A 288,358-nucleotide genomic window follows, 5' to 3' on the forward strand; every position below is an offset into this window, starting at 1 on the left:
CAATGTTTTTTAATCTATAAAACAGCTATGTTTTCTTCATCAGAGCACTGTTAACGAATAGTTGAATAAGTATGAACATTTATCTACGTTTAACAAAATGTATCAGGAAGTTTGCTGCAAAAATGTATTTATTTATTCATTTGTTTTGTACAGCCTCAATTTACACACCAGCTCAGGTTTATTTTTTGCTCTATGTCTCAGTTGTTTTTACATCAAAGTTTACAATTGTCTTTGAGGAATTTGAGATTTTCATTCTATAAAACAAATACAATAGTTTGCTTTCACAGCCGCCCCAGGTTACGACATCGAACCTGAGACATCTTGAACAGAGATGTCAGTATGACATGAAACAAACATTTGTTCACGTTTCTGTGACTGTTGTCAGTTAGGAGTGATTCAGTAATGCCATCTACTGGCTGCACACTGTGTCACTCCTTTTGAAGAACTAGAGTCAAAAAAATGTTCTCTGTATGATTAAGATTCACCTGTCCACAGAACAGGCATCATCTTACACATTAGAGACTTTTAGTGTCCCTCTTTCAGCCATTTATCTTCACTTTAATGGAGTTTAGTCCCTTCTGAAGAGGAGGACAGGGACTAATTAGGCTGCGTATGGCCCACAAAGTGGCTCTGTCATCTAGTGGCCATTGAAGAGAACAAACAGTCCCTTGCCACTTTCAGCTGTTCGGAGATATTAGAAAAAAACATTTCGAAACACCAGCTGTCTTGTGGTTTTCAGTGTGCAATCCTCTAAAACCACAAGCCTTGCAGTATGGCAGCATATCTGTCTGCCTCAAGTCAGAAGATAATATAACCAAAGCCTATTGTTGTGTATGCTCTAATAAAAAGCTTGGAGGGTGACAGTGTTCACTTTTATATGCAACCAAATAGCCTGTTAATGAACTGTTAATAAAATCAGTTTATTCTAATTCAAAGCATAAAGACCTCTTCTCAACACATTTTAACCTAACAGCAGCACACATTCACTGTAGTTGTGATCTTTTGTCTTTAGCCATCACTAACGCACTGTTAACACTTGTTCCTTAGCTCCATTCGCAGACAACATGTAGACATCTTCACTACATTTACACATGAATGACATAAATGTCTGCACAAATAATTAATGATGAAACGGCTATGGCGAGAAAAGGTGTCAAGTCACACATTTTTGTTTGGTTAGCACTGATAAGGAATCACACATATATCTGTAGGGGCTGTTTTAACAAATTATGCACTTTGACTGAAAACCAATTTTAGTACACATCATTTTTACCCTCTCTTTATCAATATCCACAGTTAAAGCACATACCAAACACACATTTCTCTTCTCTTCAGACACTGGCTGCATGGATCATCCATAGCAAAAGGGAAATGTAAGTTGCTTATTTAAGCATGCACTGTGTGTTTACGTCTGTGTGTATATACTATCAATGTGAATTACAGGAAGCAGTGTCGCCTGTAAAAATGGCAATAAATGCAGCTCTTAGCTCTGGAGTAATCATTAGTGAAAAAGACAGCGCTGGGTACACAGCATTATCTGGTTTCCATTGAGTGAACATTTGTAATTTGTGTAAACAGATGTGCAGCCTAGTTTTTTACACCTGCAACGTTTAATTAGAAATGCACACCTCCCCACAGGCTAATTTTGTTATTCATCTATTTTAGGGTGGGATGTTCATTTGCACATTGTGTGCATGTTAAATGAACTATTGTGTGTTTGTAATCCCCTGGAACTAGGTTGTAATCCTTAGAAACTAGCTATCACCCAGACCACACTAATGTAGTATTACAGCTCTATAAGGCAGTGCATTCCTCATTCATTTTAATCTGGGAACTCATTTATAAGCAAAGACATTATAAAGTGTTAGTGAATTATTCAAAGACAGGTCCAAGTACATTTACTTACAGTATTCAAGTAGTTTAAGTGAGATTAATATTTTTATAAATTTGTAGTCCATGCTGTAAAGCGATTAATAGAAAACATGAAAAACAGGCTTAATAAGACCCTGGTTACACTTCATACCTTACTTTCAACCACAGTTGAGTACATTCAGCTAAACAAATTTCAGATTCCTACATATATAAAAGTGTATTCTGTACTGCTGGTAAAAGCTAACTGTCCAAAAGCAGCCCTCCTCCAAGGAATTATACAATCACTCTGGCAACAGATGCAGTACATCTGCTATCAGTTGTTTTCTGCTTAGTAAAAGCAGCCAGGGAGGTGAAGCTAAACCATGTACAGTAAGACCAAGACAGGCATCACTGGATTGTAAACAAGCTGTCTTAGCTCAGTCATTTATGTTTTATTTAGGCCAGTCGTGTGGTGCACTATCAAGAATCTTGTCATTTTACCATAGCGTCCAGGTGGTTATTTAAAGAGCTACATAGAGTTTTGGACTTCTGGACATTTACAAATTATATGCCAAATGTGCAATCCATTAGTAATAACCTGGACAAGTATTAGCATTTTTAGGCTGTACTAAAATATATAATAAAGGTTTATCTCAACTTTCCAATCACAGGAGAAATTTTTGTTTTTAAGTGCCAAGACACTGACTATGTGTTTTAATGAATAAGAGAGAACTGTTGCCAAATATTGACACATATGCAATTGCCTGGACATATTACAAAAGAGGTTTTTAAAGGGCAGAAGTCAGTGTTACAATTCATGAAGAATAAACACTGCCAACATACATTGACAGTGAGCTGCTTCACTTATGATCATTAAAGAATGACACATTATTCAGCATCTTGTTCTGATGATTTGCCTTTCACACAGTGCATGCTCAGATAAGCTCCAGCACTTACTGTGGTTATGGGTACCTCACTATGAAATCATCAGCCATAGAAAAAACATAGGAACACTTGCCCTTCCTATTACATCTCTGTGCAGTCAGGAGGGTTTCTCTGGAGCTGTAGCATAATAAAAAACTTGACCTTGATCATCTTCAGATGCCCAGATAAAGACAAGATCAAATACAACCACCAAGGATTTACTCTCTTTGCCTCTTTCCACTAAAGCTGACAGGTGCTGAATTATGATATAGTAAAACACTTAGGAAATATGAAATGGAATCCATTTAAAGCCTTTGATTTATCTCCATGGGACTACTGGTCGGAAATAAGTGCTGACACTGCCCTATTTATCTGAGAGCTATATGTGACAAAAAAGAATGAATATGTAATATGTTAATAACTAAAATAAGTAACATCTATAAGTATCTATAAGTGACTTTTAGTGAATAAGTAACTGGATACTGGTAATTTAAGGGAGTAACTAAATCTTCCGATAACTCAATGTCTTAGGCTGACATTGATGTTGGATAAAGACAGGATCTTGTCAAAATAGCTTCAGACATCACTAAGTATTACAGGAATACTACACTTTAATAGACCAGACTTCCTTTCCTATATCATTCATCACAATAAATGTCTGACATGATGAGGTTTTCCTCTGCTGCTCCAACAGATGGAGCTAGTGCTGCACTGCAGAGCTCTGCTTTCAGCCTAGCTGTCAGGCGGCTTCTTCCCAGATGGTCAAAGTGAAGAAAGCTTGTGTGTATTTTTTTGTTGTTGTTGTTGTTTTTTGCCATGTAATACGTTCCCATTCTCTTTAATCTACCTTACCATCCTGTTAACTGTGTGCATCAAAGCAAAGCACTGCCATGTCGCCAGTTTTAAGCTCATTAGTGTGAAAAAGAAATATACTGTACAAATATTGGGTTTGTAGCTTGCAGGCACAAATTAGTTGTGAGTTTTAAATGTAGCAGAATACAGCATTCATAGCCAAACATGATAACAGTGAATTGTAGACATTTTCTATGCTGCATCAAGAGCATAATAAAATGATGGCAAATTATCTGCGTTCAGCTTTCTTTGTCTCTTTACATTATGTAACAATACGTGATTTGTTTTCATGACATTTGAGTAATTCGTTTTCACATTCTCACATTCTAACTCGTCTAACATTACAGTATATATCTTATATCAGCACACATCCATGTACTGCACATGAATTATTTACATACAGTCTCATGTTAAAACTAATTGTAATTTTGATTGCGTTTTACATTCTGTCACTGGAGGTTGATCAAGCCAGAATAAAACAGAAAATATAACTGAACAGTAGTCATCAGACATCTTGCATTGCGTTTAGTTTAAATCATTTTCAAAGAAAAAAAGAAACCACAGCTGTAACAGGTAACACCCACATAAAAGGAGTGTCTGTGAAACGCTGGTGAAATCACAGCTAAAAATAAGATCTGAGTATGTAATACAATTACTTGCTATAATTTTACCTGTGCATCCATCCATCCTAACCTCTTCAATGGCACATCAAAACACACACCTGACAATCCACAGTCTGTGGATTAAACTTTGGATCTGAAACTGCTGTGTCAAGAACTGTGGGGGTTCTTCGGCTCTGCAGGGCAATGTTCTTTCAGCCTATTTTGAGAACCTCTCATCCAAACTACTTCACACTCGACACTGCACTTCCTTGGTTCCTCAGCAATACATCTGTCAAGTATGAAGATGATCGGAAGAACGGTTGTCGAGAAAATACATACAGACACAGACACAGACAGACAGACATAGACACAGACAGACAGACACACAGACACACAGACACACAGACACAGACAGACAGACAGACACAGACACAGACAGACAGACAGACAGACAGACAGATAAGGAAATAAACAAGCCAAAGACTTTGGTGATTTTCCCCGTGCTGTTATCTGATGCAAAATGTGACGTGCTTTGTTTTGCAAGTGGCACATTTGCCTGCACAGCGAGAGGACAAAGCCTTCAGAATCTGATTGAAAAGATTTGTTTTCTGCACTTTTCAATTACCTCTTACTTGACGTAGGCGCCCATCTCCTACACAGTGTGCCAATTCAAGGATGGAGAGAAAAAAAAGCAGCAGTAGGGATGAAAAAAAAAAAGATGCATCCTGTTGACACAAAATAAGAGATGACATGCTTCATGACATTCTTAAGACAATCAAAGTGAATGCTAAGACCTTGGTCTGAAATGCAGTTCAAATATGAATCCAGTGTTCAAAGCCCCTTGATGAAGGCTGACTGACTTTCCAAAGTGGCTGTTGTCCTTGTGTTTGCATAAGGAAGCAATGGCACTAATGGGAGAAATTTAACCCAGTTTCTTAAATCAGTTCAAAAGCAAAACTCCCTGTTGTATTTCCCCCACTTGCAAGTACTATATATTCAGTAATTAATGCAAGAATACTGAAGGCAAAAACACTCTTAGTTGGTCTCTTTTGCATGTATGGCCTCGATGAGAAACAGATTCTAAATGTGCCCTTGAAGTGGAGGAATATGGATTGCAGAAGCTACTGATGTAGCCATTGATATGCACAGCAGTGTGGTTTTTCTTTCTTTTTTTTTTTTTTTGTCTACTCACACCAGAGACCTCAACTTCTGCTTTTATAATGAACCGCCCACCTCAATCAATGAGTTAATTAACATATTTCAGACTTGCTCCGAGGAGTGTTGACGAAACTTAACACCAAGATTCAGCTGCAGTCAGTTACCCTGTGGAATGAACGCAGTTTCCAATGTCATACTAATCAGACAGCTGATTCAAATTATATTCTGCCTAAAGGGCTCTAAAGAAGCAACAGTAGAGAAAGTCCACGCCATCAATGAACATTTAGACAGAAAAGATGCTGATTTTACACACTTATGCTCCTGTCATGTTTGTCAAACTAAGCCGATTCTCTTAAAATGTCACAGTGGAAATCATGCACAGCTTTGTTTAGTTTGCAACAAAATGTTCGTCCTCTCAGACTAGCTCCTCTGAGCATGCACTGCAGACTTGCAGAAATTGTTACATTATACTTTATTTGCAGCGGAGAAGTCAAGGGAATCAGTTAACAACCATGCTTTTGAAGTGCTTCTCAGCCTCAGCTTCTTTCTTGCCAGCACCTGCGCCATGCTGCCCTCTGTCAGTCTGAATTGCTCCTTTCTCTTAATAACCTCACTGACGAGTTCTTTCTTTTCCTCTTGCTCTCATCTCTCGCTCTAGCTCTCTTTACCTCTGTCACTAATGCTTACCCTTTAGGAGAGTTTTCTTTGCATCATCTGACAACCCTCTCAGTGTTTGAAAGTAAGGGAAGTATAACGGGGAATCATAGGCTTACACTTGCCCTGACAAGCATTCAGATGAAGTATTTAACTGATGAAATGTTATATTTTTTGAGTTTTTCTCTGCCTAAGGTGGGTAAGGTTTGGATTTGATACAGACTTTTTTGTATAAATATTTTAACAAATTACTGCATTAAAAAAAATAAAAATCTTTAGCTTACTTCCATCCTGACCATTTCTGTGGAATGGATCTAAGTCTGTTGTGTTGATTATCATGTTTATGAATGCGCTACATGAATCATCATGAATCATAAAAGCCCATTTGTTGATTCAAGGGGGTTGAATCAGCCTTTGAAAGATGGACAGCAGTGGTTCGTGACAACTGTTTGGCGTCATCTACTTTGCTCCAAAACTCTAGAAGCAGCCCACAGAACTATACCTGATCATGCCTTCATCACTGTCTGTTGACACGAGAAAGCATGGTAGTGCTGTTGTTTGTGCAAGACACACAAAGGGCTGTGCTGAGCTTAAGAGGGCCCAAACAGCAGTGTTTTCCCGACTGTACCAAAGGTTTGTCCAAAGTAAATACTGCATAATGCTGAATATAAACTACAGTTCAGCTCAGCTTAAGTTCACATTATAAGCACGTTATCATCTGATACTGGAGGTTTTAGCATCACAGCGACTGTAGCAGTCAATGTCACTGTTGCAATTTTGATAAATACAGCATTAACACAAAACAAGACTGAAGCACCGGTGAATGTAGAATCAGAAGGCCAGGTGTTGTAAAAGACTTTGATGTCAAACATCACAATGGACAGACAGTGAAGGAATTTTTCAGCTGAATGCAAAACCACATCACTTTTTTGTCCCTCTTAAACTCTTTGTGCTTCACCTGCAAAGAAGGCGAAAACGGCAAAACCTTTACAAGGATATCTTTTCAAAGTGGATACCAACTTTACCGTGACATAAAAGTTCATACAAAAGATTGACAGATTATAAAAGTTTTTCAAAGTTATTGTGCAGCAATACAACAACTTTGAAATTAGTGTTGCATTTGGGAGAATTTTATGACTGACTTCAGGTTGGAAAGTATACCGTGATGTTTAATTCTAATGCCATCAAAGTGAGAGACGTGAGAGCTCTAGGCCATGTCATAAAAATGCCAAGGCTGAAACACTCTCAGTGAGTAGAAAAATAAAAACCTATGTTCAATGAAATGTCATACAAAGCCACAGGCTCAACCCTAACATCGTTTCTGAGACCACAGTTGGAAGTTGTTGAACTAAATTATATAATGCTGCCCAATAAAAATGTCAAAGATTATCAAAATGTTAAATTACCTTCTGTCTATGATCAATGTATTAAATTGTCTTAGCAGTCTGTCAGCATCTAAAGGAAAGTCACCACTCCTGTCCATGTTTTGAGATCTCCATGGACTTGGAATTGACAGCTTGGTGATAGTCACAATCGGTCTCTTTGTTTCTCTTCTCACCACATCTATCTTTTCTCATCTTTATCATCACCTCATCCCCTGGAATTGGAGTTAGGCTGAAGTGGAGGAATGGGTTCAAGCACAGTGTACAGGCATTTCCATAGCAGGTGGTCAAAGGAGATAGTCAGTGGTTGTACATAATTAAATGTCTCATGACACTTTTAAAGTCATAATGCCAATAAATCAAAAGACCCAAACACAATGGCAAGTGAAATAATGGTTCTTCATGTATCAAATAGCATTTTAAAATGCAGAACATCTTATAACCATAAACATGATGTATATTGTTGAAATATTTTAGACCTTTTTATGTTTTCAGTTATAATATAAAAATAAATAAATATCTGTAAATGTTTCACCAGCGATGACTTCATGTTATATTTAAAACTGGCTGATATCTGATTGCAAAGCAATTTTTTGCTACACCCAGAGCGCAACTGACCTACAGTAGCAACTTTCATAAGCTGTCAAAGGCAATGCTGCTGGCATAATGACCTCTGATAGAAACACTTTTTTGCAAGCTCCAGATAAGCAAAAATAACTGCATTGCATTAGTTTATTAAGTAGGGCAAAATTATATGTACATATGTATATTCACTGAATTTTGACTTGCAAAGAAATATTTGGCTTACAGTGGAGTTGCCTGACCTTTGAACCTTTGAGGAAAACCTAAAGGCCCTGTCTAGAGCCAGTGTTTGGTTCATCTGTTCTGGGCTATATAGCCCTTCAACATGCTAACTCTATGGAAGACAACCAGATAGTAAAGGCTCATTCTAAGGTAACAAAACCTATAAAGATTTTAGTAGTTATCCATATCAGCCATATTCTGTAAACTCCCCTTAATCTTACTCACCGCACCTAACAATGTAAGCAAAAATTGTTCCAGTCACCAATCACAGCGAAGGGAATGTTTCTGCTTTATGACCTCATACACATTCAAACTGGTTTCAAGACATTGCACCATCCACGGTGCCCACTATACTAAGTGTTTATTGGTTATTATATAGACTTTTAAACATGTGAATTAATATGTGTTGAGTTCTGTGTTGCCCTGGGTGGTGCCAGAAAGGTATATTACGTCATATTCCATGGACTGAGGTCAGTAGCTCAATCCTCCAGCTACTCAGCCACATGCTCAAGCAATATGGCCGGCTTTATGTGTTCTCTCTAGGCAGGAGGTGATAATATAGCATTTGTATATGACACCATATAACTTTAATGTTGTGCCATGGCAATAAATATCCATGGGATTTAGTATAGTCTACAGCTTAATGGTCGGGATGGGTCACCAAGGCAAGCTTTTAGCACTGGAAATGACAGACGGGATGAGCTTAATGGACTGGTGTTCCTTCTTAAGCAAAGTGCACGGACGGAGGAGTTAGGCTGGGTCCTGGCTGATTGGCCATGACCTGAGGAATAACACTGTGTCAAGGAGGCTGCTATGACTTGCTCATGACTCAACTGTGAGCAAGTGGTTTCCATTGCTGATTCCCATGCTGATGTCCTACCTAACATTCCCTTAGTTCTGCGAGAAGCTTGTTCTCAATGACACATGCAAGGTAATTAGCAGCGACAGAATCCTCAGTGTACACATATCTTCTTTCAGCTCATATCACCCCCTCATCTCCTACCCTTTCCCATCTTCCTATCCTTTTATCTCCTCTCTTTCTTACCTGCACTCCTCCAGATAAAGACATACAGCCTATTTACTAGATATATTCTGTGCAGACCCTAAACACAACTAATATGGCATATAAAGAAACAGACAGAAAGACGGACAAGTCATCCCATGAAACAGACACATGAATGATGGACAGGGCCTGCACTTACTACAGATGATTAACTGCAGAACACAGCCATTTTTTCTAGGTCTCATAAGGGACTCAGTCAAGGTGAACGCCAAGACATGATGAAACCTGAAGCAATCTGACCCCCAGCAGGTGAAAATGTGAAAGCTGTCTTCCATCCGATCCATGTTAACACACACATTTTGTCATTTAGAGCAAAACAAGTCCATTGTTCAGCGGTGTAAGAGGGTGAAGGAACATTTTCTGACTTGCTGGGGATTTAAAACAAACAAACAAAAAAAAACATTATTGAAAGATACCTTAAAAGCAGCAGTACACAACTTTTCACCTTGAGGCAAGAAGCACAAACCTGCTCTACTCCCCTTCACTTGATAAAGTTCACCTCCCTGCACTTGCCACTCATCCTGATGAGCTGTCTAAGTTGAAATGGCACATAGCCTGAGGCTGAGGTAACTGGTAAATAAAGCCACTGCAGGTGTAGAAGTAGAAGATTACAGGTACAGTATATAAAAAAGAATGCAATGCACCTCTGTTTTCATTCTATCGGGTTTGTTTGTAATACATTTAGCTACATGGTTTAATTTTCTAATGCTCTTTACTAAAAACGAATCTTTAAAAAAAATCGTTTTTCAGAAACTTAAAATGGCAGGCCTCCAAATGATGACAACCTACCTTAAAATGATATTTATGGGTCTTTCTGACAGCAACAATTTATTTTCTACTTTACAGTTCACCACACAAGCTGTGTTTTTATACTGAAGGTGTAGTAGGCTTTTATTAAAAATGTCTCAAGGCAGTGAGAATTGGCAGGGGTGAATGTGGATGAAAACGTCCTCTGCACATGAATGCTTTTCTACTATCTGCTCAGATACTGTAACAAGACACGCGGATGAACGGGCAGAGGTCCAGAAAGGCGGGGGATGGACTTTAAGGTGTGAAGGTGGTGAAAGGTGCCGGAAGTCAAAACTGGCTTAAAGTGGTGATCCAAACTAAGCCGGTGAACCGGCCTTGCCCACTGTTCATTCTTGCTTCCATCTAACAATCGATTCTCTGTTTCTTAATGAGTTCTTTTGGGCCATGTGGGATTTCTGTCTGGCTATATTCCATATGCTGTTTTTTCTTGATGAGTGTGCGGTGCTGTTTTTCCACCATTATTCACAAGTTTGCTTTTAAATCTTCTTCTCCAGTGAAGTAATTTGCTCATTAGCAATCCTGTATATAACAGTTTATTTTGTTGGAGGAAAAAAGTAGTTTCACGGTCTATAACGTTTATATCAACATGGATGTAACTTGCTGTCCTCCTACTCAGTGTTGCGTTTAACATTTCTTTCTGTTTTTGACATGTTTATACGTTTTTACTTTTCTGTAATTAGACAGTTTCTAAACATATTCAATTATACTGCCTTCAAAAAATCTGCATTGCATAATATCGCATTGTGAGTACATGATTAAGTTTACATGATTATATTCTGTATGTTTCTTATTGTCAACAAATCCTTTAAAAAGACCAAAACCGACAACTAAAATGTCTTATAACGTATTCCTCTGCACCCTAGAGCGCCATTGTCATCCATGCACATCAGGACAACACAAATCAGTGAGCCACACTGTTGTATAAACACTCACTAGATCTATGATCTATGGGTGTTGAGAAAGGGAAAAAAACACTAAAGTATTTTCATTTTCTCTTTATTGTCAGAAACAAAATACTTTTACCTTTGTTGAAGTTCAATCAGTAATCAGCAGAAAGGCTGCCAAAGATCTTTTAATATGTATTTTTTCACAGCTGATAATCTTTTACAACTAATTGAACGTTTTCTTACTGTAAAATTACATTGCTTAGATATTTAAGGAAATTACTTTTTTTTTTTTTAATGAAAGCACATAAATGTGGCCTGGTATTAAATTATTACATCTTCTGTAGGACAGAGTAGGCCATATACAGTATTTAAACAACTTATCCTCTAGACCCACTGTAATATTCCCAGGACACATCCCTGATAGAGTAAACACTTCACTTAAGGGCTTATCAATTCACAAAGGATTTGGTAAATGTCAAAGAAAAGAATCTTTCATAGGGTTAGGGTCAGCATATGTTCCCTGGAAGTGAAACATTAAACTACACCATTTATCCATTCACTGCTGGTTTTGGTTTGATTGCTTGGCTTGTCTAGCTGCTCCTGGCAACAAGGTGAATCTCTTGGATTACCTGTACCCTTTCTTCTATCTGTCTGTCTGTCTATCTGTCTCGCTTCATGACAGTTGCCAAGGGTTACACACAGGAAATCCTTTTTGTGTAGCCCCGTTCCCGAGAGGCATGATTCAACCATACATATGTGCATAAGCTGTGCAGGCACATCTTATGTGTTTATTTTTTATCCACCTGTCTTCAAATGCCATTCACCTGTCTTCAAATGCCATTTCTCTTCCACTTCTCTTCAAACTGCTATTTTTCAATGTACTATTCCATTTCAGTACAGACGATCTCTGTTCCCTTGACTCACCAGCGCTGAAACACAGCACCATGTGACATCTTATGACATCTTGTGTGCCTCTAGTTTGTGTCGACATTGCAGAGGACACGAGTCAATGAACAAGATCTGACCACTGAACTGTAAAAGTCTTTAGCAATTCCTGCAGGGACAGCGCTAGAGTGGCAGGAGCAAGAGCACAGGGACGAGGCATCAACCAGATCAGCTGGCTATACCTGATATTTTGAAAGCTTAAGGTGATCGACATCACTTTCATGTAAATGAGACCCAGATTCGAGAGGGGGTGGACAATTCAGAGTCACTATGATTGAAGGTATTTTAATCAAGGAAAGTCTATGCCAAAAATTGTATGTTAAAAATATAAAATTGGCGTCTTGATTTTTATTTAATTGATACACTAAATCCTGACACACCCTGATTAAAATATTGAACTATTATATATATAGTTGTGACTAAAATAGTGAGAACATAATCCATTTTATACACCATATCTCCTGTTTTGAAAGCTTAATATCTGCATGAAAATTAGTGTGATATTGCAGACTAGTAGCAGTGCTTTTTTTGATTTGTCTTTTAGTGAGGCGCCACTCTGCTCTATTATTATTCTTTCCATTTCATTATCATTATTAACATTTTTATTATTTGCTTTCTTGATACTTGGTGTACTTTTACATTCAGTCTGTAAATAATATATCAGTTTAAAAGCTCTTTCAAAAAACGTGTAATAAAAACAAAACAAAACAATAATATGCTTTTTGTTTGTTTTTGATTCCGAGCTGTTGAAAACTGAGTTCTTGTCAAGGCAAAAACAATTTAGTCCAATTTGACACTGGCTGTCTTTTTCTCTAGGGGAGGCATCTCAGTGATCAGGGAACTGGACCTTGCAGTCTGAATGTTTTTCCTCGCTTTCTGCTGATGGAGCTAAGTGAAGACAACAAGCTACACTCCACTGTCAGCTACCACCCACCAGTATCTGGCTTGCTGCTAATGATGCATGTGTGTGACTACTGTATGGAACCAAGGTCTTGCTGAATCTATTCATGTGTGTCTGTACTTGTGTAGGTGAGACACACAGTGTTGAGAATTGACATGCAGTGTTTTATATATTTAGATTAATCAAGTGCCTGACTGCGCTCACATCAAGAGAGCTGCTCTGAACCCGTTTGTATGCTTGAAATTCATTTTCTGTACATTTGAATCCACTTGTTGTGAAAAAAAACACACCATACACGCATCTCATTATTGTGTGGAGCACTCTTTTATTAAGACTTGCATGCAATTCTAGCTTTTATGTTCTGGTGTGGTCTATTTGTACTGTTATGATGAATGGTGTCAACTTGACTCCATTACCCTTAAAGTTTGTAATGAACCTTGTTTCTGCTCCTTTGATCTTCACGACTGTGAAAAATTAAAAACCCACTCTATGGCTATTTATGAAAAGATGACACACACGCACACGCACGCACACACACGCTCACACACACACACACACGTACACACATTCTCAAATGTCAGAGGGGCAATGCGCTACTTATTAGAGAATATGCTCCAGAGAGAAGCCCTGCTTTAATTAATTTTGTGCCTGCCAGTGACAAGGAGAGGAGAGGGAACATGGTCAATTTGGTCTCCCTGGAGACATCTTTAATCCAGTTGGAAGTGTTTATCCTGAGTTTACCTTTCTAAAACTGTATATTTTAATGATTTTCAGTGTCAGAAAAGGGAAATTGTTTTATGTTACTGTGAGTAGTATAGTTACTGTGATCATAATGATATGATGATGTAATAATCTTACAGTGTCAGGAATCACAGTAAAACATCATACTGTGCTTCTAACTGGGAAGCTTTGATGTGGACCACCAGCTTTAGACCCCCAGTTGAACCATCACTAGGGTCTCATGTCTAATTAACAAGTCTCTGCAGTCCTTATTAGGCTGGACACATTGTGCCATCCAGTGCCCTCTATCCTTAATGTCTGCTGTGAGGAAATTTCATTTTGTGATGAAATATACACAAAAACTAATCAAGAAATGATGAATGAATCTGGCCGGACATGAATGAGGAGGCCTTTTTTGAGACGAAAAATGAAATAAAGTTTACAGGTAAAACTTCACAATGTTTTAATACACAATGACAGAACAGGCATGTTCATCTTCAGTTCATTATACTGTATATCCTCGAGGCAGCAAAATATGGTTTGGCTCATTAATCAAAGTCAATACATCCTTGGAAGTAAACTTGAGGTCGGCGTAAAAGAGCAAGGCAAGACAAATTAGGCTTGAAATCTGTAATGAGACAAAAACGTATCAACTACAGCAGAACTTTATGACATATTATGTAAAAGTGTCAAAGTGTGAGATATCCTGAGTTCTAAGTTATATAAAATATAAAGTTATAAAAATATAAACTTTAGAGCTTTTCCTGTTAGGCGTTAGCACTTGCTGGCTATAACGGTTCGCAAGTGCGATATTTCAAAACAATATACAAAATTTGCATACATTCAGGGCTATGTATATGTAAGGGATCTAATTTGCTCATAAAGAATAAGTCTATGTATTCAGTTGTGATGTATCTGCATGTTTTTGTCTGGTGCACTAGGAATTTTATCAACAGTGCTGTTCTTTGTCTGATGTACGTAACTTTGAATTACCTTCTCTTTGAAATGTGCCATACAAATTAATCGGCCTCGTCATGGAGATTAGCGTATTTGAAGGAGCAGAAGTTGAATCCATACAAAGTCAGGGACTGTATACAATATGTTAGTATCCCCTCCCAAAGCTAAAGTGTCCTGTCATTGGTTCCGTTTGAACATTGGGCAATTACTCAGACAAATGTGTTTTTCCCTCTCAGTTTTGTTCAGTTCAAAGTGCCATGGATTCCCTTTGTTCCAGATGAATTTCCCCATCACACGATTGTCAAAGATCTGTGGAACAAAGTGAACTGCTTTTAGGGGATGGAAAAAATTTTATTGGTCATGACTGATGTCATGACTCAAAAGTCCAACCCCACACACACCCACACACACTGATACTAATCCAGCTCTCAGTGGCAGAAAGTTATGACTGTCCCAAGTGCAACGTTTATTATAGGCTCACCCCAGGGGACATTGAATGAGAAGGAAAACTGAATAATTCAAGGGGCAAAGAGCTAGGCCCTGGGAATGCAAAGGATTATCAATATTTACTGTTTCAGGGTCCTGAGTAATCTATTGTAAGAAGGTCCAGGATTTCTGCAGGGCTCCTGACCTTCCCTGAACCTGACATATATGTACACAAACACCAATAAAGTAAATATATTATATACAATGTCTTTAGTTTTATAGGCAACCCACAGATCAACACTGTTGAAAATGAAATAAGCAAATCACGAGTATACTTCAAATAACTTCAGGCCTATAGGCTACTGATGCATCAGCAAGAGGAACAGCACAACAGCATCAGACAGAGAGCTGCAACAAGATGCATGGTTTGAGAACAGCTATATAGTAGACACACATGTTTTCAAAAGCATTCTTGGCAGGGACACAAAACTCAGAAGTTTTAACACGTTAACATGGCAGCTACTTAATCATATATTATCTTCACATTATATCTGATGGGCCTTGAGTGGTGCAAAAAGTACTTAATGCTTCATGATGTGATAAACTCAAGAGTTTTCCTTATTGACAAGGGCTATTGTTACACACTTCATTTCAAAAGCATGAAACCTTACCTACTAACACTTTAAATTATACTCTGTTTAAATAATAATAATAAAAAAGACTGTACCTTGAGTAACACCTTGATTTTTCTCGTTTTTTTTTTTTTTTAATAAAACTATGACTTTTATGTATGTACCATGTTATCTGAGGAACAATGTCCTTGCAGTACATACATCAGTGCAGGCCATTGTCAGTCGTGATCCACAATAGGCATCTTTGCAAACAGGAAGATGGGATTTAGTTCAAGGGATAGGGTTTTTTGAAATGGGGTTGTATGAGGTACCTTTCCAGTGTGCTCCCTACAGTAGATGGTGGTCAGTGCATTCCCAGTTTGAAGAAGCAGAAGTGCCAGCCCCATAAGTAAAGCAAAGCACTGCTGTGGACAGGGTCAGCAGAAAAAACTGTTTTAGCCAAATTAAAAACATACCTAAAAAAATCAATATCTGTTTAAGTGTGTGCTATAATGAGCATATTATGTTTTAATTTGCCATCAGACAGCCATTTCCCTTGATGCTACATTGACTCAACAGTAGAATTTACGTATTCATGCGTCTAATTCCAAGTGTGCTGCTCACAGTGTATCACACTGCAGATCTGGATGGTAAGGTAAAGCATCATATAATGAGAATATTCTCACTATAGCACTTCCACTATAACACTTACAGATATTGAATTTTTTTCTATTGACCTTTTTATGTGGCTAAAACACATTTTTCTCCACAGCAGTGCTTTGCTGTACTTCTTTGCAAGAACATACAACCCCACTTCAAAAAAACAAAACTATCCCTTTAAGTGAAGTCTTTCTCTTGTATAATATCACGTAAATTGTCTTTAGGACTTTACAAGACCACAACCGTAACAGTTCCTGACCCAGACTCAGGTCTTAAAAAAGATAAAGAGACAAATAACGTGTACCGCATACAGAAAAAACAAAACAAAAGGTAAGACTCCTCAGGAGAAAACATTCAAAATTATATTTCTACTCTTCAGAAAGCCAGGTGTGCAATAAAAGTTCTCATTAGGGAGAGGCAAATCGAATGAGCAGAAAATGTTTATCATTTGGTAGAAATGACCCAGCAATAGGCTCCGGAACTGATGAAATAAAACCCATGTAAGACAAAAGTCAAAAATGAAAGTTAGGTAATTTCAAAACGCACAGTCTCAGCAATGGAAACATAGATCTTTTCGGATCACAGAGCAGATGCACAGTATGCATATTTCTGTTGTAGTCGAAGCTGTTTCCATAGTGCTGTAGTTTCACTGTGTGCCTCAGGACACAGAATTATCAAAGATCACTGCACCATGTGGACTTGACTGTGCTGTGCTGTAACATATCAACTTACTAAGGACAAAATGTACATCATGACAATATTGTTGTATCCCAAAATAATCTTAATAACAATGAAAAAGTGACCTAGATGAGCATTGGGATCTGCTGCCTCTATGCTGGCAGCTGAAATGACTTTGTTAAAGAAGTCATGTTCGAACAAACACTGGCTGTTGACTCAAACCATGGTCTCCAGTGTCACAGCCTATAATCAATATAATCAACCCTGATCTTCTTCCTGACCTGTTCCTTCAGACTTTTTACAGTGATATATCAACATCACACTGCTTCAACCTTTGCCACAAGGAAAAACAGTCACATTTCCCAACTGCGAAAGATTACACCGCAGATCAGCCGCCTGGGTCAGAAAGCTTGGAGATCAGACTGAAGTCAAACTTTTGGCCTTTTCTCACCACCGTGACTCTGATCCAAATAGCTGATCTGTGGTGTAATAGAATTGGGCTTAAGCATAGGAATAGGTAGTTGTAGTTGTAATGGTAGTTCTATGTGAAAATGGCTGTCTAATGGCAACGTAAAGTGGTGACAATATTCTTAATATAGCATACCTTTAAAAGGACATTGATTTTTCTGCGGTGAACCTTTTTTATGTGGCTAAAATATGTTTTTCTGCTGACCCTGTCGGCAGTGCATTGCTCTGCTTCTGCAGGTAATAAACTGACTATGGATAAGTACCTCAATAAACCCCACCTCCCTTTATGTGTGGGGTTTAAGTGACCAGTGCTTTCAGTAGAAGCAATATTGACAGACTTTAAGCTGATATGGTAAACTTTTGCACTGAACTCATCTAGACATCCAGCGGTTATGGATCAATATTATCTTTTAAAATTTAGTTTTTGTCCAGCTGATTAATGTAAGTCCAATGTTCACTCTGCGTTTGGTCTCTACCAACTCCTAAGGGAAGCATCCTCTGCTCTTAGTATCCTCTGATATTTAGCTACTAAAGGCGCCACAATGTTCACTAGTTTCTGTCTGCCATTTGGTGCTGAGTAGACAGTGTACAGTTGGTTGTAAGAGCTCTTTCACTGAGAACAGCTGCTTGCTGCCTCCAAAAATTACACTATGAGAGTGAACCAAAACAGTAAAATGACAATGACCTGATACTCCATAAAGCCAAGGGGAGCTGCATGATATATGTCTACACTACCTCTCACACAGGCATTTGATGCATTGTTATTATAAAAATATTGATACAGCCACTTTGAACAGAGTACCACTGATTCATAGAAACCAATGTACAACTCACAATCTCCATTGAGGTCAAGCTTTGATTGATTCAAACCTATTATAAAATGTCAAATTTCAGGCTTTACAGCTTGTGTAGAGAGTGAGAACTACCTGAGCCGAGCAGTGTAAATGAGCTATGCTGTTGCAGCGAGTTGTATTGTCTGACAGAACAGTTATATACCACTCTTGACTAAGACATTCGGTGTTAAATTGGTATCCCTGGTGTTTTGAGTGGGAAACTGGCAGAATAGCAGGGCAGGAAATAATGTGAGCTGAAAATGGCAGTGTTAATTTGATAAATCATTTTTGCAGTGCTCGTGATGTTCTGCTAAGCAACGCTGACCCCCTGGTGTGATGGCATATGTTAATAAAAAACGTCCTCTGCATCCTAATCTGCTGGTGTCAAAATGAATCTTTGTGTGCGTGTGTGTGCATGTGTCTGAGATTCCCCATCTCTGTGCAGCACTGATACAATTGTATCAGTTCTGTGCTGTGTGTGTGGATGTGCGTGGCGTGCACGAACACGCTTATACGCCCATTCCTGTTTATGAGTGTGCCAAATGTGTGCATGCATGGAGCAGTGACAGGCACAGCTCCTAATCTACATATCAATTTTCCTCATTTGAATACACCACTTATTGGGTGATGGTGGTGATAATTACCTGTTGTGCAGTGAGTAGGGCACAGGCTCCCACTGGGCCTCCCTTTGTCAGCCTGGGTCACTGAATCTGTACACAGTACAGTGGAGTATCCTACACTGGGGACTGGTAAGACATGACAGCGCAGCAGGAGTCCCAGCTTTCTTTTGCCAGCACCAGACAAATCCCTGATAGCGTGCGTGTGTTAACGACTGGAACATTTTCAGCCATAACTTGAGAAATTGTGCGCAACGGTAAGATGTCATCCAGAGCACGATCTGTTGTGTCAAGAAAAGGTTAAAAGATTGTGGGAAAAGGTCAAGTGACAGTTACAGAGAGGCAGCTTTTAACAGATGTGAGAGTATACCCCTTTGTTGACAATACAATAAAGACTGTTGCTGTTTGTAATGTCAGGTATGATCATCCAAAGCAAAGAACAAGAGACATAATGGACACAAATCAATATAGATGTTTGATTCATCAAGTTTCTAGGAGAGATACTCACAGAATATCTGAATTTTTGTCATGAAATTTTGTCATGAAATTTTGTTTGTCTGCTCTGTCATCTATTAAATCCCTGTCTGTCTGTTCCTGGGAGAGGGTTCTGGTTATTTTGGGGAGATTTTCCTTTCCAGAATTGATGGTCTAAGGACAGAGGCAGGTCTATACGCTGTTCAGATTGTAAAGTCCCCTGAGGCTAAATTGTTATTGTGATTTTGGGCTATATAAATAAAGTATGATATGACTTAAATTTGACTTGACTCAAACTGTGTCTGTGTGAGCACAGCAACCAGCAACTGTACCTTCGACTGCTCGCAGCAGCACCTCGCCATCATTCCGCATGGCTGCATCCTGAAGATGCCACTGAACATTAATAATGATCCCACTCATGCTCTACAGCTGTATGTTCTCTGCCACTGTCGACCCTCTGTACTGCAAGTCCAGGATGCACTGTGAAGGGCCCACAAATGGGAACGAACAGGTGTCACTTTAATTATGTGTCCTCTCGTTGGAGCTTGGCAGAGTCAGCCAGGCGACGGTGGCTCTTTTAATTAACCTTGGAGGTCTGCTGTTGAAACACAGTGACAGTGCCACGCTGGGCACCGGCAAATATAGGTGGACAATTTCTGCCAGTCTACATGACTCCCTGGCTTTTAATTACAAGCACCGAGGGAGTGTGCTCACTTTTCTTCGCCCTCACATACGTTTTATTTTTCCTCCCTTCTCAGCCTGTCTGCTTAAGATAACATCAGTTTCACATGTTTCAATCCGCTTGACTAACACCACCACCATCAGGCAATGGCAGAGTGGCAGATTGCTCCTCTTATGTCATTCGACTTGAAATGAGGTCAGTCTACCCTCAGAAAGTATTTTCTGTTATCTTTACATAGATGTCTGGCTGGGGGCCTAAAAATGAGCCAGCATTTGAACTTTCAATTTCTGGAGCCCTCTTCTGGTTCAGAAAAGGAGACGAATAGATCACTTTGCTGGTTTCTTCATCTGGAATCACTCCAACACCAAAGTGGTAATGCATATTTTAGTATGTTCATATAGGCAATATCAGAATGCTCTGAAGATCGTCCTCAGTTTGCGTTTCATCCAGCGTGGTTGAGTTTTCACACCACAGATTTGACTGACATTTTTATCCAATTATACTGATAATTATCTTGCAGACTACAGATGCTGCATCTCACATGCTTACAGCTTCTTTTGACCAGATAAAACAGAGTGCAGGAATCAAAGCTTATGTTTCTGTGTGATCTACCCTACTTTCATATAATTTCCATGCCCATATGATCCTGTTATTTACTCTTTACAGTTATACTGCAAAAAAAAACTCTCATACTTATCGGTTATGCAGGGTTATACAATACAATCTGTCAAGAGTGTTTTAAAGAACCTGTAGTGTTTGTCAGCTCCTATTTTGTACAGCATTGCCATGAATTAATGAACTAGAGTGTTGCAAAAATTACTCGAGTTCCATGTCAGAAAATAATTCAACTAAAGCGAAGATTTTAAATCTCATGCTGCTGCATCATGCATCATGTTTCTAATGTTTACTACACTAACTGCCCATCCGAAATGCTTATTCTGCAAGCCTGAAGAATCCAGCGCTTTCTATGAGTTACCTATCCTTCGGGAGTGCTACGGCAGCTCGAAATGCAGCTAAGAATAGAGAAAGTGCAGAGTATAGAAGAAATGAGTATGGAAGATGTAATGGAAATATTCACCTGGAGGGAGGAATTTCCTTTGCTCTTCTACCCCTGACCCTTTGAATCAATATGCTACAATACAAAAACATAAAAACTCTTCAGCACTGAAGATGAATTCAGTAACAGTTCAAATGTAACTAATCCATTGGCACATTTCTTCAACAGAAGGTTAAGGTTAATGAGTTTTTTGCTGTATTTTCTGCCTTTGCTTTGCTTGCTATCTGGCTTTTCCTAGCATTTCATAAGTGACAGCCGCTACAACTAATTGAACAAGCTTGCACGCTGCAAACAGTCTAATATAGCATCACACAAGCATTACTGTTGCCAAAGATGCCAAAGGGAAATGTCTTCTTTATAGGACATAATTAATTATATGACTCTGTCGTTAACAAACCAAAGGGACTTTCATTAGAGCAAGCTCATCCCTAGCACACAAGGGGAAGTGTGGACAAGACCGAGTAGAATAATTTGACATGTCAGGCTTTATTTCAAGTGAATCAGTCGACGGTGAATAAAAATACAAGGATGATTTTGAAATCAGGTCATTACTTCTCATTGATTCAGTTCTGTTTTATAATGGATCTCTGTTAACTGAGGAATTATGTGGGAGAAACATTCAGTATGTGTATTATCAAATAAAAAAGATCTTTCTTTATCATCTGGACTGGATCATTGTTCTCTCTCCATTGTCAGACTTCTTTGATAAATCAGTCCCATTTCTCTGTTTCCGACAGTTAATAGTTCTTTTTATTGACGAATATAAAATGTTACCACCGATAGCTATTCAAAGCTTCTCAACCACAGGAACTAACTAATCAGCCCAATTGTAAGTAGTGGCCATGTAAATAAGACAGCTCGCCTTCGCCTCATATATACTGCACTCTGGTTTAAATGAGCAAATGGTCTACAGGTCATATAAATCAAAGGTATATTCACATATGGAAGAAAAGAAATGTATAGGTTCCGTTTTTCCCCGTCTTTGCATGCACTCCTTTCCTTCTTTTATCCATCAGACAAGTTCAAAGGTTCAACGTATTTTTATCGACATTCTCCTGTACGTTATAAAAATAGTTCTGGTACTAAGATGCAACATAATCTTTATCTATACAAGTGCAATAGAAAACTAATCAGGATGTAAATCAGTAAATCTTAGATTAAATATGAATTTTTGTGTTTGTGTTTTTTGTTTACTATCCATTTGTCTATTTGCAATATGATCACATATCGGGAAAGGAGATTCAGCCGATGAGGCTTCATCATCCACCTGCAGGCTCTGACTCACAGGATCTCACTGCCATTATTCATTGTGCATATTAAACTAAAACGTTCCAAGAAAGATTGCAGTCAAATTAGACATACATTAACCAAGAGAGAGCTAAAGTGTACTGATTAGATGCAGGCTTTGTGTTGAGATGTTTAAGGCTTCGTTAAGGTGAGGAAGCTGTATTATTTTTCTTCATTTAGCAAGATGGTGGGTGCCAGAGAGGAAAGGAGTAAATAGAGCACTGATATAAACCAAGAAGGTCAATGCAAATTACTGCTCACCTAGTCGAGGGAAGATGGGAAGGCAATTAAATATCCACACACCTAAATACCAAGGCAAGGACTGATTATTTGTGCAGTATGTAATGAATGAGAATAAAATGAGAGAAGCTGCTGAGAAACAAACCTATTGACTCTCCCTCAGTCTCTTTCTGTCAGCCTCTACCGACTTCTTTGTCCAATAAATTTCTATTTACTGTGAATTACTGTACTGTAGACTTTTTGGTCAGATACAGCCAGGCTCCATTTTCTGCCTTCTTTTCTAGCACTCAAACAGCTCTTAATTCTTTTCTAGGATCGCAAGGACTTCTCTGGCAGTATTGAGTTTTGGGCTCGACAGGTATCGCTCACATACTGCTTTGTCTTCAACTTGCACCTACTGCACTCTGGTTTGAATTAGTGGATGCTCTTCATGTATGATACTGTCCCCTCAAACTGTAGATATTGGATTTTCTCTCTCAAATCCCACATCTTACATCTGAAATATAACAGTGAATTGCCTCGGGGCTGCATGCATGTGTACATGTGTTTGAGTAATGCAATGCTCACCATGATATTGCTCACCATGTCAATGTGCAAATAAAGTCAAGATCTTGGCCCACGCAGAAATTCAATCAATAATGGTGTACTTGATCATGATCCAATTTGCCTGCTGCACTTACCTAACAATAAATACAACAGCTTGTGAGTTTACTGGCTCTTGCTTTACTTGTTTTTTTCCTGTGTGGGTTAAATAAGGAATGCAGTCTTGCTTCTTGTGACATAACTCTTTCGTTCCTCCTGCAGACCTATAGAACTGCTTGTCAACATGGCTACAAAACAAACTCATTTCTGAAAGGTCAGAGAGGTATGAAATGTTCAGAAAGGTAGCAAGTCAAAGGCAATCCATAACTTATTACTCCATCAAAGCACCAAGGAAAACTTTACTGACTGAAGCTTTATGAAAACATCTTTCCATATTTTCTTACTGGCCTTTGTGACCTGAGTGAGGAGATATTCACACCTTTATAGCACCATATGTTTGGCATCTTTTGTTTTTTTTGTTTTTTTAATGGATGTTGCACATTGTAATTTTCAGAAAAATTTCCTGACATATTTCCCTTTATTTCCCTTTTCATCACATATTGGATATGGACCTGTTCCCACACACTGCTGTCATCCTCAAGCTGCTTTCTCAATTTTCATTTTTTCTCCTGCAAATATTTCCATAACTCTTGTCAACACTTATGATTTATGTCAGAACATTATATATATATGTATATATATATACTGTATATATCCTGTTCAACTAGTCAAGACCTTTATCGTCTTCTCTGCTTTATGCCAGCTGTTACACTGATACAACAATGCAGAACACATCTGTTGCAAACCTCACGATGGGGTTACAAAGTTACAAAAAGAAGATTACTACATGAGTTTATACAGTCATAAAACACAGATAACGGGATTGTAATGATGTATTGTAAGGATGCAAGCTATACATTTCACCACATGTATATTGGACGGTAGCAACGGACGAGAAAGTCTTAGAATTAATAAATAGTTTATGTAAATATTTAAATTCTCTTTAGTTGTTGTGTAAGGAAATACTGAGCATATATTTTCACCTTTTAAGGAAATTCTTGAGGATGAAAACATTTTTGGTCATATTTAAACATATAGCCCATGACAGATGTTTGAGAGCCATTGTTGCTAGGAAACGATTTCTGTGATGTGCCACTGATGTTGATAAGACAACCCCCATCATGCTGTTAAGTTTGTGCTCCATGTGTAAAGACAAAGCTAGCAGCCAAGGCTGACTAGCATTTACTCAACATTACATTTTGTTCATGCTGTGAACATTGTTAGTGCCTGCACAAATATCTCACCAAACACATTATGATTTTTTTGTCTGTTTTTTTTTTTTTTTTACATTTTGAGCTCTACATTTGTAATTTTAGATGTGGAGTCACATGGCTTTTATACTGTGTCCTGTCATGTTTTGTCATATATTATCCAGTGAGGACAATTAAGTGCATTTCTCCTGCTTGTGACATGTGAAATAAAAGCTGTTTTTTTCCCTTCAACATTTTAATTGGTTTTTCATTCGACATAACCAATAATGTAGGTGGTAGGAAAACAAAAGTTCTTTTTTTTTTTATTAGTACAATTTTGACTTTGGGTATATTTACTGGTTTCCCACCAAGAACGAAATGTAATTTTACCCTGACTTTAATTGTTAGTATGTCACTTGTGTGGCACTGTGCTAATTTATGCAACTGACTCTGATTTAAAACAAAATTTAAATAACTAAAGACCTGTGCTGTTTACCTGCTGATCATCTATCTATGACATTTAACTTCATTCTCATTTGAATATGTTCGTGCACCATTTCCATCTCTTTTCAGTCATATATTCTTCCCTCCTCCTCTCTCTCTCTTCCACTCAGCTATCAAAAGGGTTTGTCACTTCATTGCACTCCAGCTGTTCTCCACATGGGATTCTGAGATAATTTAAATTTTTATCATTAAGGGCATATTCATGTTAATGTTATAGAGCCCTTTATAAAACACCACACAAATAAATAACTTACAGGACATGATACACAAACCTGTATATTTCTTTACCTTGATGAATAAATGATGTATGGGATAAATGTCCCACTTGCATTATCAAACGTTAATTAAATGAGAGATAATTAAATACGTGGCTTCTTAGGTGAAAATTGCTCCTTGTGGATGAAGTAGTTTAAGGCACCTGAAAAGTATTTGACTGACTTCCAAATCCCCTTTCTTCCATTCATAGCCTTCTAATGATTATCACAGATGGAGGTGTTCTTCAATCACGTAATTCTTCACCCTGATTACGCTTGACATTTTACCCCTGCGTGTCAAAAATCTTCCCCACATATGCAAATGAGTTCAGAATTTCTTCATTATGCAAATTACGGTTGACAACACTTTAGTCTTGTTCGTGTAATAACACATGGATAATGATTCTGATTGTATGATACAGCATTGTATCAGATAATTCTCAGATGAAGTAACAGTATTCACACACATTGTGTGTTTTGTATAGAGACTCACTGCTCAGACCAATGTGCAGAAAACAAACCACGCACTGGCAGCTTGCTGACAAAAGAAATGTTGTCACAGGTTGTGAACACAGGGGGGCAGTATGGAATCATAATCCCTGAGTGACATCCTCACATAAATAAGCAGAGTTTAGTCTTTTTAAACAGAATATCTGCATGTCTTTGATATCTGATCCTAAAAGTTTGATCTCTGCCATGATCTCCAGTCTGCCATTTTCACTTGATCCCAGACGTCCTGATATTTTTGAGCTGTTTGGACTGTCTGCATTTCCTACAAATACCAATGTCATCTTAGACGAAAGAAAGCCAGAATGAAAGTAAGGCAGAAATAAAATAAAATAAAACAAAATAATAAAATAATCTAGTCAGTATGAACACTCACTGATATCTTGCATCACGCAGCTTTGGGTTTTGCTTTGTGTGCCTAATTAGTGACTTTCAGCTCACATAATGCCATCAAAGAAGCTGTTTTGTAAAGTGAACACTTTACATCTGACTGACCAAGAGACACTTAGAGGGAATGTTCAGCTCATTAGAGAAATGACTCATTGTTTTCTGTCCTTCCTCCATTCCTTCCTTGACTACAGGCATGGTCACAACCCCTAGGCCTCACCCCCTCCTTCTGCGCTTGTGTGAATAACTCAGTAACTCCCATCCATGGCACAATTAAGGCATTATTACACCCTCCGCTGGACCTCATGCTCCGGGGTGAATTGTGGGGGCAGAAGGGGCCTGGCCCGACCCCCATCTCCATCCCGGCCCACTGTGAAGCCTTGGCTACTCTTATCCCTGACCCATTTTACACTCCCCATGTGCCCCGATTCTACACAGACACACAAACGGTCTCTCTGACACACTCACGACACACACACACACACACACACACTTAGACACTCTGTTGTCTCTATCCAACAGGCAGAAACATGGCATCGTGAGTCACGTCGGTGCCAGCAGCTGTGCGATAGGCGCCATGTGGGGCGCTCATTTAGCCAAGCGGTGGGTGGGGGCGGGGTTGAGCATCCTTGGGTGGGGGGGGGCGGGCAGAATGTGGGCACCTCTCCTCTGTCTCTTTCTTTTACCCTTCTCCTCTCGTGGCTCTGCATGAAGGAAGCCACCTGCCTACTGCCAGTCATCCATGGCTGTGAGAGCGTCTGTGACATTTTGCACTTTGAGCTTGTCCATCACCCACCCACCTCTTCCCCTACACACATGCTGGGATCTACTGCTGGCCATCTTTGTCTTTTTTCCATTTTTCTGCCAAATCTAAGTCACAAGTTCTCTCCGTTGTTTTCTACTTTTGCAGCTATTGTTCTTAGTACCTTTACCTTGGAAATGCTGCTGTACTATGCTGTAGCTGTTGTTTGTGCTCTTTCATTGTGGCGTCAGATGTTTTTCTTTTGGCGCACAAAAGAGTGACTGGCAGCTTTGTCAGCATGTGAAGAAAAAGCGGCTTTGAATAAAGTTTAATGCAAAGTTTTATTGGCCTTCATCTGCCAGAGTATCTTCCTTTAAATGCGTTGTGTTCATTATGAAGTATCAACTCTGAAACTTGTGTGAACACGAGAATTTGTTAGCTCAAGAAAAGTAAGCTGCTCCAAAATAGTTTATCTATGTAATAAACCATGGGAGTTGAGTCAATATTTGTGCAAGCAGTTCCCTCCCAAGCTGATCAACGGCGAAACAAAAACTCATCCTTTTATTATCATTGAAACAACTCCAGCCTCTCTCGCTTGATAACATCAGAGACCAAGGTCTTGTTTTTTCTGTAGTCTAGCTTTGGGAAAGAAATCTTCTATTTCAGTGGATTAGCTGAAATAAAGGTCATCACTGCCTTTTCATCAAGCTGCAGTAAACAATGTTTCATCATGATTTACAGGAATTAACTAGATAAGCTTTGGTATCAAACAGCCATGTCTCAAGCTGCCGAGAAAACAGCTCGTGCTATTCTCTTAGAAACTCTCTGTGTCCACCGTCCGTGTGTTATTAATATTCATATACACTAACATTTTCCTGAGCGCTTCCAACTCTGAGAGACGAGTTTAACAAATGGACTAGCAATAGAAGAGAGGCTTGCACTCCAAATGTCACGTCTGCAGGCTGTTCCATTTGTTTTGAATGCACTCCAAATGAAAAGCAATTTAAGAGCTCCAGCCATTAGAAAGAGCCCTCACCACTGAAGTGCAAACAAAACCTTAATTAGGAAAATGATGATTGTTTGGTGCACATGCTCAATTTGCTTTACAATTGGCCAAGTCTCTTTTCTTATAGGCCTACACCCTCTGACAATTTATATACTTCAGCCTGTCTACATTTGCAAAATGTCAACATGCCAGAGATTAAATTAAAGCAGGTCCCTGTAAAGAAGACACATCTATCACATCATTACTGGCAGAAGATTAACTGGTTGACATTTCTCTCCACTAAATCAGCACAATAGGACCCGATCCAGACTATCCTCTGTCAACAAGCCCTGTCAAACACACGTCCATGATGGAGAATATAATTAAGTCAAATATCTGTGACCCATTTTTCCCACAAATAACTCTAAAAGACTTTGACTTTCTTTGACTTCTTTTGCTTGTGTGCAAATGTCAAGGACGCTGTGCAATTATGTTGCTGAAAACGTTCTTTCAATCAGTTTGACTATAGATCAAAAAGTAAGAGCTCAGACACGCACAGGCACACACATGTCGGTGTGTGCTGAGGCATGTTTAATGATACATGTCCACAGCCCCATGCTTCACCTGTTATAATACTGTGCAAATACGGCCAGAATAATTAACAGTCTAATATGGAAAGCTAACATTTGATCAATCCAAACTGCTCGCATGTGTGAGTCCAGTCAACAGCGCTGGAACAAACAAGAGCAAACCTTAACACAGGGAAAGGTCATAGGATCAATAATTCATTTAAGATGCTCCTTGGGATTGACTCTGCAGTCGCCTTGTAATCAGGGGGGGAGATTTATTTATCTTAACCAACTTTAAATCCACATTCCTAAGGAAAGAAAAAACATTGTGCCACCTCGGTCGATTTTCAGTGCCCTCACAAGGCCACAAGATTTTTCTGTTTTATTTACCCCACAGGAGCTGGCAAGTAGCAGCTGCCTAATAACACTTCAACTGTGGTCTAAGCATCTATTAGGGAAACTCTGTCGAAGAAAAGAACAGGATGGAAATCTAAAGATAAGGACAAATTCAAGGACAGAAGTGTGCTTACAGCCAGGAAGTAGTTTGCAGAGGCTTTAAGAAAACATGCAATTGAATTTTTCTGTGAAGGCAAAAATGTTTTTTAAACTACCTATGATGAGGTGTTTTTGAAAACACAATTTCCTTGTATGTATGAATTATGAGACTCTGAAAGAACATGCTATTGCGATTTTACTTTCAAATATCTATAATTTAGTTAGCAGGGTATTTCACATGATTTAAAGACAGAACTACGTCCTTTGATTTAAATAATGCAGCTCTGCTGAGTGAAGGAGTCCAGAGGATATGTGTGCACAATCGCTACAAACCTGCCTGGTCTGAAAGATTTACTGAATCAACAATCAAAGCCATGTCCAGGTGTGATGCGGAAACTAGATTTTCAGAATGCACCTTGAAATAAGAACTACATTCTGGTAGTGTTTTCTTTACACATTCTGCTTCCTACCTGGTGTGCAGTTGGTGGATGAAATTTTATATTCCTGCTTTAGGGATCCTTTTTAAAACTCTATGGTTCTCTGAAAGACAGATGCTGGTTGAGTGAGTTTTCTCTCAAACAGCTGTCCCTAATAAACAAATGACTGTAAAGGAAGCATTTCATAGGCAATTGCTTCAAAGAAGCAGCAGTGTGGAGTTTTGCTTCAACATGTCACTCAACTTACTTTTCAGCTTGCTATTAAACCATATGGTTTGCAGTTTGGAAGTATGATTGACAATCCAATGAGACTTTCAAAGCTGAGCAAAAACAATATTTCATTTGAATATTGGCAAACATTCAACAGTATGATAACTTTAACAATGACATTATTTAGATGTTCCTTTGTGAGGTGAATTTCAGTCACCTCACGTGCATGTTGTGGAGTCTGTACCTTGCAAATACCTGCCTGTAGACAACTCTGTAATAGAGAGCATTGGTGCACCAAATGCTTACTCTGCCATTCGCTGTAAATGTGTGCCTTTGTTAGATTGGATTCCAAATGAAATTATCTTCCAAGGTAATTCATGACATAGCCTGCTGCAACTGCTCATTTGAAAGAATGCAGAGTCATTTATGTGTCATTTTGGAACAATACTGTATCTCTTGGACGAGGTGAGGCCAATGGGGAGCTCTGCAAGCTTTCTGCTTTGTTGGGAGAGGCAGAAATGAATGATTAGTGCCTTTCAATAACCAGTTCCAAGGAGAGTTACTGTAAGCAAATATCTGGCCTAGATCTGTTTAGTAATAAGACGGATCTCTATGATTAGTCAAATTCATCACAAATGACTCTATTTGTATAATGTTTCCAAAACATTTTTTCATTTAGTATGGGAAGCCTTTCCAGGGAAATCATGTTGTTGGCAGATGGATTCTCAATATCAAGACCAGACTGGTTATAGCTCCTTGCTTTGAGGTAACCTTATGTAGGCACGGCTCGTCCTATGTCTGCCTGGCTGCTTGTTTGATGTGTAGTAGTGAAACGCTTCCTTTTCTTCTTCTAAGCTGTACAGCGTTCACAAATCAAAGAAGTGTTTCTGATGCAGGACTTCAAGAATGCTACATTTCCATACTTTAATCTAGCGTAAGAGTAATTGCCCTTGCATTGTGTTGACTCTTTTGCTTTTAAGTTTCAGTTCTGTAGGATTGGAGCCAGTTCTTGAGACAGGCTAAGGTGTTTATGTGAGTTCATTTAATTTGGAGTAAGAGTGCAACGGTCCTATTAATGGATTAAAGGCCTGCTTGTAAATGTAATGATGTGAATCTGCTGACTGCCTAGAAAGATATCAGAGGAAGTAAATAAACAGCAGTCTGCCCACTCTTAACAAATACTGTAAAAGTATGCTTGAACCAAGCACAAGCCACTCAGAGAAGCTGATAAGTGGCCAATTGTACAACAGTGAGGTAGTGAGGCATGTGACTGTCTGATTGTCTCTATTCTTGTGCCGCTACACCCGTCGGCTGTTGCTGTAAATAAGCTGTAATTCTACACCCCCTTATTTAGCATCCTCTTCATTTCATCCTCTCTTGCTATTATGATGTATTTAGTGCAAATCACAAAAAGCTTTATGGTGCTACATTGAGTTTCAAGTGAAAACAGACTCAACTGACATGCTACCAACTACTTATACACATCAAAATACAATTTGTCATTGTTTGTCACAAGGCAACATTGTTACTAACTTTGAAGACTCAACAGAAGCCAAAAGCAGCAGACTATGTGGTAGGTAGAAATGCCTGAATTTATATATACAAGTAATGAGTTGTGACAGCAATTACTGAACTGAGCAAACCGACCATATAGGTTCATTATGTTTATATTTATAATTCCAGCTCTTGGTTAATTTGTTTTTGCGTTATTGTTGTCAAGTACATGATGCTGTGTTACTGTCCTTGTTTCCTTCACCTAAGGTGCTGTTAAATGTCTCACTATGGCTAATAAAATTTACATCTTTCCCTAGATATTGTAAATCTACTTTATTAAAAGAGGAATTGGTAATTGTTTGACTAATGCTGGACGTTAGTGATTATGGAAATACTGGAAATGTCCCTTTAGTTATGTAAATAATGAACACAAGGTTTCCAATCTACAAAAATGTCTCCCAAAAACTGATTGTGAAGGCTTGGTATGTGAATACAGCCTCTTAATCTCTACAAATATCCCACTGCTGAGCAAATAATATTCATCTAGTAAAGGTAAAACCATCCCATGTGAATCTCACTCTTTAAACAGCTCATTCATTCTCAGAGAGTAACGACGTAAACACAAACTCAAACATCATTTTTATTCTCCAAATATACAGAGCAAAAGCATCATAGATTCACAGACCAGTACAGTTAAAATACAACCATTTTCTTTTTTTTTTCTTAGATACAGAGGGCCACTGCCTGAAAATAGTGGTTTACCCAGTAGAATTTACATGTTTTTTCATTACAATTATGGTTATGGTTCACTATTTATACAAACTCTTCAAATGACCTTCTAATGTAAGTACTTCAGCAGACCTGGATCGTGTAGTATTTGCAAACTAGTTTGCATTATTGAAGTATCCAACCAATCACAGAGAAGCATACTCATTTGAATTTCAAATGCTTTTCTGTAATTCTTTTTATTGTCTGTGACTTCTCGTATGCTGCAAACCAAATCACACTGACTCCTGGTGTGCCCTGCGGGTTAAAGCAAACTGACGATTATTTGCAAATACTATGTAGTCCAGGCCGTTTTCCTTACAGTTGTTTGTTATTAAAGTACTAACAAGGTATTGATTGGTAGAAAAGAAAAGAAGTGAGAGAGAAAGAGAGAAACAGTGATAGAAAGCATTTACACAGTAAAGAAAGGGGTATTTGATGATCAATTCAGTGTTTCAAATGGCACCATCTCTAATGTGTTCCATCGTGGACAATAACACCTATCATACAATGAGGGAGACTTCTAATAGCCTCATGTAAACCACCCTTTGCAGGCATAGGCGAGACATTGGCAGTACTAATGTTCAGCGATTCTTTGTTCTTTTTTTAAAAATCCAGTTTATTTAGACCAACCAAAAAGTTTTGTGCAGTAAACAAACATAATAAAGCCCGTGGTGCAGAGAAGCTAATACAAATGCCTCACACTGCTCATAACCTCTGTCTTTAACCTTAGAAATGTCCAGTGTGCTACTGGCTAGTCTTCTGAACAATAGCCTGCCCTGCATCCCTCACTATGAAAGGGTTGCTTTGTTTTTATTAGGAAAAGGGCAGCAACCCCTTGTAATTGTTCTGGGTCTTTGTGTTTGTTCATCTGTTCTGCCCTGGCATCTGTGCGGTGTTCGTAGCCAGGCAAACAGGCGGCGCCAGCGCCAGCACCAGCCGGAGAGGCGTCCGCAGGTGAGCAGGGCAGACTTTGTCCTCACATGGGCTTTGATTCCCAAAGACTGACATGGTGCTCGCATCCTGTGGTACCCTCATGCCCACTCTAACTGCTGCCATGGGGGGATGGGACAGAAGGCTGGCCTATCAAATATTTATCTGTTTACTGTGCAGTGTGCAGATTCTCTGGACTGGGAAAATGCATTATGTTTGGATGAGCGCGGGACCTGCATCAGATAAGTAAAACTGGACCCCTTGGACAGGAAAGCAAATCTGTTTTGTTTTTCGGGAGAGACATGCTGAATGTCTGTGATATGATCAGTTGAATTCGGACACAAATGATGCATAATATATGCAAATAATAATATGAATTGTGTCTTGTGCCATGTAAACTAAATCACACTGTAATTGACTGCTGCTGATATCAAGATAAGAATTTCATCCTGCTCTCATAAATGTTGAGAAAAATGAATCAGAAACGGCACAGGCTTACTTGACAGTCATCAAGGTGCCAAATGCAATATATTGCTGGGCATCTGGGCATCTCTCTGAAGGGCTCAAGGTATAATAACCCTGTACTGCATCTCACTTCAAAGCTGTACCAGCTAAGCTCAGCTTCTCATCCTATAGCCTCCTGTGTGCTCGGTGTACAGAGTCTGAGTTTTCCCTGTGAGATCTGGGGGAAGAGAAACTGCTCACACAAGCCTTTCATGTAATTTGTGAGAAACAAGTAAGGTTGATGAAATTTTTGGAAGGGAAACAAAGAGAAAATGATTGTCTGTCGTGCAGTTTTTGATGCCATGTGGATTTGTTGAGCTCTAATATAATGAAATCTGACCGAGAAAGAAAAGAAAAGCCAGGGAAAAAATTATATACAGAGAAAGACAGCATTAGAGATTTATATACAGTCTGCTAAGTGCCAAGCTGGATTATCAGCGTTGAAACAGAGCTTTTTGTCTTAAGCTGTACAATGGGCGCCAATCCATTTGTAAAATTTGAGTTCAAACCACTGCCACTCAAGTGGAAAACCCCATTCAAATGGTTTGAATATAATCATATGTAAAGTGCTTACAACAACAACTTGCTTTGTTAGAAATGCCGTGCTTGGGTTTTTTTTTTTTCCAGGGGTTTAGAGGAAGATTTCATAGTTTCAAGCTCAGTTCGTCCCATTTGACTGCTTCACTATAGAAGATAGGCTACTGAAAAACCACATAATTACATAAGATGTATTGTAACCTAATATATTTTCTGTCAAGCTTTTGTTTGATTTGACAAAACAAAAGTGACACTGACATTGCGAGCTGCTGTTGTTTTCCTGGAACTCTTTACCCTTCAAACTGATCAAACAACAAACAAGCCGAATCTCTAAAGTACGGTGGGAACAGACCTTGAATATGCCAATAGACACAAGAGGCTTTTGATGGCTAAAAATCAAATTTGATGTAATGCATGATGTAACTACAGCTGTTAAAGAAATGATCCATGTAGACTGTAAAAGGTTGTCCTTGAATCAATAAAAGCCTGCTTTAACACAGCTTAAGGAGACAAGTCACAGACTTTGTTGGGTGTACATCTTTTTTTAGAGGTCCAAATTTAACTAGACATGCTGTCCTGTGGGGTAGCATCAACGATCAAGCATCTACGTGTTCTGCCACAGAACCTGCACAGCGCATGACCACTGCACTCTTAATAATGAGGTTCTCTTAATCATTTTAAAGTTGAAGTGTTTGTGTAGCTGCAAGTTAAACTACTACTCTCCGTCTCTACTCTCAACAAAAAAACAAAAAACAAATACAGTGTCAGTGATTAAATAATAAATCCAATTTCATATGTCACACACAGTGCCGAACAAAAATCAAACACTCGAAAAGAGTCAGTGCGCCACCATTAGCTCCACAGTAGCCAAAAGAATGAACAACAGACAGCAGAATAAAACGCGTTTCTTAAATTTGCTTTTCATGTCCCTTGATGACTGGCACGATTACAGGTAGGTATGCAGTCAGGATGCACTAAGCTCCAGTGTCAACAATGATATTGACAAAAGCATTCGGATAACCACACAATAAGAAGCTCAGCTAAAATATGTTTACATTTCATTCAACAGGTACCCTCAAGTATATGGCTGATAATCTACGGCAGGAGAAACTCACAAGTACAACATATGTTGCAGTTTGTGGGCTTTCCTGCTGTATGCCTTGGAGCTGGATCTGGTGCAGTAACACCATGGAGGATCCAGCTCTCCATCAACAGAAGAGCTGATAGTGTATGCTATCTCACTTAGTCAAAGTCTGGATTGACACAGTTCAAATGTACCCTCAAGGCAAAGAAGATATGGACAAGAAGAGGCGCTCGTGTCTCATTTAGAGTCTTCCATGAGGAAAAATAGAGGCAAAAATTAGACGCTAGAAAAGAAATTACAGTCACATATGTACACTGATACTTCTTTATCGCAGAGTGTCACAGTAAAATAATGACTCAGGGATTTAAAATGAGATCTCAGCCCCTCTTTATCTGCCCGGCTCTGTGGCCCAGATACCACTGCGGAGAGAAAAAAAAACAGCCGTTCTTCTGAACGTCCGGGACGTCTGTGGGCACATGGAGAAAGTTTTCTTCCACCTACACAGGAGACCAGTTTCAACAAGAAAGCTTAACATACAGTGTTTGAAGGGAAGCTGGGGGGAGAGTTATCGCTTTAACAACTAAAAACCACATGCACATTCGTTTTTGTGCTTCAAACTACAAGTGAGCAGCAGGACATTGGCTTGCACTCATTATCGTGCCGTTCGTGCTGAGTTTTTATGAATGACAATCTTCAAAAGGCAAAAAAAAAAAAAGGTCTTTGCCAGAGGAGCCGATTGTCACACAAAGCCTTTGTGGTAGTCCTGCCCTCTGCTAACAATCCTGTTGCAGAATCCAAGTACTGAACGTTCCAAATTCCAAACTTGTTTTGTCCCCGTGTTGGCAAATACTCTCTCTGTGGCACAATTCTGGTTATGGGTTAAAAAAGGAGGTGGTTGATGGGTTAAGCAGGAGGGAAATATAAGGCTTCTTGATCCACTTTTTTCTGGGACATTGAGAGAAGTCTGAACAAGTCACACAGTGTGTTAAAGCCAACCAGCTCCTGGATCTCTGTGAGGGAACAGTAACATTGTTACTTTAGGGACTCCTGGGAGCTGATTCTGTCATAGTTTTACAATCCTGGCTGCTTGTTACACCCCGTTCAAACACCCTCCTTCCCAGGTGGTCAGACGTGGGTCTGCATGCGCTTCTGGAGCGGCCGGGTGAGGTCTGAGTTCTGAGAGGAGGACTGGGAATAGTGAGAGGAGGATGAGGCTGATGCCTTGCTGTCTTTGTCGAACTGCACGTAGCCGTCCGGCTTACTGTAGCTGCTGACGCTGCTGTCACACTGCGTGTCGATAAAGGAGCTGGAGTCGCTGAGAGAGCCGCGCTGGAACTCCCGCTCGCACAGCTCGATGGAGCTGCTTCCCATACCCAGCACGAAGCGTTGGCTGTAGTCATACAGACGGTTGGGACCTGCTCCCAGAGTGGAGTAGATGTTGGTGAAGGACATGCCTGTTGGTACCCGCTGCTTGCCCAGGGTACCTGTGTTGGTGGGGTTCCTCGGCTCAGTGGACTGATTCCCAGCCATGGTCGGCGTGTGGTGCTCCTTAAAGGTGTTGACACTGTAGTAGCCATTTGTAGGGTCCTATCAAAGACACCAGATACAAATATCTAATATTAAATTACAAAAAAAATAGGAACAACATTCTTTTGTTTATATAGATTTATTCCTCACAGAGCTCAACAGGAGCCAAGGTCAGTCTGTAATTACCATTCAAATAAATATGGAAACAGGCTGCCATGTACATCATGAGAAAAACAGTGCTTGGTGCTAGGATTTATTAAACCCCCATGCTAACCTTAAAAGCATGTTTCTGGCTAATTACACAGGACTTGGTGATTTATACAGAGTTTGGCATCTTATGTGTCACCGCAAAGTTCACTCACATACCAGCTTTAATTGGACCTAAATGGATCATAATGTCTGTGATTCTGTGTATGCACTGAAACGGCTTCCGAGGCTACAGCTGTGCCACTTTGTCTGCTAGGCTGCAGGCAGTGTGCTGTTGCTAAGGGTCCAGTTAGGGCATGTGTGTGTGTGTGTGTGTGTGTGTGTGTGTGTGTGTGTTTTCCCATGTCCTTGTGTGAATGGATGTGAATGTCAAGCATAGTGAGCATGGTGGCAAATCCCAAAAGAAGAATGTTCATAATGGGAAAATGAGAGAGACAACCTGAGAGGATCCTCGTTATGCTTGTCATTATCAGACAGCAGACAGGGAGATTGTTTGTGTCTGGCCTTTATCTCTTGCTCAGTTCCCCCTCTGCTCTCGCCTCGTACTCGCTGTCATTAACTAGGATCAAAAAAATCCGGCCCCAGTGGGAGCAGGTAAAGCAGGCAAACACAACAAAAGCACAATCCAGGGAGCCAACGCCAACATTGGTTTGGACAAGAGGACAAATGAATGTTTCAGAATTTGTTCGTGGACAAGGTATACAGACTGTAATAAAGAGACTTCAGTGAAGTCTATCTTTAGGTCCCAGTGGTTTTGATATGACAGGTAACACAATAAAAAGGAACAGAATGCTACTTTAATGAATTTGTTACGTGAAAAATTACACATTTACGTGAAGTAATCGCACAGCACTGTAAATCGCTGAACAGGGTTAGAAATGCTGCTGACAGCAGTACAAAGCATTTCTCCCAGTCCAATATGTTCTTTAAAAGTAATCTATATGGTGTAATTAAACCTTAAATAGCTTAAATAACAGCTCAAGGGCCAACCAGCTTCTGATTTCTTGAAACACCTTTGATAGGAGACTAATTAATAGAAGTCAGAACTCCAACAGGACTCATTTTGCCCCAGGACTCATTTCTTGGAAAATCATGTGTAGGAGAGCGATTAATGCTTTTCAGCTATTTTTGGTCCCAGAGATGAAGACCACTCTCTGCCCCAAAGGCGTTCTCTCTCACTACCTTTCACTCCCTGCGTTCATGCCTTCACGCTGTCGTCACTCGCGAGTCGTACCTTAATGTGCTGATACTCCTTCTCTTCCTCTTGTAGCACCTCAAGCTGCTTCAGAACAGACTCCTGCTGGAACTCTCCTCGTTCAACCTGCACAGAAATCAAGCAAAGCATATTAAGACTTTCCAAAAACTATTCCGCTCAGAATGAAAAGACATTTTGAGATGGAACTGTTCCGCTTTTATCACTCCTTTTTTGTGATATCAGTCAGACAAGTTTCACCTTCACTCAGGGCTGGCAGGGAGCATTAATAATGTATCAATGAATATCTTTTATTTATCTTAACAAAATGCAGATTTGTAAGGTAGCGGAGCTCATTTCCCTGCACTAACATCAAGTACCGACTGTATTAAGTATTTTTGAAAGGAAATTTAATCCAAAACCTCACACTGCAAATAGCCCAGCCCTGGAGCAAGCTACATGAAAACCAAAACACTGGTACAGTTCCAAAGAGGAAACAGCTCTTTGTGTGTCTCGAAGGCATGTAGATACAGAAGTACACCCACTGTAGGATTACCCTGTATGCATCAGCATCTCCATATAGTTACAATGTATTCGGGTCTGTTCAGCTCATAGAGCTAGTGGCATTATATCGATAAATATAGCCCCTATGTCTTGACTACAGCCTGTACCTACGTGCCTTTCTCATCAGTTACACACAAAACTATATATTTAATTTACTCAGCTCAACAAGGACATGCAAAAATCTAGAAAAACAGTACACATCTATTGTGATTTTTTTCCATTAAAAAACGGGAACAAAAAGTTGAAAGTAGTATGTTGTGACACTCACACTCACCATCAGCTGTTTCATGGAGGTGTGCTCTTCGTTTTCGCGTGCTGCGTTGTGGTCTTTGTGTACAATCTCCACACGGATGTCGTTTTTCGCCGACACGACTCCTTTCAGATCTGGCAAAAACAGATGACCCATATATCTCAGTAAGCCGGATAAAAACCATTCTGTATTTGTTGACTTTATAATTTCCCCCAGTGGAGTTTGCAGTATTACAGAATTTAGCTAAGATCCATGGGTTTGGTCTGTCAGAGCTTCCCCATTTCCCCCCGAAAACAATACAAAGTATTATTAATCGTTTGTTTCCTGCCAACACAAGATTATCTTTTTTTTCCACATACAATCTCATACAGCCTTTCCATGGCTCATTCTGTTTGGGACAATGCTGATGATACTGTCATATAATAAAGTCTTACTTTCTCTGTCTGTCTTAATTTTGCTTGCAAGTTCTCTCTGGTGAGCACAGATGGAGACGGGCAGTGAGGGCATAACCAGGTGCGCTTCCTCTGTAGTATACAGACAATAGACATGCTGAAGGGACCAGTAGCACAAATTGGGTCTTGGATAGAGACAGCGGCTGACTGTCTCTAACCTGAGTCACTTGGTACATGGTACATGGGTGGGTGGCAATGAACATAAGGCATGATGTAAATAGCCTCAAAAGCGAATGCAGCCAGACTGAGATTGCATGGAATGAGCCTCTATTACAATCTGGCTATCTCTGCACCACAAAAAAGATGTCCATCTCAATAAGTGATTTTATATTGTATTAAGTGTGACACTATGTTCCAGCTATTGTCAGTAATTTCTCAAAGCAGTCTTGTAAATTCTTTGTTAGATTCACATAAGAAACCAAATACTTGCAGACGACCAAAGACTTAACAGCAGATTATTTTCCATTAATTTACAGTATATAAAAACAATATCTACATTTGAGTAGATGGACATTTTTTTGTGTGCTTGGGGGCAATACAGTACTTTGACATGCATGCTTCTGTGGATGTAACGGGGAAGAGGAAACATACTTCTCTGGGAGCGGGTGCAACAGAACGCTCCGATGGTGCCCATAAGGACAATGAGGGCCACAAAAGCTCCTACAGCAATACCGATGATCACCGCCACTGGGAGAGACTCTGCAAAGAGCAACACAGAGAAATGTCCTTCTATAATTACACACTACGAACATCTCAAATGTACAGGGTAAATGACAGCACAGGGTCAGAACACAGAGACCACCTTTCTTTTTCAGGAATGCATATGTGCCATTTTTCTTTATTTCTTTTCTGTCTCTGCAGCAAACAGTAACTAAGAAAAGATATGCTTTATTTTATCCTTCTACATGAGTTTGACATTATTAGCATGCAATAAAAAAACACACAGGCACAAGTTCTGCACTACATACCTGAATGACAGCAAATTCAAATGAGAACTAATTACCAAGTCTTTTGTTATCAGAGCGGGTAAACATTTTCCTACTAATATTGTCTCATTATCGTATTGTGTAACAACTTTTAATTTACACTCATTTAGGCTGACAGAAGAATTTAACCAGGGGTTTTTATTTTCATTGAAAAGAGTGCAAGAGTGTCTGCATTGGTTTAAGCATAATCACGTTTCTGCAGGGATGTTGCATTTGCAACTAGAAATGGGTTAAACCTTCTCCGACATTAAAGGTCCTCATTAAAGCGAACTTTAATGATCTGAGTTACCAGCCCACGTTTATGACCTTCTCGCATTTTAAACAAATGCAAAAACAACCAAGTGCTCTCCCTACACCATTAAAGCCTATTTAATGTCTTCATTGATCAATGTCACTTTCACATAAGCAGCTTATAATTTATCGTTTGCGATAAGTGGATAGAAAACACTACCTCCCCTACGGTAGAGGGGAAAAGGTCGACAGATAAAAAGTATTCATTGTTGAAGCAAAAGAAATGGAAGATGTTTTATGGTGTCACATAAAGAAAGCAGGTCGCACAGTGTATTTAAAATTCAGGGTGCAGTCTATGCTAAGGGTCACCAGTCATATTACCAGGGAGTTGCAGTTAATGTTAACCCGGAAAATAAATTTGTCAGGAATGTATCGGTGTCATCATCACATTTACAGTACTGTAGATCAAACGTTTCAGGATTTAGGCCATGCAGTATAAATTTGCATTGCCGTCTTGCAGTTCCAACTTGGTAAAACTGCAATTTTGAGCAACTTATTTCTGATGGAATTGGGGAAAAAAATCGCAAATGGTGTTTATGTACATAGAACTTTTACCATATGACACACTAAAATGTAATACATGTATTAATGATTTTTTTTTTTATTCGTTATTGTGCTTAAACATTATTTATAGATGACCTGTTTGTTCAATTGCGGTCCAATTTTCACATTTACATGGAAAAACACAGGCACAACCAAAGTGATGCAGACAAAACATCACAGCTTTTTCACCATCTATCACTATCTAGAAAACCACAGTCATGTGATTTGACGAAGAGGTAGGTGGAACTTGTCGAACCTTGGCTCCCACCTTGTTCCTTAAGGCGTATGATCTCGGTGTCAGAGCCAAAGCTGTTCCACGCTGTGCAGTTGTAGATGGTCTGGAAGTCAGCTGGGACAATATTACTCATGGTCAGTGTGGAGATTACTCCTTCCTCTGTGGTGACAGTCTCCACGGTGTAGCGTCCAGATGTTCCTGACTCCAACACAGTTTCCTTCCACGACCAGGCCTGAGAAAATACACAGGGTAAAAGAAGTGTCTGGTTGTTAACCTGGCAACCACTTTTAAAAGTTAATATTGAGGCATTGAGTGCAGAAATAAATGCATTCATAAGCACAGGAGTGACATAGGAAGGCAGCTGTAAGCTGCACTAACAGCAGAGACAAAAAAAGACAAAAAAGAGACAACAAATCAGGTTTCAACACATTAAATAAAAAGCTTTGCAATCAGTATATCTACTATTTTGGTCCATAGCTTTGCATTTTCACTGTGAGCACGTTAGCATCCCAACATTAGCATTTAGCTCGAAGCATCGCTGTGCCTGACTACAGCCTAAGACAGCTGATACCATGGTTGCAGACACTACTTTTGTTATGTATTTGAGGATACGCACAATAAGCTATTGTTAATTTTTGCTTATTTTTAACAAAATTAATTAATTGGACTCATACTGGATAAAGTGCAAGAAAGACAAATTGGTACTAAAAGGAGAAACAACACATTCAACTTCAAGCCTGCAATAATGAACAGGTGGCTAAATTGAATTTTGGAATGCAGTGTTATAATGTTAAAATTCCATCCTTGGCTCAAGGTGTTTCAGTATATTCACAAGTGAAAGAACGCAGTTATTGGACTTCTAAGATACAAATATGACTAACTCAAAGAGCTTTTTCTTGCCTTTATTCTGTGTCCTTATTGATGTATAAGAATAGACAATGATTTATCTTAAAAAGACTGTAAAACTCTAAAAAAAATGTGAAATTGACTTGACATAATCACATTTTATGTTTCACATTTTTCATTTCTGCAGATATCAAGCAAAACAAAGAAAGAAAGAAATGCTGGTCTGACACTTTAAATAGTTTGGAATCAAGCATAAACGCACAGGCCTCCCACACAAATACATCTGGTATCAGTGATGTTGCTAAATAGATGAAAATGAGCGTTGTAAAACATTAAATTAGATGACAAAACATACATGCTAAACGCCTATAGTGCATTAAAAATCTGGTGAAAAGGGTTGTGGAGACACACAATGACTTGTGGACTTGAAAAATAACAGAATTATTTCCAATGAAACATACTTTTGTACAACTCTATACGTGGGTGAAACGCTTTAGCTAGCCAGTCTGCTCAGATGTTAAAGGCTCATAAGCTATAACTAATATATAATATATGGTAAGAGTACTGAAGAATAGAAACATGGTTACCGTCACCCTGAACCAGCTCTGACCCTCATAAAACCTGAACAAGGGACCTGTAGTAAGTGTTAAAGCTGACAAAGCCACCACACACGTGCTTTACACATCTACCCAGTGCTGATTGGTGAATCATTCAAGAGATACTTCAGTATCGGTTATGAGGTATTTACTGGACTGGTGCTAACCTATAGTCATTATATTATTTAACCTGTACGTTCTTGAACGATTTTCACCATTCTGTTGCTAACTGTACACGGCTCCATGGAGACAGGTGATGACCATGAATAGGAGGAGTACTGAATAATAAAGGGATATATGTTCTTATTGTTGTTGTATTGATGTTACTGTTGTCAGTACATTAACTTAAGGTCATTTTGTTTGGTGAATAGCTACTTCAGGAGACGTATCAAGAGAGAAATCAATCAGTGGAAATACACAAATGATTCAACTGTGATTGGTTAAAACACTTGTTATGGTGAAAAATGTTGTGGTTAAAATGTGGTTTGTTAGCTGGCCATTTGATGCTGTTCATCTCTGTCTGACAAGCTGCCAGCTCGCTGAGATATCTTTGGCATCTGTAGACTGAGCTAATGTTTGATGGATAATTGCAAATTGCATGTACTCTAGGCAGATCTCTTCTCGCTGCAGCATTTAAATTACTGTGCTTTTTGGATTTTGGCTGTTGGGAGACTTCAAGCAACCATTTGTAGAGCTGTGCTTGGTGTGAACTAGATGAAAATAAGACAGCAGGGCGAGACATGCAGTGCCATTTTTAAGAATCCAATAAATAACTATGATTGACAAGATACAGATTGTCCTGAAAAAGTACACCTCATTAACAAAAACCTTTCATTTATTGGAATTGTTTTGTCATTTTGGAGAAGCTCTCTTCTTGTTAGAGCTCATAGCTTGCACACTGCAAAATGTTGACACCATTTCAACATTTTATACTTAAAACACATACAGTATGTGTTGGTATTTGGCATATTTAGATTTCTGGGTTCTTTAGAAAACACCCTATTTCATCAAATAAATGCCTGTCTTATTTGTTGAAGTAGCAATACTTTCCAACTCTCTTCACAAAATCGTAATGGGACAGAGAAGATTCTAAGGCATCAAAGGCTCAAAATTATGAAGTACAATGGTAGATACACAATTTGAGTAATGCTAAGCATGGAAAACAATAGATATTTGACTTATTTATGCAGTGCTATTATAATATAACACGTGCCATTTAGTAGCCGCTTTTTTGGGTGAGAATTATTCATTTTTGCTGATTTTTAACTCGCAAACGACAACATTTATTACACTGGATAAAGCGCGAGAAAGACAAATTGGTACACAGAGAATAAACAACACATTCAACTTCAAGCCTGCAATAATGGACAGGTGGCTGAAAGAGTTGTGAAATGCAGTGTTATAATGTTGTAATGTTTTGCCTTGGTTCAAGTGAAAGAATGCCGTTAATGGATCTAGGATACAAAAATGCCAAAAGTGACAAGCTTCCCTTGCCTTTATTCTGTGTCCTTATGTGTATAAATAAAAGATGTTGTATCTTAAAAAGACTGTGAACAAAATCATGATTTGTGACTATTCATGTGACATAACCACAACATCCATTTGACAGTTGTTATTCCTTTAAACATAAAACAAAAGAGAGGAAAGCTGGACTGACAGTTTGGAATCAAGGATGTACTCAAGAAGAATTTTAAGACACAGCAGCCAAGCCTCCCTCCTCAGACACACCTCTCAAATAAACCTGATATTAATTATGTTGCTAATTATTGCTGGACATTAATAATAATAGTAATAATAAAAAAAAACACACATCAGATGACAAAGTATGGCAATCAACCACACGCATATTCAAACACACACACAAATTAATAATAAGCGCAAAGTGTGCTCAGAGAGTAGGCTGTTTATATAACATCCATAAATCTTAATAGGATTCGTGCTAACAGAGCATAAGTATGCATTCAATTATAAACTGAGGATTCAAACCCACCTTTCCATATGATGGAGCTAATCATATAAAATTCTTCAACGTATTTTTATATGTCTGTGCTGTCCATGTGTAGTTAACAGATTAATAGTTCAGTCAGTCGTTACAGTTCAGACACATAGAAGAAAAGACTAGTCATTATTCTGTCTAATGTGCTTTGTTCAGGTGCCTGATCCAAGAACTGTCTCATTGTGCTCAGAGTTTCGGAAGTGTCCTTGGAATGAAATCAGGCAAAGTTGACACAAAGATGAAATCAGACAAAAAAAGTCCAGATGTACTTACAATGCGGTCCGGAGGTGGTGTACTTCGAATGAAACATTTGATTTGTCCTTTTTCTCCATGTAAAGCTTGCTGAGTCTGTGTACTAGAGATAGTAGGTGGCCCTGAAAAAGAACAGTCATAAAAAAGTTTGAAGATGAGTCACAGAAATTGAAACATGAATAATTAAATTCCTTTTCAGTTTAAGGTCATATGACAATTCTGCTCAATCGAGTTTTTGTGCTATATTATATTCTAATTGCTCTCCTGTTCCGAGCAGTAACACCTGAAGTGTTCAGTAATTTGGGACTCCTGGGGAAGATTGTATTGCAGTGCAAAATGAAAGTGCCTCATCCCTCGGTACAATCTACCCAAGGACACGGCAGGACTGAACGAAAGGCTTCATTGTGGATCAAGAAATTGTTGAGTTATGGCTGGCTTGATTTCACCCGCAGAGATAAACATCACTGGAGAGTGCTCCAGCAGTTCTTTGGAACGTATTCAGGACTACAAAGTTTGTGGGGAGATAACACTCGTCACAGTGTATCACTTCTATCAATTTTCTTGCAGTAGATTTGACTCTTGGACCAAAAGGTCAGCAAATAATTAAACATTAACTCCCAGCTGTAATACACAATCTAATAATGACTCGTATTAAAAACAGAACTATCAAAACACTATCTGACGAACAGAATTTGTTTTTATCTCATATCTTTATGCAGTTTTGTCTCATTCATTGTTTATATATGTAACTATGAACAAACCTTTTATAATCTCTAAAAGATGTCTAAAACTCTTTCCCAAAATAAATGTAATTAAATGAAATAGCTTTATCAGAATTATGTAAACAGGGCTAGTTCAGTCAACAGGAGGTGCGGATATGGACTTGAAGCCAGCATGTGTTAAACTTTGGTCAGGCTACAAGATCTTGCCTGACAAGGGCAGCTCAGCCTAAACGACTGGTCTGCTTGCCATCTGGTCTGGAGGCTGTTCACGCCAGGTGACAGCACTAATATGAAGACAAGATGTCACACATGACCCAATTCTGTCTTTCAAGTGTATTTTCCCTTTGGTCCTGAGGAGCTCACTGTAAGTACAATTTCAGAAAAACGAAGTACAGAGGCAACAGTTTAAATTGATTTTATATTTAAATCGATCCAATTACAGCACATGAATATCCCTGTGGTGGAAATTTGTATGCAATCCAAACATATCTTTATATTACTTCATCAGTTAACAGGGGTGGTATAAAGACAAGTGGTAACTGTGCTGATTTAAAGTACATGAAATTCTACACTAGCAAATGAGTTTGTTCACAGGATCTCTGCATCCTTCTTTTGAGGCATTGAGATGCATTGTGGACGTAATTCAATTTAAATGTATACACAAACATGACTACATATTTCTCCAGATGTAAATTCTGACGTTTAGCTCTGTTTCAAAAGAGACGCTCCCACAAAAACAACAAGAGAAAATGCTTCCATTTTTACACACCCCCTAAGAAGCCGTTAAAATCAAACATTTAGCACGTCTCTTGCGATGGTTAAGGTTAAGAATGTGGGTTTAAGGGGGGTGGCAAGTGAGACAGCTTCTTGATTAGTAAGATAACTTGCCTCTCCGCCAACTTCCCTCAAACTCCCGCTCTCTGCCATCTCTCTGACGATACATAATTGCAGTTTATTACCTGTCTCTTATTAAAATGAATTAGCATTTTAATGAGACTTTGCCAGATGGCGTCTTGGTATGCTACTGGAGGATGCTGGAAGGCTGCTACTGCTGCAAAATGAATGCTGCAGACTATAAAAAAAGAAAAAAAAAATGTATTGAAAGCTGTTCCCCCTTTTTTCACCGGTTTGCCAACATGGTGTGACAGTATTAGTACAGCATGCATGTGTTGTAGTTCATATAAGGCCAATTTTATATGTAGTGTCATGCACTTATGATTAGAAGATGAAAATTACATATGTAGTTCATATGAGCTACAACTGTCAAAACAAGATCAGTTGGGTGCAGGCTACAAAACGCTGCTGGTAGTGACTGCAAGAGATCTGTTCTGTGGATCAGAACTGCAAATGAAGAATATAATTAGATAGCTTTATCTCACTGGCTCAGCCTGGGTTCAGCCAGAGCACAAACATGTTGGTAGCAGGGAGGTGGGTAATCAAAATGTTGGGTGCAATGATTCACCCATTCGTTTGAGGAGTTGAAGTGGACAATCTGATTACACAATATCGGTGTGGGTGTCGAAAGGCCAGCGCTTACATTTCCTTAGGAAACTGAGGCATCTGCTTTGAACAAAAGTTTGACATTTCCTCGCTACCTCGACGCGGCTCTTTTGATTTCTCGGTTTTCTTTTGTGATAAAAGAAAGCACAAAACAGCTACAGAGAAACTGTAACAGAGGAAAAGTGGTCACCGGTGGCCACATTCTCCCATGGTAAAGGGATCCTGTCTATATGTTGAAGCTGCAGGGCCAGTTCTTATTTTAACAACTGCGTTAAAGTGACACATCAACTTCAGTTTTTGATATGCAGTATATTTATTCTAGAGATGGAAATACAGAACAACGTAAAATATTTATAAAATGCAAAACTCTGATAGAGCAAACAAAAATGGAGATTTTCACAAGAGTATTGTGCCAATGGAAATTTTAAATATTAAACAATATTTTGTATCTTTTAGTTATTACTGCAGTCCAGTCACTTCATATAAAGTAAGAAAAAGGATATATTTTAGTTTCTGAGAGTAAGTATATTGTTTTGCTAGCCTACAGCAACATTATGGTAATCTTCCTGCTGTTTTATTTCAGCTGCACATTAATAGTAGCAAGTCAGAGGATGCGGAGCTGCGATCACAAATAATTTCATCTAATTGGTCAGCTTCTGCAGAAATACACACTTTATGGCCCTGAATGCTTTGACAGCCTCACCACATTTGCCTTCTTTGGCTCAATACATCTTTACAACAGGGACCCAAATGCATTTTCTCCCTGTCTCTTTTCCTGCGTGCAGTGTGAGCCATACTGTCTTCACTTCACACTGAGAATTAGATAGGTTGTAATAACTCAGTGCAGATAGCACAGGGCAAAACACTTATCATTTCATTCTCTGGCTACAATAAAAGCTTTAATCCAAATTTGCAATTTCTGAAACGTGATTTTAGTCAGTATTTGCACATTTTAAGTCTTTGCAGAAAGGTAACATTAACATATCAACATAAAAAGAGAGCATCTTGCTTGCATTATGTTTGCAAGTTCTCATTTTAAATAGAAATAATAGTCTCGAAGTGATTAGCCGATGCAGCATCAACACTTGTGCTTTTGTTGAGCTCATTTGTGCGGAATTTGGGGAACAGGTCTTTTTTTGTTCTCAATGGAAAATGAGTGATGTTAAAAACAAAAGCATGCAAGACGAGACAAACGATAAGTAAACAATTGACAACAAATCCTTGATAAAATTAACATGGGAAAATGTGTTTGACCCGCTAGTTTTAAATATAAAGTTATGATATATATCTCTATCTGTGATGTTAGTTCCCCATTATCAGTTGAAGGTCCAAGTTGTAAACCACTGAATATTATCAGTGAGAACTGAGTTCTGATGGGCTGGCTGTTTATTTCTAGACATTCTTTCCACTTCAATATCAATAACCAAGGAGGACAACCAGTATGCTCTCCCTGGACACAAAGAGAGGACACCTTGACCTCAAAGCTGTCGTGCTCCAAAAATCATATGAGCCTCTGTGAACAAGTTTTTGAACAAACCATCCTGTTAGAAAACCTCCACATCTTGCTTTTTAAACATGGTGAGAAAATGAATCCAAAAAAAAAAAAGAGGATATTCTTCACATGTAAAATATTAGCGTAAGCGCTGACAGCTCATGTGACAGGTACAAATAAAGGGAAAAGTCAGTTCAAAGTCTCAGAGAATATTCTGCAGATCATATCTCAGTATGCTTGAATTCAGCCGGTCAGATAAAATGTGCTGTATCGTAAATTCAGTTTTCTCCCTCATTAATTTGCACTTTTCTTTCTTATACAGTGTCATTGCCAGTTTAAAAGAGGCTGGAATGCTAATTAACTAGGAACATAAAGGCTGTCTAGAAAGAGAAACAGCAGGGGGAAAAAAAAGATCTATAACAACCCAGTGCTCTGTGGGATATTGTGGGATTCTCTGGCCCTCCCTCTCCCTTACTGTCGTAATGGGCTTTCTCTCCCTAGGCTGACCAAGTACTGTGCGTGTGTCATTATACATACTGCTTGGACTAAAGACGCACAAATGTACAAACAGAATATGGTTGTACAGTTCTACTCACACTAGTGGATATATTAATTAATATGCATTGCATGAATATATGGTCCTTAAGTATACACGAGCTAAACCCTTTCAAGCATGTCGGATAACTTCTCTCAATTCTCACAAGTTCTGCAGGACTGTGGAAAAAGCCATGCATATAGATTGTATGCAATATAAATAATCATACGCATGGATGTGCACAGCCCCCCCCATCATACATGTAGCCACATGACGACTGCATAAAATGCTGAGGAGTTTTCCGTTCTGAAAATGTTTGACTAGAGTAAGCAATATGTATCCATTAGTGACTTAAACACAAACGGCCTCCCCTGCTAGCTGTTTGATTATAATTAAATTACATTCTTCCCCAGGGAAAGCAGGAATCCTCATGTCTATGTGGTATGCCACAGTGGGAGCCAGTGACACACAACGGCAGAGAAGAAAGAGACAGAGGGAATGACAAATTATAAACACGTGTAATTTAAATGATGGCATTAAGGATTTGAGGGATAACTGCAGGGAAAACATACAGCAAAGAAACATTCGAATGTGCAACAGACACAGCCGCATTATAAATATGCACAGTCCTGCGTGATATTTACTGTATCATGGTTGAGATACTCAAAAGCTTGCTTAAAATTCTACACAAACAAACTGACATAATCTATTTCTATAGATTTAGATTCTAAGATTTAGAGTGGTTCAAAAACCCCTCCCCACCGCCACCATTCCAAACGTTTGTACTTTAACAAGTTTGACAATCTGATTCGCCTCAAGGACTGGGTAAGAAATGACTCAGGATTCCTCATGTGGTTTGGAAAAAAGAAGATGAATTTCAATTATTCAGAAGGGTAAAAAGGAAGGAGGCTTTCGAATGTCAAATACCAATTCAGGCAGGGAGGTGCACGACGCAAAAGAAGAGAGGGAGAATACACGCAAATAAAAAGATGGAAGACATCCAGAACTTGCGTGAATGAAGCCTGCAGAGGCTAAATAAACATGCCATTTCAGCTTTGTTGTAGGTTTCCCAGTGTGCTCGGAGTTGTTTATGTTAGAATCTTTATTAAAACAATGCATCTTCTTTCTCTCATGGCATCATAAAAAAGCAGCACACTCACAACAGTAGGAAAAAGAGATGCATAAAACAAACAAAAAAACTGGTATGTTGGATATTATGTATTCTGTTTACATATTAAGGCTGCAGAAGGGATGCCAGCAAAGGCAGCTATCCACAGAATGGGAGACAATAGAATCAGTCAGGATTTTTCTTTATGTCTCTCCTGCCTTGATTCAGACTTCTGATTTTTTGAGACGGCGGGGGCTCATTGCAGTTCATAGAAAGTAATGGTTTTGATCTCGTGCTGGAGGAAATACTGGTATCCAACTTTCTCTGATACGCAAAACTAATGTCAGGGTTTTGATAAGAAAATCTTTACACTCACTGTTTGCTAGATTGCTTGATGGATCTTCATCCCTAAATCAGCACCAGTGTTGCTCACAGGGAAACTGTTTTGTTAGTTTTGAAAATGTGCAACGATACACTGTCAGCATTAACTCAGCACCATCACACCAGCTCTTTAAAACCCTGTCTTGGGTTATTTTTTTGGGGGTTGAGGTGTCTTTCAGATGGACACAGGGAAAAAGAGACATGTACATTCCACAACTCTGCCACACTGAAGCATGCTCCCTGAATATCAAGCACTGATAATGAAGTCATTTGTTTGAGAGTTGCCAGGTCTCCCACCAAGGCTGGTATTCATTAGTCAGTCAGTGCCTCAGAAAAAGGCAGCTTCCCTGTGACTCATGCAGAATATAATTAGCCTTTGAGTACATTTCACCTGTTTATGAAATGTGCAACCATATCTTGAAAAGACCAAGTCTATATTTATTTATTTATTATATTTAATGGTTCCACATTGATGACAGTTGAAATGACTGTTTTATCACATTACCTTTGCTAGGATAATTAATTTACATGGGCACGGCATGTGTCACATCTTTGTGCTCTGTGTCAGGTGGCTTGTGTTTTGTTTTTATACCTGTCAGGTAAAATAAACTGTCTCCAAGAAACTACTTTATTCAAAAGAAGTCTATAGAAGTGAGCTAGTGTTGTGCATTCTGTTGGAAGTTTTACAGATAGAAGGCTTTTGTGAACCAAAGAGGAAACAGAATACTAACTCCCGTGACAAATTGCTTTCTTCTTGCCACTCCTGACCCCAGATCTCAAGATTCACACTTGTATGTGTATTTGACAACTTTGTGGTTGTGCCCATTTGTGCGAAAGACATGTCGATGATATAGCTTACCATTGACAGTGAGAGAAACCTCCTTCTCCCCTGCTCCTACACGTGGGACCACAGCACGGCAAACGTATTTGCCAGCATCTTCCTGTCTCACGGATTTTAGTGTCAGGAGGTTCTCGTTGCTAAGAACCTGCAGCAAAAGAAGTCAAAGATCATCAAATGCAATGACAGCAAAGGCACCTCTGCATTTGAAAAAGAAACAAGGCAGTGCAATGGGGGGGAGCAGCACATGGACCATTTAATACCTTAAAGGCCACCTCTCCTCAATTATTAAAATCCAATTTAGGGTCTGAGCTCAGTGGAGTAAAAGGGGTTGGCTTTGGCCTTTGATGTTGACAAAAGGAAATGGAATGAGTCTGAATTTAGGATCAAATCAACAAATCTTTTAAAAGACCAGGTCACCCAGAGGCTGGGACTGTAATTGCCTCAAAATATTAGTTTTAATAGACATTTCTCTATTTGACGAAGTCTCAAAACCAGCCTTTATTGGAGAAAAACAGCTTTTGTTAGCCACCACCACAGTACGTGACTGTTTATTAAACACACTTGGTTGCAGTACAAATCAATACAACACTCACCACTCCAGATCCCCTCTTCATCCACACTATGGTTAGAGAGGGATTTCCTGTCCAGGCGCAGTTGAACACAGCGTCAGATCCAAGGTCCACCTGCAATGACTGAGGCTCTGCAGCCATGCGTGGACCAACTGTTGAAATAGACATCATTAACTGTCCATAATTCATCCGCAATGAAGCATCAGCTGTGGTAAACAAGCTGTTGGAGCTCAGTGTCAAAATCTACAAGACAGCAAAAATCCATAACCAAGCAATATCACGTTGCTGGCACTAGTGAAAGGCATGCAAGTATTGCTTAAAGACCACTTACAGTAGACATCGACATTGCGGCTAATGTTGGTGCTGCCGAGAGGGTTGGTAACCTCGCAGGACACAGGTTCGGTGAAGAAGGAGTGGTCCACAATAACCTCATAAGTGTCTCCAGAGACCTCCTTGATTATACTTCCTCCTTTGGCCCACCTGGTGAGAAGATTAAAAGGCACAGAAAGGAAAGGTGGTAAGAAATTGAAAAATGAAGGAAGAAATGGAAAAGGCATTAAGACAGGTTTTCACACTTCCTTATGTCAATAGCATTCTTTTGTGCGAATAAATCATCATTCTGGGGCAGGTTTTCTGTGCTGGCTTCAGCATATTTTTGTGGCAGCCCTCCATGCTGTGACAAGCTCCCTGGCGACTCAGAGCAGACAGCACGTTCCTCATTACGCCAGGCAGAGAGTGCAGCATAGAGTGCCAGCTAAGAAAAACAAATCACAGAATGACAAATGGGTTGCTCCCCCACCTATGAAGACGTTGGTTGACACGGACTGTATTACACACAACAGCTGATGTTAATAAATTGACATAGGATCACATAAAGAACATCTGTTTGTGTTTGTGAATGATAGCTTCTATGACAGGGATACAGACACTCCCCATGTGTTTAGGTGAGACTTTTAGGATGTCACAAGCAGCGGCGCATCGCTCTGCGTGGTGCGGATGGCTCTCTGCTGCTACAACAGACGAGGCCCATTTATAAAAGTGAAGCGAAGGCATCTGCGGATGTCTCGGGTCTCTTTGGAAAATTTAGACGGTGCTGTGGGACATACAATGCATCATGCCTCTAAACGCTGCCATCCTCCACAATAGAGATGTGGCTGCATGCTGATGTGGCAAATGAAAACAATGACAACGGAACTGATGCCTGGCTCCATTTTATATTCCTACCAGTCCTGAGAGCAGTTTTTTACGGGATAGGGAACTCATTTGTTTTCCATGACTAAGCTGGCCCCCATGCTTGACTGAAATGCTATCATTTAAATGAGAACAGATTACCTCATTCAATCAGTAAGTGAAGTGAATCACAAGTCTAATTGGGCTTCATGGGATTTTTCTGTGCTTTTTCTTCAACAGATCCTTTCATTGTGTTCTTGACTAACAAGGATGCAGCTAAGAGCTCTGCAACACCTGCGTTTCCAAAAATGTTGAAAATAGGGCAGACGGGTGTTTTTTGGCCTGTCTGATCCAATAGTAGTAGTACTTACATAGTGTCTGTGTCTGCGTGTGTGTCAGCGGGTATGTACAGATGCATAGCCTAGATAGCCTTAGGACAGAAGAGAGTATACACACTTTATAGCTGCAAAGTTTTATTCTTTCAGTCGCAGAACATCACATTCCCGTAAGTATTAGGAAAGGAAATTGTGTGTATGCTGCATGAAATATTAAAAGAATGTGAAATCCATTATGTTAATGACTGCTGTTGTTCATAGCAGTGTAACTTTGAACGTGAATATCATTCTGAATGTTTCCGCTGCTGTATATATGACTACAGTGATAAAGATGATGATGATGATGATGATATTAACTACATTGGGAACAGTTGTGGTAATCAAGATGAAGACAATGATGATAATAATCAAGATGATGACAACAGTTTTAATGATAATAAGGATTATGATGTTGATGACAACGATGATGACAACAATGTAGATGATGGTGATCATCATCAGGCTATGAATTACAGCAGTGATATGTTTCAAGGTTAATTTCTGCTATTGGAAACAGCACTTAACAAAACAAACTCTCGTCAAGGTCCTGGAGCTTTTAGTCATATAATATGATCTACATCAGCTGATGGAGTTATCCCACTTGTCAAGGAAATGTAGATGTTCAAATTTCCATTTGTTTTTGAGGACTTTTCTTTCCGTTTTCATGTTGGCTTAAAAGTTGTTTCAAAGATTGTTCTTGCTCTTCGAAACAGCAGCTGACAGAACAACCTTTCATAAAGGTCCAATGAGTTGCTGTTCTGGAGCTTGCCATCACATCACAGCTCAGAAAAAATGGAAATTTGAACATGTGGATTCTGTAACATCTGGGCAAACTCCATCTGCTGATGAAGATCATGTGAAAAGATCCCAGACTCCAGAACTTCTTCAAAAGGGACCTTTAGGAGAACTCAGTCTGCTATACACTGGGGATAACTGTGATAACCATGACCATTATTTGATAATAACATTGATGCATATATGCATATAGCATATCAGTATTCCACTGTTTCCACACACACTTTACCCGGTCATACTGTAGGAGTTGTAACGGGGGAGGCGCAGATGTTTAGCCAGCCGGCTGCTCCCAAGTGGAGGTTGCGGCTGCCAGGTTTAGGAGCCACTGACAGTGTTAGAAGGAGCAGAGACAGAATGCCGTCGTCCTTAGGGAGTATGAAGGCTCTGTTGGTGTGCTGGGCCTTGTCCAAGGCTCATGTCTAAACATAGCTGGCCCAGGGTAACACAAACACCTGCATTCCCTTTGGGAGGTTAGATGGGTCAGTGCAAGCTTACTCAATAGCTGACTCACTTTACACTGCTGTATCCTATTCAGGGATTTGATTCAGACAAAGGGTGTGAATCCTCTACACTAGACTGTGAGTGTATGTGTGTGTCTATGCGCACAAGTACTTGTGTGTAGAAGGTGTGTGTTTTTGTGTGTGCATGGGTCTGTAAGCTAACACTGTTATACAGATAAACAGGTCTACCGTTAATGGAAGCAGAGGATGAAGGAGACGTGGAAGAGGGGGAGAGTTTTGTATTTGGTGAATGTGATTAAGGCAATAAAACAGTAACAATTAAATTAGGCAGGTATCTGTGCCATCAGCATCGAGACCCACAGTAAATCAGGCCCCACAGTTATTATCAGCATGGTTAAGCACAGCACAGCGCAGTTCCATTCGCACTTACATGCATATGGTAAGTGATGACTGTTGAATCCTCAGTGGAATATAAAATAAATATGCAGGTTTTAGTAATAACACGCTGTGATTTTGACACACACATAAATTAGAGACCTATTTTATGTTCTGTGAAGGAACTGAAGTGTATGTATGGATATGCATATATATGTATATATTATCTCTCTGAAAACAAAGAGATGTCCTGCAGACTATGCCATAAAACCTGAACAAAGTTAAGAAAACCTAAGAAAGTTACAAATAACCTTAAATAACCGTAAAGTCAGGAATGACCAACTTTTCAGGGTAGTCAGACGACTATTTTTCTGACTTCTTGGATATCTTGAATTTTTCATAACTTTTCAGCATATATCAGAGTTTTGAGGTTATTAAAGAATTTTTATATAGTCTTAACTTTTCAAAGTAAGTTCCAACTTGTCAGGATCGCACTGATTTATATGTTTGCAGGAAAGGTGCACACTAATCTATATGTTTTCAATTATTCTGTCAATTACTGAACCAATTACATTTCAGGTGTTGCACCCTAGGCACTTGCGTTCTTTTAAGTAAAGTAACATCATACACCGTATACTATTACACAAGTAGACTTTCCAAAAATGTATCAATTAGCTACCTCCAAGGTGTGCAAAAAAGGAAGGTATGGTGATTGTAGTGTCAGTCAAAAGCAAACAAACAATCCGGCAGTAGCAAAAACAACACTGACACTGTAAGTGTGCAGAGGATTGGGCTGTTATTTGCTGCAGTGCCATGCAAAGGAGGGGGGTTTGTTGTCGCTCTATGCATGGCTGTATGTGCAGATGAGGGACCTGATTTGCTTTGTTTGTTATTCTTTCTCTTCTCTCTGGTGGGTTCTTGTTTGGATCTGAGAAAACCCTCTGTGTCTTCATCAGAGGGTGGTTGAGTGATTGTGATGTATGCCAGTTAGCCCTCCTACCATTATAAACAGTAATGAAGATGTTCCGACCCACTCATCTTTCCCTCTCAGAGTGAGTGTGTTGATTCCCTAAGTGCTAACTGCAACACATGTCCATTACTCTTACTTCATTCACACTTACAGCACCACTTTTATCTTCTCTTCCAACCCCCGCCTCCACACCTCCAGTCCTCTCAGATCCCCTGACTTCTTCCCTCTTTACTCTCCCCTTGAGCTCTGTGCTGGCAAAGGTTCAGGTATCTGTAGAAATATATCTTATTTCCATTTTCACATTTAAAGTCAGATTTATTGAACCAGCGTGGCAATCACATGGGGTTGCAGGCAGCAGAAAGCACCATGCCTTTGACTAGTGCCCCCCACTATCTTGGGTCTGTGTCTCAAGTGTCCACTGAATTGGAGGATGGCAAAATGGCGCAGTGAACATTGGGAATGGATGGCTCTCTTGAGGATAGAAAAGAGACCATCTGTCTAAGAACTACTCTGTCCTTGTGCCGTATCTGATCTGGGGTAGACAGAGTGTATTAGTACTGAAAAATGGCCCCACACTGCTTGACCAGCTTCCTGCTCGCCACTGTGATATTGCTCTCTTGAGGGGGAATTTGTGGGGGGTTCTCCCAAGTTGAAGTCTCTCAGGCAAGCAATACAAGGCCCAAAAATCCCCCTGTCTACCATGTCCTGAACTGAATGATGCACAGGAGTCCTGAAGCGCTTGTATAAATTGCAGATAAATCTAAATGGGAGACTATGAAACGAGAGAATTGGTGCAGAGTATAACCTTGAAGTATCAAAAGTTATTAGTCTGTGTGGATATTATTTAATCCTACAGTGGATTGTGTCAATGACAGAGAGCCAGACAGCCGAAAGAAGGCGAGAGAGAAGAGAAAAAAGGGAAGAAATAAATTACATAAAGGGAAAGTTCAACCTCCAACCTTTTTTCATTTTGTAGTTTGTCAAACTAAAAGAAAAAGTCATCTCAACAGCCATTGCATCTTAGCTCTTGATACCCTGGGGAGAAGTCTGATTCTAGCATTGATCCAGTCTCATAACAATAGAGGTGAAATCCCTTTGCAGGTACAATAGGCGTCCTGTCTATGCTGTGCACCTACACAATCAAATACAAACCTTGTTTTCTACAATATCACTGCCCTCCCTCCTCCTTTTCTTTTTCAAAAGGGCAGAATCCATCAAACAGGCAACATCTCTGTTTTGCCACCTGTGAGTGTGTTGTACATCCATTTCATTTCCCAGTACCATTACAAGATTCAGAGCTGGCTGATTCCCTTTGCTATCGATTTCATTCCATTTATTTTTCACAGGGTTTTTAAAACCTCCCACACAGAAAACCATCCCTTGACAAATCACTTCGGTATTACACTTCTAGATGGCCATATCAAGATTTCATGAGAATAATTACTGTCCATTTTGCTGTTTCACCATAATTACAGATGTGGTAAGAAAAAAATTCTAAGACGTGCATCTGATAATCAGCATATTAGTAAAGTTTAATAAACAGAGGATGTGGGTGAGAAGAGTGCAGCTTTACATAATGGAGAAGAAAAGCATAGTACATCAAAGTTAGAAAAACTGTCGTGCAATGATATATCGGCAAGCATTTCACAAGGAATTCTGTTTGGTCTACCAATTTATTTGTTTATTTTGTTGCCTTTTTCTTACTTTGGTCTAACTTGACTTGTTATGTGACACGTTATATTTCATCTAAAACAATATTTTCAGTGTGGTTGTGAAGTTGAATTATGGTGAAAACAGGAAATGTGACCACTTTGCATACTTGAATGTATTATATAATAACTTATTTAACTTAACTTAATATTTTTTTTACTTTGTTCACATGCATACAAGGATTGTATACATATTGGATGATACTAGAGTGCACAATTCATGCAGTGAAAATTACATTTAGTAATGTACTGTTTGTGCAGCAAAGTGAAAAGTAAATGTGTGCAGGTTGGAGTGGTCTTGGAATCTTTACCTAACCTTAACCATACTGTAGGTATTAAACATAGACATTGTAGAAAAACGTTATTTTAAACATGTTGGCATTCAAAATCTGTTAGTGAATAGCATTCTTTTTGTGATAGTGCTTCCTGTATATACCAAGGTCTGGAGGTATGACTGGCATGTAAACAGGTGCACAGGTGTTTAATTTGAACAGAAAGCAGAACAGAAATTAAAATCCACCTCATGTTCTATATCTTGATATAAAGTGAATTATTTTTTCTCAACAACCTTCACATTATAACCAAGCTCTTAGAAATGTGTGTTAAAAGTGAATAAAAACTGGAAAAATTATGAAGAGTCATCTTTAAATAGTCCTTTTGCTGCCACTAAAGAACTTTTACAAATGGTTGTTGTAAAACTGCTTTTTGACTTGCCCCAAATCGTTCTGACTGGGGAAAAAATATTTAATCATCTGAAGGGAGGAAGTGGGCAGATTCGGGTAATGTCATTCAGTTCATCTGCAGCTCGCTTTTAGCATGAATGCATGGTTTCGAATGCTGTTTCTGCTTGGCTGTCAGGCTCACACGCAGCAGTAACAACACCAAAAAGCTGAGGTATGAAAAATAGTCCCAATAGTGACTTTACCACTCCTAGATTTGAGAACCACAGATTTATTGACTAAATAAGCAAACCCCAACTATCCTAACTGTGAAATCTGCTGATATTTGGAAACATTTAATTGAAATATATACATTCTTTGTGTGTCTTGTGAAGATAAATAAGTGTTATGAGATCAATAATTAAGCTAATCCATTTGTCTAGATGGCCTATGAGGTGACTTAAAAGATAGGATATTTGGGGAGTTAGTACCATCATTTTTGGAGAAACCAAAAACACCTGACATTGGGAAATCTGCTGTACAAATAAAGTGTTTCAATTCAATCTACTGCCATTGGGCTGCTGGTTTATTTTATCTGTACACAAACACAAAGTACCAAACATTACAGCAATCAAATTAAACTTTAAAAACAGAATAAAAAGGTTTGAGAATTCTCAGCTGCCCTGCAGATGCACATTTTGTCCACAGCAATTATCGTAACATTGCTATCAAAATAAAATTTCTAATTAAACGAAATCTTTGTAGTAGTCATACAATGCAGGAAATTAAATCAAATTTAGTGTTCCTGGAAACTGCGCACGCACACAGACACACACACACAGTGACCTCAGCCCCAGATGGTCTGGGATTATCTTGTCAACTACTAAAATTGCCCTTGGAACATTAGAAAAGACAATAATGGTTCTAATCACACTTAGGTCTCTCTGTCCCCTTCCACATCTCACCCCACTTCACAGAGGGAATTATGTTTGATAAACTGCACCCAGGTTATTTCAAAGAGCACTTACATTTTACGGTGCATTTTATTTGGGTGAGCTGTAATTGAAACTTTTCATCAGACTTAAGTATCTTTTCTCTCATGTTTTCTTCTTAAAGTATATTTTAATCTTTCTCAGAGTGAGTCTCGGCGTCTTGGTCATGTGGCCCTTGATCTACTTACATAGTTTTGTTGAATGACTACATCTTATGAGAGTGAATGAAGCATTTGTTCTCCTTTAAAATGGTATTTCTGGAGCTGTTAAATAAAAGTAAATACAATTAAACAAAAATAATAATTGCATGAGCTTGGACTCAAACTTACAGTATGCACTGTATCCAACCAGTACTGCTCAACACACACATCAAAAACACTAGCAGACCCCTGGGGGGAAAACCTGCCTTCCATATACTGTGAAGTACAACTTAATCTCAGAAAAGCTGTAACCTTGACAGCTTCATCAGATGTCATGCACATTATGTTTCCAGCTTCCCTCCAACACACTGATGGACATTTAATGTTCAAGGGAGATGATATGACTGCAAAGCAAACAGCTATGCAACAAAACACTGTATTGCTTTGCTGCAACCCAGTGGAACATGACAAGGTTTCCCAAATGATTTTTCTGAAGTGTATTTTCGTTACATTTTTTCAGCATGACAGTGTTTCATTGTTTTTCTGTTCTTCATTTCAAAAGTGTGGGCAGATCTAATGGTGTAATGGCATCATAACAAAGTATCTGACAATTATTAATACTATCAACAATGAAGTGTTAAATTGATTTGTCAACATACCAGCAATATTAATTCAAGAATGCAATTTAAAATTAATTCTTCTTCTCAAATTACAGGATAGTTCACGTTTGCTGCATTCATAGGTTTTATGTTCTCACCTGTAGAGTGTGACAGGAGGGTTGGCCTTCGCAGAGCAGTGGAATTTCACAAGGTTGCCCTCAAGAACAGGCTGAGGCTCCACTGAGAGATTGACAAGTGGAAGATCTAAAAAAGCCATAGAGACACAAAGACAACCAATTATAGGGCTGGCAGCCTCATCAAACATCCTGTTGTGAACTGTAAGCCTGAGACAAACACAATGTTGTTGACATCTTCTGTGGGTGAGTTCAGCTTCGAAGGAAAATATGGCAATGACAATTTGCAGACAAAACAGGCACCCTATAAATAGTTTAGAAAACATGCAACCTCCAAAGAAAACACACCAACATGCAAAATAAATTCTCAGTTTTATTCAGGGGACCTACATATTTCAAATGTTTTTCTTTTTTTTTTCTTCTTGTGACCCAAAATTGATTTGCCAGTCTTTTATGTTGCTGTACCAAAACATACAGTACTGCAGGTAAATATGCTCCACTTAAAACCACTAGGTAAAAGACTTTTTATTTGGATTATCGTACAATACGCAGTTGTGACAACTCATCACAGTTTGTGGCAACATTTTCTCCCAAATAATAGGGAATTACTCTGAATAATTTGATGCCCTATTTGTTATCTGTCCACCACTCACATAGAGTCTGGGCTCATGGTGCTGAATAATACTGTAGTGTATTTCACAGGTGTGAGAGAGAACGTGCTATTTTTTCTCTTACATATTCATTACCAGTGTTATAGGGCATATTAACAAATCAAAGGAAACTTGACTTCATAATGAGTTTCAGTAAATAGCAATTTGAAAACAGTGAATAATCCATAGTGTAATTCACTGCAATTAAAACAACCTTGGTGATACAGCACAATTAATGCAGTTCTTAAAATAACAAGCATGCAGATTATGCAGATTTAATAAACAACTTCATTTATCCTAATTGACAAAGGTGGGATTTCTTTTTGAAGCTACATGTTTATTTCCATATCAATCCATTCCCGTGTGAAACAGCTATTTACCTTACAAACTCAGACAATGAATTTCTAGTAGGTGAAGCTAATTTCTTCTAAAGAAAAAAGAAGCTTGGTATACTCTGTTGAGAGCTTCAAATACAGCAAATGAAATATTGATTAAAATGACCCCTGTAGTGGACCAATAGTTGTTTAACTGTATGTATAATGTTATTGGACAATTAGGCGTATAGAAAATTCCCAATTAGTACCAATTATTTACTCTAATTAAGGGTTAGCTTTCAATGTATCCAAATGCTGTCCCGACACCATGTGCTTCAGGGGAACACGTTGTTTTTTTTCTCATTCTAACTTTTAAAAATTGTGCATGACTGGTTAAGATGAGTGTCTTGTGTCATATTAAACACATACCTGGAAAATAGTTCACGATATAATCTGTAAGGCTGAGTGTCAATTGCTATCTTTCCTTTACAGTGAGAATTCGTAGTGAAAACAAACACTTTACATAACACTTGTCCAGTCAAGGCAGCTTTATGCAACAATCATAGCAGGGTGACTGTTTTCTGAGACGCCACTTCTACAGACTAGTGGTACCAGTGGCATACTACAAGGCAGCAGGGCCAGTAGATTAGTCACAGGGGAGAAGAGCTGGTTCTGGGTTTGATGCTGGTGCAACCATCTGTTTCAAAGGTGTACTGATGCTATCTGCTCTGTGTTCAATAATACTAATGCACTAACTAGGGACTGTGTTTGGATGTGGATGAAGAGCAGTGGTGGGCATAGAGCTCCACACAGAATTAAAGAAGCACACAAACATTGCTGTAATGAAGCCAAGCAACACTGTGTATAGTTATGTGATTCTCTAGGTGTGTGTGTGTGTGTGTGTGTGGGCATGGGGTGTAGGAAAACTGCTTTTTACCCTGTGGCTGTGCAGATGCTCTGGGCTGGCTCAGCTGCCACAAAGCCCCAGAGAGGGGGGTGGTCCAGGTGCCATATTCCTCCCTACTCACACACACACACACCATGTTCCCCATCAGCAGACTTATTTCCCTCCTAGACAGTTGTCCCCCCACACCCCACCAACAACTCCACCACCTTCAAATCCACGAGCTCCACCTGTGCCAGCTCTCCCCAGGCCAGTAAAGAAAACAACAACATTAAGGACCCTGGAAGACTGAAGGCCCTAGTGAACCAGCAAGTCTCTCCAGGTACCGAGCAGACTGCAGTGTGTCTGGTTATTTGCATGTGTAGGCACATGTTTAAGGGGGGTATGTGTGCATATGAAAGAATATGTGGGTATGTGTCATAATAAAAGAGGAAACCTATTCATGCCTTGGGCAGCACTCTTAACTGCCCAGTAGGTGTTTTTAGCATTGCGAGCGGTTAATAGCGTGGACAAAAATGTGGGCAGCGTGGACCTCGGGGGCAAAATGACAGATGTGGCAATGGTGGAGGCGGTAATAAAATCCAGCAAGAAGCTGTCGAGTGAAGAGAGAGGCAGACATAAGAGGAGAGCAGGGAAGATTTGGAGGTCTGTGTCTTTGCCAAAAGTGTATGTGTTTGTATTTATAATTAAACTGATTCACAAGCATTTTTTTTATTGAAGGCGTTCTGATAATATACTTTTCAATCATGCCAACCTTTTCCTCTGGTCTTGCTGCCAAGAGACTTCTAAAGGACATAAATGCTCATTATAGTCAATCTGGTTCCTAATTCATATTTTCAAATGACTGAAACTGACCTTCCCTTAAAAATAGCTGAATATTATGATAACTCTACCTCTATTTCTCATCAGATGAGAATTTGTTGTATAGTTCCATCTCCATGAAGAAACACTAGTAAAAACAGCCATGGGAGCAACATCTATCAAACACCTTCATGCAAAGGCCTAGGCTGTGAACCAGGGACTGTCACTTTAACCTTTGGCTATTCCGATATGAATGACATGTGGTCCATTTGCCGGTTTGATGTATAAATGTAAAAGTTGCTGAGCGAATGCATTCGAGACATCATGCGATGGCACATCAATATGCTAGATTGTTAATTCCTCAGATTTGTCTAGAGAGTAGTAGCGAAGGAGAAAGTGGAGGGAAGGCTGGATAGAAAAGGATTAGAATTGATTGGAGCTCCAGTGAAAACAACAGGATAATGGGGGGGGGGGGTAGTGTCATAGTTGGCCGACAGTTTTTGATCGGTTAGTTCAAAGTGGAGAACAGATGGTGTTTTTGAAACAATCTTCCAACTTCTCTCTGTTTCCTGGAGATAGTGCCAACATAAATTGTTTTTCCCGTTTCTTAAAGCTCAATTTCCAATCTCTCTGGGTCACTGTAGACAGCTGTTCTCCAGTAGGACCAGCCTCAAACTCCAGGAGTGTCGTCTGCTTCTAAAGGATGGGGAAGCTGTTACTGGGCCGTCCGTTTGTGGCTTACAGCCTTAGCAATATGGGCACACTGTCATATGGCTGGCGGAGTGGAATACTTGTGGGAAGAACAGACTGACTGAGAACCTGAGGTCCAGCATATTGATTATGAGATATTCAACAGTGGAACAACAAAGAATTTTCTTTGCTTAATGAAGACAGATGTTCTGCTATCCATACAGCTGCTTAAATAAAGAGTGCTACATTTCTTGCAGCACATCTGTAAATGTCTAAATATGTACATAAGTATCACAGTTTTCATCATATAATAGCTGTCAAAGCTTAGTGTTTAAGTGTCATATTTAGAAGACATGTCTGCACACAGCCAAAGATCACACGTGATGATTCATTATTGCAGCATCACTCAAGCTACATCTAATGTACAGAAAATTCTGAGCCTTTTATTGTCCTCTTATCCTCACATTCTCTCCATCTCACTTTCAAATTTTGTCTTCTGTCATCTGCCTTCAGATGAATTTGCCATTATCTGCTTGATTAAGCAGGGAGAGCATGTAGCTGCTACCAAAAACAAATCCTCCCCAATTGCACATCTGCATGTTCTTTATTAATTAGTCTCAACAAATGGCATTCATTTTCCTCCCACATGGCTCAGCTTGTTTGCAATGCAAACACACGGAAAACCTTGGCTTTGCTCGTCCCTAGTGCATTCATTTCTGACTACGTGTTTGAAAGCATGTGTTTCTATGTGGGGCAATACTCTGCAGATATCCAGCTGGACTAGAAAATGTTTGAGGAATATTTTAAGTTGTTGTGATAAGTGGGATTCAGCAGGACATAAAACTGTGGCATCAGAATCATATTCCACTGCGGAGATTTTAATACCCGGGAGTAGGGGAGTTTACTGATTAAAGTCCAGAGGGCATGATGCAAGTTAAGTCATGCTGCTGGAGAAACAGCATCAGGGGGTTACCACCCTTCTGCTATCAAATAATTACAGTCCGCTAATGGACTGGTATGGACAACTGAAGTCAGCAGTCTATCCAAGGTTCTGAATCACCTCTGTTGGCTCTAAATCTGTCTCATTTTGGCAACATCACCAGTACATACTGTATTTAGATGCTAATTTGTCTAACCCTAGGTTAGATAACTGTGTATGAACTTATGTGGGAATGAAAATGCTGAGGTGGATGTAAATCATGAGCATTAAAGTGATGATAAAAGAAAATACTGTTGTGAAATGCATTGGATTTTAGGCTGGTTTAAGCTGTAGAGCAATGTGTCGGGTTGTGTTCAGATTACTCTCATTTGGATTGCCGTAAGGATGGAGCACAGAGAAAAAAGGGCCACTAAGCTTAGAGGTGAGCAGAATATGAAATGTTGCAAAGGGCAGACAGACTGAGAAGATTTTAATTACTTTTGTTGCCATTAATATTATCTCACTAATACGGTCAATTAGATAACTCTGTGCAGAAAAATAAATGAGACTTTTAATTCTTGGGACTTACACACAAAGAGACATGAAAATGGAACTACCAACATTTATTCCTTGACTCTACACACTTAGTGGACTTTATTCCACAGTTTTAAGGAATACATAACCATTCAATGAAATCTGTGTATGTGTATTTGCTGTCTTGCAGAGAGTTGGATGCAGCCATCAATGTCAATTTAATCTGTGCAGTCAATACAGAGGTAGCACACAGTGTGGGAAATCTTTGCAAGACCTTAACCTTAACCAAGACCTTATTAACCTTGTATCCAATAGCTGTCAACTCATAATTTTCAGTAAAATTAAATAAATACATAAATAGGAAATATAATGGTGCCTGAAATCGAAGTTTACCCAATGTCAAATGTTGATGTCCACCCAATTAAAACACATGTTGATTTACAGTACTGTAGGCTATGAAATAATTTCAAAACTTGATTTTTAGCAAGGAAAATTAAATGCAATTGGGTTGCACTTTGCACTCCATATCCTGCCCAAAAAGATGATGTTAAAGATGTACCCAAAGATCAAAGGTGCTTTTAGGCCAGCAAATTATAATATAACTCAGTCAGATCTTTGGAGGAATTAACTGATTGTAGTTTGCAGTTTAGCCTTGACTAATAGCAACCATTCACCAAAGACTGCCATCCATTTTTGAAGCACATTACAGTACCACTTGTAAAATACACAACATGGAAAGGAACATGGACTGCAATTTATAATCTAAAAAGAAACTTGTTTGTTAGCACCTGTAGCACCAATGATGAATTCACATCACCACTGGCATGCCTATCTCAAGTCAAGAATGCAGACGCACGGAAGGCAGCATATTGTTGTGCTCAATCTTGCATCATCTCAGAAAATACAATACACAGTGCACAGCAACAAAACATGTCATTACTATGCAACGATGCATCTCTCCAGTTGCTTGTTGTTGATGTTTGTTGTTTCCCTATACAGGATATGAGAACATATACATTCTGAGTGATGTGAATATGTATTCAATTAAGTCCAAGTTAACAAAAAAAAAAAAAGACTTTAGTGTGATAGAAACCACAGAGAAATCTTCCAATGTTTGATGAAATCCAACTTTACAAGGACCATTTCATGCTGAACATATTATAGCCTATATCAGTGCTGACCTGGCTACATATTTCTTCAAAAAGCATTTAACGTGAACTAGTATTGTTAAATCCTGACATATGACTGGTTCTTGGTGTAGAATAGAAGGGACACCCAAGCACAATGAGAAGAGATGGTCAAGTGTTACAATTATTTCACAAGCTGACCAAAGTGCCTAAAGGAACCATTGCTTTGATAGGTAAGGTTGATGGCTTTCATCCTACCAGAGGAAAGCAGAGGGAAGAGCAGAAGAAATAGAGGAGCGGTTTCTTTCTCCCGCTCCATGTAATACATGCTGTCTGGTCTGGCCTTTTTCTATTGCCTTGCAGTGGTGTCTTAACAATGTTCGGGTTCATCTCTGTTTATTATTAGCACTAAAGGTGGGGTAAGCGATTGTAAGTTATGCAATTCTTATTCAAGACACTTTTTCAGATTCAGCTAATATTTCCTCATTATCTGCTAAATTTCCGCTTTGTGTGTTCACTGAAAAAAAAAGAAAGAAAGAAAAAATACAAATGTGGTTGTACACGGCCCTGGCTCTGTAAATGCGAAACAAACAAAGTGGTCTGGATCGAGTCACACACCACTAACTTGTTATTCCACCCAGGAATTGTACTTGTACTTGTATAACTGCCCACAGACATTCAGCTTATATTTTGGTTTACCAATATAGGCTCTTTTTGTGATGTTAGCTACAGTAGCAGGAGAGTTATGAGTATTGCTGTCTAGAGCTGGTGTGCTCACTCTGGAAAACAATCTCCTGCTTGCATGTTAGGTGTGCTGCAGCAACTTTAGGGACAGTTTGCAAACCCACAACAAAGCTAACGCTAGTTTCATAACTTGCTGTGTCGTTGTTCCCACCTGTTTCCTCCAGAATTCCATTAATTCACCATTAATGAATGAGTAACAAATAAATTAACCCATCCCTTTTTTGAGCGGTGAGCACCTGTTACCACATATTCAGACCGTTTATATATTTTGTGAGAAAACAGCTATGGGAGAACAGGGTCATGTATTTTTTGACAACACAATTGAGCTTTTTTTTTATAATCTAAATTTGATTATTAACTGGAATAAAGAATGAATGGAATTCAGGTCTGAGGTACAAAGACTTTTTGGCTGTGGAGTTATCAGAACAATGGGATATTTGATTGGGAGAAATTTGAGTGAGCATCTGATGTGTGTTTGATACGTGCATGCACTCTCCTGTCTCCTCCTCCTTGGCATTGTGCTATGCAGATGTCGCGTTGAAACTTTGTTGTCCATTTGAGAACAGTTTCATGGTGATAGAGGTGGAATTTATTGAATTATCTAGACAGTATTATTTGGTTCAGCCTGGCCTTCCCACTCTTTAAGGACTCACCATTGTTGGCTCCATTTTTTGAAGGATCCAGGCCCTGAATTAAGACACAGCCTTGTGTGCTGCCTCCTCTGTATGACAACATCTTCACATCAAAAGTTACATAGGTGTCTGGTTCTTAAAGGACCTCAAGGACCAGGGCTGGAGGTCAGGTTTCATATGCTAGCATTCCCCTTGCCAATGTCTTATTTTTTCATTCAGCATCTGCTTTATTGTGACAGAAAGACTGGGTGCTACTCTAGGTTTGTTCTCGTTCCTATCACTTCAAATAGCAAAATAGACATTCATGTGAGAAACTCAAGAAACTCAGCTCTGCACGCAATTGTGTCTACAATTGATAAAATGCAACTGAAATCTGAATACTTCATCAGCTCTCAACGTGTACTCTGTTTACTTCATGTGCCTGCAGAACACTTCATAGTGTAGTGTTTTGCTCAAAGTACAGGTACATGTATATCAACACCAAAGAGAATATTTCTATTTCAAAAACATGCAATGTTTTAGACGCTGTTGTGGTGCCAAGAGTCTTGTAATCAAATTCAGCAGCAATGAAATTAAGTAAATTGATACCCAACACGAATGAATCAAAGTTCAATTACAGCATGTTGCATTTCAGGAGCAGCTTAATTTGGAAGTGGATCTTAGCACAAACTCCAGAGGCTGTGCTGAACTGTGCTGAACACTTTACCTGTCAAGGCTGAGGGAGAGTGAGAGGGAAGGAGGGAGAGAAACATGAGGGTAAGCCTTGCAAGAGACAATTTGAATCTCGACAATTAGTCTCTGCTGTCGCTCAGTTTGATCTCGCACTGTGAAAAATGTTGTCAGGAGCTTTAATTGTGTAAAGAGCACATTTTGGAATGCTAATTAGAAATATGCTGCACTCATTTTTCCAGGGTTAAATCATACATTCAGAAGCAAGGATGACGCCATGATGGGGAGCATTTATCACAGACGCATCGTTATATATAGTGACAAATCAGTTTACATGTGGGTAGACTTCCCTCGCTGACTGCATGACAAACACTGACGAGGACAAACTGTAAAGGGCTGCAAACACTAACAACTGTTAATCATTTTTACTCCTGCGCCTGAGTTGGCCTAATCGTGCCGTGCCCGCTCTTGCCATGCTTGCCTCTTGTGGTGTACATAATGAAAAGAATGGAGCCGTCAGTCATATTGGCTCTCTAAATAGCATTTTCTGCTTTATTAGTCATACTTAATGGTGTTGAAGGGGCTGTGAGTGATGCAAATTCCCTTTGTTCAAAGCCCTTCTCTTACAGTGAATGGTTCTTGATCGAAAAAAGATTCCCTGACAATTGAGGCTGAATGTGTTTTACACGCTGGGCTTACTTTGCCTATTTTAGAGGGGAATTGTGCATGCTCTCATCAAAAAGATTGATGGCATGAGCAAGGAAATAAAAGAGGTGGAGACAGTGTGCATAGTGTATTACAGAAGGCAGGTAGTCGGACTAAAAAAAAAAAGACAATTCCATTCATTTTAGATGGACAGCTCCTTTGATATTTCAAGAACAAAAAAAGTGATGCATCATCAATCCATCCACCCACCTAGATGGTAGGAAAGCAAAATGGAAACCAATTATAAATATCCATCAGAGCCTAAAATGAATCCTAGATGTTTACAGCGCGTTAGCCACAAATGCGTAAGAGTAATGCATGTCATACACAGACTTTTTTCCCCATCTGTACTGGTCATAACCAAGAGACTTAAACACAAAGAGGGAATGGGAAGAGAGAGACACTGTAAGCAATACAGGGAGAGATGGAGAGGGATACATGGTATACTCACGCTGGATGTCAATAGTAACACTGGTCTCCTTGCCGTTGGGGACTGCCTTGTTGGAGGCCTTACAGATGATCTGCTGACCTGTCTCAATATTAGAAGGCGATAAGTAAAGCGTGCTCACAGTGCTTTCTCTCCTGCCATCCCGGAGCAAGGTCTGCAAAGAGCAAAGTAAAGTTTAGTTTAGTAAGTTGCAACTAACAGAGCAGGGACTTGTATGGATGAAATGTTTTATGCCTCTGGATCTATACTAAGTATGGTTGGTTGGTCTGATGAATAGCCATGTTAGAACCTTGGATTTTGATTTTCATAATCAATAAACAGAATCTCCAACTATTTTGATTTTGGGCGGTCGACTCTAATACTTCAAACCCAAAGTTTAGAGTCAAATACATGTTGGACTGTGTCTTCAATGGCTTAAATTCATGGATTATAAACTGCTTAAATGATATTAAAACAGAGAAGAAAGATAAATAAAAAAGTTCACCAGACAAGCTTTGATGGAGAAGGTGTGAAATTGTAAAAAGAATTAACAAATACAGACATCTTATCCCGTAGGGGACCAAAGGCAAACTATCAGAACACTCTAGCCTGTAGTTTTACTGCACGGCTGATTGATATGAAAAAATAAAAAAAGTAGAAATATGTTTTTTGAGCCTCTTTTGTGTGTCTGGAGAGCTGCGCTCTAGTGCATGGCTTGTCATACTCCACAAAGGAAATCAATCTTCTTTTCAGCGCTCATCCTCTGAGCCCTACATTGTGGAAGCCATCTGGAATCGGTTGGTAGCGCTCAGTAGCTCTCACTCTCCCTAAAATGCTCTGGGGAGGGCTCTGAGAGTCTATGTTAACCAATGCGGGGCAGAACAAAGTCACTGACTAGAACAAATTGCGTGGGCAACAGGGCACAGTGTGGTCAACCACAAAGTCAAGATGCATTTCCCTGCCATCTCTTTAAAGTAGACTCACTGTTGCTTTGTATTTTTGAAGAAAATGAGACACTGCTGCAGTGAAGTGCTTCAAACATTTTCTTAATATAGAAACAGAACTACTATGTTGCTGCCTGCTACTGTATGTTTGGATTAGCCTCACATGTATAGATTGTTTTATGGATATTTACATTTGGATTCTTATAGCACACCACAGTGCAATAAAAATACTCATGTCACAACTCAGTGTCTAATTGGCATCTCAGTCTGCAAACCAGTACTTCTCCAAATGGCCCTGTACTTATATACAGTATATTCAAATAAAAAGCTATAGTCCTAGACAGGCAAAACTAAGGTAAGTTGAGGTGACACATACTTAAATATTAAAATGTTCTCACTTCAAGGAAGCTAGGCAGCATATACTGTATATTTCAACCACCAAAATCACTACCTATTAATCATTAGGTGAGTGAAACAGGCTCGTTGTCAATGTACAAAATAGTAATAATTATCTCTTCATTTCTCTACTTTAATGTAAGGGTTTCTTTGTAATCTAAGTATGTTCTCTCCTCCTCACTTAAGCATAACATTCTGTATAATATAATTAAAATGTCATTGAACTTGTAGAATCAGACAGCCAGAGAAAATCTTTTATTTAACCACTTTATAGTTGCAGTACTTATACTTTATAGTTGCTCAGTGGAGCACTTTGAGAGTATTATTATTATTATTATTGTTCTGTAGTGTGAATGACAGAATAAAGATAAATAATTTTGTCTGTGTATTAAGAATTTCATCAGTATCAGGATAATATAGATGGAAACATACATGTTTCTGTGAAGTCAATTTGAATGTGAAGAACCGTGTGATGAAATTCATAGTTGTGTGTGAGTCACTTCTAAAGCAGAACACATTAGCTGTCAGACGCGGGATATGTCAATGTAATATCCTTTCTGACACAATCAGGATTGTTTCCTTCGTCGCTCCGGACCTGTCTGAAGTCATTAATCTTAGAAAGGGGGTTAGCTGGCTGCTGCATTGAATTCAATACCATGCCACATTACAAATTGATACATTTTCATATCACTGCCTGAAGCCTATGCGAAGAATACTTTTAACCATGCTAGGAGAGGAACGGCAAAGGTAACAAGATTAAGATGGAAACAGGTTGCTTTTCTTCCATGTATATTTAATGCTGCATCAGTTGATTTCTGACCACTAGAAGGTAAAGGAGACAAAGAAACACCAGGCATTAAGCCAACATATTCCTTATCAAGTTGATTAATGTGTTAGCATTACTTAACAATGGCAGTAGCTGTGCATCAGGGGTGCTTTCTTTTAGGTAACCTGCTGAATTCAGGTCTAATATTTGATGGTTTTTAGTCTTGGTTTGGGCTTTGCTTGTTCATCATCATCTCTCTGCCATCCATTATTTTGTATGATGTTGTGAGCTATACTGCGTGTCAGTAACGCATATATTTTGAAATAAACTGTCTTATTTCTCATAAAAAACATTACCACAGCTAACTGCCAGTTAAAAGAACAATAGCTAACTTAGTCTGGTTTACAGTTGTGACTACCAAGCCAAGCTTTAACTTTAGAAGAAGATGAACTGTCAGTAGAAGGCCATCCACTTCAAAAAGCCTAGCCATCTGGATCTTATTTACAAGCTAATTAAAAGAAAACGGCTGAACCAAATGGATTATCTACTAAATAAAACTTGATGTGTTGCCAACCAAGGTAATTCATTCAACCTTCACTGTGAAACTTCATCCTACCTGCATTTACGTTAACAGTGCCATTAATCTATGTAAATTTAAAATATACTTAATCTGGCAGATAACATACGGTCCTCACCAAATTTACCACAACACTAAACTGTGTAATTTGAAAGTCCTCCATGTTTGTGTTTTCTGCCTAACAAGGAAGTCTTTTTGTAAGGCTATTTCAGTGATCATGAATGTTGGATTCACAATAAAACTTTCTGAAATGTCTTTTTAAAGGCAAAGTAAAAACATAATTGTTTTAGGAGAGGACGTACTACAATGGAGAGGGTGTTGAAAGTCAACTACAATTGCTTTGGAAACCAACCATTTGAATATTTTGGCCTTGAGTCAGGAGTGTGGTTAAAAGCACACCATCATCTTTAATGTGTTAGTGATTATCACATTTTGGTTGGATGGTAGCAATTGTGGATTATGATCAATTGCCACCACAAGATGGACTAACAAAACCACTACACCCACTACACCCACCTATACACCATACAGTGGCTGGTCTCTTTTATTAAAATGCGATACAAACAATTTAGGATTGCCTTGCAGATTCACTGCAATACTACATTCTACTACTATACATCAAAAAACAGGTTTGCTGGTTGTGACTGAAAATGTTCAACTAAAGAAAATGCCTGCAAGCAAGGCATTTCCTTGATAAATGCATTTATGTGCTTATTTTCATATAAATATGAATTCTAGCCAACAGTTTACTTTATTTTTAGTGTACTATAGATTTCCCTTTAACTAAGTTAATGGAAAACATTAAGACATTACTCATCTTTTATGAGTTTTTCATTCAAACCATCAAGTCATCTAAAACATAAACCAAAAACATTAAAGCAGAAATGAAAATGACCCACTGAGACCTGGCAGGCATGCAGGGAAAGCCTTGATTGGGTCAGTAATGGGGAATGCAAGGAGGAAAGAAGCCTCCCAGGGATGGTGCTGAATTTACCAAGTAAGCAAAAGCTAATAATTTATACATCATTAATATTCTGCAAACCCATCCAACATTCCTTTAATATGATACCAAATGCATCTCTGGGTTATATTCAGTCAGCCATTTTAAATTCTGGACCACACAAAAGTTCTGCCACTTCTTTCAACATATGATTGCTTAAACATTGAACTTTATATTGATGTAGAGGAGTTCTTTATCATGGTCACAGAGATTAAATAGATTTCTTTTAACTTAACTTAACTCACTACTCCAATTCACAAAAAGATTATTTCAAGTTGTTAAAAGCAATTAATTGAACTGATCTGTATTTCAGATCATACTTTCATTATATTTAATTTTACTGCAAGAAAAAAACAACTGATTAATTGGATTTTCAAAATCTTAATGTTGGAAGTAAATAGCCATTTGCCTTAATATTTTTCTCAATTGCCTGGGATACACCTGTCTCATGATGGAAAGAATTGACATGCTTAATGCCCACTCAAATTGTAATTGGTTACTTTGTTTGTGAGCATTTTCCCACCCTATTACTCACTAAGTGTGATGATTAAAATGCAATAAAGTGTTCTAATTACACACACACACACACACACACACACACACACACACACGATAAAAAAAAAATAATGAAACTAATAGACAGAAAAAGCAGATGCGTTCATCACTTGTAGACAAGAAGGGTGTGAAAATAAAGAAACATTAGGATTGGAAAATGGATAATTATTGTTTTTGCGGAAAATGATATCCATCAATAGTAGCAGCTTCGTGTAAACTCTGACAATTTTACCAGATATTAAAGAGCGACACAATTTTACTGCAATGCTGAGAAGGTGTACAATAAAAAAAGCACTATTCTGCTCTTGACAGCAAGAACACCTTATAAAACTGTCATTATTTTACTTTTTTATTTTTTGTAAACCCCCTAACACTGAGATAACTCCCCAGACTCCTGCTCACCTCTCAGTTTGCCACCAGAGCATTCAGAAAAAAATATGTAGCGCAACACATGGGAGGGGAATGCATCATGTTTTTTCAAATGATTTGTTGTACCATTCCGGTGCAGAAGTATCACCAGAGTAAGTGTGCACACCTCCGAAACCACAGCTCAGACCTGGAGGGCTGCACATTAACAGTCCTGTGCTGTTTGCTACTGAGCAGCTCCGCTAGAGCAGATGGGAGATGAGTGTTTGAGGGAAGAGAGAACATTATTCATTAATTTCTTCTGCCCACATTTTCACAGCTTGTCTTGATATTTAAACCATTCACCTTATTGTGACAAGCTTCTCCCACTTAATTATTTTGGCCCCCCTTCATAATGTACTACAGTTCTGTGTTTTGAAAGCTACCCTCCCAAATGCTAAGCGATGCATCAAATTCAGGAGCTCTTTTATATGGTAAAACCAACACACATTTTTGCTAAGTGATGACTTTAATCATACACTTTCTCTTTAACCAGTGGTCCAGTAAATAGTTTTCCAAGAGGTTGTAGAGATGATATTTCGGAGGCCTTAGTGGGAAATTATCTTTGGGTCAGAACTATCATTAGACATGACACCATCAGGAAAGCCATTTCTGTGAATCCTCCACCACATCTGCTCACATTAGTCCTCTTCATATGCGGGTTATAAGAAGACCATCAGAGCAGATGATTATGCTTACAGAATGTCCCCCTACTGCTCTTCAGACCCCCCCCCCCCCCAAAAAAAAAGAGTCATCTTCTTTTAATCGAACCCATTGTTTTTTAATGGTAGGCAATAGAGACAAGAGGGAAGGCGGACATACTCGGGCTCAGTGCAGGCATGTGAACATCTATCAGCTACCAGCGAAGAATGTCCTCATATCTGCCTTCGCTATGAGAGGAAGTGAAGGCAGGAAGCACACTCTCCTCCCACCATTAGCAAGCGGCACCTCCAGCAATCACTTTATTCAAATCGGCCTGGTGCCGTACCCCAGTCTAATCAATGGCATTTATCTGCTCTTTGAAAAAAGCCGATAATGGGATGAGGCAGTACAGGGAGCGAGAAGAGGCGGGGGAGGTGTTAGCGCTCTAAAGTGCCTGGTCTCTTTATGTCCTTTGTTTGAATGGAAATAGAACATGACAGTGTTGATTGCATGATTAGCCTTAAGGGGAAATGTCAGTCAAAAGTCTATGGACTCAGGTGATCATGCCACCAGAATGGCGTGAACAGCGGCTATCAAGTACCGCGGCATCAAAAGTGGGAACGCGGCCTGTCAGCGAGAATCATACTTGTGAAAAGGTTCAGGCAGATTTCAGCACATAAAGTGACATAGATAGATTTCATAACAAGTTGGAAAGATGAAGAGACATATACTAATGAAGGAGGAGATCAGAACAACAGAGAGAAACGTAAAGTCAGACAGTTCCATGATCACGCTATCTGCTTGTCTGAGTTGATTTGTATACCTTGGAAAAAAAAAAAAAAAAGGCCAGCTATCTTTTTGTAATCAAAACACAACCTGGGTTTTCAAGAGATTTCATTTCAAAAAGCTGAGATATACACCCACCAGTGACTCAGATATATGTCATGGATGTTTAGCACTTTTGCAGTAGTTATTCACAACAAAGAAAGAAAGACAAAAATGAAAAGTAACAGATGTTTTCATTGCCTATTCCAAGCTACTTTTATATTGGCAGAGACAATGAAAGCAACGCCACCACACAACCCTTGCCCATCATTCCACCCTCACCCCATCCCCAGCTGGTCTTCAAACCTGGTATGACACACACCTCTATGCTTACCTTGGAGTACATGGCCCCATTAAGGACCTCTCCATTGCGGATCCAGATGATTGACGCTGCTGGCTTGGCATTGTCCGCATGGCAGGTCAGATTGAGTGGGTCACCGGCCCTTAGGCTTACCACTGGCCCTCCACTGATGACTGGGTCCTCTGGGGGAACTATTGATACAGACAGAGAAAGAGAAGGCATTAGCCATATGATAACCAATGATGATGAATGAGTTGAATATTATTAGAAAACTAATATGGATATTGTGTAATTAACACGAAATCTGAGCTAATAGTAAATTATGTATACATGTATTTGAGTTATATATAAGTTATATATTCCTTTTCCATAACACTAACCACAAATGGCACCTCCAGAGAGACTGCATGACACCTAACCTCATTACACAGTTCATTACCATAAGATGAGAGTGCTTATAATGTCAACAAGCGACACATCACTGGTTTATTGTACGCATTATCATAATAATTATTTTTTGGAAAATGAAATCCGAAAAGCTTTACACAGGTCACAGCATGACTCCTTAAATAACAATCAACTCTGCCATCAGTCAAAGCAGATGTGATTTCTCCACTATAAGCAGAACATACACATAAATGTCAGCATTAAATACAAGTCAGTCAATGCATAACCCTCCTCAGACACACAGATGTACATTTGTTCAGCCTATTCCTCCCCCTCAACATTGACGACTATAAGAGACAAAAGCAAGCATCACAACAGTGGTTTATGTGCCTATATGTGGCACTGATCAAAGTCCTTTTCCTGTTTTACCCATGAGCTGATCTGTTTGTTTTTCTGTCTCTTTTTTATAACTGAAACTGAAGTGAATTATTGATTGACCTGAGTGCTCATTACAATGCAGATCTGGGGCAAGATGAAATCAAAGGCTGCAGGCAGCTGCCATATTTCCCCTGAAAAAAGCATCATGATCGGAAGGAAGGTTGTTATGGGCTAGATTTATGCTGTCAAACAGCACAGAGATGAAAAGAGAGAAATTTAATTTGGGATACTGTTTTGTATACTTAATGACAATAAGTATAAAAGAGCTTTTTTATGGCAGACATAAATGAGAGTATGGTGCCAGCAAAAGATTGCATACAGTATTTCTATGTTGCTCAGCCTTTGATGAAATAACTAACTGTGTTATCACTTCATTTGACTCAGTTTTTGTTTTAAGTTTCTGTAAATGTGCTTTTATAATGACCAAACAAGACCTTTAAGACCTTTTGATCTCAGCTGTACCTACTTCATAATTCTTAAGATTTTATTAAATTAAGACAACATTTTTGATACTACTTATGGTGGACATGTTTCCTGTCATAGCCATTCAATTCTACATTTACCTCTTTATAGGATGCTTTCTTATTAGTGGCGGCGCTCGCAATGCCCACACAAGATTGAACTGTTTTTCCTACGCATAAAGGATTCAAATGAAATGCAGCCGTTAATTCAGTGCTGCTGTTTTATAATTCAGCCATACTGCTTACTGTCCTGACCTTGTATCAGAGTTTCATTATGTTAATGCTAATACAAGTCGAAGGTTCCCTACTGCTGCTGCTGCTTCATATTAAAAGCATTCACCTGGGTGGCTTCTATTTTAAAGCAGTCACAATGTATGCAATGGTTTGTCACAGAGGTTAGTGCTAACCTGATCATAATCAAAAATAAAACACGACATAAAAAAAGATATGGGCATTTGTTGTGTGGAAAGTTACACCAACCATGAAATCACTGACTGTTGCAATTATTTTTGACTGACTTTTTTATTAAAACAATGTGAGTTTGTTTAGTTGTAAACAGGAGCAGCTGCTCTTAGGTTGTATTTCTGACAAAGTAACTGCCAAAAGAAGTTTATGCTGTAGTATTACACTGCAATTAATGTCAACACAATAACAAAAGGTGTCAGCAAATTAAACAGGACTAAAGAATTAAGCATTATAACTTTAATACTTCGATTTTAGTCTATTGTACAAGTGGTGACATATCATTTGTAGCATCATAGAAAGCAAGTAGAGACGCGCATTGAGACTGGCCATCCACAATAAAATCACACTCCAATTCTTTGTTACAGACGAGCTCATCTTAGCCTTCAAATGCTGTGGTTGCTAGTGCATGCAAAAGGGATTTGGATGTTTTGCTCTTATGACTAAACACAATTACATTACAAAAGGTTGCTGACTAATACAAAAAAAAAAAAAGTTTGTCCAAATTATAAGACAACACACACACATGCACAAATTTACAATGAGTAAGGATGAATCACGCCAATGTGTCTGAGTACACCAGACTAATAACTTTGTGCGAACTGGACCAGTAGATCTATTTCAAAGGCAATTCCCACTCACTACTTCCCATTTCGTATTTGAGTTTGCTATGCAGTGTTAATTCTGGCTGGCTCCCTTTCATCTGGTCTTCATTAATATGCAGAGGGTTAGGAGAGGTAGAGGAATCTCAGGTCAGCACTCGCAGATCAGACAACAAAGTGTGCTGATCTAGGCAAGTAAGAAAGAATCTTTGTGAGAACGTGGCCACCTTCTGGTCCTTTATCAGCAATTGGAAACAAGGTCAAGAAGATCACATTAGTTTATTCTTATGCTAAGAATAGAACTACTGCATGGTATGCAAATGAGACAGAGACCATGTGAAAAGCACTTTGAGTCGGGACTTTCAAACAGCTCTCCCATTTGTCGTTAAAGTAAACGAACAAAATGTGAGTCAGTGATAGCACTTTGACAGCTGATTGCAAAGATCCAGTGTTCTTGGTTTGCTGTCAGTGCTCCCTTGCACACATGACTGAAACATTAATTAAATGTCAAGCCTATAAGGCAGCCATAAAAATAGTTTTTTATGGAGAGGGGGAGATTAGAAAGGAAAGTCTGACAGTATGTGACTGATAGGACTCAGACTTGAATACTCACCTCACATCCAAGTGAGGTGATTTTTCAGTTATTGCTTATAAGTGCTCAAAAATCTCAGAGGTCCTATGTTATGCTCTTGTTCAGAACAAATATTTTTCCTATACACATATTAATACATATCAGTGTCTATAAATAGGTGCTACAGGGTCAGAAGGTGACACCACTAATGAACAAGGTTATACCCTCGCAGACTGTCACTATGTGCCTGCTTTTGACCTTTAATACTCTCAGTTGTCTGCTATTATTCGGCCGTATGTTTCCCATTAAGAGATGTCGGGGCGTACACTGCAAGAGGAGTTTATGATTTCGTGCATAGTGAAGCTACATGGGAGAGAGGAGGTCACAGGCAGACCAAACAGAGCACTGCTACACTTTCAGGTCATGTCCCCCCGGAGGGCTGCCTGCCAGCAGGACACTGAGGGTGAGCAGACAAGGAGGAGAAGTACATGGCTGGCTGCCTCCCTCCTGCATCCATACCTTTGTTTCTTTCTGTCCTCCATTGTGATTGAGGTCTTACTACATGCAGTGGGTGCCAATGTGGAGATTGAGTTTGTGACATCCTGGACTGAAATTGTTTCTGTGTAAGTAGCACATGTGCAAGGCCTGTGTTCCACCGGTAAGTTTTGGAAAATCACCAAGGCAAAAAAGCAGCAAGACATGATTATATAATAGTCCTGTTATAGAGGATACTTTGGTGCTCTTTTTCTTGGCAGGTGAAAGCCTTTATGTCTGCTGAAGAAATGGGAAGATTTGACCAATAACCCGACATCCATTGAATATAAATGAATGACTAGGAAAAATAATTTAAATAGATATTTAGCTCTTTCTCCCCATCTGAGATCTTCCACCGATCCTGCCTTATGACTGCCAGGTCTGACAGCTATACACAGGCCAAGCCTTGAACTTGAATCAGCCATCATCATTACTGGGCTGTTTGCAAACTCGGCAGTCCCTAATGGTTCTAAATTAGCTCTTTACTGCAGCCATTCGATGGACTTGGCATAAGTAGTGTGGTCAGTGGTACAGATTGATCGTTCCTCTTTAATTACAGGGCTGACTCACTGCAAACTCTGCTCCAATCGCTACTTTTTTCGTGGGGTTAATAATCAAATTCCTTTCAACACTTTCACAAATTTGCATTCTCCTGTACATGCATGGACACTATCGGCACGCATACCCACAGACAAACGTTCCAGGATTTATACAAATCAAAAAAACAATTGCTAGCACATCAGTCATGAAGGATGTGGGTTTTTTTATACATGTTTGCGTTAATCAAAGATGTACGGCATGTGGTTTCAGACTTTGAAAGCTTTAAGATACAGCTAGTTGGTCTTTTAAAAGAGTTTTTGGGGGTAACTTTGACCCATGGGTTTAATATATCATAGATATGATGGGTTATAAACTCCAAGCAGTCACTATTTTATTGTTTGATGAGAGAAATTGATCCTTCACAACTTAGCTTGACCTCTCCTAATCCCTTAAATGGGTAGGAAATCTACCAATGCATTCCTGACTATAGACCCCACCTTGGACACCTCAATCAAAAAGAAACAGACAGCGATGTCAGACAGCCTGGACCTCAGTGAGATCATTTACTTTTATTGCATAATCAAAGATATCTATAAATGAGACAAAGGCATATTGATGTGCAATTAACTCAACAGTACAGGGCAGTAATTCCATCACCCCAAGAAGGCCCTGAATAAACCCTTGGGGTCATAAAGTTGCCTTTTGTCCTATGATACATATGAGCCCTCCAAACACCAAACATAAAATTCCACAAACATAAAACTGGAATTTATGTGAGGCGCAGCTGATAACATGTGCTGGTGCTGGCTGAGAAGTCCTCTTCAGCCTGGTAACAACTGGTGCTGATGGGAAACCTGCTGGTTTTGCCAGGCCAAACCAATATTGGGGAAACTTCTCCAAAGCAGCCAATGAAATCCTACAAGCACCCTGGCTTTCCAGGAGCATGAGCAATGGAGAAAAAGCAATTTGGAGACGAATGAATGAGGGAGGGCTCCTCACAAGGAGGCTGGATGGTGTACGGGAAGGGGGGGCTGGCAATGTGTAGCTGCTGTAACGCTGTGCTTCAGCAGACGTGTCCTGAACAACAATGAGCTTCCTGACTTGCCTGTCTATTTCAGAGGAATGCTTGCACGGGCCGCCTGTCACCCCATTGCGACAGCTTGCATAGTTTGTGATAGATAGATCAGGTAAAAAAAGAAGACAAAAAGGATAGGAGAGGAATATTCTAGTGCAGGTGGATACAAGAGAAATGCGTGGCTCACTGGCCCAAATCACTGGCCCTCTTCAAGTGCTGTCATTGTACATCTGTCTGAAAGCCAGAAGATCGTCAGCCATGTGTGCACACTGGCAGACACAAACACACGGACACGAGACGAGAGAAAGAATACGAGTGAATGAATGAAAAAGAAAGTGAGAGAAATCCACAAAATCATTTTACTCACACAAACAGGATGACAGATGGCAAACACAAACAGCATGGCAGACTGTAAAAAATGTATACACCAAATAAAAAAAAAAAGCAGCAGAGGGCTGATTTGCAGGAGAGTGTGGGCTACCACGTAGTAAAGAATAATAAACTGGAAGGGCAAATATAGGATACAAAGAAGGAAGTAGTGGGGAAAAAACAAAGAGGGAGAAAACAGATGGAAGTGAATAGAATATGGGGCAACAGGAGAAGAACAGACATGTTTTTTCTAACATTTTAAGTGCAGTATAGAAACGCACAGTCTATTGGTAGTGTCGGTGTCATGATCTACCAAATGAGCAGTGCCAAATAAAAAGGAAGGAAGAAAATATGAAGATGAGATGAGGAGTGGGGAGATGCCAGAGCTGTCAGAGACGCGCAGAGCCTGCTCCTTCACAGCACAGCCATGTGCAGCCCCAGAAGCTGCTCTCCACAGATTGGGAGGGTGCTGACATCGCTGCTCACCACCCGGGTATATAGCTATGTGTGTATATGTGTGTGTGTTAGTATGAGGGCGGGAGGCAGCGAATTTGGGATTCAGGTTAAGTAATCACAGCTAAAAATAAAAAAAGGCGCTTATTTCAAGGATGTACCAATTATTAGCCTCCATAGTTTTTGCATTTTACTTAATACTAATCATTAGTTTGCTAACAACAGTTACAGTTAGGTGAAGCAAACGTATTTAGTATGTAGTGTGAATTTAAATCAGCTCAGCACCTGTACACAGTTGGTACTGTTGTTTTGCAGAGCACAGATGTATTCGTGTCATTTCTCCTCCTTCTGTTGAAATGCAGAGGGAAAAAAAACATCCTACATACAGTCTGTCTATCATAATCACGCACCTGTTCACAGCTTCTCTGATATCATAGACGTAGTTATCATTCTATCTCGCATCTCAGACAAAATGGCAGCGAAGGAAGTGTAATATAAACGTTACGTTCATATTTTCTCCCAGAATGACTGCCGTTTAGGACATCTTATCTCTTCCTGTAATTCAACTGAGATGCTTGGCTGGACCTAAATTAACTTTTGTAAGAGGCAAATTGGTAATTTGCACAGGAAGCTCAAAAGCCCCCCCCCCTTCTTTACTTCTACTTTTTACTTCAGTTCGAATTTTTTTCCCCCAAGTGTCTCAGGAATTGGCTCACACATATACGCAGAAAAGAGCAGCACTCAGTGAGAGGGATATGGATATGATTTCTATTACCTCAGGTAATGAAATAAAGAAAACAAAATCACATGTGCAAGTACAAATCTTGTTCCGAGTTATCGTGAGTCATAAAAAAATAATAAAACAAGTAACACAACTCCAGGAGCAACTAAACTTCTAGTCCTGCTGAGCTGTCATGCTGCTCTACAGAGGCTACCCTGAGACTCTGCTTACACAAAATACAGCATGCCCCAATAATAATAATAATAATAGCACAGGTGAAGAGACAAACAGGGAACAGAGGAAAATTACTTCCTTGCGTAAGCTTATTTCCAAGAAACAACAACAACAGCAACCAAATTGCAATCATTGTTATATTATCAGGCCAACAGTGGCAAACAGTATCTTATTATAGACACACCATTGGTCAGTTCACACTCTGTGAACAGTATAACTACATTTATTATAAGTAAAACATCTCTAACTGTCAGTGAAGAAAGAGCTAACACCATGGACAGTGGTTTTGAGAAAACACACACACATTCATGGACTATGCGGAACAGCAACATCAACAACAATATGTTCCAGCAATTTGTCAGTAGTAGTATTTCCTCTTTTTTTTTTTTCACCCTGCCCTCAAAGTTCACTTCCATTATTAAAAAGACAACATTGCGATCCTTGAGAACTAATGAATTGAGACGTATCCACAAAGAAAAAAAAAATCAGCTTTGGCAGTTACAAGCAACAAATATAAAAGATATCCTTGGGCTTTTGTGTACACAGATTTAATTCAATACAAATAACTTTATTTATACCCAAGCCGCAATTCCTGTGCTCGCTCTTTTTACCCCAAAGGGTTAGCCAAGGGTTTCTCCGGAAATACTGACCCTGGTAGCACTTCTTGATGACCTGAGTTATGGCTGCAGTCTTCCCAAGTCCAAGCTTGGTGGTCCACAAACTTGGTCTTGGTGACATTCATCTCCAGACAACAAGAGCTATCACACTATTCCACAAACTCTCTGATTATCTTGAAGGTCTTTATGAACAGTGAGGCGAGGGTCACATGTCTGAAGTTGTTAAGGACCTTGGTGACTAATAGTCTTTCTCAAACTTTACATCGAGTTGAGATTACAGGTTTGAAGTTTCTTATGGAGTTACTACTACTGCTACTGCACAGCCATAATCCCCTGAGAGGTCACTTGAAGGCTGTCCTGTATTAATCTTAGTTCAGTTGTTTTATAGGCTACTTAAGCCTTTTTTGATGGCCTGCTTCAGCTCTCTATTCACTTATTTTTTCTGCAACAAAAATGCAGTAAAAAACAATCTGTTCTTTTTATTGAGAATAGTTTTAAAGTATTTTGTGACCAATGGAGTATTTTGGGGGGAACAATGATAATTGTTTTGATGGAGATGACATTGTCGACACCGCAGGGCAGAGACCCCCTGTGTCCATTGAAGGGGTCGATGTGGAGGTGGTCAGGACTTACAAATATCTGGGGCTGCAGCTGGACGACAGGTTGGACTGGACAGCAAACATGTCTGACAAACAACTCTGTCCACAGGAAAGGACAGAGCCGTCTGTACTTCCTGAGAAGGCTGGGGTCCATCAACATCTGCAAAAAACTGCTGCAGATGTTTTACCAGTCTGTGGTGGCCAGCATCCTCTTCTACGCTGTGATGCTGGGGAGGAAGCAGCAAGAATAGGGATGCTGCGCAACTGGACAGACTGGTGAGGAGAGCTGGCTCAGTGGTAGGCACGGAGCTGGACTCTCTGGTGACTGTGGCAGAGAGAAGGACCCTGGACAAACTGTCCATACTTGACAACACCTTCATCAGGCAGAGAACTGTGTTCAGTGGCAGACTGCTGTCTCAATCCTGCTCCACCAACAGACTCTAGAACTCTTTCGTCTCCCTGGGCATCAGACTGTACAACAGCTCTCAGTGACGGCAGGAGGCACAATAGACAATGGACAAATCTGTTTGCACTACTTCTGTAGTGTAGCTCTGTCTATCAGACCATGTTAGCCTGTTTAGATTGTGATCTGGTTTTAAAAATACATGCCAAGTTGTGTACTTCAAACACCCCTTTAGCACACCAATGCCTTGCCCAGTTCACTGTTTTAAAGACTTGACCACTTTTTTGTACATCTGGTCTATATTGTGGTGCAAGGAGAAAGGAATTCTGATCAGCAGTTTGTCTTTTTTTTTTTTAGGTAGGGAGGGGTAGAGATTTGTAGGCAGGCTGAACCATAGCACTTGTCAAAAACCCTGTCAAAATGTGTGGCACATGGGATGTATTGCTCGAATATTTTCAGTGAATTTTCCATGAAGCAATGGTTGAAATCACCCAAAATAAATTTGAAAACGTGAAATCAGTTCTAGTTTATTTACAGTGTTCAAGATGTGTTCAGAGGTAGTGTCTGAATTGGATTTGGGATGGATGTAAGCAAGAATAAAACATGGTTGGGTATCCAGAATGTCAGTTGTTGCTGTATATGCTATAATATATATATTCTTTGTTGTCAGTGAAGTGAAATATTTTCCACTAATGAAGTGTCAAGCTTTTGCAACTCCTCTTTATTTGCGTCAAGCAAGGTTAACCTTTTAAAACATTTTCCAACTTCTGCCTGATCTCAATAGCATCGTCTGCAATATGAACTTCATGACCCTGCACTGGTCAGAGCTAGAATACAGATAAAGAATTATGAAATGTTTGTCTAAATGAAAGTAAACCACGATGATCACCCTTACTTGCCTTTGTTATAATATGTAATGCAACACAAATGAATGCAGGATTTTCTTTAAGTATCAGGGCAATGTGGAAAAAAAACCTCAATGAAATAACATTAGAAGATCTCCTTAAAACCGAAAATGATAATAATTCAGCTCTGATTAATGACTTCAGAGGAGTTTATCTCTGGTAAAGTAAATACATGATGAGCAATTTTAAATCTTCAATTAACAGAGATTACATGAATGTACAAAGCATCTCTGCATTAATTGTGTCATTTTAATGCATTATTTTAAATTACAAGGATTTAGTATTAAAATAAAGCCACGGCTCTGCATTAACTAGAAATTATTCAGTGAGTCATAGGGAAAAACAAGGACAGAAAGTGAGTGAATGGATAGCAGAAGAAAAATAACATTAAAGACAGAGATTGATTTATTCAAATGTCAGCAATGACTCAATAAATGGCACTGCATTTCGATGACACGCTCCAGATTTTAAAAAAATAAAACAAATTTAAAGTAGTTTTTCAGCCAAAGACCTTAATCAAACAACAGTGATCTCTACTCCCTTTGTTCTAGTGGTCCCCAACCTGAGGTAGAAAGATTAGAGCAAAGGTCTGGAGCAGTGCCAACTTGCTGCAAGGGATATAATTAGCCTCAGGGGTCTTTTTTGGACCTGAAACCCTCCGTTCTCTTCCTTCATGACTAATTCACAAGACCTTGAATCTCCTTTGGCATCTGAGGATAAGCCTGCGAGCCATGCAAACGCTGGTTGAGTTCACCATGCATTTTGTTCCCCAAGCTTTTTGATATAGGAACTTCATTATTGTTTCTAAATGTTGATGTGTTCAGCATTTTTTTTTTTTTTTTGCTTAAATGTCATCGCCCTTGCACTTGATATATTGGCTGAAATGAATACAAGTAAAGCAAAAGCTGTTGCTACTTATTACACATTGTCTTGTATATGGGCAGGTCAGGAAAAGTCTGAAAAGGAACTCCTCGATTTTTCCGAGGACAGATTTTGCAAATCATTAAGCACACAGTGCCGCATCTGTTTTTTTGGCATAGATAAAAGTCTTTCTCTATGTGTTAGTAAATATTTATGTTATGTTACTTCCAAGCCTATCAAAGTCAAGAGGAGAGAAGTTCCTCTGATACGGCACATGGAGGAGTTTGGGCTGATACTGAGTTATGAAAGATGGAGGGGGGAGTTATAGATTTATTCTGCTGTCAGCTCAGAAAAGGGAGGCTGTGTGTCTGTGTGTGTGCACACTGGTGGATGAGCATGTGGGTCTGTGTGTGTGTGTAAGGATATTGTGTATATACGTATGTATTTGTGTGTGTGTGTGTGTGTGTGTGTGTGTGTGTGTGTGCATGCATAGGTGTGTGGGGCCGTAGCTGTCTTCCAAGTCGATAGACACACTCTGTCACCACTGGCAAGTAATTGACAGCTTGGAGTTTGCAGTGACACAGGCCTTGCATATATTTCCTCCATTACCTTGTGTGTATGTCAGCCTGGAGTTTTCCCTGGCAGTGCATTCAGGAGTCAGCTAGCTCAGCAAGGGATTAAACAAACACCTTCTATTCAGGCTTATGGGGAGGAATGATAAACTTTCTACCCTCAAACAGCCAAATAGGTAATAAAGGCTTCCCTTTTCTCATTGCTGATCAGTTCTGTAAATACAGTAGGGTGAGCTACTGCACTCTGCTGTACATCGCTTGCAATCAAGAGCATTTGCAAATTATATGTTTATTTATTTTAATTACCTAGTGTAATATTTGCCAAATCAAGAAAGCAGTGTCGAAGGAAGTAAAACAAAAACCAACAACAAGAATTATTTGCATCTACTGTTAGCAGTTTCGCCCTAATATACCAAGAAAGCTAAAACTGCTTGTGAATATTATTCTAAAATGTAAAATGTCTTAAACTGAGCACAGATAAATGGCCATGAATTGGTAAAATCCATTGCCGATGACCTTGCTACACTGTAAGGACATGCATCTTGAATTAAGACTATTCTTTCTCTCCTTGACGCTGTGATCGAGGCAGAGCAAGCAAGCAATTCAGAGCAGCTAAACTTTTAAAGTCTTGAATAAGTAGAGAAACAAGGACAGTGGTAGAAAGTATGAAAGTGCAGTTGCAACAGACATTTTTAGCTCTCTGTTGAAGTATCCATAATTATTCACTCATATCCATTTGCAGGGGGCTCGGCAGCCAGAGAAACGTTATGCCGCAATTTGTCTTCCCCTCTCTCTTTTTCTCCTGCTGCCTTCTACCCTACAAATCGTTAGTTTCACTTTTCATTAGGCTGGATCAATAAGGCGGATCAGTCGCTCGTGGCGAGGATACTGCATGGCAGACACCGCTCTTTTGCCCCTTCTGCCCTGTCATTGACTCTCGCTTTCTTTCTACCAATCCTCCAAGTAAGCAAGACTGTGGGTCTACCCACAGCGGGAAGCTTGAAGTGCCCAAGAAAGAGACGTGAGCCAACTATTGTACCATTTGCTACTCAGTAAGTCAGAAATGGCAACGCTGAATGATAACCCAATAAAGTTTAATTATGAACCAGGAACCTCTCAAGCTTACAGTAATAATGAAAATGGAGGCTGCATGCAGGGGAAAGAAATTAGAGTGCAAACGTAGGGGTCTGTAAAGTTTGATCATATTGACACTGCCTGCCAAATAGATAACATTAGCATTGATTTAATTCCTTTCTGATGACTTTAATACAAAATATTGAATACAAACGTGCATTGCTCTCAGGATTACATTATTGTGTTTTGAGCATGTGAATACCTGTGTTTCTGTGTGTTGTATATATGCTTATATTTTCTGTGCAACTGGAAGCTGAACAAGCATGCACACTGTATACTTTTATTGCTGTAAAGCACCAATTTGGTTAGAGCCCCTTGAGCTCTGGCAGTACTTCTGTCCAGTGTTTAGGCTCAAGAGTGTAGATATGCGTTGTGTATTTGGGATGATGCATATGAGCTATTCTACTTAAGAACACCTGCTTGTTAGGACTGTACCAAATAAAAGCAGAACACAGCTTATGCTGCGTTTGCAAGATCAAATCACACATGCATGTATGCGCGCACGCACACATAAAATACAGATAAGTTCTGTGACGTCAATGTGATTTTCACACCAATCTATCATGAAAAACAACTAAGTGTGAAAAGCCAGTGACGCCAGTGAAGCCTTTTTCATGAGTTGCTTTGCACCTCGGTGATTAGAGGTGTCTGGCTACTACAGTAGTGTTTTTTGGAGTGTGTGTGTGTGTGTGTATATGTTTGTGTGTTTAATAAGGACTTACCCAGCACAGTGAGACGGGCAGGACGGGACCTCATTGCAGCCTGGACAGCCTGGCACTCAAACACAGCGTCATCCATCAGCTCGACGCGCTGGATTCGCAGATGATGCTCTCCTGAACCGTGGTCGCCAATCACTGTGTAACGAGGATAGCCTGCAGCGCAAACACATTTGTTCTTTCAATCACCTTCAAAATGAAAACACTGCTCATTTGCCAAATGCGAGATGGAAAATTTGTCATCTTAAAGCTTGGCATAATGGTAACAACAAAAGCTAGATGTATACAGTAGGCTGATTATCAGGTTGATGGTTTTAATTGACAAATGAAGAAATGTTAAAACAATATTGGCTTGGGTGTAATTCAAACAGGAGCAGCGGACGAATATAATTATAGGTGAGTATAGTTTTTGATTGTTCATTTGCTAAATTTACTCATGCACTGTCAGGCAAAGGTTAAAACATGAATTGTATAAATGTTTTCATAGCACTCCTGGCAATGTTAATGAGTTGCTGTGGAGGTTGTAGATCCTGGAGAATGATGTTTTACTGCAACCGTAAACAGGAACAGAACGAATTTGAGTTGTTTCAGCATTGCTCTGTGATATGATTTATAGTTTAATAATGCAAGAAAGCAGAGCAATATCCAAGAGACCTGGGCATTTTACACAAGTCAAGCAAGATGGTTTTAAAGATATCGCCCTAACCGTTATCAAAATATGCATTGAGAGTGTGTTGTTGAGTGCCTCCTTCCACTGGGGCACATAAGCAGAGAGAAGAATGTGTTTCACTGAGAAGCTTTATGGGGTATGCTTCATGCTTTTGGAATTACTCATCTCTAAAGATCCCTTTTCTTTCTCTTTGACTCCATTTTTGTAATTATTGTAGATACAGTGTGTGGAATGAAATGAGAATAATCTGTTCATCAAATATGGACTCCAAAATGTGAAGAATTTCCAGTTAGGAATTGCTTTTTCTTCCAGTAATCCTTGACCAATGATAAAACTAGTGGATATGACTGAAGAATTTTACAGCCGAACAAGGCCAGACTTTTAACAAAGCCTCACTTTAACTATGATTAAAAAAAAATGGCACAATTTAAATTCACACAGTTGTCATTTCATTTTCCAAAAAAATCTATTAGTACCCATTCAACGGCTGCATCATTGCCAACAAATGTTGGGGAGTAAAACATTGATTCCTCAGTAACAGCTAGCCAGTGACTCATCTTCACTTCAGACATCCCAAACATGTCAGTCTTCCAATGTAAAAACTCTACACCATCCAGAAGGACCATAACAGAGTGGGCAGCCTTGTAAGAACTTTTAAGTCCTTGGATTTGTCTACTGACAAAAACCCATCATATCTTCAAAGTTCAATTACTGACTATTGCTTCATTGAATCCAGTTGCCTTTAATAGAGCACGAAGTGGGCCTCGTTTTATGCTGGTGGGGTGAGTTACAGCCGATTAAGCCGTCCTCCTACGTGTAGCCTTTAATCTTCCGCATCTACACAGTGGGAGGATGGAGGACAAAAGAATACCTAAACATAAACATAAGAGCTGGATGGCAAAATAAAGGCAGTCTAACTAAAAAAATAAGCAAAGATTGAAGCTGCATATGTTTTGTGGAAAAACCAGTGACACAGGTGACAAAATGTCGCTTTTCTTTGAATTTCTGATTACTTGCTATAATATGTCCTGTGCCGAGGGATCGCAGGACTTTGCTAAAAATGCTTGAAAACGTAATGGGGTTAATAGACACCTGATCACAAGTAAAAGCTTCCATTAATATTATTAATAACCATGAAAAAGAGCTTTAAGCTTGTTCACTCTCAGAATGATGCCTAAAATAGAGGACATACCATTATGTGCACAAGGTCACCCAGGGAATCATTTTGCTTCAATTTTATGTTCATTGATGAGATTCAAAGCAATAATGCCAATGCGGATCACAAGGGTAATGATCATTGCCCATTCTGAATGATGTGACCTTGAGTTGACTCCAGTTCCCGTCAGGAACGCATATTGCACCTACCCCCATGAAACAGAACGGACTTCAAATGAACTTTTGTTTTGCTTGTATTAATTGTGGCAAGGTATAAACCATGTAAATTTTCTGTTACACAAACGGATGATCTGGCCAATTACCTCATCTGTGCCTCTGGCAAACTAAGAATAATCTTGCTGTGTGAGGATATGGCTGTGTTCCAGTTTCATTTCTGTGCATTAGCTAGATCCAAAAGGAAAGTAATTTGCATTTGTGGTGGACAGTAAGTGATAAGAATTTTATAATCTAATTTCCAAAGAGCAGAAGCATACCGTAATGTGTTTTTGTCACCCTATAAGCACCTTGATCATGCATTTTGTCAATATGACAAAAATTGTAATGGCACACATGAAGACTGATCACCTCTGCACATGCGACATGTACATAAAGGGCCATTGATCTTAGATCTCAGCGAATTCCAAAGACACAATGTGTTACCTAAAGCAAACAATGTAAAATAGGCCCATTAAGGAGTAATGAATCCATCAGGGGGAAATGGATTTGTCTTGAGGCTGGATCAATGGTGTACGTGCATGTTTGTGTGCGCATACAAGTATACAGACACTCCGAGGCGTGGCCTAGTCATTTATAGCATTTACCTAGAACAGTGTGTCCACCAGGGGAAACAGGTTATAGTTGAAGATGTGAACAGGCGACCGGTGTTTAATTTGCTCTCGTGAGAGGCAAGAGTGACACATGCTTGGCAACTGCTCTCTTCCTTTGCCTCTCTTCTGAAGAGCTCATTCTCTCATATCCTCAGTGTATACAAACACATTTCTATCCATCTCCATTTTGTGTGCACCAGGAGAATTCACTTAGAGCTCCTTTGTCTGTCATCGCCATTATCATGCGTAGATACATTCTACATGCATGCATATTCATGACTTTGATTGGTATGTGAGTGGTTGTGGGGCTACTTTACTTTTCTTTAATTAGAGTGGAAAAGCATGACACAAAAGGGAATGAATAGGGAATTCAGGGACAGATAGGAATCATTGGCTTTTGTGCTGTGATTTCTTGCGCTGAATGGTGAAAGAGTTCTCTCGGTTTAATCACTGCTCCTGTGAATGGAAACAGGTCCCAGGCGGAGCGCAACGTTGCCGACGCAGCTTCTTTCTATGAATAGCCGAGCAGACCTATATTATTGAAATGCTCCATGCAACATTTGATTCGTCGCACTCGTATACAGCTGCCACTTTTCCCTTTCATTGTGTACATCTTGCAGTGGATGTACCATCACTCTTTTACTGCCACATGCATTGCTTGTTTATGTAGGCAGGAACGATAAAAAGGACAGCTGTGGAGCACTTTATTTTGAAAAAGTGTCATCCCTCCCAATAGAAGACACTCAGCCCCTGTCTGTATCATACTGTTGATTCTACCTATCTTCTTCAGGCAGGCAGCTATTCCCGATCACACAAAACCATGCATATTTTTCAAGCAGTTTAAAGATTACTCCAACTGTGCATACCGAATATACAGCCAAATAATAGGGACAAGAATGGTTGTTGGAGAAAGGCAAGGTTAGGATTACTGCATCTTGCCCATGACTGTTCACAACAATTCACAGATGTGGTGTTAAAGGTTGATCTATTATAGGCCTCTCTGTTTCCTCCATTCTATTCCTTCCTCTATGAAATAAGATTTCATCTTGATTGTTTTGTCTGGTTAAATCAATAAATATAGAAGAGGATAAAACAAACTCTACATCCCTCCTCCACTCTGACCCTAAATAAAATTGTGCACTCTCTTCTGCTCTCTCTCTCTCTCCTTCCCTCTCATTCGATCTCTGGAAAACATAAGTACTCTCTCTGTCTCCTCCAAAGGAGACTTGAAGAGTCTGACTGCAGGACCATTGTTTACTGCAACCCTTCAGCCTCCCCTGGGCCTGATAAGAACCTGAAGAGGGAATAGGGTGGCTTTACAGGGGCACTGTCAGCCGCTGAGGTTTAATTACAGACCACATCGGCGACAGGGAAGGCCTCTAAGTGTGTTTGCTAAAGGTCAGAAGGTAGAAGGCCCCCAATCTCAAGTGAAATACATATTTAATCGTTCCTGATCACAGGAGACTATTGCTGCAATTGAATATTTTGTGTGCCTTGAATTGCAATTACTTTCTTCGCAGTCACACAGAGATGGTGTGTGAGGCAAATTAGAGAGCTCTAAATAAAAACTCTGCCCTCATAGAGTAATGTATCCTGCTATGTACTCAGTGCTGGTGCACAGACTCAAATGGATCTCTGTTTTGGAAGAATTTAATGATCATTTCAGTAAATGATGCAGGCGTACTCTGCTTTTATGGATTTCCTCATCCAATAGCCCGGTGCTTCAAAAGGTTGTAAATGTTTATTTGGAGGAGTGATATGTTTCCTTGAAATTCATCAAAGTCATGAATATACATGGTGAAACAACAGGCTACTAAATGACAGCGCAGTAGTCACTTTTACTCCAAATTAAACAATTAAGGCAATTACACATGAGGTGCAGTGTAGAGGACGCCAGCTACTCTTCAAAAAGCCATTTAGCAGACTGAAGCACAAGAGGAAGACCGGTGCCACTATTGATTTCACATTTCATTCGGATGTTTGTGCTTCTCTGCCAAAAACAAAGTAATAGAGATTTAGGTCTGCATCCAACACTGAGACTGAAATTAATTTTGATTCTGTCCGCTCACATTGAATGATAGAATTATTGATGTTTCACATAACACTTGTAATGTAACACTTCTTTTGTAGCACACTATTATGTGCCCTCTGCTATCTGTCTGTGCAGTGATATATTTGGCACTGGGTAGGATGTTGACAAGTGGGAGCTTTAGATGACAAAAAGCAGCCATTTGAATATGACAGTTATATTAGAGGGTGTTAATTAATAGGGGAAACGGAGGGTGATGGAGAAATCCAGGGTGACACGCTCAAGGGGATAAATGTCGTTTGTTACCAGAGAGGTCTCTGCCAACTCCCAGCGCCAAGCCGTCTTTGATCCACAGGACAACACCATGGTAACCGGGTATAGTGCATGGTAATGTCACAGGCTGGCCCGCCACCACCACCAGGTCCTGTGGCTGCTGGGAAAACATGGCCTCTGCCCCTGAAGAGAAAAAAAAAAAAGAAGGGAAAGGTTAGATTTGACCTGTTTTTGATATAAAACAGAAGAGGAGGGCATTTGACATTCAAAGATAAAATATGGGAATATGTGTGGTTTTACAAACACCTGCTTTCAATGTTTCAAGTGCTGACTGAAGGGAAAATTAAGAGAAGCAAGCCGTATGCCCATTTCTACCAATTTCACTCAAACCTCTCGTCAAAGTAACATTGAAAGAACCTTAAAGGGTGATATACAAATGTGGCACATTCTTTTACAATTCATGATACGAGACAAGATACTGTACACGCATCAGAGATGTCAGCGCACACCACGACTCAAGCACAGGCTAAGAGACAGCCGTCACAGCTCAGCTTGGTTCATTTATGAAGGATGTCACCGTACAGATGGGCTGGGCTCATACACACGGCAGCAGATAACACGAGCTTGTCTGCCAACACTGCTCAAGTGGCATACATTAACTCGAGCTCACACCCATGTATTCCAACTGTGCAACTGCTATTAGCTGCACTCCTCTACGGCGTGTTCAGGCGGAAAGTGGTGTGCAGTGAACTCCATTAGAGGCAGAGGTTGTGTTAATGGGGTACGGTGGCTGTGGAGAGGGGGGTTAGTATTGTGGATCAGAGTGGAGGGTGCAGAGTGGTACTGATGTGTAGTTAGAAACACTGGCAGTCAGCCTACACACACACACACACACACACACACACACACACACACAGACAAAGAGACAAAGAGACAGTCTGATTTGGGAGCACAGACTGCAGCGAAGGTTTCAAAGTGTCGCTTCCTCTCTCACACTTTCCTCAGACAGTTTTGTTCACAACTGTTTCTTATTCTCAAACTTCCAAGTTCAATCGCTTGCATCAGAACGCCTACCTCTTCCGTGAACAACTTAATATCCTTCTTTCTCTTTCGTATGTGTCATAACACATGCACAGCCACAAATACAAACAGAAGCATGTACTCCTGTTGTGCTGAAATGGGCTCACGCACACATTATTTGAACTTAATCGTATGCAAATGAAAAGCCGACAGGAGGATAACATGTAGTGAATTACAATAATAAAGCAGCGCAAAGACAGCAAAGAACGGGAAAGCGTGTTTTCATCTTACAACATCTTGGTATCACATTGCAGTCATCTTCTGCAGTGTTTCAGACGCAGTGATTTTATATTCAAAGGAAATTACTTATCCTATTGCAGAGGAGGAAATTGATTCGCTTTGTTGTATGATTTCAAACCACATCAGAGAAAAAGATTGTTGTCATACAAGAAACTGATTTTTAATTTAGTTGGAAAATGCCATTAGAATCCCCACAAGTCATTTTTCAGCCTTGAATGGAATTCCACGTGATGGATAGCTTGTTAAAGATGTAAGCAGAAGTTTTCATATTGATTCATGCACTCTCTTCTCCGTGCACACTGTCACACAGTCAGAAATACACAACTGTGTGCATTGCCTCATTTTAATATAGATCTATTACTAAACCAACATCAGGAGAAAAAAAATAATGTGCTGTACCTCAAAGTGTATAATGGGCTCTTCATCATCCTGAAACTCAACAGCTTTCTCTGGCTAACCAGACCCTTGTATATTGTGGGTGATGCGGGCTAGATGAGACTTTATCTCGCCGTATGTGTTGCCCTTCAAACCCAGACAGCTTTGTTCAGCCCTGACTGTGTTCCCAAGTGAGGAGCTTATCTCAGCTGTAGCTACTCTGCTACCCGGTCAGCAGAGCGGCATCATATAGACAGCACTTCAACAGATCTTTTGGCATGTTCCGGAAAAAACAATGTAAACGCCAGAGAATCTTGTATCTGCTCGGTCCTGACTGATATTATCGAAGAGTTCAGCATGTGCTGTAATTGATTTAACATTGGAGGGATGTCTTTGTTGGCAGCACACATGCCTGCGTGACGCCCACCTATATCCTAACTCCTGTCCTTCTTCTCTGGATCCTCCCCTGTGAATCATGTGTCATCAAGTAAAGATAGAAGATAGAAAGATAGAATACCCTTCATGGTGCTCTCCGGGTGGAGCAGCATAGTATGAGCTTGATTAAAGCATCTGATCTCAGCTGTTTTATACTGTTATTGGTCGCTGTTGGTTTGTCTGCACGGTGACAGATTAACGCGTGCAATATGCAGTAGGACTTCATGCCAATTCTGTGTCACACTTTGCCCTGAAACTGTTGTAAACAAATATTTGTCTTCTCAAACAGCTCCCTCAAAAAATATTAATTAGCTGTGCTCAGCCGAATCGCGCCTCTCACACGAATGCACTCGTGTGCAGAATTACTTGTACTTGAGCTGCATGACTTAAAAGGGGCACTCCGCTGATTTTGAACATCAGATCAGTGTACTCGATGGGAAGTATTGCTTTGCAAAGACTGTTGCGTAACGCCTTCTGTGGCTCTGGAAGGAGCTTTCCAAGGTCTAAAAAATAACCCTGATGATGTAATCTGCTTGAGCTCAGGCACTTAAAATTCTTAACTAAAATGTGTTTCAAAGTGGAGGCCTGGAGGTTTATAAGACATTAAATGATGTAAAATTATGTGTATAGTAGTATCTGGATCTAAATGTTAGCCCCTGACCTTGTGGAAGTATAATATTATAAAAAATATCCCTTTTTAGGTCCAATGTGTCAGATTTATGGAGCTCTATTTACAGATCATGGCAGGAATTTAATGTACTATTGTTATATGGTTATATCTGCATATGCTCTGAGTCGTCTTACGTGGAGTTCGTCATGTTAAAACTGCCATTTTTTCTGCAGTAGTCCTATACGTACTAACTGAACACTGACTAGGGTGTTTTGCAGAGATTGTGAAGCAAGGGGGGCGGGTTTCAATCTGAAACTACACACATGCCCTTAAATCCTATACACTGGTCCTTTAAAGACCCTCTGGTCCTTTAAAGACAGCAAAAATCATGGCTGCTACAAGCAGCAAGGTCGCTGCACAGCCACAACCACCAGCCAATTAGAATTCAGATTGAGCACACCAAGACTGTTCTTCAAGAAGGGAGGGCTGCCAGCGAAGAATGCATGGTTCAATGCTGCCAAAGTTTCTATCCTTGAATGTGATTTTAGATGTGCCTGTTTTGAACATCACTTAAAGCCAGGTTCTACCTCTGTATTATACTAAACAAGTATTCTATGAGCGCATTTCCACAAAACTTTGTACTCTGCTGCCATTCCAAGACTGATGTCCTAGCAGGGCCATTTAAATACACCGGTGATGGAAAGAATCAAAGACTTAACAGACACCGGCTTGTTCTTGTCACTTGAGCAGTTAAAAAGTGACCTCCTTGATTCAATTTAAAGCCTGGCTGAGTCTTGCAACAAATGTGTCTTCATGGGGACACAGCAGTAGAGAAAGAAATGAGGTGATGTGTTTGAGAGGGCTGGGGCTTACATCAAGGTGGCTACATTCATTCATCCATCCCCTCTGTGCTGAATAAATCTCTGTCACATCTGCCAGATTTATCCTTCACTGTGCATCGTGGGGTTGGCAAAAGACGGGCCGCTCCCTAATCTACCTCTTCTTTATTCTCTGCCAGGCACGACAACAGTGTTAAAGGCACACCCTTCACTTATTTGCAAAAAATATTTTCAGAAATAAAATGCACAATTAAGAATAAAGTACGTCACTTTAGACTTTACCACTGACATTAATAGGAGAGGAGGTGGGTGACTGTGTATTCAGATGCCTACCGAGCTGGAGATCCACATTAATAACGCTTTATTAAGCATCTTAATGGGATTTACTACAGAGCTTGGTAAAACATAAAAATAATAAAATTAAAAAACAAAACAAAAAAACACTCTAGACAATTTTCTGTGAGACAAATAGGCATTGACTTTAGGGGTTAGGTTCTGTAAATGTGTGGGCGCAGAGTAGAAAACAGACACCTTTTGGCTGTCGCTAGAGACATCAGACAGGCCTGTGGGTTTCCTCACTTAGCAACAGCCAAAGTATGTACTATGAATAGAACCTGAAAAATGTTAACTACTTTGACTCTTTACTTTATGATTTCAGATTTACTGAATCATGCACTGTACTTGTTTTATAAGAATGTAACCATCTAATATCTCACAGTCACACTACAGCTATATGAGCACATATGAAGTCCATTCGTTATATAGACAAGTGCATTTCAAACATGGCCAAAGTGCAACTGCATCCTCAAAGGAAAGAAGGGGTTCCTCGCACAACCCACAAAGCCCACATCTTCCAGCATGAGGTTACAATGCACATACAGTGAACTTAACACACACTTCTGGTGGTTCAGACTTTACATGGCAGTCATTTTTAAACTCAATCTGTCAGCAAAGCTCAGGTTATTACACAGAAATAAAGGATTTCAAAGCTTGCGCTGTAATTATCCACATTCAAACACATGAAGAACGGCTTTCCTCATTTCCATAGCCACATATTTTCTTTAAATCATTTTTATATTCCAGTAAGTAACTGACTATAGTGAATCCCCTTGAAAATGTGTCTGCATTACTCCTGACTGGATATGTCCATGTGCATCAAATCATTGAATGCCCTGCGTTTAAGAAAGGTGAGACTAGAGATGTTTGATAAAGACTGTCCAGTTATTTCAAATGGTGGAAACAAAAGCAGGTAGTTAAGACTAAGCCATAATTATAATGTGGACCGGCACTTTGCTTTGCCTAATGTTGTCATTTCACTTCAAATAATTTGTTTACCATTGGACAGCTTCTGCATTTCCACACACTCCAGCACTATTTTCCCCTCAGTGCTAACTGCCCCCAATTTCATCGCTCTTTGCCAATCAGGCCTGGAAATTACCGTTACGGACACACATCCAGCCCACTTCAGAGAAATAATCAGCATGCTTTCTGTGTGGCATGTGGCCACACAGCTCCAAAGCTTAGTCCGGGATCATTATCAAAAACTATTACCCCTCTGGCCTGGGTATTTTATACCAGCAATTTAGAAGCACAGGAAGCGTTCAGGATATGGATGAGTGGGTGGGTTAGTTACGTGTTAGTTATGTGTTGTAGTTTGGTAGCCAGTGACCACAGTTTCTTTTTTCATGACATCGGTGCTGTTAGTTTTCAGTGGTATATAAATAGAAGAATCAGTGAGGGGGACTGAGGTTTATTCTTATCATCATCTAATCCACTGGTAGCGTTGCCATAGGTGACAGGTGCTAGGTGCTGAATTTAGAAACTAAATGAAAATATTGTCATATATACTACTGCAACGACCATCAGGACGTAAGTGAAATAAAAAATATGCACCCCACAGGAACCAGAAAAGTACATTTTCTATGAGCAGACTTTCTTCTTTTCTCTAGCTGATCCACAGCTCTGTAGAATATTATTTAATGCTTGTAAAACACTCCTGTGGTGTCTTTAATTCTGGCCTGTAGTTCTATATAAACAAAATCTCCTGCAATGCAGATCTAAATCTCTATCTCTCACAAATGAAACTTGCCTCTTGCGATGCACACCCTCCCCATCTCAACAGACCTCCTACTCCTCTGAGGCAGCGATGCACATTCTTTCCCTTCGTCACCAGACACTGATTAGTCATCAGCACACAGGTCCTGCAAACGTTCTCCGACTCTCACCATCGGTCTAATAGCAGTGGTGGAATGTAACCAAGTACATTTACTCAAGTACTATACTTATGTACAAATGTGAGGTACTTAGAGCTTATTATACTTGAGTGTTTCCATTTAATGCACTTCATGCTGTCATTTGTACTGACACTGCATTTGTCTGACAGCTTTTCATACTCATCCTGTCCAATGAAAACCATGTATCTCCAGATGTGGTAATTTTGAATGTTTTTAATAAACCAAAGGAAGTGTTCCTTTATGAGATGAGAAAACTTAAGCTGAATAAACTATTTAATAGCCCTCTTGGATTAGCTGGAAATTCCATTGTCACTCAAAATGGGGTTTGTTTTTCTGAGTTCATAAAGTTGACTGACTCTCAGAGGGAAGAGATGCTTCAAACTTATGAATTTATAGAATATGGTGCATTGCTGTATATTAAACTAGCCAACAGTGTATGAAGTAGTTCAATCTTAAACATCTACAACAGTAAAATGCACCATACACATAAATGCAGTACTAATATCTATCCATAAACATTAAAGATTATTTCACAGCACAATGAATAATTTTACTTGTAATACTTATATACATTTTGTTGGTAACATTTTTGTACTTTTATTTGAAGTTTGCGCAGGATTTAGTAAAGTATCTCAATACTTCATCCACCACTGCTAACAGCCTTGATCTGTGCACTTTAATTATCTGCAGCATAATCATTAAGTTGACAATGTCAGTGAAGCATGCTGTTGAGAAATTCATTAATCCATCTTAGTGGATAGAAGCCACAAAATAATTACTTCTATCTTGCTTGTGTTTATATATCTATATTTGTTAAAGTCTATTTCACAATGGTGATAAATGCATTCTGTAAAACATCTGAAAAAGTATTTTGACAAATTTGCAAAAAAAAAAGAAAAAAGAAAAAAGAAGAATCAGGGGCAATTTCAGAGGTGTTAAAACATTACTACAAATGTGCGACAGAAACATGGCAAGGCAATTAGACTGTTGCTTTGTTGATATTTTAGACTTTGAACTTATTAAACTTATAAATTGATTTTTTTTTAATTCTTTAAATAACACATGTTCAGTACACAGTACATAAAGACACGTGACTCATAGAGCCAGCGCATTTCATACACACGTTATAACACACTAATTCCAATGTTAAGTCTAGAAATGTGCAGGCAGACTTATCTTAGCTCACCTTGATGTAATAAACTCCTCTGAATGCTATGTGGTATTCTTTGCAATAATTGGAATTTCTTTTCTAGTCAGATGCTGGAATTTTAGACATTTTGAAACCTGCTTTCACCAAGGTTTCAACACAAAATGCAATGCAATGTTTCTTGGAGCAGCTTTTGTTGTTCTTTTTGGGCTACTTCATTAATACAAAAATGTAATCCCAGGCAATGTTACCAATAATGAATATTTCATAAATCTCTATCAAGCCCATTAGAGGAGGCATGCATTCCTATCAATCTGTCTTCTTCATCAGAATGTTCAAGGCCCCCCACCCCCACTCCCCGCCTGTCCACTTCTAAAACAAACACTGTGTGCAGACTGATAATATGCCAAGCCTATCTTTGCTGTGATGGCTGCCATTATGAGTAAAATTTGTCTGTGGGAATGTAAATTCATGATGCAGGGAAGATAAACATCAGTGCTGCCGGAAGATGTTGTATTTATGCCCTCTCTCACACTGTGCATTAGTGGAGCATGACAGTTGCCAAGGCATAATCAAGACGGATCGCCTCTGATGATGACTTCTAAAAATTACAAATGGCAACAGCGGGAAGGCCTTGCAGGCACTTGCTTTATCATCAGCTACACGGCCAGAAGAAGTGGGATTTCATGGACATCAAAAACTAGTGTATCAGGGGCCACAAACGGTTTATTAAATCTCTCTGGGCTCCATCTTTTCTGGCATACAGTCGGGTCCAAGGGTCATCAAGGCATCATGAGCCGTGGAATGGATTCTTACCCTCCTCCACAATCCTGAGCAGTAAACAAATGAATCTGTTTTAACATCTCATATGATGGATAAAGAGAGAAACTACTTCAATGAAATGGAAAGGTCTTCAAGGTTGCCAGCCTCTAAGCAGTGCAAACAGTTTGAAATCGAAACAATACACACAAAGTAGTCTACTTACTGGACATATGTATGCTTTGTTCTGGAAACACAAGATCTAGTCTGACCACTGATTGTAATTACTGTTATAAAGCAGCAACTCCTGTGGGTTGGTTTCCAAGGTAACTACAGTTCAAAGAGAACGGTTCAAATATTCTAGTTAGCATAAATGCGACTGAACACCACATAACCCTCCTCCCCTGGCTGGTATTGATTAAAAAAAAAAGTGTGGGGGAAATGGAGCGACTCGCTTTGCGAACTGCACTACTTTTTTAGCGTCCACGTTTGCATAATGGGAAGCAGGGACATAAAAGAGATGCAAATTAAGGTGGGAGATGGAGAGGAGAAGAAGTTTGGGAGTTCAGATGGGGCTTGATTGAATAGGAAGGGTCCCTTCTGTTTCTCTGCTCCATCATTACATCCTCTCTTTGTCAACTTTCACCACTTCATCGCCTCCTGCCTCTTCAGAGCTCTCTGTCACTGGAGTATTCATTTAAATGTTTGTTTGCAGAGCTCAAGGCCAGGCCTTGTTATTGTCTCTTTGCTGACACACGAACACTTGAGTGTTTACTGAGTCTAGGGATGTCAAGACAACTTGATGATTTGCAAAGGGAATATTATGTTTGTTCAGGGGAGGGACCTTGAAGGGTGTTAAAAGTGAGCCTACATTGGGATTGATCATGTTCATTAAGGAATGATGAGCATTTGAAACAGACTCAGGTGGCTGATTTGATGGATGCGGTGTAGAGAGGGCCTTAGTCCAATAGGGCATATCATATATTTTGAGGGAGAGTCCCATTTTTCTATTACATGATATGTCACAAGCACAGAAAGCCACATTAAGCTGCCTTTTGTCCAGCCATAGCTCATATTTTGTAGGGCTGACAAGATAAAAGTGTACCTTGACTTTCAAGACTTGGAGCATTTTTTTGTCTCTGTGAGTGAGATTAAATCAAGAGATAGATCAAAGCCCTTGGAAAATAAAGCCAAATGGGATGTATTTGTGTGTCAGGAAGGTTTAAAAAAGGTGTCCAATTCAGACAAAGTTTTTAACAAGTTGCTAACAAGTTTTTATGCTTTAAAGACATCTGTGGCAGTAATTCAGATTAGATTTGTAGCCATTTGGGATAAAAAAAAAAAAAACCTTTCTGATTAATGTGCAGTACATATTTGATCAATTCTCTTAATTGTTTATTCTAAATAGAAATACAGTACATAAATTGTGTTGTGATCTGTGGGTGAAGAAGCCCCTTAAGTAAGCCACATTCTCAGAAACCAAGATGAGCTTCTGACTGAGTTATTTACTGTTTTCAGCATTTCATGTCACATCAGTCAAGGTTTTTCTGAGTTGTATTTCATCTCTCGGTCTATTCACCATGAGCTGCAGAATGCAGGCATCACCATTTTGTTCTTTATAAAAGAAATATTCAGCGACATAACACAGCGTGTTAAGTCTGCATTGTTGCTGGCATGCGGATGAACAAAGGTACAGCATGACTGTGAGATGTGAAATATAGGCACAGTGAGTTGTTCATCCAAATTATGTAAGTGTTAAAGACCAGATAGACAGACAGACAGACAGAAAAACTGACAGTTTAGAAGTGGAAGAAACTGTCAAACTTTTTTCAAGAATACAAATTCCCATCTGAGAGGCTTAATTCAATATCAAACAACATTTCCCATTTCCCGTTGACTTTAGTGGATTAGGTTAGAAAGGATGGTAGAATGATACAGAAAGAAGGATGAGAGCCCTGCTACTCCCATTTCTCAAGGGACATAGTAGTTAATGCTCACATGTCTTGAGTTAGGATGGATTTATAATTATCCACTTCCAGTGATTAATGGTCTTATAATTATGTGCGATGAAATATATCAACATAGCCTCATGTGGCTTAGCTCACAATCAAATTCCGTGGTAATGATAAAAAAAAAATAAAAAAAAAACACTATAAGGATGAGCGGATAAGCAATGTATTAATCATAGCATGGCGGTGCTTATTGGTAACTGTATTTTACTATATTATATATTTTCATTTATTGTTTTGCTGGAAACTTTCTAACTGTGCTGTAAACAAAGCCATAATCCACGCCTATTACTAAGAATTACTAACATAATGATGTTGCAGTTTTTTTTGTAAAAGATTTCATTATATCCTGAATTTTAACAATCGCCAAGCAGAAACTGAAATGGTCTTCTGGAAGAAGGAATGTGGTCTCATTAAAAGAGATGCTCTCACTCACTGAGCTCTCTGTGACTCATAAAATCCCCATTCGACACCCTCCAGACAGTGGAGACATCCATTTTCCTCTCGCCGTCTTCAACTATTTGCTTCCCTTGGAGACAGCCTCATCTCATTCTTCTTCACTGGCTGCTGTGACATTGAAAGAGACCCCTAATCAAAACATTTGTCTTTCTTTCAGCCTGCGCTCAGACCGGTGAATGAGAGCTGACACCAGAGGGAGATGTATTTGTCCCAATCAGGGCCTCATCTCCGTGTCACCACCGGGCGAGTGTTTTATCTCGACAGGGCACTGATGAATCCGCCACTTAGCCTTGATTTGGAGGAGCGGCTCGCCACTGCCAAAAGTGCCAGGTTAAATCACAACGTCAGCAGCTCAGCCATGGCCATTACAGGGAGCACAGGCATTCTGCCTTTAGTATAAATGCTCATAAATGTTGCAGTAATGATGCCGTGCCTTTTCTTTTGTCGAGTGATTCAGTGTTGTGATTCTTGCATTCCTAAGTGTCGATTACAGTCTTGATTTCTTAATTGATTTCATCTTGTATATGTGGCATTAAATTAGAGTACATGTGGTGTTCTAGGATGACTGCCTTTAGCTGCCTAACACCATTTTTAGGTGGTGTTAAGACATAGTCATGCAACCGCACTTGTTCGCACTCTAAACAAATCTCTTAGCTCAAAGCTCTCACAAATTTGTCATATGTGCTGCCTAATTGAAAAAAAGAAATAAGAACTATGATATTAATAATAATAAGGCTGCAAGTGTCACAGATGCCTCCACGCAATAAGACAGCTTACTGGAAGTATGAGTTAAGAACTCATAAAGGACACTGATCTTTTGTTCAAAGGGAGTTGCTTCAAAGGAAAGGCTCAGATGTTGTACCTCGGCATCCACATTTTCCCCTTGTACGCGTGTCATGCCTGCCTCTCTCAAATCCCAAAACAACTCTGCCGACAGTAACCCATCTCAGGTTTGATTTTCTGATCGATCACTGTTGCCACTCTCTAACAATAACAGGGCTCTAATGACAGCCTCCATTGTTCCATTAGAGAGTGTTTAACTTAACCTCTGTCTGGTTAGCAGGTTGTAAGCTGTCAGCGGCTCTACATATAAACGCAGGTGATGAGGATGAGTGTGATACACTTTGGATTTAACCAAATGCATGTCCATTGCAGCAAGCACTGTCTGTTACATTAGTGGAAAAAGCTTTTTGGAAAAGTGGAAAGAGGCGTTTGTGTGTGTGTGTGTGTGTGTGTGTGTGTGTGTGTGTGTGTGTGTGTGTGTGTGTGTGGAGAGAGATGAGAGGCAGGCTCCTGCTAGCTACAGTACCTGTCAGACAGAGTGGAATGTTGTTACAAGACAAGGAAAGGAGGCTTTATCAAGGTGTGCAGGATACCACTGACATGAGATAAGAGACCTGAGTCAGAACTACATTATGCCACACCTTCACTAAGAGGACTCTGTCAAGACAGGAGTAAAGAGATCCATTTCAGTGTGGGAGCCACCATAATACTTGACTGCAGAAAGCCATTACCTTTCAAGTAGACACTCTACCTTTAAGTGCATATAAGGCAATAAGCAGACACTCTATCCCGTAATTTCATTTGGTTTCCCAAAGCCTTTCTTTGAAATCTAGCCTTAAATGGACAAAAACATTATTTCCAGAAAGCTGTAGGCAAAGTCTTTAAAGCAGAGAAAAAGCGTCGAAAGCTGTAGCGTGGTTGGAATGGGAATTCAGATTTTATACAAGGTGTGTGGTTTCCAGTGAGAACACCAGGCTGGATGATTGTCTGCAAAGTCTGTACTTCATGGATGGCTCTTGAGTTAGGAGCTCAACAACGTGTCCTAGAGCGTCCTCTACCAGTCTATGAGGTTCTTCAGCAATACATCACCAAGCCCTGAATGGGACCACAAAACTTCTCCCCTTGGACTTGCTTTCACACTCGTCACCTCGTACACAACGCCCTTTCCATGGAAATCTCTCAATCAAAGCTTCATTTGCATTTCAAAGTAGCACTTTACAGCCATGGAGAGGACATAAAATCACACCTGCCTTCAAATAAATAAATGGGAATTCAAAATGGTGTAAAAAATGATATAAAAGCAAGAGCTGGCAGAAAACTAAGCTTGTCATATTTTATGTCATTTACAGTACATTAGCAAATGCCATAAAAGTGCACAGCTGTGCGAGACACACTAGTCGTAGGATTTAGGGGACTTAAGGCAGTAATATAAATGGGAGGGTAATGATAGAAAAGGGTTTGCCAGAAACTCTTTGGGCAAAAAGCCTGAAAACTAATTGAAAATGCTCCCTTTTACTTTCAGCATTTCCTCTTTGGAATCACATAATATTCTAAACAGATCCACTTGTTTAAAGAGCTGTTTATCAAACTACTTTGCTTAAATGGAAATAAATATGCCTGACTCAAGAGAAGCTTTTTTCCTCCAAGTATAAGGCCCTTTACCTCATTCAAACATATTTTTTATGGAATGGTCTGCCGTTCAGATACTATAAATCTTCCTCTTTGCAAATAAAAAGGAACCGTTTTAATCCATAAACCATAATACATTTTTATACCCGGCAAGAACTTTTTCATTACAAAAGCACTTTTGTTAAAAGTTCAACTAAGCCACACAACCTAAATTCACTTTGCTTGATTGGTGTCTGTCACCACCAGCCTAACCAGAGTTTGAGATCACTTCTATCGGCCATTGCTGGGGAATCACTGAATGAACACACAAACCATGGTCTTCAATGGATCATAGGAGTGGTTTGATGCTCAGGCTCAGGTACCTCTCATCTCAGGTTACTGTCTCTCAGTGCCCCTAGCCTCCTCCGGGGCACTTCACCACATCCAACTCAGCATCTTGGTTACTAGACTGTGAAACCTTAAGAAAGCCCTTTTTTCAAGACTACTTCTCTCCTTTTTTCCACGCCTCTTGAACTTTCTTTTGCCGACAGCATTCCCTGGGGCAAAAATTCGGCTGCCGATAGGGAAAGAGCTTTGAACCCCCACACTCCTCCCATCGCTATCTCTAAACCCCAAATCAACATTGTCTTAACTCTTCCACATTTTTCTAATTTGATATCAGCTTTGCTCTTGCCAATGTTCATTATCTGTAGGTAATGCAGTGTCTTTTGGTTTGAAAAAAGATAAAAAAAAACAACAACTTTGCCTCCTCCAACCTTTTTAACTCAGTTGGGTGTCGGTTTGACTAATGACTCTGACAAGGTTTTACAACGGGGTGCTCACACCATGAAGTGTTTACAGAGGAGGCTGAGTGGAGTGGAAATCAGTCGTTATTAGGTCAGTTTTTTTTTTTTTTAAACCTGTAGAGTTCTCTAACTGACTCCGACTGGCTCAACAAGCAATGATGAAGTGTGTGACTGAATGCTTCCTTTCACACTTTCTATCTCATTAACATTAGAAGAAAAAAAAGCCAGGTTACTGACAATCCATTTTTAGCCCTACTAGACAAAGGCACAGCATACAAGAGAGAGGAGATAGAGAGAGATAAAGAAGACTGAATGACTACTATGGGTTTTTAGAGAGGGGAAACATCCTTGACTGCCTTTGCCTTATTGAGAGCTCATTGGGAATAAGGCCGTTACAGCCTGAATGCCAAGCACGAAAAGCAGTCATAAAAACTGTGCCATCCACTGTGGAGATCTCTCTAGAGACCAGCTATACCTCATTATATCAAACGATCTTCCATTTAAACCTGTTCATAATCCAGGATAGGTCCTTACCACCTCTCCACTCTCTCACAGTGTGCGTGACTATTGGGTTGTTGAGGCATATCTTAAACCAAGCCTAAGTGGTGATGACATGGGTCCTAAACCAATTAAAGACCCTTTCAACAAGAAGCAGCCACATGCAGCCCAATGCAGGTTTTACAGAGCACTCACAGGTTCTTCTGCACTTGATTTTTGCCTGGTCACTGAATGGCCTCTGTGACTCCAGCACTCATGTAGTTAGCCTTGGCTTTTACCTTTGGCTGCCATTGCCTAAGTTGTCAGAGCCTGCTGGGCAAGAAGCCAGTTGCAAGTTGGGAAATTGTGCAAGGCTCTCACACAGACAAGCATATGAGCAGTATCAGCTGTACACACAAATATACACACATATAAATATGGACTTGCGCGCATATAGAAGTAGCTTTTGTGAAACTAATGGAGATAATGTTGTGCTATTGAAGGTCAGGTTAGGGGGGATTACAGTGGCTGCCCTACGCTGACAGTCTGACCTTTAGTAAGCTAGTCCTCACAGTGTGACTCCTCTGCTGTTGCCTTTCTGGATCTCTGTGGCAATGCCTTACTCACAGAGCCCAGAGGCTTGTACTCTATGAAAGCAGTCATTAGAAATATGATCTAATAAGCACTCTCAATGCTTTAAAAAGTCAGGGACATTCACTACAAGAATCTCCACACTGTTATTTCTTGGAAAATCAGAAGGTACCACCATGGAAGCAAGTAGTTTTTGGTAGACAGACAGCCTACATGGATATCTGTAAAGGTGCGCCCGCTGTTTGAAAAGGTCTATAAATGGACAGTGGCTTGAAAAGGTGAGGGCTGCAAGTACATCTCAGTTAGCGAGTTTGTTGCAATCAGTTGGAGTGAGCTGGACTGGCTATATGACGTGATGCCCTTTGGGATGATAAACATCACATGCTGTTATGCTACTGCCGGCAGTGCTTGTGTGTGTACAGACGTGTGTTTGTTTGTGTCAGTGCTACCCTTCAGGTGTGAATGAAGAAGAGTGGAGATATGACTCCCAGGCAGTTTCAAACCCTACAGGATGACAACTCTCTCCTGCACCTGGCTGCAGAAGAGCAATTAACGTGTCACAACCACAACCTTCTGTCCTGAGCTTCCTTTGACTCTATCTGACTCCCCGTGTCTCAATTTCTTTCCCTCTGTCTCTCTATCTGTAGGCCAACCTTTCCACAGCTTTTTCCCCCACTGCTGCCATATTCATCCAACAGATGACTGAATATCTACAACTAAATCTCTGGAGGTTGACAGCAGGTGTCACAGCTGTTCCCAATTAAAAGAACAGACCCGTGGTCAACTACAGACTGTAAAGCAGCACACATGTGGTGTGGTATGCTACATTCAATAGAGTACAGGCTACAACACAACATACAGATTAACTTCCTCCACTCCCTACAGCCGTCAAGTGTCCGCAGCCAACATTACTGCCATCCCGAGGCTTTAGTGGGCTCAGATGTAAAGCTAGAGGAAAGGTAATGGTATCATACACAACTAGAATGCAAGATGTGGTTACATTTTGGTGTTTTAAAAGCTGGCATGGGAATTTTCAAATTAGTCCTTTGACCTCCTTCCCCAAGGCATCTCAATGAAAATGGGTTCTATAGATACCAACGAGAATAGCAACCTACACACATGAACACTTTACACTAATCCCATGCAGCTTTGGGCAAAACATGCCATTTTCTTGTATTGTTGCAGTATAAAAGTGTTACTTCTGTCTAGTGGATTTATTTATTTCTGCAAACTGTTGTGCATAAACAGTATTGAAATGGCATAAATTGAGTATAACTGGAATGCTGAGACTGTTATGGATTCCATCAGCTCAACTATATTCATTTTAAATGATGTTAGTCCATATACTAGCCATTTAATTGTAGTGAAACCTTTCTTTGAAACTTGGCCTCACTGTATACAACGATATATTATGCTAGAACATTCAGAAGATGTATGGCTTTTCAGGGTATATTGGCAACAAGGAGGTTCTAAAAAGAGAAGTGGCGTCCAATTGCCATAAAATGTGATTCTTACAGACATCTGTAAGTGTCAAAAGTTCCTGATACCAAATCATCATTAATGTGGTGTTTTGGAGGGAATTCTGGACCATTTCTTATCATTTTTTGAGTGGTCAAAAGTATAGTTCATTCCAATGCCTGAACCTACATTCTCTCTGACCTTTTAATATTTGAATAGCACTGAAATAAAAAACAAGGTTTATTACAGATTTATGACTAGGGAAACTTGAGCTGCATCTCAAATCAATCTTTAGGTTCCCCAGGTTTCAGATGATGGGTACCACTTCTATGTGACCCCCCTAAAAAAGGCAAAAATATGTTTACTATAATGAGCGGTGGAGTGGTAAAGGTTAATTGTTGCTCACATATGATAAAGTTGTCTAAAATGATTTATGTTTAGTTTTAAGCACGACACCGAATAGCAAATTGCTTCTGCCAAAGCCCTGCTGAATTTACAAACCAAAGGCTGAGTGTTTGCCTGAAAGTGCTGTCTATAAGTGGGGATTCTGACTGAAATGAGCAGTGTGCATTAACATATATCCCTTGTAGTGACACCATTATTACCACTTTGTTCTTTTATACCCACATTTAACCTTGGGTGAAATAGTGCTGAATATGAATAATGAGTTGCAGGTCCTAACCTGTGTGCCGGTGTTACCTCATGTTAAAAATACCTTCAAATACATTACTGGGATAGAGCAGTATGCATAATGCCTCCCCATTAATTTGCAGGGTGCATATTTTTTGTGCATAATTATTGCTGGTATCCCTGTATCTCCAAGGTAATGAAGTCATCATGCAGCGAACGGACAGGGAGAAGGATGAGAGGGATGGGAATGTGCCAGAATAATAGGGGCTAAAGCCACTGGAAAACAGCTCTGTGGAGAGGATGATAACTTGAGAAAAGGCACTCTATGATTCTTAAAAAAGAGCACTATTTATAGAAGTCACCCTCAACTAAGTTCCACTTCAGTTGAAAATAACACTGAGACCAGAAAACATTTGTGCCCATGAGAATCCATCCTCTTCTTGACTATTCAGGCACATACAAGTGCGGCACAAAATAAGCAGTCACGAAAAGGGGGAAAACAACGACCTATTGCGTGAAAATGTTTTTCTCTTGGGCCGCCACAGCATGACATCTTCTACAGCTGTTGGAATGATGTGCCTAATGACGCACCGAATGTCACCATGTTTCCGGTATTAAGCTTGCTGCAGAGCTTTTCATTAAATCGGTACTAAATTCTATAAGCCATGTTTTATGTGTCATGCACAAACACAGGAACACACACACAAACACACATATATACACAATATGGATGTATATGTGTGTGCACTGATTTTGAGGTTGTTTTGTACCAGGGCAGACAGAAAACGAACCCTGACAAGTGATATGAGTTGAGTGCCCGTGTGAATCAGATTAGCATGGGGAGTCCAGACAGGGAACTATACCACAGACATTGTTGCTTGAAGCCAGTGTTTTTGAAAGCAACCATGCCAATTGAATCAGCGGTAGTCTATCTACAATAAAAATAAATAAATAAATAGAGCACAGTGCATGCATATGAACAGAAAGGGCAGATTTGAGATTTACAAATGTTATCCTGCACAACAAGGATGGAGACTGCGCTTCTACTTAGCTGATGGCTGTTTGTATTCGTTCTCGCAGTTGGCTCGGAGAGATAGCAATGATTTATTTGCATTTTTCATCTGTATGGGACACTATCAAACACTGATGTTGATATCCCTGCGGAAATGTTGATCGAATAGCCTTCTTACTCACAGTATATCTGCCAGCTGCCTCATCTGTGGGTAGCATGCATCAAAACCGGGTCTGACATGATGTGACTTTTCATCTGCAGGCATTGGACTCACATAGGTATAGATTATGTCCTCTCTCTCTCTATCTCTCTCTCTTTCTCCCTTCTGTCTGTCTGTAAACGCCCTCTGTCTCTCTCTTTCTCTGAGCCCAAAGCATATAATTTGTCATCTGGAGAAATTGTTCTCCTCTCTCTTGCCATCATGGTGGAGCATATTTCCGTGATCTCCAGGATCAAGAGGTTTGGAATAAAAAGACTCCATATCACCCGTGACCCTGGCTTCACGCTGCCAGGCTCCTAATGAGCCCTCAGCAAATGGGCTGTTTTTTTTCTTGTCTGTGCCAATTGAGCTGTGACCCGACTAAGGCCTTGCAAATCAAAGACATCTCGAGTCTACTCATTATTTACTTGTGACAGCTAGCAGAGAAACATGATTAAAGCGAGCCAAATGAAATGGAGGGAAGAAGAGAAGAAACAGCGCTGTTGAGATATATGCACTGATTTTTATCAAATATTTGCTTTGCACTTTAACACAGCTGAATGTCATAGCTGCCAATTAAACAGAACAAAGCAAACAGAGGCTGATCATCACACTATTTCATATTTACTCAACAGTTGTTCAGGTTTGTTGCAATTAGTTATGCCATCTTTCTGTAGGTGTGCTGAGTGTATACGTGGAAGATGCATAACTACTGTTTTCCTTCATGTCTGTGAGGAAGATGACAAGATGACTTAGCTTTGTCTCTGTGGGACTATCAATCACTCGTAGGTGTGCGCATGTCCAAATCCTTTAATATCTCAAAGAGTCACTTTGTCTGGACGTTACCACACTGTGTCACATTGCTAAAGAACACTCAGAAGGTCAGCTCACTTGACATGCTTCTCGTATTCATGGTGTTATGTTTAGGAAAGTCATTCCCTTATCAAAAGGTTGGAGACATGAGTCACAGACAGACATGGCATGAATTATAAACCCACAAAGCAGATTCTCAGCCTGCCGTTTCACAAAGGAGTTATTTGTGAGCAAGTGCGGCAAAAGACAGTAAGAAAATACTGAACCTAATATTACTCTAATCACTGATATTCTCCATCAAGAAAAGCTCCCTGATGAGGCAAAAAAAAAAAAAACAGATGAAAAAACTAAAACGTGTACTGGTTCAGTGCTCATGCACTGCCAGAAGAAAGAAGCTGACAGTAGATTATGTGTTATCAAAGCTCCACTGCTCAAGCATATGTTGGCACAGACAAACATACATGCCAGACACAGTTTAGCCATTATAGGAAGCTTTTAGATGTCAAGGCAACACGTCCTAGAGGAAGGAGATGGAACAGGCCTTTAGGGAACTCGGAGTGAGGGAGAGACTGCATTTCGTTTGTCTCCACCAATGTGGAGAGGGCTTAATTAGGGCCCGGGCATTTCATTAAGTCAGCCATTAAAGTCAGCTTCGTTTAGTACAACACTGGCGTGCCACAGTGGGACACTTGAGTTATCACACACACACACACACACATGCATGCGACCATGGCAGCGCTCATTCAGTGGACCTGAACAATATGCAGTCAGGCAAATTCCTATCACTATAATTAATAAGAAACTCTCCCATCCCCCAGCCCTGCGGATGGAGAATACATATTGTATCCTCCATCCGCTTTCCTTACACTCACTGGGACCATCCGTCATTTTGCCTTAATGTGTTTAGTTGCACCACACAAGGACAAGGGATTTTGAATGAAATCATAAAGGACACTTAGATTGCTATTACATGGAAGAGGGGATGCCATATATCACACCCCAGTGTATGTTCATTTCCAGGAAATGACTTGGGCCTTATGCTGTAATAAATGGTTGATCTCTCCCTCTATCTCTTTGTCTCCACCTCATAACCACACAAAGGCAAGATGGTACCAGGCAATAATGTTGTAACTGTATTATGTTAGTGATTGGGATGCATTTCATACGAAAAATATTCATCTTGTATCACGTTGCTTCCCTAATCGTAAACAAAACATATTGTGTCCTATTTCAGAAATTCATAATCCTCACTAAACGCAAAGGAAAAAGGGTGTAAAATGTTATTCTGCTTAGTGTCAGTTTAAGCCGAGCACTGACTCGCTTTCCGCCAGCCCGCTTTCCATTCTTCCTAGTCAACTGATCTCTGAACCGTTTGCTAGACTCCGCATGCAGGGACTGCACAAGTCATCCCATAAAGGAATTGGAAAGATGTGAAGATGGCAAAAAAAAGGAGAAAAAAAGTAAGTGTAAGAGAGAGAGAGAGAGAGATAAACTCATCTCTGATCTTAAGTGACAATTTGACTTGGCATTTTGCCAGGAGAACGCCGTACTGATGAAAGACTGCATAAATAAAGGATGCAGAGAAGATGTCAGCCAGCAACAGGAGAGTGGAAGAGACAGAGAGGGAGAGAGAGGGGAGGAGAGACAGAGAGGAAGAGTGAACTGTTTGGACACTTCTGGCTAGATTCCCTCGCCCATTACAGAGTCTGGATCTGACTTCACATGTCATTAGAGGCAGTGTAAATCAGCAATTAGGTGCACAAATGAAGAAATGTCAGCTATTACCTGGAGCACAACAGGCCACAGAGCATTCCAGCACAGCCAGGATCTCGCGCCTTACAGTCAGCCAACAACACATCCGCACACGTTGGGTCTCCGCTCACAGTTCAACTGAGCAGTTCCTGATTGGTTTTGGCAAACGGATGGCACTGAGCTACGTGGCTCAATTAGACATGCTGTTGTAGTTTACTGTAAATATGACAACTGTTCCCTATGGAAGTGTCACCGTCTCCTCTTTCTGCCTTGAAAAAAAGTGAGAAAGAGTGATAATGAAAGCTAAACATAGCAGTAAGGTAAAGGCAAAAAAAAAAAAAAAAGAAGGGATTGAAAAGATATGTTTGCTTTGTGCCCTGATCCCTGTCTTTGATGAAAGCAAACAACTGACAGACACAGATAGGTGAAATGAGAATGTTGGTTTGCTCGCAGGGTGGTGTTTTGTGCTTAAAGAAGAAGAAAAAGATGAAACCAAAATCTCTTATTTCATGTCTTTATTCACCCCCCTGTGTTTCTTCTTGTTCTTCTTCTCTTTAGTCTGTCTGCAGAGGTAATGCTTTTAACCCTGTGGCCATGAATCCAGGGATTCAACAACATATTTTCTTTCTCCTTATTTCAACTGAAGGTCACAGGAGCTAAAGCTCATCCCAGCATGCACTGGTTGAAGAACTCTGCATGGCTTGTCAGTCAGTAACAGGGTTAAAACAAACAAATGTATTGACAAGTATAAATAATTTAAAAGTTACAGTTCATCCGATGTGGACTGAACCTGACAATACATTTAGTAATTTAGCTGCACCTCTATCCAAAGCGACTTACAGGAAGCAATTTGGGGTTGAGTACCTTGCCCAGGGACACTTTGACATGCAGACCGGAGGAGCCGGGGATCGAACCGACGATCATCTGAGCCTCAGCCTCTGAGCCTCAGCCTCTGACAATATTACTCATTAAGTCTTGCTTCTCTGCATTTTGCTGTATTTAGAGATGCATTTTTTTACCACGTCTCAGCAGCAATCACCAGTTCATTTTGGAAAGTTTCGTTTAAAGGCTGGGCCTACAGTGTAGGGACAGGACAGAGAAGAAGAGAATTTGCAGTGTTGAGAAAGCAGGCCACTGTCAACAGGGTTGCCCTAATTATGCAGCCACCCAAACAGAGGCCTCTCTAATCCGCAGGCACACTGGCCTGTCAGATTTCCTGCAAAGATCAAGAACACACGTACACAAACACACAAAAACTCTCAAAGCGGCTACTTCTGCACACTCACCTCGCGGCCTAAGCCAGCTAAGGCATCAATTTACAACGTTGAAGGAAATTTAGTGTGATAAAAATCAAACATGAGCACGCAGTGCCCTAGATTTGCTCTATGTCCACGTGTTGGCTTGCCAGTGTGAAGGATAGGATGCTGTGACTTATGGGAGATGTAAGTGTTAAGACTGCATCTTGAAGCAACTTCCCTCCAGGCATGTGTTTACTCTAATGCAAGTTATTAAAGCAAACAGCTGCATTAGCTACGGGGCAACCTTTTGTGTGCGTGCACACATCTTTGGGTTCGAGTAGTGACGAAATATACCGTGGTGACAAACATTCAGTATTTGCGAAGGCCGATATTGCACACGACTGAATATTCTGGCTTTCCTGTGACCGCTTTCGCTGTTTGCCAATGCTGTTTGAAGCAGCCCACAGCCTCCTTGATGATTTGCGTGGTAATTAGATATATTCCCAGTGTTCTGTGCTGGCGCTAAATGTCATTATACACCTCATATAACTTCTGCCTCTGAGCTACGCAACACATTATAATGAATGCCTTTTTATTCCCACAGCACCAAACAATATCCACCTTTACACACCTAACACACATGCCTTCTCTTGACATCACAGCGCCTGGTGCAAACTGACATTTTAGGTTCTGGGAATGTGTCATACCAGGTACTATATGTGCAAATCAAAGTGACACCAATTCACACGAGTGCAGCTGTCTGCCATGAAAGTGTTCATTGGATTTATTGTTAGCAGCATCGCTGAAAGAGTGGTTCTGTGTCGGTTTGAGTTGACCGATTGGCATGAGGACTGATCCAGTAAACAAGACGGGGATGAAAAATAAATCTACTCAGATTTATTTATGATAAATTAAAATTTATTCCGCTATTTGGAGGACCTCCAGTCTGAATTTGAGAAATTCTTCCATATTTTTCTTTTTTTTTTTTTTCTGGCCATCCATAATTTTGTGTGTATGTGTACGAGCTGTCTTGTTTCTGTTAGAGTGAAAGAACTCGTCACGGTTAGGGAGGCAAGGCTGAGGGAAAATGAATAGCTTGTTGACTGGGTGTCTGCAGCTCCTGTCTCCCACTGACATTGCAGATGCGATCCCATTCAGGTAACAGAAAGCTGGAAGGGCTTGAAGATGCTGGAGATACTTGGAAGGATGAGGGCAGACAACAACCATGCTGCTGAAAGCAGCAGCTCGCTGCATAGAGATGTGTTTTTCAGGCTAAGCCTGGCAGCAAGTTTACACTGCAACCCCCAAACGCATGACAGGCGTGGCAAACAAAAAAAGCCAGCACACTCTCCCAGATGGAATAGGAGGAGATGCCTTATGAGTCCTGTTATGAAAGGCGTGGAATGATTTCCCCAAAATAAAACCGCCCATCTAAGCAGAGTTTATATTCTTGCCGCACCCCCCCCCCTCTCACTTACACAGGAACTCAGCTGAGTAAGCACAGATGCCTGAATGACTTTTTACCTTTGCCCAACTTCTATTTTCCCTTGCCAGATGCTGTTTGTCTTCGACCCTCTTGCTTATAGTATCTGGGACCATCTGAGCAACTCTGCAGCACGATTGGGCGCTGCAGGGTTTAGAGCGGTGTGTGGGAAGGATTAATGCGACAGAGCCTCCCAAACGTGCCACAAAACCATCATCTTTAGCCCTGGCAGCAAGAAATGCACACAAAGGGGGTTAGTAAGATGAGCTAACTGGCTGGCTGCTATCTACCACAAACCCCCCCACCACTAAAACAGGGCTTTGTATGCTAATGAAACTCCACAGATAAGCAACGGCAGGCAGGAGAAAAAAATGTGCAAGGCATTAAATCATGCCTCTGCCTGCATTAAAGAATAATAATAATGGAGAACATCGAGACGTCTCTGGTTATTGATGTGTCTTTTATGACATGTCTCTACTATAGAGAGTGTGACACTAATGTCTGCCCTGTGGCAGGGAGAGAGGGTGCATCAGAGGCCGCGGCTGCTGTTCATTTATTTGCAAAAGAAGAAAAAAATTCTACGTCAAAAAAAAACAAAAAAACACGTACAGTAATAATTTAAAAATCCAATTTAGTCAAGACTTGGAAGTATATATAAACAATAATACCAACAATTTACACAGAATTCAGGGTGATCATTTCCGTTTTTTTTTTATAGATGTCTGTACAAATGGCTTTTGAGATTGGGGGAGATAAAATACTTATAAAATTGGCTGGAGGGAAGAGAGAGCTCACAGTATATTGCAGCAGTTTCTCTTCAACGCACCCGTGGCCTGATTGTGGCAGAGTTTAGTGCGAGGAGACTCATGCCCCAGGTGCCACTATGTGACACTTGGTGCTCAGATGGATCTAAACCACCATTTGCAGAGTTGGCAGCACTTTTCATCCATATGCTGTGGAGTGGACAGTCAATGTGGGACGCTCAGCTGGCCATGTGGACTGGGTCAGAGGGACACTCTCCTTTTGCCCAAGTCTAGCTGCCGAGGGATTTGCTGTTTCTTTGTTGTGCATGGCATAGCATGAACGTGTTCTGGCAAGTTACCGAAGCCCATATTAACCAAGCAGTGGGGAGAAACAGTGAAGATGCACAAAATATCACCAACTTAAGAGGTTAACGAGGAACACAGATGGCGGCAACAGTGCTAAAAGTTGTCTCAAGACCTTGATGTGAATACACCCAGTGAAGGTGAGAAAAAGGACCTTTTCTTAATGGCATTCAAGAACAGAGCTGTTCATTTAGTTTTTATTTGAATTTTTAGCTGTCACACAGTGACTCTAAACCAGTTCCCACAGCAAATGTCCTTGCTATGCAAAAGATGTGCTACTTTGAAAATGATAAAAACGACTCCCTTTCTGCAGATTAATAGGGAGCAGTTTTACATGAAAACACCATCAAATCAGATTAGCTTATTAAAAAGAAACACGTCTGATTCTCACATCTTTCCGTCTGCGGGAAAACAGACTTGCCTATTTAACAATTTATCTCCCCCACTAATACCACCATCACCTCGACACCCCGCTCTTCTTTTCGCCGTGTGCTTCCGTTGACCAAGAGAAAGAACTCTACAATAGCAGCATAATACGTCCTTGGTCTATCTCTATCTCCGTCCCTATATTTGTCTCTTTGTACAGTTTCCAGGAGTGCTTTCTGACACTGAGGTCATCAAACAGCCAGAGTTTGGGTTCTATTTCAGGTTCCTATCTTTTTTTCTTCTGCCCCTTGTGTATTTGCACTGCGCAACCTAAATTCCCAGAGCTCCACCTGTATGACCCCACCCCAGCATGGGGCCCTTGCCGAGGGAGGAACCCCCTACAGACCTCTACGCACTGTACAGCTTCATCCAATGTGTTTGTGTGGGGTGTGTGTGTGTGTGTGTGCGCGCGTGTTTGTGCAGGGGGGGGGTAATGGAATAGCATCTTCCTGGGGCGAAGGCTGAGCGCAGAGATGGTAGAGAGCATCGTTAAAAGCATATGAGCACGCTCATAAGAGCGAGGGGCCAGGCTGCTCAGGAAAGGGCAAGCTTTTATAGGGACAACCTTTGCCTAGGAGTGCAAGCAATCAACATCTTTTCTTTGTCCAAGGCTCTCAGAATTCCTGTGTTTTTTTCCCCTTAGCAGTGGGTGTCCTTCTGAATTTGGTTGATTTGTTCTATTTTTTTTTAACTCTCTCACTCTCTCACTGCACACACTCTTCCTCTCAACATGTTTTTTGTCACATGGCCATGACAGAATGTTGAACCAGCAGGTCAAAAGTCTCTAATAGGTTGTTGCTTCTTAGACGCATTAATGGCGCTGATTCACTTTCTTTATAACACCACAGCGTTAATGGAGGGCCAAGGGTGACAGTAACACCATATGAAAATAATAGTGTTTGCCATGTACTGGCTTGTTGATTTGCTGCCTGATGGATTTTTAATATTCACTGCCGGGTCGTTCCGGATGGTTGGTTGTGGCCATTTAGCAGCTCAGTGCTTCTGGACAGAAGCTGTGCAGCCACAACAGAGAGGTGGCAGGGGTTGGGAAAAGACAGAAAGGCTGGACACTTCAAATTAATGAAGGTCTGTGGCAAGTCTGCTCCGGTCTTGGCTGGTCTGAGAAAATAAGATGTATGTTCAATGGCTAAAAGGTTTATTCTAATTAACAGAAGTGACTGTGTCTGGATGTAGGAGGCAATAATCAGGTTTGGGAGGACGAGAAGGAGAATGGGGACAGAGTGACCTGTGTGGGGAGAGCGGCGAGTGAATAGACTGAAAGTAATGCAGACTTGGTTAACTGGCTGAGACAACAAAAGTGCCTTTTTAAAGCCTTGTAGTTACGACCTTGAGTGACTCATGGATGTAAAAATACTGAAGAACCACATTGTTGAACTGTTTTTACCCATCACGTATCTTCGGCACAGTAACAGTAATGCAAATATTTCAACAAGTATTTTCACAGGTTGAGCAGTGCCGTTGACGATGAGTAAACTGAACTTTGTGTAAAATTGGTGCATTGAGGCAAAAACAAAGTATCTAAACAGTCTGGAAATCTTCATCATTCATCCTCTAAAACGTCACAGAAGTAACACAAGCTGAACAAAGGTCACAAATGAATCATCAAACACTGAAAACTCATATTCAGATTTTTTTTTTTGTAAAATTCACATTCACATTCATTTTACATTGACAGAATTTCCTGTTATGTATCTGTGCAGAGGTCAGTAGTTTCTCGTAATTGCTCTGACCTCTTAGTGTGACATTTACACTTCTGCCACCTCTCCTCTGTAAGCCAAATAAACCGTAGTTTTGTCAGCTTTCTATCACCAGGAGCTGATGCTCTTCACTGGACATTTGAAATATCACGTCTATCAGTAGATGACTAGCAGATCACTTCATGAAACTGTCTACATGTATAAATTCATAGTATTCCCCCCTCTATCTAAGGTTTCTCTTGCCGTTTGCAGTAAAAAAATATATTCCGATCGGGTGCTGTGTTATGAATTCCCCTTCATTTGTAGGTAGGCCTAATTTGACACCTGCCTCATCATTTACAATTAGGCATTATGGGATGTAATTGGCCATCTGCCTCTGCCATCTTGTGTTCCTGGAGAGGGGCCATGTTTGTCTCCTGCTGTTTAGAGAGCCTGAACACTTTAAGATGCCGTTGCTCTGATCACGACCCCTTGTTTCTTTTAGCTTAATGAAGAACAGTGTGGGAAGTACCTAAAGTTCAGCATTCAATGTTTTACATATGAGCTATTTATATGAGGGAATATAAATGGCCTAATAAGGAATAACTTTTTGTATTCACAAGAAAAAAAGTTTCTCCTCTGGCTGAACTATAGGCTTTAAAGAACAGCGAATATGATTATAGGTTGGTGATAAGTCAGGCAATTAGATGGGCAGTAGAAGACTGAGAGAAGATTTTAAGGAACAGATACACGTTGCCGCCACAATTATCTCCACCTCGAGTGAACTGACAGGTATTGCAATTGTTTAGTTCTTTTTGTCAGTCACAGTTAACTCCCTCCATAACTGTTCCCACTTTTAGCTCCACCTGCGCCCCGTCGCCTACTCAAGTGTGATGACAGGCACCACATTTCTGATGACAGGCAAGAAAATCTTGAGTGACAGTAGCTTTCATTCCTTCATCCCTGTCATTCAAGCTGCCTGGCCACTGGGAACGAGTGATTCAACTTAGCTTGTTGTCTCTGTACTGTAAGTGCTCGGCACTGACAGTGAAGAATTATGTGTAGCAATTCTCAGAAACCCTGTGGTTGACGCTCGCATTAAAACGGACAGCCTACAAGCTAGTGCGCAATAAGTAAATGACCTCGTGCACATTGCAATGATCAAAAGAGCCTTTGCCAGCAGATTTTATTCGGCTCCAGGCACACTGTTTCCAGCAGTTTGAACAGTAGCACTAAAATCTCTACTCTGTCTCTTAAAATTGGTCATTATAAGTCCACTATCAAAATACGTGTGTGTGTGTTTGTGTGTACAAACAAAAATCTCAGATAAATGCAGATTTATCACTTGCGGCAACGAGAGTTCTGTCTTTTTTGCTACGTATTCCTATTTTTTTTTTTTTTCCCAAATAAAGATATTATATTCATTTACCAATGTTGATTTCACAATTTACACCAGAGATGTAGAGTGGGCTCAAAATTGTTTGTGTGTAGTCAGTTACCAGGTCACCAACCTCAAAAATAAAGCATGTGAAATAAATTTATAATGAAGAAGTGAACATAATCACAGCTGAAAAATGCTCAGGGTGGTATGTTGCACAAAGGATTCCAAAATTACCATCATATCAGGCTGAACAGAAACGATAATTTACTTTGAGACCTCATTCGGGTTTCAGCCGTCGGACTGACCCCTGCACACAGTACGTACATGCTGTATTCTCAGACATCTTTATTAACATTTCTGTTCTCCACACTGTGATGGGTTAATTAGTATAGCTTAAGGAGCATGTGGGTGCACACATTCCTACAAGATGGGTGATTCGTTCATGTCAAGATCCGCTAATAACATTTTTTCCGCCTCCAGAGAGATAAAATACTAACTGTAGCCATGCTAAGATAATCCTTGGGGCTACTTGCCAATCACAATGCAGCTGCAGGGAACCTTGACCACAAAGAAGTAGTCTTCCATATCTGGGTGGCTCCTCTTAAATAAGCTTTACATCCCTACTTGTTTTATTCAATACTTTTGTTTTACAGCTTTCAAACTTACACTCTGAGTGTGTGTGTGTGCGTGTTTGTGTGTGAAGAGAAAGAGATACAAAACATAGTCAGATTTTGTTTTTCAAGCTCGGAGAAGCTGAGGGGTTATTTTCCACATTTTCTTTATATAAGTTATTGATTGTGCATTTTCCTTTCAGATATTGTTCTAATACGAGTCTTATGTAATGTTCTGAGGCAACAGCAAAAACTATTTTATCTTCAAAAAAAACAACACACAAATAAAACTTTAACTTTTCACTGAGACACTTATTTATTATTTAATGCCAAAATTCAATTTCTTATGCCCACCGTTTTTAGCGATTTGTTCCTCTTGGCTACATTTTATTTAATCAATTTCTGCTGTCATCAATAGTGGATGAGCAACTTGAGAGAAAAGAAAATCAAACAGAATGGCCTTGCACGGGGTTGTTAAGTAAGAGCAGTTTCAGTGGGGAGAGAAGACTTGTGAAGTACCTGGAACTTTATGTATAATTTATAGATTCTCATATTTTACTGTGGCGATGTCTTGTAATGTGAGAGGCACTAGCCACATTTTAGGACCTTTTTTTTTTTCTGAGTTTGCTTTTTGCTGTTTTGCCTTAATTAGACAACAAGATACAGTGACAGAAAACATGGAGAAAAGAACAAAACTCAAATTGAGGAAGCTGTGGAGTTTGGCGGTATGGGTCGGACAACTGAGCCAGCAGGACGCCCTGGATTTGAACTTTTAAGGCCGTGGCTACATGTGCAGCTTTTGATGAAATGAAAATGATGCAATACGTGGGTGCATTTATGCAAGTGTTTGCTTGATAGCGTGTGTGTGTGTTTGAGTACAGGTATTTTTTCGCTCGTATAAATTCTCAGTCATTTTCACTTCTCTCTCAGCCTCTCTCCCAATTTCTCAGTTTGCTCTCTGTCACTTCTGCATCGTGTGCTGTCTCTGCAAGTGTAGCTCAATGTTAAGTTACATTATCACTACAAGTCCACCTCTGTCTGACTCTCTGTTTTGCACATGCTTTCATGCACATAGATGTATCTGCGGTGTGATATAGTGTACCCTGTCACTGAGATGGGAGTTGGCTGGTTGCTGTGTCACTGTGACAAAACATGACAGATGTGTTTAGGCAGTGGAGTGCCGGACCTGCCACACAGCATTAGGCTCACACAGTCAGAGAAGAGAGCGCTGGGTATTCCCACACAGGGAGTCCAATCATGGACATAATAATGGTTTGTCCACAGTGAGGATTGGATGTCTGAGCCGGCCTAAGAAGCTGCTGCAGAACAGGAGAGCCGTAACTCAAGTCTGGTGGGTTTGTTGATGTGGATCATTTTGCAGAAAACGTAATGGATTTGCAGCTTATAGTGAATTTCAATCGCTGAATACAGCTACTTACCACAAATTACTGACACAAGTTAACATAAAATGATCAAAGACAATCTCATTATTCTTCCATCATTCACTGAGACTTTATCAAAACCCTGATTAATCATTAATTCATCATAAGGAGGGCCGTGCACAGGTTTGGGGAACTGACAGATTTGACAGGTATCCTAGCGCAGCTTTTCATGTTCATTTCTCATCATCTGCTCAGCCTGTCTGGAAGCCAATCAGTGAACTACAAGGCAAACTATTGTCGATAAAAATCTAAGCTGATGACAGATCCCTCTTGAAAAATTCAGTGTGTTTAATGAATTATGGAATGGCATAATGGAAGCTGTGGAAGACCTTTCTTCCCATAGAGACTCATGGTCAAATGAGTCATGCAATATCCCACCCACTCCATAAAAGAGATGAAAATATTATGAACATAGCTTTTTGTCCCTATTATCCACTCACCTGTGGTCAATTTTACTGTTTTGAACAATGGTAATTAAACTGGATACCCCTGATAGTGACTTCAGCTTAGTTTAATGCCAAAAAAGTACAAAGACATGACTTTGTGAGTAACCTTGGGAAAATAGGGCTTTCATTAGCATAAAATTAAGTGCCAGATTCATTACATCATAAGCACATGTACATAAAATGAGTAGCAGGAAACCTTTGCTCTGGACCATGAGGAATACTTATACAATATGATTACCCGCGGATTAATTACCATATAGAAATGATTCCTGGGCAAAAGCTGAAGGTCCAGCCAACAGTGTGAAGAAAATTACACTTTGGATGTGTTTGTTTATGTTTGCACATTTGGCTCCACCTTACCAATTAGCTTTAAATATGCACAAATAAATGTGTTCAAATGTGTTCATTTGAAAATCAGATCTCAAGTGCTATTGCAAAACATCGTCCATTTAATTATGTCACTTTGGCAGAAAATTATAAATAAATAAATCAGCGCTGAATGTAAAATGAGCACATGCTGTTTCACTACCCATCAAAAATCCGACACAAAATCCAGAACAGATATGAAGGCAGAGCAAATTCCACCACAGTTAACTTTGAGATGGATGCTTCTACATTCTACACACGGATATTCTGTTTTTTTTTTTTGTTTTTTTTCTCCCGCGTTCAATCTGGTGTCATATCTTCTTCGGCAGAGGTAGGATAACCAGCTGAGATGAAAAAGTGTCTGTGAAAGTCAGGCTCTGCCAGTTTGGGTCTTTGTTAGTGAAAGATACACCGCTCTGTGGTGTTGTTTTAGAGCCCGGGCTGTACACTATAAGTCTTTCTATACTCTGGTCTCATCTCTGAAGGATAGTGGACACATCAAGCCTCGGGGAGCATGTGTGAAGTGCAGCTGCTGTCAACATGACTGTGGTCACAGCAGAGGTCAGCAGTACTCGGACCCTCTGGCTAAAGAACAGGTCCCTCAATTTAATACCACGAAGAGAGGTCTCTGTTTTGTTCTCACTTACACATTTCCATCCCACTTCCCTATAACCACACCATGCAAACCTAGGCTTATACTCCCTTGCTACCTGTAACACATACAAGGGCAAAATCATAACACAGTTTTTTTACAGTGCAGTAGAGTTTGTAGTCTCATAAACATCTGGTACCCTTGCATGTGATAAAACCCCCTGAATTAACAAACTGCTGATTAGTGTAGCAGTGACACCCAAAGGCCCCCTCATGTTTTACTGAATGACCACTCTTCACTTCACTAGCATACACTCAAAGTATAAAACAACACCAAGCTATCATAAACAAAAACAATATCAGCATAAGTGCCTGCATGAGGAATATAAGTGCCTGCAAATATGACACAGTATGTCACATGTCCACCCACCGCTCCCAATCTGAGTCACGTGACCGTCGCCATGGCAATCGAGTTTTCCTGATGAAAGCTGTCCACCATTGAGATGCCTTACGTCACTCTAATCGGTCAGACAGCCTTCTCATGCTTATGGCGGGCGCATCTACCCACTAATTTGTCAGCCGGAGGCTTTCGAGTCTGTGCATTTCCTTTCTCTTTTTTTCCCCCCACTACACATACAAGAGATCCTAATGAGAGAGCACATGTTTGGCTCTAGACCGAGAGTGGTTTTGACTTTATACCTTAAGCTAGGACTGAATTCAACACTTTATGTTGCGGTGTGGGTGTGACATTTCCCAGGCAAGGGCATATTCACACACCTTTCACAAGCCTCTTCTCTGGGGCAGAGGCTAAAAATATTCTGAGGCTGCTGGAGTGAAGCTGTTTCACAATAAAAACCTACCCTGAGCCCCAGTCTTTTACTGCTCCCTAATTGGCTACAGGACCTTCTCACCTACTTTATTGGATGTTTTGACAGTGTGGGAGCCAAAATACTGCCAGCAGTCTTGCAAGGTTTTTTTTTTTCTTTTTCATTGAGTCATATTTTGTTCCCAAAAAATAAAAAATTTAATCGCATGATCGGGAAAAAATCCTTGTGTTTCAATTATTCATTTTTTTTTTTATTAGTAGGTAAAAAAGTATACGTACTGCTTATTGTGGGAACGTGATATCACAGCAAACAAATCCTTGGGTACATCCACCTTATAGTCCTGGGAATCTTTTTACCTATGAAGTTGCGTCTCGAAATATTTTCAAAATCATATAGACATATTATTTAAATGGCATAGAATAGTAAGTGGGTGTTTATTGGTTGTGGTGGTAGGTAGAGTTTATAAAAGGCAAAAGGCAGATTTAAGTAGATGAGTCATGGGAGACCATGACTGTAAAAGGAATATATGTTTTTTGCAGGTCTGCAGAGACCAGACAGCATCACTCTGCAGTCCATACGTCTTGTGTCTCACCCTGTTTGAATAACACAATGCTGCCTACATCCAAGACAGAGTGGGACATTTTTTCATTAGCTGACTTTGACTGACACTCGAGGTTTGTATTGATACACTAGCACTCCAGAATGAATGTGGGGGAGCATAAGGCTAATGGAGAAACCTGCCTGAAGGTGTGGCTTTCCACCCTCTGGCTGTATGGCACTCCCGAGCAATATGGCCCAGAGTAGCAGGAGAATTAAAAACAAGCCCTGTCAATTTTCATTATTAGGCATCAGGTGCTGTGCCAGGTCCAGCCGTCATGCTCGGCTGCTCTCCACCACCCTTGGAGCCTTTTAACCCTAATTGACAGTCTTAAGTCTACTGTCCTGGTGCTGCTGAGGAGGCAGACATAAGGGGGGGAAGGGGGAACCTAGGGAGAGAAAAATAGAGCTACTGAATAGATAGAGTGGAAATAGTGAGGATATTCTGTGCAACCCCATGAAATTTTAAACTTTTTTCTAATTTCTCTACCTGATGTGTTCCAGTCTTTTTGCCATAAATCCACATGAACTATAACAATATTATAATAAATATAATTTCTTAAGTTCTGTGCAGCACCTCAGCCAAGTAAGACTAAATATTTAAAATCTCTTAACCCATATCACACTGATTTAATTGGAACAATGGCCCCTATGTCATTGACTCCTGAGTAGGCGAATGCCTTTATCTGCTAAACGCTGATGCGCATTCACCACTGAACAAGTTGACTCATAAGCTGTGCAGCCATCCCCACTGCTCCCCCCCTGCTCCCCTCTCCTCCCTGCCGTTAAATGCTAAACAGAGCGAGCCATGCTAATCGGTGGGAAGAGGCGACTAAAGCTACTGCTAATCCATTCTGGAATTACGGGGGAGAACAAATTAAGAAACTTCAACTCATTAGCTGAGCGTTAATTCGCCGCCCCTCCTGGAGTAATCCCTAAACTCAGCCTCTCCAGTTAATTATACTGAGGCCCTGGATGAGAGGCCCTCCATTGTGTTACTGTTGTTGTGCTGTGTTGAGTTTGTGAGGTGTGTGTGTGTGTGTGTTTATGTGTGTCTATGTTTGTTTGTGTCCGTGTCTGTTTGGTGGTCTGGGCTCAGAAAAGCAGGCTAAGAAACATCAATACCACAGCAGTATCCTACAGTGAGAACCACCAAGTGCTAAATATTCTTGAGTTGGTAAGATAACTGCAAAGCTTTGACAATCCCAATGATTTATTTATTCAAGGGCTGAGGCTGTAAGGGAGATGAAGGGGTGTATGGGTGTGGGAGTGTGTGTGGACGCACTTTTTCTATTTGTGGGGTATCAAAGTAAACTACATGAAAATACAAACACCTCGGTTCAAAAATATGCATCGATCACTTTTCTTCATGCTGCAGGTTTAAGGGAGCTTTCAGGGCCCCGTGTGCATGAGAGTACTGCTGTGATGAGAGGAGGCAGTGTCAGAGAAATCAAACAAGTCCCTTTCAAGAAAAAGTCACCTGCGCCAAGCTACATGATTTATAGACTTTGGCATTTTCTCTCAGCTCTGAGTATTGATATACACAGATGTGTGAGGCTGGCCCTTTTCGAGCAGAAACCAAAGAGGTGTGAGGTTCAATTTCTTTGGAATTTTTAAACATCTGAGTTTAATGCAGCTTAAATGTGTGACACTAACATCGCATGGCTCTGTATTCCAGTACATTTATATAGACAGTGGCAAGTATTTCACTTCAGTACTTAGCTGCATGTTGCAACTCATAACTCTTTTGCATTTATTTTCTCATTTACTTTTAGTTACTGGACCTGATTGTGATGCTTCATGTTCCCTACCATAACTCTTAGGCGTGTGCACGAAAGTGGAAATCAATAGCAGCCGCATTTGATAAACGATGCAGCCACATAGACAAAGGTGCCTAACAAGGACACCTTTACAGACTTGTGCTAACTGAATAAACTGGAACTCAGTGTGCTGTAACTCAAAAACATAACAATATCAGTCATTCCTCTCAAAAAGGCATGTTATAAAATGGATTCAGTGCTCGGCTCGGCGAGAGTGTTCAACGCGTTTTCAATCTACAGCCACAAAATTTCAATGCGTTAAGACACCGGGTTACTTTGTAAATTGACAGTAGTAGCTGTGACCACCAGCTTCTTTCAGAGAGGATTTCGATGGCTTTCTGAGCTGTGCAGATGGATTCACATTTGAACTTTGTCATTACATGGGTGATAAGTCAGCCATAAGAGGGGCTTTTGTAATTTCAAATATGGATAAGTGGCAGTAGAGGATCAAGCAGGAGCGACGGATGGATAGATGGATGGAGGGATAGATATGCAGGCCTGTGCTTTAAAACCACTTCAAGCGCCTCACTTATCTTGCCCAGAGACACATGCAGTGATTGTTGTAATCAGACGGAGCCCTCCGGGAGGCCTAATATGGAAGCTGTGTAATACCTGTTTCCAATTTGCTTTTGTTTACGCTCCATTCGCACAAGTGGCCCAACCATTTGCAATCACCGCCTCGATAATTAACCCCAAGTATTGTGGTCCAAGAGATAGGACTGATGCTTTTGTCGCCCCTCCCTCCCACACCCTGTTGTGAGGACATTGATTTGTGGGCCATGGGAGGTTAGTGCGGGGGCCGCTTGCCATGGATCTCCCATCAGGCTAATGAGGCACGGCGTGACAGCTTGAGCAGGGGACGCTGCTTGTGGCGGTTCCATCACTGAGCAGTACATACTTGTGCCAGTCCTCCGTCAGCACAGCGCTGTTGCCTTGCCATAGGCCCTTATTAAAAAAAAGGGTCAAAGTTTAGAACAGTTCTGATGTGTTTGTGTTCAATGTTTATGTTCCAGTGAAAAAGCAAAGGGGTCCTGCACCCACAGCAGGCCATGATGTTTGTGGACATCAATTATGAGATTGAGCCCTTGAGACCAAAAGAAATAAAAAGAAAAGGAAAGGCTGTAGAACTGAGTTTGTGTATGTGTGTCTGTGGGCGTGCGGTCGCATAAAAGGAAATACACATTGTCAAATTCAATTAGAACCTGCCTTTTCAGGAATCTACAGGCACAGACTCCGAAAGAAAAGAACCAAAAAGAACAGAACAGAAAGCCTTGATCCTTTTTTTTAACTGTTTTTAATGAGTTTTTCTGCACATGAAAAATAAGCTTTTGTTCCATGTGGTTTGCCATCGTTCCGCAGTGTGATAATGTTCATTGTGTGGTGGATCTCAAGGTATAATAAATGTTACTGAATACACACAAAAACCATGGCATTTCACATTGATGGGATTGTCACAAGACTTGAACCATTCACACCTTAACTTTCTCTCACACACACACACACACACACACACACACACACACACACACGCTCCCTGCTCATCACTGGATTCCATTTTCCCTCAGGGCTCAATCTGACGCCAGATCAGATCTCATCTGAGGCAATGCGAGACCACATGCACACTTCCGCCAGCAGCTACACTGAGGAAAAAAAACATAATCTGTCTTTAATACCTGAACCTAATTAGCTCTGAAATCTGAGGTTAATTAAACAAAAGGAGGTTAAATTAAGTGACTGGGATTTAAGTGGCGACATGCCGGATTAAGAACGCCCCCGTCTTTCTCTGAATCACTCATCCTTGCTATCCACTGAAATCCTCTCCCCATCCTTGTGTATTTTTAAGACATTTGGGGTCTATAATGTAGTTTAGCACCAAAGACGTGTTTTAAGGGCATTCAGGCATTTTAATACAGTTGCTTGACTACCGCACACAGTGGATGAGTCTGAGAATAGCTCAATGCATGTTTCTCCCATAAAGGTCAACACACGGGCTTGTGATTATTGTAGTCATCTCACCACAGTGTATCTGTTTGACAGTGCAGTGATCAGAATTAGAATTCCTGTCACATACGTCATCTGAAAGGCTAACAGTGAGAGAAAATTACCATCAGGTTCCTCACATATAGATAGAGGGCAGTCTCAAAAGGGATCAGAGTGCTCTAATGAATGCTTAATTGACATATCAACTAATGTTCATCATAAAGCCTCCTGAGTGGGCTTACGACTCAGTACAATGAAAGCTTTTATATCACCATAATCAACTTTGATCGGCAATAACGCGCTGTCAGCAAGCTCTGAGGTAATGCATCTCTCCCTCTCTTTTTTAATATCTTGATTCGGAGGTCAAATATAAATATGGGGTGTGAATTGGACGCATTTTTGCTGGCATTGCTTTTCATTAATTTTGTAAACTAAAGACGAGAAAGACAAATAAAAGTTACTGCGTTACTATAATCTAGTGAGTGGAAATATATCTCAAATTGCACGGCATGAGGTTAACATTTTTGTTTATTCATTCAGGGTGCTCTTGCCCAATCAACACATTCATGATTGCAAATAATAAAACAAATTCTCCTTACTCCCACTCACACGTTGCCTCCTCATCCAACCACTGCCGAACTGTAGAGCTGCATGGAGTGTTTTCACTCAAAAGAACGCCTGAGATATGCACACATTCCCAACGATATTACTGAAAAAGAGTTATACAAATAGAAAAAAAAAAAACGAAGTGGAGAATGTACAAAAAAATGTACAGGGGAAATATTTTTACCTCTGTACTTCCTCCACCAAGGCCACCAGAAAGAAAAGTCTGACACAATTTGTTTGAAAGCACTGCCTCTCTGCTAATGACCTTTTGTGGGTGGTGGAAAAAAAGCAGATTGGCCGTTGAGTTTTTTTTTTTTTTAGAAACAGAGGTGACATGATGATAGTCGAGCCGTTGCTGGCACTTGAAAGCCCACTACTCTTATTGCTGCCACCTGTGCTCGTTGCACATGTTCGTCTGCACTCAGGCTTTCAGTGCTGTTTACTTTCCGTCTGCAGCTAATGACATTTGCTCGGCTCGCGGGGAGAAAATCCAGCTCTCAGTGAAAGACCCTGTCTTAACCTTATCAACAGTACCTCTTACCACTATACCATGCCACTGTAAATAACCTGAAAAAACAAAAAAACAAAAAGAAAATAACTAGCATTTCGGTGGCAAGGTTTCTTCCACTAATGGGCCCTGACAATCTGTTCTCGCTGTTTCCTTTAAAATGGTACCCTTGGTAGGTAACGTTTTGAACAGCTACTGCGTGTTTTCACATGTGGGGGAAATGTGGACTATGTGCTAATGGCATTACTGAGTTGCAAAGCAAGTGGACAAGCTGTTAAGATTGCCTAACAAAGGAACAGCTGCCAGATGTAACCCTGTAACCATTGAATTCCTGTGTAGGTACAGCCCTTAGTTCAACAAACATTTTCTCAGGTACCCAAGGTCCATCGTTATCAGGTGAGGCACATGTCAGTGCCTTTACTCAAGACTCTGTGGTCAGCTCTGCTGGGGTGCCTCAACGTGGTGTGTACGTACAAAAATATAATCCTAACCTCCCCCTTCTTTCATTCTGTCTTTTTCTCCCAACCCTCTTCTACAGGATAAAAGGAATGGCCTGAGGGGGGTCATTTGTATCTGCTGCCCCTGTTGCTTGTCTTAGTTGTCCGGCCTGTAGGCCATCTAGTCACATGGAACCAGGTGTCACGAGGAGTAATAGCACAGATCGATGTCAAAGGATGCGCTAGCAACGGGGAGGCTTCCTTTCTTCCACGTTTTGCTCTTTCTCACTCGTTCAGAAACACATCGCTGGGGAATCGTTGGCTTTGCAAGCTGGCGGTTGTGAGGTGTCCTGGGGGGTCAGCGGGGTGACATGCAAACACTTTTTCCTTGTCTTACCGTGCCCTCCAGACAGAGCATACATCAAGAAAATGAAGGTTCGACTGTGGCTAGGTTTTTGGACGATTTGTAGCCATGGACTAGCACAGAATGTTAATAGCATGTTATTTAGAGCTCTGTTGCAAAGTGTTGTCATAAAATCTATTTGCTCGCCTCAACACCTTTGACGTAAAATGATTTCAATAATGGATTTATTATATCAATATCATGAAATTCTCATAGTAGGCTCTACAAAAGATAAGCCTGCACCTGAAAAAAAAACTAAATGAACTGCTGGTAAATAGCTATATTAAACATAAGAGCTGATTAAATCATTTGAAAAAGATGAACCCTTTACTACCCGTTGTCTGCTTTTTTTCCTCGACACCACTGAGAAATGTCCAGACTGCTGTACACTGCTGACTGATCTATACACCAAAGCCTTTGCAGGAGATTACCAGAGTAATCATCAGTATGTGGTTCCTCCAGGAATCAGCTATGAGAATGAATGGATTACATGAAAGTAGTTCCAAGCTTAATATCAGAAGCTATCCCAAAGCCAAGAAAATAGATTCTGATCTCATACTGTTGCTGTGTCCTCGGGCTCACTGCAGCGGTCTAAGTACCTTTGAGACTCTCCGGTGCATAAACCACCTTCGGGTTTATAGCGCTGTCAAGGTCACAAGTTCACATGGATGTTTTGCAGGTCTCCTTCCTCACATTTGCCCAATGTTTCTTTGAATATTTGTGAATCTTGCAATAGTCGCTGGAGGCATTTCCATATCACAAAAATATACCCATAACCATATGTATTAGGAGAGACAGAAACACACGTGGTAATTTAAAGATGTATATCTTAAAAAAAAAAAATGTTTTGAAAAGGAGAAATTCCAACCAGAGTTCTTTCCCACAGTAATGATATGGGTCCGCATCTGTCACTCTCTGCCCGTGGCAAGACCCCATCTCCTGGGAGAGAAGGTAACAGGCGGCTAATCAGCTCCCTCTGACATCTTCATCACAAACAGCCACACGCAAACACACATGGCAGCTCGGCTGCACACGTACAGAGACACACACACACACATTGACTCGCGTATACTCGAGCGAACACAAAGACTTGCAAACACAGCGGAGACAGATAAAAAGGATTAGGGTCTAACAGGCCAGCAGACAACAGGACAGAGGAAGGACATGCTGTGTGTGAGTGAGTGTGTGTATGTGAGTGAGCTACATCTCTCGCTCCCTCTCTCTATCTGTCTATCTGTATGCGCTAAGCTTATGTCTGTCTCTCTTACCCTACGTACACAAAAGCGCACGGCACACAGTCTCATCTCTCCCCACTGAACACACACACGGCCTTATCCTCCGCCCGTCTCGATCACTCCTCTGTGATTAACAGGCCAGTAACGTAAAATTGCTTATTGACTTGAACGGAGGTTATCTATAAAGATCAATGTCTAAGTCCCCTCAGGCCTCCAAATGCAACAGCTATGTGACAGCCTTACACTTCAGCCAAAGCATAGGTTTTGGCAACCAAAGAAAGCATTTACTACCCCATGCCTGATTTTATTTTATCCTGTTTTGCATAGGCACAGTGCTGCACACAATGGCGCGGCGAAATAAGAATATGCGCATGCATTTTGACAGTAAAGGCAACGGGGCACATTTACATTTCAATTTGAAGCATTTAGGAGATACGTGTATTTGACTAAAATAAGCTCAATTATACAGCGCCTACGCTGCAAGAACTACAAGCAGAGAGTATCGACAAGGGCAAGGATAAACACAGCAGCAATTCTGATGCCATGATATGTTAGTGTCACGAGGCTTACTCCAAGCAAAACAGCACCACGGTATGTGTCACTCCTCATCATGTTAGAAAATAGCCATATTGGCTGTAAAACTGATCTTCCTCTTATAAATGCTTCACGGTTCATCTTCATCACAAGAAAGGTTTCTAACAGAGACTATTAGACGTGGCTTCTTGCAGTCAGCACAGGCGGTTTACAGAACATTGCCTAGCCTCATGTCCTGATGACCCCCACTGTGCTTAGTATGCGTTTGATGCCGCCATGGTAAATTATAACACATCTAGTAACTCATCGATCAAAGTATGAGCGGCGATGACAAGACAGCGGGACTCACAGAGATTTCCCCCTCTCATCTCTGGGCGTAAATAAGAACATGTTTCTTTATGCTGTCTGGGGCAAAGGTCACATTTGGACTCATTTTCAAAAAGAGCGTGTCAACTTTCTCGTCATACTTTTAATTGCAGTCTGACAGAAGTAACATAATTACTTACGGGGTAAAGTGATTTGTTTCCTTCTAAAAAGGATTTGAAATATCACATCAAATTGAATTAAAGATTGTAAAGTCATGCTAGGAATGTTGTCTCATACACCATGGTTTGACTTAGGTTACTGATAAACTTGACCCTGAGATGCAATGATCTCAATAGACAGAAGGTAAAAGTCAGATTATAACATTACATATATAAAAAATACATCACCAGCTGTTGAATTACGGGAAAGGTAGCTATCTAGGGCAATAGGACTATAGATAGATAGACAACACACACCACCTTAACACACATTGCATAAAATCATGTTTTTTCTCAACTAAATTAAGGTAATTTTTTTACAAACGGAAGCAATAAATCAAGTGGAGGATGAAAATAACTGCTGCTGACATGCTCAAAAAGAATGTAGACGTACCAAGGCTCTTATCCAATTCACTCTAAAAAATGTAACTGTTTTTTTCTTAGTCTGATTCATACGGTGAGTGTTGCCCTCTGTGCCCCATCAAATGGCCCTTTTGTACCCTTTGTGAATATTTTATGAAAGAGAACACTTTTGTCAAGAGACAAGTGTCTGCACTTGGTTCTACTTCTAATTTCTTTTTTGTTTGTGGATATATACCTCAGACTTCAGTCCCCTGACTTTTTGCAAAATGTAACAGATAAAGAGAACACTGAACATATGGAGTCACCACAAGTGTTTTTTTTTAAAACTGAAAAAGGCTGATTATATTATTTGGTAACTGTACATCCTCCTCTTGGCCTCGGAATAAAGAATTTACGAATAAATTATCAAATAATTGCATTGCATCCAGAGCATTGGAATACACATTTGGCAAGTTGACTGAGGATGGAGATTACCTCTACACCTGTGTGTGAAGCTGCCACTGCCCCGCCTGTTGCCAACCTGGGTGAGATCAGCATTAGCCTGACATTAGCCCAGTCTCAGCACACTAATCCCTGAGCAGAGGGCAAACACCTATTGGATATTTTTCTGGGAGCAGCTACAGAAATGATGCCTGATGTAGGGAGGAAGAGGTAAAGACATGGGGTTAAAAATCCCATCTTTCTTCCTCGACTTTCTATCTCCCCTAACCCTGACTGACTACTGCTCACCTCTCACCTCCTCCCCACCCTGCAGCCAGGTACTCTCTCGCTCTCTCTCTGCCTGCCTCGCTCTTCACTCATGCATTAGAAATATGTGTGCCTGCACTTAATGCACACACACACACATGCAGACACTCACACATAGTTGAACCCTGACAACCAGTGGGCTAAACCTAGCATTTACCTCAGCAGCTGGGTTCACCACCAGCTACAATTACAACCATTAGCATGCTTAATTAACGGGATTCGCTGGCAGCTCATGCAGGCAGAACATGGTTCCTCCTCTCTGCCTAAACCACCAGGCCTCCAGAGATCCAACTCCCACACCGCTGGCTCGGAAGGTGGGCAATTTGTGGGAAGGCTGGGAGAATTCCATTGTGCTGCTTAGCTACATAAGAGAATAATAATAGCTAATATCTCTTTTTTAATTTTAATTTTTTATATTTTGCCTGGTTGTCTGTGCCGTTGACCTAGGCTTTGTTTGACGCAGACTGTCGCAGCAGTGTCTTTTGACGTGATGTGCACGGCTTGAAACAGCAAGCATGTAAACAAAAGCTGTGTGAATTAAAAACATCAAAGCTGTGTTCCTCCTCATTGTGGCTCACTTGGTGAGAGACACCGGCAGACAGTGCCAGCTCTGGCACATATCCGAAACACTTGAATGCTGCCTGGTGGTACCAATAAAGACCCACTGTCTGAAAAAAACCCAAAAAAAACTCAGTCCACCTCATGTTTTAATGAAGTGAGAAAACCTCTACTTCAAAACATCCACTTTTTACATCTGCAGTAAGAAGCAGTTATTGTTCAGCTCCTTCACTGACCGGCTTTTTCTTGCTGTTAACCACCGTCTGTTAAAGACACGCTGACTCCTAAACAAGTGGCATGTGAAAGAAGAGGGAGCATGCTCCAAAACAAGATTTTTCAAATAGCAGCCTTTGACCACTTGAAACATTTTTGCTGGTAAAATGTAGCATTCCGAACTCCTGCCCGAGTTTAAGTCTGCAGCAATCAGTGTACAATTTACACAGACTCCTCACTTGAAGTACATGGCATTTTATTGTATTTTTTATGGTATGTCACTAAAGGTCAAACAAGACTTTTTCCTGAGAGAAGACATCATACATTTACATAAAAGTGTAGAGTTTTACAGAAAAATATACCACTTGTGGGTAAAATTACAATTCCGGCCCCTCACTTCAAAAACTGCACAATGATGGAACCAATGCTAAGGTAGAAAACACTACACATACCTGATGTGTAAGCAAATAAATGTCTTAAACTTTACTTTCTTTCTTGGTTGGTGATGTTATCCAAACTTTGACAGAAACATGAAATCAAGAGAGAAAAAAAAAGGAAAAGGTGTCATGGCTGGGCAATCCCCAGTAAAGTACTTGGGGGTAAGGATATAACTTTATACAACAATAATGCAACGCTACGATGATGCTGGAGGAAGGGAAAACCCAATTAGATGTGGGCACTGGTGCACAGTCCCTCCAGAGAGACCGACCAGGACTGTTAAGAAATGTATCATAGTGCTCAGCTTATTAAGATGTCATCTGTGCAAGCTCTGCAGGTTCAGGGTAAATACCCTCGTGGCATATTCTTCTGTGGGCACGTCGATCCACCCTGTCGTAGCTTTTGCAGTCGATGGCTCTTTAGTGGCTGTCATTGGCTGCCTAAAATGCTTCATAAACATGTTGTGCTTTTTCAACTAATTAGGCTGAAGGGATTTCTCTGAAACATAGACGAGACTAATCGCATCCACAGTGCTGAGGAACCTACTGCTATTTACTGCTACCCAGACACTATCCCAGTGCCCTCTCTTTCCCTCTTTCTCAGTTCTCAAACTTAACAGTGTCACGCCCTTGCTTTTATTTGAATATTTTTATGTCAGAAGTGCTTGCATGCATTGTAGTATTTCAAAGTTGCAGGAACTGTTTGCGGTTAGGGGGCCACTGGGGCCAGCGTGCTAAAAAGTTGTCTCTTTTGAAATACTCTTTCTTTATCTTGTGGGAATAACATATTGTTGTTTACTGACATCAGTGCAGTGAATACCAGACACAGCAGTGACAGTTCCTGAGATTCATCATGTTTACTGTGCACGATGAATTTATCTACATTCTACATACAATGTTTGTAATTGATTTTATATCTCTATCAACTAAAAGCAACAACGATTTACCATCCAATTAGACTCCTGGCAGAGAAAATACCAGCCTAATGCAGTTACAGCATTTGTTGACTGACTTGTTTTGTATCTGGTTTCTGCCAACATTTCCACACACACACACACTTACACATGAAGGTACGCACACATTCCTGGGCACGCATCACACACATTGTGTAGACGTGTGAAAGAGACATCGGACCAGCTGACCTGAGACTTGCAGAGCTGCTGGTGACTCCAGGGAGAAGGATAATAGAATTTCTCCAGCCGCCTTCCTGTTAATTACAACAGACCTTGGCTCTGAATAAATATTTATTTGGAGGGTACAGCGATCTGCATGCATATTGTACTAAACCAGGCCCTAGCCAGCCAGAACAATGGCTGGATATGCCACGAGTAAAGAACATCAGAAAAAAAAAATGACAAGAGTAATCATAGTTTTGTACACAGAGATGTGTGGGTAGAGCATTATCGGGCTTTTAATTACCACCAAGCCACACGTGCTAAAAACAGAGGCAATGACACTTCTGCAGGATACTACAGTGGTACTCAAACTCTGGAGCTAAAATGTGAGAGTTGTAGCTGTGGCAAGCACATATTGTGGGCCAGAATAACAAAAGACGTTTATTTCATGGTCTCATTTCACACAATTTTTTCTTGAGTTACTTGTTGATCAATGTTTAGTTTGTTGACAGAGTAAGAAATCCACTGCAGCTTTGTGTGAAACATAACAGTAGCTTCAAAAAGAGTAAGTAAATGAGTCCTACATAGTTATATTAAGTTTAATATGTAAGAAAAAGTACTTGGTTATGCAACAAGCATATTTATGTACAGTTTTGGACTGTTGCTATTATATAAGAATCAGCTGCAGCATCTGCAGTGGCATATTACACTGTCCTGTTGATTCTGCCAACACCTGTTTTTTGTCTACATCTATGCAAGTCACTGGACTTTAGGTCTTACATTTGTCTGGATAATTATTTGCAAGTAGCATATTGTGAAAAACAAATCAAAAGCACTGCCTCTATATTCTCTCTGTTGTCAAAGATAAGGAATCACTGTGCAAACAGTTGCAGAAGTTTTCTTTGACAGATGGAAAAAAAAAAGCCCTCAGTATCTATACTTTGCCTGGTTAGCTGGCAGAACCACCAAACAGTTGGCAGGAAAATATTGAAGCGATATAAAGAAGGAATGAGTGACTGAGAGGAGAAAAACAAAACGACATGAGTCACATTCGTTTTCGTATCCACATAGCCAGAAAGAGTTGAAATGCACATGTACAACAATATACATGAACATAAATGGAACACACACACACACACACACATGCACACACATTCCCCTTTGCTCTATGGGCCAGGCAACAGCTGTGTTTGGTGCAAGTGGAAGAGCAGCTAATGAACCAAACAGAACGCTTGACAATTCACATCTGCTGACACTCTCCAGCTGCTGCCAGCAGGCTGGCCTTCGCAAGCCCCTCTAGACCAAGACCTAACGCCAGGGTAAACACCTGGATAAGACACCACAGACACACACACACACACACACACACAGACATATTGCATGATCACCACAAACTCACACGAGAATATGCACAGATTCCTGAAAATCTCCCTTTAAGTACGATCTCTGGTATGACAAAAAGTCTGGGGTTTGATTTCGGCATAACTGAGGTTCCAGACGGGAGCGTACTGAACCCATTTGACTACAGTTAACACAAAATGCAACCACAAAAACCACAAATGAGCTATGTGACACCTACTGTCTGTAGTTGCATAAATTACTGGATACATTTTGTCACATCCAGTGTTACCCTGTTATACCTTGGAGCACAATCCCTGTAGCAACATGCTGTTTGTGCCACTAGCTATGATACTGTGCTGTGTGTTTCACTTCACTGTCTGTGTCTCTGTATGCAAAGACTTTATTTATAGCCAGGTCTGAAGAGGAGAGGTTTGCTGTCATCGCAGCAGACAGGTCACTGGTCCTCTTCCTCCACAAGGCCTCATTACAGGCATCTCACAGGACAAAATGAACTGAGCCCCTGATGTCTCCCTCATGCACACTTTAAATATATTTTTTATATTTTATTGCCCAGGACAGTGATGGCTCTACTCGTAGCAGAGCATCAAGTCTCCTTGCCTACTGTGCTGCAGAAATTGTAGGACAACTAGAGTGCAGCATTAACTAGACCAGGCTACGGCGCCGTACACAGCACTCAGCCCACACACATGTTGCAGATGGAATGATGCTCCATCTTGCTGCAGTAGCACGGAGACGTGATGCGAGCATGGCGAGGAACACTGTGGCGAAGGTAAAAGCAGCCACGGTGTGAGGATGCTAAGATGAAAAGTGTTCTCCTGGGTGCTTGTCGCTGCCCTACTCTGTAGCCTCATTTAGTAAGAAATGGCTCACCTGTTCAGTGAAACTAGTAACATAGATATGTACGCTCACACACAGATAAGTCCCATGTGCCTCCCGCTGTCCCCATGCTTCATTTCATGAGCCTATTTCCTTAGCGGGCACTCACTCACACATACCTGTACATAAATGTGTTCTCACAGAACACCCTTTTGTCATCCAATCCCTCTCCCATCCACTGTCTCCAATTTGCCCGGGATCTTAATGCAGTGAAAAATGGCTCGTCTTTTCTGATTGCATTTGATAACAATTTTGTCAAGGCTCCTCTGGCAGCCGGCGAGGAGCAGTCCCATCAGCAGCTGTAGCTAATTAGCCACTATCGCTAGCTCTTTTGGCTCACCCTCCACTGCTTCCCTTGGCCCAGTCGCTTCTAAGTATAAATTATTGGATTGTCGAGATAAACGAGGGCTGGCAAATAAGTGAGCAAGAGAAAAGGGGGGAGAGATGAGAGGGGGGTTCAAGGAGGCAGCATGTAGAGGAAGAAAAGCAGAGAAATGCTGGTACTTGTTCCTATTTCAGACACTCACAGCTTACCTACATGTCCTTGGTCATGACGACGGGAGTTTATGTAGTGACTATTCACTCACTACGCTCAATTTTGTATTGACTGTGGTCAAATGGATTCAGTTTACTGCCACCGCTGCATCAATAGCATACAACCTTTTCCTAACCACTTGAGAAAAAAATTTCTGTTGACTGCCAAGTTTTTGTCAAAAAAAGCCACAAAAAATGATGTTATCACACACACACACACACACACACACACACACACACACACACACACACACACACACACACACACCAAAGGGTGAGATTGTTTAAGACACACATAACTGAGTGGACCTGTACTTGCATTTCCACATAAATTCCCAACACTGAGTTAACAATATTGGAGATAACAGCAAAAAACATAGCAAAACTGAAACTCTAGAGGACTTGGACATAATTTGTAGTGCACCGCTAAGGTGCTGATAGTTGCTGACCATATGGGGAAAATGCGACTGAATTACTGTGATAAAAAAAGAAAGAGAAAAAGAAAAAGTGGCCTGATGAAAACACAAGGCAATCACAGAGAACAGAAAGTATAGTCAAGGGCAAGTGTTGAACGATAACACATAGGACAATCTTCTATCCCCCTCTGATTAATTCCAGGTTCTCCGTGCTGTACACTGGATACAGTGTCATCAGCAACCTCTATGTTAATAGGAGTTTCACCGGGGTTGCAAGAACCTGGCCCATAGAGGGCCATCTGACTGCACAGAGAATAACCTCCTGGCCATCAAAGGTATGTATCTGCTGTTACATACAGCTCATCCTTCATTCTGATGCAGATATTGCATCCGCTGCTCCTTGCATAACTTGAACCTGACTGGCTGACATGAACATTCTGGGTCCTCGTAATGGCAAAATCAATAGAAAAAAGGACCCATGCCTCAAATTACCAATACGAATCTGCTAAATTTACAGTTATAGAAATTTAGGAATCTGTCTATGTTTACCGTAAAGGGGAGTGAATCAAAACTGAGAACAATTTAAGCATACTTCAGCCGGTCACTGAACAAAACGGTTTCACATCGATGGTCAGTGGACAGCTCACTTAAAGCAGGGAAATAAATCCTGCTTTTCCGCGGTAATGGTCCTTCAGAAGACTTGCTTCACAGCCACTAAAGAATAGTTATATGCTAAGAAATAATTTCTGAGGCATGTGTTAATCAAATTGTAGGGCCCTTGAGCAAATAAAGAGGCAGTTGAAGGAAAAGGGAATTAATAACACCAGGAACATTCATTTAGATTTAAATGGCATCATGTTGCATTGCAATGCTTGGCACCTGTGTGCGTACAAGACCCACAGCAATTACTCATGTATCTGAAAAAGTTTGTTTTTTTTTTCCCTTTTTTTCCCCAGCAGATATTACATCACCTGATGATATTTTTAATTTTACATCACACTTTACTCAAACTCCAAGCTGGACTAAACTTTGTTTTTTTAGTAGATTTTAATCATATACAGGATAGTCATCACTTGAAAAATGACTCAGTGAGATAGATTGATTTTTTTTAAGAAATTCAACTCCCAGGTTTTTGGAACCGTCTCTCAAAAATGCATTAAGGCATGGTGCATCATCAGTTAACATGCAGTCTGAGCCTCATTGGCCACATTCCAATAAAACTTAGAATGAGTCATGAAATGCAAAATGGTGGCCCATCAATTTTACCTGGTCATTGTCATAGTTGATAATAAATTAGCTGTGACATAAAACTTCTGATTTGTATTACGGCTTGCCACAGAATACATCAGACAATGTGATCAGAAACTGAATTATATTCCCGTTTGGATAAAGTATAGACTATATTTGATCTATTTTTTTTACATGTCCTTATGTGATGCCTGTCAGGGGATTTCAGTGTATGTAGTTGAATGAACTCTCCTGTATGCAGTGTAGAGCAGCATTCAAATTCACATTTATGCCATTTTGAGTTTTGGGCTTTGTAAGAAAAACTCTAACATAGCAGAGATGAATCAATCTTAAGGTTTTCCAAAAGACATACCCTGACATGTCTCACACCTATACTCTCCTGCTGAATTAAGAAGACGTTTTACCTCAGAGTTTGAAAGTAATCCAACACTGATATGATTTTCATTTTGACTGCCTTTGCTACATTTCCCACCTTTAAACCAACATACTGGATGTTCAAACTACACAGGCTGCAACTGCTGTGGCTTTTCTAACAGGTTGTCAAGGAAATGAACTGTAGTAGTAGTACTGGCAGTAAAATAGAATGCAAATTGACGTCCTTAATTGTTAGGGGTATAACGACTGCCGTATCCAGCATATACAACATCCATACTGTACATTATCTCCACAGGAGGGCTTAATATTAGACTGTGGTGAAATGCCAAATGCAAACGGAGCGTATGCCTGATCCTGTGGAATTCACAGAAAGGGGATGAAGCATCCATAACAGCTATGGATTTAATGAGGCAAGAAACAGGAATATAAAATTCAACAAAGTCCTCCACAGGTTCACCGACAGGTGTTTTCATGCTAATTGAACATATGCCAGCAGGCTTATCGGTGTCAAAAGCAGACATAACCCTGGTGACTGCTATTCAGTCAAGGTGAATGGTATAAATGGTGTTTGAGAAAATTTTTTAAAATGGTGCAACCAGCTTCTTTGTGATGGGTACACAAACTGACAATTTGCTACGTTTGAGCTGGGAAGTGTGTTTGTGTGTGTGTTGTGTGCTCACAGGAATTTTTTTTTTTTTTTTGCAAGTGATAAAACAAAGCAAACAAGTTAGTGGCAGCCCTCAAAAGCTGCTTACCAGCATGTGATTTGCAATCCGTGTATTGACCTTCACATGTCAAACAGGTGTACATCAGAGAGAATAACATTCCTCCAGTCGTGCGGTGTGTTTGTGTGGGAGAAAAAGGGAGAATTTATGGTGTGTCATTGTTTGTTTTTCTTAGGTTTTAGATAATGTTGACTATTAAACATACACTGACAGGGTCTGATCAGAGAGCGAGGGGAGGAAATAAAATAGTGTTTGTCATTTAAATGAGGAAAAGTGGATTTCTGAGAGTTCTGCGTGATAAAATAATCATGTGGACTGGATCATTACTGGCTTAACTAAATCATTTTAACTTGCCCTTCATTTCCAACAACATTAAAAAGTACTGATTTACACTTCCTTCTTGGCATCTTGGAACTTTCTCTCTAGGAACATCCCTCATTCCTATTCCCTCTTTCGCCTCCCATCCTTTCCCACTTAAGCTACCATGGGTCTATTGACATACCAAATCCGGGACGCTTGTGAATGACAAACTGCCCCTTCAATGAAATTCTTCATAAATCACACAAATAACTGTGTGCACCCCTATGCCACACTTGACAGATAAGAGATGGATTGCGGATGCCGCAGGGGTAGGGCACAATGACGCACCCCATTAGGTGTAGGGTAGAGTTATTCAAATCAATAACTCTGTCTTGTAAAAGAGAATCCACCTCCTTCCCTTGAGGTCCAGACCTGTCAGATAATGACATCTCTATTTGTTTACCTTGTCACTTTCTAATCACACCCTCCCCCTCTTCCATATATCTGCTATGAACCCTCATGTGTACAGTGCACTGTGTGCTGTTAGTGACTACAAGTGCACGGTCCATCGAACTTTGAGGCTGCTGTTTAGCCTATAAAAGAAACATGAAATGCTGGAGTAGAAACCATTTTGTTAATTATATCTTCATCTCGCAAATGTAATATTTGTGCTACAGTACAGCTTGCATTTCTCACTATTTTCTGACAATTTATAGACAGAACAATTAATTAAAAATGATCACGGAAATTGCAGTTTTTATCTAATTAATATATGCAGGTAAAATGATTTACAAATCTTTCAGATTGCAGGTTTAGGTTATAGTGTAGCATACGATATAGCTGAAATGCAGCAGGTGCTTAACATTGAGACTGGATACTTTAATTGAGCTTCATTTGTCACTTGTGAACCGTCATGACAGTGTTAATCTGGTCATTTCATTGTAAAATACTCAAGAAATGGCTGAATGCACCAGAGACCAAGATGCTTACTACTGCAAAAGACCCATTGTCTTAAATAAATTGTGTCACACTATCAGGGGGAGATGATAAATGGACTAAAGCATGACATTTAGAATAACAAATTTGTCTTTATATTGGGAAAAAAAAAAGGTAAATTCAAAGGGAGCCATCCCTGCTGTGCTCAGATCGTGCGAAGTGGTTCAAGTACAAAGAATAGAGAAAAAAACATGAAATCACAGTCGGTTGTGAGTGATTGTATTTGAGTAATAGCTCTACACACTGTGTTAGATCCTCCAGGCCCGCTGCACTGCATCTGGCCAAAGACAAAGCTAATCGCGGTGGACGGCAATGTGAGGGATGACAGTGAATGGGGCCCACTGCAGGGCAGCTCATGCTGGGCGTGATGTTTGTGTGTGTGAATGTGTGTGCGTGCGGCTTCGATCATGAGCTCAGTGTTGGGGTCATAGCATAAACATCACAGAGGCTTACTTCAAAGTCCTCACCTAGTCTTGTTTTGTTGTGTACGTGGAAGAATGCATTGGTATTTGCAAGCTTTGCCTTACAAGCTAAGACCACCCCAAGCTGCGATTGCTTTGCCAAGCATAAAAGATACTTTTTCTAGGTTTCTGTGGCTGACTGACAGACAAACAACATTAGCCATGTTCGACAGTTGCTATCATTCTAGTTTAATGTTATTCCAAATAAAGTCTCATCTTATTGTATGATTACTTATGAAGATCCGTTATGTGAGTTGAAAAGAATTGGGAGCGAGGACAGGCCAATGACTAGTTCAGCGCACGCTGTATTTTGTACGGAAGGCAAACTCAAGCCTATTCTCGTCTGAATTGCAGGGCTCTGGAATTGGAAAAGACCCAGGCTATTTCAATGCAATCATCTCTTTTTCCTCTGCATTTTCCACGACTATGCTCCTCTTGTGCTTCAGCATCAATGTGTATTTCATTCGTCATGTCCATATTTGAAATTATAGAGAGCTCTTGGGATAATGGCCAAGGATTCGATTCACTCTGGGCACATTTAGATCAAAAAAGACCTAAAGAAGCTTGTCACTTTTTTTTCTTTTTTTTTCACAGGATGAGGTTAGTAAGAGGCACTCTGTGTGGTTTTAAACCTATGATATCACTGACTCCCTGGTGAAGGATAGAGACAAAAGCTTCCGAGAATCTCTGGTGAGTGACTGATGAGCGCAGCTGTATTGCTGTGGACCGACACCATGTTAGAAGAATGGGATTGGGAGGGAAGTAGTCATTTGCCAACTTTGACACCACAGGGAAGCATTGTCAAACACGAGTGAGAATATTGAATGAGGGATGTGCAGGGGGGAGAGAAAGTGAGAAAAAGAGCAGCCTGCTGGCTCCTCTGTACCAGGGCAAACAGGAAAAGTAGTGGAGGTTGCGAATAACAAATTAATTAGAAATGGGAGCAAGATAGCGATGGATGAGAGGCCCGACGGACAGGGTCCAGGAAAAAAAAGCCAATCACTGAGCAGTGAGCTGTGAGCCCCATCCATTATGTGGGGACTGACAAGTTACCAGCAGTCAGAGCAGGAGCTGCACTTAATAAATCAAAGCTGACAACTCCTCCTTGGCCCTATCTCAAGTACAGCTTTCCCACTTCCCCTTCCCCAGCTTCCATTAAGCTTCACCTTCTGCGGATACCCGCTCCACCGCTGTCCACCTTCCAAGGGCTTTGCAAACTCTGGATTTGTTATTCCCCTGGTTGTTTCCGAAAATACAGTACATACTCCACACTGGATTAAACGGTAGCAGTGACAGTCAGAGGGTTACAAGTGTGAGCCAAAAAGGTTGTTAGGTCATGTGACTTGAAGTTTGGCAAACCACTGAGAACAAATCTCTCACTGAAAACACAAGAAACCTCTCCCATTTAGATGTTAGGTCAATAGGCAAATGATATTTCTAAGCTTTTTCTCTTACTCCCCAAGACAGAAAAAAAAGCATTTGCTTTGTTTTACAATCAATGTCACTTTACAACAATAACAGGAATGTTTATAACTATACACTGAATAATTTCTGCCTGATTAAAACCTGATTGAGAGTACCTGAAATGAAAGTCTTCAGGTGATAATTGCAATTGTGTTAAGGAGTCAGTCTGTGCATTTCTGCAGCCCTCTACATCTACATTCATTTACTCCCCAGGGTTCAGTGTAATCAAATTGACTTCCAGAAAGAGAGAACAAAATCCATTGATGCGTTAGCTCAACAAATGCACTGGATGCCATTGTTTAGCACTCACAATTTAGCACCATGTGTTTCTAATGAAGGCAGCGGTCCAGAAAAGTTACATTTTAATTAAAAGATGTTTGTTTTTTACAACAGTAACATGTTTTTTTTTTCTTTTTTGTATTAAGTCAAAAATCTTTCAAACGGTGATCAATTAGCACCTGCCAGAGAGGCAGAGTGTCTAAACTAATTCTGCAGTGCAACATTTTCAGCAATTAAGACTCTTGTTTGTACTAAGCTGAAAGAGCTCTTCTGGGAACACTTGCATATACACAAACACATACACAAACAAGTGAAACAATTACTGGTGCAGATGTTTCAACTGTAGACCTCACCGGGATCAATTTTAATCAAGTGTCTAAAGGAAAATCAGTCTTAGCACTCCCTTGTTTTCACTTCATCTTCTGGTCCCAATAAGTCTGTTGTGCTTGTCCTCGAGTCCTTTTTTCCCCTCCCACCACCCATATATAAAACACACACACACACACACAGCATGTGCTTGAGAACCTTCATTATGGTTCAGTGGTAGACAGTGGTGTTTTATCATAAAAGGTCAAGACTTCAAAGTCTATAAGTGGGAAAAAACAGAAAACTAGGCAGGTAAGGTGAATCAGTAACACTCAAAAACACAAAACTTATTGAAAAAATGACTCTAACGTACAAAAAAAAAGCAGAAGCAGGGCACTTAACCTTGAACTGCTTAGACAGAGCCACTCACAGACCTACAATTGAACTGGCAAGACGGATTGGGTTTAACAGGTATAAATGTGAAGTGGATGCTCACTCAACCACCTGCTGAGTGGCTCTGTCTGTTACAAAAGAAATAATACTGGATATTTCCAAATCCATGATTACTTTTAAATCCGATTGTTGTGTTTGAAAACTGTTGTGACCAGTGAAAAATAAATGATAAAGGACATTTTCCATCATACGTCATAAAATGTTATTTTCCTGCAGTTTATGTCTTGATACCAGCTTTTCAGAACCATTATATCTGTTCACATATGGCAGATGTGTTATAAAACACCTTTGTTCAAGGTTAGTTGCCTTTAAACAATTGCTATCAGGGTGCACATACTGTAGCTGTGGGCAGAGAGTGGACAATCCCTGCAGAAACATTGGATAATTGCAGCAAACACATTTTTTTTTCACCCCCGAGCATTTGGAGACTGTCTACCCTGTGCTGATGTACCATATGAACAATATACCTGCAGTTTCCTGATAAAGGGAAAAGATATTTCAGAGATTTACTGAACACAACAGCTTCCAGTGTGATAATGGTTGTAGGAGGAAAAAAACAAAACATTGTTTACCTATCACAACAGAACCTGGTGTGGTGACATGAACTGTTATAATTTGGAGATCTGGTTTGATTTGATCATTAAAAAATGAAAATCCAAAAAATGTAAGCAGGAGGTTGTTAAAAGGCAGAGGCAGGTGAACTGAATTAAATAAAGTAACTCATTTCTGTGCAGTTTGTGGAGGAGCCCTGTGTCCTAGTTTTCAATGAAATGTAACAAGTTTTTATGAACATAATTAGGAAATGTTGTTAATTAATGTACCTAACAAGCTGCAAAAATGTCACTACTAAAACCATAAACAACCACTCTCAGCTAAAATAAGGCGAGAGGCGAGGTACACCCTGCACAGGTTGCCAGTTCATCATACGGCTGATATATAGACATTGATACAACATTTTAAACTAGAATGTAGCAATTTAAAAATCTAACTTGTTGGAGACATGGTTACTTTGAGGGTTCATCCTGACAGGTATTTCAATACATGCCGTTGTAGAGTAACTGAGGAATTAAATATAAAACAAACACATATGTGCATTCATGGTCAGGGTCACACATAAAACAAACTCTCTCTCACACTGACACAAACACAGAATTGAGTAAGGTGTTTGTGTGATTCCTGCAGGGACACATGAAGGCTGAAATGAACCTTGGAAGTGCCCTGGTCCTCATCACACTAGTAATATAACACGCAATTTACACACCCCTCTCTGTAGCAGTGCCCAAACATGCACAATCAATGCACACACAACATCGACTAAAGCATTAATCGTACTAGTATTCATTAGAAATAAGATGTAATGGCATTCCAAACCCATCAAAATAATCCTGTGCAAATAATGAAGCTTTCCCTTGACATGTCAAGTTTATATCTTGTAGTTGGTGTCTGCTGCAAAGTTCTTCCTTGGAAAAAATAACTGATTACGCCCTTATAGCTGTGTTTCTGAGCAGATTGGTGCTCTAATTTAGCCATGACCTCTCTGGCACTAGAATTCATCAGCATGTAGCAACATGCCTACCAGACCATTTTAACCCATTTTTGGGGTTTAGTGTAAGCCTAATACGATAAGATGGAAAAGTATGCGTATAAAAATAATTGCAGTTCTTAATGCATGACAAATTCTAGATCTACATTTCCCATTAGGGTACATTTTTTGATACACTGCACAAGTTAAATGAGCACTTTGGCTCAGGACCAAATGGGAATACAGGTGTCCCCCGCCCTGACATACACCCTGATCCAACTGATTTATAATGTGAGACAAAAGAATGTAAGATTTCTCCCCTCAAAGGACAAAGTAATTACCAGCCTCGAGCCCCCAAGAAAGAGTTTTCCTAATTTGTAGCTTTGGGTTGTATACAAGGGTAGTTTATAAGCAATCACTACCTGAAGCAGTGCTCCACAGCACCATTCAATATCTCACATTGCTCATCAGTACCCAGTATATTCTGTCGCTGTTCTCTCGAGGCACCACTTGCTATGCATTTGCTCTTGAGGAAAAACTAACTGAAGCTAGATGGGACCTTTCCCATGCGAGGTAAGTTGTCACTTCACTACATATGACATTAGCTTCTTCCCCGGTTTAAGTAATTGGTGTGCCTGTCCCTCAGCCCAGAAGGCTAGGGGTTAGGGGGCTCAAAAGGATGGAGAAGGAATGGAGGTAACGGTTCACCGGCACAGGTATGCCTTTACACAGCCTTTCTGATGAGGTCCCATGAGCTGTGTGCATCTGCTGCTTCAGATAAGCATACTTCAGATGCCACTGGGAAAAGTGGGAAGAAAAAAATAGAAAGATGAATCTTCTCCATACCTTTCCTTATTTCAGAATGAAATGAAGGAAGAACTTTTCCCAGAGTAATACATGGAAATCCACAGGCTGTGTGTTCCACGTCACAGGTGCTAGAGCAAGGCTCATAGAACATATGAAGTTGTAGTCAATTGGGAAATGGTGGGGAGAAGGAGACTGGTGCCTCCTTAATCTCACACACATACAAGTTTTCTCTTCAAAAGACTCACAGCTTCCCTATGAATTTAACTTCAGGCATTATCCCTGAGCAAAACACAGTAGCAAATAAAATTAGAGTGGGAAAGAAACGATGAAAATCTTAGATAAACTATTCTCAGTCAACAAATCAGCAGGTGCTAAACTGTGATGTGAGTGTTAGTTCTGGCACAGATCTGAATTAGAATCGAGAAAAGTAACAATCCATCTTTGTCTGGTTTGATTTTTCCCTCCCGAGGCCCAGTGACAGACAGATGGCTGCTGAGATTATACTAGTTGGATGTGCTGCCTGCTTCCTCCCTTAAGTCTCTGTGTTTGATGTTGCAAGGCCAACACTTCCAAAATAATAACAGGCCCACAGTCTAGCTCATGCATTATGAGGACTGTAAGGAAACCGCTGCAGAACATCAACAACAACAATAACATTAGCTTTGGCAAAAAAAAACAAAACAACGGTGACAGTAGCCTTGGTTTAGTGTTTAACTTTGCATACTGGAGCTTTGCTAGTATTTTCTTTTAAGCTCACAGCATCAGCATCAACATCAGCCAGTCACTGCATCTCAGCCAGTTACATGTGTATGTGAGACAGTACACTGTCTGATTCCATAGTCAAGGATGACACCTTGTTAACTATAGCAGAGGATGCCTTTGAATACCACTGCTACACTTATCTTGTGCTCTTCAATACAGTTAAGCCGTTTAATATTCAAATGGCTTCAAGTTCTTTGAAAACAAAGAAAAAAACGATTCATTTTAGATGTTTCTTTACTTTTTCTCACGTTAAACATAATTGAACCTGATATTTAATCGTTTTCCTGAAAACAATCACAAGCCAATTCATTTTCTCAAGGTTTTAGAATATGCCTGTTTGAGATGTGATGGCATCAGCAGGAGTCATCCTGCTAAAAATTGTCTTCGCAGCCGATATGTGTGGACGAGCGAGTCAATGTTCATATATATGAGTATACACTCATTTTTGTGTGCGCATGTGTGACTCTCAGTGTGCGTAATTCTGCAGTGACAGCGTGGATCTCTGGTCCAGATATGGTTGAATGGCTGCAGGGGGAATTACTCCCTCTCCCTTTCTCTCTTACAGAGGCTATTTTTCACAGCTATGGTACGTTCAAGGTCAAACAAACTACCTTGGAAAACAGCCTTTGTTTTCAGCACAATAACCGAGCATCTAATTACCAGTTGATATGCATTTATTTATTTTTTCTCCATGTTGTTTTTTTATTGTCTGTGTATTGATTACACAACCTATACAAAAACATCTTTATAAGTTTACTCCAAGACATGCACAGTACTTACAGGGCCTACCTACAAGAAGAGGCTACACCAAGTACTACATGATTTAACATGAATTATGGAACATGGTTATTTTGAATCATTCAGTAAGACAAACTGAGAAAAGGTCAACATCCTCATCCCTTAAGGTCCCATTCCCCTCTATGTGACTTTGCCACTGTTCCTGAGTAAATGTCTGGCTTAATTAAAACATGGCCGAGACGTCTCTCTGTGAACACCTGTACGGTCATAAATCCAGTTGAACTGTGATGGCACGGTAGGAGCAAGGGGAGAGAAGGAGAAGAAGGTTTGTGTGTATGTGTGTGTATGTGGGCGAGGGGGGTGTTCTTGGGGGACCATTTTCATTCTTCTACCTCATGTCTGGGCTGCAACACCCTTGACCCGCTTGTCACCAATCCGTCATGATGGCTGAGTGACGGCCCCAGCGCATCTCTTAACCTTCTTTTAATCAACCTGTCTCTCTGCATCACCTTAAACATAAGAAGCAGCTGACGGGGGACAGGGGGCATTTGTCTTTGCATTACGGGCGGACGGCCTCTCCTTGAGAAGCCCACCAGATTCATCAGTGTGATAAAGTGGTGTGTGTACTCCTTAAAGGAAGCCTTGGGAAGGAAGGAAAAGGGGAGTGAAAGCAGAGAGAAGCAGAGAGACAGACAGAGAGAGAAAAAAAGTGAAATGGGAGGAGGAAGAGGGGCTGGCATACACGTGTGTCTGTGTGTGCATGTGCGGTAGTGTGTTGACTTGTTTGTGTTGAACCTTGAAACTCAAAGCTTGTATAGGGAGCATCCAATCGATAATGGTGTGCATTGAACAAATGGGTGTTAGGGAGACTTGAGAGTAAACTCTTCTTGCCAGCATATTGATTGCATCAGTCGTGATTCTGTTAGTTTAAAAAAAAAATCATTATTAATAATTGATAATAAACCAACATAAAACCGCCAGTAACAGCATGTTTGCTACATGTGTTTTATGTTTTAATAGCTAGAACATAAAAGGTGTGCAGTGACAACTAGAGTTGTCACGATACCAAGTAAGTAAGTAAGAGTAACCACGATACTATACCACACAAAGTCTCACGGTTCCAGGTATTATCGTGATACTGCGGCCAAAATAAGTGATGCCACTGACGGCGACCCTGTGGCAGACTCGCCGCTTGGGCCCGGTGCTTCTGCCATGGTGAGTGTGTTGTCTCGTGTTTGTGACTATAACTGGTGTGCGCGTCTGGGCAAGACAGAACTTTAGCTTGTTGTTTGTTTTGAAGCGAATTTCTATCGAAGCGGAGCTGTCTTCATGGAGTTCGTTCTTGCCGGCAGAAACACATGAACAGCCAATCAGCTAACAGACGGGCGGACCCAGCGTGCGGAAACAGCCTATCATATCTCTGTATGTTACCAGTAACAGGCAAACAGCTAATCATTCAGCAGCTGTGTAGTTCGGTTGCAGTAGTTGCCATGTTGGTTTGTTTACAAGGGAGTAGCATGCAGTGAGAAGCCGGGAGGAGCGTAGAGCCGTTATGTAGCGGAAACTGGCACCGGTAGTATAGTAATCCACGGTAGCACCGTTCTGTCAAATTTCTAGTACAGTAGGAACCGTTACGATTTGACACCACGGGGTACTGTGGGTACCATGGGTATCGTGCAACTCTAGTGACAACAGTAAGTCTGCAGCAATGCTAGAAGCTCTGTAAGGCTGTACTTAGGCAAAGCGATGCTAACATTACAATGACAATGCAAAAAGACTAACTAACTACGAACTACACTAATTTCCTTAGTCTTTCTCACCCTTCCTAGGGTGTTAGCATGCCAACTACCTGCAATTAGCACTAAACACGAGTTACATCTGAGATTAATGGGAATGTCAGTTTTGCAAAAGTATTTGGTCATAAACCTAATTACCAGAGTACAAATAGACAAAGTAAAATTCTGACCTCATGATGTGCTAGATGCACATGCAGTCAGGGAATCAGCAAAATAAGTATAAATTCACCCTGAGTGAGACATGACATGAAATTTAATGTCAGTTCTACCAATGGTTGTCAAAACATTTCACTCAAACACACTTAAAGTCGACCTCAGTAGAACAAGAGAAAAAGTTCCAGGGTATCACCCTGTCACAAGTCATTACAATTCAGTGTCCAGGAACCATGAATGTCTGTAAAACATTTTGTGCCAATCTGTCTATAGGTGCTTGAGATATTTCAGTGGAAAACTGAAAAACCTGCTATTGGTGCTAGATTAAATATAGGGGTATTACCAAAGTCAGTGGGGTTCATCCTCTGGGAACCATAGGTGTCTGTACAAAACTCCATTCATATCCATCACATAGTTGATGATTGAATGGCCAAGGCCATTACCTTTCACCCCCGCTGTTGTCACACCACTGAGCAGGCTTCAGCTGAACAGGCTGCTTATTTTATCTGTATGATTTCAGACAGTAAAAGGCTGGTTCCCTCTTGAAGTCTCCACCTACCTGTCATCTCCGATCAACTCCAGCAGCTCTTTTGTTTTACCTCCTGCCAAACCTGAATCCCTATGACTCACCCAGAGCTTCCTCCTCCTACAAACTTCGCATCAAGTATACACACATTATTCATGCCAAGTAACTTTCATACTTGACTGTAAACATTGGCAATTCCGTAACCCAGCCTACGCACTCAAGAGGAGGCAGCCATGAGCATCTGCTTTGTCGTCCCAACAGACTACTGGGCTCCTTTACAGGTTGAAGGTCAATGATCCACCAAAGAGGCTTTGTGGTCACTAGGGAGGCCCACTTCCCCAATCAGAAGGCATGCTTTAATCCTGCAGAAAAGCTGAATTTCTTGACCTTAAAGTCTTTTAAGAGACACACCACGAACCTATTAAGGAATAGATTGTCAAGGGGAGAAATAAAAAAACAAAGCCAAGTTCTTCGAAAAAGTACAAATCTAGAGTCTTTCTGCACAAGGTTGAAAAATGGGCTGATTAGATAAGGCTTGACACACTGAATTTTCAGACTTTGAGAGTGTACTTAGTTAATTAAAAGTGCACAGATTGAGAAATGCTGTCGGCATTCCCTCAACCCTTACCAAAGAGAAAAAGAACCAGGTTTTAGTGTTTTAAAAAATAAAAACTAAGAAAACACACTAGATTAGATTCTGTGTCCTTCCATTGTCTTCAAGGACAAATCCCATCACAACACTTTACCTCCTCCCTGTATACAGCCAGAAAGTAACAGGCTCACAGTTCATATCCCAAGCACCTTACATACCCAAGAGACTGAGGAAGTTGAATCATTAAAAGACAATATTTCATTCGATGCATACCACCGGTGCTTACTCACCTTTGCCTGTGATAATCTAAGTAGCAGCTAATTGATTACCTGCCGCAATCTAAAAGAACCGAAAAGGTCAAGGTATGGCACCATGCAAAGGACAAACACCACAGGCAGTGAGGAAAGGTCACAGCCCCTTTGCCTTTTTGAAGAAAGGAGCAGTGGATGAGCTAACAGGAATCCCAGGGGAGCCACAGCATGAGTAATTTAGGGGCAGACGGCAGTCTTGTCTAAATATAAGCACTCAAGCTGTGCTGGCTGGCACATGTTGAAGACCCAGACTTGAGACAATGTTGAAATCCAGGTCAGGAGCAGATAGCTTTCCTGTAATATGCTATAAACTCTTCATAAAACTGTATGTTGCTGCTGTACATGCAAAATAAACTTAAATGTAACATTTCCCCTAGCAAGATCTATAGCAGCTTCTCAAGATTGTGTGTTTTCCTTTATTTTCTATTTCTATTTCTAAGATAACTGAAGACTGAAAAGAAGTACCTTGGTTTTTGGCTAAGTGCAGAATTCATCTGCTTGAATAGCTGGATAGCTGTACTATTACCTTGCAGTACAGATATTATGACCCCCTTTATATTCTCTATACCCTCTTGCCAGCTCACTCTATACTTCAGCTCTCTTAATTCCTCACATTGGCAGTCTCTGTATTCTCTTTCATTTACATTCAGGTGTGGCATTATAATGGGGAAATGTATTACTGCACAGTAATATGACAGAGTTCAGTATCCTTGTCATTTCAACTGTACTTAGTCCTTTGTGTCTTACAGAGTGACAGTGACATTATGACACTGCTCAGTAATGACTTTACAAATCAATTTGACAATGTGTAATAGAGCTAAAACAACAAACATTTTGCTGCACTACATGTTTTCCTTAGCGACGGCTTAGTGATCACCTTTGTAGCACAGGATATGAAGAAACTAACACTTTTCTAAGAAATGAAGCAGGGCTATTCATTGAAAATTCAAATAACATGACCTCAGTTGCCACATTTGTTTGCTTTAACAGAGATCTGTGCACACAAACTCTATCTGCAGAATCCACCTTAACAACACATGGCTATTGTCTTTATACTTCAGAGTTTATATACTGAGTTGTCTGGTATGATTTCCAAGACTATGTTATAAAAACAGCAGTTCCATTTATTTGCCACCAAAGCTGCTTTCAGCCGATGTCTGACAACAACACTCTACTCTGGCCTTTTATGCATCCCTCCGAAAAAAGCAATGAAGTGAAATGGTGGTGACAGCCACATCCTTGCAGGAGCAGGCCAGACATTGCTTGTTAACACAAAGAATGAAACAAGACTAATGTACACTTCAAGGGCAAAGAAAAGGGTTGAATAATTGAAAGCCTCACTCTCCCTAGGACTATGTGTTAAAAGAGCCTGACGATCACATCACATTGCTTTCACTTTTCCAGTCGGTTTCCACTCTAGTGCCGGGCAGCCCCCGTTGGCACACAGGCATTAGGTATTCTTTCACGTAAGCTCGGTTTCTCCCATGAGTGCCTGAGCTCTATTCAAGGTACAAAGGGGAGATAGTGTTTGCAGTCTTTGATTTACTGATGGGGCCCCCATAAGATAAAAGGAGCTTGAGTCAAACTGCACCAAATACAGGGCTTAGTAGACAGCAGTTAACCGACAAGGCTCCCTGAGGACTTGCAGGGTCCTACTTGTCAGCTTGACATACTTCATGTTGCCATTTGCACTTTTACCAAGGGGGTTTTCCTCCCTATGGGACTTCTAGAGGGCTCTCCTCTTAGACAAAAGCAGCATGATGATGAAGTAAGAATCCATGGGTGTTACAGGTTTCACAAGAATACAAATACTAAGCCAAAGTGTCACCTGACCCGCAAAACTGTAGCCAAATCGTCTAGTCCCCAAACACTAAATTACACACATGGATGTATCTATGTAAACACCTACACATACACACATGCATGGAACCAGGTGCAAGCACACAAAAAAATTCAGGAGTTACCGCTAAATTAGCTTGGCTGACTATAGCATAATCTGACACCTTCTGCCAGACTTGCAACTCTTAGCCTTTTTTTATTGTTTGCTTCATGGTTTTATAAAGGTATTTTAGGAGTGCTCCGGGAGCTGCATATACTGCATTTGCTGACACATGTATATTTCACAAAGTGTCAGGGCTGCAGATCAAGGTGTGAGGAGAGGGGAGGGCTGTAATAACCATGACACATAATATTAGTCTTAAGACTAATGCACTGCAAAACGCAGCAGTGCTTCTCTTGTTTATATGAAATTAGTTGTTTATATGTCCTCATTCAGTAGTTAATGTCAGAGTTCTGCAGATTAGGCAGGGCAACCCACTGACACTCATTGATGATCATTCACTGCCACGACCCATCAATCAGATCGGAGGTGTCGGGAGATACAGGCTGCTTGATTGATACTATGTGTCATTGTGCTGTGAACAGAATTCGATTTAGGTGGTGACTGAGAGCCTCTGGGAAGTTAGTCAATATGTTGCTTGCCAAACTATAATTAGCCCATTGGGTCCTTTGTGCCGCAGCAAGGTAACATTGTGAGTCAATTGTCAACTTTAATGTGAATGTCAGTTTTGGAAAGCGCTGGTTTGACAAAGGTTTTATAGTGCATTATATACAGTATGTTGTAGACAAGAAAATATTCTATTGGACAATATTATAAAATATAAGGCTACATCAGGCACTTTACTGGTGGCAGCACTGTTAAAGTCATTGTAATTGTCACAATAGTCGTGTTTCCATCCAAATGTATATTTCGAGTTATTCAGCAAGATTACATCAGATCTGTGTGGAGCGATCATGGATGTATTATAGACTTCTGCATAAAAACAGCTGAACAGCCATGTTAAATGTTCACTATGCCAGAGCTTATTGGAATAAAAAAAAAACTAAAAAAAAAACTGGTTCCATGTCTTATTAAATGCGTTAACTCTTTCATTATAGTTTTACTGAGTTTTTCTATTTTTGGCATACATTTTGCAAAAACCTTTTTGGAAACATGTAATTTTTTTCTCTTTATGAAACCACTGTGTTAGTAAGTAGCTGAAAAACTTCCCATGGTCTCATCATTGGCTTTACTCAATTCACATATTTTAATGCAGATTTCTTTCTCTGCAGTTTTCTTTTCAAAAGGTCCAGTGTGTCTGATTTAGAAGGCTATATCATCAGTGTGTTATCACCTGAAAATTAGATTTGTTATGTTTTGGGGACTTTAGAATGAGTCTTATATCTACAGCCACTGTAGGTCCTTTTTTCACGCAATCTGCTATGTTGAACTGCAAGAGGAGCCAATAATGAACAAACTAAACACAACTAAACACCTTGCTTTAGTAGGTGTTTTTGGAATGAGAGGGTGAAATGAGAGGGTTGTAATCCAAAATTAAACAGCTACATGCCCCTAAATTCCACACAGTGGTCACTTAACTAAACTTTAAAATGTTACAAAGCCAAAATGCTGTTTCTCCATGGCTCTGTTAAAGATACTAAAGGCATCAGACACACAAGAGTGAGTGATTTGCGTCTCAAATCTTGCTGGGTAATATGTGATCCGTGCGTGGGTTCTAAGAGATGCAGTTGAGTTTCAGAGTGCTTTCCAAATGAGAGGTGCTGCTGTTGAACTCATTAATGGACAGGGAGGAACGAGAGGAACAGAGATCATATTTATGGGATGAAACAGGCAGATGAATGTGTGTATGTGCACACACGTACACACAACAAAGCACACTCTTTCCAGACAGTAGAGTGATGGCATGTAATTATTTCCTCAATGGCCGACCATGTGTTTATCAGAATGTTAATGTATGCATAATAACAGGCTCCACAACGCCTGCAAGAATGTCAGGGCTGCCAGCCTGTCAATCAAGCCTCAAAATAGAATGGCAAATAAGTATGCACTGCTGTCATGCTAAATGATAGACAGAGCCCCCTCATAGCCCTTAAGCTGACAAATATCAGGCCAGTGCATGAGGTGGAATTATTGTATCATGGAGCATAGTGAGCGGGTGGTCATTTGGCAAGAGGCGAACCAGCACCTGAATGTGGAGCTGAGCTGAGGAACCAGAAGAGAGACAGACAGCGAGAAAGATGGTGGGAGGGGGAGTGATAAAGATGATACAGACACAAATGGATAGAGCACAAATCAGACATGAGAAAAGTATCAGCTGCAGGAGTTCAGGAGATGGTAAAGAGCAGACAAAGGATCAATGAGCTATCCACTTGTAGGTGCTACTGATTATATGTGAATCCACTGGGAGACCCCTAAACCCCCCACCCGCCATCCACCTCAGAAAAAAAGGTGTGTAGGTGCGGCAAACTTTGAACGCTTTGAGGTAAAATCGCTTAGTTACTGACTCTATCCCATGACTCTTTGCTGTGAAATTGTCTGTGTCTAGCATAGCATAGGATTGTATCTGGATGTTAAAAGTATGAACTGGGAAAGATGGAGTTTTGTCAGTAAGTGAAGCACCATTAAGAAAAAAATAAAGTTAGCTGTCAGCCCACCTGTTTTTTTTCCACAGTGTAACTGCTTCCCTCTTGGCTCTACAGTTATCAACATGACAGCATTTATCTGCTTTGCCTTATTAAAGAAGAGAACCTGATTATCATGAACCACATGACAGATTTTCTTCAGATTAGTTCAAAGACGGCTATTTAAGGAAAGGCTATGTTGGATAAGGAAATGGGGACAGAGGCAGGAGAGGGATACCAGTTAGGCTCCCCGGATGGATCTCCGTGTGTGTCCATAAACCCCAAAGACTTATCTCAAGATTTTAGCCCCTGTCTGGACCACAAGTTGCCCAAGGATTATGACCAAGGTGTGGGGATGATCTGTTTTCAATAGTCATATGATGTCAGGCAGACAGGTATGCACACACAGTCTCACTCAAACACAGAGTCATGATAATCCATGTCAAGAAATCCTCTATGCAGTTCTGTTTTTCACACACTGACATACACTGAATGTACGTTTGCCAGGAAAAGTTTGGCTGTACTTTTTTGGGGAAAAAAAATGTTGCATTGATTGCAGTCATTCATCACAGCACAGGCTTCTGCGTTACTGTGAAACTCTGAGCTTGAGCTACAGCACTGAAAGAAGTACCACAGCTTATCAAAGATACAACATCTCTGTCCAGAAAACTTTACATGTGAAAAGACTGCTGTCATTATTTGTCACTGATTGGCTTCCTGCCACCCCAATTTAGTGCATCTCAGCATACACAGTCCTAATTGTAGAAGAGACATATAAGAGCCTGAGTCCTCTGTTCTCTACATGTTCTGGCCGTAAAGAGCAGAGGCTGTTGCTTTGTGAGCTCTGATGCTCTCATTGCCAAGGACACTGAGAGCAAAGTCTCACCAGTGTAAATCTTTAAACAGTTAGGTCACCTGTGCAGATTTAAGAGAATTAATGCCAGGGCCTGGGGGACAGGATGGCGTGTCAGTCTGTGTGAGCGAATGCCAGTGAATCGAGTTAACCAAGCAGAATCGTCTTACAATAATCAATTCTTAATTTCATGCTGAGTGCCTCAGATTAATCTGTGCAGCAAGGAGAAGTGAGTGAGCTTTGATTTGGGACTGTGTTCCCGCACTGCTTGTTAAATGCAAAAGAAACAGAGGTGAACAGAGGTGGCGGAAGTGTAAAACAATGGGAGCGACTCTACACTCCCATTCAGGTATAAATAAAACTCCAAGCATATGCTTACACAAAGTTATGATATTGAAACCATCGCAGTGATAGACCAGTGATGGATGACAATTACTGTAGTGGTATTCATCAAATATTCTGTCAGGTTAAATTTTGAAAATCAATGGTCAATGTTGGTAGCTCCAAATTACAGTACCAATAACATGTGGTTGCAGTAGCAGTGAAGATTGCATTATGCATCGTCCCTACAGAACCTGAAAATCATGTTCTATAGGGATGTTTAGCAGTATGTTCTGCCATGCATTTAAATGACCTCATCTCATAGACCAATGTAAGATTTATGAGTTTTTTCACTGTGCAATCAGCGGTATCCAAGTAAGATCAGCATGCCTCAGTCAACAGTTTATTGAATAAAAACAAGTAGATTTCCCCTTAACAGCAGTGTTCAGTAGGCAACACTGACAACAATCAGTGGGAGAGATACTGATATGTTAAATGTCATCCTATTCTAGTCTAATCGGGCTCTCCTCCAGTGCGACCTTGATCACAGCAGCCTTCAAACTGTTAAAAAACACACACCCACATATGCACACAAATACATTCAGGCTCAGGACACACTGTCTAATCACTGGGGCCAATCTGGTGAAAACAATCACTGAGTTAATTGAGAGCAGTTTAGTAGATGAGTGTATCAAACATGCACATACAAACACACACCCCCACACAGAAGACGAGAGCTTACAGGGACATGGTTATTTACTAAGTCATTTCTCTTATCACTTAGGCTTTGTAAACAGCCAATGGGGAGGTAATGCAATCTCCGGTGCTGCTCACTCAAGTCTCAGATTGGTGAAAGAAAAAAAAAACGCGAGAGAGAGAGCGCAAACCCACATTCCTCCAGTCCATCATTCATGACAAAGTGGCTGCCCCACGAGGTGACGTTGAGAGGGAAGCCTATATATTACAGCCTTTTCCCGACTATGACAGTTGTATGAGTTTTTTCATACGGTGATTCAGATGCCGAGGAAATATTAAAATTACAGGTCTGCGCCTGTTGAGTGGTGCACCTCAGTCAATAGCCTGACACAGAACTGCGCCTGCCAAAGACTGATTTAGTCACTGACCTTGTGTAATTGAATTGTAACTAATTGTAATTAGCAATCAGAGGGTGGAACCACCCACCTTGTAGAGAGCAGCACGCATTCCGTCGGGGAGGCTCACAACCCTGCTGTCACTTTTACTGCTTGTCAATCGAGAGGCCTAGCTTAAAATGGAAAATGAATCAATCATCCTATGCTTGTAGCGGAATTAATAAAGCATACAGTAACTTATGGTTTTAGAAACAAAGACACATCTCACATAAAAATCAACTGCAATGTGTGATTGTAGAAAGCCTATTTATAAGACAATGCAGTGTCTGCTGTTACCCGAAATTCAGATCTATCTTAAATGTGTTTTGTCCATTTTTATAGCTAGTCTGGCATGTTCAACCCACAGCATTACAAAGACAAATCTGTTGCTCTGGGGAGGGCCATCATGGTGGTTATATTGTTTTCAAGTGAAGAGGTGTTGGAAGACGTAAGACATGTAACACAGGTGATTTATAGCAATTTTCTGAAACAAGAACTCATATTTTGGGGATTTCATCTTTCCTCTAAGAAAAGCTTGAGAACAGATCGCAAACATTTAACTAGCCATTACAAATTACTGGTTTGAAAGTGACAAAGTGGGCTGTCCTATTATGTTATATCCTTCTCTTTACCACCACCACCACCACCCCTACTCAACTGCACACCACAACTTCACAACCCACCACCCCCACATTCCACCACACACACTGTTCATCTGGGAAAATGCTTTCTTTTCACATAATACAAAGATAAGCATGCTATCTCGCACCAGTATCTGTCAAGTGCCATTAGTTTCCCAGCTATTCCATTTCGCTCTGTGGATCCATACTCTGTGCCTGGTAATGATAAAGTCACTTAAATGGATGGCTCTTGGGCAGGCTGTAGATAATCTTCACCGAAGAACAGTCGTTGGTGTTCCACTGCTTCAAATGCTCACCTTGACTTTTTAACTACGTTGTAATGCGTGTTGCACCAAACAGCAAATATGAAAGTCAATTTATTAAACAAGTGCATTCTGTACTCTGCATCTTGGAGCATAGATTAGAAATTCTCAAGCTTGTCTCCTGAAGAACATGACGAGAAAATGAAGTGTTTCTGCAATTCATTTAGATGAAAATCCGACCAAATGCAGTTTTTGCTTAAGCTGCAGTTATACACAAGGTTTAGAGCAGCATAATGGTGTTTGTTTTTTCTTGTTTGTTTGTTCTGTTTCTTTAAAAGTTGCGCAGTTAATTAGTATTTATTTTGAATGTTAAATGTGCGAGTCATGATGATTTGTTGATGGACAATGGGAAGCTTTACTGCATCCTTGATGGTTTTTAAATTGTGTATATGATTCCATCAATAAATATACATATTTCGATTTTATCAATCAATACAGACCGATTAAATTGTGACCATAGTGTCAAATACAATTGATAAATTATACTTGCAGCACAAAAATACTTCACTTGCTTTTTGCAACATTTTTCTTTTCACTTGCTTCAATTTGAGGTAGGGGGAAGGTGTTTCAACTTGATGTGATTCCATAAAAATTAATTTCCACCAAAACTTAAAGAAAAATACAAGTTTCAGCTATGAACAACAGAATTAGATAGTTCTGCGGTCAACTTTTTTTTAAGTGAGTTTGAAGCAATATCCCCTGTGGACCATCAAATGGGGAGGGCTATGTGTGCACCCATCTAATCCAGTTGGTGCTAAATGGAGAGAAGCTCAATCTTGCATAAAGATATGATCTCTGCATCTACAAAGCTAGTTGAGCACAGCATGTTACTCATCCACATCGCGCCCCACACTGAATTCCCCCAACAACATGTCTGCTTTACTTATTGCCATAGCAACTTACACTAAGCACCTCCAACTCCCAGTGAAGATTTGGTGTCTACACAGTAAAGTCAGTCTCTGAGTCCAGGCTTCTTTGGGTCTATGTCATCCTTACAGACATATGACAATCTACTGAGAAAGACCAAAAATGTACTCCGATAATTCCAAAAACATACTGTAGACATCAAGCTTCTGTTATCTCTTGTTGCCAGATGGTTTATGCATGTGAACACTGTAAACCCTCAAGCTGGAAAAAAGATACAAAACTGCATATATAACTGCAGTTAGCAATATCCAGTAAATCCTTTATTACCTAATGTGTAGGTAAATGTCTCCTTTTTCATGCTCCTTCTATTTTGATGGTTGGAAAAAAAATTACTATCTCTAATAATTTTCCCAAACAGTTACTGTATAGATTTTAAAAATGGATATCGCATAGCATTTAGGGTTTTTTTCCAGGGCTAATCCGCCACAGTTCTTAGCAGCTGCTGTTTGTTTACACGTGGAGCAGATGTTGCAGATGGTATTTCTGGATGCACTTCATGACAGATTTTTAACTGAAAAAAGCACAATGAATGATCAAAAGCAGAGCTAACGTGGTGGGACAAACTGACAAACGATACCCAGGAACGTGGTTTGTCATTTCAGGTTAGCAGTTCTGAACTCACAGCTGTAAAGCAAAGAAGACAGAGATGGGCAAACCCAAAACAATGATGGTGTTGGCAGAATTTTAGATTTCCAATTTAGTAACAGACTGCAACTTGACAAGACAAAGACTAAGGGAGTATTGTGAAAAGGCCTTGGCATAGGACAGGCTCACAATATAGAGTACTCCACCTGAGTTATCGCTGACTGAACCCTGTTGTCAGTCAGAGGGTAAATTTGTTTCTGTTTTAGAAACACGGTCACTACTGATAGTTCAGTACATAATAGGGCTGCCACGATTAGTCGATTAGTCACGATTATGTCGACAAACAAAATCGTCGACAACTAACTTAGTAGTCGACGCATCGTTTGTTTTTTTACTTTGCTTTTCTCTCTCAAAACTGCTGCAGCTTCCACTGCCGCGTCTGCCTTTCTGTCACACACACACACACACACACACACACACACACACACACACACACACACACACACACACACACACACACACACACACCATCCACACCTACGCAACCAATCACCGCGATTTTTCCGCAACTTCCGCGCAGTCTGCCCAGGGGATTCAACTCGGATCAGGGACGCTGGTGCGATAAGCTGTATGTTTTGTTTTTTTCAATTTACGTATGATCCGATTAGTCGACTAATCGGAAAAATAATCGGTAATTAGTCGACTATAAAAATAATCGTTTGTGGCAGCCCTAGTACATAATATATTAATAAAAATGTACTTACTATTACAATCTTTTCATTTGAGTGTCACCTCTAGGGCTACCCAGTCTTTGTTGATTTGTTGTGTCCTTGGTCATCTTTTAGTCAGTTGTTGTTGCTGATGTTTTAATGTGACACTAGGTATTGTTTTGTCATCAATGAAAATTTGTGGTAATGTCTCTGCTAATAATAGGATTTACAAATGTGGTTTGTTGTTCAATACGTTCTACGTTTTATGAAATCTTTCTGAATGTCTACATCCCTCTGGTGCAAGACTGATACTGGACGGGAATCGTTTCTTCTAACAGATCCACAAAAAATAATTTCTTTAAATGACATGGACTATTCAGATTTTGGAAAAGATGTAATGACTAATTCAACTTTCAATTAACCATCTATTGAAAGAAGTTTTCTTATATACTGAGGTTGCTCCAAGAGATATTTGTAAAACTGTAATATATGAGCAACGAGGAAATGTCAAAGAGTAATAAATCTCTTCAGCAACAAATCACCAAGGAGCTTGAAGCTCTTTCCTTAACTCTTGCTGGAAAAAGCACACTTCCTTTCAGAACAGAGAGTGAGGACTTGTATAAACAAATGTGACTGTATTCCACAGTCTAATCCTACTTAAGTTCAATGCTCGTGGGGTACTTTTGTTGGAAAGAAAACCAGAGGTGCTTGCCAGTTTCCTTGAGACTCCACTGTCTCAAAAGAAGATGTGAAGAATATGAGCTTGCCTCAATGAGACGGTCAGTCCTTTTGTTCAGCAAGGACAAGAACTCGTCTATCTTTTGTTGTTTACAGTCAGCACTTGAGCTTGGCTGTGTGTAAGTTATGCTGAATAAACAAGGCAATGAATCAAATGAAACTGTACAGAAACTGTAAGTAAGGAGAGAGACAAAGTTATGGATGCAAATCAAAAACTCACAAAATCATAATTTCACAGAATCCAACTGAGAGAGATTTACCAAATTTTGTCTTGTGGGTGACCATTAAATTATGATGAAACAAAAACATCTATAATAAATCTATTTTAAATCAATAATGGATATCAGTTAAGTATTTAGTGAGGGGGAAAAATGAGGCAGTGGGGTTTTGAAATCAGATTCTATTTAGCTCAACTGTGATCAATTTTTAAAATATGTGGCAAGATACTAATCAAAATGGTTGACAGTGATAGCTTGTCAAAGCCACATGTAACAACATGTAACAAAACAAGTGTCACAATCTCTAGAATACAATGATTATATATATATATATATATATATATATTATATATATCTATATATATATATATATATATATATATATATATATATATTATAAATAAAAGCATAATAAGAAAGTGTAAACTAATACCAAATTACTGAGATTAAAAATTTTATTTGTCAGAATGGCTAAAAACACAAAAAATGGATAATAGTCCCAGGAGAGTAATTGTGGCTCTGTGTCAAGGAGAAAGGATCTTCATTCCTTTTCATTCTTTTTAGGGGTATTGAATGCATCTTTTGCCTTCCAACATCGACTGTATTGATGGTCAAGAGAAAATTATTGCTTGCTGACCTCTCTGGCGGTCACACCAATCACAAACAGTGGGATTCCAGGCAATAATAGGTGCTGGGGTTGAGGCTTGTAGCCGAGTGGATTCATCAGGAAAAGTCAAGGTACATTTCATTTATCAAGATTTCTCATCCTATCAAACTCAACAGTGAGCCAATTGGTATTTCAGGTCCCTGAAATTGCCCTTTAGCCACAAGCCAGGGACCCTTTGTTTCCAACAGTGCACAAGGAACACATTGGCTCTTTGGTGCAATATTATTGGCTGTACTTTGTCTGTTACTGGTAGAAAAGTAGATTATGTTGTAGCAATATAGCGATTCCCCTCCCTCTGATGGCAATACGTATTTGAATTACACAATCCAAAAACACACATATTTTCATAAACATATTCCACCCACAGCGGTCTCACTGTCAAGGCATCTCCTCGTAATCAGTAAGTCCTCTCATTTTGCATTTCCAACCTGCACTGTTTGGATTCAAATTAATATTCTGTTGTTGAATAAATAGATGCTAAAGACTAAAACTAGCTATGCATATTTTGTTGCTTCCTGCAGCTCATGTTTTGGTGTAGATATGGCCACATAAAAATGTGTTTACACCTGCTTGCTTTAAGAGGAGGCCATGAAACAGCAATGGAACAGTGACGTGGAGTATAAACATAGGACATAAAAGGCCACATTTGGTTTCTAGAGGGAGAAAGGGTCCAAGTGGATCTCCTACCTTCCGGTCCAGTAATATGGGTTTGGTAGGTGGATTAACAGAGGTTCTAAGCTGAGTGCTACAGATTGTTGGGATTTAGGGATTTGATGGGGAGGGATTGACAGTAGTGCGTGTGGATCGGGGTGGAGATTGAGAGCAGATTGCTGTGATTTGGGCATGATTATCTAGCCGGTATTGTCACTGATCTCCATCATCCTGTTTCATTTTCTCAGGAAGTGCAGCTCATCTCAGACAGAGAATCCAACTGCCCCAATGGACTCTAATGGAGAGGATTAAAGGTATATTTCCCCCTGTTTCTGCAGCGCTTCTGCTTCTCCCCTGTCCTGAATAGGACCACCTTTGGTCCAAATGTCATCATTTATGTCCATGTTATGAGATATTTGATGTGTGAGCCTCTTGATTCAATTTACTTGGCTTGTTGGATTAATTTATACATCACTACAGAAATAGAAGAGAAAAACCTAGACACAAGTGGTACAGAAACAGTTGACTCCCGGCTGTATAGAGATTTAGACTGTTCCTGGCTAAGGCAGGTGAGATCAGAGGAAATCACAAAATTAGATCATAGTCATTCTCAGGAGAAAAAAAAAATCTGCGTTAGAGAAGGTCTGCCAAGGGACAGGGGCCAAAACGACTTGCCAAAGAAGGAAATTAATTTGAAGCTATAGCAAGTAGTGAGTGTTGGAAGGCAAACGATATTAATCTCAAACATGAGCATATGTCATCAGGGTGTTTCTTGGCACCGTGAAGTCCATTAACAGCCAGTTTCTATCAAGTGCGATGGTTTGTCCAAAGCCTAGGTCAGAGTAAGGTCAAGCAATCTTTCTCAAACGGCACATTTAAAACAAGGTTAATCCTGGTGCTGTGTCTGCCTTATGGAGGGCGCACTAATCTGAGTGCTCCATTAAAAGCCTTGGGAAGGTTAACTCAGAAGCTTTACAGCAGACACAAATGCCCACTTTGAAAGACACACACAATCACATGTACACCTGTGTACATGTACACACAGACAATCCACATTAGCCTTTAGGGATACAAACATCGACCGTAACAATTTTTTACCAGTTTCATTCTTTATGGTTAACATCTCTGAGTTAATGTATGTTCTTGTAACTCTGATTTCCACCAAGGAAGCAGCCAGTTCCATTCATTTTTTATCATTTTCTTCCCTCCAATTACTTCATCTTCAAATTTAATAGCTACAGGATGATGAAGTAAATCAATTTAACTCATTATCTTTTTTCAGTCTATTCCACACTTTTTGTGGTAAGCACATTAGATAATTTCATCGCCAATCATAAATGCATGAAAAATAAAACAGATGCTTCATTTCATAACCACTGGCAGGTTCATTATTAGATTCCCTTCAAATACATTTAAATAATTACGTGAAAATTGACAGTGAAAGATAAGGTTCAATTAAAAAAGAAAAATTAGAAAAGAAAAAAGAAAAGAAAATCACATAAATAGCCATTACCCATGTCACCTTGCCTTGCCTGCAGTCCAGCTTACATTAAGCTTCTTTGGCAGAGTGGCACGTCATCTAACTTTTGATATCTGCCCAATCTTTGTGACACCCTATGAAAAAGGCCACTGGCATATTTACACCAGTGTAGGGTGTGAGCATGATTCTCACCACTACAAACCATTAACAAAAAAAAACTCGTCCCATTTGGTATCCATGCCCTGTCTCAGTGATGGGAGCTGTTATGGGTGGGTGTGTGTGTGTTTGTGTCAGTGCTGATATACAAGGCCCTGGGCAGGTGACAAACACAGGAGCCCTAAATTTGGAATCGGTGGCACCTTAATAATGAGAGTGAACCGGCACTATACGGCACTGGCAGGCAAGATTACAACCCTCTGACTGTATGGCTGCCTGTGCCACGTCCACTGCATTACTGCCACGGTGCCACTTTAGTCAAACAAAAGTGAGTGCATGGATTCCAAGTAGGAGTAGCTGCAACAGTGTCTCAGACTGGCTTTTGTCTGTACGTTTTTCTTTTCCATTGCCTCCTTTCAGCCATTCAGCTGGAAACAGAAAAAAGTTTGTATAGTTCAATGTCACTTTGTCAAGAGAACTGTTTAGCTACTTGTCAGTGCAGATTATTTCTAATGCTTCAGCCAACTCTTTCAATGTCAGCACAGTCAGTAAACAACATGATTCATTTTCTGCTAACTTTCAACAACTTTCAGTAAGCATTATAGGGTTTTAAAGGCTTGGGTCTGTTTTGTATTCTAGAACTGCAGGACCTGCATTCTGTACGCTTCTCTGATGAGAAAAATAAGATGGGAGCATTTCAACATCTGTTTTCATCTGTTATAAGAGAGGAGTGCTCTCTCAAATCATGTGAATTCAGATAAAACCCTCAGCATGAGATGAAATGAAGGAAATGCAGGTGATGTCTCTGCTAGGTGCTACACACATTAATGTTGATGATACATTTTAAGCTGAGTTTAACATCTCTCTTCACTGAACGCTACATAACCCCCAGAGTATGATATGATATGGCAAGGAGGGACACAGATATTAAAGCTTCAGGGTGTTTTTGCCAGTTTTGTTTTCAACCTTGGGAAGGCACTCTAACTCTGTGCTATAGGAATAGAAGCATTATGCTAATGAGAGCTTGCCCTGTGAAGAATACATTTGCTGTTGGAAAACATTTTGGCTTCTGCCTTGGGAGCTAATTGAGTACTCTGACAATGCTGTGCTTGGCTGGTTCACGTACACACAGGGGTGGAAAATTCAATTTTGCAGCTGGTTCAGAGCACTCTGCAAGGAGAAGTGAAAGAAAAAGGGGTGCCTGGATTAAAGAGTCGAGCTGGCTCTGTGGCTCTGTGTCTGGCTCAGTGGGCATATCCTTTTCATTACACTGCTGTGTTTTATTGTTTTATTGACCAGCTGACAGTGAAACTGAACATGTAAATATACAATATAGTGCCAGCCAAAGGTTTTCAAAACCTTATTTTAGCATGCTTCTTTAAATTAGTGACATAATCGTGAATTCACTTTAAATACCGAAGGTTTACAAAATGTGTATGGTCATATGAGCATTAACTTTAGTTTTAAGACCTCAAATACATTTAATGCTGTGTGTCTACCCTTTCTGCCCTAGAAAAAGAATAGTAATGTTTTGTAATGTTTTTTTTTTCACTAAGTTGTTTCATCTGTTCATCTCAAAGCAACACATTGTACATCAACAGGTCATGCTAATATTGGCATTTTTGTACCCTGAAATTTTCTTCAACCACTGGGCAAAATTTAAAGCCTGCATACATATTGGATGGTATAATCCAATATGCAAATTTTCATCACGTGTTGAGTACATCCATGCTTAAATCGACATCATCAATCATCACAATCACAATCATTTGTCATTGACTCCAACAGCTCAGACTTACTGACTTACTGTCCCCAAACAAACTAGAGCTTTTAATCACCAGTTCCTCTCATTTCTCGGTGTCTGTGGGTGCTCTATGAGCTCAGTGCGATTTTTGTTTGTCAGTCAAGACAATTCTTTTTTACTCTGTAGTGCAACAACTTTTGTGAGATGATATTTGCCTCCCACAACACGGCTGAATGTCCAAATGACTATATCCTTAGATGTGAGGATGTTCTAATTTGTAACTCCTTAGCACCTAACACAAGTCTTAATTAAAGCCTGCTTTAAGTCAGGCATATTGGAAGGATTCCTAATTAAGCTTCTATACAGTACGTTTAAAACACAAGGCTCAATTGTAAGACAAGTACACCTATACACATTATCTGTCTAATTAGAGTCATCGGGCTATTGTCACTTAGAGGTGGTTCCATTCCAATTGGTTTCCAATACTACAAAGTCACACACACAGAGATAGATAAATCAGAGAGAGCTGTGATAAAATCATGGTGGTCTTTAAGTGTCTGTCACTATGACCCCCACAAGCTGTCTGTAGTTGTATGATGCTATCCAAGTATGTATCATAAGTGGCAAAGGGATCCAGCTGCTGTCACTGGCCCAGACCATGACCCAACCACAGCACTGGGGCTGATCCCAGTCATAGAGGATTGGTCTTCACACCCTTCTTGGCGATACAGCCCAGACAGAGGGCACAATAGTGTCAGTGGAAGGCCCTAAGAAAACTGATAGAAGATATTTAACTTTTTGAGAAAACATTTTGTCTATTTTTCACTGCATGCTGGACCGAAAAGACATCAGAATTTATAATCCGCAGTTTCAGTTCTGGGACGCTTTTTTGGTGTTGCCGATTGATCTCTACAAATAAAAGATTCAGTCAACATAGTGGAGACAGCTGCAGAAAAGAGGATGTTGGAAAGGAAAAACAAGTGTACTTTGAAGGTAGGGTTACAACACTCTTGGGACAGCCTGCAGATTTCTCATTGTCATCAACATAGACGTGCCCTTGATCAAAGGAGCACACTGCCCCCATTGTTTGCACCAGTGTAAGGGGGGAAAGATACTTCCTGTAGTGCTCCTCAATACTGAGAAATCTATTTGTTTCAATTCCCTTTGAAAGGAACACAGCTGAATCAAGTTCTTGTCTGACAAATTAAAATCTGTGCAAAGACCAAAGTACTGTTTAGTACACATTGATTTCGGGCCCTGAACAGAGACAAAAGCCATATTTTCTCACAAAGGTAGTTTTCTTGTTTCTTGTTTGACAGAATACTTTGAACCTATTAACTGTGCTGTTTTGTTCTGCCATAGTAATTACTTGTGAAGCTAAGCACAGGTTTGAATTTGCATTATAATGTGGAGAGAGTGCGTTTTCACTCAGCACTACATTTTCAGAGCTCTATGCAAGATTGCAGAGACATTAGCTCGTAGGCATTGCAGTACTGTGCTGAACTCAGTCTCTCGCTAAATGACTCTTAATTCAGGGAGCCCTTTTCTCTCTTCGAATACTGAGCAATTAGCATTTGATGCTAGAGGTGCTATAGATTGTGCTTTGGCATAGCAGTGGGACTGTAGAGCCTGTGGAGGAGAGGACGAGTGATGTTAATTTCAGTACGGGGGTGGCCAGTCGTGGGAGGACAAAGTTGAGATGGCAGGCTTTTTTACATTTCCAGCTAGTGAGCAATATCAACCATGTACCTGGCTTTACTGAGGGCATTACTGGAAGCAATTCTCTATCTTCTTTGTCTCATTTGCACTTGGTGCCAAAACTTTGTATGTGGGTAGCCTTCAGTATTGTTAATGATGCTGCCCTTCTGCTATATACCAGCAAGTCTGCAGTGCTCCTCAGTGTACCAGAGAAAGACAGATAGAGAGAGATAGAGACCAAGTAGGGCACTTCAGAGCAGCCAGGGTCCCCTGAACAAAGAACAAGAGCTCATCTGTTAGTCTGGTGGATGATGGGGCCACGTGGCTTGGTTGTCTGCCATTCTTTAAAAGGAGTTCGGAGGTTCTTGACATTTCTGACATATATAACAGTAGAGACAGACAGGCCAGACTTCAGAAATAAGCATGCATTCTGAAGTTAAAATTTCTTCCATGTGTCTGCAAAGAAACGGCATGGTAAGAGAAAATAAAGATAAACTCGATGTTCCTTACACTGTGTTTTCTCTTTGCCCCTTAAGACAGTGCCCTGCCATCAGTCATCTATTTGCTTCACTGTCACACAGGCATATGTTAGAGTTGTCCTGTCATGTTGCATTTGGTGAACTTTAAGATGCCCCTGACCTGCTTTATGTCGCCGGAGGGTGAAGAAGCTGCGGGGTGGGATGATGGGATGCAGGCTGGTGTGCAGTGTCCCAGCATGAGTCTCTAGGGTCAGGTATAAGTAAGTGCACATGTGACATGCAGTCATGTTAATACTTACATGTTGCTATTTATTTCTTTATTTCTTTGCTGTCATACCATGCTCCCCTAGCATGCTCTGGTTCAGTTTCCCAACTCTCACTCCAGCCGTGTGACTTAATCAGTCTGACAGACTCTGGGTGCCTGGGGAAAGTCTCTCTCTCTCCGCAGTCCCCTTTCTCCTCAAGTTTACGCTCTCTGTGACAAACTCATTCTGGCACCTTTCGAAATGCAGTGCTCTCTGTTGGACGGCCTCCGTGGTCATTCACACACAAGCATACACACAAAGTGCAAAAACTCTGTAGAGAACATGCACACAAGCGGCATGCACTGACACACACACACAGGTGCATGAAGGAACACACACAAACGCGAGAATATGTGAAGACATAAATACACACAAAATGTGGCTGAAAAGCAGGACGCACAGTATCCCCCTGGCACACGTATTATGCTTCACACTCCTCTCCCCTTGTTACCTCCTCATTCCACTATAAGTGCTTACTCAAACAGCTCCTGTGCGTAAAGAGGAAGCAGTTCTGTTTATTGGTTTATTGTTGTTGAGTGACATTCTCAATTAGTTTTCATCTGAGTCTCGTGGTGTCTGACCTCTTGAGTTGTTTTTCAGAGCTCATTATAACAGCAATGGATTCAAGGTCCACGGTGTGGGCTAACCTTGGCTCAGGTCCAATACATTCTGGCTAACAAAGTGGGCTAGAGAAAACTTCGGCCCGTGGTTAAGGACCTCCCCGCAGGGCTCAGATGCTTCGCTATTTAATTCAGCAACACAACAGCACCCCCGTGGCATCTTCAACCACTCCACTTAAACTGAGAACTAAAAAAGATTTATATTTTCTAGAAAAGCCGAATGGCAATCTCACTACTGTACCTCTGTGTCTCTCATCTTTTGGGACCTGATTAAATGCAGACAGGAAGCCTGTTCTGAAAAGACCAGGTATTACTGCTAAGAAAGCTGCAGATAGCTTTTAAAAAATGTAATCTAATGTAAATGTTAGTAAAACAAAATAATGATGATTTTAAACTTTTGTCTTTCTAAATAAATTCTCCAAACAAAAGAGAAAAACATAGAGAGATAATAGAGATTTAGGAAGCCTGTATCTCATGTCACAGGGGACTCTAACACGAGCAAATGAAATCTAAACCACCAGAGCTCCAGGAAAAGATTTTCACTTAAGTGTCAGATGGAAGAAACATAAAGTTACACAGAACAGAGTAAAACCTCTGTGACTGACCTTTTCTCTCTACGTTTCCAAATTATTAAACTCACCAAGGACTGCTTCAATTAGCTCTACCTGTTTTCTATCAAATGGATATGACTCAGCCTCCACTCAGACTCTCTGATCCCCGTCTTTTCTCAGACGCTGTGTATTCATTTTTCCAACCTGGGAGCTTTCATTCTTTCAAATGAAGTTTAACAACATTTTCTGAGTGCCTGGCAGTTCATGTTCTGATTGGGGTTAGTGAATATTTTGGGGTTCTTTTCCTTTTTACACTTTGACTGGTTGTACGTCCTTCTGAATTTGGATTAGATTATTTTTTTCTCCAAGACGGTCACAAGGTTGGTGTGGTCTATTTGAACCACCTCTTTGACCTGCTTGTTTTTCAGGGGTCTCTAGATGGACAGCTGTCATACTGATACTCCTGACAACATTTCCTCTCACATACAATTTCACCCTCCTCCCATCTCTTGTGTTCTCTACCACATGCCTAAACATTTTAACAACGTAGGCTTCCAGGCTTTTTCTAGCCTGGCTGAATTGATGGAGCAAGGGTCCTACAGAGCAGAACAATCTGCAGACCTTTTTTTTTTCTTTTATAGAAGGCAAAACAAGGAGAAAGGGAAGAGGAAAGCACTAGAGGGGGAAGATTTTGAGGAGTCAGATAAGGCATGTGTTAGGTCTGCTCAAGGATTCTCTCATTATTCTCCATTTTCAACAGAAGCAATGATGAGAATGAAACATTTCCTATCTCTGAAAGTGGCAATTTTCCCATTTAATGCTTGTGTTATGCAGGCCTGACATCTTTTCATCCACCGTCTTTGCACTAATTTAATTCTTTTTTTTTCCCTTTTATTTCTTGGCTGATAATTCTCACTTTATTTCCATTAAGCTTTGTTTGTTCACAGCGATCTGTTGCTGTAATTTATTAGAGCTGTCAGCTTAAATGATGTGCCATGCCGACACGGCCCAGCAAATAGTGGCACCCCCCTTCTTCCTCTCCTTTTATGGAAAGCTGCCCTAGTTTTTTTACGAGGAGGAAGAGGGAGACATTACAATTAAGGTGGCGACATCGACCCCCTGGTGGCCATGCTCAGGGACCAGATGTCCTGTCAGAGAGATGCCGGCCCTCACCTCCAGGGAGCTCTGGGTTGAAATCTGGTTCATGTCTCAGTGGGGGAACACTACTGCTCCTGTTCCATCATTAATTCAAGGATAACAGATTCTGGAAATATGAGCTTCTTTCCTTTTTTTTCTCCCATTATGGGCTGCACTACAACACAACTTACTAATTCATTCATTTATTAGTCTTCTCTCTTTTTATTTAACTTCCTGTTCTTCTCTCTATACAACTTTTGTTGTTCAAATCAACCTTATGCATGTCGTGCATTAGCAACCCTTTAATAACAGAACCTTCAAAGCATGAAAACCACTTGTATATTGACAGAAAATAAGGCTTTATGGCTATTGGAGACTGAGAGGCTGATTTCAATAGCATTAGTCTGTCTGTACGATTCATTTATTACCTGTTGAGGCCTATTCATGCATCAACACATTTTTGATTTATTACCTCGTTACAATATAAGAAATTAATGACTTTTTAGAAAGCAAATAATATGCTTGGCCGCTAAATTGACTTTTTCTTGTTGCTGTTCTCGCCCTATTTTGGGCTCAGGGTGTTTGACAGATGACCGACTATCAATGTTCTATGAAGTACATGTCATTTTCCTCACAGGAGGCCTTAGAGGAAATGCAATCACAAAGAGACCCCACAATCTTCACTTTTTCATTTCCAAGCCCTGGATACTGCATTCTCTCTTATTGTGTCCTACACTCCTTTTGTACAAGGCGGCTGCTGGTTTTGGAGATGAAAGACACTTGTTTGGCAGCCTTCAAAGAGTCACAGGACTCTGAAAGTCACTTGTATTGCAGAGCTGTTCATTCTCCAGTTTATATCCAATATGGAGGTGATGATCAAAAGGATCAGAGCTGAGGGAGAAGCTAAAAGATGTCTGCCTTGGAGTAAACAATAACAATAACAATCCCTAGACCCACACAGGATCTTTTAAGGATTGTCCTTGCCAGATGCCAGAGAGCAGACATATAACTATTTCTGTACACAGATATCACTTACAGGCCTTGCTTTATTAGAAATTGGTGTGGACAGATTTGGCTGTTTTGTACTGAATATATCATATACTGCATTTCATTAATCAATTCACTGGTTCTAAATATCTCAGGGCAAAGAAACATATCAAAGCATGAAGCAGTTACAGAGCGCCCGCAGATGAGGACTGACAGGAGACTCCAAGCCATTAAATCTCCACTCAGTGTGGAGAGCACCCATCTGGAGGAGACTCTTTGGGCTGGGCTAGGAGGTCTAACATAAATTTATATGGTAGTTTCAAAAGAGGTTGTTGCTGTTTTTACAACTGTATTTGAGCACTTCTTTTTGTTGTTAACGTAGGCTTTGTTAATGGATAAGCATTTAAAATAATAATAATAATAATAATAATAATAATAATAATAATAATAATAATAATAATTCACAGCCATTACCTGGGGAAAAAAATTAGGGGCCATGCACTGGAGGTGATGGGGGGGTATTGGTGACACCCCTGAACATCCCACTGCGTGCTGCCACAATCATCTTTAGATGCCCTTCTGCATTTTTAATGTCCCGCTGTGCTGGTGTCACACAGCATTGGGACAGAAACATTGACTTCCCCCAACCTGATCACAGTGAAACATAAGCTAAAAGTCATACAAGTTGTTCTATAACTAAAAACAAATTCCATAAAATGCAGGTGTCCTTTGAGAAACCACTGACAAGTAATTTAAAGCTGTTTAGAGTAAGCTATGCAAACAATATAAAGTAATAAAATTAGCATACAATAAAAGAGGGAAAATCACATTTGGCGTTTGTTTGCACATACACACAAGTACTCTACTCAGACAACAAATACACTGGCATTAAGCTGCAAGACGCAGATATGTTTCAAATTGTGACAACAATGCTCTTCCTTCTGAGATTTCCTTTCTTTCTTTAATGCTCTTTATTCTCCTTTCACTTCTTTTCCCAAATACTAGATATATTTGTTTACCTTCAGAGTCATTGTGTTGTCAATACCATCATCCGTCTACTATTAGAGAGCACTGCCTTCCAGCGGGGAGAAAATCCTCTAGTCATCAGGACTTTTACCTAAATGCTACTTTGCTCTCTCCCCAACGTCTCCAAGAAATTCTTCAGATGGACTTTCTATTTTCATCTTATTTACTTTATACTTTTCCGTGAGCATTAGTAGGGACCATTGCACCCCACATTCCCCTATGAAACATAATTTTACATATAAAGACAATGTACGGTCAAATATAGATTTCGTATATTAGAAACTCAACCACTACAGAGATCAGTGCTTTCAGGCAGACTATAAATCTCGGCAATAACACTGCTACCATTTTCCCCAAAATGCCTCATTGGTATCAGTGATGAAATGGGATCTAAATTGCAGTGAACCTGAGCACCAAGCCTCTCTAAACTAGCTACACCTGTGACGATGACACTGCAGGGTAACCAGGGTAACCAGGGTGCCAGCAATTGACAGCCCATTTTTATAGTAACTATCGACTGCTCCTACTTCCTCCTCTTAAAAGAAGATGAGTTGACCATAGTGGACCTGCCTATCCACCATCCCCATCTCGCCTGATGTTAGTTCTTTACAGGGCGCTGTCCACTCATCCATCATTACATGTTCCTTTTTCTAGAAACATTATCGCTTTAGATAAGGCTTCAATAAACTGTGCATGGCTTTTAGGGTTCTCTCTCTTGCCACTCTAATCCAATATCTGATGTGGAGTCTGTTCATCATCGGGCACCACAGGCTTTTTCTGTGTCCCTTTGCTCTTTGTTGCACAAGAAGTAGTAGATGGCCTTGCCCTTGGTTCACCCCAAGGCTTCTGGTTGGTCTTCAACTATTTTTTCTTCAGGTAGTCTCAAATTGGTCTGTGCTGTGGTATTTTGATTTGATTAAATCAGGTTTAAAAGGTTAGAGATGGAAGGAGGCAAGAGGGTTGCCGTACCCAGTATTGTGAGCCAGTCCTCTGCCATTTAGCATTGGGCAGTGGCCAAAGGAAAGTGGAAAACTGAAATGACTTCTGTGCTCCTTTGTGATTTGCACTAATGTCCCCCAGGGATTGAGCAATGACCACTGAAAATTCCCCCAGGACGCCAGCCAGATTGAAACCCCTGCCAACAGATTTGAAAGGATAGCAAATCATTTAAACTCCCCAATGTGCATTAGCATTTTTTCAGTGCCCAGGCCAACCTCCACAATATTAAATTGCATTTGATAAAATAAAATAGAAATCAGAGAGTGTGACAAGAGCTCTTCAACTTCCAAAACAGCAAAGTGAATATTGGAGTGGCCTCTAAAAAAATAATTATTCTTTAATTCACTTTGTTTACTCTACCAGGTTTCCGACATTCACTTGAGGAGCCCAGCTGATAAAAAAAAAGCTTAAGATAGAGGTGCTACTGTAAGGCATTGAAATACATCCAGGGATTGCCATTAGTGATTCCTGCTTGTGACACCACATTATTATGGCATATATAAAAATAGACCACGTATTACAGTGGGCAGAGTGAATCTCAGCAGCTCAATATTAAAGAAACATCAGAGGCACTGGCTTACAATCAATACCGCTATTTTCTTATATTAGGATATATTAATGTTTGAAGATCAATATAAAACTAATGTTACAGAGCATACCAATACTGTTCAACTCTCGATGCTCACATACTCCAGGGTTTCTCATCCATTATTGTGCTCTGGCAGATTGCTCTTTGGTAATGCAAGTGAGCGTATGGAATGTATATGTGTATGTGTGTATGCGTGTCCTTCACTGCATATCTTTCTGTAGGATGGTTGTGCCAGATCCAGATCTGTGCCAGAAGCTTTGCCTCGTAAACAACCATAAGGACGCAAAGCTACAGGCCTCACACTGAATTTGCCTGGAGACCAATAGAGGGATTTTCTATCAACATGCAAACCAAGCATCCCATGTCACAGATTTCCTAAGACTGGTGTCAAATGCTCCTAGATTTCCCTTAACAAATACACAAATAGGAACGAAACTGGCACAGTGCCAACATTAGTGGTCCTGAAAGGGTTTTTTGTGGGGGAGGGGTGGTATGCAGGGCAGCCAATGCTAACATTGCGATCCCCACTAGTGAATGGCCCTTTCTTCCCAATTGCTTAATTGTCTTAGTGGGACAGGCAGGTGGCTCAAAGCCTCATTTGGCATCTGGTGAAAAACCAAAAAAAAAAAGAAAAAAAAACATGCACATCTACACAGTGTATGGGAGAGTTGGGGGAGGGTGACAGCATTAGACATTTTCGTTCTCAAAGCTGCCTATCGCCCCTTGGCTGATTTCAAAAGTTTTTGCTTGGATCAAAAACAAGTTTGTGCTGCTATTGTGTCTGATGTGCTTTGCTGAATAAAACATCTTTTGGTATCAGTGCCAGATCAAATAACCTTTCAAAAAGCCATGCCTCACACCACTGGTGTCTGGTACCATAGAGAGAACTGTTTTCCTATCCGTTTATTAAATAGAAGCTACTGAGCCTTTCCATTTAGCACCGCTGAGCACAATTTAGATGTATCTACTAAAATGGAAACGCACAAGTAGGGAAGATAATGCCAGAGGCACAACACTACGTGTGACTGTCCAACACCATGGTGTTTTACAACTGCTCCCAAGAGTGGTCGTTATTATATTGGAGTCCAGACACATGCAGCAGCCTCAAGGTTCACTTACAAATGGAAGCACTGTACATGATACAGTATCTATTGCCATTGTCGTTTTCAAAACACACACAGCAGTTGTAATGGCAGACGGAGACACATCCACATTCATCCACAGGTGAGAAGCTTCTCCCTCCCTAGATTCTGCTTGTACAAGTTAAAAGGCTGATTTGCATTTATATTGCCATTCAAGGCTTGCAGCTGTAATTGCCGTGGCACAGTAGCAAATGCACACATGCACACGCGCACACACAACACGCATGTGAAACATGCGATACGAAAATCCTTCTCCGTGATTCCATTGTTATGACTCTCTGGCATGAGAATGTTGGAACGGTGAGAAGCAGAGAAAGAGATGGGAAAGAAAACGTGCTAGAGGAGAGAGGGGTGAGTTCATCCAGGTGTAATATTGAGCTGTCCCAGAAACTTCCCGCCAAACACTGGGAAGTCGTTATCAGATCAGCAACCCAATTCCTCAAGTGCCTCCTGCGCTGAAGCACCACATGCATCTTCTAGGCTCTTTCTTAACACAGTCTTTCACAATCATGTCGATGTATTGGCTGGCTGGTTTACTCACAAATGTTACACATAACTTGACACAGGTTGCAGGACAGTGTGACAGCAACACTCACATGAGATTTACTTTATTTTAACTTAAAGCTGTAAATCTGCACAAATAGCCATTGTGAAAAATGGGACAGACAGTTTCAAACTAGGATGCTCAATTTACACATGAACATTTTTCACATACAAATGAGTCTGCCTGGCATGGCACACAGGTTTTTGTAGGTCACAAAAGCTCTCTGCATAGGTTACGTGCACATTACTGAACATGCATTAGCCTTTTAGGAGCTGTAACACATAAGTGACTGTATTTCAAAATAAGGTACATGCACTCAGCTTCAGCGACAACACTGATCTTGCACGAACGTAACCTTAATCTACAAACTTAAAGCTGCACCGACCTAGAATGAAGCATATATTCAGCAAATGTGTGAGTAACACTAAATAATTAAAACATTCTGTATGATTAACTAACCCTTATATTGTGTCCAATAGGGCTGCAATCTGTAACTTTCTGCACATACTGTACAAACTACAGCAGAGATAACTTCCTTAAAACTTCCCTAAATGTGCTGTTGTACATTGACACTCTACTATATAAGTGGATAAAATAAAGATAGCTTTACTCCTGACTATACTAACAAACAGAATTCTGAAACTGAACAGAAAATATGACGATTTTTTCAAAATGGCAAAGAATAACCTATTTTGCTCACATTTTATATTTTCACTTACACAACCTTGTGTTCTTGTTTACTTCACCTGTTTCCATGACAAATGTTGAGTCGAGCTCAGAGGTGTCACATATGCACAGTAAACAAGGTGCAGTGTATTTCTAAAACACTTAATAGCAAAACTCAGGGTGTGAGTTTCTTGTTTTACAACTAAATGTGTCTATTGAGTATAACTCAAATCGTTTTTTTTACTTGTTCCTGGAACAAGTAAAAAATGACTTGATGGAATCTACTCATTCGTGTGGTGAGAACATTTATTCAGTTTAAAAAAAAAAGGGAGAAACAATGACATATTAAGGCTGAATGAGAGTCAAAATTAACATTTAAGTATGTGAATGTCTTGAGCAAAAGTCTTATTAATGCCAGAGCAGGGTTTTGACAAGAAAAGAACAAACCTTCTATTGTTAAATTGTTTGAGCCCACCTGTGTTTTACAAGCAATCGCGGATCCCAGTAGCAAGTCTATTAAAACTTCTGCTAGGCAGAGACAGGATTAGCAGAGGAAGAGCTAAAAACACCAACAGATTTCTTTTAGCCCCGCTGTGCCAATGCTTTGTCCTCTCTAAGGAAAAATAAGAGTATGAGTATGATCCACCACTACTCTACTTGCAGCACAACCACAACTGAACACACACATCTCTTAGGAGCTGCCTTTAGTTGCTTTAGAAGGAAAAACATAGCCTGTTGTTCACTGTGCATTAAACTGCAATTTAAGGGCATTAATCCATCCCATAATCTTTCACCAAATAAAATCCACTAGGGGTTAGCGAGGGCTTCTGCACACTTCCCCTTATTTAACGGTTTTCTTACATGCAGTTCGTTTTAAAAATCACCCAATTCTTACTATATGTCTCCCCGTCCCCCAAGGACAAAGTCTCAGGTGGATGTGTCAACAGAGAGCTGAATGGGGAAGTGCAGATGCTAACCCTGCCTTCATAGGTGACCTAGTGATCACAACAGCATCTGGTTGAATTACTTAACACTGCCGCCCAACAGACATGTAATCCGGGATAATGCCCTTTTGCTGAGTGCTCCAATCTGGATAAATTCATCCCCGAGGAATGAGATCCAGCAGCAGAGTCTCGGAAAGAGAGGAGATGAGGGGCTTGGGGGTTGATTGGTCGGTACTAAAGAAAACTGTTGGGGCTGGGAAGAGAGTCTTCTAGATGGATAATGAAGCCCAACAGTAAACAGCTTGATTTTGTTGACTGGCTGCATGAGAGGAAGCAGATCATTGCCTGGTTTTCCAAGAACACTCCAAACTAATCATATATTCCCTTCGCCGGCTGACCTGAATCCTGTCAGACTCGAAATGAGGCTTTCCTCCAAACTGCAGAGACTGGATATACTGTACTTACTTATACCCTGCATTTTTATTGTGGTACTGCCTATAGAGGGGACATCTGAAATGTTGTGTTCTTACATGAAGGCATGTCAATCATGCCAAACACTTTAATTAACTTTAATTGATTTATATATGTTTTTTTATCTAGAACTTGAATAATCTTCGACCAAACTGTTCTTTTATTCCAGAGCATCAACCAAAGACAAGTCTTAGTCAAAACTCATTTTTCTTGGAAATAGCATCTCTTGTTAATGCTCCATACACTGCCAAACATTGGGACTTACAAGTTCCAGCTGTCCAGCGGCAGCCTCTTAGATTATTTATTCATATGTTTACTTATTACCATAAATATCCAACCAAGCACTCAGCTCAGAGGGATTACAGTGGGCTTAATCTATCGTGGCACAGAAATGAGCAGGGGTCACAGCAGCTGAGGTGACTTAAGCTGGCTAGCCTTGATGGGACACGCAGCACAAACAAGAAAACAAACCACATGCCACTGGGCCATCATGAACTGATGACATCATCTGTCACTCACTCTGTTTGCCTGGCATGATCCAGACATGGTTAGCATTACTCAAGCCAACTGTCATGTATAGTGACTATGTAATTCATACAAGGAGGACAAGGACAGGTCTGTGTTTCTTATCAGGCATATTGACTGCTGGAACGGCAAAGCTTATGACAAAGCACAAGATGAATGCACATTGGTTTTAGCATTGGAATAGAATGGGGATAAATCAATTAATTACCTCTGAGTTATTATGGTCATAATCTGTGCATTAGACAGCAGTGTATCTTGCTTACAAATAACTATTCATAATAATGAGGCTGAAAATTGGTATTTCTGTTTGAGTAGTGTTGTGCAACGTAATGGGCTGTATTTCTCTGTCTTTTTTTTCCCTCTTTGGAGAAGGGAGAATGATTTCTCCGTCTATAAAAAATCCACACATCTAGACATGACATTGGAAAGACATTTAATTATACTTTGGTTGAGAAATATGTATCAAAGCCTGCCGCCCATGAAAAGCGGATTTAGAGTCGTCAGACAGCAGTTAATAGACAGCAGTAAATGAAATAGGGGCTGTTGGGGGTACTAAGACATGCTTTCCAGGACTGAGAAACAGCTTAGTCTGGCTGGGTGCTGAAATCAGGAGTTCTGACACGAGATATATGAGGGGGTGGGAAATAATGAAGGCGATTCGGGGGAGGGAAGGAGATTTTTAAGAAGATTGAGATTTCATTCCTGTGCAGCAGCACTGCCCCTAGTGGGCAAACCTCATTCAAGCGAACCTTGAGTGAAGCATGGACCAAAAGGAAGATTTAATTACCCTGAGAAAGTGGACCAAAAAAACAACCAATTTCACAAGGTGTCATTCAGAGAAACACAGATATAAACAGACAATGAGACAGAGACAGAGGGGGGGACGGAGCCCATACACTTAACATTGAGGATGTGTGATTTTTCTCTAGCACATTTTCTTCAGAGCCTGGCACATCCAGTACAAGACTATTCTTAAACTGCCCCTCCTCCACTGGGACATCATGCTCTCACATATTTCACCCTTTCCCCGACAGAGACAAGGGTTCTCAATCACACTGCATCTCACAGCAAAAGAGCAAAAAAAGACAACAAAAGGATATAGGGGGATGGTTAGCCAGAGAGAGAGAAAAGTGCCGCTGCAAGGTGAGGAGTGAAATCAAGAGACCAAGAGCCAAGTGAAGAATGTGCGAGACTTTGGAAACTATATAGATTGGATGGGAGGAGGAATGGGGAGGAGGTGGTGCGAGGAGATGGACGAGGTCCTGGACAAGTTTGGCCTGAGGTGAATGTGTTCCTGGAGACTGTCTCCCAGATCCTCCTGACTGTTGCTGTGTCATCTGTCACTGGCAGGAGAGGTGACAGCGAAAGAAAAGGTGCCCTAGATGCGGCAACAGCACATTCAGGATGAAGAGCATCTCGAAACAGCTTTCCCTCACTTATTCTCCCTCTCTATCTCGCTCGCTGTGGACCATTTATTTCTCAAAGTTGGGAGAAAAAAAAAAAATCTGCTCAGTGCCTGTGCATATGGACTGCCTCTTCTCTCTGCTTCTCTCTCTTGCTCATTCTCTCATTTTCACGCTCTCTTTATTTCTCGCTCTCTCGCAGGATATCTGCGTCTAAGTATATGACTGCTATGGTCACAACTCCCCTCTGTCCCCCTGTTCATAAAATCGAGATTGTTTTCCGCAGCTTTCTGCTGACACCGGCTCGGCACATAAACAGAGCCGTAATTTGTACAACAACAGTAAGCTACAGGGAAGCACTTTTTTCTCCCCAGAGGCATGCATAGAGAAGGTAGGTTGTTATCCCCTGTTTACCTGGCAGGGAAGGCAGTATTTTATATTATGGTAATAACCAACTGTGCTGAAATGCATAGCAATCTCATCTCATCCCAGTTGTAGCAATCGCCTCATTCCAGCTGGTACTATCTGAGATATGGTGTTGGTTGTTCCTAGAACTGTGGCTAAGCCTGTGATGGTATGCGAATGAAATTCCACAGAATAAAAGTCCAAAAGAAAATGCACTGCATGCTAATAAGTGAAACCTCCTCCTTACTTTTAATGTCTCATATATTAGGACGTTATTCATGCTCTATACTTGCAAGAAATGGAAATGCAATACAAGACAGCAGAGAGTAGAAGTCAGTTGTGGATACAAAACCTAGCAGACGCTTAACAGACTAGAGGAGAAGAGACTAATGACTGATCATGTATTTCTGCATCACAGTAAGCACAGATGGTGCAGAAAGACTTGACAATGAAATCGGGGAACAGAACAGAGCAAAGCAGCAACATCAGGAACAGTTAGAGAATCTATGGTGCCATGTTTGATGTACTAGAACTGCCCCATAACAAAAAGCCACGACCTAGAGAGGAAGCTCGCACTGCCTCGACTCATTCCACTCTCTGGGTTGACTTACACAGCTTGCGTCATTGTCCCAGGTCATACACAGTCATAAAGAAAATGGACAGTAAAGTTGACATCCTCGCTAGAAGAGATCTACATCCGTTACAGCGTGGGATATGCTGAGACAGAATTAGAAGCTCCATCACTCCAGTCAGTTTCAAATTGTTCTGTCCTGATAATTATTTTCCCTCCGTGTTTATACATGAAAAATGAGTCGACAGAAGCAGTATCATCACAGAAAATTGTTCTATTTGATGAGTAGCATTTTTTTCTTCTTTTTTTTTTGTTTAGGCTATAAATCAACATGTGGAACAGCTGAATTCAGTGCTGTAAAAAAGGATCTTGTTTACCAAGTTTCATTTGTTTGCCGCTGTGTCAGCAGCATGTTGCCGACTTTGAGCTGTCAATTTCAGCACAACGTGTGAGCAAACTGAGCTCTCAGACTGGAGAAAACAATGGATTTTTGCCTTTTCTGTGCAGTTTTTCACCAAAACATTACAAGTCACTCAGGGAACAACTGTCCACGCACAGACACACAGACGCACGCATTCAGTCAGTTGGTGCCGTCTTTAGAATGTAGTCCGACGTGACAGGGTCAAAGAAGGTGGTGGCCGTGTTATTGACCCTGACCCTGAGTCAGGGTCAATAACACGGCCACCACCTTCAGAGAGCATAAACCAGGGCGCCTGTTTTGAGTCAGGGATGACGCTAAGAGCTGACCAACATCCGCTGTCTGATTCAGCCCTGTGTGCGTTCCTATTTCATACAGACACAACAGAGGAGAGGTTCTGCTGTACTTTTCTCACCTCTATTGTTTTCCAAAGACAACCACCTGGTGGCAAGCTGGGGAAACAACTAATATATCCTCATTCTGTCCACAAACAGACTGTCTAGGAATAAAAATAACAACACGGGATACTGTCCAAAGGGCTGATACTGCCAGGCTCTACTCATGAGTCTGCCTTCTGAAGCACATCACCGTTAACTTTTTCTTTCTCTTTTCTTTTGACCAGACCCCCCGTAGTTGGACTCAGCGGGGAAGGGCTGTCAGTTCAAAACAATGTGACTCAGGAGTAAACGCTTGACTGAACTGAACTGGGGTTAGAGGGCTTTGTTTGTGTGTGTCTGTGTGTGACAAGAATATCAAGCCTGCTTAGGACGTATTTAACTTGTCTAGTCTGAGAGCTACGGCAAACGACTGATGGAATAAAGTGCAGGCTACAACTATTCATAGCTCCTTAACCCCAGGACAGCCACACAGTCTTTTTTCTCTGATATTGCCCTTTCTCTTTTGCATCACACATAACGGTGCACATGGGAGTGCTATATTATAAGCGGTAAATAACACAAATGGTAGGCTCAATCACAGAAATCATAGCAAGATGAATTCAGAGACAGTTCCCAGCCAGCAAGTCACATAGCAATCACAAGCACGCGAGATGTAATGAATAAGCAACTTAATCTGGAAAACTTACCATGTCCGGAGATCCACAGGAGCAGAAGGACCCAAGGGATCATGACTGGGGAGTGGAGTGGGCAAAACCTACGGAAAACAGTAGGCGAGTGTGAAATTGAAGTTGGCAGGCACAAACACATGCACGAGATGAGACAGTGCTCCTCTGTGCTGCTGGGGGTGAAGGGGTGGGGGACGGATGCTACAGTCCCTCAGTGGTGTCTCCTTTTTACCAGTGGAAGGCTGGTAGTCTGTCTTCAGTCCTTCTCTTCTTCTGTTGACTCTTCTTCTCTCTCTGTCTCTCCCTGTGTTCTCCCTCCTCTCTGTGTCACTCTTCGGAGTTGCCGGTGGTCAGCTCTGCCTCGCACGCTCTCTTGTTGATGTGAGCTTGGAGACTTTCTGTGTCTTCGCTGCTGACTCTGAGCACACACACGCTCGCTCGCTCACTCTCTCTCTTTCTCTCTCTCTCTCACACCGTTTCCCGTTGCCCATCCATTCTCAGTCTCTTCAGCCCTCACTTGCCCCCACCTCTCCTCCTTCTTTCTCTCTCATGTGCGCTCTCTCTCTTTCTCACTCTCTCGCTCTACCACTCACATAGCAGACCCAGTCAGGGGATAGAGCTCCACAACTAGACTCCTCCCTCCCTCCATACCTCTCTCTTTCTCTCTCTCTCTGAGCCTCGCTGTCTGGGTGGCTGTGGCTGAGTGTGAGGCTGGGAGACTCGGGTCCTCACTCTGGGAACGGGAGCTGCCATGGGAGAAACAGAGAGGGTGCAGTCCCAATTAGAATAAGAATGGGAGCAACTCTGCCTCTAAAGCTACAAATAACACAGACATCCACAAAACAAAAAAGTGCATTTTCGCCCCTCCTCCCAGTTAGGACCCCTGCCTTTTCTTTTTATTCTATAGACGGCACCGACTTTTGGAAACTGTGTGCTGCCTTCCTTGAGAATGGATGAAGACCACATTGGCATTCAAGACCAATGCTGTAGTATTCATTTGTATCCAATTTTCATCAGGGCTGAATTACATTCATAGTCACTCACTCAAGAAGCCATGATGCAAGACATCATAAAATGCCTAAATGCACTGCATACTTACTAACAAGTTTTCCTGGTTATGCCTGTTAAATATTTAAAAGGGGCCATTTATTTCCTCTGTTATGTTTCACCATAGGTCCAGGTCCACACATAAGAGAGCCCTACATGTCTGCTACCATGAGAACACTATGTGCTACTAGCCTAAGGAAACTAAAAAGCTCAGCAGGTTTCAATGGGAGAAAATTGCTATTCAGTTAAATACTTATGCACACAAATTAATAATTTGTACCTAAAATTAAAAATGTATTGTAACCATTAAGTTCGTATATTTACTCCCTCAAATAATTCTGAATAAATAGCTTGACTTACTAAAGCTTTTCATTCTTTTTTCAGATAATAGTGTGGAATTATTACAGTATTAGTATAAGTGGAGCTCCCTGGTTGTCACTACATTACTAAGAGGGGTTAGTAAACACTTTTTCATCCCCCCTTCCCCCACTTTAAACCCTGCTTGCTACAGTATGTGTGGATTCTGTATACGAGTGGTAAGAGCATACAGAACAGTCAAGTTCATAAGGAACTTCCTGTTTTCATGTTTGTGTACTTTTCATGTCTTCTGTTAAACAATTTTAGGTTTTAAAAATGTAGATAGTTTTAAATAATGACCATATGCGTTAGCCACATATAATCTAGCCATGGCAATATCACAGTCCAAGTTTGGTCCGTTTCTCTATGATTATTATATGTAACACTTAAATTAAAACTGAATTAAATGGACTAAGATATCTTTATAGTGGTTGGATGGATTGAATTTGGTGATCCCTTAATGTTTCATGTAGCACTATCATCAGGTCAAAATGTATTTCATTTATGAACAAATAACCCAAACTCTCATCAACCGTACTTTTTGTTTAGTGGCAATTATCAAATTATCAAACAATACTATGCAGGTGTCAATGGCAAACATTACACATGCTAAACATTAGCATGATAGCATTGCCATTGTCAGCATGTTGCTTGTTCATTTTAGCATTTAGCTCAAAACACCATTTGTTGTGCCTTCAGCATTAACATGGCTGTGGTCTCTCAATGGGTTATTATAACCAATGCTATGATTATGTGTTTGTATAGTTTTCATGTCTACTTTTAGAACATTTTATATAAATCATAAATTGAATTTCTCTTCTCATCTTATTTCTTAATAATATAGATCAACTAAAGGCACTGAATTTACACATCAAAATAGCTTCAAGAGCAAACAGCGCAGTTCCCCATTGACTTAGTCCTTTTAGACATTCTAGGACCTCGGTGACTTCATTAACATATCCTGGAAAATATATATATGATTCCCTCTTAAATAATGATTGACATTCCAATCTGGACTAGAGGGACAGAGCCTCTATTAATATAAGATGTAGAGTAATGGGCCAGTACCTCCAGATCAGAGCTCTGATAATGACACAGTAAGCACTGCATTAGGAACTAGTCTACGACATATCAATTTAATCCATCCCTTTGACTTCCTAATCTAATCAAAGAGGCAGAGAATGACAGGTGTTTTTTTTTCCATCAGGGCAACTAACAGCTACACACAAAAACAACCCCACTGTGGCCGAACCAGAGGATAACAGATTTGCATGCAGCCTAAGAACACGATGAGTAGGGCCAAAGAATAACAATGGAGCTTATGTGCTTCAAGGTTGAGCAATGAGGATAAACAGGCAAACAAATTTGTATGTCCCCAACCCACAATTCCTCTTAGAATAAATCTTGGCCTGGATTAAATTTTTTTCATAATTGTCTGAAATATTTGGACACAAGTTCTGTATGAAAGAAATATCCTTGAAGAAAAAAACCTTTAAAAGGATAAATGAGCTGAACTTTTATATGTATTATTTGTCCTGTCACCATAATTAAATATCCTACAATAAAGAGGTTAGATCTGATCTGGACTAATTTTAAAGAGTAATATCTATAAATAATTTACTCAGAAGAACTCTCAGAAGAATCTCTGTTAGCTAAAACCTGCCATGTACACATAACAAATACCTATAACAGCACCAGTCTTGTACTGTTATAATAGCTAGATATAGTTAGAATCTAAAAAAACCAAACACAAAAATCTGTTACCTTAAAAACATGTTTTGTATTACAATGTCCTAACACAGGTAGAAGGTAAACATTAAAAGATGTGAAGTCTAGTAAAGGACTCATACACTATTAAACCCACAGTGCACCCACAGGGGGCATAATCTTGAATGACCTTAAATTTTAAACGGCCTCTTTATACTATGACCATAATCCACAGCCAAATAGACATGTTCAGAAGAAAGTGAGCTACAACAAGATGAAGATGTAACTTTAATCAGTCAGTGCTTTCTCTTTCAGGTCAGTTCTACTAGAGTGACAAGTTAGGGTCATTCTGTTCTGCACTTTTTATGTGTTTATGCTGCTATTACAAGGATGCTCTTTGATAACCGTGTCATTGATATATTCTGATATTGCCACGTAGGTCAGTTGAGGCAGTTTATCAGATTGCCTCCAATTACTATAAACACATTTGATGTGTAAAATCTTTGAAAATTCTCTTACGTTTAAGTTTCTTTTTTTATGAAGTTTAGATCGAGACTGAAACGCAACACACTGTATGCTCTGCACAGACACTAAAGTTCTGTGCAAATACCAATCATATATAACTTCAGTTTAGTTTTAACAGGGTTTAATATGGCACAAAGCCACGATTCTATTAACGTGCACCTGAAGCACCTCAAGACAGGCCTTATCATTCAATGTAACAAAGACAGAAATATCTCTTAAAGTAATACGGTATGTCGGTGGGTTGTAACGTGGAGCTTACAGATTGATTTTCATGTTAGTCTGACTTTCAAAACACAGGATTATACATGGCAGCCAGCAGTTTCTTTTCAGAAAAATGGCAATAAATCTTATTTCTTCAGCACATTTCCAAGCCTGCATGTCAAAGCTCAAGGAGCAAGTCTTGCACAGCACAGCAAAAGAGCAGCTCCTGCGTAATTTAATTAATTAGGTTGGGTTACAGAGTGGCCTTTGAAACCTGAATGCTTAAAAATGACGAGAACAGATTGAGAAACAATCCAAAACTAAGAGAGGAGAGAAAAAAAAAGCAGTTTTGGAGGACATGAGTAATGCTGCATGGCACAGAAAGTTATTAGCGATTGTTTATGGCAAACGTAGTAAAGAAAAACAAACATACTATAATAATTAATACATTAATTTTAGCTATTTTAACAATATGCCTGCTGAGGCAAAAAAAGAGATGTGTCAAAGCTGTGCTGCTTGCCTTTTTTTACCCGTGAAATCTTTTGCCGCCTCCCAATTCCTTCACAAGATGAAATGCAAAGTCTCATTCTCAGACACAAAAACTGACACATTAAGATGATGGACAGGCACTCTGTTTTTGAGCTAAATCTAAAGTGACATATCTGTTTATTTCTCTTGGGCCTGCATATCCGCTGTTGAGACACCGAAAGGTCTGAAACACTGCTATCTGTGGACGTGTGTGTGTCCCAGAGTGCATGTGTATGTTAAGTGTGTGTTACCATCAATTTGTATTTTGAAATTAGCAAATCAGCCAGTTGTCTTTCAATGAAGGACATCCACTCAATCTTTGTCAGTCAGATGATTCCCCAGAGATGCTACATCTCTAGCCCTGATGCCTCACATTCTCATTCTAATCAAGTCTGCAAAGTGGCAGAGCAGAGGATCTAAATGAACAGGATTAAACAGAATGGTAAGGTGTTGGAAGGAAGAGTGACGACATCCTATTTTCACCCAGTGCACTTTTTAAGACCAGGATACTGCTGGTATACTGTTGACTTATGTTATGTTATGATTAATATGGAGAACAATGTGAATATATGTTTTCTGTTTATGCGTAATCTGAATCAGATAATTACTGCATCGTTTATATGAGCACCTAACACATTTAGATATAACTTCATCAGATCTGACCCTGACTAACTTGGTGATGATAGCTGCTGATGCTCACACCAACAGTAAACACAAAAAGCACACTATTTGTACCCTTTTCATTTCTATCACTGCAAAGTCACAATCGTAACCTTCGGGATCAGCCTTTTTGCTGCACTGTGCTTCTTTATCTGAATGCTTTAGCTTTACTGATGTCTCACCTACATGCAAGATCACTTGCCCTCCTTGGTACGGCACTCTGCTGACTTTGCTGATACAAACTTAGGACATAATTATAGTTTGAAATGAAGTGAAATTCAAGCTACACAGTGAGAACTAAAAAAAAAAGAAGGAAAAACTGCAAGGTTCAAGAAAAGAGCAAAGCATAACTTTAGAAGCCAGACTACAGGCTTCCCCAACCATTAATCAAACTAACATGTGGCTGCACAATAAAAAGAAAAGCATATAAATTGGCATTTGATCTCTATTAATCAGCCTCCTAAATCCTAAATATTACCATGCACTAAAACTTCTTTTTTTTTATGAATAATTTGTGTAGCAATCGCAAGTCTGTATTGTTTGTTGAATTACAGCAAGTAAAACCACGATTACACCCAAATAATGTCCAAGTAATGAAATGTAAACATCATCCAATCAGACACAAGTAAAAATGTAATATTTTAGACTACAATTTCACTACGTTTTGATCCCAAACTGAGAGCTAGTGTGCTAGGAATCCCACTGTGTCACAGTTGGCAAGCCTGTTCACATCAAAGTCAATGTAGCATTTCTTTGCAAACACGTCCTTTTGTTCATGTATACTGAGCAAATTGTGTTTCCAAAGCAAGACACAGCCTTCTTAAGCCCAGAGCTCTTCTCTGACTCAGTCAAGTTCACGCTGCTACAGGGCGGCAGGGTCATTTGACTCTTCCCTATTTGAATTTCATCTTAAGTGCACCGTGGAGTTGAGGTTTTTACATGCCATGCAAAATAGCGGCACAGATTTGTTTGCCACGCTCATCTTGAGATAGGTAAAGAGCAATGGTCAGCAGTATGCATCTGAAGAAAGCCTGTCAGGGGTCACAGAACTTTGCATAAGTCAAGCTGGACTCTCTTCTTCAGAGGGAAATGGGTACATGTTGTTTTACATCTGACAGATCGACTATCGACATCTTCATTGCATGCATTATACCCCTGCTGCTTCTCTTCCCTGACATGGTGTGTGGTAAATAAAAGCAGTGTGTTGAACTATGGATTTGGCCTCAGGCTTGAAGAGGACTTTTCATATGTCAGTAGAAAAGAATTGAATACATCAGCTGAAAGAGAAATATCACTTATGTATGTTATTCCAATCATATTTACTGTAGTAGACTAGTCTGTCATTATGAAGAGAGGTTACTGATGTGCCTGGCTTGAGACCGGAACGCATTCTAGTCCTAACTCAAGGATCAAAAGGTCCAGTTTTGGAAAGCAAAGGTCTGAAAATGCATCAGACTCAGGAAAAAATAATTTTAATAAACAATATACAATTTATCCAATACACTGTATTAAACCTTAAACCTCTTAAATGAAAAATGTCTTCATTTAAACATTTCTGAACAGTTAAACATGGCCGCGTTTGTTTTCTCACGCTCAAACTTGCAAATGAGTGATTTTCCTTTTTTCTTTTAAATTGCAGGGAGACATTTAAGGGGCCTCAGGGTAAATCTCCAATGGAAGCAGCTCCCTGGAGAATATGTTGCTTTGAATCAGGATAGTATAAACATGGGATTTCTTTAAAAACAGACGTAAAATGCTGATGTTTTGCAGGAAAAAAAAAAAACGACAAAATATGCTGATTCAGTCCATTATAGCAGCCTACACTAATAACACTCAGTTAACCTACTCTTAAGTGTTTTGCCTATGGTCTTGACTGAAAATGCAGAATGAGCTGCTAAATATGATCCCAGCCGACATCCAGAAGCCCCTAAGCCAAGAATTTACCATCACACACTACGCTAATTATTCAAAATATGAAACCCATAGGCTAACAAAATGATATGCAGGGAACATTGCTTTAAATTTAAATGTTCAAACTGCAGCACAACACAGACAGGTTTTCAGATGTGCAATAAAGACACGCTTTATTATAGGCCTACTTGTTTTTTTATTCCTGACTCATAGCTAACATGTTGACTTCCACAATAACTAATTTATTCTTTATTGATGAAAGAGAAATATATTTTTATATATATAAAAACACAAGAGCTTTTTAAGTTACTGGCTTTTTAAAGGTTTTTTGAAAATACTGTGTGTACCAAATCAACACAACAATGATGAAAGACCTGTGCAATAAAGTCATTGGAAACCCAAATCCAGAACAACTATCTATGTAATCTGTAGTCTTACATACATCAGTCAGAAACTTAAAAGTATCAGAAATTGGTTTTGAAATATTGACATTTAAGCTTCAGCAAAGCTTCCTATCAGTTTGAATTGGTTATACTGGACATTTATTTCGCAATTAATAGACCTTTTTCACAGCAGTTTTTTTTCCATGAAATAAACACAGGTGTTGCTAATGATTGGTGCTGCATAAAGGTAAAACCTTAATTAGTATCATTGGAAACACCTGTGTTGACCCAAAATGGCTGCTGTGGGGGGAAAAAAAATGTGTCCCACAAAACTAAAACTCTGTTATCACTGAGCAGAAAGAAACCAACGTTGATACGTAACATGTCAAGAAAGGTAATATTCCCACATCTGTTTTCATTGTTAAACAGAAAATTACAACCTGCACCATCCGCATTAGCTTAATTGCCTCTTTAACTAATCATAAAACACACAACGCGATAGAAACGAAACAAAACTTACCCCCAAAACCGTCTTGGTTAGTCTTTCCGCAGTTTCAAGAATCGCCAACTCTGATTTGGTCGACATAAATCCAAAACTCACTCAGATGTGAAAATATTCGGGTAAAATGACTGTTTTAATAAATACAGTCAGCTCTGGCAGGTTTGAAGAAAGTGCTGCTCACGGCTTCAGGTCCCCTTCAGAAAGGCCCGTTTGATAGCAAAGTAAAGTCATGGAAATATTCTAAATATAGCGTGAACTTAAACTGTTATTGATGTTTTTGAGGTGGCTAAAATAGTTTTGCTGCTCCCTGTCCACAGCAGAACTTCTCCTCCTGAGGGAGCTGTCAATCACAACGCGACCTGACACGCCCACAGAGTCTTGACAAATGATTTGAACAAGATATAGCAGTTTTGAACTTTTATAAAAGTTACATAGTTCGCTTAGATTTTTGTGCATGCTGAACTTTAAAATGCATCTTTTTTTGAACAATATATTTATTAACATTTTCTTACATACACATACACTTGTATATACATACATGTCATTATATGAAATATGTAGGTCTGTGCTCCAATGAAAGCACCTGTTATGATACAAGTGTCATAAACAGAACAAAACCAAACAAACAAACTTTACATATACACATCACTAACACTCACTTCTCATCCATGAGACATTTTATGCGTAACTTAAGGACTTAATACAATTGCGGGTATTTGAATAATTTTTAAGAATATGAATTTATATTTAGTCCTGTTGTAAGGTTTACATAACCGCTTATTCCTCCTCATTGTCATTTGCTAAATCAATACCATTAACAAACATATTAAATGGTTTCCATATCTCTTCGAACATATCTGTGTATGTCACTCTCTCCAAAGGAAAGGTTGCCAGCATCTGTTTCACCCAATACGTTACACTTGGTCTGCTGATCTTCTTCCAAAACATTGCAATGGATCTTTTGGCATGTAAAAGACACATATCTATTAGTATACGTTCACTTTTATTTAAAATGCATCTTATTATTTTTAATGTAAGTATTTATTTTCTTTATATATGAGGGTGTATATATAAGGGTTTAAATAAAGTGTATTCATAGATATGCACTATGCCATCTTTTTAAATTTCAACATGTATAAGGACTTGTACCTTAACTACAGACCAGCTGGCTTTCTGGGAGGTCTCTGTGTTCAAAGTTGTTGTTTGGGGTTTCACTTGCTGTTGCTAATTAACACCATTCACACTTCATCATTTCAGATGTTTACACCTCAGATAGGCCCATCTGATCCAAGACTAAATTCACACAATAATTACTCATATGCATACAGATAAAGCAGTACAGTAACACAATACAATACCCAACTATTTGTATAAAAACATGCTGTCAGTATTGACAAGATGTCAAACTTCTATGTGACTAATGCCTTGATTCCACCAGGCACAACTCTGGGTCCGTTACACATGCAGCATTGTTAACCTACTCAAATTTGGTATATTTTCCTTGTCTGCACATGGTGTTTTATTTTGAAAATTGACCAGATTCTTTATGCTGTCTCTTTATTTGTCCAACTTCCTGCCAGCTCAGTCTCCTCTGTGCTGCTTGATGCAGCTGGCTGTGGCATCTGTCAAAAATATACCAGCCGTGTATTCTCCATGGAGCGGAGTGGAAAGACGCAAAGCACTATGCCACTTCTAGTGAAATCACTAGCATTGTGTAGAACGACTGCCATCAGCTTGACACTGCTCGAACACGTCATAGCTGTACCCAGTGGAATTTAGCAGTGATGCTGAGGATGTGCTATTGAAATATTGATGTGTACAGTAGTATGTGAGATTAGCTGTAGACGGATACAGACAGACACACATGCACATTATCAAAAACATGATCCCCTCAAGTTTTATGCCTGGCGGATAAGGCCTTATCCAGGTTTTATTTACATGACTTCATATACCTGATACATGGATACTATTGTGTATACAAACATATTATTTGGAAACATTTAACTGACTCTTGTAAGGTCATCTCTCAAACAAGAAGCACATTAACTGTTGCTTCTATTATTAGCTTAAGATTTTATGAGTATGGGAATGCTAGAGACAGGAATCAACAGAGAAAAGCATCAGAGGTTACAATTTAATGTAGTCCTTCTAAGCTAGTGCAATGCTATGTGGCATTAACAACAAAGATCCTTAGCTTGCTCCCCTGTCCAGGGCCGGTTTTAGCTATGGGCAATGTGGGCGACTGCCCAGGGCGCAGTCTCCGTGTTGGGGGTGTTGTTCGCCCAGGGCGCAAATGTAGCCAGAACCGGCGCTGCCCCTGTCCAACAAATAGGTCTACAATCCAAATTCTCACTCTTCCTGTATTCACTCAGGTTTTGCTGAACCTATATCCCAGAAACATCTCATCAAGATGGCCACTAATACATAAGAGTGCAACATTGCAATGTTGGCAGCCTCGTTAGGAGAACAGGACTTAAGATGCTCCATATTGGGCTTTCACCATGGCCCATTTGATGATCATTAAATGCATTAAGTTCAACATAGATAAGATAAACTGCAAGGTTTAATTTTCTTAAATGTCAAATTCACAAGATACAACATTATATATTGCAGTTTCAATAAAGCTTTGATGGAACTATGTTAGCTTTCTGAATGCTTCCAGTGTTTCCGCTGAAGCCCCACTAAACATGCCCCAGGGCAATTTCTACTAAGATCAGTAACAGAACAGTGCTTTAGCCAGAGGAAACGTCATGGATCATACTGTACCTTTAATTTCCTATATTTAATTTGACATATGTTGGTCAGAGGAATTGATGAAGTAATAATCTTGAAGACTTTGATTTTAATGAATATATGCTAAGTCACTATTTGTTAAAGAATGAGTTAACTCTGAGACTATAGCCCACTCATTAGTCAGTATGACAAACTGGGTTTCTGTCTGCAACACTCCCAGGAGAAATCACAAGTGACGCATTTAGTGATGCATTTTCTATCACTCAGTGGTGGTGATGCGTAGAGATAGACTCACTTCAACTCACTTGTGTGTGAAACGGCATACTGATATATAGTTACCATCTCAGAAGACATCATACCCTTTTCCCTGTCATGTGTATCTTACTGGTGACCTCAAACTGGTATGGAGGCATCGCCCAGTTGCCAAAAGCCAACTGCCCAACGTCACACAGGCAACTCATTGGAAGTGATGTCCAAACATGCAACTTTATTTACTGCTTATTGCCATACAGTAGGTGCTGAGAATTTTGCATTAAATTGATTATCTGACATGCTATTGCATCATCCTTATGTAAAATCCATTCATCATTCATCAATTCATCATTTTAAATCACATCTTGACAGCACCATAGGATATTTGGTCTGCAAATCAATATGTCAGTATGAAAACAGCATTAAACAGAAATGTAGGCTGCTTTAATCATCAGTATACACTGACAGTACATAAGTTGTTGGTTGAAAGCTCCATTTGAAATAAGTTTTGTTCATCCTAGAGATGCTGTCTGAATCCTTCCTGCTACAACAAAATTACTGCAGGACAGTACAGTACAAGCAGTACAAAAACATTTCAGGAAACTATCTGGAAAGCTCCTACTGCTAATTAACTAAATTAATTCATTAACAAAGAATATCGCAGTTGGCGGGAACTGGGAGAGGTGGAGTGTAATCAAAGCACCACAAAACAATTATTTTTCCACATTTGTTGAAGCTAGTAGTAGTAGTAGTAGTAGTAGAGGAAGAAGAAGAAGTACTACACTGAAATTGCAATAAAGTATACTGCGTTTGCTTTTAAACTTAAATGTTCTTATGGTTTGGATTAAGTCTTTGTTGATGCTGTGACTGTGTTAATCATATTTTCAAAGTAAAGGCATTCTCTCCAGTTTGAAGGATGCCAAAGGTTCCTTTGGCAGGTGTGGACAATCCTGTTAGAGATGGTGTTTTTGTTACACCTTAACCTCTTTTTCCAGTAAATCTATCTTTTATTTGTACAGCTTCCCAGTATGAAGCTTTTCTGCCTCAAAGATTTAAATATAAGCATGAGGAAAGGGTAATCTGGAGCTATCTCTGAATTCATATACATTCATTGCTGTGTATATTAATATTCCCTGTTTTTACTGTATAGTATAATTATTCACTGTTTATCTGTCTTGGAAAGACCTGAATCCAAATGCTCAACACACAGCACATATATATTTTTTCAAAGTAATTATTCTCCAAAGAAAATTGTCATTTGCAGCAACAAACAGTATTCGGACAGTATGTAAACTATTCGGTAACAGCACTCATTGAATAGAAAAAATAGACATTGGTGCACAAATAACAACTATGAGAGCAGCCTGCAGCTGACTTTTCAAACAGTTGCAATAAAGCATGTTAAAACACTAACATGACGCTTGAGCGTTGCTATAAAATATGCAAGAGTTAAAAAAGCCAACAGTAAAATTGTTGGTCTTTAGCCAGGTACTAAGCAGCACTGAAGGGAGGAAGTCAACAGAGAGGAGAGGGAGGAAATGGCTCTAATTGTAAATAGTACATGCATATCTACTCATACATAAAATGTAATTGGTTCTCTTATGTTTGAAAACTGGTCCATATCTATCTAGCTATCTCTACAAAAGTCATGTACAGAAGAATAGATGAAAATTCTGTCAATCATAAAAGATAAGGTTTTCTAGCAATTTGGCCCTAAAGCGGTAACAATCAACATAATTGCAGCCTACATAATATATAATAGGCAATTATTTGTAAGGAAAGGAAAACATCACTTTTATATAAGATACTGAAAAAATTAAGTACTACCTAAACTAGGATTTATACCCTATATCATTCTATTGTCTGCATTACTACAGTAGCTCTATTAAGTTTTTATCAGTTACTTCTTTCTTCATGCCCAAATCCTAAGGGTGTTAATGGGGCTATTTTCGTTGAATGAGAGCTTTATGTGGGTCAGACTGCATTTTCCTATGACAACCTCTGAACACTGCTGTTCTACTGCAGTCTTGATTAATGGCCCAAAGAGTGTCACGCTGACCTAAGATGGAAGGTGTTCATCATTGTTGAAGCAGAACGAAATAGCACAGTCCGTTGTTGTTATTGTTTTATATACCGATATGTACATTCCCAACAATACCAGTTATAATAATGGTAAGCCATACTTATATAATAAACTGTCTTTATTGTCTAAATGCAATTATTGTTTTTCAGCTTAACTGAAATACTCTCTTTGTCTAAAGGGCGCATAGGTGATCATTCTCTGCAAGCTCAAGCCCTGTGTGAAAAATAAATAAATAAATGAATAAGTAAAACAGGATATAAATATACCATATGTTACCTGTGATAAAGGCTCTGTGTTCGCATTGGAGTAAGGGTAGCCATTCATTTTCCTAAAGCTTCTTTTTAAAGGCAAAAGCTACTATTTACATTTTGGTTAAACCAATTTTGAAGTCCAAAAATAAGTATAAGAAACCCATATAAAGATAGTTTTCATCCACCATATTGCTTCTTCACTTATTATCCATAATGGTTGCTCCCTCTGTTGCCCTTAACAGTATATCTTTTTTTTTTCTATCAGTGTGTCTTTAGGAAATAATCAGTGGCCAGCGCTATATTTCAAATGCTGATGTCTTATTTAAATAAATGATTCTTCTCTCTCAGCACAAAAAGGTAAAAAGAAAGACACTTTAGCGCTGAGTGACACTTCAATTAGCCTCTTGTCCTCCGCTACTAATAATCAGATTGTGAACCATGTAAAGGACAAGGCAGGTCATTAAAATATCCTCAAAAACCCACAAGATTTACTGTAGACTGTAGATTTAGCTTGTATTTGCTGACAGCCGTATAGTGCTGCACCCAGCCTCGCCCTCCCCATATCTTGCTGTAATTGCTGAGGAAAACTGATTCTCCAGTGTCAGAAACACTTTATGTGCCCTCTAATTTTGTGCAGCTCTTTCTTCAATTGCCAGACCCCTCGCAGGGGCCCTCATCTATTCCATTCAGTGTTTTTCAGTGTGATGTCGCTGTGGACCCAGATAACGAAATTATGTAGGCACAGCGTTATGACAGTGTAATCAGACAAGCAGAGATTTGTCGAAATTATCTAACAATTTATGTCGACAACGGGAAAGAAAAACCACGATTGGCTTGTGGTATACGAGCTGCAGTAGCAATATTCAGGAGCGAATATCATTTAAAGATGTGTTAAAATATTGCATTGTTTTCAACAAACTAAGATCATTTGGGCCAAATAAACAGCTAATTCAAAATAATACATTGCCATATATTCACACTTATGTGAGTGGGAGCAATGTTCACAATCAGTTACAATAATTGGTGCTTGAGAGTTCAGGCTCGATGTTTGGTGTAGCATATTATGATGCAGTGTGATTCGGTTTAAGACTATTCACTCAGAGTTGTTTGGCTGAGCACAGCTTTTAACTTCATGTTTGATTTTGTTCGGCCAAGTCTTGTAGTTTGGAGCAGTCCAGGCTGAAAACTGTGAGTGACAGTGACAACGGTCAACATGAATTTAACTCCAGGGGTAAGAAAAAGGAATGGAACAGAAAAGAAAAGTCACCTTTAACAACAATGTCCACTAATGCAGATAGCTTGAATCAGCAAGAATTTACAACTTCATTTGCTTTACTCTTAGGACTTGCTACTGTACACACTTTCAATTTGACCAATGAATATCAAAGCCTTTATAAATCGATATCAGTTTGTTGATAAAATGAAGTGACTGTACAGTAGTGTACTGTAAATGTCACTTTAACACGTTTCTGTAGGGCAATGCCAATGATACTGTAAATGTTTGTTGCAATGCAGCTCTATATTGTAACTGTCTGTACAGTGAACTCCTCTGGAACAATGAGACAGTGACAGAATCAGGTTTTGTATTATCCCTCACCTTCATTTGTGAATCTTGTCTGTGAATGGACTGACTATTTAGTCTGAATAAAATGTTATGGCCATATTTGACCAGCCTCCAAGAAATGTCTTCAATTCTCAGCAAACAACTGTGTACATACAAGCCCACAAGAACAGGCAGAGATTCTCTTGCTATTGCCAGCAATATCTCATGAGCAAGAAGTGATGTTAAAATTAGTACACAAAATCAAACTTTGGGGACCTTTCAGTCCTCATTTCCTTAGTCGAAAGTTGGCAATGTCGGTGTTAAGCCTGCACAATAATGGCCTGAGCATGTGTAACTGTTAAGATGTGGGCAGAGATAATGCTGTTGAAAGTTTTCACAACATTACTAATTAAATAAATGCTCACATAAAATTACAATGTGTGGATGAAAAAGTAAAAATTATTTATTCCTGGCCTCTTAGGAAATGTGTTCAATCAGTAAAACTTGATGTTGTACTGTGGGGACTATTACAACCTATGCCTCCTTGTACATGAAGTACCAAGTCTGCTATGAGAATGCTTAATTTCATTCAAATGTGATCACATTAATAGGGATTCATGTTTAAATCATTCTGAGAAAATCTGTTTGCTACATCTTCTAATAGGTTATACTGCTGGTATGCAAGGTGTTAGCTGTGGATTCACTGGGAGCAGTCTGGCTGGATAATGCATGTTTGTGTGTGTGTGTGTAAACACCGGATAATTTGTGTGCGTGTGTGCAATTAGTCCTTCCCATCAAGCTTGATTTGTGATATGGCTGGACCATCAAGGAGCAGTAGGGAGTCCGTTGGTGTTAACTCAATTGAGTAAACTTGGGCAGATATGTTTCATCAGCTTACAGGGACGTTGAAAATGTGGTGCCCATTGTTGATATTGAGTCTGATTGAATTTTTAGGTGATTCCTACAGCAAACCACTTTAAACTGAGAAACTGCTGGGGGGTTTTTTTAATAAAAAAAAAACAAGTTTAAAGTATTTTTGGACGTCGTCCATCACTGAGCCCTGACAGATGCTCCCGTATGTATAATGGTCACAACATTTCAAGTCAAGTCTGGGGGGGTTAGTGTCCAGAGTTTGTGAGGGCAGAGGGCAGAGAAGGAAGGGGGGGCAGTGCTGGGAGGGAATTCAGCATCCTGACAGCCTGGTGGATGAAACTGTCTCTCAGCCCGGAGGCTCCTCATCCTCCTCTCGGACGGCAGGAGGCTGAAGAAGCAGTGGGTGGGATGGGTGGAGTCACCCGCAATGCTGAGTGCTTTGCGGGCCAGGCGTGTGTTGTAAATGTCCTGGACGGAGGGAAGGGGGGCACTGATGATCTTCTCAGCTGCTCTCACAATGCGATGCAGGGTCTTTTCCCGGGAGGATGCGGTGCAGCCACCGTACCACACAGTGATGCAGCTGGTCACAATGCTCTCGGTGGTTCCATGGTAGAAGGTGTGCATGATGGGGACTGGTGCTCTGGCTGTTTTCAGTCTGCAGAGGAAGTAGAGGTGCTGCTGAGCTTTCTTAGCCAGTTATGCAGTGTTGCAGCTCCAGGAGAGGTCCTCAGTGAGGTGTACACCCAGGAACCCGATGGTCAGTGGAGGGTGCTGGGTGGAGGCTCTTCGGAAGATTTCAAGCAGGCTCTGCTTTGCTGTGGGAAATTTAACGATAACATTTCAGAATTGTTTATCACAATAGCAGTGACTTGCTGGGCAGGCACAATAATTGAAGCTTTTCTAAAAAATCATCTTTGTGATAACATAAATGATTGGTGGAAGATTACCAAGACATTTTTTAAGTTCCCCGTCAAGACCTCTGCAGAAAAGAAAAAAGATTTATTGCTATGTGTTAGACTTTATTTTGTTCCTCAAAATAATTTTTTGCATTTTCTGAAAAGCCCATACTTAATCATTAGCAATAAATCAGTGGATCCTTCTGATTCTGAGTGCTTGTTGCTGTTTGCTGCAGTTTATTTCGGGTTTCTCATATAGAAGTCTGATGGGGATTCCACTAAAGCAAATCTGGAGTTATTAATCAGTACAAGTTGTCAGAAAATCCTCAACATGATGATTTACAAACTGATGTTAATTTTTTTTGAGAGTCCTTTAAGTTTGATACCTATCAATTCTTGCTCTCACACAAGTATTTCAGCACAACAATAATTGAAAAAAGAGACTGATTTACATTTAAATCGAAAATCACTATCTTTCTAATAATGATGTTCTCTAATCCACCTTCAACTATCATTCGAAGAAGGTTAAATTGTGAAATATTACATGCAGCAGCTGGAAGATCCCATTCTTTGAAAGTCTCCAGGGACCTAAACCCTGTTCTTGGTAGTTTCCTTCCCTCTTTGAAGATAGGGGAGGAGGAGGAATAGAATTGGGAGGTGTGGCAGGGAGTTCACACAATCTCTTTTAGGTTCACTTTCACATTGCAAGACACAATGAATTTAATACTTTCTTTTATCTGCTATGTGTGCAGCAGTGGAAGGGAGGAGTTGCCGATGTCGTTGTGCTAAGGTACTGTAGTATGTGAGCCTGATGTCTTTACGTGCCTGGGTGATATAATTCCGAGTGGATGGATAAAGGGTCTTTTTCAATATTATAAATACCCTGACCCTAGCTTCTGTTAATTATTTAATGTTACTCCCAACCACTAAAATTAACAAGAAAGAGATTACATAGTGTTTCTTAATCAAAGAGTCCATAAATAAAAATGGACATAGTTTCCAGAACTTTATCTAAAGGTTTCTGATGAGCCGTAGTAAAGCTCAGCGTAGCTCTCGCCTTCGCCATCTTGGCAGTTCTGACTGTGTTGGCTCCCGGCAAATCCAAAAATGGACAAAGATGTGGAGCGTGGGTGGAGGTGAGGATGGCTGAATGAAACCTGGTTACTGAAACCAACCGCCTGTGACAGCAGCCACCTGTCACTCCAAGCAGCCATGTCCTTAATTATGCATAACTTAAAGCCCTAACATAATTTCAATGGATGTGTATGTAAAAGTACAGTTTTCATGAACGGAGAAATTTTGGGACTCTCGTGTTGGCTTAATTTGCTAGCCACGGAGGTTGCTGCTTGGTCTTAATTCTATGTATTTATATGTTAATTAAGGAGAAAGTGGTCTTCATTTATATTTATTTTAGACATAGAACCAACTGTTTAAATGTAGTTTAATCAGGAAGAAAAGGGACATTTTATATACATGAACAATATAAACATATTTAGTTCAATACACTTCTAGTGGTTTGGCTGCTACAGTCCTCACATGTTCACAACTAGTTGTCAATATTTGCTGATAGCAAACCTTGCTCTATAACTCAGATAAGTTAGTTCACTGATACAGACTTGGACTACTGTTGTATTGCACTTGGATTATGTAAATTAAACAACTGACTTAAAAGAATTGTGAGGAATGTAGGAAAATCAAGGTGCCATTGCCCACTGTTCAGCAAAAATGAAAAAGGCTCATGACAAAAGAAAAAAGTGATCAGACCTGATGGACAGTAAAGTTAACTGCTGCAAACTATAGCTGCTGTTAGCTAATGTTAGCTGGGTTGACCAGGAAGAGACAGTGTAACTTGGTTCAGAAGCCTCTATGGACATGGTGGTAGACACGTAGAGGGTGAGCGAGGAAGCTAAGAAGAGAAAAGGAGAGGCTGTCCATGCAAGAATGTCAGGCCACCTGACAAGAGTAAATCTGGGGCTGAATTTTAGATGACTGTGTTACTTGTTATTCACATTAAATTTGCTGTGCACCAGAGTCTTTCCTTGCCTCTTGCCAAAATCATGCTGTGATAGATTCCGGTCCCCTCCAGCAAGCCCAGACAGGTAAGGTAGACATAGAAAATAGATGGACTGATAAATCAATACATGTTTGTGTGTGAATAATCTGCTAAAAAAGAGTAGAACTTTATATTTTTAAGTGGAAAAAACTTAATTCTTGTGACCCCCTATGACCTCTTGCCTCACTGCCTACACCATTATTTTGGCAAGTGCTTTCTGCAAAAGTAACAGCCGGGTTCCTTCTTTGACAGAAAGCTTTTTACCACATACATGGCCATGGACATGCAGCATGCACACAAAACAGTGTCACAGATTTAATTAATAAAACCATGCAGAGAAGTTTAAACAATGCCAGTTATCTCTTTATGAGGGAATTTTCAGTGTAAATAGCACTATACAATCTACCACAACTTATTTCAGAGTAGATTTTTTGACCGCATTAACCCCGCAACTTACCTAAATATAGTGACACCACCCACACATATTAGCATTTCATTCCAAAACCACACAGCCATTAAAAACATGGGCCTCAACAGCTTGCCTCCAAAAGCATTCGCTCAGATCAATACAGAGGTCAATACCCTTGATTCAAGATCCATGTGCAGTTGCTTCCAACATCCCTTCTGACTGTATACCATTGATTATCTTACAGAATAATTAATGAATTTTCTATTCAAACCCGGCACCAAGCCTCTGAATCTACATAAGACTGTCAACAACACACAGATAAGTCATGTTAAGCATAATCACTGAGCAGTGATTCAAATTATAGTTGCCGCTAAAAGTTAGGTAAAATCTAGTATAGATGCAGCTGTTGCTGTAGAGGAGAGTAGGAGGAGGACAATAGGGTAAGAGAAACCTTCTTGACCTGCCAGGAGGAAAGCAAGTCGGTCCAAACTTTGATTATCCATCATATCACGAGGTGCTGCAACAACTTCTCTTCGCCCACTCATGCACCAAGAGGATTGGGCTACCAGACTTCAACGAGCACAAGCAATTGTTCAAGTTATAGAAATTTCTTTTATTCTTCTTACCCTTGACTTCACAGGCTTTGGTAGGTATACACGTCCAAGCTGCTATCACAAAAAAGGAAGAAATCAGATATGCACACACACGATTGAAGCTGACAGCTTGGCTGCATTTTCCACATATATGTGTGTGTGTATATATATATATATATATATATATATATATCTATATATATTATAGTTATGTTTTACATAGCATATTTTATTGAATATTCTGAATCCAATGAGAGTTAACAGACATTGCTGGGTTTCAGGAGTAAACAATGCAGTTCAGTTTTAGGACAATAATATGTTTTTCATTATTTTGGCTCTCTCCCACCATACCGCAATTCAAATGAAACAATGACTATGAGGATAAAGTGCTGACTTTCAGCAGGTGTTCACATCCATTCTGGGTGAACAGTATAGGAACTGCAGCCCGTTTTACCCTTGGGGAGTGTGTTTATAAAAAGGGCAGCAATTTCTATTTGGTTCACTGAACGCGGATGTAAACGCCCTCAAATTAAAGCTGAAAGGGAACAGAATTGCCTCTTTGGATCTGTGGCATTCTGAATATTTCACTGGCGTTATAGAAACAGTGTTGTTGCCATGATCAGCCATATTTAGAGCCCTTTCTGCTGCCAAGCTGTCCCCTGCACGTCCGCTGGACAGCTGCAGGGTTATATTAAGTTAGAGGGGAAGAAGCTTTCAGGTTTGAGTTCTGCCAAAACAGAAAATGGCTCTCCTACACATCTTATTTAACCATTTCACCTGTGTGCGGCTAGATGTCTATTTTTTCTTTCTGCTCACAGACCAAAAACCGACAATTTAAACCACGATTATATTTTAAATATAGCAGGTCGAAATGTTTTTGGTTTATGACCAAATACCTGTAATACTTACTGACATTCCACAGACCAAACTAAGGTAGGGATCATGCTAAACATATCACCTGCTGAGCATCAGAATATTTGCATCGTCACAGCATGTGTCAACATGCTGATGTTAGCATTTAGTTTATAAGACCAATGTGCTTAAGTAGCACCATAGAGCCTCAAAGACCAGCTGTGATACATATACTTCACTGTGTGAACCAAATACATGTTTTTGTTCAGTGTTCTGTAACCTGAAAACCTGAAATAGGACTATAAATAAACTTCAAAAAACAAAACAAAACAAAAAAAACCCTTGGTGGTAATGGTTAAAGTTATTGACAAAGTAAAGTATATTGACAATGAGGATTGGTTCTAAATAAATAAAGGTAAAATGAAAATGATATTATGTTTCACAATATATTTAAACAGTGCAGATCAATTTGACAGAACATAATTTTTTTTAAACATAATACTGCAGTGGTAAATTACGTTTTGTTTTGTTTTTTTGCTGTTTATACATCAGACCTCATTATTCTCTGAGCTTCTCTCCTTTGTTGTGCTTTGTTCTATATTTATGTAATCTGTTTTCTTCTGCACATTTATGATATGGATATGCCGATACACACACATGCATAGCAATTTCAAGCAGTGTACCATGCAGAGCTAGCGATATGCAAAATGTAGCTTTTAAGAGACATTGTGCTCACCCCCAACATTAATATTGAGCCACATAATTCCTAAATGCTTACCCGCAGGACAGCTAGCTGTGTTGATTTGCTTCCATGTTTCATCATAGTCCATATCACTGTCACTGTAAACAAAGGAGACTAGAGGGGCACCAGGCTCAGTGAACATGCACTCCTCACACTGCTTGTTCCACATAAATCAAAAGAAATCAATGCCAGATTGAGGATTGTGGCCTCTGTTGTGCAAATGGAGCCTGGCTCCTGAATAAGTTAATAAATCCCTGCCACATTATTTCAGCTTTTGATAAATGGAGCAAAGTGAGAGAGGGGGGGGGCTTGCAAGTGGAAGCAAGGGGCATTCATCTGACTGTGAACACCTCTAATAAAACATGAGGACGGCCTTTGATAGACCAGAACAACACTTCAGTTGCGATACATAACTGATCAAGCACTCTGACATTTCCCTGTCCACAAATGTTTGTATTTATGGTTATTAATTTCTGTTGCATTAACTTCAAAACAACATCATTGTTAAATGGCATTAATATTTACAGAGTGTACACACAATAACGTCAGCTCATAATTCGACTCCTTTTTGGTTTGATAGAGGAGACTGCTCTGGTCATGTCTTTGATGTTACTTAACTTTGCAGGGCACAGATGGCTAGCGCTCCAGTCAGGAGTAGGCCAAAGAGTGTGAGAGGTTTGCTATCAAAAGCCAGGCAGGTTTTAGCCTCTGACAGATGTGGGATCAGTGTCAGGTGCGAGCTATGCCAAAGGGCTGGATTGGTGTAGAGGGAGGAAATGACTTGACTCTGCTGGCCCCAGTATGTCTTTGTACCCCGGCCCCCAGGGCAAGTAATGGCAAGAATACAGAAAGGAAACTTCTCTACTAGATGCCACCAACCACCCATGCATCCATTCCACAATAAGGTTCTCTGCACTTCTTGATTGCTACCCGAGACCATTAGATCACCTTTAGTTCCATCCACGCTGTTGCGCGGCATGTCCTCTGCTTCACCCAACACCACTGCTGTGCTTGGCCAGAGGAAAGTAATGAATCAGAACCTTATCCCGTTCTCATTTGCAAGATCAGGACTACTTTCACAGATTTGAATTTCATATCACATACTGTATAAGGTGGAGGCCTTAAACAACACATTTCTAGGGTGACATTGTGTGTGTTGGTGCACATGCACATGTGAAAGCATTGTATGGGTTATAGATATGCTGCTGACTTGAACTGGAAAAGATATGACCATATATTATTGGTTTCAAAATGATAAAATGTGTGACGTGGTATCCATCAATCTTTTATTTTCAATCTTTAAGTTATTTTCTATTTTTGCATTGGACTATTCCGGCTTAGTATGTGTATACATTTGTGTTTACATTTACAAAAGAACTTCAATTTGGAATAACTAAATTATCACTAAACTACCAAACACAGTTACAACAAAGGGTCAAATGACATGCCACTTCACCTGTATAATATGCCTTCTATTCCTGTTGGTTATTGTCAACTTGCGACATGCTGTTCTGGACTCCTGTTCCTTTTAGGAACTCACCTACCAAAGTGGTCACTGTCAGAGCTCCTTTATTGAGGTCTAATGTGACCCACTTTAGAGAAAAGTACATATAATGAGTAAGTCATATCTAACATAGTGTCTGCAGGCTGAATTAGTATGCAGGGTTAACACTTCTGTTGTTCGCTCAAAATCCCTGCCACTGTTATCAGTAGTCACTCAATGGTGCCGCTACTGTCAAATTCCAAGAGCTGTGAAATCACTGGAAGTTCACAACAGAAGCAGCTGCCATGTTTATTTCACTGTACCCCTTCACTCCACCCATCCCTACCCATCTATTTCACACAAAATGTTTGCCTCAAAGGCGTCACTGTTGAAAAGTCTCCTGTTTCTGCTGTCTCTCACTTCTATTTCGGCACTTAGCATTCAACAGAAGGTTAGGCAAGAGGGGATTGTTGTACCTGGCACAAATATTGACAAGTGCTATTGTAGTTATAAGCCTCATGATTTACATACACATGGGAGGATATATTACACACAGAGCACAAAGGCATGGATACCAAAATGAATTAATTCCAGGGAGAGTGTGACACAAGTGATTTCAAGTGTAGTGTTTTTTTTTATTTATTTTGAGATAGGTTAAGAGCAAGTTGATTTTTACCATGCGGACTATAACCTTCCACTCCATTGTTTTGAAACCGCACTGAAGTGTGACATTATATAATGACAATAATTAAGTTAGTTAGTTGAATGTCAAATTTCCATTTTATTAAAAATGTTAATATTATGAATTTGTGCCAGCTTCAGATACTGTATGTAAGTATCACTATTAGTAGTCCAAAGGTAAAGCTGACACCCCACTTGCATCCTGTTTGTTGTACTCCCCAGTATCTAGAGGCTTAAAGTAAAGGCCTATAGCATCATCAATGGCTTCTTGCTATGTCAACATATTCTGAATTCCTAAGAGCTTTCCCCCGTCATTTCCATTTGCTCCCCCCCACCTCTCCTCTCACTCATCCACCCCCAAATCATCTTCTTCCACCACAAGATCTGCCACCCTTATTCCCCTTGCCTGTCTCCTCCTTCCATCCAACTCCTAATAGGCCCAAATAGAGAGTGACAACTCTTCCTGTTCCCCTACAAAATTCATGATTAATGTTTCATTAATCATGGGTTTTTAAAACATTCTGCTCCCTGGGGCTTTCTTCTATACTAAAATAAATTCATAAATGAGCCAAGTGCGCACAGCCACTGAGAGACATTGCTTTTTTCATGCCATACTTTCTTATCGCTCAAATAATGGTCATTGTTTATGGCACCACTGCACTCAGAGGTGCTTTCAGGAGACGACTATAAAGTGAGCCAGTGTTCCACCGAGTTTTATGTGTTGTCTAAATGTTGTATCTTGTCTTGTCAAGGACTACAGGGGACTACACCTTTGAATACTTATGTTTTATTAGAACTATTTAGAAAAGATTATATACTGCATACAATCAAAAGATAGGTATATGTCAGACGTAGAGACTATGGTACATTAATGTTGAACAAAGTATTACAATAGGCATATCATAGTATTATCTTATCACATAATAGAATGGTGAAAGGTTTCCTGAAATAGCACAGTTGAAGAAAACACACAGAGGCAGATAAAAAAAAAAGCCGAAATAAAGAAAAACATTGCAGTTTTAAATTAAGTCTTTACAATATGGGTTCATATGTATCACTGGCAAAAGAAGTGAAAATGAATCGAGTTGGTTTTAAAGTTCATCTTCAGTCTGACTCCTTCACTTCAATCTGTCAATATGTCACACCAGGTCATTGTGCTGCAAGAAAGGACTTTGAACACTCTGTAAGGAATAATATTTATAACTGATGGCCAGACTTGAAGCGAAAGAAATAAGCAGCACTGTCTCGTGTCTTCACTCGGTAAACAAGCAAGTTTGACATTTCATCCAACAATCCTTCCACACAAATAAACTGGAGCTGAACAATATAGGAGACATGCGGAGGCTGTGAGTGTTCATATCTTTCCTGCCATGCCTTCAAAGTGTCTAATCTATAAGTAACATATTCATCTCCAGCTGAAGAGGTCAGCCATGATCAAGTATACTGGCTCTACTTTTTTGAAGCCAATGACCTGTGTCTTGATCTTGAGAATTATTGGCCCTACTGGAGTTTGCCAGCTCTGTAATTAACTGTGCGGTACAGGGTGACTTTAAAGGTTAGTCTCAAAATGTATCCACTGAATTTGATTGATGCATAATTACCTCATCTAGAAAGTGCTTGCAGTTTTTCCTTTTGAAATGAAAAGAAAAAAAAATTAAAGAGGTCATAAAACTATGTTCTGTCTGCTTATTAGTGTACATCTATGACTCCACATCTGCTACTCCACATCTGTTTACTCTTACCTATAAATCCGATGGGCAAATATACATCGGGATTGATTTACAGGTAGTATTTAATTTTCTAAGAAGTGACTGACTTTTGCCCATTGTAATGTGGGATGTGGAATAATGTGGGATTATACTTACAGTTTATTTCAGTCGCTAACAGGCGTTTGTCTAACCAGTTGTCACATTTTCAAAACTCTAAACACAATTAGCACAGCATTGGTCTTTTGTGGCCATACCATTCACACATTTCATGCCGTTTTCACACAATATGCAGTCAGTGAACACATTTCCACAATGTTTACATTTTCAGACAAGCTATACCTCCCAACAGAATTATGGATTGTTTTTGTATTGTTTATGAATGTTAACACACAACATCCCACAATAGCAAACCAATATTCCAAACCTTAGATACAGTATAAAAAACCTCTGCTTCTGCAATGATGTATCAGTTCAAAAACAATATATCTTAGCTGATAATATAGTTTTTTTTCAATCGTTAACAAGCGCTCTTCCTTCCACCCTATTCACCTTTACTCAAAACCATAGAGGAGTTATTTTCTGCATGGAGGTGGAAGGTTTATGATCATCAGCCACATGACCAGATGTCCTTCCATGATTCCAAAGGGTGGATCCGACATACCAAGCAGTTTTATCCCAGGTGCATCACCTTGGATATCATTATCAACATCCTCCCTTTTTATCTGGGCTTTTTGCTGTTGTTTTTTTTGTTCAGAATGCTCTTTCATGGATATTTTTTCACTGTAAGCAATACTGAAAAACTTTTTCTGTTCTATCATACTGCAAACAGTATTTATACTGTACCTTCTGTAGCAAACAGTAAAGATGATTTGCTTTGTACTGGAATGCTTTTGAATGTGAACATTACATGTGGACATATAGTTCCCAACCAAGAAATCTAGTGTAAAATCGGTGGATTGCATGCTTTGCATGCAAATACCTCTAAAACAGAAACATAATAGTCTATGCAGTTTTTTGTAATGTCAACAATAGCCAGTATTTTGAAACCTGGTGTACTTTGATTGACTGCATGTACCTTGTGAAGTGAAAACAAGTGTTGTTCTTTGACAGAATCATTTCATTTTGAGTCAGATTTGCAGTGTTTTGGTAAAGTTAGTGTGTGCAGAGAAAGATGTATGCACAAAATGTGTTTTTGAGAAGAAAATTATTCATTTGGCCAATTGTGTTTTGTAGGCGTGAGTCTGTGTTAAGGGTTTAGAAAAAGTATCTGAAGTATGGGTAAGCGCTTGTTAGCAATTGAAAAAAGGGGCGCTGTTAGAAAATTAGTTGTGACAAATATTGCATTTTGTGCAATATAATCCCCATTTTACAATTCAATGAGAGGCCTCATTGAATGCTTTTATCATTCCTGATAGTATTTGTAATGTCATATAATATCAGACATGCACTAAGTATATAGGAGGAACCCTGTATTGTAAAATCTATCTGACTGTATGGGAGCATGAAGCATTCCCACACAAAGCAATTGCTGATTGTTGCTTAGAAAGGAACATTAACACAGATGCTAACCATTGTCCTGTGTCCACTCATTTATTTCTGGCATCTTTTTTTTTTTTCTTTTTTCAGATCAATGCAATTTGCCAAGGGGGTCAATCTTATTAGAATTTGAAGCTATTGATCAACACCACCTTATCTGCTGTGCTGCATCTGTTTTTCTTCCTTTTCTACTTACAGCTCTGGCTTCTGTCTTGTGATCACAAAGTCTGTAATGAGAAAAATCCTATATTTGTTACTGCAGGGAGATTCAGCATGTGCTGGTCCTGCAATAAAGGGAGACATAAGGTGGAGAGTGATTCCGTACATGTGCTCTGATAACACAATACTGCCATGATAATATTGTTTTTTTCCTGCTGGCAGAACTGGTGGGTATATAAATGATTGCACATTTTGGCTGATTATCAAAGTATTGCATTTTTATCAGGACAGGCTGCAACTCAAGAGAAAGGCAGCATATGACACTAGAGAACAAAAATCAGACTCAAGAGGATCTTCAGTCTTTGGATTGTATTGCAACCTTGATAGATCAGTATTTGTTGTCAGCATTTTTCCCTCATTGTGTTGTGTGTGCCCATTTGGTTGCTTAGAAATGCGAATACTTCTTAAGGCCAATACATGTGTGCTTAGTTGATGATCTGGCTTGCTAACAAACTTCACAAGCACAACATCAACAGCATGCACAAATAAAACGATCTAAGTATGAAAATGATCTAAAATAAAGCAAAAGAATGAAAACAATGTAGAGAAGTTATCATGTAACGCTTCCTAGAAATGGACATATTTACCCTGGAGACTCCATTAGAGGCTATGAAGCATTGTTAATGTTTGAAAGCAGATGTCTTACAATGGCAGAAAGTCTCTCAGTGCTCTTGCTGTGCTAGGATAAGGGAGCGTATCATGAAAAAAGAATCTCTGTTTGGCTCTCTTTGGCAGCTGTTAACTGGGTTTAATAAAGGTCCACACAACAAGCATCCTGGAAAAGTATCACAGTTAATGGACCCCGACTGCATCCACAAGCAGTTTCTTCAATGAATCAGTGAAAGAGTGTGTCATCACACTGAAACATGCACTCATCTCTTCGCGCAAATGACTGAATGAATGTTGAACATGTTTTTATGCTTACTTCCCCTCTATTTGAGAAGCGCTCGTCTGCTCATCTTTCAAAACCTGACTTCTGTGGTACTGTTTGGAACCCATATCAGCAGTCCATACAGAAAGCAATACAGCTTGTTGGTTGCACTGATTATCTGAATGGTAGCACAAAGAATATTCAAATGCTTTGATGATCAAATAATGAAACATAGACACAATCTTCTGAATAACTTCAGCAGCATCAATAATGCAAGTACATAGAAGTTGAAACAGTGGCATGCAGCAATAATAAGTAAACTCATTAAGCCCCTTTGAATGATTGTAATGATACACATCATCTTTTGTCAGCGCTAGTGGCACATAAATCTATCTGAAACTAACTTCCACTGCATTCTCTGCAGTAACAATTGTGGGAATGTTATTTTTTGTCTGAATGACTGACATTTAATTATATTTCTGTGTTAATATTTTCATCCTATCTGTCCGTGCTCTCACATTCAATCTGATTTTCTTATGTTGCTCTGATAATTGGAAAAAGCACTGCAATGTCATATTATCAAAATCTGGTGAGGCAGCCAATTTATGTGGAGTTGACAAATGAAATATTAACACCCAGTGTCAGGTATGGTTGCTCCTGTAATCAGAAATACATGTGTGATAACAGCAATGATTGTACAGTATGTGTAGATTGTACAGGCCACAAATGAAAGAGCTAATAGAAAAAAACAAAACAAAAAAAACAATCCCAACAGCACTTCATGTCAGTCCTGGGACATACAGTAAGTGCAAAATTGATTCAAATGCTGAAGGTAGATAATGTAGATTGGTGTAAGTTCAGTGCAGCAGTGTATGAAATTGGTGCAAATTGGATTTTGTTCTGCGAACAATGGGATTAAGAGCTGGGTCTACTAAAAGAAGCATGAAATAGTATAAATTTGCAGTGATATGCTAACAATAGTTAATGCTTAGTGCTAGGCATGATATCCATCGTCTACATATTCTCTTTGTCTGATTTAGGATAAAAATAGACCATGTAAAGACAGTCTAATAAAATGGTAGTGAATAGACCTGTGCAAAGAGTCTTTGTAGTACCAATTCCCTAACAGTTCAGTAAACCTTTAAGAGATTGTCCTCCTGACAAGTTTTTTTTTTTTTTAGAATTTAAATCGAACTGCACACCAGACTACTGTGGAGTTTTAGTCTAACATCTTATCCAGGCAGTGTTGTGGAGAAAACTCCCAAAAATCAATCAAAATCAAAATTCAAATCTTCACAGTTATTTATAACCATTCTTATATCACTGTTACATAGTCAAATCACCAGATATGGACCCAATCATCCTGAACTTTGTTATGATCACGTAGTCAATGTTCTGAGGGTCACACGAATTTCCCAGAAATGTGTAGTAATGTATGTGTGTTTCTCATGAGTGTGTATGGTGTGTGTGCTTGGCTTCCCCATAATCTGGTCAAGGCGACCTGAAAACCGACTGACTGAATGTTATCTGGCGGAACAGAAACATTTAATACTGGCAGTTATCCCAGACATGATACTGCTGAGGCCAAGACCTCCCCAAAAGATGTTTCCCAGCTGTGTTTCCTGAACATATTTCCTTATTTGTGTGTCTGTGTGTTTGTGCTTCTTTTATGTTACATTTAAATACATGATGATCATGTACAACTCAAAACACGACAGCAGCTGAACTGGGTGATCCACAATCAAGCTACTGTATACCTCAATTGCATTCAAATACATTTGACCTCTTACCTCAATATGTATATGTAAATGGGTTAAAATGTGGAAGTTTATGTAAACAAAGATGTTCCTTTGTAAGAGTGCACGGATTCTCCATACATGCGTTTCCTCAGCTTTTTGCTTTTGGATGTAAAATAGTTGCATAATCTCATGAGCATTATTGTTGCAAAAAGAATAAATGTACAAAAACAAATTTTCAGCACAGTAGGCATACAACATAAAAGTCACAAATAAAAACAATACGTTCATACAGTCACAATGGCTACAGAAGTATAATCACTAACATGCAAGACGTATAGATGAGTTCACATTGGGAATGTATGGTATCCCTAATGATATCGACTTGATTTCATTATAATCTACTTCTGTCTTACTACTGAAGTGATTTGCATAAATCATTAATGCATTATGCCTTTCAGTGATTGAAATAATGAAATATCTGCCACATAGAAAAAGAGCTTCATGGTGAAGGGTGTGTGTGTGTGTGTCTGTCAAACGGTCTATCAACATTTTTGCAGACATTTTTTTTTTTTTTACATTTTCCAAGCAAAGAAAGAAGTCAGCTGATCTGATGACATTGGGTCTGTAAGAGCAAAAATGTGTATTTCACACTTTCAACATCTGCTCCAAGTGTTGTGTTAAACATTTGTCTAGTTGTTTCTAGCCCATCTAACAGATTTTTATCATTATTTCACCAGTAGTTGGAAATGTTCTTTATATGATTCACTGGGCACTATAATTAACTTCCACTATATGTTGAATTACTGACTGCAAATCCTTTCCTTTCCATTTTAATTAACCGAGGCTTAAAGAGAGAGGGAAAGTGAGGGAGGGGAGAAACGAGAGTGAAAGAATGAAAGAGATCAGATCTTAAGTAACTGGCAGACGCTTTGACAGAAAATTAGATTAATTTTCTGCTGAGAGCAATCAGTATGATTTGAACTGATTAGTTCTAGGAAGATTTCAGAGGAAGCATCAGTTGGCTTCAAAAAAGTACTTTGTGTGTACAACAAGATGTGCAGCACACACATGTATCAAGCCAAATCAAACAAATGCTTGTCCATGTTCAGCATCTGTCATGTTTCTGAATTCTCGATGTAACACCAGCCGCTGCTTGTCTGAATCGCCCCCACATCTTAAATTTTATGGAGTGATTAAAACAGATCTGTTGTTGCTCTTTTAAATCGCCATGCTCATGTTGACACAGCCAATCAGAGCCTACGTAGGATGGACTGTTATTTTTACTTCACCAAGAGCTGACCATCAGACAGATTAGAACATCTAAAAATAGTTATGGTCAGAAAATGAATCACTGCTTCAAAGAAATGATCAAAAACTCAATTTCACTGAACAATGAATTCAAATAAAAATGTTTAATCTCGTTGTTTAGGAAAAGTGAGTTTATCATATAATGTAAGATGACACTAGACCCTTTTCTCAGCAGACTGCATTGAATGCAAGTGGGTTCTGCTGTTGTTCATGCTGGCTCAGTGTTATGGGATACGTAATGGTTATGTCTGTGAAGATTCTCAGACATCCGGGTCATAGTATCTGTTGAAGGTCATTGTAGGCAGCTTAGTTTCTTGAAGACGTTTCTCCTTTCATTTAGGAGGCTTCTGCAGTTCTGAAAAAGCAAGATTTTTGGCAGTGTTCCCTTACTCCTGTACCAGTTGAAGGGGGTTCATCCCAAAGTGCATTTAAGGTTATTGTAGGCAACTGGACGAGCTTAGTTTCATGAAGACTTGCCGTGGCAAGTCAAAATTTATGTTATGAAAAAAGTTTAATGAAGACATATTGGCTATGCTGGCTCACTAACATTAGCAAGTTATCTAACATGGTTGGTACAGTTCCAAGCTGAGGTGAGGGTAGTATTATTAGTAAGTAATATCTGAAAAACAAACTTAAATATTGAATATAATTTGGCTAAATTACAAAAAAGTCATACTAAAGTAGTCTGGGTGTGCCATCAGACATGGTATTGGTACTTACACTGTGCCTAAATAAAGATGAATTAAAGAGTAAAAAATTGTAGGTGAGCATAATTGGGAAATTGCAATAACACCATAGGTGTAGTCAACCAAAAATAGCTGACCCATAAAAATGTAGATCTTCATGGAAATCCTAACCTGAGGTGTGGATACTACCTGTCTCAAAAAGATGGCAAATTCAACTGGCACAGATTCAAAGGTGAGGAGTGCTTGCTTTATATTGACAGGGAAGGATGCACCCCTGGGCACCTATGCTTGCCTTGAAGGTGTTCCAGGCATGACTGACTGTGAGGAGACTTTGGGACTAACTCAATACATCCTGGAGGGACAAAACTTTCCAGAATAGCCTGGAGAACCTCAGATTAAGGAGCTGCAGAAAGCTGCTGGTGTAAAGAATGGCTGATCAGCTTGTCCTGTTGTCTGTCTGACCACGACCTGGATAGAAGACTAGAAAATGAATGGATTAATTCAAGATAAAACATTATTAATTCATATGTTTGAATTTGTGTCAGTACCAGTCTTATATACAGCATTGTGCATGTACACATTGTATCGTGGAGCCAATTTGTAACAATTAGCATTTTTTTCTACACTAAAAACAATGTTAGTAATTTAGGACAAACGAGGTTACGCAATAAATAAATAATAAAATATAAAACAAAATAAAAAAGAGAAGAAAAGTTCATGCAAAAACAGAATTTACATAAGGTATTATAAGAGATTTAAAACCATGTAATTATCAAATGTGGAGCCTCTGAAATGAATGAAAATTAGAATCTCTTCACCTGCTCGGCAAATTAAATTGTTCTGCTGCAGCAGTGTTGTCTTTCGCACATTATCTCAAACATGGAGCAAAAAGCACACACAGATGTTGTTTTGAAAACTTTTACCGAGCACAGCCACAAGGACAAATAAATACTATTCCATACATCTCCTGTAAGAGGCATGCAATTCAATTATCCACCCAGGTCACAGTTTTAATGAGTGTGCTGTCAAACAATAATAGGTTCCTAATGAACTTCAAATAATGAAGTATTGATTCAAACCAGTTAAATTAGAAGTTGTGACATGACGGATGAAATGCCAAACACCACACTATCCCAGTCATTAGAAAGATTATCTTAACAAGCCAAACAAAAAGAAACAATACAATATCAAAACAAAGTCATTAAATACTCACTGGACATAACTACATGCTGACAACAATGCTTTGTCTATCATTACTGTTCTGCACAAAACAACACCCATTTACAGAGACTGCTGTAACCAATCAATAACTAGCTGGGAGATGTGTATCCCTTGTATCAGAGGCCCCACAGAGATCCTTTGATCTGCTGTGTATCGAGTGATTATACTCAAAATTAATTGCACGTAGATTACAGACATAGAGTCAAATAGACACAGAACACCAGAGACATCCAATTTACATGAATATTAGCTTCGTTTTTATTCCAATTAAAAAATGTGTTTATTTATTTAATATTTAGCTATTGTATCAGTTTTCATTAACTTTGGTTTCATGGCTGCATATGCAAGTGATGGTATTATTGTTATTTGTGTTTCTTAATTCAATGGGCTAAACCAGATTTGAAAGACAAATTGCATGAATCATGTGAACATATGGATTGGAACACTGACAAATTAGATTATGTGAGTACACCACAGGGTGGACACATAATTTGCCTATTTATCACAAGAGGACGTTAGGTAGGCTAATGGTCAAATATAGGCAAGAATTACAGCTTTCTTTAAAGTTTGTGATAGATTAAATAAAATAAAAATGCTATAATAAAATGATAAAGCCATAAAATTAAAATTAGTTAATGCAGCAGTTTCATTCACAGAGTTCACAGACTGCATCTGAAGATTTGGGGGGAAAAATAAATGCTTCTTATGCCCTTAGCTGTTTTCCTGTGGAAACATACAATTTTCTATTTTTAATAAATCAGGTTATTTCAACATTTATAAACCAACGCCATGCAGCACAGAACACAACCTAGGTCATTGTTTTGAGATGACATACTACAGTAGAAACAATAGGGTGACATAATGCCATGTGATTGATAGACCTCAATTTATGGACATAAAAAACAGCCACACTATAATACAACAAGGAAACAATGAACATACATAGACATATTACCAAACAGGCAAAGGATGTGCTACAAAACAGAAGGAAACCAATTAATAAATGAATGTGATTTACTTCATTTCACTTTGTTATATTTAGGACGATTAGGGGTTAAAGCTTACCTTTAATGTACTTTATGGTTTCCAAATTATGTCAAAATTATCAGAGGAACCATATGTTGTCTCAATTTCAGTCTTTCAGTGAATCTCTGTGCCAATAAAGTTTTGAGACATTATTGTTGGTCTCTAATATATCATCTGCCTGAATAATCATTTTAAAAACAGGTGACAGTGTTTGAAAGATTGGACTCCGATAGGTGTACACTTTATAGGACATCGCCAGAATGGGTGTGCTAGAGAGGCAGATGATAATCTGAATCTGTAACAGGTGATTACAGATTTTTTTAAAAGTTCAAGGCTGCGCTGGACACAGATTGAGGCCATATGCACTCCCTCCAGGGCTTTTCTCCACTGCTCCGCCATCACATCCATCCCTAAATCCCTCCACCAAGATATTGCACCCCTTCTTAAAATCTCAAAGAAGGTAGTGGTGGTGGTGGTGAGTTATTTCTAATAGACAACTAATATAATACATAATTTCATCCCCCAAATGTAAATGAAATGACATTTGCATTAACTCTAATTAGCATTAGCTGGCCTTTTGTCTCTGCCTCTCTCCAAATACCTGATTAAGGAAGCCAATGACCGAGGATCAGAACATTAAAACTTGCAGTAAAACTGTTAAGGATTAATTCATAAGGTTTGTAAGTCATCCTGACTCAGTATACAACAGTAAAGAGGATTCATTTTTCATAGATCTGCAAACTCCAACTGCCTCAGCCCAAATACAAGGGCATTTTTCTTATTTGGGTCACACAGACCATTGCTCAACAAACTTCTAATTTTGTGTTTGGGGTAATAGCAGCATGCATAATTTGTGTCACAGTAACTCTATATAGAAAAAGCTCCAAAGATCAGAGAAGGAAAGAGACAAAGAGAGAGAGAGAGAGAGACAAAGAAAATGGCAGGGGCAATATTCTACTGTATTGATCTCTTTGAATACTATAGTTGGCCTATTGATATTCCCTGTGGTGAAACATATAGGACAACCTATTGGGAAAATGAAAGCAGAGAGGCTGTAGTGGAAAGCTTGTACACAGACTGATATTGAGCTTCGTCTCAGTAGGTTTGTGTGTGTGTGTATGTATGTGTGTAAGAAGAGCAACAAGGGCATCTGTGTCTGTGAACTTATGTATTTTGATTGTGCCTCCAGCCTGAATTCAAATAGGAATGACTGTACACCTAACAAAATGAATATATAAGCAGATGTTAAGGATAGACAAGGTTTTAAATGGGTAACTGAGTATAAGATTAATGCCATTATGCATTACTGGTAATTTAAAATTAAGCTGACACACTACACATTGCACACTATGTATTTTTTTTGCTTTATTTTAGTCATCATTGTTGATTTTATAAAAAAAATTTTGCATTGCGCAAAGCTATTTAAGACTTCCCTCACCAGAAAAACAACACGCGCAAAGCTATTTAAGACTTCCCTCACCAGAAAAACAACACAACATTTATTAACCCTTAGATGCATGACCTACCAGCAGCAATTGGTGGCTTTGCGATCTTTATTTCTTGGACACAACTGGCACCTCTTTCTCTTCTGCTGGTCCTATGTGCTTTTCTCCTGTGGCTGGATCGCAGCAGTTTTTGTCACTCCACACATTCCCATTCCTTCAGTGATGTAGGTTGAACCAAAATTCAGTGCTGTTGACCTCCCTGGACCTGGAAGCTTTCATGACTGGAGGGATGTCTGGCTTGTTCTGTCGCAAAGTTCCCACAATAGTCAGACCCTTCTCCAGGAGATGCTCTGCAAGAGGCACACTGGTGAAGAAGTTCTTCTGGATGGGTTTGGGTTAGGTTTGGGTTGGGATGTCTTTCTCTGGTTGTCAACCAACCTACATTACTGAAGGAATGGGAATGTGTGGAGTGACAAAAACGGTACCGATCCAGCCACAGGAGAGAAGCACATAGGGCCAGCAGAAGAGAAAGAGGTGCCAGTTGTGTCCAAGAAATAAAGATCGCAAAGCCACCGATTGCTGCTGGAAATGCAGTACCACTTTGTGCAGTGGTCACAGCCAAAAGCTAGTAGTTTGTGACAGCTGCACACGGTGAGAAGAGAGAAAATGTTTGTGTGTGTACATATGCGTGGACAGTGTTATGGTCCCCAGACCTATTAAATGTTCTCTGTTCGTCCTCCATATAGTCAAACAGACAGAGGGACACACAAATATATTTTGATACCTGATTGATTGATTATGTGGTAAAATGTGAATAAAAAGTGAAAAATGAACATGTCAAAAATAAATGTACTCTTTTGTTGAACAAAATATATCATCTCTAACCAAAATAAAAGAAATGTCTTACGTTTATTGCAAAAACGCATTGATTTTAATTGGGGTAATTTTTGACATTTGATACTTTACCCATTGCAGCACTGCAACTTTTTGTTTTCACACTTTTTTATATTTTTATATTTTTTAGTTTTTATACAGAATAAATAAATATATATATTTTGATGAGTGATTTTTTTTATTTATTGGATAGAGCAAGGCTAGCCAAAGTTAGTTAACCAGATGCAGTAGCTTCATATTGACTATATAGACATAGACAGAGAAGTATCAGTGTCCTCATTTATTGGCTCAATCCCACTGGGCATAGCTATGAAATGACAGCCATTCTAGACAATGTTTGTGATTCCACCATAAGCGTACTGGTGAATTTCAGGAGTCCCAGAATCAGCTCTCCGCTCTACTCCAAAGAGAATACATGGCTGTTTTTGATGGATGCCGTGACTAGCTGTGTCAATCAGCACAGAGCAAATCAAACTGATCAGAAGTCAGACACAGAAACAACACAGAGACAATTTAACTATGTGGCCTGCTTTCTCAGCACATAAACCAAGAAAAAATGACTAAATCTAAGCAAGTTAATAAAGACCGGGGGTGAAGCCACACGGAGAATGGACCACAACAGTTGCTCCGACAGAGGTGTCCCTGGTGACAACCAGTGGTAACTCTAAGCAAGAAACTGAATAAGTTTGAAAAAAGTCAAACTTTTTCTTTACAGGTGGCAAAACTCCTGTGAGTCATCTCTAAAATGGTCTTATGTATTGTTATGGGGGGCACTGACAAACATCCATTTTGTTGTTGAGGTAAGAGGACTTGTTAGGTTATCGAGCTGCTCCTGTGTTGTCAAATATAGTGAATTATCTGAAATAACAGTTACTGGACATTGTAAAAGTTCCAATCGATTCAGGGGGACAACTACAACTTCTCTCATGAAAACTCTTTATTGTTGAAGACACATTGATTTCTAACCTGCTGGCTGTTATCCACATATACAGGCTTTATGTATGTACGGCAGCACATGCATATAAAGAAAGACGTTTTTTCTTAAATGGAATTTTAATGTAAAGCGCATGTGTATTTTGGTGCAGAGCCAGACTGTGCCTTTAACATCTCACTCACCTTTGTTACTCTAATCCTGCCCCTTTCACCCGCCCCTCTGTCTCACCCTCACTCTCTGTCTCTCTCTCTCAGTGTCAGTGACAGGGTCTGTTACATGAGCAGACTGCCAGCATGCTTCTGTGCCAACTTCTCCCAGCTCTGGGGATGTGGTGAGCAGCCCTTTATCTCCGGGAAACAGACGCGTCCGATCACCTCCTCAGGGGGCTGGTGTGGGCAGAGAGGGTGAGGAACGGGAGGAGACCAGCAGGGTTATTTTTCTCCCCCCTCCTTCTATTCCAAAGTAAGAGTCGTCCAAATATCTGTGCACATACACATACATACATGTGTATGTGTATACTCTTCATCCCTAGTCCCCAAGTAATGGTGATCATTTTTGACTTATGTATTAATTAACAAACATCAGCACATCAGGACAGTGTTACTGGTAGTAACAGAATGTCTCTCTTGTTTCTGCTTCTAAGCATACTTTTACTCCTTGGCAGCAATTGGAATATGAGTCAGCTGCACTGACCTATGATATATTTGCAGTACTTTCAAAATCTGTCTCCTTTCATTCGTGCTCAGTCATTCATCTGCCCGAAATAGGCTCTCCATCTCAGAAGATGATAGAAATGTATCTTCGCAGTGGATGACTCCAGTTTGCTCTAGGCCAAACTCTGTTTGTTTTTTACCAAGCACGATAAAGCTTCGGTGCATCTACCAACACACTGGTCAAAGGTAAAGATTAATGCCATGTTTACTTAGAGAGTTTACTAGGGTGTCTTTAAAGTCTGTGTCTGTTAGGTTACAGCAGTCATCAAATACACATGTATTATGTCTTACAAATCCTCAGTATTTATCCACACCAACCTGAAACCTGTTGGGAAGGAACGGAAGCTTCCTGAGCTGCCTGGTATTTGTTGATCACTATGCAACATGCATTTTCAGCAGTGTGCTTTATCCAGCAGTCCGCTTAATCATGACCTGAGGCTTTTACTACCTGCTTTTCATTCCCCTATTGCCATCTGGCAGCAGTGGCTCTGCTTACAGCATCAATTTCCTCCAGTTAAATGTTTTCAGTGGTATCCAAAGACTGGATGTCTGGTGTGGTTGTCATGCAAAACACTACTAGGTTCGGTGTTTCCTTGAGCCAGTAAGGTAATGAATGTATCAAACACGTCTGTTAATCTCTGGAAATGACAGTGCATAGAGGGAAGTTCTATTAAGAGACCCACTAAAACCCCCCTCATCAATGTCTTTCAGTAGCAAAGTAGAAATATGGAGGCAATTAAGTCATACCTCAGAATATGCTGTATTCCAAAGAGGTGATAGAAGAGTAATGTGCTCAAAATAAAGTTAATAAAATTCCTGCAGGTACTACTCCAGTGGGAGGATACTGATTAATAACCCATTCCTTTTTATGAGTGTATTCTTTTTGAATTATTATTGTAATTTGGTGGGGTTGGGATAGAGGTCTGCCCTTTTACACAGGGTGCCCTTTTCAGATCGAGATAGTTCCTGAAGGGGCATTGCTAACACTGTTCACCTCAGGAGCTATCAGCTAAAAGAGGCTTATAACCAGTCTGAAGGGCAATATCTCAACTGAGAATTTTTTCCCCCCAATCCCAGCACCTATGTCTTATCTGTTTTCAAGGGCTAACAACGGTCAGCACTGAGGAGAAGACATTCCCTCCTTATCTACAGTAGTACGAGCAAAGTATTTAAGTAATTCTTTTGCTTTTGCAGAAAATGCCTCCTCACTATCATCAGCTCTGTCCAGTTTTACCTGGAAACCCTGATAAATTATATATTTAAAAAAACAAAAAACAAAAAAACATGCTGAATTGAAGCATATAGCAGCATGTGAAAGTGAAAACTTGAGTTACTGAATGTATAGTAGCTTTCTTGCTGAGAATTAAATGAGAGGATTGATACCACTCTCCTTTCTGTACAATAAATATGAAGCAACATCTTAGTATAGCACAAACAAATAACTTAGCCCTGTCCAAATGTGACAAAAGCCTCCAAAAAATGTCAACACACATAGTGATTTAATGCATATTTATGTGCCAAGCTTCTTCTTCTTCTTCTTTTTTTTGGGCACAATCACTTCCTGGAGCCTCCATTGGTTGGTGGTAACCTGGTAACTTCATGGTGACGATTTAATAAAGTGAATAAGCAATTATTTTCAAAATATTGAGCTATTACTTTTACAGCGCAATACCATAATTCCAAATTTGGACATCTGTACACCTGTATTTGTTATGATTATATTACTAATGATCAAAAACAACAACACACGACATAGCAGTCAGCTAATATCACTTAGCAGTCAAAGAGGCCCAACTTCTTCTCCTCTTTAGTCTCTTTGCCTCTGCCACCCATAGTGGCTGCTAAGCTTGATAACATTACCTGCTTTCCTAGGTCCCGTTGTGGTTCCCTGTGTGCATGTCCTCATGCTTTGGGCCTGCAAATCTCTTCTTTCCAGTGGACCAAAATGCCTGTGGTACAAACACTAAAACAGTTCACAGTCCGGGCAGCCCAGCTAACAAACTGTGCTAACATCTATCATTTGCAGCAGTTTACTTTACTGTCTATCAGGAAACTGTACCAAGAGCTGAGGCAGAGCAGCCATAAGAGAAACCAAAAACAACACATTGTCTTCATAAAACTTGATCCGCTTTCACCAACATATGTACAATAGTTGGTGGTGTACCATAACGTATTATGTGGTCAAGAGTTAATCTGTGGACCCTGCATACACTAAAATTGTAAATAAAACTATAATAAATACATATAATAAAAATAGTAGTCATGAGTAAGCCTTGAGTCTTCCTCATCATCATTAACAAAGAAAATGGCCAAACAACCATCTAATGCATTCACAGCCCTTTTCAGCATCTAATGTAATTCAAATATTATTTCATTCTAAAACAACAACATCTGAACTGTCATAGTATTACAAACAATGTGTGCAAACAGTCTGTGGTTTCTGTGGTGAGCAGCTTGACTAAGTGCACCTGTTTCATTAGGCTTTACATATGTCTACATCTTGTTATTTAATGCTTTGTACAAATAACAGGAAGCTGGTTGGAATGAGTTTGCTACCCAATTATTTTTCCTTTCAGAAATCTTTAAAAATGTGGGATGCGGGAGACCTTTGGTATACAGTGTGTGGCGGTGTGCCTTGTTAAAACAGGTCTCCAAGATTTTTCTAGCTGTAAAACAAAACTCTTGGCAAACATTCCTCCCCTGATTCTCCCAGAACAAAACAGACCACTCTCCGTAATTAGCAGCAGAAACAATTTACACACTGAAATAAAATCTTTTTCACATTCTGATCCTAACACACGCAAAACACATACTACATATAGTACCCACTGACCTCTAGCAAAACAGTACTCCCAAGAAATACTTGTGATGTCTGATCAGGGAGCCAAAAACAGTCTGAAAACTGAGTCTCAAATTTGGCATTGTGTTGCACTGTTGTGTACAATGTGCAAGCAACAAAGAAATATGATTCCTTCATTTGTTTGAAAATAACTTACCTATAAAAGAAACTTTCTGATATAGCATATTCTAATTTGAAACACAGTGAGCATCAAGGGAAATCTTTATGGACAGCATCGTCAATCAGCACAAATGATGTAGAAATGATATGAAGATCCCACTGAAGATGAAGATCCCATTTAATATAATGCTGTCTGCAAGTGCTGTTGTAAGTCTGTAACAACAGTAGCATGAACAAACAAGTCAGCAACAGTAAAGATATTTTATACTGACTTTTATCTATATTTGACTTTGGCCATTTTTTATATTGAACTTAATAAAGGCATTCCCCAATGTTTCATTACCTCTTGTCTTTGTCCTCCAAAAGTAATAGTGGTCACTGCAACAACAGCAGAGCACCTTTGCTTTGCCAATTCTCAAGTGTGGATCTAAAATCAAACACATTTTGAAGCAACTGGCACCTTGTCAAGATATGAAGCCTCCTTTGAAGCCTTCTGTGTACATTACTCTATTAAAAAAGTTGCTTTTGAAAACGTGTGCCTTGCTTTACAGTCATATAACGTTTTTAAAGATAGTGAACTAAACCAAAAAGTAACACTGCAGCCACTTTAATAGATGATAAAAAAGATAGAGAAGACTCTATCCCAACTACCCTTGAGTGCTGTTGATCATTTCAAGATTCAGACAATGTGCACTGTCCCTGACGTGAGGTCTCAATCAGCCATCTGACTGATTGAGTGCCAGTGCTACAACCAAGACTGGCAACCAAGCTACAAGGTTTGTTCATAAAAACTTGTCAGTTTGTGATAACGATTTGGCAGACTTTGGTTGCTCCCAGAGAAGGATTAAGTAACTCCATATACCACAGACTTTAAAAATAAAGTGTCGGTGCCGGTGTGTATAGGGAGGCTCTCAGACCACTAAGATTTGATATACAGTACAATATCTGCAGAGTACAGAGCGTACCAGCGCCCGTAGTGTTATTCCTATGGGCTCACAGTTTGCCCCCATCATTCACCCAAGTAATGAGCCATACATCACTTAGAGTGTATGCTATCACTTTGAAAATGACCAAATGGACGTGGCTAGTGAAAGACTATCTAAAGGTTTCAGCAGCTGACTGACTACTTTGCCTCAGGACAGAGATAGTTGGACATTTATGTCACCTTGGTGAAGTTTAATGTGGGTTTTAAAAGAGAGCATACAAAAGGTCGGCATACTTACACAAATGCCGTAATTGCAATTTTTACTTTAAAGGAGAATATGTGCCTATACTCTTGAGTTTGCGCTTGTGCCAAAGTTCAAGAAGAGCACATTTTATTACAGCTCATATGACCACTGTAGTACTTTAGAAATTTCCAATGTCAAAGCGTTTCTGATTGTAGGTAGGTTTTGAACTTGACTTTACAACTCAGAGGATTTACGTTGATACTGAAATCTTAAAATAGTCAGTCAATGTAATCTCAAATTCAAATCCGCTGAATACCAAGATCCATTCACTGTAAGTTGGACAAAAGCAGTATTTGTTATACAATTTTCAACACAAAGTGTCAATATTTCTCTATAGTGAAATAACTGTCAGTATGCTATTGCTTTTGGCTGTACAAAAAGATGTTCCATTTCAGCCTCTCTGTGAGCTGTAATGAGTGTGAGAGGGTCTTTTTAAAGATACCATCTCTGCCAAGAGGTGCTGACACGCTGGAAATAGAAATTGTTACTGTAAGGGCACATTAATATGGACACTTGAATTACTATGTATGTGTGTGGCTTCGACAATTACTGGCAAATTAGCATAAGAACGAAAATAGCTCAAATGTGCCCTGCTGGGTCCAGAGTTAAGAATAGTTTGGGCCCAAAACTCAGTTTATACTCTTGAGAAAGAGAAAATCATCACAATGCTACAATATACTTAAGAGAGTTAAAACTGCCCCTTCCTCCACTTCCCAGTAACCAAAATAGAATTTTATATTCTAATGGCTCATCAAGGCAAGTGTGTTAATAGTGCCTCATAGTATCACATTTCTCCACCATGCATCTTATTACCATTCATTTGGTACAGTTATTTAAACAGTAACGGACTACATACACAAGTCTTGTGTATGAGACTGTAATTAAAGAGGGTGTTGTGAAGTGTACAGTGCAAAACGAAAACCCTGAGGACACAATGTCATATCACTGTGATTAAACGCTGATTGCCATATGTCCAGAGCCTCCTGACCTATCATCAGTTTATTAACACTGTCCTCCAACTGCGCTAGAGGTCAAATACCCGGCAAGTTACCCAATGACTACAGTGTAGCTAATATACTCCATATTCTACTTCTGCAAATAAAAAAATACTGTACTTTGCCATTTGACTTTGCATTGGCCGAGTTGTTAATATCAGTTCTTCTGTTTACACTACAATAATTTTGTGCTGCAATAATAATAAAAATGCATTTTAGAAATAGTTGCCTTCAGTGTGAATCATTTTATGTGAGCTTTAGAGCCAAAGTGTAGATGGAACCATTGATTGGTGTGTATAAGAATGCCCAGAGAAACAATCGGCAATAACCTGTGTACCTTGAGTCAGGCTGTTAGAACTCTCTCATTGAAAGAGTTCTTGCAAAGACCAGTTCTGTCACTGTGGGCAATCAACTTCATGATGGCAGAGAGTGATGAGCTGCATAGGAGTGGGGAGTCTATTAACAACCCATATAAATTCATTTTCATACAGTCAGACAGGGAACCACAGCGGCTCAGGAGACTGAGGACCTGCATGCCCAGAGTCCTCTGGGAGAGGGAGATGAGTCGACTGGGTCAAAAAGAGAGAAAACATTGGCAGACAACATAAAGAGGACTGTTTTGAAAGGTAAGTGGAAAGGGCAAGAGTTTGGAGAAATAGAAGGATAAATAAAATAAAACAGAGAAAAGGGTGGGAGAAGGAAGAGAGAAGAGAAGGAAAGGATACTTAAACAAATTTTAATATCACACATTTTCACACATTCATCATTTCGAAGCTGGTTTTAAAGCCTGGGTAGTTAGCATACTTTATCACCATGCTAGCTATCCTGTTCACAAACAACTACAATCACAATGTTACATGCGGGGAAAAAAATCTTCATTATTACATATGGGAATACATTTGTGCTCATTACTCTCTTGGTTCCTTGAAGTTTGCAGTGAATACATTTTCTTAACTTTGTAGAGATTCATTTATTTTAATTTTTGCCCGCATCCTATTTTTCTCGAAGTATGCTTCAAAATACATGTGCATTTAGACTGGACACAACAACAAAAAACAGATATGAATATTGACACCCATGTACTGCTTCTCTAACAATTGCATAATCAATGCTGTGGTGTCCTTAGCCCATCCAAAAATGCCTTTAATCATAGCTGTTTACAAGTTGACTGTTGGCTTAGAGGCTTTTTCTCTCGTTTGCCTGTGGTAAATGAGTTGCCATCTGCTTTGGAGTCTCTATATCTTTCAAGTGCACAAACAACCCCCTCTGCTCACATACTCATACAATCAATAGTTGAGCTACCAATATGATTAACCCCTGAGAAGACACTCCTAGAATTTGGTTCCAGATTCCACATTGCACTGGGAACAATCATAGTTGTAGGTCCCACCATACCAGGAGAGAAAGTCAATGTTATAGCTCCCTTATGACTCCCCTGTGTCCCTTATAAGAATTCAAGGAGGTTGCTTTTCCCTCTTTTTCTTTGCTTAATGTGAATCTCCCCAGAGCTATCCTACCGAGTCCAGCAATGATACCCGAAAAAGGTTTACAAGCACTTTGCAAGAGAGGAGCTGTTTTATAGTTTGTGGATGCTGTTTTTTTTTTTTTTTTTGGCCATTGATTTTACCTCTTGGATTACTCCCCACGGAAGATGATGTTATAAATCCAAGTATGCTTTAATAATGTACACCTCAAGGTGTCCCTGCAGTTTAAACCCAAAGAACTGGGGGACTGAGAGCGGTGCATTGTCACAATTCACTAGTGTCACCGGCACTTAAATTCAGATCTGTTGACTGTTAGTGTGGAGGAAGCATATATATATATATTTATAATATATATATATATTATATATATATATATATATATCTATCTATATATATCTATATCTATATATCTATATATTATTTATATATATATATATATATATATATATATATATATATATTAATAATCTATATATATATATTCCATATTCCATATTCCATATTCCATTTTGCTTTATTTTCAGTAAGGCAGATGTGAGGGACCAGCATGTATGTGAAAAGGGCAATTCATCCTGATGTGTAAAAATTCGCCCACCTACCCATGGGTATTCTAAGGGTTGAATATCGATAGGATGGCAAGTATAAAGGAAATGTAAGCACTGTTAATAATTCATGTAGGCACACTCCATTAAGTATGCCACAGTATGGGCCTAAGGGCCATTTTAGAGTGGGATAGAGGAGAGAGGTTAGCTCACTCCCCCATGAGCTAAGTGCTGTGATCCCATGAATCTCTTGGGTTAAAACATACCTGTAATTATGAAAAGGGGTAAAAAATCTGATGTTTAGGCAATAATGAAATAAAATATATTCTATATGGAAAGTAAAATATCTTTTGCTTTTGTTTTACCTATTATAAGGTTTTATGGTCTACATCATTATATTACTGTTAAGATATTGTTCTATTGTTCAAAGCAACTGCTCCTACAGATGCTCCACTGATTGGTGATTTATAACTGATTTATTATGTCCAAAGACCAGTCAGTTTATTCAGTGATGAAGATTGCTATGGGATGATTTCATTTTCACCATGTCCTCAGCTTTTAAAATGGTTACTTGATTGTTCATTTCAATTACCTCTAGAATCGTCCTTGGTGTTTAATAAGCTGTTAGTGACTCTATTGAGGTCATGACCTTACTTTTTATGAAAAGAGTGCAACAGAAAAGGCATGAGAAGGTTTAATAACAAGAAAGAATAGGGGAATTGCAATTTTCATTAACTGGTATCACAGCTAATACAATAAGAAATAAACCACACTACCATCCATACCTTTCTCACTCTATTTTCTTTTAAGCCGTCATATTATATGTCAAAAAACCCCAGTTGGTCTAATTGCCTGGGCTGCCCTGCATCTAGCCAGCTTTATTGATTCAAGCCTCCAGCTCCTACTGCACCAAATCATTTAGAAATTCAAATTTTCAGGCAGAAAAGCACAGCACTGTAGAGATATAGATATATACCTAAAGGCCTGAACAGCCCTCAGTCAGTGGGAAGTGTTGTCTTAGCTTCCAAACACTACAGGCCCCAGAGTGAATGTCGAGAAAATAGCCAGCAGAGACCTCCGCCTTTCCCAGGCTAGAACTCATTGCCCCCTACACCCTTGGCTGGGTGAGATCTCAAGGAACAAGGCTTGTCTCTGGTCGACCCCGACGAGTACTCTATTTCCAGATCTACTGGCCCAGATGATGGCTTTTTCCACATCAATGGGCACAGTCACAAATATAGCAATCCGAAAGGTGGAAGCAGCAGTAGTCGCAGCAGCGGCTGTTAGGGTAGGTGGAGTGAAGAGGAAAGGAAAGGACAGTAGGAGTAGTGGCAGTAGGAGTACCACAGAGGAGAAGTGAGTCACCCTCAGCAAGGGCTCTCCATCTGGTCAGTTAGCTGACGTGTAGCCCATTACTTTTCATCTTGTCCTGTTGTAAATATCCATGTCATCATGCATTGTGCAGTTCAGCAAACATTTTTCTATTAATCTTACAGAAAGAGGATAGGGACTATATTTAATGGGTGCTTACACTGTAATGATCTTTGTGACCCTGCTGAGACAGAAAACCTTGTGTCACTAAAAATGGTGTGCCTCTTGAACTATCCAATTGTTAGATTAAAAAAAGGCTTTAAGCATTCATGCAGTACCTGCAAAGGGATGGAGGTGCATTCGCATTGTCAGTTTGGTTGAATTGGGGCTGCATATTCTCTAAAGACCATCGATTGAATGGAACGTTTTGTGTAGAGCATTTCTTACTTGTAGTCCAAAAGTGTTCAGTGAAAAAATACGGTATGACTGCTGCCTGCAAAGTAAAGAAATAAATATCTGAAAAAGTCAGATTTGAATAAGCAATAAAACTCTGAACCAGCTTCTCCTGACCTATAATGGTAAATGTCATGTGGGCAAGGAAAGATAAAAACACATAAAATGTCAGCCACTTCACTCAGACTACATTAGGCAGAACAAGGCACACCAGGATGGAAACAATCCCCTTGGATATGATGGTCTTCCAGCTTCTAAAGTAGACCCAAAGCACTATGGCTATACTGAATTCATTTTTCAAAACTGTTTAGACATGCAGCTCACATCCAAAATCCACTTGTGCAACCAAAACACTTCATAAACATCTCAGGATCAAGTCTAGTACCAGAACACTGACACAACATTTGTCTTCCAACAGTCACTCGTTGCTCAATGACGTAAAATAACATTGACACTATATATCACTAGTGGCTTGTGTTTTATTCAGCTATACAGTCTTTTACAGACATTTTTTCAGATCACTTCTTCAAAACTCTCCACACTGTCAAGCTGTGGATCATTTTTCATCGCTTTGACACAAAATGCATTATGTCACCACATCTATCAAAATTCATGAATTGCTTCCTCACACAAACTCAACCACCAGCAAATCTTTATGTATTTACAGTAAAAAGTTCAATAAAAAGAAAAAACATGAAACAAACTCATTGTAAATTAAACTGAAATGTGTTATATTCCACTACATCTAAAAATTTTAAAACTGTTGAACATACAACACTGCACAACAACAATGATTTGATTTGATTTGATTTGATTGTTTTATTTAGCACATAGTTAATTACAATATCCATCAAAGGTAAAACAGCAAAAAGATATTATACACAGCAGACATGCAAGAAGGTCCGAAAAAACCCTCAAGGGGCTTGTCAAAAGAACCTCCTGAAACAATGCATGGGGAGTTATTTACAGACCATCTCAGGATGGTGCTACTTTTCCATCCACCTTACTCTTGATTCCCCATATAGAATTGTTTCCCTCATGTTGGTGGAAAGTTTATGACCACCAGCCACTTGATTGGATGTCCAACTTGGACACAATGGCAAGGATGGATCAGGCATGCAAAAAGAAATGAATCTGAATGATGCAATATGTTTTAATAGGCTTTATTGTATTGTCTACAGTAATATAGTTAATGGACGCTAATCGTGGGCATCTTCAGATCATTTATCATTGCAATCAAAGTTGGGCTTTTAGATGCAATGTATTGATATTCATAGTATAAAGGATCCTAAGTAATCTAAAAACAAAAAGAATATGAAAAAACTAAACTAAACAAAACATGTATAACTGATGGCCATGAATTAATCCTCCCTTAAAAATGCAAAATGCACACATACAGCCACGTTCAAGACCACACCATTCATTACCTTGACAAAATTTGCAGTGAAAGAGAAAAAGCAGCATCTGATTCTCCAAGCCTCCAAGTCAAAATGTACCAAATTACTCTATATCTCAACCCCCCTTTCCCACGTACCTCTCAGAATCTGTAAATAAATGTATTCATGAGAAATCTCTTGGCTCCTTCTTCCATATGTTTCATCTTACGTATGAAAAATATATAAATGACAAATGTCGGACCCCACCCCTTACTTGATAAATTGTATCTTGTATTCTAAAAGCTTTCCATTATTTCTTATTTAAGTTATAAGCTACTGTGGCAGAGTTCAGATCACTCATGGAATTTTGAAGCTGTTTAAAATGGTATATTATTGTTGGGGTGCTGTGGTTGAAATGGATTACAAGAATGATGCCTTTTGGATTGGTTGACATGTTCAGTGGTTCAGATCACTAAAAAGCATAGGTGCTGAAAAAAATATTCACTTGTCAGATACTAGATCCAGGAAGAACAATATCCCAAGTCCCAAAGCAAACATAAATGTAACGGTATTAGAGGTGAGCTCTGTGGTGCATGTGAAATAAGAAATAAGAAAAAAATATGTATGTATTATGAACAAAACTGATTCAATCTTTTTTTATATTTTCCAAGTCTCTTGTAAAGGGTTTGAATAGTTCTTAAACCCTCCTAGTTAGTGAATAGCAGTAAGTGACAATAGCATCAGCAGTAGCTTATCAAACTGAAGTGAATTATATTACATATGGGTGAGTTAATTTTCTTTCCTCAGCCCACGCTCTGAACTTCACGTGTTTGTCCCTTTGGAGGTGTAGTGGGCAGAAAGTTGGATGAGATCTTGGGACAAAACTCTGTAAAGGGACTACTTCTCCCATCTGCCCAGAGAACTGCTAAGAGCCACATGTAGGTGATTTTGCACCAGAAAAGATTAACCTAACCTCAAATAGAAACTAAAAAATAATATGATCGGGTGTGTTCACATCAGGGATCATTAATTTCATGGTGTCTTTTAACCAGTCTTAGAAATCCATCTGACACAGAGGAAACACAGACTGATTATAGTCCATGCTGTAGTTATTTTAAGTGTAGTAATTAATATGATAAGCGTCAAATTAATTGGCTTGAAATAAAGGCAAAACTGAAGTGAAGAAAACGGTTAGTAATAATACTGCTCTCATATTTTGACACATTGATGGAGGGAAACTATTATTTTAAATATTTTATCATGATACTGATTGCTGCTCAGCACAATGAGTTTAAATAGTTAAGTCAACATAATGACTGCCAGATCATTTTGTTTTATATTCTTACTTTCTACCTGTCATAATATTTAATACATTGTGCTTATGTAACAGAACAAATAAAAATGTATATTGACTGATAATATAGAAATACTTTATAATTGAAAAAACATGTTGCCTAATAGTCCCGAGTCAAAGAGATCAAAAATAATTGATTTGCTGTTTATACTGTTTTCATTGACAGCTCAAGCAATATTAGTCTGTTCAAATGTTGTATGTAATCTGGCATTCACTGAGTCTAATGTTTGTCCTATTTACTACATTCATGTGCTTGTATTTTGGATCAGCAATTACAGTACATATGTAAATATACTGTAATTGTAGTTGCAAAATCATCACTGTTGTTAATTGGATATTCCTGCAATTGTTACATGGATTATTTCCACTGTGCAGAAAACGGAAGTGCAGACTTTCTAAGAACTTATTTTAAATCTGAGTTAAATACTTGGTACAAACACAATTTTTAGATTGGAAGCAAATAATGGTCAAATTTGCAATTTACTTATTTTGTAAATGTGATTGGGAAACCTAAAGTCTCCAATACACATACACTGAGAATGGACTTTTGAATGAGGTGGAAACCATCTTTTGCTCAGTAATTTAAAATAAAGAGATGGCATATTCAGAGGCTCTGGATTCCTCATTATTAACATGATTCCAAACAGCATGTATTTACATGTCTGGAATTTATTTTTTAAATTCAATCCCACCTTATGCTGCACTTAATATTGCCTTTGAAACAAATAGACACTTTTCTTTTATTTATACTATATCGCCACTATATCTTTTATTTTGTGCATAAAGTGGCTGCATATGAACATAACTAATAAAACAGCGTGACTCTTCTCAGCTGTTTTACTATATATCTCATGATTTCTTTCTTCCAAGTGTATATTTACACAGATAATCTGAATCATGTTTTTCTTAATTCTGATAATGATGAGGCCTGTGATTTAACTTGAACTTGTTTTTACTTTTTTGTTGCTTGCTTAGCTTTTCTTGTTTTGTTGATCAGGTGATAATGTGGATGGACTCAAAATGTACCCAAATATATACAGCATTTCATGTCTGGATAGACTGCATATGTAGCCTAAGGCAAAGTTGCTGGAGAGAGACTTAGTTTGTGGTAGGTCACACATATTCTTGTGCATGTAAACTGCTGCAGTCCCAAGCCTTTCTGGTGGAACAGCTTGCTATGCATGCGAATATTAATGTATGGAAATACTGGTATGGAGCTACTGAACCAAACCCATAGCTGCGTGTTTGGTGTGGAAATGCTAATGAAGAACTAGAGGGGTTGGTGAAAATAGTTTGTGATTTTATATATTTGAGAACTGGAGTTAAGTGTATACAATAGATGCTGTGGGAGTGATTTTTCAGGATCTAAATCTGCCAACAAAAGTATCACAACTGACTCACACTCTTCTGTTGTCTTTACAAAAGCATCTTCTGTTAATTTGATTAGAAGGAAATTAATTCAATTACAAGGCAATTATTAGCGACCTTTGGGGAGCCACCAACAACTACAGTTAATTAATTTACCTGCTGTGTAATTCTTCAGTTTGGATGAATGGAACGCATCTCTTTCTCATTAATTAGCAAGAGCAATGTAATGTGGAAACAGTTTTAAAGTCAATAGCTTACAATAATTGAGCAGTCTCATATCCAGAAGATGGAATGATGCCAAGCTGCAACTTATTCTACAGCAGAAAGCATCCATCCCATTTTTATACCAAGTTGCCAAATCCTTTGCCAAGCACTTTGTCACACTCCTGCCTCTCATACAGGTGCACACAGCACCCTTTAGCATCTGTATGAGAAAGCTTTTTGCACAGTTTGGTTAGATGTAAGTAACAAAACTACTTGGTTAGGTTTTGCAAGTATTTTGGGTTAAATCTCTAAGATTTAGTGGGTTCTATTTACAGAATATGGTAGAATAGAATAATTGAACATAACATGCATAATTATTTTTAATTTATGAACAATCGCCTAAACTTAAGAATTGTTGTGTTTTTAAATGAGCCTTTTATATCGACACTGCTCAGAATGGCTCAGAATGGGAACTTTCATGTTTTTCATGATCATAGTTTCTCCTCTGTAATATCATAGAGAGAGTAAAACACTTAAAATAACCAAAGGATGACTTTTGCTTTCAGATATATGGATATGGATATGGACCCCGGTCTCCTAGGCAAGTCCTGTGTTTTACTGAGCCATTTATAAATCCCACCCCATCTAGATACAGACTTTCTCGCTATACACTATGATGTGGATGGATTTACATTAAAGCCTCTCATGCAGATGCTTATGGGCACCCTGTGATTTGTCACACCGAGGTGCATGACAAAGTGCCAATATTTGACAACCTAGGAATAAGAACAGGCCGTCTAACCTCATTACATGGACATAGTTGGACCTATTTGGACCTTATCTTGTCTGACCAATATAGCCATTGTTCCTTATCTGATATTGCTGTCAGTGGGCTGATGACGTACCAAATAAGGCTTGAAAATAAATAAATAAATCAATAAATCAGGCACTCTCCTTTGCTTTTAAATTATGCACGTCATGAGCGCTGATATTTTCTCTTAAACTATTCTTGGATCACTACCCCCCCCCTTCTCTAGTCCATGATGGATTAGATTGTTATTGTTTGGCTAAGGCACAGTCTTTCAAAAAGTTAAGATAGATAAGATAAATCCTTTATTGTCCTCCAAGAGGAAATTTGTTTTCACAGTCCATGGTTTGCATGGCAATATTTAAGAGCAGTAATACAAGACACTGACAGTTCACAGCACACGGACATGTGTAGTCTACACACTGGGATGAGACCTGCTTCAAAAGACAGACGGGGTGTAACAGGAAGGTTGAAATTAAGAGCTGAACTCTGCCTGCCCTACTACTAACAGCTAGTATCTGCTCCATATCCACCTCCTTTTGGATTTTGACATTGAACATTTTCTTTGTTTGGCCTTTATTTAAAGCTTTGTGAAAGTATTAATTCAATTACTGTACAATCTGCAATTACTGTACAATGTTATAATGTTTTGGTATGGATTTAGAGCTAGTGTTGTGGTAGTGGTATTATATTGCATTTCCATATACTGTAGGACAAACATTGGTGGCTTAAAGTGATTTCTGCATTTTTTGTACTCAAGTAATGCAGCATAATGCAGATTCTTATGCATGGAAGGAAGAGGCACAACATGACATGAATGTCTTGAATCATCCTGCCAAATGCAGAGAAGGGACTCTGTAGCAAAGAATAAGAGAGGATGAATCATTTCACGAGGGGGGAAGACTATTCAACTAGGCACTGTTTCTCTGCTAAGATCTGGCTCTGAGTACTAATATTTTCTGTTTTACATTAATCCCTGCTTGGCAGTCACCTTTGTGGGGCAAGCTTATTTGTTAGCATCTCCAAAAACAGCACTGGCACTACTTACATGAATACTCTCCAAGGCTCGTGTTAAGAAGCATAAATGTAACAGTGAAAAGAAAGAAAAAAAGGAGAGGAAAAGAAAAGCAGTGAGCAAAAAAGAACGTATCAAAGCCAAAGAGACAGAAAAAAGGCCTACAATGAAAAATAACTCCAAAACCAACACATCGAGAAGCTGGGCAATCACAGCCGGGGTTTTGCAGGCATCACAGACAACAGATTCACAAACAACACTCTGGTCTGGAATAGTGTCACCCCATGATTGATTCCCCCAAGCCAACTGATAAGTTTTCTGGGTAGGCAATCTGTGAAGAAACGAATCAGTTGAGGTGAAAGAAAAACAATGTTTGAACCTGATGCATGGCAGCCAATACTTTGACTAGTAACATTTGTTCAGGGGTCAGTCACCTTGGAAAGGCAATCTGGGCGGAACAAGAGTGTTGACTATACTGTAAAGTAACTGCTCCTACCTCAGGGTATTTCTTTGGGTTTCCCAACAAGTTACCAGTGACAGATTTCCTTTGTTTGTCTGTGTTATAACGTCTCTTTTGGAATATCACCATCATGGCATGGAGCCTGGTTTTTACTGGCAATTTATTACTTTATTTCACAACCGAGAAATGTATTAGATTCCCAGGCGAAGATTACCACCATGTCTCAAAACAAATTCGTATGTATCTACTTGTTTCATATTCTAAAATGGATTCCCAATGTTTTCTGTGACTCAGCCAGCCATGTATGACTTCATCACCAAAACCAGAAGCTGTGGCCCACTTTATCTGGCTGTGCATGTGAAATATCCCCTGGTTATTTCACACACAGCCCTGACCAGTCAGAGTCCAACTGTTTGAGACTATTTATGGGACAGAGTGGGCAGGTTTGTGGTCCAATAATCCATCCCTAGCAATATTCATCATCACCTCTTATAAAGCAGCCTATATCTGTCTACCAGATGCCAAATACAGACATTCACTCTCCCATACTCCAACGGGAACCAAATTAGGACCAGACTAATGGGGCATGCGAGAGAGAGAGAGAGAGAGAGAGAGAGAGAGAGAGAGAGAGAGAGGTACTTTTATTTCTGTATCACCCTAAAACCAGTAGCAATGATGAGACAAGAATAAGACGTAAAGAGCTTGAGAATATCACTCAGTTTTCCAAACAGCTCCAGGCAGCAGCATCAGTGACAATCACACAGGAAGATATTTGGATATCTAAGGCAGACCAGTTCAGTCCCACAAACAAATACTCACAATTAGGAGACAGAGCATGTTGGAAGGGGATGTAAGGTGGTCTTGAGAGCTCATTATGGGGTAGGATGACACGGCCAGGTGATGGGTACGCATGGAGAGAGGCAAGGGGGGATAAGTCAACTGAAAAGGGATAGAGGATGGACCAGGAGATGGGGTGGGGGGGGCACCAACACTGATTTATTCAGAAGCTCATTAGCGGAGACAGGCCTAGGCACGGGGGGGACAGGGAGTTCACCCTCATTGGGGCTCATTACACACTGGCAGGGAACTGACCCAGCCGGGGCCAAAGTGGCACTCATCAGGGTAACACTGACTACCTTTACTCAGACAGAAACAGACTTGGCTTCAGTCCATGCAGTCTGTAGGAAGTCTCATCTCTCTTTCTCTGACACACACACACACACACACACACATGCAGACACCCTCTGTCTCTCGTATTCTTCTCTCTGTCATTATTCCTCACTCCTGTCTCTGTGGGTTGACTGACATTCAGTGAAACACTATGATCTTCATATGTAAACATCACACAGGATGAACTTAAACACACGAGGCAGTGCTGGCACAGCTGCTGGCATGAGGTCCTACATCATGTGGAGGAACTGCAGAGTGTGAATAAATTACCTTTTACCAAAGAAGGCACTAGGGTATTAGCTTGAAGGGAGAGACATTTTTTCTTTTTCTTTTAAAGTGCATTGTGGTTGTTGTTGGCAGAAATATAGTTGCGGTTCAGAAAACTGGTTGAGAGACAGCACATGGGCCTTTTGTCCCAGAATTCATGTGTGAGTGATCACCGCATCCATAGCGACACACTGTGTACCTGAACAATGGCATTGGCTGGGTGGCTAAAAGGGAGCCAATTACGATGGGGTTGGGGTATCTTACTGATGGGAGGCGAGCCAATTAAGCTGACAGAGCTGGGAGTGTTGTGTATGGAAAGAAACTGGCAGGGTGTGCTAGCCTCGGGAGCTACACAGAACCAATGGGGGGTTTGCGGTCACTTTAGCCCACTCACAAGCCCTGCTGGGGTGTGAAGTGACATCATACAGCTCCAAAAGAGGACTCCTGGGTAGAAAATACCACAAAAATCGTGCTGCATTTGTGAACTGCAAAGTTCTTTATACGATTGTGGTTCACTCACTCTGCTTCATATCTGTCAGCTGTCCTTTGGATTGATTCAAGATCAGCCATGAGTCATTAATTAGTTGGAAATTGAGTCCTGTTAAACAAAAGCACCCAGTCTTCTGTCTTCTGTCTTCTCCCCCTCATCTCACCAACAGAGTTATACGAGATGTTTCCAGGGATGATCAGCGTCAGATGTATTATTCATCTGGGATTTTTTTTTTTCTAATGACATGATAATGTGAAATAGAAAAATGCTCATTAAACTACCATCAATTCAAAATAGATCGCACCTTAAAGAGATGACTAGAAGTGGGAGTGAGAGTGATGTTGTGCAAGGGAAATGAGAGTGACTGTGCGAGGGAGGTGAGACAGGGGGGGATTGAGTGTGTGTTTGTGTGTTTGTGTGTTAAGGAGGGGAGTACAGGCAGGTGAGAGGGGAGGGACAGGTTTTAACCAAAACAGAATTACTAGTTGTTTAGGCACTGGACATAAAAGATAACACTGGATTTAAACACCATGGCTTTGGAGATTACTGCTCACTTTCTGCCATACATCCTTTAATTAATTAGAACTCCTAAAATTAGAAATAAGGGATTAACAATGATGCACGCTTGGCCAGGCTTTCCTTCTTCTTCGTCTTAGCTCTTCGTGCATTTAATCCTTGACGTCAGAATTCAAGGATCGGTCTAAATTAACTCTTTGACTCATGAATGATTTATTCTTCCTCTTCAAGGGTTTGTCAACAAGAAATCTCATCAATCCCCAATGCTCATTTTCTATTCACATGTTTTCAGGCTTTCCCCACTTTCTATCCTTAAGAGTAAATTATGGGATGGAACGCATTTTCAATTTTGCAAATAGCATATATGGAAAATCTATAAGATGAATTGAGTGAGCTAGACTTGCAGGTTTGCAGCTCAAGGTCAGTCAAATTGCTGACTGGTGACTGAAATTAATGACAAGTAATTTGCAGAGTCTGACATCAGATCTCTTGGAAGCTTGGAAGGATATGTTTCAAATGAGTGTGTGTGTGTGTGTGTGTGTTAAAAAAAATGGATTGATTGCTAAGTCCGCGAGGTGAAGGTGAAGGGTAAAAATAAGTTGTGCCTGTATTTTTCATTTCCTCTCACACTGTCATTCCTTTCCCCTCTCTTTCCTTGGGTGCAGGGATTTAAGAAGCTGATGCCTGAAAAGCTGTGGATCAGTGTTGGCTAAAAAGTGGCATGGGTGGCATGTTGTGTTGTTTCTTCAGATATCAACACACCACTAAATAGCACAACTGATTGATGCTATAATGGTTGAAAATTCAAGTCTTAGGAGTCGGTTGTTCCCAATCAAGACTGTACATTGTACAACAATGGTAGCATGAAGGCCACAGCCTGCGCTACTCCATAATATTACAAAGAAGAGAGGTAGTATAACCTCACAGCAAATTGCAGTCTGCTTCAAGACAAGGCCATAGATGCCCCCTGTAATATAGGCATTACTTTTAAAATAAAAACAAGTGTATGCCCCCGCTCCTAGCCAAGGTAGCGTGAGTTTGTCCTTCTCCTCTCCTGTCAGTAGAATGGACCACAGTGAAAGAAACACACAGTGGCCTAAGCACTCTTTCCACTCTGGTTACCACATAGGGGGAAGGCATAGGCATTTGAGATAAAAAAAAAAAAAGTGAGCCAACTTACAAACCCCACTGCAAACCTGTGGATCCAGCAAGTTGGATTTTTTGTCTTTGACTTCTGTACCATGCATAGAATTGTTACCTCAGTGTCATTACACTGAAATAAATGAGATACTTTAAAAGTATGTAACTTGTTCTGGTCTCTTGAAGCTGTCTGTTCAATGTGAGGAACCAGTGTGCATTGATCATGGCAACAAATCTGACTTAGAAGATGATGATGATTTTGCGGTCTCATGACGGAGCCTTCCTTGGCTAGCTTGTCGTTTGCTGTCATTGAAGAAATGTGTCTGAAAAATGTATTGAGCACTGGCCTTATATTGTCACAGTGCCCAGTGAGTTAAATAGGATAAGCAAATTTACAGTGTGTGGATTTGTAAAGACACATGATCAAGCCTATAAAACTCTGTGACGAGATGTCACGAGATGTGTGAAGTAGAGCCGCTAATAATACAAGGAGGTTTACTGAGCATGCATGAGCATAGATTAATGTATGCTGCTCCACTTTCATACTTTAGGGAAACCTGTGATTGCTCACTGCATGGACAGCCTTCTAGTTTTGGCTGCCAAGCAACTCCATTCCTAACAGCTGAGAGTTAAGGGCTTTACTTAGGAGGCACCACACATTACTCATTCATTTTACTGCCAAGAGTTTCCAGGATTTAAACGAGCAAACTTCTAGTTCTGGTCACGAAATAATCTTTAAGTTTTTTTTTTTTTTTGTCATACCAATTTTGGTCAGCCTACTTTTGCAAAGCACGAGTTATCTTTATTTTGCCCCCAGCACAGATTCACTTCACGAAGCAAACTTGCACCGCCAAGAGCTTAGAGCAAATCAGGCTCCCAAACTGCCAACTGTTGTATCCAACACAAAGCTTGAACTGTCACTCATAATCACATGTGCCACAGGACACCTGATGAAGAGAGACTGAGAGACAATGAACTGAGACCACTGTCACCATTCTATGCAAAGCGAGACTTGAAATGCACCTCTGCTCATGTTTAAAATCAACAGGCCACTCAAAGGTCCAAAGCACTGTATTTGTAAGTTGTCACTCTGGTCAGTTCAGAATGAGGTTCAGTGTTTTTTTATATTCAATAAGAGAAAACCCGACAAAGTGTTATGAAACCTTTCTGCAGCAGAAAACCAAAGGACTATAGAACTATCGGAGTTGTGAAGATGATGTAAAAATGTACTGCCATTTTTGAGGAGGAGATTGTGTAAAGTCTGAAAAGGAAGCAATCAAGATGTTTTCCATTTTGAGGCTGATTGAAACATAAGAAAAGTAGTTTTATCAGGAAATATAATAACATTCACTTCCTGCTGCTGCTGCTGCGGGCCACAAGTTGAGTTAAAGGTTGCGGTAAAAGCAAACTGGTTGAAACTGGAGAAAAAAAGGATTGACTGATTGATTGATTGATTGTCTTTCATTTGCTTCAGCATAGCAGCACAAGCAGTTATCACACATTATTCGTCTTACACTTGTGCCTTTTACAAACTGTGAAAAAAAAATAACTGTGCTAGTTTTTTATTATGCCTCAGCATAGCTTTCTTTGTTCGTCCTATATGGGCTACTTAAAATAACATGACTGACACCTAACTGCAACGGTGGTGATTGACTGAAAAGTGTAAAGAAAGAAAGAAAGCAAAAGTATTTTAAACTCCCCATCATTAAAACATCTAAAAACAATCAATCTGGTGCTATAGCTGCCAGGAGGAAAAACAGGTTACCTCAACCAAGAAACCAAAAAGTTTTTCTCCCTTTTCCTTTTTTAAAATTTTTAGTCATTGGAAGAGTTTGGGGAGTGGATGATCAATGACTGTCCCAGTGGGACCTGTGTCTCCAAGGACCTGCCCCTGGTCTGTGCTTGCCAAGCCCAGTCAACCCAGTCCTATTGTAATCGTACAGTACTGTGAGCTGGAGTAATTTCTTAGAGAGCATGCGACAGTAAAATCAAAGCAATTACTCAAAAAAGCCCACCATTTAACTTAAGTGTCATCCAGTACAAGGCTCTGCATCTTCAGATGAAAGAAAAGAAAAGGAGAAGAAAAAAGAAAACATTTTTTTTATATTCCTTTTCACAAATTTACCCCAATACACTTTGCCCTCACATTCATGAGCATGTAATGTGGTAGATCAGGCTGCACATTTGTAACATTCCCCTCAGTTGCAGCAGGGCTGAACAAGATTAAATTGAAAGCTAATAAGACATGATTCAGTGTGCAGCCAACACTTTTATACCTATTCATTTTCAAGTCAATTTGGCATCTGTAGTTTGTGTTGCAGTTTCTGCCTCACATCAATCACTGGCTCATCCCAATCCTCGGTAACCATCAAGGGACAGTTCTAATTCACTAGTCTAATTAAAAGATAACACATGTCAGCATTCACAGATGTCAGTGGAGTTCATGTGCACACCTTAATCACAAGATGACTACTTTGATGCAATAGGATACAATGTCAGGACTACTTCTAGTTCCTCCTCTGCTTACTGCCTATTAAGGAGCTAAAAATTAGCCTGCTGTGATCAACAGTGGGGATTCATTTAGTTTGATTGATTGATGTTATTTTGAGACAATAAACACTAAACCGTATATATTATTAACTGTACCAGTATAGAATAGAGTGATAAACAACATCAACCTTTTTCACTCTACCGAAGGTCAAACTCTCCAAGACTGATGTGGAGAAGTTTGTGCTGACTTTGTTCTCTAAGTGAATTAAGTTATGCAGCAGCCTGCCTCCCACATATTTGCCCTGCTTGACTAAGCTGCCAATCATCATGACCGGCTTATTTAAAAAAAAAAAAAACAACAACAAGCAAACAAACACACAAAAAAACCCACACCACAAAATAATTGTACTCTTCAATCACTGTCAACAAGACTAAATATGTACCTGTTAATTGCACAGACCTTTACTTCACACTAATACACTATAAAGTTAAAATTTGCCGCCTGCCTACAAGAGGAGAAAAATGATTTACGTCACCTTCTTCATTGGCTTTTTTGCAGCAGCAAACAAACTTGAAATGCGCTTGACTTCATTTCGATGATGACCAAAGAGAGGTGACCATTTGCCTAAGGCTGTCTCTCAGATTTGTATTGTGTTGCATGAACTTTGCCCATCTACAGGAAATTGCTTGGAAATGTCACCTAGTCCGTGGCACTGCGTCGTTTGACAATGGCTTATACTATTTCAGGCATGTCACGGACATCAGGCCTCACCTCCAGCAACCTTTCAATAAGCGATCACACTGTTTCTCCAGGCAGCATTTTTTTTTTCTCTTTTCTGTTTCTTTGATAACTCTGTCAGTCATTCAGCCAGCACATGGTGAGGTGATTTCTAACAGTCTCTTTTCCTTCTGGTCAAATGGAGGGGTCAGTCAAAACTCTGCATCGGTTTGAAAAAAGGACATGCAGCAGTTTGTTAGCATTATGTTAGCATAACCCAAAGTTATAGATGATAATTGCACCATATAATCCAACATAATAATAAATAATAACCCATAATATTTTGTTTACAAGAGCTCACAGACAGTGTTGTTTTTGCTCTCATGTTTGTGTGTGTGTTTTTTTTTTATATATTTTGTATATATCATACATCATTATATGAGGGAAGCATTAAGTACAGCATACGTATCTAAAAGGTTGATAAACACATTTAGTTTCATACCCACCCCATTACCTAGATTGACTAGAATATTTTATTTATTTATCTTTTGTAATTATTAACAATAATCTGATACTTGTTCATTTGGATCTTTTTAATACGTTGCTAACTGAAGCATGATTAGTAAACCAATAATCATCCTGGCAATGATGTACTTTCCCTTTAAATGTCACATGCACAATGGAGACAATTTTCACCTCAATAAGGATGTCGAGGAAGCTTTACTTTATCTTAATTTTAAGTGTGCGAGATTCCATTTCAAGTCCTTCATGTCACTGTATGGTGAAACTTTATGAGTTAGGAGTTTCATTTCAGTCTGCTTTGCTACACTGCATGTCTCATTTATGTCAGAGGTAAACATAAGTCTCTCTGTGTAGAGATTGTAGCCATTTTGAAAGCTGCATTATGATGTAATTCTCAGTGGTGATGATCTGAGGGCCCTGATGGTCACTCCCTCTGAAATTAGCCGCTGGAATGAATCTTGCACTCATTAATGAACAGTCTTATCACAAGCTTCCAGATCAAGATTAATGAGTTGTAATAATGATGCGTACCTGTAAAGTGACATTCACTTCAAGGATATTTAATCAAGCTTCATCCTTCTCTGTTCTTGCCGAAGATTTATAATTGGGATGCAGATTGTCAGGGATTTTTCATAAAATATATCATGTGTCTTTTAAAAGGAATCATACATGCTAATAACAGTGTGAGAGCGTTAAATATTAATGTGATTTGCATTAATCTCTGTTAAATTACTGGATAAATGATAAGGGGTTTTATATCAGACAAAATTATCACCTATTAAATTCTAAGTCCATTGTGTATTGTATTCTGTTAACGTGATATTGGACTGAAACATTGTTATGTGCTTATCACGAATCTCTCCCTAATGTTTGATAGAAATACAAATTTGAGTTATTTAAAGTGGAATAAAATCTTGAAACTTGCTTAAAATGTATGCCATAACAGCTTTTGAACATTAGCAGAGCACAACTGAAAGGCAATTAAGCATATCTGGATATTATGCAGATGAACCGGCAGTCTAATTAAACTGAAACTGAAAGCATGTCATAGAGGTTGTCTGATTGAAGGCTGTACGTGAGCATTCAATAATAAATGTTTGATGCAATGTAAATCAAAGGTTTCTTATTTGTTTACTTTGTTGAAAATATATTTCTAAATCAGGGGGCACATCAGGGGCATTCATCTTCATATACTTCTCTCTATTTTACATTTGGGTTTTCTTTTAATAAAGTGTTGTTATACTGTATATTCATTGTGATCATGGTATTTTACTGACTGTCTCTAAATTACTTGGAAATATCTATGGAACTAGTCAGTGCCAAACACTGTACTAAATCATCTAGGCTTATCTGCAAGCTGTTGGAAAAAACATGGATTACATGATTGTAAGGTTGTGTGGTGCAGCAAACAGTAGATTAAAGCGCTGCTGCACTTTTCCATTTGGCATTGAGAAATACTGCATGCGCGTTTGTTTACTGTAGGTTAGGAGGAATTAGCTTATAATGAGGGTGCTAATTGCAACATCAATAATAGATGTGGGAAGGGGCATTCAAAGATAACTGACAGATCACACCTACGTGTTTGGGTACCAGTGGATCTGAGATCTGGTAGCATAGGTAACCACAAAAAGAGCTGAGCTTGTGTGAAATAAAAAAACAGAGAGGGTGGTTTAACCACATTCATATGTTTGGTCTACATTTGAAAACACAAACAAAGGAGACTGGGTAAAATGGACACCTACACCTGCGGTTCTAAGGCTGATTTGTGCTCTCATTTCGAGGCTGAGAACAATTTTACAACCATTTATTATTTCACCTTTAGTTGTGGTAAAACAAGATATGTGACTTCTATATTTTGCTTTGTTGTCCTACAGGTTCCGTGTGCACATGTAAACAAAGTGAAAACAACATTCCAAAATCATATTTCACATGTTCATATATCAACAAATTCTCATACATTGCATAACAGTGTAAACAAAACTTTGTTGGTATGACATTCTTTCAAAAATTACTTTTTGGTATTAACAAAACAAGTATAAATGGATAAATGTAGCTGTAATTTTTACCCTTCTTCGTCTGTGTTTATTTAATTCAAGTTTTACAGCTCTGACCCATTTTTGTTCTCAGTATGCTACTATTTGCTGTCCAATTAGAATTTTAATCAGAATGCAAATTCTATTTCCTGTACATCATCAAATTGGTTAAAAGCTTCATGCTTGGGAAATATTTCATGACAGTTTTTCAAATGCATACTGTAGAAGTGGTAGCAAAGGGGAAATGCTTAGCAATCATTTCCATCAGCACAGACTGAGGTTTGGGGCTTACTATATTGCTGTTGGCACAGTTTGCAAAAAAATAAAAAAATAAAAAAAATGCACTTGACAGTGAGAAATACAGTCCACAAAATGCATAACAACCAATAATCCACAAAATGCATAACAACCAATGGCCAGGGAAAAGGTCACTTATTCTCTTATTTAATAGTGGCTCAGGGCAGTAAAAGTTTGGCTGTATGTGGAGCCAGTTAGACCATGACTGCCCGTTACACATGGGTTAGAGCACCTCTGGTTAGAAGATTTATGGTAATGGCTGTTTTCAAAGAGAATAAGGCATTTTTACAAAACAAATATACACAAATTAACCTCTTCAAATTACTTACATTCTTCAGCACAGGCAGTTTTGAATTGTTTGGAAATGAATTTGGATCCATTCCAAGGTAATTAGCTTATTTGGACAACTGTCTCAGGAGGGAGTTCCTCGAAAACTGTTAGGGATAGACTGTGAAAATCGGTCCTGCTTTACACCCAGCTTTACCTCAATAATATTTTATGAATACCCCATGCACTGCAGAGAGAACGCATGCACGGAAATAAATATCTTCATTGGCATTTTATTAATTGCCGTATGTATCTCATACAGGATATATATTTAAGTTTTGTGAATGTTATCCCAACGTTGGCCCATCTTCTTCCAAAAGTGACTCGTGGCCATGAGCTATGCTATTGTTGCTGATTTTTAGGTGAAGAAACATGGACATACATCCTATGTAACTTACCTAATGCGCTACAGAACAATACAACCATATACGATATAATTATTTCCTTTATACTTAAAATAAATGTATGTTTTTCAATTTTATGTTATAAAGGTGGTGATGTTTGGGACCATAGTTATGGAGCTGTGTTAAATTGTGTTTTAATTTAAGGATGTTTCTGTTATTTTGTCCACCACCTGTACGTTTCTCTCATCCCCATGCAGGAGTAATCAAACTTGACTGTGAGCTACCATTTAGTGTAACATAAAACTGTCTGCCAATCAACCAAAGGGCAAAAGCCCTTGGCAGTTATGTCATAGACATGGCTATTTTATTATTCATATTTTATACTTCACATTTGATAATCTGATGAATCCTTCCACCACCCCAAGGACAGGACCAGCACCAACCTTTTTCTCAAGTCAGATAAAGAAAGAACATGATGATGATGTCTTAGAGAAGCTGATTTTAAATTCAGCACAGGGAGAGCAGAGTTCTCCAGCCAAACTAGCTCCCTGGTAATGATTGTACCTGCTTATGCAACAGCCCACATGAGTCAGATCCTCATCTATTGAACCAGAGGAGAGAGCACAGCTTTTCTAAACAGGAGCTATAAGCATTTTAGATGTGTTCCACTCCGGTTTCCCATCTCTATGCTGTGGGAGTTTAATCTCATTCCAACTGACATATCCCCAGGCACGGTTTTTCAGAAAAAAAAAAAAAATCGGAAACAAAAAAATTAGGACAGATTGAAGAAGATTTTTTTTTCTCTCGTTCAAGAGCACTAGGCTATTTGGGTATCTCTCTCTCTCTCCCTCTGTCAGTCTCTGTCTCTGTCTCTCATTCCATTTTTTTTACAGAGATTATTTTATCTTATTTGCTGGGGTTCTGGCCATGCTGGCCATAGGGCTGAAGGGGCTTTTATGGACTAATCCCCCACAAAGCCAGTAATAACCTGTCAGTTCATCCCCAGCCAACCCTCTTACCCCCACCCATCCAAGTACTGTTAACCATCCACAAAGATACCAGAATGCAGAAGAAGGGCGGGGAGCCAAAAGAGAGAGCCATGTGGGGGGTGATGCCAGGCTTCAGGCACAGGGCCACACGTCCTAACTGAACCGTGAAACTTATTTATTTATTTATTTTCAGAAAGTGGACAGATATCTTTCCACAATGTACTGTGACGGCAGGTCTTCAAACGAGCATTCTGTCTGATATTTGTTTTCTGCCTACAGTCTGGTGAGAGGATGATAACATATGGGAGAGAGAAAAGGCTGGGCAGAGCAGTGCTTGGGTTCTCAACTTTGACATGAGACCACAATTGCAATCGGGATTGACACGTTTAAAAAGTAGGTGTAATGCAACCATTTTTAAAATACATAATCTAGTTTATGATTTAGAGATTTGGAGAGTTTTGCACATTGTTTTTTTCAGGAGTCAACAACTCCTGTCATGAATAATACACCAACAGCATATGTGGGTTTCAGTTCTGTCTGACTTTTTAATATCACCCTTTTCCAAATCACAATTCAGTGTTTTATTTCTGCAGCAATTTCATCTGACAGAAACACTTTAAAAGGCAATATTTAACCACCAACAAAGACATTCATAATGATGACTTTGTCTTTGATCCCTCTCAGAATGACAGATTAGATATTAATCCCGGTTGCTTTATGAAAATGCCATTCATATGTCCATCCAATGTGATGAGATTGTCTGAGCTGACAAAATGATCTGTGAGAAGTCAAATGTATAGCACTGTTAGTTCAATGGATTAACAAGTGGATTAGCATTTGCTACACATTTCTTGTATATTTTTTTCGAACAGGTTTAACTGCCAGGATTATGTTTTCATTCGAACCTTATTCTGTCAGAAAAAAAACAAAACAAATCAATAAACCTTGTTTGCTCATCCAAGGCTGTTACAGTTCTGCCTCAATGGCAGCCTACTACTGTGCGTGCATGCTTTCATCTCATCCATGCTTCTGCCATACCTTCCCTGTTGGTTATTTTTAACCTCCCTTCCCTTGGTCTCATTTGGGCCAGATGGAGTCTGCCCTGAAGCATGTGTTTGGGGCGAAGCTGCACTCCTGGTTGGCCTCTCTCACTAGTCGAATGAGGCCTGTCAGAAGGCATCAGGGTGACTCATCTCAGGAGGATGCGCTAACACATCATTGCCTCAGACTTTTCTGCGAGGGTTGATCGTCCATGAACAATGCAGTTCCCGTCGCAAGCTCACACTTGGACTATTCATCATCTTGCCTTCGACGTGGGGCAGGACGGGAGAGTGTGAGAGATATAACTTTTAATTCATGAATAGAGAAATGTTTTGTTTATGTTTGTCCCCAAAGTGATTGACAGCAGCACTCAGTTTAAACTGAGTCATTTTCTCTTTGTTTCAGCTATGCTGAATGACCTTTTAGTCTATAGCTTATATAGGTAGTTTTTAAAGAAGTGGGTAAGCGTGCATTCTCTTCTTCACTGTCTTCACCAAGGCCCTGACAAACTAAAGGCACAGCAATGCTTCACGTGGCCTTTTGTGTATGCATTTTTCCTTTGTTACCTCTGCACAGTGAAATTTCTGCTAAGCAAATTCTGTCCTTTTTTTCAGATTCTAAACATGAGCCTCTTCACACACTTAAGAATCATGCACCTTAGTCAGTATTGCTGTAATCAGTGCTAAAACAAACATTCATATCTTGCTGTGAAACAAGGCTCTTATAAATAGAATGTGTTACAAAGAAAAGAAAGATTCAAATATGAAATGAGAAATTGTAAAACAGATTAAATTATGTCTCTAACAGATCAACAGCAACAAAAACAAGAAAATGCATGACAAAACCGAGCAAATGCCTTTACTGCAGTATATTCTACACATAGATTAGTGAAAGATTATGTGCGTGATCTATTCCATGAAGACAATTGTTTGCACGTATTGTGCTGGGGTTTTTTCTACATAAATTTGCTGTTTCTTCCCAGGGTGCATAACACAAAGGGCATCTCTCGTATGCACATGAAAAATACATATTATTTTATCCATTCTGTGCATCCCTCTCAGGTATTATAAAAGACAATGCTCATGCTGGACCTATAAAGTGAATAGCTAAATAGATATCATTGGGTTGAAGTAATGGAGATGCTCATAAATAGCACACTCTTGGGTTATGATAATATTATCGGTGTTATTGTTAAAGTGGAATTAGTTAAACCACCATTGTTTGCTTATTTACTGCCATGAATCAGTTGCTCACAGAGGCTTAAACATGATCAGTGAAACACTGTTTTCTAGCTGTGGTGCAACAAAAACCCACAATACTGTGGGTTTAAAATGGTTGTAAGCAGCTCATCTGTTAACGCTATCATTTACTCCAGATAACTTTTATTTCCAGTGCTGAGAGAAAATTCATATTTTGCCGCAGATGAAACAACTATTGCTTTGAGAGAAAATATATTTATTTTGAGGAAACACACACTACACAGACTATGCCTCGGAGACATGTTCATGTAATGGAGTGATTATTCCAAAATAATCAGCAGCGAGGCTTGCATATGAAATCCATTGCCTCGAGCCAAAAAATGAAATATGTACATCTCAACATTTTTTACAAATGTACATCTACACCAAGTCAGGAATGTAACACGGGCTTGCCAAAAGGAATAATTGAATGGTGGGTTTTAAAAACATCGAGTGTTTCGCCCCCATGTGTTCCAAATAATATTGCTTCATAAGAAACACACGTAGACAAATTCACCCGTTTGACTCATGCAGATATCCGTGGAGGTCCACATACATACAGACTGGCAGAGACATTATGTCCCTGAACAGGCAGGAGAACAACAGTATGTGTCCTTAGCGCAGGATGATTCACTGTAAGGCAAGCGGTTTTACTTCATTCCCATCTGCATTGTTAGATCCTTCCTTGGAGAGCAGACACTGTGTGTTCTGTGGCCGTGCTACTCATTACCAAGAGGACTCATATCCTCAGACAGAGGAGGAAGAAGATAGAGGCAGGACGGCTGAACACGATACTATAATATGAAAACTGCAGAACAGAATTTCAAATACACTAGTTAAAAATGTAACAAGCTTCAACTTTCTTTTATGTTCAAATGTGCAGTTTTGAGATAGTAAATATGTGTTTAAAACAGTTTCACGTCAGCTACAGTTTTAGTATTAACGATTGCCTTTAAAGCTAAACTAATGTTTAAGTTCCAGAAAGTAAACAATGAGTTTGAAATTGAAATTCGAGGATTGGAGGCTGTTGTACTACAAATTCAGAGAGCGTACACCTTGCAGGTGTTTATATCGTACTTTTCACCTTGAAAAAGCTTAGTATGGGAATGCTCGGGGCTTCTTGTATCAAGAACATCAGTAGCACATTTACCCATTAATATAAAGCAAAAAAAATTTCGTGTAGAGAATACAAAGGTTTGTTTCTTTGTCTTCCAAATGCAGTAGGGAACATACATATTTAATGGCTAGTATTCCCTGAGAGTCAGCAATAGAACATGCTTGTTATCTTTTTATGTTTTCAATGCTTTCACCCTGAAAATCTGTAAAAACCCAGAGTTAGAGTCAGAAACAGGTTTATTGCCAAGAAGGTTTTCACATGCAAGCAAAGGAATTTGCCTTGGTCAACAAAATAAGCAAGTATAAGAAGAAGACAAACAACACTGTCAAAGTCAAGGGTCTTGGTGGATGTAGACACTTAACAGACCCTAACCCTAACCCTTAACAATGTAACATGTGGCATCCATGGGATCAGTGGGAGTCCCAGGCATTATGGTATGAGGTTTGTGTCTTGGTGGACCAAAGCCTCCTGCCGGAGGGGAGCATTTCAGGTCTTTATGTCTGGGGCGGGAGAGGTCAATGTGCAAACTGTATGTATCCACTCTACACACTAGTGAGTCAGCCTTTATTATTATTATTTTTTATTGCCACACTACTCTAGTAGTCTTGTGTTTATGTTTATTCAGCACATTCAGATAGATAGATACATGACACACTAAAGGGTGCTACACTTGGCCGGAACCTCAGTCTCATCTGTGTATTGCTCTCACTCTCCACAGTAAAATATGAGATGTGTCACAAAGCATTTTTTAACCCACAGCAGTGCGAGCACTTGACATGTGTCTTTACTCACCAAGCAACTGATTTATAAAGCAGCCTAACCAGCCTGAAGGAACAATATCCTGTACTGCTCCTCACTTCTGTCTCCCTCATTAGAGCCATGATTGGCTTGGACATGCCTGGAGATAGCCATATTAGGGACCAAAATACCAATGGTCCCCTGTCTCAGAGATGACAGCCAGTTGTCAGAGTTTATAATCTAGCAGTGATTTCAACCAATCTAAAGAATCAAATCATCACCATTCACCCATTCTCGAAGTCCATCCCTTTTGGCATACACTGTCTCCACTGCCCTCGAGCTGAGGGGAATGAAGGGAGAAGGGCAGGCAGAGAGATCTTGTTTTTGAGAAGATAGTAAGACAGAAATAATAAAATAAAAAGGAAGGAAGAAAGAAATACAGAGAGTGTTCTCCCTCCTTTTGTAGGGAAGGTGAGACAGAGAGACAGTCTTATTCTTCATTTATAGCGCAGGATGATGCAAATCTGTCAGTCCAGAGACTCTTATCAACACACGTCCCATACAAAAACATTCAAATGCTGGATCTCATAGAACATCATCTGTATTTTGGCAAGTAGGGCCAGCTGTGCGCAGATGTGTGTTGAAGCATGCAGGGTAATTGGAAAGGCTGTATTCCATAAAGGACCCATTAGTTCTAGTGATGCTGATTGGCTGCGGTTCACAGTGCCTCTCCCGCCCATCGTTCTTGCTGACCCATATCCAAAGGTCAGATATTGACTGTAATATGGCTCCATTATCCCACTCATTAACCTCATGTGGGCCTGCTGGGACTTTGAGAGTGTGATTGGTGGCAGAAGGGTAGACACAAACCACAAAGAAAGCTGCTGTCACTGGGTGGACAGTGGCACAGGGGGCTGGGGAACCAGCCAGCCAGTCTGCTATTGATCTATGTGGATTAGGAGGCCCTTGTCTGTGGGGGCATCTCCCTCAGCTGACAGATTATTACAGGCTTTGCTGGGATTTGGGCCTTGAAAAGACTCCCAGCACAATAACTTTGTATGGCAGAGATATATCTAATAAGATACCAATAAGCTCAGAAAGAGAGAAAGGGAAGAGAGGGTAAGAAAGGGTTTTTGGAAAGCTTCCGGCAATAGGAGGCAATCTCATTTCTTTCTTCCCTTTCTTGTTTTTTCTTTCTTCATTCCTCCACTCTAATTCTCCTTTAATTCTGGAATTGCACAAGTGGGATTTACAAAACAGATTGACTCCCTTTATTAGTTTAGTATGTCATTATACATGCATAGGCTTTGAATCTGCGCTGTGTTTGTCTGCTGTATATGGATGTATGCTCCATACAGGGACTGCAAACAGGCATTACAATGACCTCAGAATTTTCTCATCAGGGCTGATGAGACAAACAAACTATCAAGGGCCAAATCCAAACTGCACCCACACTGCATCCAATCCTCAATCTGCACGCAGAGCACACAGTGTCGGCCAAATACAGCAGAAGGAGATGAGAATTCTGTGCCAGGCGTGACTTAGTACGTAATTAAGGTCCTGGCTCAGGAATGGCAAATCAACTTGCTTCATTTCCCAAAGGAGTTATGAGGAGAAGTTAAAGGATAAAGGCAACCAAGGTACTCATTTTTCAGGCCGTGTCTACAAGCTGACTCTGGTGTAGTTTTATAAAACACAGAAACACGCTGTATACAAGTCAAAGAGTTGTCAGAAAGTTTGGTGACAGAAGTTACTTTGCAATCAATGGCAGAATGGGTATGATGGGACGCCCAAGAATTGTAGCCTCTGAGCTATGGTACATCAAATCAAAACACTGTGGTCAAAACATGGACGCCTTTTGGAAGTGCTGTTCCTTTTTTTGTACACTGTGTAAAGAAACTCCCTCTCTCTCTCTCTCTCTCTCTCTCTCTCCCTCTCTCTCTCTCGCTCTCCTTACCCTCTCTTTTTCCTCATCAGACTTCAGCCTCCACTGATGATGCCCTGAAGGAGAGCCTGTGTGGGTTGCATACCAAGCAGTATAAGGCTGCTTTAAAAGCAAGCGGCCAAAGAAGTCGAGAGGGGTATCAAACGCGCTGCTGAATATGCATATATAAATGACCTGTTCAGTAATCATGAACAACCACACAGCAACTTTTCCGGGGGCTGTTTTGACACAGCTGGGACACAGCCCCATTAGTCCCACAAATATGTCTTTCAAATCAGTGGTTTGGAGGCATTTCTGTACACATGCAAAGTAAACTCAGATTGTGTTCCGTGAGCATAATGTTTGTTTGTAATTCCTTCATAGGCACGATGTAGATTTTGTTTCTTCAAAGGGTTTTCAACTCTGATTACAACTTAGTATTCTTCATGTGCAGTAGTTCAGTGCCTATAGCATTTAGTATGTTAGGTTTGATTGGTTGTTGAGGTTAAAAAATGTGTTTCTGTATGATAATAGTGCTCTTTTTAACTGTGCATAATAAGAGCTGATTTCCTCAGAAAAAAATGCATAATGTTACATACAGTACGTGTACTGTATGCAAGTATGTTAAAACATACCAACAACCAAATTATGGCAGACAATGACACCGTGTTTGCTTCTCTGGGCTGTGCTGCTAACAAATAATTGAATGTTTGCAATTTTAATGATTGCAAGAATACTATGATACATGTCTTATCAATGATGGTTTTCTGGGCTAAAGGACATTACACAAACTGTTGCCTAAAATAGCTGCTACATTCAGTGGCCTCGGTGAGTACATTGTTTGAGCAGATCTTGGCTCAGGAAATGTGAAAATTAGTTTAAAAGCGGCTTCTTTTTCTGTTGACACTATACCCTTTCTTTTACTTTTTTGTTGCCACAGTGGTGTTTCACTATCAACTTAATATCTGTTGACGTCTTCAGATAAGAGTCCTTCAAGTAGTCTTTATATTAAAGCAAAGATACAAAGGTGTTAAAGGCCAGAAAATTAAAATTCCAAAACTAGTTAAAATGTTTGCAGGACCTTATGCCTATTTTTGTTAAATATTCATGCTTTTAATATCTCCGAATCTCAAAATCATTGATGTATAATCTGAGGGTGATGAGTCACAGAGAGTGTGAAAAATTAAAGATAAGAATGATGAACAATTTAGCAAGTATGAAAATATCCACTGAACTTAACTTAACACATTTCTTTTCAGAGCTGCTGTTTCCTGCCAAGGGCACACAGGACAGTGCATTTTCATTTTGGGTGTTTATAATTGATATGTCTATAAGTGAGAGAGAGAGAGAGAGAGAGAGAAAAGAATCCATTATGTTCCTGGTGAACAAACACCTTTTCATTGGCAGTTGCCCATAGTGACTTCAAACAGCAGAACCTGGTGGCAAAACACAGCATTTTGTCTGTTACACACATAATTCCTATCTTGCCTGGTTTAAGGAGAAAGAAAAAAACCCACGCATACTCTACTGGGCTCACAGCAGGAGGTAAGTGCAGTCCTAATCGCCACTGTCGAGCCATGTAAAACTCTCTCCTTCACTTGACCATAGACCCTTCTGCCTTTCAAAATGACACACCAACACTCTCCAAATGCCCTGTTCTTTGGAAGACTTTGTCAGCATCTTCACACGCTCTCACTTTCACCCACTCCCCATGTGGCCAACGCTCCTCTGCCAGTGCTGACAGTCAGGCCCATGCACTGAAGACCCTAGCAGAGTGCTCTCTCCATAGGCAGGCTGTTTAGACGCTGATAGATTCTTTACTTACCCCCTCTTTCTCTGTCTCTCTCTCTCTCTCTCTCTGGATTTTGCTGTATTTAAAACCCAGCAATCTGTTTACTGTAGGATTACTGCTATTGTATGTTTCAAATTTGACAGCTGCTTCATTCAACTCCCCAGTGTGGAGGCTGCACGATAAGGCCGATATGGGTTTCTAATCTTTTCCCTGCCTAAATCCTTTCCAAATCTTCTATTTCTTTCTCCCTCCCCATCATTCCTTGCTGTAAGATTAGAGCATTTTCCAGCACAACTCTTGGCTTTTGGCGCAGAGCTGCTGGAGCACTCTGGTAGGACTGCTAATGAAGGGAGCTGCTCCTTTGACAGCTGTTGCATCTGACGCAAAGGTTCCTGTATAAAGGCCGCAATCAAACACCCTCCACAACCCTGTCTCTCAGTATGTGGGTGTGTGTAGCGCACATTGACAGCATGCTAAAAATAATTGGGTGACTGTTAAATATCACTCATAGAGGCAGAGTTTGATCTCTTTGGGAAACTGTTTTATGAAGGTTTTTCTTTTTTTTTTTTGAGGATATATTTTATTGTCAAAGCACTAAAATGTCCTGACAAAAACGAAATGTAATGTTTCTTAATGTGCTTTTTCTGCTTGGGGCCCCTCCGAACCAAAATGACTCTTCATTCACAGATTGTACCAGCTGATTAATTCAGTGTAGATCCCGCAGCTTGCCTGTTGTGATTCCTCTGAGGGCCCTCAAAGCCTTGCACTGCATAACGCACAATCTCCTGACTAGAATTTCTATTTTGGCAAGGCTTCAGGGAAACTGATGGATTAATATTAGTAGTGGCAACATTTAGCAAACACGCATCCATCACAGCTTTTACAAACTATGACTAATGTCTGATTGTATAGGGCATTAGCCACTGCACTGGCTAAGCTCTCGAGGTATTATTTTCTATTGTGAGGAGCTTCCAATTATGCATAAATCAAAGTAACAGAAATGACATTTGAAATGCCCTGCTAATGGCAGCCATATTGTCCTTTGTACCTTTTACTACCTGCAGAAGGTAAAAAGTGAAATATAATAACTGACAACAACTGACAGCTACATAACAATATGTAGCTGTTAGAATAATGGTTTTACCTCTTGTTTGCATACTGTCACCCTTCTAGTGTTTGCTCAGGTTTAAGGGAGTCTAATCTCCATCATACAGGTATGCTCAATGTGTGATTTGTCAACAGCTGAAGCACTTCAGCGCTTTTGAGACAGCTTCAAAACACACAGAATGAACTCCTTGACAAAAGAAAATAGACTTTGCAGAGCGAGAGCGTCTGACGAGAGGGAGACATCACCAGCACAAGTGTCATTTGGGTGATTTACAAGCACAACCCAAGGCTAACCGCTCCTTTGATGTGGAATAAAGAAATCTATAGATATTAGAGGAACACTGTGCTTTATATTCAGGGATTTTGAAGACCAGAGCTGCCTCTCTAATTGTAGGATTTGTAAATAAAACACAACTCTGCATATTTTAACGTAAAAAAACCCCAAAAACCCTTTGTATGAATATCAATGAGGGTCCTTTTTGTTTTTTGTTTTTTTTTTGTACGCCAAATGTATTTCTTGTTTAATTAGCTAGTTAGTGTGAATATGCGTGTTGCTCATTGTTAGTGGAGGATTATATGGCAATGCGGTTACCAACAACACTTGAGGGTTTGAAGAGTAAACACTGGCAGCTTCAAAATGCCTATGAATAAAAGGCTCCTCGGATGAGGGAATCATCACTTTGTGCTAAAATTTAATTCAGAATTGGATTATCAGCCTGTAGCCATTTCTAAATCATTACCATATTATTTAAGCCTTCTCCTGTAAACATAAACATAAAGAGGGAGCACCTTATGGTAGAAAAAAGGAAAGTAAGTAAGACAGAAAGGTAGGAAAGGAAAAAAGAAAGAAAATTCTTTTCTACAATCAATTCTCCTCTATAGAAACTGAAACCACAGATAATGAGTTCAGGTTGAAAGGGCTCTCTAGAAAAATGCTTTCTGTGCAGTAGCAGTTAAAGCCACTGTGGTCAATACCTTTACATTCCAATGGAAGCATTGTAGCAGCTGCATTTTACATGAAAAATGTGGTACAAAGTGGACCACTAAATCTTTTCAGGGTACACATGCGGTCCAAGCATGACAGCGCTGAGCAGATTTACACTTTGCGATGACAATCCATAAAATATTGAGCCTCTTAATCAGCAAAATGGAACAGCTCTTGACTGCCAATTCAGGACTTTTGGACAACAGATGCGTATTTACCACTGTAATATCCTCAAACCTGTCTGTCCTGAACGGAGCTCCTCTCATCATTTGTCTTGTGGTGCAACTGAATGCAAGTGGGGAAACTCTCGAGGCAGGCATGCTTAGAATTAATGTGATAGTCTGAAACAACTTCTTCTTCTTTGCTTGTCCTCTAAAGAATCTGTAAAAAAAAAACTTTTGATTAAAATAGATTTTTTTTCAACATCAAAAAGTTCTTATGCTGTTTTTTCCTTGAAGACAAGTGGGTACATCTCTAATTGGATGAAGAAATACAAACTGCGCAGCAACGTTTCACAATGCAACTGGCTTTGTTGTTATTTCTGTCCCTTCATACCTCATACCATATTGAAATATAACTATGTGATTTGTATTATTATTTTATTATGGCACATATTGCATAAACTAAAGATGAAACTTGGAACATGGAGTCATTTTCTATGGTCAACTGGGAAATAAAAACCACAACTCCCATAACCTAATAATGGAAATAATTTGTACAGTATGACCCAGAAGTTTGGACAACCATAATATGAATATGGATTTATGAAAGTACAAATTACATTAAAAAAGTTTCTCGCCAGGATACAATTCTTATTTTAAATATGCAGACCTTGGAGAATTCCCGGAAGTTTTCATAATAAAAATCATGTTCAAAAGGAAGACGTGAAAAGGTTTTTTCTTGGTGACAATGGCATGGTCTATATATACATAGTTAGTTATATGCACGTATAGAAATATAGAAAGCCTCCTCATTATGATCAGAATGGCTTCAGACTTCATCCTATTTGCTCAAAGTGCATCCGTTCAGTAAAGATGAGGCACTTGCAATCTGGGATTACACTGCCACATCAACTGCCCTGTCACTTTTCTTAAAGATGAAAATTAATTATAATCAAGGCTATTAACAGGGCTGGTACGATCATCATCTAAAAAAAAAACAAAAAAACACACACACACACATTGGTGTCATAATATACCTCTTTATCATAATCTATTGTGTCTAATCATTTATTCACATTCACCTTTATTACACTGCCCAAATTGTCAGCAGCTAATGAAAAGTTTTGTATCATGCCATCGCTGATATAAACACGTGTACTGGATGGTTTTAAACATAACGGGTACATACCACCAAACTTGCTCTGTACTTATTATGCACTTATTATTCCCATTTTAAAGCTTAAGGTCAAGCTCAAATTTGAGGCATTTTTAAAAAAGATGATAAAACCTTTTTAATAAGTTTTTCTCGTATTCAAGGTATTTCTTATCATCAGTCTAACATTTGAGAGCCAGTATTGCTAGGAGACGTGAACTGGAGCACATCATAGCTTTGTACAGCTCTTGATCATTGATTGAAGATGTTTGGGACTAAACAACAGCTAATGATGTCTGCACCATTGCTTCTTAAATGATTGCAGTACAACTCTCTGTGGTTGGACTGGAATTATTGGTCTTGCACATACTACTGTGTATCTCCTCTATTATTCTTTCCTCCCTCTCATTTTGCTGCTGCATCCCTTTCTAACTGCGCTACAAACTCCCCACTTTATCGTGTTTTAAAAACTCCAATGCCATAAAGGAGAATCACTCATTGACAGTGCAATTTAAATGCAATTTTGAAGAGAATCCACTGCATTGGAAACAAGTAAAATCCTCTCACCATGGTGGCACTTTTTATTAGTTTTTAAAGACAAAGAGTTAGATTTTAGTGCTGACTGCACATTTTTGTGCACTGTATATACTCTCTCTTCTGTTTCACCCACATGTCTTCTTTCCACACTCCATCACTTTTACTCCCTGCCAATCTTGCCTCTCTCACCACCGACACCACCACCACCTTCACCGCCTGCCTGCCCGCCCCCCTCTGTGCTCAACCCCCCTCCCAATCGCGCTGCACCGCTCTCTCCCTGCAACATTTGTCTCTCATTTGGAATGAAGAGGAAATGCTGTGGGCTCACAAGTGGCCCATCCTGAGGGCTGGCTGAGATTGATGCCTGTGATCCAGCTGTGCTGATTTACTCCCCGCACCCACGGGGGAGTGGGAGATTACACTGTGCTCTGCTGGAGAGGACGAGAGGCAGACAGACAAAACGAGGGAGAGAGGCTGAGAGAGAGAGAGAGAGAGAGAGAAAGAGAGAGAGAGACGGATGTCATGAGGTAGATGAAGCCCTGTGGGTCCTTTATTAACACTCCATCTTCTTGTCTCAGACCACGCCTTCCATTACCTTTCAATCTAATTGTGCTGCAAGAGCTGCATATGATGATCACTATTTACTCTTCTCTTACTTTTCCTGGGGTGGAGGATAGATGCAACACAAACACATTCAGGACTGACGTTATAAAAAAACGTTAGCAGTGTTCCAAGTTAAGAGAAAAGGCAAAACAGCATCTCAGTCAATATTTACACAGTGTATTGGCATTCAATAAGAAAAAAAACATGTCGCGGCAGACCACTTTCACCCCGTGGAGCTGCAACAATCTATAGTTGTTATCTAAACATTGATTCCAACATCATCCTCTTGAGGTCATCTGTATTCACCCAACAGGCACGGGTGTCCTAAATTTACCTTGTCTCATTGTTGACTCATTGGCCCCTCCCCAGCCATCAACCTCAAATTGAATCTGGTGATTGATCACAGGTCATGGACGAATGATAACACTCTATCACTTTAGCAGATGACATCATACTGCAAGTAATCTGTTACAGTGTGGCACAGAGAGAGGCTCGTTCATGACACTTAAATCTAGACCTTCAAATTAAAAGTCCCCATATGTCGTGGAATAAAGGTTCTCTTGCACAATTTTATATTTCAGCTATGGATCCCTTACAGGGTATAGATCCCTCAGAATATTTGACATAACCTATTTTCTATTTTTTTTAAATTATTTTTTACTTCTATAGTCTTTTAAATTGAGTAAAGTATTAAATTGAGTTATTTGTTTGTTTTAAATTTGTTGGCTTAGAATGCAATGAATTGTTTTAGATCTAAATATTTTAATACGCCTTGCTCAATTATGAAGAATTTTTTACAACAAAAAAAATTGCATCGCATTTGCATTTTTTTCAGATCACAATAATTAAAATGAATGAATCTGAAAACAGACCCTCTAGCAGAGTGTCATGGAAAACAGAGTGTTTTTAAAATTGCTTTAGTGTCACCTTGAAAAAAGTTTACCTCCAAACTTTGAACATTTTATTGCAGAAGATGACATTGTAAGCTGTGGCTTCAAAATCTCAAGGGGAAACTTGCAGAAGCTGAATAACCTGTTTACTGTAAATGACTTTAAACAAAATGTGTTTTCGCTGTCATATTTATTTATTGTTTGCTTTGCAGCGCTAGCATGAATGTTAAATATAGATTAATCTTTCCATCTTGATAGTAAAGAGAGGAAAGAAAGGCTTTGTTTTCAACATTTATTGACACTTTAAATCTCGCTGTCTGCCGGAGCATAATCTTACTGGCTGCAAAGAAAATGTACTTTTCTCTTTGAGAGTTTTACTCCAGTGAGTTTTATGCACTGAATTTATTGTTTTAGAAAAATAAGCTGACAGCACACTGCCTGCTCTGCCCATTTCACCTTTAACAAGATAGACGCTGGCATTGATATAGTTCCTTGGAGGCAAAGTTACACACAAATATTCGGTTGTGTGCTTACATGTATGCTGTGTTTTTCTGTGCATGTGTATTGCAGACCCATCTGCACGTGTCACAATTATGCATTTAGAGATTAGCAATTCCATGGGAAAGGAATGCTTTTGCTCTTTAACTCGGTAAGCACGGAGATCTGTAATGGCTTTCCTGACCTTTTAGGGGGAGCCCATTGGTTTGTCTGAAGCTCAGGGGGCATTGATTAGGTGGCAAAAGGAACAAACAACTTGCTGTGTGTTGTTCTCACAAGGCAAACACTCCCTTCTGCTTCTCCAGGCCCAGAGTTGGCGGCATCTCTGCTATGTCCCCTGTTCATCTTGGTAGTGTTTAGTGCCAAGGTCTAATGGGATGTAGCCATATCAAACTGTTTGCACGAGACTTTGTCCAAGAATACAGTGCAATGGACAAAACATGTCACAATATCAGTGTTTACCTGCAGGTGTTCTACCTGTATTATGAACATGATGTGTGCATTAGCTGCCAAACCACCCAAAGTCCCTCTGAGCTCATGAATACACGCAATCACATCCACATAATGTATGTGCATGAATAAACGCACCTTCACACCGCAGTATAAGCTTGCACGTGCCTCACTTGTTGTCTGCAGTTTCTTCAAAAATTTCCCTCTGACATCCAATACAGTTAGACCAGACATTTTAATCTCCTTCACAGAGTGAAGATATTCTTTACTTTCACACAGTAAGCACAGTTACCATAAACAAAGATAAATGCAAGGCCATAATGGGCTCTGAGGAAATAGTATTTGCTTGGTCTCTAAAAGACAGCAGATTGAATTGTTTTACCAGGCTGGCTTTGGTACTATAAACAATTTTTCAATTTCCATGCTAAATTGCACAGGCCAGACCAAGAAACAGAAAATGACACATAAACAGTACATGCACACAAATAGTTTTTTTTTTGTTTAAGATTATGAACCACTGAGAATAAAAGACAAAATAAATTGCTTTTTTTTTTTTTTTACAGTCACTACAGGCATGTAGTGTACTCAGAGGAAGTCAGAAGTCAGTTGCGTGGTTAATACGGCCTGGAATCTGGGGCATGACACCTGAATAACTGTACACATAATCAGTGGTTAATTATGATCATTAATTAGGCGTTGCCTTTAAAACAATTTACTTTGATTAAGTGAAGTTTTTTCAAATTATACTATTTCAAATAATTTCATTTCCTGTTGAATGCAAGTGCATTTAAAGAAATAAACACTATGTATTTTTGTCATTTGTCTTCTGCAGTAGTCACAGTTAAAGCGGAAGCAGTTAAACGCTTCAATCAATTAACTGATTATAATTAACCAATGTGCGTAATTATTCCGGTATGTGGCAAATTCCAGACTCCATAAAAAATCAGCAGGTGAACCAAAAGTTTTTGTCTGCTGAGAATCGTGTGCACAGCAGACACATCAACTGGTTGCCCTGTATCTGGATGTGAAGGGTCAGCACCAGTGTGACATTTGCAGCACCAGTAGAGGGCATTAACTGGTCAATGGAGTGGAGACTGAATGCAGCTGGGCGGCTGACTTTAACATTCACTTCAAAGATAGACACAAGCAAAGGGTCTGCAACGTGTGCATTTGGGTTAACATTAATGCGACAAATGTCTTTGAACATCAAGACAAATTTGACCATGTGAGATTCACAGTCTGAAATAACCTATAGCATTTAATCCTAATATATTCAATGTTCTATCCCTGCCTGTATTGTTCTGCACTGCGGCACTAGCATTCTAGTACTGCTAGTGTTTTGTTAAAAAGATTTTATTTGCTTTATTAATTCATTTATGACTGTTTTTATTAAAACAACCAGAGTAGTTGAGAAAATTGCACATGGATAATTTAAAGTTGCATCCAGTTGTAAATGCAGTCTATTTGAAATATCTATACATATACAGTAGCAACAATATTGGTTGGAGGCTCTCCCATTCACCCAGCGTGCCATTTCATGTAATTACAAAACACACATCTTCTGTGGCAGTGCAATCATAACACAAGATGCAGACAAGAAGGCAGAGATATCCTGTGGAGTTAAAATGAGTTTAAAACAGAGATCCATTAGGAGGGCTGTAAACATGTCCTTCAGTTATAGATTCATTCATATCCATAAATATAACTCTCCTCCAAACCCCCTTTCCTGCCCGTTAATGGACTTCTTGACATGCGGTTTAGAGTGCTTAGCTACTCTTTAATCTGCTTCTGCCGCCCCCAGTTTATGGGGTAAGCAAAATCAAATAAACAGATGGTAATCTGACTAAATTAGAGCACAGGCAACCCTTCCAAGCACTAAGTACTGCATTATCTATCACATGTTTGAGTCCATTTTCCCTCCTGCATCTTATTTATTTATATATTTTATTAGAAGGGAAGCTCTTGTTCACAGTTGTTTACAATTACACTGTAGTTCTATTTCTACTAAATGTGTGATGTGAAGTAATAGCGCGGAATACACTTTAAGGTTTAAGGTGTGATCAGTGTTATTGCCCAGCATTTGCATCATACAAGCACCTGATTGTGTGTGTGTGTGTGTCTGTGGTTGAACATTGCATGTGCACGTGCCATTCATGTACTTGTATTCGTGTCCGCCTTAACAGACAGTGGATGTTTGCTGTTATTTTTGCCTGCGTTCAGAGCAAATATCAGTACATCCCAGCTGAGGAAGCATTACATGCTGTTGATTTGAGCGGCTCTCGGGACTCACTACCATAATCTGCGTCTGTTCTTAGGTGTGTTGTACAGGTGGCTGTGCAGGAGAGGAAGGCTGGGGAATTTGGTTAATTAAGCAGGGTAAACAGCAGATAACTGCAAGCCATCCTGGTGGGACCATAAAAGCATCATCACCCAACTACCTGCGCAACAACCCATTCATTCTTTTTTAAATTTTCTCTTATTTTTTTCCTTTATATTGCTTACATTGTTTTACATGATTTTCGTCTCCTGGGAATTTATTTACAGATTGCTGCTATTGAGGTTAAGGGTGAGCTGAGCGAGCGAGCTGTCATCCGTGACCAGATTTTCTTGGTGTGGAGGAGGTGGGTGTTTTGTTAATGATAATGCATGCCACACAGATGGCACAAATTATTTAGTGCAACAAGAGGATGGTACTAATTGGGCGAAAGGTGGCTAGCATACATGGGAAAAGAAGTGTGTGCATGCAAGTGAGTGGGTCTAAAAATCATGAAATATCAGAAATGGTCCTCTCAGCCTCAGGGTTGTCAGTGTCTATTTTTGATTGACAATAGAACTGTATTAGCATGGAGAGAAATTGCAAGGACAGACAGTGTTTTTTGGTATTGAAGAATAAGCACCAATCCAGCATGTAAACTGACTAACGTTGAAATTTGCATGTTTTTAAGGTGTGCTGAAAGGCAATATGCGAGTGGCTTGGGTTGCTGGGTGGGTTGCTACCGTTTAAGGTTCTCCTTCGTGGCAGGCCGATGTGTGAGTCTTACTCAGTGTAACCATCTGCCTGCTATCACCGTTTTGCACAAACAAAAATTTAAATGAAATGATTGACATTTTTCATCAAAATAAATAAAACTGTGAGTTCACCCAATGATACCAATAATGGGTAATTCATTCTGTTTCAAAGCAAATTATTATTCTGATGCACACTTTCTATTTGTTGGATGGACAGTTCATGCTGTGGTGGTAAATGATGACTGCATGCAACCATTGTGCAAAAAAAAAAAAAATAAAATAATATTAGATATATATATAGATATATATATAATATATATATATATATATATATATATATATATTATATATAGATATAGATATATATATATATACTGTATCAAATCTATAAAATCCTTTCATGTGGCCAGTGTTGGTATGCTGTTGCTTTCATTTCAGTTGATGGCTCCCATACCGTGGCACTGAGATCTAATCAGGCTATCGCAGTAGAAATTTAACACCATGCTTTGTGCTGTTTAAACTTCAGTATCTAATACATTATCTCCAGCTGAAATGGGCTCTGCACTGCGTTCCTTTGATGGCTTGATTTGTCATATCTCCAACAAGATTGTGGTTTGTTTTAGAAATGCCATGTGCATTCTAAAGCGGCAGAACATATCATACAATATTGGTGGCTATAATAAAGAGTCTGGCCTCATATGATAACCTGTCTGTAAGAGGATTCTGGACAATCTTTATGTTTATCAGATGAATAGTTTTATATCTCAATACCTGGACAAACATAGTTTATCATAAATGTTTCCTATTGTGAGCCACAAACAATACCAGATAATTTCAGCAATGAGCTGCGCTATCAGCACGAACAACCACATTCCTAAAGGAGGTCAACTTCTGACGCTATACATTTTTTGCCACCAGTCTCATTTGCCCTCTATAGTCACCAACATCACTCTTTCAGTAGTTCATCCAGTCATCATATATCCAGTCATAATTGGCAGTATCTATGTGACCAATAACCCGCCTTTTATCCATTAATACTCATTAATCAAACAAAGGCAACTGTTAGAGCTTTTACAATACATTATATTGGTCAATGGCTCAGACCAGATGATAGTTACCATCTTATCAGGTGCCTGGGGTGAAGCTGACCCCTTCTTCTCTCGCTCCCCCTGTCCTTATCAAGACCACAGTAAATGTGATCAGCAGGCTGTGAAATGAAAATCATTGATGGCTCCTCTCTCAGCATCAAAGAACAGCCTTTCCTTTCCCCTCTGTGCCCCATTCATAGGCATATTTAAAGCCATTAAATATGACAATTCTGCTATATCATCCACGTTAAACTTCCCCATAATTGCATTAAACCAATCATACGTCTTTTTTACTTGGTCTGTTCTTTTTACCCCATGGTGTACATATGGACAGTGATGCATTAGCTCATATCACAGTGGTAATAAGAGGACCCTGGTCTCCACTGAGATGACACAGTGACCCAAATTAACAGATATGTAGGTAGAGTGAAGTATCTGTGTAAGTGTGTGTGCATGCAGGTGAGAGTTGCATTTCTCAATAGCTTTTTTTTTAGCTAGACTTTAAAAATGGAAATGTATTTGGTCAAGCCTTAATAGAAAATGTGTAAATCATACCATTTACACTCAGTTCATTGATACACAAGTCACATAAGTGCACTCCAGTGACTTGCTAATATCTGGGCAACACAAAACAAAATAAAAACTGAAGCACTGAGACAACAGTTTGGCTGGAGTTTGGTTATCTTCTGTGCTTATGGATGTGTGGTGGATCTACAGACAGACAGATCCCGGGTTTTATTTTTCTGGCACAGCAAAGAAAGTGGCAGATATCCAATATAATGTGGTCAGGGTTGATAACTGGCACAGGTTGCACTCTGACCATGTGGTCAGCCAGTGAGATTTGGTGGGATTACCGGTGAGGAAATGTTGCTGTGGGGACGGTGGAAGGAGAGCAGGGCACGGCAGTCCCTGTAAAACATGCAGCTGGAGTTTCATATAGATTAGACATACATGACCACTGTCAGCAGTGCCAAAGTATTTATGGACATTCTGAGGGAGGATTAGAAAGTGAATCCCTTTGCTCAGTTTCTGGCGAAGGATTTCTCAGGGAAATTACTTTTCATTCATTTTCTGCTGCACATTACAATGTTGTTCTGGGGACATGGAACTTGTAAACAGGCTTATAAATGGCTTAGACTGTGCTAGTGTTTATTTCATGGTGATTAATTCGAGATATAGAGGATTTTACTGCTGTGATAATATGTGATTATCTGCCTTACATTCACTTCCAGTGCGAAACTCGAGGAAAACGTTTTAAAAATGTATCACAGTCGCTGTGGAAATAAATAATGCTCATTTGTCCCATGTAATGTTTCAGTGCTCTGTGGGGATTTTTGCTTTGCGGGTATAAACACATGCATTTCGTAAAGGTAGATGTATGTTTATATATTTATTTGATATAGACCTACACTACATCACCTCTCCAATGATTGAGGTCCTCTCAATTCAGCTCTTTCATACAGCATATTTTATTTTTCTTTCACACCGTTCTGTATTTCCTATGAGTACCTAAATTAGCCAAGCCAATTTTGTTTTTATTAGACACACTTTTACAATCACGCCATTTTAACATGATTTCTTTATTCCCCCTTGTGACTACAGAAACACATGGCCTGGATCTAATCAAAAGCAGCTTGCCACCTGTTTACAGAACAATGACTTTACACTACTATCTACACAACTAGTGCTCTCTCTCTCTCTTACATTACCAACTAATGATTGTTGGTGATTTTCAGGTTACAGGTCACATTAGCAGATTAAACTTCTGCAACAATTTTGCACTTTTAGTAGCACACCTTTTGCTTCATCACCTCGGTCTCAACTGGGAGGTTGTCACTACAGTATGTGTCTTAGACCATGTTATGGAAATACAAGGTCTGCTCAGTATCTCCAGTCTGTATTTCCTCTAGGAGACTTAAATAATAAAAGTTTATGTATGAGTGTGTGGCGTGAGATGGAAGACAAACTGAATATTTCACAGTTTAACACAGCCATTTACAAAGTAGTTTCCGTTGTCTCAACTTTTAGTCCAGGAGCTCCAAGTTTTAAGAGGCTCTACTTACAGAATATAATATGCATAATTATGTTTTCATTAGTGTATAAACATCTGAAAATAAAAAAATTGTTATGCTTTGTTACCTTAAAATGATCCTTTTATATCTACATATGCCTCGGGTCCACTTCCACCGATTCCAGCATGTTGAACAGCTATGTTTCTATATTTAGTTTGAGTTTTTCCTTGCTGTAACGAAACAAAAACGCCATGTTGCTGCTTTCACAGTCAGATAATTTTACAAGATTTTACAACACATAGTTGCATATGAACAGAATTTAAAGGACCAATATGCAACGTGCTACTAATGTGCCAAAAATGTCATAGCACATTACAAATGTTTGGCTCATTTGATGACAGGAAACACTTCTATTCTATTTACATGTAAGTAAAGTGTGTAGGTTCACAGCTGTATTTCAAACAGCCCTGTTTGGATTGAAATTAGGCCACACAACTGCAACAGGGTTTTATCACAGACTGCATCTGGTGCAGATGTCTTATTTGATAGAAAGTATGGTAAAACAAGTTAGCAAAAACAAAACAAATTACCAGCAAAACCAATTACCCAAGCATACTTCTTTATTTTTTATCATCTGATACTTTATTTATTAAGGCGCATTATACTTGCTTCCCACGCAGTTGCATAGTTTTTCTTTGCTTCATTACAGATTCCATACACAAAATAGGGAACATCATTAGGGTACATGCAAATGTGGAGACAGCAGATGCTAATAATGCCTGTGTTTCCCAATGCTAATAAAGATAGGTCAGCTGTGAATATTTCTGCAGCCTTAAAAAAGACTGCATCACAGCAAAAACATCTGTTCATCCTGGACAGCACATGTTTGTTACCTTTCAATACAATATGTTAACAACAACACATAAAGACACAGAAAATACAAGCGCAGTACATGCTGACACCTTCTACAGACAAACATTCATTATGCAGGCAGGCAAACGATCAATGACGGCATGCAACAGGGATGCAAAGGCAACACGGGCCATGGATCCCCACTGTAATCTCACATGGAATGGCAGCAGTGACAGAATGAGTTTTCTCCCCATTGAATAGCGAGATAGCTCTTTGTGTCTTTTTGAGTTTCTCTCTTTTCAGATGATGTGTGGGGAAGGAAGGATCCCCTTTGTGTCAAGCCACAAGACTTAAAAGCAAAGTTGGATCTGGATGCATTTGGGTTGTGTGAGACAGAGTGAGAGAAGTAGGGATGAGTACACAAAGCACAAACTGCCTGGATCCATGTTTTTCTATGATACCTCGCACAAACAATGTTTCTTGAGAAAAATAGCGTCGCTGCAGCTAAGTTTGTTGACAGTTTGTTGAAAATACTGAAGACCGAACAAGAAAATGACAAATTTGTTCTCCTCTTACTGAGTTTGTTCTGTAGTTCACACTTCTTTGCCTGTACATAAACAGCGACTACTTTCAAACATTGCTTTCTAAAGGCTGCTGGATATACAATTTATCATTAAGTTTCATGAAAATGAGAAAGCGGGAGTGAAAACATCATACCTCAAAGGGTGAACTTTTGCCCTCATTTAATTTTAGTTTCTCAATTACCTACTTCGTTGTTTAAATCTCTTCAAGGATAGATACTAGATGAAGAGGAGAGGGGGATAAAAGGATTGTGTTTCACACCAACCACTCATTTACCTACAGAAGCATTCCACTTAACTAGAGTACATCTCCTCCTGGCCACCTTGATTTTCTTCTCATTTAATTCTGCTTCCCATGTCAGGAGAATGACCAATTCAGCCTTAATTCAATCAATGTGATGTCACTAAAGTTCTATGACAAAGTATTTAATGACCCTGTGCAGTGTATTGACCTGTCAGGTAGAATTGCAAGGGTGTGGTTACTTAAGTACAAGGTAATAAAGTGTATTACGGCATGAAGTGAAGTTTTGACCACTCTGGAGCAAAACGATGAGCAAAAGATGAACAAAACCGTGAGATTGATTTATGAAGTTGGTAGGTAGTAGGTCCTACTTAACCAGGAGACACAGAACAACATCTCATTGGAGTTGTTTCTGGCAACTGTGTGTTAACTCAAGAGTTGCTTGATACCTGAAGTCTTCTTGTGCTGGATAGGTGCCATAGATTTGTCTCATCTGAGTTAGAGTGTGGCTTAGGCCACTAACCTAATGCTTGAGAGAGTAATAACTGAGCCTGAGCCTTAAACTCAACAGGCATTCTGTTTTTTTCACATATGAATTTCACCTCGAGCCTGACACATCCAACAAAGTCTTACTAACAACTCATGCAATATCCTATTATCCTAATATCCAATCCTACACTTCAAACTGTGGTGCTGTAGGTCACCCTCTAGCACCAGTTTTGCATGTGTGGGGCTCCAAGTTAGCAATAACAGTTATGCAATGTTTGGTTAGATTTTTAAAATAAAACTTGCTGAGTAACATCTCACTCATAATGCGTTCAAAAACTCCTAGTTTCTACCCCACTTGGTTAGGTTTAGGAAAAGATTCTGGTTGGTGTTAACATAAGTATGTTACTGACATAAGTCGGGTTCAGGAGATATGTTACATAACCTATGAAGAATAGAGCGTTGATCTTTGGTTTCACGCAGAAAGCTGCCTCTTGGGTGAAAGTTTGTTTGATCATTCCATCCATCCCAACTTCCTCCACAGGTGAACTTTTTTGTGCTTCATACTGTATCACAATACTTAGACGGCACATCAAAACATTATGCTAGATTGGCATATACAGAAAAGATACTACAGGGCTAGGGCTTCTAAGGTTTTGTAGATGTGTTGTGACACACCCATCATAATGTTTTGCAATTTGTGCATTTGTGATTACTTATCTTTATATCTTTACAGTATGTTTTATCACTTTTTTCTGAATAATATAATATTAATAATAATAATTAATAATATAAATATAATTTTCTGTTGTCAAGAACAATAAGCAGCTGCATGTTTCAATGAGGACACTCTTAATATTGCTGTCACAACTGTTTATTATTACTCTCTGACGTATTAATTGAAGCTGTAGGACATGTTTGAAAGTCATAATATTTAGAAGTGCTTAAGGTGACTGTTGTGTCTCTAAAGCAAGACTGGCTGCACGTATTTTCTCTTGGATTCATTTATTATTTATTCCCTAACATGTTTACCACGCATATGTGCAACTACGCTTATGCAATAAAATGCCCACAGATGTAATAACGTTTTATTTGACTAAAGATAAAGATTCAGATTTTTTACAACAGGTTTGCCATTGGGCTGGTTATTGTTATCATTATATGACTTATAAATTCAATATCATAAAATGTATGTGTAAAAAAAAAAGAAATCTTATAACCTCAATATTCATGTTGTTCCTGTTTGGAAACTTTTGAATGGCAATCACTCAGGTCCAATAAATAAATCCCAGATACACTTAGTGGGATATATTAACCTCAAAAACACAGCAGAGAATCTGAGAAGTTGCTAAATTTGCCACGTTTCAAGTAAATGAACTCCCAGGGGAATTCCCCTTGAGTGTGCATGTAGAGCAGAGGATGATTATATTTAACAATAAAAAAGTTTGTCTGTGTAAGTCACTCATGATATTTTCTGTGCGCTCCTTCTCTGCTATTGTTCTTCTCTGCTGCATATGTTTTAAACCTGTTATAGCCTACCATCCACTCCGTCACTGAACCAGGACTTCAGATCTATGCAAGTCACCGTTTGTTCCTTCTCAGAGGCAAAGAACTGAAAGGAAAGAGAGTTTGCAGGAGTGCTGTGGAGGTAATTGATACCCAGGTTAGCATGCCAGTGACTGTGACTTTCAGGACATTAAAGAAATGAAAATGTAAGTCTTCGTACAAATTAAGAAACAGGCAAGCAAAATAGAAACACAACAGCACCACTGTTTGTGTCTTGTTTGTGTCTAGTGACTTTGGATGTGAAGATGTATGGTTGTTTCTTTGCAGGTGTCAGGAGGTGCAAGTATTATTATTAAATGTAGTTCTCATTTCCACTTGAATTTATTTCTTACAGAAATAATGAAAATGTTCACAGTCTGATATCTTTTTTAATGTCTGTCAAACATCAGCACCATTTCCGCTAAACTACCATATAATTTATTATTTTACCTGAAAATGATGCCATCATTTCCAGCATTACCTCTCTTTTTTTTTTATCACAAGCAACTTAAATTGAGGGAGCAGACATTTCAGTGTAATTTGACAAAACACAAAATGGATGTTAATGGACACAGTGGCTGCGGATGATCAAACCTGTGACCTTTCAGTCACTCACTCTGTAACTAAGAGTTTTCTGTACAAGCTGTCTCAAATTCTCTCCATTCTAATACAGATTCAGTTAGCAAGTAACAATATTTCTCATATCTATGCCACTTTTACAGTTGTTGTCTGTCGCTAAAAATACAGGCATCCAATATGTGAATTAGAATATGACAGCTCAATGCTTCTAATGAACCCTGATTTTATTTTTGTAGATCTACGTCCAAATAAAGTGGTAACAAATCTGAAAGCATACGACAAGAAAAGCAAACTGATAGATTATTTAAAATCTGTGTGATTATGTCAATGAACCATGCTTAGTGATGTCACCACATTCAAATATCTCTGGTGAATACAATGTTGTCATGTTCCAATAAACCGTGTTGGAGTGGAGCTTTTCTTTTTTCGCTTTAAACTGATCACACTTGAGTTGAATCCCGCATAAGCACTGTATGTTCATACTTGACTGACTGCTTAATGTTATATCTCTTCTTTAACTTCTTCCTTTTCTTCTTGTGAAATGACCTTTATACACTCTACACCAGTGGACTTAAGTGTTGAGGAGGTGCCATCTGGGAATCTCTTCAAGGTTCCATGAGTAATTACAAAATCTCTGTTAAAAATTGCGACTCTCACCTCTCACCTCTCATATTTTCTTAGATAATTTTATGTTTTGTCAATTGGTATCAGCTACTTGGAAATGATAGAAGAGGCAAAAGACAGTTTCTAGGGTTAGTGTTAGGTTCTTGTTCTTTTTCTTCTCGACTCCTGCCCACCACCCTCCTGCTTGGAAGCTCCAGAGGAGCAGATGGCTTGGCATCACCCTGACAGCCAGTGTCAGCCTGTCTCTTCGGTTTGTCATCCAATCCAAGACTAGCTGTTAGCCCTGAATAAACACAGAAAGTGGCACACCAAAATTAGGCATGAACAATTTGAGGGCACTCTTGAATTGCAGTATGAAAACCCACCAAGATACGCCTCAATCAGGAAACAGGTTCGCACAGCAGGACTACCCCTCCAGGGACAAAGACCATTAAAATGTGACAGAAAAAACAAACACATTTGCTTTGCACAGTTGGTGTGGAATGCCTTCATTTATTTTATATCAGCTCTAGGTGAGCTCAGGATGTTCAGAGCTTTCTCTGTGATCATTTTTTTCCAAGAGAATGCCAAAAGAAAAGCAGCAGGCTGGTGATAAGAGTGCAGGTACCAGGAGCAGAGGGACCATGGGGTCCAGTCTGAAACTCTTTAGTTTTTCTGTTAACTTAGAAAACAAGATAACCTGCCAACATTTATCAAGTCTCCCAGTAAACATTTATTTTATCTGAACTTGCACTTGGATCCTCTCTAATGACACCACACATCTATTTTGCTTTTGTTTCTCTTAAAAAAAAATCAAAAACACCCTCCAAAAAAGGTAAAAAAACAGATTTGGCACACACTAAGTCTGCACCTATGTCCTTCAGCCTAGACAAAAACCACATGAGGCACTTACAGAGACACTTATGTTCTAGCATATGCTGTGTGTACAGACAGTAACCATTACCTCTCCCCTGTGTTTCCCAACAGGGTTGCCAGATTCTGACTTTGGTATACTGTATTCACAGGAATTGGCACTATGAATTCATACCTTTGTGATTTAATTAATTAATTAATTAATATAAGACCTCTGGGTAATGAAGGGAAAGGAAAAAAGTATGCAACCTTTTGTTTTACAACATCAAACTGACTCCCTCTCAGTCTTTATGCGTATATAACATTGTTTTTTGAGACAAGACAAAAAGGACACATTTAAAAGAATAAAAACAAAACATTACAAATAATTAGACTCTGTATAAATCCAATGCAGCGATTTATAGACAAGCAGCAGTGATTTAAAATGTGTTTTATGACACATTGAAAGCCACTGCAGAGACATGAAAATTGCCATATTCTCCTTGGTTTCTTTTGTTAGGACTCTGCCTGAAAGGCTTATTTTCTTTTTTTCTTGTGTGAGCAGACGGAAGAACATTTAATTCTAATAAAAGCATCTTTCTTAATTAGACATGAATCCTCTGATTCTAGTTATGACTTTAGGATGACAGTAAGCAAACTTTGTTATTGGCTTGATGTGATAATCTCACTGAGTGAGTAAATGTTGACTTGAAATGAGTTCACTGAGTGTAACATTTTTCATTTTCAGAAATGACAATTATCTTAGTTTTGATTATTATTATTAGTTTCTTGGTGACAGATTTGAACACGTATATGAACATACACACACAGATATACAGTATACATATGAACCTATTTCTACAAGTAGTTTAAAAACACACACAAGAAACAACAAATTACTGCATGGTGTTAGAAACTGAATACAATCAGGTAATAATAAACCTGGTCAGCCACCATTGGTAATCAATACACAGCCATTAATCAAACCAATAACTAATAGCAGTCAATGTCAGATACCTTGTCAGACATTACCATTGGTAATCAATACACAGCCTCTTACATACATCATCCGTCACCTAGTGTTTCTGTAGTGGTGACCAACAAGCTAAACTAAAGCACCCAGCACTGTCCAAAAAAAAAAAAAATCCACTATAAACCCTTTAAGAAATGTGACATTTTAAAAATTCCTTATGTGTTTGTAAAAACACATCGCTGTAGGAACATATAAGGACGTCTTATGTTGGCAGTTGTCTTGTGAATATGGCAGCATGGGAGTTCTTACAGCTGTTACCAAAGTAACTACCTAGTTTCCTGTGTCCTGTTTGGTGCTGAAGAGAGCAGCTACCTGATAATGTTAAACATGTTTGATTTTATCAGAACGCCAAGATGTGATATTTTCACCAAAGTGACTGTCAACAGACTCTTATTTCCCCACGTGAATACATGATACAAAGCAACTGGCTTGTGGACTAATATGTAGACATAAAGTAGTTTGCAAGGTAGTGTTCGGGAAATGTGTATGTGCTGCTTGACAATAATGAATGGCACATGATGTTGACTACTTTCAAAAACATGAAAAGACTTATCAAAGCGCTTCTGCTGTTTTGACAGGTCTATAGGCAAGAGCAATAAACATTTCACGACAGAGTGGATTTTTCATTCTGTGACATATAACTACATATTACTTATTATTCCTACTACATAAGTATAAGAAGAAACTACATGGTGATACTCCTATTTATCAAAGAACCTGCCAAGCACCATGTCTGTTCCTCCGATGTCTTTCTTTAAATAAAAGCCAGTCATTAAGGAAAACTGAATAAAAACACCAGAATGTTTACTATTAGACATGAAGGATATTTTACATTTAGCATTTGTCCTATATTGCTGTAAATTTTAAAACCAAAAGCCTAGTTTTGAATATTAATCTTGCCAACTACTGAAAATCATCAACCTAAAAATCATCAGCTTTACAAATACCTTAAATTAAACTCAAGCAGGGAGCACACTTCCTGAAAACTGAATGCAATTAGCATTTTTTTTTTTCCACAGGCACGTTGTGATTACAAGTGCCCTCAAGCTGATTTTGTATATGAATATATCTTTGCTCTTATGATAATATAATCAGTTCCAGCATTACGTAGACAGGCATTGCATGTTTCTATGATTAGAATGGACTGATTCCTGATTAATAATCTCTCAATTTAATGTCTTCAGCATTTTCTGCCAAAAACTGAAAACAAGTGACTGGTAAGATTGCAAAAGCAAAGCAGCAGCAATACAAGATGTATGCATGTGTGTGTGTGCGTGTGTGATACAAAGAAAAATGTGGGAAACAGAGATTAAAGAAAGAAAGAGGAGACAGAGAGGGAGGAAGGGAGCTATAGAACAATCATATTAGGGAATTGGGGTGTATCAGTGCTGTTACGTGAAATGAGGTGCCCCACTACAGGTTGGTTCCAGGCAGTGAAATGATAGATGAAAAGGAGAAACAACAGTAGTCAATTACAGCAATGCATGATTAACCTAAACTAATTAAGACCTCTGGGTAATGGAGGGAAAGGAAACATTAGCCGTCCCTTCCCTTCTACAGTGTGAACTCCCAGTGCAGGATATGTGCTGAGGCCGCCTTTGTTCTCAGTGTCCCAGTCCTCAACCCAGCTGAACAATTGCCATCTATACTGTAACTCTCGCTCTCTCCTTCTCTCTCCCCAATTTACAGTATTTTACAGTCGGTATGGTTGTGTACATGTACTGTACTGCACATTGCTGTTTAAGTGTCTGAAAAGGAGAGAACATCACTGATTACCGTTGATGTTCCCCTCTGTGCATGTTCCATCCAAAATAAATGCCACTGTTTGTTAATATTCAAATAAATGCAGCTATTGTGATAACAATAGTACAGTAGATAAACCCAAGAATAAAAATAGAAAACAAAGTTTAAAACCCTAGTTTGGCATTTTGGGATATATGTTCATTCACTTTTCTGTGGAGAGTCCAATGAGGAGGTTGTTACCACTATCTTTTCTGTGTGGTAAATATATAGCTGGAATATAACTTTGGAAAATACTGTCATCATTGACACAATACTTTACAAATCAACTAATGACTTATTTCTTTCACTTGCTACTGTCTTTGCATATTGTATAGTTTAAATCAATCTATTTTGCTTTTCCATTAGCATGTACATTGAAAGACAAAATTTGCACTGCAGAGACACAAAGATGACTTTTGTCACCGCTTCACTGTGATGATGAGGTGTCTGCACATAGATACATAGTCACATACTAAAGCTGATACTATCTTGGCGCCGCTGTCATGTGTAGATGTGATGTAGAGTATGGTTTCTTTTAACTGGATAGATAAGAGGTCAGGTCAAAGGTTAAGGCCCATAGGTGGGGTATCCTGGTAAACGGAATTTCTCTTATCTATCTGTCCCTCTGACTCGAGTTATTTTATCGCATGTCTTGGGGTGAGTTATTTATGAATATATATTTTGGGGGCATAACCTACCGTATATAAGGGCTTGTCCTGCAAAGGTCAGGAGAGTCTCATCATTCGGGCTCTCCAAGTAACGTTTTACTTGCTATGACACTGAACTTATTGTACTAAATTTGTTATACAACTAAGACAGTGTCGGCGGAGTTTCTCTTCAAACATCTTCAACTGCATCACCATTGAATACACGACAATGACAACTCTTCCTGCTGTGTATCAGTCAAAGAATGTCAGTGGCCCAAGCACAAACACATGTTGGAAAGCACAGTTAGAGAAAAAACAAAAAAAAACAAACAAACAAAATAAACGACATGCCTCTTGGTCCACTGCTTACTTGATGGATCGTTGGACATTAAGAGCCAGACAAGCATTACAGCAGACAAATATATTTGCATCAAGTATGCAAAATAAGAAACCGGGGCCTGTGGGGAAATGCATGGGCTTTGCAACTTTGGAAAACAAAGTGTTGCCTAATTAGTTCTTAATAACTGCTAGAAGTACTCTGTTAGTGCTGGGTGACTGGCTGTTTTTGTGTGTGAGAGATATTTTTCTTAATTATATACTGGTGCTGAATGACTGACTGGGTGGATGTGGATCAATGAAGGTTCTCCTTTAATCAGGCCACATTAATGCATAAACCGTTTCGCAGGTGACCTGGATCCACATGGCTTTGAAGTTGTCAGTGATCTTCACTAGTCATCAATTTGCAAGAACTCATCATTTAGAAAACTCCCCTTGCCCCATCTCTTTGCATCCTGGGAAATGAAAGAGGCTTTTTCCCATCTCTGCTTTGGGTATGCATGGCGCTGCGTTAGAGCCTGCGGGAAGTGAAGTGCTGACATCAGGCAAACTATTTGGAATTTCTTAATCTGTTTTCTCAGTGTATATAAATCCTACATATATTTTCTTACACTCAAACTTATCTTAATTAGTCTGTGCCCCCCAGTTGTTGTTGCTGTCTTGATAATACTCAGTGTCACAAGTCAACCGAATAAAAAGTCCAACATTTTAATTAAAGATAAAGTTATACCCTAGCCTCTTGAAATCCAAGCATACCAAGATTTTTGTGGAAAACACTTCCATCTTCCATCTTGAATGAAATCAGATCCCTCCTTGAACACAACTTTTGTCACATTGTAACACTGTTTCTGTCACTCAAACTATGGTGGGAAGTAAAGCAGAGACAGGGAATCACCACATCTCCACTAATAATAGGAATTTCTCTGACATTACATTATCTGAGCTGATTTTATTTCCCCCAAAAAGCCTGTCTCGCACAGAGCCCTTCTTTGACTTGCCTAATGAACTAACTTCCTATTCAAGTTGAGTCTGCTCCAAATGCCACCTTTTCTGCCATCTAATGTCACATTTCCATGTTCAAACGTTGATGTTTAGAATTCCGTTTTTACATGGTAATAGTCCGTGAGGACTAATTAAAGAGAGGCCAGATGTCACAATGTATTGTTATGCATCAACTGGTCTAACCCTTGATATTAGAATTAGTGAGGATGAGATCAGAATTTAAATAATAGGGTTGACATTAATTCACCAGTGATTATTATGGAACAACATTTTGTATAATTTGGGCATGCATAAGACCTATTCACTGCTACTTACTGATAAAAAAAAAACAGCCATTACTAAGTGAAATATATTTCAAGCTATTTTCAGTGTGTGTATTGTTTGCATAAACAGAACCTTAAACCTTTACATCATGGGCAAGATTATCCATATGCACTTAAAAAAAAGACTGAAGAATGCGATTCACAGCGCAATATGTTATATCCACTGAGGCAGTCTTTTACTGTGCAGATCCTGTTAGGTCTAAATATTGATGTCTATCAGTCATAAAGGACCATGAGATGCTAGTAATAAACTGTCTCTTAGTAATAAACCAGGTCCAGCAGTAACAATTTCAATTAATCACAAGTCAGTCTTGCAGTGGATTACAAGAAACACCTTTGGATGTTTAAATTTCAAACTTCTGAGATGGATCAGTTCAGTATAAACTTAATGTACGTATATGTATATTGTGTTCAATATGTTGTGTATAAATAGAGCCCCCTAAATTCTACTGGACCTTTAAAATTAGATTTTACACCAACAGCATTAACATGCTCCTTCCATTTTAATGGATCAATGATAATAATCCAATAGTATAAACAATTGTGTTTTTTAAACATAACATAACATAACATAACATAACACACACACACACACACACACACACACATATATATATATATATATATATAAGAATAGATATAATATATATATATATATATATATATAGATATATATATATATATATAGATATATATATATATAATATATATCTATAGATAATATAACCAAAAAGTTAACTAAAAGAAGTTTTTTGACAGTCTCTGAATGATAAAGTTAGTCTGGAAGTGACCCTGCATTTTGTCTTGTAAATCATTACCTATGTGTTGATGTGCGAACCCATCTGCTGGTGAAAAACAACAAAAAACTTTTCTTTTTCTTTATTACTCACTTTTTTTTTCTCACTGCTTCGTTAAATCAGGCATGCTGTTCAGCTACGACTGCACAAGTTTAGCCTAAAAGATGAAAAAAGAAAGTACAGAATATAAGCCTGCAGATCAAAGAATATTATTTGTTCTTTCATATTTTTATTTATTTATTTTTTTTTTCATTTGTTTTTAGACTTGTGGTTGCCTCTGGTTGAGACCTTCGCTAAGTCTCAAATATTTCATTTTTTCGAGGCACAGTGTGGGGTGATGCTGAACAATAAATATTCTAGGGGCTGTATAGATCAAATCTGGCAACCAGAAGCTCCTGTCAAGACCAATTAGAAATGCTCTGTGACTCACAAACTCGCTCGCAGGCATGAGGCATCTCTACCTGTGGTCATTGTCAGTCAATGGACAGAAATGCACCAGTTAACCCTTTGTAGAAAACCGGAGAGTTGCAGCTTTGAGTACGACAGGGATTCTAAAGATGAAGTCAATGAATATTTTACAATTCCTTCATTATGGGTGCATGTAATTACTGCCTTTCCCATGATGCTTGACTAAGCCTGAATGAGTAAGAAGTGAAGTGGGGAGCATGGAAGGTTTGAATTTGTTTCCCTCCCCAACAAAAACAAATTACTGTAATGGTTTAAAACTCATTTAAGTACTTTGATCACTAAGTGATGCATGCCCTGATACTTTCTAATTTGCTTCTGAATGAACACTGCTGCTTTATTAAGCCTATCAAAAATTCGACCCACTGAAGTGCTACTGCTGCTGCTTCAAAGCTATGTGGAATTTGATTTTTCAGATTCTGTTTTTCTTCCCAGTTCAATGAGCTCCTAGTTTGCCTGTGGTGATGCGACTACAAGGAAAGACTTGGGGATTATTTTCTGTGCCAACATTAAACCCACTGAAAGTTTGGACTTACATAAACAACTCATCACAAAACGTCAGAGGTCCACTTTCATGTCACTGTATCCTTCAGTTCTAACCTTCAACATCAACACTATGCAAATATATGTTGCATAGAGATACTAATCCCCTCTTCTAAATCCCTTTTAATTAATTAGGTTTCCATCATAAATCTATCATTAAGAAAGTTTTATTTTATGTTTTTTTTAACTGTAACTTTTATAATCAATAAAGATACTATGTGATAGTATAATAAGTGGATTTATTTCATAAAGAAAATGCCCTTAATGACCTCACAGTCCTTCTTGTTATATATATCATCACCCGGTCTGCCTATTTCCACATACTCAACATCAACCGTCTCCGTCCCTCCCTTACTCCTCACTCATACCACTGCCATCCTGGTTCATAGCCTCGTCACCTCCCGCCTGGACTACAGCAACTCCCTCCTCCTTGGCCTCACCCACAAATCTCTCTATAAGCTCCAACTGGTCCAGAATTCAGCTGCCCGCATCATCACCAGAACCCCTTCCATCCACCACATCAGTCCTGTCCTGCAACAGCTCCACTGGCTCCCGGTCAAATCCCCTATAAATTACAAAATCCTTCTGCTCACACTCAAAGCCATTCATAACCTCGCACCACCATATCTCTTGCTCCCTCAGATCTGACTCACCTGTTTAAATTAGCCTTTTCCATTTGATTTAATTGCATTGTCATATTTTAACCTGTTTTTAATGTTGTGTTCTTGTAATTTGGTATACTTTTATGGTTCTTTTGTTTGTTTCTGTTATTTGCTGTCTACTTTTATTTGTTGTAAGGTGTCCTTGGGTGACAGAAAGGCACCTATGAAATAAAATGTATTATTATTATTATTATATATATATACGCACACACACATACAGACATGCAAGAAGTAAATAGACACCTTGAATTTGAATTTAAATGAAGGTATGATATGATGTAACACAGATAAACAACAACACCACAGAGTCAACATTGCAGAGAAAAGGAAGTGTGAGTTTGATATCAGGGAGCAGCAGGTGCTGGATGAGCTAAGGGATTAACGTGAGGAGTTCAGTGTCTTTACTGCAGCAGGGAACAATCTGCTTTTAAAGTGGTTTGTTTTGCTGGCCAGTGATTTGGACTGTAGCGTCTGCCAAATAATAAGAAAAAAAAGGAGATGAAATACAGATTGTCACACCAGCTTCTGCATGCTCTCTAGGATAAATCGTGTTTCAGATGCAGTACATTTGATATTAGATCATGTTGTGCTGCCATGTTCCCACTGTCGTTATATGACCAGTGGTTGATGCATTCCAATCTGTGTGTTTTGCTACTTCAGATGAAAGCAAGCAACACTGCCATCATTAGCCAGCCCTGCCTTGCAAAAGCAAGCTGATCAATTCAAATCTCTGAGGAGTTTTTCCACTTACCTTGTGGATGTTTTTCACATTTATTTATTTAAACAGACGTGATTGACATGTTTTATTATTATTATTATTATTTTATTTTGTAGTGACATTGTGTGTATAATTTCCTTGACATTTAGATGGCCACTTCTATTATGATCTCATAGTCAAAATAATTTAAAGCATCATGTCTATGTCTGACATTTCTATTAGGTGTTTGCTATCAAGAAAATTTCCCATTGAAGATCAAACCTTTCATTTCTCAAGGCGAGCCCGAAATGTGTATAAATACTTGGTGAGATTAATTTTTTGAATGGCTAATAAGGAAACTCCATCTTTTCTTGATGGCTTAATGAGTTGCAGAAACTATACAGAATTCATGCTCATTTGTACTTAAAGTGCGCTGGTTTTTTGTGTCCGTTCTGTTTTCCTGATAACAACACTGATCTCTGACCTGTGTTTTACTAAAGAGCTTGGCAGAGGAGCCTATTAGCAGAATCTTGACATGAGGCAGCTACATGTTTTGTACATAATACTGTAGCTTCATGCACCAGATCAATAGATCAATCTGGCTTCCCTTACTAATTTGCATTTGTTTTCTTCTGCACCATTGCATATCAAAAAGAGAACGTGCCAGACTTATAGTTCAGTACACTTGCTGCGGATATACAATAACCTCACCAAATTACATCAGTCAGCATGCTGTGCTTCTTTCTATAATAAGCAATCGCACCTTGAGCAAAAATCAAGAGTTGCTCTCAGTCTCACAAGGTTAATCAGATCATTTCTAACAAGCCTGTTGCGGTTCGCCAGTTCAGCCGAGGAAGAAGTGGATGTAAAGGTATGCAGGCACCCGCACTGATATCCATGCAGGCATTTGCTGAGTACACACAACAGCAGTTTGGCATGACCCTTATCAGAGTCTGACAGTCTAATTACAGCTCAGGCAGTGGGAATCCATTGATTTGAAGATAAATGTTAGCACACCTGTGTGCTGAATCCATAACAATCTTTATCTTAATGGCTCTGGGAAAATGCTTCATTAAGACTCATTACAATAATGTGAGGCATTAAACATTAATTAGTTTACCATTGTGGATTGTCAGATTTACTTACTCACACAAACAAACTGCTCTGTATAGCAATAGGTGTGAATCGAGTAAAGCTAAACTGTCTATATAAATCTTATGTCATGCAAAGTGTTTATATTCATGGCTAATTCTTTATTTGAGTCCACATGGCGCACCAGATGGGCAGCACACCAGGACAATTCAAATGTTGTCAACCACACCGCATATTAAATTTCTTTAAACTTCTAACTAGGGAAGTTTCAAATATTTTTCCATGATTGTCTTAACATTTGGACAGATGACAGAGAAGAGCTAAGAATGATTTGCAAATATTGTATGACCCAGATCTGCCAGGTAATGCATATCTAGTACCACCACTGACACCATCTGAAGGGAATGGTCCTTGGACTATAATGAGCTGTGAAATTACATTATGAATATAGAAGCTAAGGCTTCAATCTGCCCAGTTCCCCCTGTTAACTTGAGGAAACTGAGCAGAGGACACCGGGGATGAGGACAACTTATCCAACTTAAATTCTGATGACTGAGTAGAGGGATATGGTGCAGGAGGCTCTCAGAGATTTGAACGCTGAGAGCGACATAATCATGACGGCTGGAATGGTGAATATTATGGAGCACAGTTATTTCAGGAGTGGGAGCACTGGAAGAGAGGTAATGGCAGGGAATGATTGACATCTTGCGGGTCACACTGAGCCTCCTTTGGAAAGAGAGACTTTTGGTGGATGAAAAATTGGCTTGGATTTACATCACCTTCATTATTTTACCCAGCAAGGAGAAGTTACTAGCAATATAACAAGTTTGTAACTGTTGCAGCACAATTTCTGTCAGCAGATGGCATATGTCGAAGTAGAAGATGCAGCAAAACCTCTGAAATGACAATTTGTCTGCACTTACACTGGAAAGCCCATCTTTGACCTCAGCTGATGGGGTGCAGGGTATCTGTCAAAGTCAGTTTTTTTTTTTATTTTATACATTTTTTTGCTCCTGCGTCAGAGGAAAATAAGAAAAATACATGAAGTACATGAAAAAATTTCCCAGATCAAGGAATGTGGAGCAATGTGCAGTCCCCCTTACCCCAGACATCAAACGCAAAGAAATATTGTGATGGAAAAAAAAATATAATAACAATAATATCATTTGAAATTGGATATAATGAGGTAAAAACTACAGTTGCAGCAGGCCTAAAATAGAATTAATGCATTAAAATGGGAGTGGTTGTATTGTGTTAACTCCAGCTGTGTCCTGGACCAAACTGCTCATCTGACTGCGCGGAGCATACACTGCTGGATCATTAACAAGGAGCAAGCTGAGAATAATGGTGAGAAACAAACCAATTATGGATTTTTAGTCAAGAGTTTTTGCTTTGGACTCTGTCCTCCCCTTTTACATTGATTTTGTGTTTGTAGTTTATTATTGCTACCTTGCTCATACATGAGATCAAACTGTAAACCCTACAACATAACATTTTACCATCATGTAGCACAATCAGTACTTAAAACATTACCACCTACCTTTAAATATCACAACACCTTTACCACTAAGTAAATGAATTAGGCCTTATGATTATAACCACAGAAATGTGCTGTACATGGAAAATCTAAGCATGAAAATCATGATTTTCATGCTGAATTTTACTGGTATTGCTAAACCTTTGATTACATTTGATTTATTTATGGTGCCATTAACAAAAAAAAAAAAAAAAAAAAAGCAGCAGCTTTGGGTGGAGTTGTCAACTAATTACAGAGTTGGCAATTTCATTTCTTGCTCCCCCTTTCCATGTGTTAGAGTGTCTTTGGACAAGACACTAAACCTAAATTGCTGCCAATCCACAGACAACCAACTGGTAGCTTGGTGCCATCCCTGTTTGTGTGTGAACATCAATGTCTCTGAGAAACTATGTTTATATACCACCAATTTGCAACAGC

The 288,358-nt window shown here is 39.6% G+C and overlaps 1 protein-coding gene across 10 annotated transcripts; it reads right to left on the reverse strand.

The window, feature by feature from the left end:
* Window positions 1-31,582: 31,582 nt before the first annotated feature.
* kirrel3b (kirre like nephrin family adhesion molecule 3b) lies at window positions 31,583-194,695 on the reverse strand. Of its 10 annotated transcripts, XM_027280488.1 has the most exons (18): window positions 194,356-194,695; window positions 187,168-187,262; window positions 186,538-186,605; window positions 93,414-93,563; window positions 88,433-88,582; window positions 75,794-75,963; window positions 69,386-69,536; window positions 60,270-60,375; window positions 52,199-52,347; window positions 51,892-52,019; window positions 51,317-51,443; window positions 44,741-44,841; window positions 41,051-41,261; window positions 39,566-39,673; window positions 38,957-39,046; window positions 38,541-38,656; window positions 37,751-37,837; window positions 31,583-36,369 (listed from the first exon to the last, which is right to left on the reverse strand). In XM_027280488.1, exons 3-18 carry the CDS (start codon window positions 186,578-186,580, stop codon window positions 35,908-35,910), a joined length of 2,349 nt encoding a protein of 782 aa, XP_027136289.1. In that variant the 5' UTR covers window positions 186,581-186,605; window positions 187,168-187,262; window positions 194,356-194,695; the 3' UTR covers window positions 31,583-35,907. The 10 variants fall into 10 exon arrangements, with proteins under 10 accessions (XP_027136289.1, XP_027136291.1, XP_019120870.1 ...); XM_027280490.1 differs by lacking the exons at window positions 187,168-187,262; window positions 194,356-194,695 and adding an exon at window positions 186,749-187,161; XM_019265325.2 differs by lacking the exons at window positions 187,168-187,262; window positions 194,356-194,695 and having other exon boundaries at window positions 75,806-75,963; window positions 186,538-187,161.
* Window positions 194,696-288,358: the final 93,663 nt, after the last annotated feature.

The sequence above is a fragment of the Larimichthys crocea genome, chromosome VII (assembly GCF_000972845.2).
Source record: "Larimichthys crocea isolate SSNF chromosome VII, L_crocea_2.0, whole genome shotgun sequence".
NCBI lineage: Eukaryota > Metazoa > Chordata > Actinopteri > Sciaenidae > Larimichthys > Larimichthys crocea.

Coding starts and splice junctions, on each gene's coding strand:
- kirrel3b (XM_027280485.1), bottom strand. CDS start 186,658: ATGTGTTTGTGCCTGCCAACTTCAATTTCACACTCGCCTACTGTTTTC. Junction 51,444..51,891: donor TGAAGAGGGGATCTGGAGTG/GTGAGTGTTGTA, acceptor CTTTTGCTGCAG/GTTCTTAGCAACGAGAACCT. Junction 39,047..39,565: donor TTGCACCCGCTCCCAGAGAA/GTATGTTTCCTC, acceptor TGTATACTACAG/AGGAAGCGCACCTGGTTATG.